The sequence below is a fragment of the Mastacembelus armatus genome, chromosome 10 (genome assembly GCF_900324485.2).
Source record: "Mastacembelus armatus chromosome 10, fMasArm1.2, whole genome shotgun sequence".
Lineage (NCBI taxonomy): Eukaryota > Metazoa > Chordata > Actinopteri > Synbranchiformes > Mastacembelidae > Mastacembelus > Mastacembelus armatus.
Window position 1 is genome coordinate 4,342,075 of NC_046642.1, and position 288,358 is coordinate 4,630,432.

The following is a 288,358-nucleotide window of genomic DNA, read 5'->3' on the forward strand; positions in this document are numbered from 1 at the left end:
TGTCTGTTTTTTAACTTTTTTCTACATAAGTGGGTTTTTGTTTTAGAATGGCTGGAAGTAGATAGGAATAAAAGTGTGCAGTCATATAGTGTGTATTTAAGTGATTCAAGGAAACAAACAGTACAGGAATCAATACTGTCTAGAGTCTGGGTTTATATTTAATCTATCCTGAACCATGAAGATGTTTCGACTATTTAAGAAAAAACACTAAATATTTTTATTCATGGATAATTTACAATGAGATGTCCCTCTGCTGCAGTATCTGATTGTGCAAAGTAGAGTGACTTTTCTTTTACTGCATTATAACATACTATCAACATATTACATTATATTATCTTATCATATATTATCAGCAGTCAGTAAGCAGCCTGTCGTTTGGTGTTTCTGACCTGTTAGGATTTAACTAATTTCTTCCACTCCAATACTGACACTATATTCACTTCTCTATATTTACTGCCATTTTTTATTGACTTTAGGATGTTTGCACCGTACAGGACATACCACTCCAGGGGAAACAAAAAATGTAATGTCATTAGCATTTCATTTTGGCTGCAATCCCAGATTACAACCAAAGGTTAATACCTATGACACCCAAGGATGTTTAAAACACAAAGCAGATGATAGAGAGATAGAGTAATAGTAATAAAACAAGCAAGGTAGCAGTCCAAAAATTCATATTGATTATTTGGTGTTGTAGAGCCTGATGGCAGTGGAGATGAAGGATCTCCTGTATTGTTCAGTCCTGCAGTGCAGTGAGGTGAGTCGTCCACTGCAGCTGTTTCTCTGCTCCATCAGGATGTTGTGAAGGGGATGATCAGTGTAATCCAGGATGGTCTCTACCTTTGTCTGTGTGCACCTCTTCACCACAGCCTCCAGTGAGTCCAGCCTCATTCCAGCTTTTTGCACCATGTGCAGCATCTTCCTGCAGATGTCTAAGGACATAATCTGCCTCAGGAGAAAGTTGATAGAGATACAATTGTAGTTCATGTTGGCTTAAAAGTTTAGATTGAAAGCTCATTCTTGACTTTAGAAACAGCACTTGAAAAAATCTGACCATGATGTGATGTGATGTGATGAGAGATAATGGGACGTAACTCTAGAACAAGAGCTGATTGGTGAAATTGCTTTGTCAGCTGAAGGGGGGGAGGGTTGATACCCATAGCTTCATCCTTACTCTTGGGAGGATGTCAAAATGAATCCTGGGAAATGTAGGACATAAACAACCAAAGATGAATTAGATAAAGGAAGCAGAGATCGAGTTCCCCTCAAATTACAATGTCTCACTACAAAAATCAAATGTACTGAATTTGACAGGTTTATAATGTCTGCAGGTCTTAGTGCAGATTCTTTTATTAGCCTGGTCACTTACACAGGAGTTTGCATGCATGACATATGGACACACACACAGTCACATAATTACACATACAAACATGTTTTTTCCCGCCTGTTCCCAGCCAAAGGTCCAGGCTGCTTAGAGTGACCCCCATTGCCCCCTCACACCACCATCACCACCAGTCCCTTTGCCCCGCTCCCCACCCGAATGCTGAGGCATCACTGCTCCTGAGCACACAGTCCTGTAGCACCCCCTGACCCCACGCTGTCCCCCATTATAGAGCAGTCAGAAAGCTTTTAGGGGCTCCGGTAACGCTGAAAGATTGATGGCGTAAAATGAGGTGGAGGAGGGGGGAAGAGCAGGTGGTTAAGAAGAGAATGTCCTGCTTAATGGGTTGCCAGGAATGTAATTCAATAATTATGAAAAGTGACTCAGGAGAGATGGCTGGATAGATGGATGGCTGACCTGCTACTGAGGGAAGCAGAGAGGCTGCCGGTCCTCTGCACATGCCTGAGCATCCTCATCCTCCTGGCCCGGCAGAAACAGGTGAACACATTTCTCCTTCAAATATTCAGCTTTTTTTTTTTCTGGACAAACATAGGTGACTCACATTGGAAGGGGTTATGAAACTAGGAAGCTTTTGAATCATTGGGTCAAAAGAGAAACAACTTTATTAAAAAATATCTGGTTCTTTGATTTAAAAAAGTCAAAGATTCAATGTTGTGTGTATAAATAAAAAAAATATAAACCTGCAGCTGGTTCAGGTTTCGGATGAGTTCAGCAATAACGTTGCGCTTCGACAGGAGCTCATAGGTAATGTAATATTTAGATATATCTGCCATGCTAAATTACCTGACAAATGCTTTTCCCACAACTATATTGAAATAACTGGAAGTAGTGCTCAGGGTGGTCATAGCATCACCTATAAGAGAGTTACAGTAGTTATGCATCAGTTATTGATTGAAATGACTGTTTGTCTTGCAGCACAACAATGAATGGGAATACACAGCAGTGTATTGGTTTCAGGACACGTCTGACTGTCCTTCAGGGGACGAGTCAAAGCCCAGACATGACAGACCTAAAGATGGAAGTACCCACACAGCTCCCCTCCAGTCTGATGCAGCTCTGCCCAAATCCAGGTGTGCAAATAATATTAAATAACTAATAAATAGTGACTGACTCAAGAAAACTCAAAGCTGTACATGCTGCCAAATGTCCTGAATTAAGGGGTTGAATAATTATGCAGTTGACAGCTTAGAGTATTTAACATTTAATCAAAAACATAGAAATGTGACATAGATCAGTTTAAAATTACATGTACAACTCATACATGTACAAAAAAGGAAGGGGTCTGAATACTTTCTGAATCCACTGAATATGAAATGATGCTTAAAAACAGATGCTGAACCCAGCAGGTTTGTGAAGATCAGCATCCTCACTAGTTGTGCTATAGAGAATAAAGAGACAGCATTATTGTGTTGTTGGGTCAAGAACAATGTTAGACCAGACTTTCCAGCATAACCACGACTGAAAGCTCAGCAAACCCATCTAACAAAGGGGAGGTGTATTCTTTAATTCTTTATGTTTTCAAATAAAATGGAAGAAATGGTAAAATGGAAAAGATGAGGATGAGGATGAGGATCAACCAATGTGTGTGGCAGCACCAAAGCTCTGGTAAGATATTGGATGGTGAGTTTAGCTGGAGTTTAAACTTCCCCAAATCTTCTAAAGATCAGAACAGAGCTGAAATAATATGGCAGATGTTTTTTTCATCAAAAACATTGATTATTTAAACTATTAGACTGCTGACACTATATTAGTTCACTGATTAAGAACTACTGTATGATTTCATTTAGTTTCATCTCAGTAAGTGACTCTTTATTCAGGTGAGTAGACAGGTGGTTTCTCTGTCATCCACATTATTTTTAGTTTACGTGTCACAGATGAAACGGACAGAACAGGAACAGCTTCACACAGAAAGGATACCAAACTATTTAAAATCAGTATAGTTGCTTGTGTGAAACTCACCCTCATGTAGCCTGAGGTACTTACATACATTTATGTATATTTCATCTGTTATTGTCTATTTGTAAATATCCTGTTGCCAAACACTAAATCCCTGACCACACTGGTGCTTTTTAAAATCACATTTCAGGATGGATTTCTTCAGCTGTCCATGTTTACTGTCTGAGTTTACTGATTCAATTAAAGCTATTGCTGTGCCTGAAACTCTGCATGTCATCAATATTTCACAAAACAGATGCAAAGCACTGCGGACCTGCTGCATCACTTTAAAGTCTGCAAGTGCAATTTTACTTCTTCGTTTTCTTTTCTGGGCTGTCAGATTAACTTAGAGAGCAAAAACTGAGCATGAAGCTGTTTAAGCTGCGTGTACTTATTGTTTTTGCCTTATTGTGGGTTCGTTCAATATAAAGAGATCATTAACTGCTGCTGATTGCAGTGGTTTATTTTATTTATTTATTTTTGTTGTTGCTGTGGTTTGTGTTGACACTGCAATTTGTCAACAAACAAGCTTCATAACTTCTGAAACTTTTCAGACAATTACGTGTCCACTGAAAAAATCATTTTCATTTTCTTTGCTCTAAATGAATATCATTTTTGCTTTATTTCTATTTTTGGCAGCTATGAAATGGAGGTTTTATGTCCTGTACACCACTTCCATTCCACTTACTGGATTTAACAGGCACACAATAAAATATCTTCAGTATAGGAGCAGTATTTTGCAGTTTTGATGCATTTTACAAACTGTAGCATATACTGTACATCGGACCTGAGTATTTCAATAAATCCTCTTTCCAGTTGGTGAAAGTCAACTCATCAGCTCTTCCTCATCCTTCATCTGGTTCAGCCTTCCTCTCTCTACCCAGGGTCTACTTTTGCTGTGTCTTCTTACTTTTGCTCTCCAAGATGTATTGATAATTTCCAGCAAAAATACGATTTCAGTTTATTCTACAGAGCAAAAAATCTAATAGCTGAGTCCTCAATTCAATTGTGTTTTACCGGAGTGGAGAACAATAAACAGGGAGGAGGGCTCCGTTCCAGACGTTCACCATGAGATTATTGTTCAAAAGAGATCTGATGTGATTACAGGAAGCAATAGATGATAATTACATCACAACATGACTTTTCCTCAGCGAACACTTATATTCATCTGGGTTATGCATTGGCCCCAAACTGAAATGTGGCAATGCATGAGTTGACATGGCCTGCTAGTCCCAGAGACTGAGCGGGTGTTTGCAGTCATCACAGGGTCATGAGCCCATTTTTGGTGGACTTGTATCTAATATGCCACACTGTGGTATCATGCCTTTTATTTTAGTGCTAAATTAATTAGTCAATTGACAAAAAGAAATTATAATTTGACAGTTAATTATTTTTCAATAACAAATTTGCTAAATTATATATATTTTTTAATTAAAAGCTAAACTCTCACTAATTGCAGCTTCTCAAGTGTGAATATCTGCTGTTTTTCTTAGTCTTTTAGTTTTCTAACATTGTAAATAAAGCCAGCTGTATAAATATGTCAATTTAAACTGTGTTTTTTTTAGGAAGTGGATTGTGGGTTGCATCTATTAGTATTATATAACAGCGATGCTTGAAACATGAGCTAGTAACTTTAACACTGATACAGATCCACAGTGAAATATCTTCAAATTATCTTATGATAAAAAGTTTAAAAAGTGGCCAAACAGTAAAATAAATTAGGTTAATAATGCATAAGTAAAAGTATAAATACTACAAAAACATTCCACTGTAAGTAAAAGTACATATGAATTATGTTTGTAAAGTATAATTAAAATATAAAAAGTGAAAAACATTAACTATTTTAAATTGTTTTATTGTTTTAGTTAGAATAAACATAGCTCCATCATATCGATTATAGAAACTATATGTTATGAGCATTTTTATACAAAAAAAAAAAAACGTGGAAAATACAAGTAATAAATAAACCATAGATACACAGTATTTATGAAAGTGTATTGCCGAAACAGGAGTGATTGCAAAAGAAGTGAGAGGATAATTAAGTTGTGATTGATCAATACAAAATCCCACTAAAAAATGAGAAACCTCTACACTAAGAACTGATCCCTGCTGGGTCTGACACTGGCTTTGTCTTCACCATCACTGAGTCAGTCTCTCAAAAAGTTGGCACCTCAGTCAGTGAAGAAAACATGTTGAAAAAAGCAAAACAAACAAAAAAAAGCAAACTGAGTAATGATGCTCACAGTTTGCCAGGGTTGGCCGTTTGGTGAAGAACGAGCAGTGGTGAGGGCCAGGCGGTGAAAGATGGCCACTTTTACAAGGCAAGACAATGCAAAAGAAAAATAACAAAACTGGCCAACTTTGATGGCCCCTGAATATATTGGGCACTCTGCCTTGGCTGTATGCATGTGTGTGTGTCTGCATCAGCGGGTGGGGGGCAGAAGGGTTAAGTAGGATAGAAGGCACCCATACTTCAGATTGGCAGCAAGCTGCCGCAAGGATAATCTAATCAGAGGATGCAATTCAATTAGCCAAGGGTCTCTGGGGCCACCAAGCCAGGCAGCCGGTGGCAGCACTGCTACCGAGGGGGCTGCTGCCTCCACACCCGACACCCCGACGCTAGCGTCCGCCGGGGCACTGGCCATGGAGCATGAATGCAGATGAAATTTGAAATATGAAAATCTCCAATAATTTATGGAAGTTGTCAGGAACACAGAGCCAAGCTGCTGCTGCTGCCGAGGGGAGGCAGAGGGGCGGAGGGGTGTTAGTTTTCTATAGGGCTGCTGCCGCTGTGTGAATAGTGCCATTATAACACACACTGCACTATATACACTATAGTGTATCAGTGCTTTAGTGAGAAAAACCTCTGTGTGACGCCATTATAAAGTCTGTTGTCATATTTATCAAGGACTCACTATCATGTACAGGACTATATTATAGGTTTTACTGAGACCAGCATTAACCTGTTTTTGCATGTTATAAATATCAATAGCCTCTAACAAGACAGTCTGATTCCTGCATCACAATGAAGGAAACTGAATCTTGAAACCAGTTCATTTGTATTGTAGATAGTTTAATGAAAGAATCCATCATTGGTGCAGGTGTCCTGTTCTTTTATCACTGGACAGACCCAGGCTAAGTGTTTCCTAACTATCTGTATGCTAAGCTAAGCTAACCAAATGTACCTTAATATTTAAGAGGCTGATATGAGAGTGACATCAACTTCTTTATAGTTAAGTCTTTGACACTTTGCATCTCTTCTTGGTCATTCTACACATTTTGTATGAAGTGTTTGTTTGTATGTTTGTGTGTTTCCTTTGTGGCCCTGTGATTATTTTGCTCCTCTTTGCAATCACTCTGTGTGTATCTGTTGGAGTTTTTGTGTCTTTGCTATAGTCTGCGTGTTGTCACATCAAACAAAGGCTCTTTCCCAGGGGCCTCTAAACCCTTGGGCCCTGGATCTGTGTCTAATAGTCCTGTTCAATAATGTCTCTATGGGTATCAATCCTCTGATCCAGTCAGTGTACCCCACAGTTCCTGGTCATTCACCTTTACCTCCTGTTCCCTCTGTCTCTGTGTTACATAGCTGTACATGCTCCTCCCCAGGAAAGGAGAAGCTGATGAGAGCTGGAGTAGTGAGGGAGGGTGAGGGAGCAGGGTGAGACAGGATTGGATAGAAGATGGAGGGAGAAACCAAGTAGCAGAGAGAGAGGAGCTCTTAGACAGATTATTGCTCATTAGAGGCTGCCTTGCACTGTACCATTATGTCAGGAGGAATACTTTTTCATTTGCACAAATTTGCCTGGAATTTTTCTTATTTAGCCTGGCCTCCATTATCAGAGCTGGAAATCAGATTAGCCTATGATTATTCTCTGGCTCGCTTGCCAACATTTCCCCATGTGGCCAACGCGGGTGGCTTGGGCTTATCTTGGCCTTTTGTTAACCTCTGCCTACCAACAATGCACAAACAACAGCCACGACATGAAAAGATCCAGTGCTGGGTAATGGCTGAGCCTGAGAGCCCATGAAGGCCTGGATCTGTTCATGTAAACAGTTTTAGTAAATATGGTTATAATAAGTTAAATTATATTCTTACTTCATTTTATTACATATTTTAATAGATTTTTAAGGTCTTGTGGATTAACACTACATATGTGGAAAAATAATATACTTCTATACTTATACTAGTAAAACTTCTTGTAGTTGAATTAAAACTTCAGTTGGGTATGAAGACTAAAGGTTTGAACAAAACAGGAGGTGTAGAAAGATGTGACAGTACCAGGCCTCTGCTCTGGGGTCAGAGGCTCTAGGCTACTAACACACTCAAATGTTCACTTGAACTGTTGATGGTCACGTTGCATTGTGGGAAATGTAGGCACCACATTATAAGAAAAAAGAATTTGTGGAATAAAAAAGACGATATCTTGTGTTCTGAGTTTGATCCTAATAATAAAATTAATTTGTACCTGTTTGTTGCAGTATTTTTTTTTTTTTTTGGTTTGCAGATTGTTCCCCCTTGTTTCTAACTGTTGTACTTACATGTTATATAAACTACACTGATATATTGCTAATTAAGAAGAAATGTTCCAGGCTGTAATTTATAGCATCAAGGTGCAGAGTAACTGTACACACCAACTACCAAACACTGTAGACACTTCAGGGATACGGAGGAGGAACAGGTGGAATGGTTTCCCCATTGCTAAATAATCACTCCAATTAGGCAATTAAAATCGGAGGCAAAATCAAGTTATGGATACCCCATGAATAAGGCCCCAACACTAATCACACATCAATAAAGACGTATTTGACTGTTATGCCTTCATTAACCTATTGCTTTTGAGCTGCTCACAGCTTTTTTATGGCTTTAATTGGCTGTAAAGCAATAAGGTGTAATTTGTTGTTAGTTAGGCAGTTTTAGGTTCATTAGTAAATAGTGTAAGTCGTTGATTCAAATCATGAAGAGATTATTAAGACATAATAATACAGCACCATGCAGCCTCAGACTGCACCTGAGCAGGTATGTTAATCTGTAAAGCCAGTTGCTTTATTTGATGAGATATGTTTCCACCGTCGCTATATCTGACTCCTCACTGTTGCATTTCTTTCACCTCCTCAGGTTTGTTTATGACTGTCTGCAGTTTGCTGGGCTCAGACTTCTAAACTGACTCCTCACATGTCTTCAATGGGGACCACAACCTCCTGCTCTCTAACAAGGTATTTAGAGTCACTTTAAATGTAGCAGCATAGTAAATTTTTATACATCAGTCCATAATGTGTCTTAACCAACCTTGAGAAAATGTTGTATATGTAATTGTATATTTAATTTACCTCTAGATTGAACTGTCTTGTGATGCAAAATGAATTTCAGTGTAACCTCACCATACCGTAATATTATATTGTATTACATCATTATTTTTCATCCCTGACTCTTCTCACCTTGGACCAAAGCTTGTTGCTGTCATCTTGTCATTATTTCTTCACCTGCAGCATTAGACACTGAAGCTGTTAGTTTCTTATTCTAAAGTTATATGAACTCATTGGAAACAAGTGATAAATGTTAAATATTCACAGTGTAACCTCCAACAGGTCCTTCAGCCATGACTACTGCCTATTTGTTTGCTGTGCGATCGACCAGGGTATGCATACAGTAAGTCCTCAGTCCTTTTATTCTCATCCAGCGTCTAACAGGCAAAATGTGTTCAGTGTTCATTCTTTCTATTTTGGTTTTCTAGAAGTGTTTACAAACAGAATAATGAAAGAAAATGATGTCTTGTCATCATGAGCTTCTCAGTATAGTAAATGGCTTGAGTTTTGATGTGTAATGGGAGTCTTTTATGATGTACGATTACATAAGGCTCCTTATACAATCCATAATTCAAGGCATTTCTCCTGTGTGTTGTTTGGTCCTAACTGACTTTACTGCCAACTTCCCAACTTCTTGTCTTCCTTCACCTGCCAGTTTTGTGTTTATTTGTACACATCCCATATTTTATCATCCACAGATAGATTTATTGTTTGAGTTCATTCACTCTGGATTATATTTTTATCATTTATTTTTGGTCAGTTAGTGAACATGAACAATTTGCTTATGAACTCTTGACACACTTTGACCTGACATGTGCTGTGAAAATAAAAACAAACATTAAAGACACTATATTGACACATGAAATGATGGAATAAAAAGCAAAGGGCAGCTCTATTTCATAGAACTTTGGTAGATTTATTTTCAGAGAGGACATAAACATGAAGAATGTCAGAAACATATTGCTGTCTGACAAATGTTATGAAACACTGAATAAAAACCAGCTCTGAATATAATTTAAATGCAAATGAATATGAGTGACTTACACAGGATATTGCTAAGAAAGCCAGGGTGCCATGCAGAGTGTATGAAATTCAAAATTATATTTTGACAGTATGATATTCAAAATGTTTATGTTCCAACAGCACCACAATCATTTTACACTTTTATTGTTTTTCAGGAGTATTGATTGCTCTTGTTTTGTCCTGTGTAAAGTATGTGAGTGCCATATATGCAGGATCTGACTATCTGCGCATGATTAAAAAATAAATTTCCCCCAGTCTTTGAACTCTCTGGACCCTGCAGAGTGAAGATGATCATGGGGGAATGGTCTCCGTCCTCTTTGCTCTCTCAGACCTTCATCCTGCCAACTCCAGCCAGGAGGGTCTGCAGGACACCGTGTAGCCATGCTGGAGTCACTAAAAGCTGACTTGGTAGGAGCAGATTGCTGCCTAATTGTGCTTTTCAGAGCTGCTGTGCACTGGGGGTTACAACAGGGCTGCATGCGGTCTGGGGCCAAAGTGGTGGACACATCACCAAAGGAATCCAACCTTGGAGGGTCTCATTGATCTGTTGAAGCAAAGGTCACCCCAGTTATGCATCCGTAGGCTGAATGAAGGCCACCAGAGTAGCAGCAGAAAGGCCTTATCACTCATTTGAGGCACTAATCACTTTCTTTTAATGAACTCCTTTTTAGCTTGTGATCATTTCTGTGTGTGAAAAGCAGCCTGCAGATCTTATTTCCAGTTTGGTTCATCCATTTCCCTTTTCCCCATTATGCATCCTGAGACTGGATGATCCATCTCTCCCTCACTCCCTCACTCTATCTCTCGCTCTTCATATCCCTCATCCCTGCTTGCCCCCTCCAGCACTTCACCAGCCAACCCCTGCTATTTTCACCCCACACACATCCGTCGCTGCACTTATCCATCCTCAGACGGCTGCTGGCTCGATAGCTAAACGGATTATCCAACAACAGAGCACCTCTCCTTCTCCCTCTCTTCCTTTCCCTCTCTCTCTCTCTCCATGCACTTCTCTAGCTGTGTGTCCTCAGAGGCGGAGGGGCCCTATTGAGCGGGGCCCAGGCTCTCCACTAGCCAGGCTCTTTATTGCGGCGTCTATGGGGCTTTATACTACCAGCCCTCGGCCTTGCCCTCACCATCATCAATCATCCTTGGCTCCAGGGCCGCTATCACTGCGCAGACAAGCAGCCAATCACAGCTTTCCAGGAAGCTCTATAGGAGATGGAGAGAGAGAAGCAGAGGAGAGAAAAACACAGAGAATCAGTTTGTTTCTGTTTCTGCTGGTCCCTGCTCAGATTTGATTGACATCTGTATCTAGTGGGTGCATGACAACACTGGCAGATTGGTCTGTGTGGTATTTGATTAGATCATGAACTGACAGTCGGAGTCATGAAAGCACATATAACTATGTTAAAAAAATAATTATTGTGAGCATTTGGCAGCAATAACAAAGCCTTTTATGACAGATCTATAGTAATCTTGTAGATCAGAATTTTAGAAGAGGGGTTCAGTGCACAGATACTCTAACAAAACTATAAATCCCCAAAGGGATAAAGGAATATTCTGAAAAATCAACCTTGATACGGTCACTGCAATCACACTGATAAGTCAACAGCCACATATGAGGTTTCTTTAGGGATTGTGTAGGTTTGTTTAAAGAAAAGTGAAACTAAAAAGTGAAGGATTTGTGTGTTAAAGCTCACTTTACTCTCTTTCATCAAGCCTCAACAGTATGTCAAATCTCTACTCAAGACTTAACTTTTTTAATAACGATTTTCTTCTTTTTTTTTTTTCTCTTCTTTTTTTTGCCCCATCTCCCTCAGCAGCCCTGAGCTCTCATCCTGCTCCAGGAGGAATAGGCAGAATCTGATTACAGACCTATTTTACAGCAGACGCCAGGGCGCAATAAAGGGAGAGAGAGCACGGAAACGGGACTCGGCCCATCAATTAGATCTCTATTAGCAGCCAATGCAGACCTCACCTCAGGAAACGCCGGGGCCCTGAAATTAAACAATTCTTCAAGCACGACAAGCCAGTCAACTCTGCTATATCTTTAAGAAAGGAGGAGGGGGCGCAAACTATCACACAATGAATGTTATAAGAATTGTAAAAAATAAACTATGGATGTAGTCTTTGTGTTAATAGATGAGCATATAGGCCTAAAACAATGACAAACTAACTACTATATATATATATATATATATATATATATATATATATATATATATATATATATATATATATCTATATATAGATATATATAGATATAGATAGATAGATAGATATTTATACAAAATGTAACAAATAATAAGGTCAAATGCATAAGAGACATAATGTAAGGCCTCTTTGAGGTGCTATAACCTAACATATCTTAATAAAGTACAATAAAGGGTCTAACAGAGTGTGCAGCATAATGCATTATCATATTAAGGTGATGTTTCCTAGTTTTGCTCTTCTGTATCCTCCTTCCAGTGCCATTAATCTCCAACTGTTGACCTACTGACCTGGGGTGGGACAAAATGTCAATATTGGATAATTAGCTGCAGAATTAAGGTCGTTTAGAGAAGACACCTTGAGAAGCGCCTGCGTGGTCATTAGATCATAATTGCTTCTTCAGAAAATTAAAAGTTTTGCTTTGCAGTGCACCCATTTGTAGCTAATCAGGTTTCAGTCAATGGGATGCAGTATTCCCATGTTAACTGGGGTATATTGGTAGGAGGCTGTGCAGGATTGTGCTCAGCTTCCTTCAGACTCCTGTATGGGTCCTAATCTGGTTTGTTTCACCCAGTAACCTGGTGAGAACGCCCAGTATTGCTGGGATGATATCTGGTAACAACAGCTGAGACTCATACCTGTCACTCAGAGAGATAACCTTCGTCCTCTTCCTAATACTGTTGGTGTTTGCTTCCAAAAAGCTGTTAGTTGTTCTGCTAATGGTCAAGCAAATGAAGTCTGCTCATTACATTTCCAGATAGTAGTTTTGACCAGTGTCCACCTAAAGACTGTCCTGCCCTTAAGTCTCACGTATTTCCCAGGTTTGGGAATGTCTGTTTGCTTTTATAGCCTAATGTTTCTGGTCGATTCATTTCTGACATGATCTGACGCAAGGCCATGAGTACTCTCTTAACAATCTTCGCCTGTTTCTCAGTACTGTGGCACGCATTTCTCTGTTTGCTCAATCAAAGGATGGCCATTTATCATCAAGAAGGACAGCTTCGTATTTTCTACCTTGCCCGCTCGGTTCCAGGACCAAATTCAGCATTTTTATGGAAAACTGCAGTCATTTTGATTGATGAAATCCAAAGATGTCCAAAACAATCCGGGGGATCCCCAACTGTGGCACACCGGCGGGGTGCTCCAGTGTTGTCATTGTTCCTCAGAAAGAAAGGAGCGCGTCCGGAGAACACCAGGGAAAAAATCAGGATTTTCAGTTCAAAAGGGCCAGAAAGCAGCGTTTCTTTACAGGCAGTGGGAAAGTGGAGCAAAACCTTTTCCACTTGCAGACCAAAACAATACTTGCTTGGCTTTTTCCTCTTGAAGCATTCAGCTATAAAGGCAGGGCTAATAGAAACAGGCCAGAATAATGAATTGATTATTTTACTGTGAGGGTTGATGTTATTTGTGCTGTCGCCTCTCAGGCTGAATGGCTGCTGCAACACATCCCCCTGCATTCATCCGATTTGCGCATATAGGCTCATTGTGTGTCATGTAGCTGCGCAAAGTAAAATAACTTCTCCTTAAAACCGACGTCGGTCCATGCAGCTCATAGCTTCCATTTACTCGCGCTTGTCTTGTTTGCAGTGATTCATAATGTCACAAGAAATGTCACCTGTCTGGCCTAATTGTCACCTTCTGTTATTAATACTAGGAGCGTGGCTCCCGTTTGCACCCGTGGAAATAAGCCTATATTGCGTAGTTAATACGGCGTCACCCAAAGGGAGATTCAATAAATCTCCCTTTAACGGCGTTTCCCCTCAAAACTCCTTCAGGCGAGTGGAGGCCGTGTCAAGATTGCGATTGTGAGCCAGTGCTTAGGACCAGCTGCTCCCAGGACAGACAAGCCCTTGTCAATTAGGCGGTGACAAGCAGGTTCTCCAACTGCCTGCAGGCGCTCCACCAGCCAGCAGTGTACAGTCCCCGCAATTAGTATCAATTTCTGTCGAGACCTCCTTGGTGCGCGCAGACACAGGCCGGGTAAATGGCCAAACATTGTCCAAATAACACCAAGAGCCACAAATGACAGCGTGTAATGGGCCAGTGTTAACCGCACTGCGGGCTGCGCAGAAAGAAAAACGTTTTGAATTTGGAAAGAACAGGACATAAACCCAAGATGGTTTTCAGACAAATACACAACCTGTGACCGCATAATTGACCATAGTTATCACTGGCATTAAAGCTGCGGCGGATTCTCTTATTGTATGTTTGACGAAAGTATAATTTAGTTTTATGACTTTATCTAGCCTAATATTTAATTGGAATATAACCTGGTTAACTACAATGGTTGGCACTTTGTGGCAGTAATGAATTTTATTAATCTCAAACAAACACAGAAATATGACAGGTTTTAATATCACTTTATAATTAGGCACCATTTAATAACAGCTCATCACTGGCCCAAATACACATAATTAATATTGCACATAAGCAATAAAACAAATTCTGGGGATCCAGTTGTGAAACTTTCTTTAGACCCTTTAGATCATTTATCTCTAGAAAAGGGTTGGGCCCCTTGGTTCCACTTACAGCTGGAGACTTGCTGATTAAAACTGTATGTAACAGAACTGGGCTTGTTAGAAAGTAAAAACATGGTGCCACTCCTATAAGCCTTTTATAAAAGGCTTATAATGTTTAATAATATTAAAAGATAATTTGCTCTTCGGATATAATCTATTAAAAGGGCCAGTTTTGTGTTAATTTTGTAATCAATAAATGCTTCTGGCTTTTCTGTCTGTAGTTTGAAGTTTTTAAAGAGGTTGATATTCCAGTCCTTGACAAGACATAATCCGTTTAACTTTCTTGTTGTCATTGTTAATGAATCTATACAACCTCCTTAATGAAACCAACCGGACCTGCCATAAAAGATGCCATGAGCTTTACAGTAACAGCATCTAAGGGGCTTTATGGTTCTTTTCTTCAAACAAACCTTCAGTTTTTGGTCCAATGAGAGAGTAAATAAATGTCAGGCCAGCACTGTCACAACACTGACAGCGCACAAGGAGATTACTCACCAAGCGCCTTTTGTAAATGGTGTCACCGCTAGCAGCTGGTGGTGGCATTCCCCGGCTTCGGCCGCTGCCCTTTGGCCCCTGGGGGGCTGGACTCCGGACAGGGCGGTCCAGCCATCTCCACAGCGCGGTGATAGCTCGGGTCAGAGGGGCCAAGTTTCCAGCAGGAGAAGCTGGGGCAAAGTCGACGAACAAAAACCCCAAAGCTCACCAGGCCTGTGGGATCATTAGTATTAGCGTTTGTTTAACTAATTAGCAAGCTGGGCAGCCAGAGGGAAGCTTGTATGGACGACATGGATGTCATATATGGTTACGGTATATGGACATCCGTCATTCTGCGTCAACGGAGGATGAATGCAGTTTGAAGAATGTGACTGAAGCACAGAAATCAAGTGAAGATTGTTTGAAAGCCTTAGCTCAGGGAACATGAGGAACGTCATAAGTCATCACGCCGACCAATGTTTAAACCTCAATACTTTCATCTGGTCTCCAGCAAATGAAGGAGTCTGCAATAGTTTAGTGAATTGACTCCATGGGTTAGTGAACAATAAAGCACTATTTTCAGGAGAAGATTGTTCCGCTGGGTTCAAAGTATGGGATGGGGACAGGGCAGCACACAGAAGTTCAAGAACAGTGCAAACAGCACATGCCAACAAAAGGAGCCACAGAGCATTCAGCTGTGGTAGAGCAGAAGAAACTGGGGAGGGGAGGATGGGGTCCCGCGTTAAATATGGGAAAGTTTGGGGAACGAGGTCGATAGGTCAAGAAAAGTCAACAAGAGAGCAGTCTTGATGACAGAAGGAATTTAATATCAAAAATACATAAATCTTCAAGTGAGGGCAGGCGCATAATGGGCACAAAGGATGCGAGTGTTAGAGTCAACATAGATTTGTTGTTGGCGATTAAATGGATCGGGCCAAGATGTTAACATGTAAGACAAAACGTTGGCACTAGAATAGAGGCTGAGCAGAATGGAAAGGGGTTTCTTTGATGGTGCAGGCCAGTCGTGACATGCAGATAGACAGCTCATGGCTTGGGAGAGGCGCTGACAGACATGAGTTGGAAATTACGCACCAATGAATCGCGGTTCTTGAAGTAAAAATGATCTTAAGTTCCATTTAAGTCTAAATTTAATAGGCTAAATGACAATCACTTGTGTCCTGTTTGCTATGGTTAGCATCGTGTCTTCTCTAAGTGATGTTAAACTGGCATTTTTAGCCACTTACGCACGTATTTTACGCATTTTGTAAATGGCTGGATGCTGGTTCACCCATTTAAGTCTGCGCCTTCTGAATCGTCACTGCATGGATACTTTTCATAGAGCGTAGAGATTAATCTCCCCATGCTGTAGGAAAAAGACCTATGTTTGTCTCCACATCCTCCCTGACTGCTGTGCCACACTGGACACAGCGCTGAGAACTCCGTCTGACCTTCGCCCTCGCCCCTGCGAAGCCCCGCAAGTTCCCCAGCAGTTGCAAACAACTCTGAATTCCATAATTCTTCACGAAAAGGCACTATTAGGGAAAAATCCTTCCTTTTTGACAATTTAATAGTGCAAACTAATCATCTGGTTGACACGGGCCATTCATCTCCGTACAGGCAGACAAAGACAAGGCCTTTTCCATAGGTTCGTCTGGATCCTGCAGTCAGACCAGCCTCTATTTTGAGATCAAGTGCACAATAAAAGCATTGTGACTGCTTAATGGCTATGTTTGTGAAGCCACCCAAAACCCTGTGTATTAAATGCATTTTTTGCAAAGAATGAAAAATGGGCCAATGTGGACTAACGGCCACAGAACTGAGAATAACCCTGTTTCAATGAGGAACACAATGGTACGAAACTTTATTTGGATGCTTAAAGTAATCAAAACATGAAACAAAAGAGAAGATAAGGATAAAAACTGGGCGCCACAAAATTGCTTAAACCCCCAAGTTATGAATTCGTTTCTGAATCAATTTAACGTTGCAGGCATTTTCCAAACATCCTCTTGCGGGAGTAACAAGACAGGGAAATTGATCCGGTGAGACCTCACCTCTCGGTGCGCCTCAATAAAAGAGACATCAGCCTCTCTCGACGACTGTATAATTTTTAATATATATGCAATAAATGTTCAATTTGTTTCCAGAAATGACGGGAAATAATAACGTCAAATTTCAAAGGCATCCATTACAGCCAAACGATGCTCATGCATACGTGCTTTAACGCAGAGTGCTTTGATTAATTCACATTTTGATTGTGTTTGATGAAGCAATAACGTTATGATTTTAGAGCAGTTGGACCATTTTCCCAACTGGAAAACAAATGTGATGGTGGCTGTTTTGGGGTCTATTGAGCTCCAGGAGTCCTTAACGGTGAATTTCCACAGAAATTATCCAAATGATAATGACATCTGATTATAGATGTCACCATATTCCCTTGAGCAGTAGTCATTTAAACAATTTTAAATCCTCAGACACAAAGGCCTCTATAGAATACAAATATTAATTTCATCTAATTGCGTCTTATTAGTCAGACATTCATCAATAAATTAAATGTGTTAATTGAAAGTTTAAAATGGCAACTTCTCAGTGGTAATTCTAGAGTTTGATGTTTGAGACAGACGTGTCTCTTGGACAAACTATGCTGTTTTCAGATGTCCTGCAGTCTTAGAAGAAAGTTCCCTAATCTAATCATTTTAAATATATTTAAAATGATGCTATAGAGATACACAGTGATCGTTCTTAATCCCCCATAATGTCCCTGTAATCAGTCTAGTGAAACACTAAGTTCCTGTAGAAATGTTCAAGGGATTATTTAGGAGATATTTTTAAACACCTATTGAACAGGAGGTCACACTCAGTTTAGTTTTTAGTGCCACATCAAATGTCCCTTTAGGAATACAGTTGTCTGGTTGCAGTTCAAACATAGAGATGTTCAGATAAAAACAGTGCAGGTAGCAGGAGGCCAGGGTCTCAGATCACTGTAGACCTTGACACAAAGTGCATTAAGTTGGCTGATCTCTCTCAAACCATTTGATTAATTCACTCCCATTCAAACCCAAGCAAGCAAGGAGTGGAGGGACGTGACCAATGACATAATAGGCTCTGTCAAACAGTCTTGCAAAACGCCCAGACCATTTGTGGTGACAATCCCGATGCCATCAGTTCCATTATAGACCCCCATTCAACCCAGAAACAAACATAGCTTTACTCTCTAAAAGGGAAAAGCCAGTTTTCTGGTGGATCCGCTTTGCATTCTATGTCAATAGATATTGGCTCAGGGCTGACTGTGGACATCAGACTCCCTCAGGCCTTTATCGAAGTAACTAAGCAGAAAACAATGTGCTTTTTATACTCATAAACAAAATAAAAATCATTTGTGCAGACCGATCCCTTCTAGGAATATTGCAGTAATTACATTTGGTTAATACTTTTATTTTGAAAATATTAAACCCACAATACTTGACTTTTAGTTTTAAAGAAACAAAAGATGCTCTTTCCTGTCAATACATTTAAAATAATATAAAGCATGTTTTCCTGCAAAAGGATGATTATTGATTTGGGATTTTACTTTTTATATTTCAAGGAATGCAGAAATCTATTTTCAAGACTTCAGTGAAGCTCTTGTTTTTGCACACTAATGGAGAAAATGGAAGATTTTAGAGATGCTGGAAAATTTATGAAGAAGGGCGCATCAGTGTACAGTGCAGTGAAGACGGGGCTGAAATGTCACAGCCAGACGCTTTTCCATAAAATGGATGATTTGCAGGAAAAGCTCATAAGGAAAGCTAAGATGTCAGGAGTACAGCCTAAATGTGACTGAATATAACAGCCATGTTATTGTACAACAAATACAGATGACTTCCCCTTAAAAAATATGTTTTACACATATAAAGGCAGAAAAACTCTCCGTGTCAGTCAAGGTCTAAAATCCCAGAGTGAAATTGTTGCATTTTGTTAATTGTGCACATCAGCTAAATACTGGGCCCTGAAAACATTGTGGAACATGCATCTAATAAAAAAAGATAAATGAAGTAACTAAAACCAACGGAGCATATTTGTTTAACATTAACCTTTAAAGCCTCAAAGATAAACTTCTGCATGGATAACATCCTATTTTTCCTTATATATGTTTTTTCTTAAATCCCATAAATTCTAATAAAAAACTTGCTCTGTCAAAAAATCCCAAATGACAAAGAATAATTCAAACAGTTGCTTTCAACAAGACACCTAAACAGCCCAATTATTCAATGAGTTGCTGCAATAACGCTCAGCAGCGTCCTGACCTCCACCGTGCGGACAATGTCAGTCTCACAGTGTAAAAGCTCCACTTTTTCTTACAATATAGTTTTGACTGCCGCCTAAACCTTCCAAACTGCAAAGGCACGTTTTCCAGAGTATTATGTAGCTTATACTTAGCGCTGAAACCAAGAGACATTCATTAAACACCCTAAAAATAGGGTTATTTTTGTAGGATGCCACAAAAGAGGAGACATGATTTTATTTATTTCCACAACGAAATAATAGTATATTTTTTCGAAGTGTGTATCTGTCGTTTATATCCGCTATAAATCATTGCAGCCCATCAGCCTTTAGCTGGTTTGGGACTTCTGAGAAACGCCTTCTTAGTTCAGGCAACAAAGAGATAAAAGGCAGAGAAGCCTGTTGATAACTCGCTTTATTGTTTCTTTAACCAGTTTGAGGAAAATTCACCGTGTCCTCCTTTTCCTCCCTATCAAACCCGACTCTTTCTTCCCGTCGTCATCCTCGCTTGTCCTGATTTTCATCCTCTTCCACACCCTGTTTGTTTAAAACGAATAGATCCTGAGGTTGAGACGCAGTCATTACAAGCGCATTCACTTCACTATGCAGCGGCTGTTTATTTCTTACAGAGGCCTTTCGCTTTGGTCTGCCACTCACATCTCTTTTCTTCTTTTCCCCCCGAAAACTGTTGATGCACAATCGTTAATGGAAACGATGGAAAGGCAGAAAAAGGTGCGCAGGTCGTTTAGGCAAAGGCAGGAATATATGAATGTTATTATCAGGCTTATTATTAGCTATAGGTGTAGTAGATGTCGTAGCAGTCTTCAATATTTTAATTAAATGTAATAATAACTATCATTATTAATCTATATTTTACGCATATTTTACGCATCATCACTGACCGATACACAGAAAACAACTTGCACTAATTTATGGGTTTTCAATGACTTGAAGGAAAAATGTATCGCAAATGCTTTATCCTTTAAATAAAACGACCGAATACTGGTTTTATAATTGATATTCATACAAATTATAGATTATAGCCTGCTGTAAAATATTAAGAACAATAGCCCAAATTCTATGTTGCTTTTTGTCAAAACATTCATTATTATAACACTAAAACGAGATTTTACCAAAAGGAAAGTTGGTGCAACAGGAGCTGTCTTTCCTTTAATCGTTATTCTTCTCAGCAACACTGTTTGTAGATTCATATGTCTGTAAAATCATCTATATTTAAAATGTAGTAATGCGGGATATAAAGATTTATCTCTTATCAAAGTATCGCACAGGTTTTCCTCAGGATCAAATCAAAAGTCGGGCGGAAAATGTTGTCTCATTTAAATTCTCACCTTGAGCTCTCTAGTGACCAGTAATGGTCCAAAAGGAGCTGACGCTTAAAAAAATCATCAGTCTATTCTCACTGTACGCCTATGCCCAACAAATTAGACGACAGCGTAAAGAAAAAAAACTGAAATTAGTGACAATGTTTTGCAGCAGGCAGAATCGTCAATTAAACATAGAAAATGCATGCGAGGCAGGACGCTGCAGCCTTACTTACTCTGGGTGCTGTGAGTCTCCGCAGTTTAATTAGGCTACAAGCCCTAATTTCCAATCGCACATAGAGTCAAGAATCTGCGACTATTTCTCAGAGATTCCCTTTAACAAGTGGAAACTTAGTGTCCTCCTGCACCATTTTATACATGATGAGCCGTCAGTAATGGGATTATTAAACAAAAACGTTTCAGGCGCTGGCGTTAACCTTTTTTAATGCCTAATTAGGTTTTGCAAAGAAATAATTAGATTCTACAGTGCTTACACTGCCTATATTTTCAAATAGCATCTGCAGCAAACACATCATCCTGCGACACTCGTGCCAATAATCTGCGGATATGTGCGCTACAGTAGCAGTCAGATGTAAGATTTTAAAACATGTTGGGACACAATAAGGCGCACTTAAAGCTAAAAGAATTATCCAACATAGGGTTTAGGCCAAGCTGCAGCAATATGATAGTCTGGTCGGGTGCGCCCTCTTGTGGTATTTTATGAAATATCATTTGAATTGGGAAAAGCCGTAGATCATATGTGATTAAAAAAAGCAGGATAAATATTGAACAAAATCTATTTTTAAAACGATATGCAGAATCCCAGAAAGCCCAATGGTCTTCAAATAGCCTATAGCCTTGTTCTTGAACTGTTGCAAGCTTAGAGTAACCTATATGGGCGTTGACACTGGCGCAGGCGCACTGTGCAGATGTCTGTGTCTGCAGATGTCATGCTCAAACTATACTCATCACAATAACTAGAATGTAGCCCCAGAATAACAATAATTTCAGCCAAAGGACAGTTTAGAGAACGCAATACAACGAGACGTGTCTTACTTTATGATTACTATTTAAGCCCTGCACCAAGTGAAGGACCAGTTTTCAATAGATGGTCTTTTCTGCATGTAAGCGGCAGATTGTGGCAACCCCCATTTCTCAGGCTCCCCCCATTTCTCAGGCTCCCTTCATTTCTCAGGCTCCCCTCATTTCTCAGGCTCCCTTCATTTCTCGCTACTCAATGTAGAAATTTGACCAAACTAAGACCATAATATTTATTGCAATTTATTGCTGATATGTGTGGAAATGCAAAGAGTTTGACTCCAGTTGCCCTTTGTGCTGGGAACATACATTAATTCACATCAATAAAAGAGGACAACAAGGCCATAGGAGATAAGCAAACATAAACAGAGGTATTGCTTAAATGCCTTGCAATTAATTATTTCTTAAGGTTTGTGTTGATACTTTTCAGAAATAAATCACAGAGCAGCAAAGTCAGTCTTGTCTTAGTTTATATATATATATAGATATATATATCTATATATATATATCATTGTCTTAGTTTATATATATATATGTATATATATATCATATATACATATATATATATATATATATGATATATATATATATTATCCCCTAAAACACTGTTGTCTGTGAGCCAGGATCTAAACTCTCGCGAGACTAAATCATCTTCTCGCTCCAGAAGGTCATCTGATCATTATTGCAGTGTGGTTCCGACTTAGCGACGCACCGGCATATTTCGACGCTGCAACACTGGTAAGTTTTCATGAACACTATATTTACCACAGACAATCCGGGGTATTAGGTCTGAATTGGCTTTTTAAACAGCTGTTAGAGCTGATGTTAGCGGTGAGGGTAACAGGTTGACATAAATTCGTGAGCTAGCGAAATGCTAGGTGGCTAACGTTAGCTAGTAACGATGGTAACAGAATATTCTAGAGCCACGTTAGCTGTTGGCTACATTAGCATTGCTCCTGCTATTAGTGACTTACATACAGTCGCCTTTTCTGGTTTTGTTATACACAGATATACAAAATAGTTTGGACTGATGTATACTGAGCAGTAGTTACCGGCTTAGCTCTTTCCAGCGCAACCGGCCTTCAGTTTTAAAGTGGCGCTAGTCGTTAGCTTCCTAACTTAGCCCAACTGTCAGCAGGTGAGCTAATGCAGCTACAGCTTCCCTTCAGAGCACATGCAGAGAGAGTGCACTTTTTATTCCACATGCATTAAAACGTTTTCATCTCAGTTTGCAAAATGTATTATATTCCCCTTCATTCGCAGAGCATAATGCACCTTTGTATGTTTGTTGGCTTATTGCTGATTTTTTTTTGTAGTCTGTTTTACATTTACTACTGGTTTAACTCTTTTTTTTTCTTAAGTTTATTTTGTAAACAAAAATAATTGTTAACGTTTATGCACCACAACAATGCTGTGTTAATGAGTTCTGCATGTTTTCTAAGATGAAACCAAATCTCACTCTTCTTAGTTTGCCATATTAGTTAATATCTAAGCAAACTATTGGTCATTAATATAGTTAAGTTACTAATTTAATCCATGTCACTTAGAGCTCACTTAAAATGGCATATGTCATAAGGCATGAAAATAATGTGACATGTTCAGGCTGCGTTTTTGTCCACTAAGAGTCCAAAAGCCAGTCAGCTCACTGTCACATAAGACAATTTGTCACTGAAGTTAGATTGTGTGATTCTGGTACTGCTTAGCTACATAGGTGACTTTTTGTGACTTTTACATACTTAGAATAATTCTGTAAATGCATTTATATTCATAATTTAGTAGTGTGGGAAATAGTCTATTTGAAAACTTGTCTGAGGATTGTACAGTTCTTCCTTTGAATCCCAGCCAAATTAAACCTTGGACTGATAATTTTGTCCAAATTCCGAAGTGACATTCCTTCTCATTGTGATAAGTATTAGTCCATATTTTTTCATGATGTTGTGTTTTTCCCTCCCGGAAAGACTCACACTCGCAAAGATGGCTGATGCAAACCAACAAAGCCCTCCTCCCCAGCTAGGGCCTGTGGTAAGTTGGCTGCTTGACCTTCCTTGTTATATCTTGCAGTTATTTCTCAGTCATTACTCATGATTACACACAGATTCTAATCACAAGGATTTCTACACAGCCTTTAAAACATTTGTCAATTTTTTACTGGCTCTGGAGGAAATTTGCAAAGTCTGATTAAAATAATGTGTGATGGTATGAACATTATTGGAAATGAGACCGCATTACAAGCCAGGGTCTTAGAGTTTGAAAGATATGGGTATTTACCTGACAGGGCGAGTCTTATAATTCACAGTATTGCGTAACATCATGAAAACTGTTGGGTCTAATGTTTTGGAGCTTAGCCTATAGTGACTAAATCAGGATATTTTAGCCTGTGTTGATTTTGACTGTGTTGCTTCTAATCTGCCTCCTACACTGGCAATTGAATGACCGAGTATACACACAAAGATTACCCCTGTCATGCCTACACCACTATCATATTTGCTTATATTACATATAGAAGAGGTATCCAAACATTGTGGCAATCTCAGTATTCAGAGTTTGACACGTGTTCATAACAGTTTCAACATTCAGAGTTTCTGAAGGTAACTGTAAACTGCACTTTATATTGTGCCAGAGTTTTTTGTTACAAACCCACAATTAGTCGTACTCAAAGAAAAAAGTTTTTTTAACATTCAACCACATGTCTAAACCTCCTTTCTTTTGCAGCAATTTTTGATGAGCAATAAGTTGGAAACTGCAATGTGGCTGTCACGGCTCTTCACTGTCTACTGCTCTGTGATGTTTATTCTGCCAGTTTTGGGGTAAGTATGCCCAGTGGTTCTGTGTCTGTTTACTGTCATTAAATAAGAATGGATGATTAACAGCAGTATATTACTTTCTTCTTTTTTCAGCCTGAGTATATATCTTATTATCTGTCATTGTTTATTTTAGACCATATGCAGCAGCTAACTTCTACCAGAGAGCCTTGTTAGCGAATGCACTTACCAGTGCCCTTCGCTTGCATCAAAGGCTTCCACGCTTCCAGTTGAGCAGAGCTTTCTTGGCCCAGGCTCTTCAGGAGGATAGCTGCCATTACCTGCTTTACTCCCTTATCCTGGTCAACTCCTATCCCATCACAAGTATCCTTTCACTTTGAAATACACAGAAAAGTCTGTTTAAATTATGAAAATGTATTTCTTTGGGTGCAGCTATAATGCCAGTCTGTTTGTGGATTTTGTTGATTTAAAAACAAATTTTTTTTTTTTTTTAATGTGATGTATCTCCAAAGACTGTTTATGTAGGCATTTTGTGTCTTTTGATAACATGGGTGAACTCTGCACATTCAGTTCTAATCAGTGTCACATTGAAGTGCATAGTGCACTGCACTATATACTGAATAGGGATTACATACATTACACAAGTTACATAATTTTAAGCATTCATACATATGTTGTCTCAGTATTGACGATTATGTAACCCACTAACTGTAATACATTTATTTGGGAGGTGTATTCTGTCTTTTGATGCTGATCCTTAACACTTCTATTTAGTGAGCATCTTCCCAGTCTTCCTCTTCTCCTTGCTTCATGCGACTACCTACACAAAGAAAGTCCTTGATGTGAGCATGAGGCAGCAGTCATCTGCTGTGACTTCTTGTGCTATTTATTAAAAATGTATGACAGAAAGCTATTTGCAGAGCATTGATTAACATCCAGGTGGGATGTTGCCACCAGCTAAATAGTGTTTTAATTATCCACTCAATCAACTCAGAGACCCAAATTTAACTTAAAAATCTAATAAAAGCTTATGATTGGTAATGCAATTTCCTGTACATCTACTTCTCTGTATCAGGATTTCATATAAACTGAAATCATTGACTTGTCTGCTTCTGGCTTTTTTTCTTTTTTTTCTTAGTCCATGGGCCCCAACAGCATGATGTTCATCAGAAACCTCCTAGACAAACTAACATCCAATCAACAGAACATCCTGAAGTTCATTGCCTGTAATGAGATCTTCTTGATGCCAGCCACTGTGTTCATGCTTTTCAGGTATGCTCGACTGATGTCAAGTTTTTTGTTTTTTTTTTGTTTTTTTGTTTTTTAATGTGGTCTAGAGATATTGAAGATATTTCAATGACCTGGATTAATGATGCAGTGCAACTGGATTAATGATGATGCTGGTGAAGTACTGACTGTTGTCACTCTGTTTTCTAGTAACAATACATTAAACTGACTAAGAACCAAACAGATTTTTCATTCTTACTGAGTTGTATTTCAGCTAACCCTGCATGTCGCTCTACCGCATTGGTCTGATATTCACTATTTTCATATGCAAACTTTCAAGCCAGAGGTACAAAGAAGTCAGATAGTTGCTGAACTGTGTTAGCATATACATGTTTCATTTGTCTGGCATAGTTGAATATTTACAATTGTATAAAATGTTTTTTCTGTTATTCATGTTATTTTTCTCATCAACAGTGGCCAGGGAAGTTTGCTGCTGCCTTTTATTTACTACAGATTCCTAACTCTCCGCTACACCTCCAGGAGAAACCCATACTGTCGGTAAGATGTTAATACAATATGATCACAAATCGTCTGTATTTATGTAAAGGAAATACACAGCAAGCAGGTCATTATTGCAGAGCCCCAACAAGGAGAAGAAACCTTCTGTTATTGTCAACCTTATAGCTCCTACTTAGTCATTCATCGTTTGACACAAGGGATTTTATTGCAAACTACTATTACATGAAAAAATTGTGATTAAAGCACAAAAACGTTGGGTACGTTTGAAACTATGGAAATGTTTGTATCTTGATTCCATGAGAACTGATAAATTGGCTGGACAGATATAATTTGAAAATGACTTGTCTTGGAAACAGTAAGATGGCATCAAGGTACAATACAGTGGGTACAGAAAGTATTCAGACCCCTTTAAATTTTTCACTCTTTGTGTCATTGCAGCCATTTGCCAAAATCAAAAAAGTTCATTTTATTTCTCATTAATGTACACTCAGCACCCCATCTTGACAGAAAAAAACAAATGTAGAAATTTTTGCAAATTTATTAAAAAAGAAAAACTGAAATATCACATGGTCATAAATATTCAGACCCTTTGCAGTGACACTCATATTTAACTCACATGCTGTCCATTTCTTCTGATCCTCTTTGAGATGGTTCTGCTCCTTCATTGGAGTCCAGCTGTGTTTAATTAAACTGATTGGACTTGATTAGGAAAGGCACACACCTGTCTATATAAGACCTTACAGCTCACAGTGCATGTCAGAGCAAATGAGAATCATGAGGTCGAAGGAACTGCCCAAGGAGCTCAGAGACAGAATTGTGGCAAGGCACAGATCTGGCCAAGGTTACAAAAGAATTTCTGCAGCACTCAAGGTTCCTAAGAGCACAGTGGCCTCCATAATCCTCAAATGGAAAAAGTTTGGGACGACCAGAACTCTTCCTAGACCTGGCCGTCCAGCCAAACTGAGCAGTCGTGAGAGATGAGCCTTGGTGAGAGAGGTAAAGAAGAACCCAAAGATCACTGTGGCTGAGCTCCAGAGATGCAGTAGGGAGATGGGAGAAAGTTCCACAAAGTCCACTATCACTGCAGCCCTCCACCAGTCGGGGCTTTATGGCAGAGTGGCCCGACGGAAGCCTCTCCTCAGTGCAAGACACATGAAAGCCTGCATAGAGTTTGCCAAAAAACACATGAAGGACTCCCAGACTATGAGAAATAAGATTCTCTGGTCTGATGAGACCAAGATTGAACTTTTTGGCGTTAATTCTAAGCGGTATGTGTGGAGAAAACCAGGCACTGCTCATCACCTGCCCAATACAATCCCTACAGTGAAACATGGTGGTGGGATCATCATGTTGTGGAGGTGTTTTTCAGCTGCAGGGACAGGACGACTGGTTGCGATTGAAGGAAAGATGAATGCGGCCAAGTACAGAGATATCCTGGAAGAAAACCTCTTCCAGAGTGGTCAGGACCTCAGACTGGGCCGAAGGTTCACCTTTCAACAGGACAATGACCCTAAGCACACAGCTAAAATAACAAAGGAGTGGCTTCGGAACAACTCTGTGACCGTTCTTGACTGGCCCAGCCAGAGCCCTGACCTAAACCCAATTGAGCATCTCAGGAGAGACCTGAAAATGGCTGTCCACCAACGTTCACCGTCCAACCTGACAGAACTGGAGAGGATCTGCAAGGAAGAATGGCAGAGGATCCCCAAATCCAGGTGTGAAAAACTTGTTGCATCATTCCCAAGAAGACTCATGGCTGTACTAGCTCAAAAGGGTGCTTCTACTCAATACTGAGCACAGGGTCTGAATACTTATGACCATGTGATATTTCAGTTTTTCTTTTTTAATAAATTTGCAAAAATTTCTACATTTCTGTTTTTTTCTGTCAAGATGGGGTGCTGAGTGTACATTAATGAGAAATAAAATGAACTTTTTGGATTTTGGCAAATGGCTGCAATGACACAAAGAGTGAAAAATTTAAAGGGGTCCGAATACTTTCCGTACCCACTGTATGTCTGCCAAGTGACTGCAGTACATGAATGCAAAAGAAACAGGTAGGGGTAGGGTTAAAAAACTTTATAATTGCTGAGTGACATGATTGTATGTAACACGGCTATCTGCAGTTCAGAAATAACAAAGCTTTACTTGGCATTTAAAGTTATTTACTGTAGTGTAGTATGTTTGTGATAGATTCTGAGTTTAGGATATGTAGTTATAAACAAGTCTATTTTCGTTACAGCACCTTGTTCACAGAGCTGCGAATTCTTCTGGAGCACTTCATTATGAAGCCTGCCTGCCCGGCCTTCTTCAGGAGGATGTGTCTCAGCAGTATCGCCTTCATTAGCCGGCTCGCCCCCACGGGAGTCTGATTACATGTTTGTGAAGGGTTTTTTTTTTTTCTTTTTTTACTCTTTTTGTTTTTCTTTTCTGCCATTTAGGATGTGACTTAAACTTTGATGGGGACAGACAATGCCATCAACAGAAGGAACTGTTTTTTGAATGTCAACTCCACAGTCTGTGCTCCAAAGTTCTCTGTATATTTGAGTACACTTGAAAAGCAGCCATTAATGCACTGATGTCTCATATTTCTTTCCCTGTCTTCTTAATGTCACCTCTTTCGAGCAGTGGACATCCCTCACTTTATGTTCACTGAGTGGAGCACAGTAAACATCAGCTGGGTTAATTAGGTGTCAGTTGTTGTTCTGTCCTTTTATGTCCTTATTTATTCATAACATTCTGAGATTAGTAACTTAAATTAAAATGTGCATATACATAATGTAAAATGTTCTTTTTAATCATGTTGTGCTTGAATGGCTTGAGGATGGAGTTTAGTTTCTACCTAGTCCAGTTTCTTTTTTTATGCTGAACGCATCCAACACTGATTTGTCTAAATGCCTAAATTTAAATATATTCAATTAATGTCATCAACTCAGACTTTTAACAAGATGCAAAATCTGTGTAGGTATGCTGTCAAAATGGGTGTTGAATTGAGAAACAAGATACATGTATCTGCTGTATTTTATAGGACATTTAAAGTACCAGACATTTCACTGTATAATTCCTGTTTTACATTAATTGCACAATGCGCATCATGCTTTTGAATGAATTCTGACCTTGTTTCTCAGTTGGAAAACTGTTTTGGTATTTCCTGTGTTCATTTGTTGAAACTGTAGGTTTCTGGGTTATTGCATGCTGTCATTTTTCTTTTCTGCCATGTTAAATGTCTTTATTTGCCTACAGACACAACACATTTTTATGACAAGAATAAAACAGTCTCTTAATTAAACCAATTAATATTTAAGATTGTTTTTGACATTGTACTTTATTATGGATAGATTGTAAACAAATCTTTGGTTACCTTGCTGATTAGTGTTACTACAGCCAACTACAATCACTATTTAAAAGTGGTTAGTCCATATTTTTAAAGTGTTTCCACTATGAGTTCTGTCATTTTTGTATTTAATGTTTTGATGCATCTGCTCTTTGTCTCTTATTGTTGGAAAATACAAAATCCAAGTGGTTTTATGGGAGCGAGACAACCAATAAAAACACATCTTCAACCTGATGCGTTAATTCTCATCCAATAGCGTCACAGTTTGTTACAGCTAAAGCGTCGCTATTGACAACGGACACTTGTGTTTATCTGGTGCTGAAGCGTGATATAGACCGTATTTGTCTAAATTTGTTGTTGAAAAGGTTTCGGTTGTGTTTTTTATTACATACGGACCGCGACTTGCTTCGGGTGTTTTATGTTGCTCGGTGGATTTTGTTGGAAATGATTCAAACTCACAGTTAACGTGAGAATAAATCGTGTTAGCTCATTAGCTAGCTGCTAGCTAACGTTAGCACACCGCGCTAATCTCCTCACCGTAGATAATCCCAGTCTCCCTATGTCCTTACTATTGCTATTCCAGATAAACATGTTATGCAGCTAAAGATTCCTGCAGTTTTATAAGGTACCTGAAAATTTTACACTTATCACAGACATCTAGTGCAGAAGGAAAATGGAGATCCACCTAAATCGAGTTGATTACATTCAGGTAAAACGAAGTAGAGTCAGTTGCTTATTGTTTTATTCTGCTACAGTCGTACTGCATTTAAAAGGTTATTTGAAGAGGTGTTCCCCTCACCTATCCGTTTGCCTTTTTATTCTAATTCGTAGACAATCCTCCGTTTTTCCCTCAGGTTGGTGTCACATCCCAGAAAACTATGAGGCTGCTTCCACCACTGGGGAAAAAGACAACTCAGAAGGTACTACTAGCATCATAACAGCACCAAAGCTTCACTAGTAGTTTTTAACATACAGTACTCTTCAAAAGCTAACTATACTCAGAAATTAATGTATTCATTAACTCCATACAGAGTGCAGTAAGTGAATCCATTCAGTATTAGACTGACTGATCTTTGACTCTATGCATTTTATAAACATGCAGCAGTTTTTCAAGGTACTTGACAAGTAGGTGGTTTCAAGAATTTTTGAGTAATTTGCCAAATATGTGGTTTGCATGTAAAATCTCAGACTGAATTCATGATGTTGAGATCATCATATCATCTATTGCAGGACTGTTCTTGCTGCTTAATGACTCATGCTTTAGGCTGCAAAATGCATTTGGGACCAATCAGAAGCCTCCCTTGTGGCGTAGCGTGCCACAATACTACAACTAAGTGCTTTGAGGATTTATTCATACACCTGCCTCATATTGCTTGTGTCTGTCTTTCAGGTTGCTATTGCTGATCACGATGGTATACTCACATGTTTTGGAATGAAGAAGGGGGAGGCAGTGGTATGTCTCTTATTTGAGTTGAAATTCTTCCATTGTTGTACAGTTAATGAGATCTCTGTGTTGAAATTCAGTTAACAGTTCTAAGGTCAAGAAATGTGACTATGTTTCAGCCTGTGTTCAAAACACTCCCAGGGCAAAAGATAGTCAGAATGGACCTTGGAGGAGCTGTGGGAACTCCACAGGAGAAGATCTTTATGTGTTCTGGTTCTCAGGTCCGAGGATTCACCAAAAAGGGAAAACAGTTCCTCACCTTTGAAGCCAACCTCACTGAGAGCATAAATGCCATGTAAGTACCACTTTTCCTTATTCCTCTTAACACAGCCTGATTGACCTGTGTAGAACTATGTGATTATTACCTTATCAAATGATGTTGCTTATTTCTTCTCTAGGTATGTCTCCGGTGCTGACCTTTTTGTGTGTGCAAGTTACATCTACAATCACTACTGTGACTGCAAGGATCAGGACTATTACCTTTCTGGAGACAAAATCAATGATATCACATGTTTGTCCTCAGAAACTCGCCTCGTCCCAGTCCTGGCATGCCAAGATCGGGTCCTCAGAGTCTTGCAGGTAGACCAAGCTCAAGAATTTTGTTCTTACTTCAATGCATTATGTTGTTTACTTTCAAACAATGAGATGAGATTTATATGTTTCGTTATTCTGTAGGGATCTGAGCTTGCCTATGACATAGAAGTCCCTGGACCTCCATCTGTCTTGGAACTGTACAACAAAGATGGAGGCAAATGAACCTCTGTGTGCTGTGTTTTAGAACCATAAATCATTCTACTACTTTAAACATAACAGATGTAACATGATGTTGAATGATTTTCTGTTTGTATAGGCGATGAAGTTCTCTATGGAACTGCTGATGGAAAAATAGGGTTAGTCCAGATCGGTGAATGTTCAGCTGCAACCAAATGGGAGATTGACAATAGCAAAAAGAAAGGAGGTATAATGTTTATTAGACCATATTGAGAGTGTATGTTTTAACCAATTAAATTCACATTTAACAACCATGTACAATGGCAGATCAATTTTAACTGGCAGGTGAAGAAACCAATGAACCACTTGCCTTCTTTCTTATTAGAATTACAGGAATATATAATGCTATTCTGATTAACATGGTATTGAAACTGTTTTAAAGATGCTCCGATGTCTTAGATGTACATATTTTTCTCCTATCAGGAATTCTTTGCATTGACACTTATGACATTATTGGAGATGGGGTGAAAGACATTCTGGTGGGACGGGATGATGGCACTGTCGAGGTCTATGGTTTTGACAGCAACAGTGAGCCAACGTTACGCTTTGAGCATGTGAGTGTATGCCTAGCACACCTCAATAAATTATATACTCCCTACAATTTAAATCCCAGTTCACTCTAAATTCTAAGTTCATTGTACTTCTTGGTATCAAATAATTTATGCTGATCAGTGATGTTCAAAGTTTACTCTGTTACAGGTGTTGTCAGAGAGCGTGACCTCTGTCCAGGGGGGCTGTGTGGGGAAAGAGTCTTATGATGAGGTTTTGACTGCCACCTACACAGGTTAGAAAAGAAAACTGTGTGCTCAATGTTTCTAGTTTTTTCTGAGAAGAAAATCTGTCTATTGTCCTGCCTCTCTAAATGTCCATCAGCGGGGAAAAAAAAATTTGCTTGTTCGGCAGCTATGGATTACTATGGGATGTGATATGAATTACTGCGATTACCCCCCGTGTAGGATGGGTGACTGGTTTGACCACTGAGCCCCAGAAGGCTGAGGCTGGCCCTGGAGACGAGGTCAGGATGAGTAAAGAGACCCAGTCCAAAATAGAAGCTCTCAGGTATCAGAAAAATAGCACTTTTTTTCATTTTAAAGAATGACCTATGCTGTGTTTGACTTGCGATGAAAAACAGAGAAGGACGAAACCAATTTATTCTTCACTCAAATTGTTACCTTTTAGGGCAGAGTTGGAGCAGCTGCAGGTCAAAGTGTTGCAGGGCCGAGAGCAGTACCAGCAGATCTCGCAGTCGAGCACTGCCTTCTCTGCTGTACCTGTCTTCAGCATCAATGACAAGTTTACTCTCTGTCAGGATGATGCAAGCTACAGCCTCACACTGGAGGTGCAGACTGCCATTGATAATCTGCTGCTCCAGGTACATCCAGCACTTACACAATCAAACCACTCTACTAGTCTTAGTCCCATGTTCCAGACATGCAACATAAATAAACATGCAAAATGTAACCAAAAATGACCTCTTTTGCAGAGTGATGTTCCAATAGACCTGCTGGATGTGGATAAGAACTCAGCTGTTGTCAGCTTCAGTGAATGTGACTCAGAGGTCAGCTGTGTACATTCTATTGACAGGGAAAACATAATATACACATAAAGTCACAAACCTCCTACAGCTTCCAGAGACCTGACTCTTACTCTGTTTTCAGCAGCCTAATGGGAACTTCCTCTTGGCCACATACAGATGTCAAGCCAACACTACTAGACTTGAGCTCAAGGTAAGTGCATCAAAACTGCACTTACATGTATTGACTCAATTATTCAGAAAACTATTTGATACTGCAGTTGTATAAAAAACATAATACCATACAGCCTTTTGTGTATTAATATGACAGGCACCACTTTACCCATAATCACAGTAAAAACCCTCCTGCAGGGTTAAGTAGATATTTATGAATGATTACCAAAGCCATGTGCTTCTAATTCTTGTGGTATGACGCACTGCATAAAAGAATGTGTTTAACCTGTCAATAAATTCTTGTGTTAGGTGAGGTCTATTGAGGGGCAGTATGGGACCCTGCAGGCTTACATTACCCCCAGACTGCAGCCAAAGACCTGCCAGGTCCGCCAGTACCAGATCAAACCTCTGTCCCTCCACCAGCGGACTCACAGCATAGACCAGGACAGGTCAAATTCTATTTATCTTAAACCTTGAAGATTTGACTGAAGTCTGATTTTCAAGAATTGGAATGGTGCATTCAAGCTGGATCTAGAAGCATAATGCCATTGTGTATAATTAAAATTAACAAATGATGTGACCGTTTTTTGTCTTAATATTCACCTTATAAAATATCATGTCTATGTTTTTCTGTCATAAAGACCTATGAACAGACTCAGTCTAGTGGGTCAGTTCAGTTTTGCAGAGATCCATTCTTGGGTGGTTTTCTGTTTGCCTGAGGTCCCAGAGAAAACACCAGCAGGAGAGAGCATCACTTTCTATTTCCATAACACCTTCCTTGGCACACAACTTGAAGCCACCTACAGGTAAATGGAAGCCAAAATCAAAAGACTAAGCATGTACATACTGTAAATTCATGAAGAGATCAGGTCAGGCAACTGAAGTGCAAATGAAATGTTCTCTTTTGTATGATGCTGCTAGAAAAGTTCAATTTTTCTACATGCTAAATATTCACACATTTTATTTGAACCTTTAAACTAGAATTTATGTTAAAGTCAACTTTGAATCAAATGTTTTTGTGATTGTAGTAAAGGAGAGGGTCACTTCAAGTCAGACAACATCTCTACCATCTCCATACTGAGTGATGTTCTCTCTAAAGAAGCTACCAAGAAGAAAATCAATCTGAACATTTCATATGGTCAGGGTATTTTTATTCTCTTTCAATGCCTGTTTTACTCAATGATCTATAGTAAACTATAGTGTGCTCAGTGGTGTTTTGTTTATTATTCTTACAGATATTAATGATGATTCTGTGAGCCACACCCTTAAGATGATCCATCCAAAACTGGAGCACCAGTTGTTGCTGGCTAGAAAAGTTCAGCTTATTGATGCACTTAAGGTAATTGTTGATTAAATGTTCCATCTTCCAAGAAAATCCAGTCTGATATATGTTTATTTTTCTGCAGATAACCAGACAAACTTAAATGAACATTAGGTTTTGATGTGAGGCCCTCACAGTCCGAATCGATGACTGTATCCTTTAGCCATACTCCAAACAGTCAGTATGAGTACTAAAAAAACACACATCTGGAATAATGTGAAAACAATTGTTGATGGTTATGAAACAGCTCCAGGATCAACTGAGAATTATAATAATTATTGTATTATTATGCACAGCTAAAAAGATTAGTATGAAGTATATAGTGTCTACAGCTAATATGTAGTTGGGAATTGAGAAACAGATAGAGTGGGATGCTTCTCCCAGAGCAGTATATAGATCAAAATGCTTTGCAGCTTTAAGACAACTTGTGCTTAATGTGATGCATCTAAATAATCACTGTTTCACTTTATTTATTGTGTAAATCCACAAGCCCATGTTTGCGGAAGATGCTTATGTTCACCTTGTACGGAACTCCACTTTGCTTCTTATCCAATTGACAGGAGCTTCAAGTTCATGAGGGGAATGCTGACTTCCTTATTCCAGAGTATCGCAGTATCTTGGATGAGTCTGCTAATCTGCTGGAGGAATACAAGAAGCAGCCTGCGCACCTTGAGAGGCTTTACGGTATGGTATTTAACAGCCACTCTTAACTGATAGTCATTATCACTACATTTTAGTAAGATTTTCATCCAGAGCCTCCAAGTATTGAGCTGGTTGGCCTCCAGGAACTAATCATTTTTGGTTTCTCTTTTTCTCTGTAGGAATGATCACAGACCTCTTCATTGACAAATTCAAGTTCAAAGGCCAGAATGTGAAAACCAAGGTTTCGGCATTGTTGGAGATCCTCGATAATTATGAATTGAATTCTCTGTTAGATTTTTTCAGTGAATCGTGATAGATTATGTAGATTGGAAGTGTTTATTTACTTGTCTTGAGGGTCTTTGGGCTACTTTTGTATTGTAAATACAGAGGTTATTAGAAGTCAGTGTTATGACACTGTCATTTAGGTAAATTTTGTCCTAAGTATGTAAAATGTTTATTTATGATGTGGTTCAGATCTAAACACTAGGGTGGTGATTAATAAACCACTGTAAGACTGACAGAATGTTGCAGGTTCCTCTTTAGTGGCTGATCTTTTGTTGATATTTATGTGACCAAAAATAAACCATTATAAGCACATGGAATGTATGTAGAATTTTATATGTATCATAATATTTTCTTCATTGAAATAAAAGTTTGATGTTATTTGTATTGTAAGATTCATTATTCCAACAGCACCATTACTTCACAGCAAGAAGGTCCCAGGTTCACAACCCAGCCTTTCTGTGAGGAGTTTGCATGTTCTCCCTGTGCTTGTGTGGGTTTTCTCCAGGTACTCTGGTTTCCTCCCACAGTCCAAAAACATGTATGTCAGGTTGATTGGTGACTCTAAATTGCCCATAGGAGTGAGTGTGAGTGTGTGAGGTTGTTTGTCTCTATGTGGCCCTGTGATGGACTGGTGGCCTGTCCAGGGTGGACCCCTGCCTTTCACCCAGAGAGAGTTGAGATAGGCTCCAGCAGATCCCTGGGACCCTGGTTAGGAATAAGCGAGTATAGATAATGGATGGATGGGTATTTCTTACAATATGAAATTCTATAGGAAGGAAATATTACATGTGAGAAATGCTGAATCACTTTTCTGAATGTCTAATTCTTTGTTGAAACTGTTTTACAGTTTACCATCAGAAAGATTGTGGTGCTGCTGAGTTGCTATCTTGTCTTATTACTTTACATTCATCAATGAGGCTAGGATATATAAGAGAAACACCTGTTTGTATAATAAAGTGAAGTTCAAAAGCACTACAAGTTTCACAATGACTGTATCTCCCACATGCTTCTTTCTTTTTTTGATTTTTAATTTAGGTTTTGTATTGCACCTTGATTCTGTAACTACAATTTTAACTGCAGAACTCGCTCCTATTTTTGTAAAGGTGTTCATTATATGTCTAAAGTGACTTCAGGTTTGAGACTAAGTTTTTTGTAGTGTAACGTCACCAAAGCACAGCTGGTGCGCGTGTATAACATCTGCACATATGCCACATAAATGTACATTTACGCTCAAGTGTAAAACCGGTTTGTTATTTGCAATTAAGCATTATTGGTGTCTCCCGGCTGCCGTAACTCAAGTACGTCACTGCCTACGCGATCTGTGATTGGTCCGTTTCAATCCTCGCGGGCTACTTGAACTGAGAGAAAGCGACGTTTGGGTGAATGGATCGAGGTTCGCCGCTGTATCGGTTCAGGTTGGTACCAGCGTTTAAACTTACAAGTATGGCAACTTGAAATTGTGTTTTCCCCTTGTCGTCGATTTTTGACCTGGCCACTGTGCATTTTTTGATGTCGTGTGCTTTGTTTGCAGTTCCAAGTGTGGTTGCCATCTCAACTGTTTAGTTTTGACCGAACGATTCTTTCCTCGGCGAGCTAGCAGCTAATGCTAGCCTCCAATAGCCGTGCTTGACTCACCTCGGTGTTTGTAAGTCGTTTGGTATTTCAAAAACAAAAACAAAAAAACTCTCGGCAGCTGCAGCCTGTCTTTGGCTTTTGTCTGAGGGGGGAAATGTCAGGAGCTAACAGAGGACACGGAAGCGCGGCTAACGTTAGTGAACACCACAACCAGGAGAACATGCTCTCCAGACTGAGAGGCTCGCTAAAACCGCGAGCTGCTGTGAGCGAGAACCAAGAAAACCTTCCCCCGAAACCAGCAGCAAACAGAACCGTCCTGGGTGCCCTGCAGAACCACCAGCGGAGCAAAGCACAGAACCAGCGCGGTACCAAGCAGGTCAGTTTGGGTGACTCGACTCATGCGGGCTAAGCTCTGGTCTCCAGCTGCTGTTTTGTTTGGGGCGATGTGGGGTCATCGTGGGTTTTGGAGCCAATATATTTAATCTACCACGGTTATAGTTAAGGCTCGACTAGTTTAAGTTCCCTTTTCCGACAGTTTTGACTCATTTTGACGAAGTTGCAAGTATTTTTAATGTCGGCTATTATCAGAGTCCGCCATTTTCATTTCACTCCTGCTGCCACACTTTTATTCAGCGCCCCCAATTAAACAGCATTGTCTCTTTGAATGAGATGTACTGACATCCAGCTAAGATGTATGTGTTATCACGCAGTAATACTTGCCTTAAGAAAAGTTTAATGTATTGTTGTAGCTTTTTGTTCACATCTTATGCCACACTTTTTAACCTGACCCTGTTCTGTGTCCTGCAGGCATCACAGCCCTTGTCTTGTAAAAATGAGGAGTTTGGCAAAAGCTATGAGAAACCCTCTGCAAAACAGCCTTTTCAGATCCATGTGGATGAGCCTGATGGCACATGCAGCAAGAAGCCCCAGCTGGTGGTTGAGCCTGTTAGGGTAGAGCCCATTGCTGAAGACTCTCCCCTAACCATCAGCAATACTGTGGCACGGCTCAGACAGCCCCTTGCCACTATTGACATTCCATCTGCAATGGATGTCAGTTTTGGTGGGTTGTAAATTATTACATTTTCAGTGTTTTTTAGTATTAGACAGTGTATGAAAAGCATGTAATGTCGTAGCAGCTGTATTTGTGTACGTTGTATTTCACTTTGCTTAATGTGCTTATTTAGACTCTCCTATGGACATGTCTGTGGTTGAGGGTGAGGAAAAACCTCTCAATGTAAATGAGGTCCCAGAGTATGCTGCTGAAATCCACACATACCTCAGGGAAATGGAGGTGAGAAGTGAAATGCTACTAAATAAACTGCATTGCTGTCTCAAGATCTTATGTGCCTACTGTTTTCCAACAGGTGAAAACAAGGCCCAAAGCAGGTTACATGAAGAAGCAACCAGACATCACCAACAGCATGAGGGCTATTTTGGTGGACTGGCTGGTTGAGGTTGGAGAAGAGTACAAACTCCAGAATGAGACACTTTATCTGGCTGTCAACTACATAGATCGCTTCCTGTCTTCAATGTCTGTCCTGAGGGGGAAGCTCCAGCTGGTCGGGACTGCTGCTATGCTCCTCGCTTCGTACGTATCTCTTTTGTTCATTCAACTTCAATTGGTGTCAACTTTTTTTTTTTTTTTTTTTTTTCCTTCCTGTTAATTATTTAAATCTTCAAATGCAGGAAATTTGAAGAAATCTACCCCCCAGAGGTGGCTGAATTCGTTTACATCACAGATGACACCTACACCAAGAAGCAAGTGTTAAGAATGGAGCATCTGGTGCTTAAAGTCCTCTCTTTTGATCTGGCAGCACCAACAATTGTCCAGTTTCTCACCCACTACTTCCTCCATCAGCCTGTTGGCAAACAAGTGGAAAACTTAGCAATGGTGAGCAAGCATCAGTTTTTCCAAAGTGTTTTTTTTTTTTTTTTTTTTTATGGTGTTTTGAGCTGTTGGATGTTCTGTTCTCAGTACCTTGGGGAGCTGAGTCTGGTTGATTCAGATCCCTTCTTGAAGTACCTCCCATCTGAGACTGCTGCTGCAGCATATGTCCTGGCAAACAACACAGTGACTGGTGGCTCATGGGTAAGTTCAAGGCAGAAATAGTTAATGCTCTTAGTTCTTAAAGTTCTACTGGTAAGTCAGAGTACCTACCATGAGCTGTGACAACCTGACATTTGTTAGAATTTAGGCAGTGTTTAAAATGTATTAAATGAGCCCAGATTTGCTGTAGCACCTCAATGCTTTTTGTAAGCACTCCCAGTAGCACTGGGCTTTTATGTGCAAGAGGACTCAAGTTTTATCCTTTTCAGCCCAAGTCCCTGACAGACATGACTGGCTACTCCCTGGAAGGTTTGATGCCATGTGTCAAGGATCTCCACCGAACCTACCTCAGTGCTACTCAGCATGCCCAGCAGTCTGTCCGTGAGAAATACAAGGGCTCAAAGTTAGTACTTTAAATAGGATTGAACTAAGATGGGACTTGGTTATTTGTGGGCTGAAGTGTTCATTGTTGCTGGCTTGATGTATTATGATGCCCTGAACATTGTTTTTGTTTCCTAGATACCATGAAGTTTCCTGCATTGAGGCTCCAGCTACATTGCTGCTGAACTGAGTTCCCCCTTTCCATGTAGAGTTGTACCTTGTCAGTTTTTGGTTCTTCTTTTTTTTTTTTTTTTTTTTTTTTTTTTTTAAATGATGTGCCACATCGCCTGCTCTTCTTGGAGTAGTGCTAGAGCTCAGAATTTTTATGGTATTTTTATATATTCAATCCTGACATTCACACTGAATGCTACAGTTGTATTGGTTAATCAAGCAGTTTTAATGGTTTGACTTTTAATCAGACAAAATGTAGGAGTCTGTCACCTTTTTAAGCAGCATAAATGGAAAATATTTAGTCTCACAGCAAGCAGATTAAAGCATTTTGTCTGTCATGAAGTCAACCGTCTCCTTACATTGGTGTACTGGAAGTTAACAGCATTGAGGCATATTCTGCACTGTAAACTATGGCTCTTGTAAATAAAATTCATTTCAAGTAAGACTTGTTTTAACAGCTTCATGGTCACACTGGACTCATGGGGGCAGCAGAGACCAGTTTTGGGCTATTGTTTCTCTAAGGTGACGTGTGGGAAGGTTGGCAGCAATTTAGGGGTTTTCAGCCTGCAGCTTGCACCTGATTACATGGAATAAGGTTTAACTAATTTTTAGTGAACTAAAAATACATGTGCCTAATCACTGTACTTTGCTCTTAAAAGTATTTGCCAAATAATTAGGTATGTCTAGTAGAAAGAAATTTAGCTTCTGCAACAATTTTAATTTTGTTCAATTTTTGCTGAAGAGACATGGTTCTTATAGATCTGCAGTAATAACTTCAGCATGATAAAATATTAACTGATGCCAGTTACCATAGATGCACATGGTTAGTTTAGCCCCATGTTAATGGGTTTCTGCTGCTACAAAATGTGGCAATGGGGGCTAAGCTTGTCACCTAGTCTGTTCCAAAGCATACATGTTGGCCATGAGAGCCAGGGGGTGTGTACTAAGGTTCTGGAGTTTTTTCCAAAGGAGCTGAAACAAATGAAAACCAAAGCAGAACCTACTTTCTGCTAAACAGGTGGGTAAAGAAGTTTCATTTTACACAACCAATATTTGAGTGCCATTTACTAAACAGGTACATTTACCTGTCACATTTGTCAGGTTAAATAACTTACCCAGTCTTTTTTTTTTTTTTTTTTGCCATATTTTTCTGTTAGCCAGGTTTTATACAGGAAAACATAGTTGGTCATTACAGGCTTTCTTTTCATTTAAAAATCTTTCATGTACTACATGTAACATTGGTGCATTCGATTAGTAAACCACTCTGCTTCTATTTCAGCTGGAATCAGGGTGATTGTGATCGGCTGTTATGTAGCTGTTGGAGGATATTTGCATAAAGGTGAGTGTTATTTGCTGTATTCTGAAAGTTAGCTAGGTGCTTTTCAAATCTCAAACTTTATGGAGGCACAGCACTGCAAAGTTGGAGAACAAATGAAAAAAACCTGCAGGTCCTTGACCTCTGCTGCTGTCAGACTGTTAATTACAGAATGACACCATCTGACATCTACCTGACTCGCTTTACTGTTATTCTCACTTGTACAGATTTCTATTATTGCTGTAATGCCTGAATTTCCCTGCAGCATCATTATAGTTCTATCTAAAATAATGAGACATGAACAAAGAAATATTGCAGGAGGCACTAAAGATTTTTGGGTGAAATCTCAGCTGCTGTACATTTTCCATTAATTATGGAACCTACACAGCCGCTAGGATCATTTGATACTATGAACTGTTAAAGCCATAAATCTTAGATCTGTGTATAAGCTGATAGAAATATACAAACCGATATTTCCTACTACTCACTCATCAGATTAGATTTTTTTTCTGAGAAACTGAAGTAAAGGCAGCCAATGGCTATAAGGCATCTCTCGCTCCCCCCCCCCTCTCTCTCACGATAAATTGGGAGGCTGGCTTTGTGCGAGGAGTCTGACAGGAGAGGGGAAGCAGAGCCCAGCTGCACAAAGATTTCCACCATTTCACCTCAGGAGAATGGACAGCTCAAAGACCATGCACACTCTCTCAAGAGATTTGCTTTATCACTGACAATACGCACTTGTGCCTGACTGGAGGATTAAACCATGGGAACACACTGGAATTCTATTACATAGCCAAACCAGTTGGATACCTGCCTAAACAATGGCTCCTACAGGTACAGCACAACATCTTTCTAACCCCTGAGAAGATCCAACTGTAGGGAAAGAGCATTTCTAGAAGAGGTGGGGAGGTTGGGTACTGCCCAACCCCATGCCTGCCCCCAGAAAATTTCTGGTGGCATCCACCTCACTCCCCTTGGCACTGGGCTGGGGCTGGAACCTCAGCTTGTATATGGGGATGTTTTTTGGGCTCTTTATACTCATGATGCTTCTTCTCTGGATGCTTATCAAGCAGTTGAGGAACTCGGTGGCAAAATCCATGGTGCAGCCTGGCCGCTCATTTAGACAGCCTTGCTTTGAACAGAGGTGTCAGGATGTTTTGTAAAAATGGGTCAAATCTGCCAAGACACAGGACTGAGGGTCACTGGAGTGCTTGAATGTGCCTTTGCAGATTCATGTAAGAAAATGACTTTAAAACATTACTTCTTTTGGACTCGAATGCTTATGTTCCCTCACAAAGTAATACATGGTCATGGTCATCTTTATAGAAACCTACTGTATATTCTTTTAATAACTTATATGTTAATACAGCATTATTTTCCTCTGACAAGCATGAAGCCAGGAGTCTTATCTGTGTTCTTTTGAGTAATTAAAAATAATGTTATTCTTACGCAACAGTTGTTTTCCTTTTGTGTCTCAGATTAATTTGAGCAGCTGAACTGAAATTGTCACAGAAAACACAAGCCAAGATTAAATCTGCATCTTAATTCAAACTGATTAAGGCAATGCATTCAGAAAGGCAATTTGCACTCCTCTCATCTCATCGGTGAGTTGGCAGAAGGGATATTGAGTATATGCCGCCAGTAGAAAATATGAAAGGACCAGTGTGACACTTAGTGACTCTTGCCTCCATGTCCTGAGACTCAATAAATGAGACTCCTTAGACAAAAGGCTAAGAGTAACTACTGGGTCCCACAGACTGATGGTGTTGGATTTCTGACGTATTTACAAGCGATAACTATACACAGGCAGGTGCATTTGTTAAACCTGGTAATCTTATTAATTTCATTCTTCCTCAATCAGTCTGAGGTGACTAATTGAACAGTCTGAGATAAATCACTTGGCCCAGATTAATATATATTAATTACACCTGGAGAGTTTATTTCCTTATGTAGCGACACAATAACTCAAACAACATTGGTTTGACACAGTGCTTCCATGTGATGTGTCAGCATTGTTAACATTGTTACCTCAGAGTGATGTAGACAGTGGCATGTTTCTATAGGGAAAGAAACTATTAGTGTTAATCAAAGTAATAAAATTAGTTACGCATAATGCTTTTCCCCTTTTCTATATGATGTGTTTAATCCAGGCATTTAGGAGCGAAAAACATTGATCCTGCCCCCTAATTTAACATGAAACCGCAGCAAAGGGCTACCAAAACAAAAGCCATCTATGAGAAGCTCTAAAGCTCACTAAGACATCACATCTCCTCAGCTGAATCCCTACAGAAACATAAAAAAGCCAATTAGTGTGTGTTTTTCTCTGACGGGTAGTGTCAGACTAGCTCTTTTCCTTTTCCCAGTCCGTGCCACCGGGCTACTGGCTGTTGTTTCATATTTACTGTAGAGCCATCTATCAGTATCAGTCTCCCAGCAAGAAAGTTAATAAGCTTTTCCCAAAATGTCAAGTTATTTCTGTTAACATTTATTCTCAAGACACTTTGAACATCTCTCTGAAAACACTACCTGCTGCCTAATTTCAAACCAGGGAATCTTGTGGGATTCCTCCTTCAATCCAATAACAGTTCACTTGTCTGCTCCCGTCAGCAGGATACCTGTAGATTAATAAGACCTGACAACATGGATAGATCCCATGACAGCATGTTTTTCCATTTCTGTTGCTGAGATGAAAACTGCCCTGTGTTTGCAGCTTATGTGCAGGACTAAAAACCTTTTGTTTAAATGAATCCAAGCATGTCTCCTGTACTGTAGCTCCCTGCTGGGTTTATCCAGCTGACAGTACAGAGGGACATCAAAACACCTCATGAGATACAGTGTGATGAGATAAAAACTGTTGCTAATGATAAATGCAAACATTTATATTCTGTCTGATCGTCTTTGTCCATATTCTGAGTCTCTGGTTGCATTAACGAAAACACGACTGGTAGTGAGGACATTAAAACACCTGCTTTGACATAATAAAACCCCAATTTAGGTAAACTATACACATTTCCATGGTGCATATAGTTTTATATATACTTTTCCTTTTAATGGCTGTTTTGGCCATATAGGGGAACACAACATATAAGACAACAGTGTGGTACATAAATTAGCATTTTATGGGTTTAAATTATGCCTTGTTTTGAACTGTGGCTCGTACATGTTGTCATCTGCTGGTTTATTATTTTACATCTTTTGGCTGATAAACATGTATGTCTAATTTAGACAAAGATCATTTACTTTTTATAAGAACTCTTTAATGTTGCTTTGAGAGTCATATATACTATGTGGGCCTATTCAGAAATGCTAATTGAAAACACTATTATCTCTAGCTCCAAACAGTAGTTACAGACAAATACCTAGCTCTGCTCTATACAAGGCAGCTTCTGAAACCTGAGGAAATTAAAACAGTGAACTAAATATTTTTAAGTTTGTCTGTTGGTCAGGTAAACTAACCTGGGGTCAGACTTTTTACCAATGATTTGATAATGGTGGAAACTGTTAAACTAAATGTAAAAGTGATTGTCGAGCTTGTCAGTTGTTGTTAAATAGAAATATTTACTATAAAGTGTGGAATAAAAACCTTAATCTTGTGAATTTTTGTAACGTTTCCAATTTAGATTTGTTATTGTTAGTAGTACATGGTAAGCTTGCACTTCATCAGTGTTTAATTATGTGAGACCAAAAAAAAATCTCCATTTAATCTGATAAATTCATTATCTGCTGGTGCACTTGTTTGCTCTCAATTAAAGGAAATTGACCCCATATCTGGAAGGCTGTTGGATGAAACAGTGAGCTTATGTAACTGGATCACCTCTGAGATGTTGTTCAGACTCTCATCTTGTCACCAGTGCTCACTTTAATTAAGGTTTGCGCAGACAAGGACAGCGATGATGATATGTGAGCTGTAGCTTGGCGCTTCGCTACGTTGATCCCATCGCTCTTATCGGGCGTCAAACATTTGTTTGTCTCCCGTTTGCTGTAACAGATTGACTAAAGTGGAAAATATATTGTCTTCAGAAATGCATGAAAAATTACACTTTACACACATATTTTTCTCATTTGGCAGACACTTTGCTCCAAAGCGACTTACAAGTGAGGTACAAAGCAAGAAAAAAGGTTAGGTCAGGGAGAGGATATTGATTGGAAACAAAGTGAATAGTAGAGTGCAAAAGGGAAAGGTCATTTAATTAAAAATAACATGTTAAGTTAATAGTAAAATCATTTATTGTAAAGGACTGACAACCTCTCTGATACTGTTATGCACCACTGGCTCTGTCACCTCAAAACATTTGCTCAGTGATGAAAAGCAATCCAAAAAGCCACAAAATAAGGGATAGGGGCCTTTTACATCTGTGCTCAGGGGCCCATTGTCCTATAATCCATCCATGATGCCAGTCGTTTAAACTACCCGACACAATCTGCAGTAAGAATTGCAACAGTAAAATTTGTCTTAATCAAATTTTAGAAACTTTTTTTTTTTTTTACCAATTTCTCTTCTTTAATCTTTAATTTAGTTTTGTAAAGTACATTTTACTTATAATTAACATATTTTAATGAAAATTTCAGTGGTGTAATTTTTCTTGTAAAAACTTTGTGACATTATTTTTACTTGTCGACAGAGAATCTGAATATTTCTCAGGCTCAATTGTAAATCACATGTTTTTTAACAGCTTTTGGAAAGTATGAATTTGTAAATGTGGGCAAACATTTAATCCTTGTCCCTTTTTTAAAGGCAATTGAATGCATGAGGTCACGATCTCCTGTGTGAGTGACAGTAAGTGAAAGACAACACCACATGCAGATGAGGAAACGTGTCCTGTCGGCTTTCCCCGGTTACACTGCAGCCTCATGATGCAGGAGGGGTTTTGAATTTAGAAAGGTTCTACCTGAGCTACAGATCGCTTGTGAGGAGAACGAAGACTCACACCTGTTGGTAAGAACAGAAACTGGTTGAAAAAACCATGTAGAAATTCCTTAGTACTGATGAGGGAATAGTCACTGAGCAACTAAATCCAAGTGTTTAGAAATAACATGCACTTACCTGGTCACAGGAGCTTAATCAGGATATTTTCATTTGTTCTCTTTCAGTTTCAACTTGTCTTCCATCAGCAAAAAAGATGGTGAGTGTTTTCTTTCGTTGTTTTATTGTCTGTTAAATGAAATATCTTTAAACTGTGGTAAATGCTGTGAAAGCCACCCTTCTGTTTTGCACACAATAATTAAAATGAAGACCTGTCTCTTTAGCCAGAACGCTGCTACTGTGTATTGAGCTGTCTTGACGCTTGAGATCAATCTTAAACAATACACTTCACAAATACAGTAACTGTTTGTCTGCTACAGCATCTGATTTCTGTGTAACCGTAAACATTTATTTTCCATAAACTGAACTTGTTTTTCTCACTGAGTCCTCGTTTCATCACTGTACCTGCTGCAAAGACCTGATGTGAATTGATACAGATGCTGCTTCATTTCCTGAAAGGACTTTCTGCTATGATGCACTCATTAGTAAAACATTAGTAAAACTCATCCATTATAGTCACACTGGTATGAAAATAGAAGGCACAGCTTAATTTGATATCCCTGATTTGATTTTATCCTCTCCAGCGTTTTAAAAGAGCTCACACTGTCTGATGAGTTGATTTAAGGAGAAAAGCAATGGGGGTACAATTTGTACCATATTATATTACCACGTGCATGGAAACTGCAGGTGCAACTGTCTATTGTATCCCCACTGGGTTACAATTTCATCAACAGTCATTTGGAGGGACAATGCTCCCTGATGACACTCTGACTGACTGTTGTACATTTTCGAAAAACCGAAGAAGGAAAAAAAAATAGATTTGAGATTGAACATTGGATTTAACTGCTGATTTAACGTGTCCATTGTGTTCAATAAGCCCATTTCACATTTTTGGACTGCTGCTAGCTCAGAGTCTGTTCACTTTGAGAGTTACGGTAGGAACAGGGACACACAGTGCAGAAGGAAAATACCATTACCATCCTTAGGGCCACAAGGTTAGCAGGATGAAAAACACTCTAGCTACCATTAGTAGAAGAAAAATACCAAATGTTCTAGCAAAAACTAAAAAAAAAAAATCAATAAACATTAAGTGCTAAGTTACATCAGAGTAATGAATTTAAAATAGCTAATGATTTACTGCAGACAGAGACTGTGGTGTCAAATTCATCCAGGCAGGATCAAGGCTGCGACATGTCAAGGTAAACATCCTGAACATTCAGGAAGCATTCTCTTGAACGCATGACGTCAAAACAGACGACCAACAAAAGACATAAACACTGAAAGGCGGAGGGGCTCTGTTCTCTCACTTCTCCCACCTGCACAGTCTGAACTAAGGCTGCAGCTGAGGCAGATGTTTTATTGCCTTTTCTTCAAATGACATTTTCCTTTGAGAACAATTGAAGCACTAACAAGTGATTCACAGCACTTTTCTAAATTACCTGCACGGCCAAAAGCAGCAGATAGACTTGATTTAGGTTATACTTACATTATTTACCTGGATAAACCTATGTGTTTTCATAGTGCAGCTACCAAACGTCATTTGGACACAGTTTTCAGTATCTTTAAATTATTTATGCCACAAAAACACTCTCAGTACTTCTGCTGAAATTATACTTTTACTGAATTTTTTATTAGGAAATGATTGAAACACACTTTGTGCCATAACAAAGTCATAGAACTCTTAGCAGAAATGAATCTACTAATTTGATATTAAATGATTAAAATGCAATGAGTGCAAAGAAAATAGGAAATGCTATAGAAATCAGCAAGAGCACAGTTTTGGCCTAATTATATATATATATATGTGTGTGTGTGTGTGTGTGTGTGTGTGTGTTTGAGTGAGAAAACATATACTTATAAACAGGATGGCCTGTTGTTAATAACCTAAAGAAGCCCTGAGAAAACGGTGTTTGTTAATGATGAATTAAACATTTGTCTTTATCGCTCTTGTCCAACAGGCGTACAGAGGCAGCGTTAGGCCATTTGTCAACTTCAACGCCAAACACGATGCTGAAATCCTCCACAGAGCCATGAAAGGAATCGGTCAGTTTTCTCAATATGCTTGACTATATAACGAAACCTATAGAAAGTTTTCTTTTCAGTTAGTTAGTTTGGAGGATAAATGACTGCAGGATTGAAGTGCCTCAGCTTATTTCTGTGATTTCTCTCCCCAACACATTAAAGCTGCAGAAGCTTACTGTTATTATTTTAGGTTTATACTATTGTGGAAATACATTCAGTTGTTTTAAAAAATGTAATTAGCAATAATTTTACCCTGCAGTTTAATTCTCTGTTGGTTTTGGTTCTTTCTGAATCAATTTTAACGATCAGACATAATAATGACACTGCTGCCAGTGAAGTTCTACCATCTGCTTTTCCTAACAGCTACTGCAACCCTCTGACACAGAAAATAATTGTACTTCCCCGTGTGTTTGGTCTAATTAGAGGAAAAACTGAGCATGTGAAACTTCATGACTGAAATGTCACAGTACTCAGCAAATGCAGTTTACTGGGCTAAGCACACAATTTGAGTAGAATATTTGAATTTACCTTGCAGTTGTCAAGAGACAATAGTCTTTGTTAAGAAGAGGTTGTTGTGCATATTCTGATTAGCCATTAAAGTGGATTTTCTAACTTGGGTTTCTCACTGGTACCAGTAGCAGCACAACCTCTTGTGTGTTATTGTGCTATTTTTAGTCTTGAAACACAGACCCTGACTTACTTTATTTTAAATAGACAGGACTTGTTGCCTTGTGGCTGTAATCACTGTGGTTTTAATTTAAGCTATAGCCTAAGAATGTATTCTAGTAAAGGGACTGCACAGGTTAAGAGCAGAAACCTGAACAATGTTGTCAGAAAGCAATTAGCATAGTGGACCTTTGCAAGTGATGAATAATTTAGATAATTTTACAATATGCCTGAATTGTATTAATCTTAATTTGGAACTGCTTTAAAACAGTTTGACCTTTGACCCCATTTTCTTCTCATGCACTCTCATTTTCATCTCATTTGGAAGCTGCAATCAAAACATCCTCTTGCAGTCATTAGTGTAAATCAATAGGCCTGTTGACAATCATCAAATTAAAGGTGTACTACAGATTAGATGATGTAACAGATGCTTCACTTACTAAATATATCCAGCAGCTTTTTTCCCTTTTATGCTCTTCTCTTACATCTTCTCAGTTTATTAGACCCAGAATAAGAACAATTAGGATTTATCCACTTGGCGTAAGAGAGAGAAGAGCAATCATGACCCGAGTAGACCTCTAGATAGAGTTGTCATCATAGATCAGCAGGGCTTTGTGCTATTATTAGCTTGGACTAATTTAATATTTTTATCCCTTGGTGAAAATATCACGTGCTGCTCTTCAGCCTGTTAGTCTGAGTCTGAGCTGCTGTTAATTTTTAGGATCTAATGAACATTGTTAGACAGTCAGCTTTGCCGGTCTTTTTGAATCCTAATCTCCTGCTTTAAGGGTCAACTACGCTTTAGGAACATATTGTTATTCTCTGTCAATTGGAGATTGTGATGTTGAGAGTAAAATTAAATATAATGCATTTTTCTATTTTCCAAAGGTTGTATGCAGTTTTTATCAAGTTTAATGTGTGGTTTTCCATGTTATTTAATTTCTGGAACAGGTACGGATGAAGATGCAGTCCTCATGCTTCTGACGGCACGCAGCAATGACCAACGGCAGGAAATTAAGGCAGCTTACAAAAAGGCCTATGGAAAGGTAACGTGAGCCACAGAGGCTGAAAGGGAGCTGATGCCAGCTGGCAGTCACGCTAACAGACAGTACAAGTCATAGGTCACCTGAATAATGCTGGAACAGCTCCCATGGCACAGAAATATCTGCAGAAGTGTACTAAAATGTATTGTTACATTCCTGTTTGTTAATAATACATACAATATGTAGTACATTGTAATTATTGGCAAACCCCTCTGATTTGACCCTATGGCCTCTGGATGTTTTTACATTGTTTTATTACTAATGTTACTTCAGTAAAGGAACGAGAGGTTTAATTGCACAACATTATCCAGCCATTTCAAACATCATGTTTTTCTGTCATTAAGAATCAGAGAGCACAAGCTGACATTTTGTACCATCATTCAGGGCTCATGCAGTGCTCAAATGTCATTGCAGAGACAGGAAAACCATGTTCCAACTGTCTCCATGGCCCAGAATGCATTGCAGTTTGTTATGGGCATTTTCCACTTCCCTGCTCTTACTGTTCTATCACAGTCAAGTTATTTTATGACCACCTGTGGATTGAAAGCAGCAAGTTAATGTGTTTTCTGTGGAGGTTATTGAAACACATTCTGGCTAATGTAATTGCTGCCTGAGGTATAAATAGATGAGGCAGTTTGAGAGAAAAAGAAAAGGTAGATCAGAAAATCACAACGTTGCCCCTGAATATCTCCGAATATTACAGTGTTTCATCAAATGTGGCTACTTGCTTTTATCACTATTTCCTTTTTGCTATTTTATTACATGTTATAAAACATAGTGATCGCACTAGACACTGCCTGTAAGTACTTATTTGTACAGCTGGAACAAACCAGGTGCCATAAAGTTACAATAAATTGGTGTGCATGGTCCTACCACTTCCATTTTATATGACTTAAAATCAGTCTCTTCTATTCTGCAGTGCCCCTAATAAAGATTTTATGAGAATTTGATTTGACTGAGCTTTTGAAATTAAATAGGAAATGGGACCCAGATTAGTCATGGATTATGATTATGTTATTCATAAGTAAGAGAACACAAGCCAAAAGCATCAGATTTTAGGATCCTGTGGGTGTTTTTATACACAACTGCACACACACACCTGCAGTATCGAAGGAATATGTTATTATTTACCCTTTGCATTCACCCTAGTCCCTCCAACAAAGCTGAAACATGTTGTTTACTGCATACAGAAATCATTTCAGACAGTCATCTGTGAGAAGTACTGTATATGCTCTTTAATTAATCTGTTGTTTAAGGGAATATTCTGCAGGTCCTTTGCTCTTTAGATCATCCTCACTCCTCTTAAAATGTCAGCTGTGCAGTGAAAAGCTATTTATGCCCTTTTCTCTTTGACATGCAGAAACTGGAGGTCTTCTATAGTTTCACATTTTTTAGTCAGTCTTACACAAACTTTAGATAAAAATACAGTCAGTAAACTTTTCATATTTATTTTTATTAAATTAATTGTGTCGCTTTGATTGTTTCCTCAACAGCATGTTTCCTTCCTTGATTATTCACAATAGCTGATTTGTCCTTAAGTCACTAATCATTATTTGACGACAGGACTTGGTCAGTGCACTGAAATCGGAGCTAGGTGGACTGTTTGAGAGTCTGATCGTGGCTCTGATGACACCAACTGTCTCATACGATGCTTCTCAACTGCACAAGGCTCTCAAGGTAACTAATGAGCATTTCCTCAGATGCTCCACTTAAACCATTTTTGTGTCTATTACATTCAAGCTACTTTAAACTTCAATATAGAAAGACTTTGACTTTTTACACAGATGTTCCAACATCTGCGGTGGAAACATTCAACAACACACTGTTCTGATGGCAGACGTTTCAGCTTGTCATAGCAGTGAAACACTTGTGTAAACTAATAACAGTGATTAAGGCTTCCTCCTATTTAAGCCTTGCCAATAAGCCAGCACAATGCCAAGCCCCTGGTACTGGCACACATAAATGGAACATGGCCATTATTGATGCCATTAGTTAAACAAGGGATTGACGAGTTTAAATGTCTGCCATTACAAAGGCCTATTTCATGTTGACCTGTCATTTAAAAGATGTCTAAATGATTTATTATCACTTAGGATGCGACCATCACATAGAGGGCTCCTCTCATTACTAGTCTTTGCTCCATTGTCTTCCAGAGCTCAGTAAGATTTTCTCAGAGGCGTTCTGTCACAAGTCTTAGCACATGCAGGTAGCTGCTACTCTGCAGGATGGCTATATATCCACAAATCATTGTTTATGTTAACAATGAATCAAATCACATCACAAAGAATTATCACCTGGTTCTGAAACAACACAGAACATTTCATCTTATTGGCTCTTTGACCTGCAGCCTAGCAAGCTCATCTCCAAAAAGCCTTTGATAAGCCATTTATGCTACAGTCAGCAGCAAGTCAGTGGAGAAGGTGTAACATGTAGAGGCTGAAAGATATTTCTCTCAGGAGTTAGTAGACAACAAAAATGGATATGAAAAGTGAACAGTGGATGAGAAACACGACTCCAAATGAATGTCTCGTCTGCCAGATGTGTAAGCAAAAATAATCAAATGCACAATTCATGAGCTGACAATGTCATAGTTTTGGAAAAATATAATTATTTTGCCATCAACAGCTACAGAGATGATTGACAGTGTTAAAAACTGGAAACCGATGCGAGAACTAAGGATACAAAAGAAAGGGCACAAATCAATTAATTTGAACTACATAAGACTCGTATTGTATTTTGCCATCTGCTTGAAGCTTCAGGGTCTTAGCAGTTTGTGTCTTTGTCATTGCTGCACTAATGTCAGAAAACTAGTATTCATTGCCCAAGGTCAGACCTGCATTGGATTCTTTTTAGGAGCTGCTGTGAAAAATAAAGAGAGAGAACTCCTGGAACCATCATTGTTATGTCACCCTCACATGTGCTGCATAATGAAAATCATTCTTCATGTGGTCTCTTTTTCCTTTGTTTCTGTATCTGCTTCCATTTATTTAAGGTCAAAACATGTTGGCTTGAGGGAAATATGATAAGCAAACCCCCTGAAAACTCTTTTCATTGTTGTCATTTTAAAAATATGTTTAAAATCAGCAGTGCAAATGAAATGTTCAATCAGAGTGAAGGCAAATCATTTACTCACTTATCATCATCGTCATCATCATCATCATCATCTACTGCTCCATTTCTTTCATATATCAGATTTTTTCTGCTGTAAGGTTAATTACAGCAATGGAAAGAGGAGCTCAAAGCTCATTTTTTATTACTGAATCCATCATTTGGCAATTTCACACTACTTCAGTGAGCTGTGCTCACAACTATACTTCCTATTTTACATTGTTTTACCATTTACTATCTTCAAGCATTTTTAGCTTATTTTGTCCCAGTATCACTCTTTAAAAAAAACAAATATAGGATAAAATAATATAAGATGAGCCTGTTGTGAGAACATGCTGGCACAAAAATCCATGTTGCTTCCACATCTGCGTATTGTGTCTGATTCCCAGGGTGCTGGGACTGATGACGATGTGCTGATTGAGATCCTGCCCTCCAGGACTGGTGAACACGTTCAAGAAATTGTTAAAGTGTACAAGAAAGGTAAGTTCTCACTTGTGAAAGTGTTAGACAAACACATGGAAACATATTTACACTGACTTTTATTGGTTAATTCTTCAAAATGAAAGTTTAGATTGGGTTAAAATTACATGTGTGGAATTAGACGACCTTTGCTGTTATAGTTAACAGTTTGATTACCCTGTTAAGGGTTGGAGGTGTGGTCTCCTTGGTCAAAGTCTGACGTTGTTTGTCAGTAATGATGTTGCAGTATTTCTTCCCTTGTTCCAGACAGAAACACTTGTCACTTGAATTTCTCACTTTGGACAATTTGCAAAAACAAGTGATGCTGATGTTTTTCTGTGGAATTATTGTTTGTCATTTCTCCAGTGACTCAAAACTAAGATACCACTGAGCCTCTGGGCAGTGTTTATATTAATTATTAGACTGGTGCAGTCAAAATGATTTCTCTGATACGTCATGGGATGATTTTACTGAAAAGCATCGCCTGTTACACTTGAGACATTTTGTTTACTTGTTTACTGTTGCACATAGTTCAATTCAATGAACTGCATGAAAACCAGCAGTCAAGCAGAAGTTGGTCCTGGTGGCCAAGTGTCTAAGATACAGACCACAGGGACTGAGGAGCAGCTCATTTCCTGTCACTTTGCCACTATTTTCTATCAAAGAGTAGAAGATGACCAGGACATAGCCACTGCCCTGCTTGTTTTCCCAGTTTTCCCACCTGATTACCTAGGGAAATTGAGCAGGGCAGTGTCTCGTGAGGGCCAAGGTTGGCTAACCTGCTATATAACCATGAACACTTTCCTTTTTTCAGTGTAATATGTTCATCAGTTATAAATACACTGCATCTCCCTTAGCAGCTGTTACACTTAAGGTGTCATTACAAGAAAATATAACATAACATCCTTTTCAGTAAACTACAGTAGAAATATGTGACAACAGAGGCACAGAAGGCCAAAGGCAATAAGATCAGTTTATTTGATCTGGACAAAGGAGAAGGCTAATGGAGAATTTACCAACTAATCAAATCTCTCCTGTGGCAGATCCTGCTGCAAGATGGAGAACGGTCCACTTGGCTCTATTGTGACTGTCATGACGGGAAGTGTAAGCAATCTTCTCCTCTTCTCTTCTTTCCTCCAGAGTTTGGTGGCAAGCTGGAGAAAGATATCTGCAGTGATACCTCAGGACACTATCAGAGACTGCTGGTGATCCTGCTGCAGGTAGAGATGGCAGCTGCTGGAAAGACTTATGTTTCCTCTCGTGATAATTAGAGCCTCTGGTGATGGCATTACAGAGTCATGAGAGGTTTAGGTGTGTGTTGGGGAAGGGGAGGGTGACGATAGTACAATACACCACAATCGGTTTCTCAAATGCGTTTTGTTTTACAGACAGAAATGCAATCTTCACGGTTTAACAGATAATGTGATCTTGAGGGGTTACCTGTCTTGAAAGAGTCTCTGTGCTCACCATGTTTCCGTCCACACTGACCTCTTGCGTTTTTTTTTTTTCTGTCAACATGGTCTTCTGTTTTTCTGCCCTTGGCTGTGAAGGGCAGCAGGGAGGAGGGAATAGATGAGGAAAATATTGAGAAAGACTCTAAGGTAAGAAACAACAGCAACACAAAAACAAGACAAGAGCCGGCTGTTTGCTTTAAACAGCATTGGTGACTGTTAATTTCTGTATTTTTTAAACAAAGAATCTACCAGGTGACTTCTATTTACAAGGGATCCCTCATTAACAAAACCTGTTACTTAATAAACATCTGTTTTTCCATTCAACTCTTCTTTGTGTTACTCTAATGGGCTAGGAGAAAAATAAAAAAACAACCTAGAGACACTTTGATTTGGTTTCATTTACAGTAACTACATGTTTTGAAATTAATGTGGTAATAATTAAAGAAGCCTCAAATGATACAACTGATAAGTTTCTAGCTTAGTTGTAGCTTAATTTTGGGAACTCTGAATTGTCAACATGTTAAGGGTTTGATCATGTTTGTGAGCTGCTCTCCAAAGAGCAGTGAAGCTAAAGGCCAAGAAAGCTCTGAGCAAGTCTTCTTTGAGAAAACATTCACTATCATAAATTCATTAAAGGATATTATCATGTGGGACTGAACCATCTTGGTTCTTATGAACCGTTCCTCATTACTGATATTGAGCTGTGAATTGGGACCAGAGCAAATAAACTTTAGAGGATCCTACGTTTGTCTATGTTTAAAACATATTCTCATCATACCGGTTTGCTCTTGCAGTTATTCTGTTTCTGCAGTTAAATGAGCAGCAATAACCAAAGTATACATCCTTAAAAATAGAAATCCCTGTTGTTTTATTACATTACAAGATCCTACGCTCGGTCAGTGTGTTCCAGCAAGTCATGCCAACACGAGTTTGCTGTGTGTGCATGTACAGATGTGTATCTCCCATTACAGGACTTGTATGCTGCTGGTGAGGACAAGTTTGGCACGGATGAGGAAACATTCATCACAATTCTTGGCAACAGGAGTGCAGAGCATCTCAGAAGAGGTGAGTTTGTTTGTGTCAGTGTATGTGAATGTGCACACACTGTGTGTTATTTGTAACAGAGCAACACTGACATAATATTAACAGTAAAAACATGCAAAGTAAAAAAGTAAACTTACACAAGATGAGTGCATGACAAAGATGTAGAGCCCCATGGTGTGGAGTTTATTAAGGTGTTATAAACAACAGCCACAAGCAGAGCGTCAGTCCTGAGGACTTAAAGTGCTCACCGTAAAGACGGGTTAGAGGAGACGAAGGCGAGACTTATTCAAGCTGGATAATTAGTCAGGTGCCCGAATGAAAACACAACTCACTGAAAAATGAAAGTGGATGGACACAGAAAACTAGTTATATTATCTGCTGCTTAGTTGAAGGGGTAACCAGGGCACTGGGGGCCTCGGGGTCATACGGGATTCAAACCTGGAGCCTTTTTGCTGTGAGGCGAGTGTGCTAACCGCAGAGCAACTTCTTTTGCTTTTGAGAGAGAATCGGCTGCTAATTTTCCTCACAGCTGCAACTTCTCATTTGTCATAAACGCATCAGCAGCAGCTCACTGAGTGTTTGAACAAAGGGCTGTTGCTGCCATTGCTCTGTCTTTTGTATTTGCACCAGCATTCAGCCTTTCAGCCACTTGCAGTGAAATACTCATCATCTGAGGGAGGTTTAGTAACATGGCAGAGACCTCAGTTTGCAGTGAAGTCCTGCCCCTGGATCTAAACCCAAAAGATTGTTCGCTGGCATGTTGTTGGCTGACTCAGACGTCTCCACATTTGTTTTAGTTATACTGGAGTGGGTTTATTCCACTTATAAGACAACTTCAAAGTCTGTGTTGTTGTTTTGTTCTCCATAGTGTTTGATGCCTACAGGAAGCTCTCTGGATCAGACATAGAGGACAGCATTAAAGGCGAGACCACTGGGAATTTGGAGAACTTAATGCTAGCTGTTGGTAAGACCAGGATAAAACTGGACTGATCACCAAACATTTTTTCCAATAGGTCTGCAAACCTGTAAACCAGTCTCAATATAACATCAGGTGATCACAACAAAATTCAGTTTTACATAGAATCCTATTAGGGCCTCATGTTTATTTCCTCCACAGTGAAATGTGTGAAGAGCATCCCAGAATTCTTTGCTGAACGGCTGTATAAATCAATGAGGGTAGGTATTAGTATCCCACTAATTGTAACTTTTATTTGACTTTTTGGTGTCCCAATAATTTTTTTTCTGATTATTAAAACTATTTGTATAGACTTTAGTTTCAAAATGAGGCATCTTGTACTGAGGATGTTAGGAATTTTAACCCTAAACCCCAAAGGCCCACAACACTGCACTGTAAGAAATGTCTTAGATTCCCAGTTTAGATGCTGGATTTGTGACTAACTCAACCTGAGAGACCACTTCAATATACAGTATACAGCATGTCATTAATACATGATGGCTTGTTGACTCCAGCTGGAGGAAGATAGTGTGTTGTTATGCTGATTGCTAACTCTGGCTGCTGAATTTGTTTCTATGTTTAGCGCGCTGGAACCGATGACGACACCCTGATGAGGATAATGGTGTCAAGAAGTGAAGTAGACATGTTGGATATCAGAGCCAGCTTCAAAAAGATGTATGGGGTGTCTCTTTACACCACCATCCAGGTACAGTTTGTCAAAACACAGACTTATTACCTTCCTCAGTATTCCCATATGTACACTGTGTATTTTTATAACATTTGCTAATTAGCTAAATCCTCTAGAATAAAAAAAAAAACACACATTGCAGGAAGGTGCCATCTAATTTTGCATGGCTTTAAAGCAGCAGCTGGGTGTGCTATGGTTCTGCAGCTTATACACCATTCATGTCAGTGCAGTGGTGGAGTGGAGGTTGGTGATTTACTTTAAATGCCATGTTCAGCATGATGCAACTACTTCCCTGCTTTTCACTGCTGAAGCTGAATTAATCTATTCTCCTGGGGCCAGATGTTCCTACAGTGAAGACTTACTGCCACCCTCAATTATATTTCATGGTTGGATTTTTACAAGTCACACAATTTTCATGTCATTTTTATTCCTTTACATAATAATAAACCTTGCTCACAGAGGGTGTTTTGACTATTACATTTGTAACTGATTACATCAATTATACCTGCTGCCCATTTGGCTGTTGCATGTTTATGGCCCTGATGCATGATGGTTCACTGTGTCATGATTCAATGGCTTTTTGAGATGGATGGGGGTCATTGTTAATGGTCTGTGCTTTTTCTGGCATAATAGCAGGGAGTTTTCATCATATAGTGGATACCAAAATGACCAAATTACAACTTGCAGCCTGAGTAGCGTTCACATCCACATCAGAGTACCCCTCACAAGTCACAGACATGGGAAATATTCTCATCCCAGCATTTCTTCCCATGTGAATTGAACATGGCCCAACACAAAATATCTAATATAAAAATGGATTATTGTTGTCACCAGTTCCTGTCTCAGCTATCATAGATCTCTCAGGGCTCTCAGCCCTCTGCAACTAAGACACAGCCAACTAAAAATGCTCTTTTTGCTCTTTAAATATTTAATGTTATATTGTGTAGACTGTAATTGGAAGCTACTGAGTGCGAGCAACTGCCACCCTCATGGCTTTAATGCAGGTGTAAGTTTGACATATGGAGAATATCAGAAAGTCGTTGTATCTTTATCTCTGAAAAAAACTGTAAAATTCAAACCAGTAGGCTACGTAAACTAATATTTACACTAATACCATTGATTAGTCTAATTTCATATATTATATCTAATATACATGGTATTTGTACCTAGCTCCACCCTATTTAAATAGTATACCTATAAGACTCTGTGTTTCTGCTTCATTAGAGTGAAGCTAATTGGGCCTGAAAAGATGCTACTGATGTTCGCTCTTTGATTTGACTGCAGATGAAAACTAGCCCTTTGGATAAACCTCAAAATTTGCTATTCTCGTGTTGATTAATTCGTATAATTTGTGATAAATAGTTCAATCAATAAATGAGCAAAGTAAGAAATCCAAACAATCCAAACTCAAATTGACTCAACATGTAGTATCTCAAGGCTTGTTCAACAAAGTAAAACAACGAGGTTTGTATTGTTATAGCAGCAGTTAGTTGATGTTTTCAGAATAAATCTACTTTGCCTTTGTTGATGCCCTCCACCTCAGCTGCAAAACCACCCAGGAAATTGCTAAATTCCAGTTTTCACTGGAAAAAATACCAGTAGAAAATAGAAAAAAGTAAAAAATATGTAGGTAGAATTGAAGTGTGGCTGATATAAAAATATGTTTAATGTTTGTGAAATAATGAGTAAAAGGGACTGAGAAATCCTTGATTACATTTTCTGCTGTTTTCGCAGGAGGATACGGCTGGAGACTACCAGAAGGCTTTACTCTACCTCTGTGGTGGGAATGATTAATGCTGCTTTTTAACGTGTTGAGCAGTGCTGCATGCTGAGTCACTGTAGTGCTGTGAGACAAAGCCACACATGAGGTTATTGATCCAGAGTTCTTGATTTTCGTCTGACTTTGCTATCGATTGAATTAGTTTGATTGGTCTGCTTGTCATTTTTGCTTAAGACATTATGTTCTGCATGAGCAGTAGTCAGAGTGCTGTTATTTTAGTATTTAGTTTTTGTTTTAGACATATTAAACACCGTATTGTTAAGCACAGTGTTGAAAGGCACAGTCTTCACTTTAGTGTAGAGAAACATGTTGGCAATGTTGGAGGTAAAATATTTAATTTGAGTGCACTTGTGAGACTTTGAGTCATGAGAATGTGTTTCATGTCAAATTTACATCCATTGTTAACAGCTGCCATTTGTGCTCACAGCATGTGTTAAATGCAATTTAGAGAATACATTGCTGCTGCTGAATTATTAAACCCTACATGTTGACAGTGCTCCCGCTCTCATCAATTACAAATGAACTGATCTGGTCTTGAATTGCAGTGTGGTTGTCAGTGATCAATAAGTGACGGGACACTACTGGACATTTGGGTTATATAAAGACACAGACTGCCCCCATATCCTTCTGCATGAAGAGGCCTGGTGTCAAATAAATTGGGTCCTTAGATCAATAGACGGTACATCAAGAGGTTGCTGGAGCTGGACCACAAGGTGGCAGCAAAGTTGAAAATGAGAAGACTTTCTCTGCACTTTTTTGAGTGTAAAAACTGAAGAGATACACTCCAAGACACAAGACGTTCAATATGAAAATTAAGTTTATGAAGTGTGATATGGGCAAATTAGTTGAAACAATTAATCAATTGATTATATGATTGAGAGAAAAATAATCTTCAACTAGTCATTTAATTTTTATGCAAAAATATGAAACATTTCCTAATTCCAGTGCCTGAAGTGTTGTCATTTCCTCCATTATAATATTATGTTATTTGCTTTTTATTGTTTTCATTAACATTTTCTATATATATATATATATATATAATAGCACTTTAATTTTGATAGTGCACTTAAATAGCATTTTCAGAGCAGAGCTGTTACTGGTAATGGAATAATTTTACAGTTGGCTGAAGAGTCTGAATACGTCCTCAAACACTCAGGAAACTGAGCAAGAATTGAATGAAATAAAAGGTTTGGTTTTAGAAATCACCATTAGCACTCAGCCAAAACAAGGAAGTTACATATCAATACATTTATCTTTATTACACTCTCATAGTTTGTAGATGGAAATTGAAATCCGGACATTGGCCTGTATGTCATATGTCTCTGTGGATAAGAATCTGTCCTTGTGTTAAACAGACCTCTGTCTGCTGGGAGCTGGAAAATGTTTTCATGTATTGGCATGCTTTTCCTTAGGGGCTCCTACTTTCTCTGCAGACAGGAATTCCCATCATTTCACTGCAAATTGACTCTCAAAGTGCTGTTGTCTTTGCCTCTGTGGTAACAACCTATTAACTGCATTTCTGCTGTTCCCTGAGCCTTTTATTGGAGTTAAACACTTAGGTTGTGTTTGATACGAAAAGAAATATTTTGCAAATAAATTTACAAAATAACTTAAAGTTAAATGCAATACAACAAAAATGATAAAAGACACGACAGAAACTTTTCAAATTTCCAGTTATAATCAATCACTGCTGCTGGCTGTCAGTGTTAGTCATCTTACTAAAATGAGGTAAACCTGCTGACCTAAGACTTCAGGGACGTTTCAGTAATTATTTAATATGAATGCTAATCAAGACCAAGTCCACTTTAAGATGTGTTTACCGAACCACTAAAAGCTTTATATTTAGCTACTGACAAATCCAAGTAACGTTGTAGAATTTGCTATATCATGAGGATATGGAGGCTAAGATATGAGATACAACAGATAAAAACAGGAATATAGACAACTCATGACTTAAAAACATGTTCTGTGCAGTGGGGCAATATAGCCCTATATATATTGTATGAAGTATACACAGCACATACACTGTATAATATTTTATCTTTGATGATTTGTCTCTGCTTTTAACTTCCAGGTGAAATAGATTTCTACTGTGGAAGAATATAAAATGACCATAATGTGGCTGCAGCTTGGGTGGTTAATACAGTTATTTATCAGTAAGAATGACTCACTGCTTATGTGGCCAAAGGCTGAAATACTCTGTCTGTCATAAATCACTTGTGCTCTGTGCTGGATGCTCATTTCCACAGCTTTTAAAAAAAAAAAAAAAAGCCTCCAGTAACACATTTCATTCTCAAACTCAAAAAAGATGATGTATTATTTTCCAGTTAAATTATTTCTTCTCACCAAATATTTTTGTTGAGTCTCAGCTGTATTTTCATTGTTTACTCATATCTACTTGGACGAAGTGACTTTTATGATGTTTGTCAGTTTTAGGCCAGTTTATGCAGCACCCAGAGAGCTGGTGGATGGGATTTTCTTTAGTTTCTTGGTCCAGGCAGTGGAACACACTTATCAGTCTCATTTCAGGCTAGCAATGCAGTATTTGTGGTATTTTATTAATTCTCTTCAGTCCTTTTTAATCTTAGGTAAAGCTCTTTGTAAATCAAATGGCCATTCACACATACACAAAGGCACTGATACGAGCATGTAATCTGGATTTTACACACATACACACACTCTGCCAAATCTTCTTATTGTCAGTGGTGCTGGGGTGTGTTTTCCCTACTTTCAGTTTGACCAAGGCCCACATCTCTCAGCCAATCAGGAGCCGCGTGTAGTCAGGCCACCTGTAATTCCACACCATCCTCAATCCACTCAGGAAGGATGCTTTGGCTCGGCCCATGTGGACGGTAAGAAGGATGAAATGAACTTGCCCAGTGAAAGTATGGACAGCATGTTGATAGCAATAGATCTTTACCATTGCTGAGCTCCCAGTTTCATGGATGTCACAGTTTGTGTCCTATTATAAACTTGCAATTAGGACTGATCTGTTATTTTAAATTGAATCTGACCATGATAACACCATAAAATAAACTTTTTACAGAGATTGTACAACAACCTGGGATTTGTTTCTGACTGTTATGCCAAAACCTGTGGCTTTGTAATCACATGATATGGCTGTGACAATACAATACTTAAAGTGATTGTTTTAGCTCAAGTACCACAGTGCAACACCTACTGCTGGAAATAATATTGATGGCTGTATGTGATAAATCAGCTCCTTTGGTTGTAATTGTTAAAAAATGCTGATCTTCACACCCTCAACTTGTAACACCTGAATTGTGTTAAAGGCCTTTTACCTGGATGCTTTTGTCCCTCCATACACTCTAATATCTTTTCAGCCACAGTTACAGTTCGGAGAGAGAGGAATAGGAGCTGTTGTTGGTCATCAGATGTTTTTTCTTCTAGGTGAAAACGGACACACTGTTGATCAAGAGAATGATCATATGTTGGGATATAAAACCTACTTCACTGCTGTTTTACAGCATTACTGACAATGTGCTCTTCATTCTCCTTAGTAAATATTATTTCTGAGCTTTGCTTGTGGACCCAGTTTCAGCTCCTTTGAACTGTAATCAAATTATTCCCTTTACCACATGTTTAAATGAACTGGGTTCAGGTGTTCAAGTAATGTTTTAATGGGAAATGTTTTCTCAGTCTAATCATTCTAAAGCAGTGCCTTGCATCGCTTTTCAAAATCTGCCTGCTAGAATCAAACAGCTGGTGTTTAAAAGTTGCTTGAAGGGAAGGAAAATTCCTCCCTAGACATACTTCTGTATCCACTGCATTCCTGCTGTTATGTTGTGACTTCCCTCTAATTTACTTTTTGTGGCAGTGGCATTGCTTCAGTCTGCTTTATCTACCAATAAGACATTTCCTAGATGGTGCAGAATGCAACCTGCTGAGCTTGATGGATTTCAGCTGTGTGTGATGCTTTATTTTACAGCAGGAGAGAAGCTCAAATCATGGAGATGAAAGAAAACCACAGTTTGTCTTGAGGCTGCTGTGTGGGTGGAGAAAGTTTTGTCTGCTTTTTAACATTTTTGAGCAGAGTGTTTTGGTTTACAATAAGTGAAATGAACCTCCATGTGAAAAAGAGTTATGTAATTAAAAAATAGTGAGATCACCCCTTCCAAACCATGTATTGAAGATAGATTTCACCCTGTATGATTGTTAACTATTGCTCTGACATTTTTCTCTCTGCTGTTCATGTCTTAGCTTTGTGGAAAACACCCTGAGGTGGCTTCTAATCCTGTTATCAACAAAGTTTTTGAAATGGAGAAATGAACATCATCAACTGCTGTTTTAGCAGTAGGTAAGTATTGATAAGACCATTAAAATGTTGCAGGGTTTGTTTGTTTTTTTTTTTTGCCATGATTTCCCCCAGCAGGTGATTTGAAACTGGCAACGCTCTGGTCTCACACCACTAGCTTTCCAAAAAAGAAACACCTGACTCAAGAAACCAGGAGAAAGTAGATATTACACAGAAACATGTTCGTCAGTGGAAACTTATGTGGATGTAAATGCATCTTTATAGATTCAATACATTTCCATGGTTTTATTGGCTTGACTGTGTTCAGAGATGCAGCAAAGAGCTATGTCAAAATTGTTGAGCTTGAGAAGTTCCACTGATCATGGTATAAATTCCGGATAATGTTGAAATCTTTAGTTGTTAAAATGATCTTGTTCTTTTACTAGGACCCTGTTGCTCTTTGACTTTCGTTTTGCAAGCTGAACATGTGACGTTTTTATGGTTTCACACTGAGAATGGATTCAATTCAGAGGGTAGCCAGTGCCAAAGTATGCAGGCTAAGGCTTCTTAGAATCACACTCCCTCCGGTTAAATTACTTTGTCAATACCCAACATGCTCAAACATCTAATCTCACAGCAAATGCTTTCAGCAGGGGTGCACACACACATTTTGGAAATACTTTAATGCTCAGTACATTTGCCTCTGATGGACAAATCATAGAAAAATTCAAGGCTGAATAGAAAAGTATTTATTGAGGTTGGAAACACTATTGTTAATGTTCAGAATTGACAGTCTACATAGGGGCAGTCGTGGCCTAATGGCTAGGGAGTCGGACTTGTAACCTGAAAATTGCAGGTTCGAGTCTCAGGTCCGGCAGGAATTGTTGGTGGCAGAGCCGTTAGCCATTGCCCTGTCCACCCGCAATACCACAACTGAGGTGAGTCCCTTGAGCAAGGCACCGGACCCCCAACTGCTCCCCGGGCGCCGCAGCATTGGCTGCCCACTGCCCCGGGTGTGTTTGCACGGTGTGAGTGTGTGTTCACTGCTGTGTGTGTGCACTTGGGTGGGTTAAATGCAGAGGGGAATTTCGAGTATGGGTCACCATACTTGACAATAGTAGTCACTTTCACTTTCACTTATATAATCAAACTATTTTGGAAGGACGGTTACATTTTTGGTAAGCAGCACGCCCCTCTAAAGAGTCTATAATAAGGTAAGTATTGATCTGAGAGCTGAATTAATCTAGTTAATCTATTTCTTTACATCTCAACAATCATAATCCTGCACCATAGTAAAAAAAAGTGTGCAAAAACTCGACCAGGAGGCAGCACAGTACTCCTCTGCCAGCTTTTTGTTGTTGTGTTGACAGGATTTCACAGGTCTGGGAGCAGGACGTGGAGTATAAACCAGATCTGTCTTCTTCTCTGCATCACGGAGTCTAAAATGAGCATCTCTGTTAGCTCCTCTGCACACACCTGCTCTGACCACTGCACTGCTGTCCTGGCACAAATTCTTCTGCTTCTTAAGTGCTCTTGCAATTTGCTTCCAGTAAAGTTGACCACTGGATGCATATTGGGGACAGACAATCGGTCTGGCAACATATTCACAGCTGAAGCGTCTGCCCCCGTTCTTGCAGGTGACACTGAGGATAAAGAAATCCTCGCCTGTTGCAGCCCATGTGCAGTCAGACTTGTCTTTGGTGATCAGTTTCCCCTTAATGGGCTGAGCAGGGACAGACTTAGGTTGGCGGCCCACCTTTAGTCCTGGCCTGTCCTTGTGTTGCCCCCTGTCCACCCCTCGACCCCTCCGCCCACTAGCTTTCTGACAGCTGCTCAACACCAACTGATGGGAAATACAAGCCAGAACCAGCAGGATGGTGATGTTGGTGAAGAAAGCCATGAATCCCACTTAAATCACCCTGTAAGAGGATAATTTAGCATTTAGATAGTGACCCCAAATCCCTTTTATCTCCCTTCTTAATAAGAATTACTATTATAATCCCCTTTTACACCTACATTTTAGAAGAGAACAAAATTATTGTGCAGTGGGAGCAATGAACAAATTGTGTAAAACTGTTTAGGGTGACATGATTACAGTATAGGTACAGTATAGCAAGTAACCAATTACTGTACGTTACTACAACTACAGGTACAGTCACACACCTTATAACATAAGGATATAACATGAGGAATTTAACTATAAAAATAGTAATAATAGTACACAGCAATCGAATAAGCCATATTTTTTGACTAGCAGTATAAAGTAGTATGAAGTACCACAAAACTGTACTTGAGTAGATGTATTTAGTTACATTATACCACTGATCATGTAGGACTTTTTAACTTACTGTAGGATTTTTTTATGAACACTGAGGTGCTGTAATGTACAGAAGGTATTGAAATAAGAGAAATAGCCAGTACATACACGCTGCAAGTACAGATACTATATTATGACTAAAGAGATTAGTAATTAGTGGTCATACAGAATGACACCCGATAGAACAGTGGAGGCTTACCTGAATATTTCAGAGAAAACTTCACCCTGCAGCCTGCACACTGCCAGTTCATCTGCAGCCACAGTGTGCTGCTGCAGAATCGCCTTTCCCCTTCACACACACACACACACTCACACACACATACACACACACACACACACCCTCACACACACACACACACACACATTGGCTCTATTGCATGTTTTGTTAGCTACACTGAGAGATATATTCTTACACCTTCTCTGTTAATTCAGTGTAAAAATGCTTTAAACTTGTATTCTTCTGTAAACAGCAGATTTAGGTTGAGATGTCAGGACTGAAAAGAAATCTGCTGTGACAGATTGTGCTGCCTGTTTTGGAAAGTCCCACCTGCTTCACCATAATTTAACTTTTATGGGCATTTATTTTAAACCACCGCAAATAACTTTGAGACTTTTAAAACCTTCACTGCACCATCTGTTGGTACAGTTTGTTAACGATAAAATTACATTAAATATATGGGAATGAACCAGATGTCCCTGCAGGAGTAAAGTGACTCGCAACATCAAAGTCTCTAAAATTGAAACAACAGTGACACCTAATGGCCAAATACATTAATGCAGTTGGCTACTACAGTTTAATAATGCACATTTCATAGTGATTATAATAAAGATAATGCATAATTATACCATATATTTCTTAACTTTGCTGTCAGCAATTAGAATGGCAATCAACAAAATGAAGCTACTTAACACTGAGAATAAAGATTATTGATATATTAGAACCATGTTTGCATTAATTATATCTTTCTATCAAATATACTCATAGAGAAATCTTTGCCTTAGTAGACGAAAAGTACAAAAAAACATAAAATAAGTGACTATGTCACAGTATAGCTCCACAAACAAACCAATTACTGGTCTCAAATTTTTCTTCCACAGACTATATTAATCAGACATGATACATTTTTTTAATCAGGATTTTGAGTCTATTAGTAAAACAGAGATGTGGGTGGTTTTACTAACAAGCATCAGTAAAATCTTGAGCAGAGAAGAGAGAAAAGCTTTTTGTTTAATAAATGCTGCAAACCACCTTGATTCAAACACCCTCGTAAATAAACACAATAAATGCTGTGTGTTGACAAAGGCCAGGTACAGGTGTTCACCCTTCAGGTACCTCTGAAACAAATCGATGACACAGGAGCAAATGCCTTGAACTGAGCTCCAGCTCCTGCCGAGCCATCCTCTTAGCATTGCTCTCCACAGGACATGTCAGTGATTGTGAAGTGGTCCTCTTTGTGGTCTTAGTTCTCGGATTCTGTACTGGAATGTTTCATTTTTTTAAGCTTGCCTTGATGAGGCCTAGGAAAGGAGGTGCACAATGAGGTTATCACTAGCTCCTGTCTAAGGAGGCTCTTCTGACCTTCACTCAGAGCATAAATGAGTTGAAAAGACCATTGATGTTTGATGTAGCTTGGCACCTTGCAGGCAGTTTGGAGCTTTCTGAGGTCCCACATCATCTGGATGATGTAGCACTAAGAGTTTTTGTTGTAGGAGGGGCAGGTGTGAGGTTTAGTGCTTAGTGTATTTCCCATGACGAGTGACTGTCATGTCACACAAGTTCTTAGGTTCGGTGCTGAATGTGATAGGTTCATCCCAGATGCTTTGTTTCCTGCTACAGTCACTTTGCGTGCCACGCTGCCAAGGGCAGCAGGCAACCAGCAGAAAAAGCAGAGTGTTGGCCTGGGTCCACATGCTGACAGATGGATGCTGAGTGTAAAAGTGGGCAAGTGGGACTGCTCAAGCTGAGGGTCCCTCCTGCTATTTACTGTCTGAGCAGACAAAGAAGGAATCCAGGTTAGAAAATACACCAGTCAGACCTAACGAAACTGACAGGAGGTGGAGAAGAGCAGCAATAACGTCACTTCCTGCTGACTGTGGCAGGCAAAACACCTGAGATGTTGGCAGTGATGTTTTTGTTTACCTGGTTGTTCCTCAAAAAGAGCAGAAACTGTCCCAGATGAAGAAATTATGTCTGAGCCTTCTGAGCCCTCAAGTGCTTGCTTGTTTTAGAGCTCATATGTAGAGTAACCTAATTTCCCTCCAAACATAATCACAATTAGCCTCTACAGGCAGAAAGAAATGTGAGTAAAAGTCACTTACATATGGTGTACCAGGTTGCATGTGGAGCAAAGTGCTGTAATTATTTGCCGTGGGAATGAGAAAGAGCTAGAAATGCATGTATTAGACTTGGAGGTTGCATCGTCATAGGGCCATTCCTGATTGGGTGGTGTGTGGGCTGCATTTTCAACTGGAAACTAAGGTTTTATTGTGAGTGATGTGAGGTCAGCAATTTGGAAAAGACTAAATGGGGTGAAAAAAATTCCTGGATCTTTAAAATGATTTTTCTTCAGTTACCAGAAAATGCACTTCCTATTTAAAACTACTATTTTCCTAGAGCTTAACAGAACTTAATAAGATGCAAACCAGCCTGAAAAGAAAGTGAAATAACAATAAGGTGAAGTCCAAACTTTATTCACAATTTATACACTCTATTTTCACCACTACATTAAAAGTTCCTCTTCAGCGGCTCCATCAGTGCCCACCCAGCTTTGGAGCTGTATATACAGTTCAAACCAGTTACCACTGTATCTGTCATGACAACATCCGTCCATGGTTCTTATACGTCTAGACAAAGCACCTAGTAAAATCATACCCTTTCACTTCACTCATAACCAGACTCTAGCAGACAAAAAAACCAATGATAGTCCTGTAGAGCACGACCACAAAGCTGCTTGAACAAATGTCCATCTTAACAAGAAAGTGGATATTGGAAACATTAATTATAGAGGCCAATGGAGGTCATTTAGAGTCTGCTAAAAACTTTTTTTCCAGAACTTATGTAAAAAGAGAGGTTAGTTGTATCTACTAGCTAAATAGCCAGTAGTGAAAATTCTGTCAAAGATAAAAAAAATATATAAAAAAAATAATACAAACCTGTGCTCTACTGGATTCATTCAACTGGTTAAAATTGTCTAAATAAATTGGGAACAAGGTTAGACCTAAAATAAGCCTATAGGTTAGCGATCTTACCAGCTCTGGTATCTAGCTAAGGAACAAATAAAAACCTATATGTTAAACCTTTTCACAAGATCGGTTATTTGTATGGTCAATGTGAAATAAGTTTCAATAATCATAAACTGGGACAAAAGTACAAAAAGTGAAATATTTTTACTCAGTATTTACAGTTACAGTATTTCAAAATCCTGTTAGCATTTTCAAAACATATTAAACTAAGAAGTTTAAAAATATAATAATGTACTGATCTCATGTGTTTCAACATCAAGCCTAACTTTTATGACTGTAAATCCTCCAGTATTTAAGGGCCACTGTCCTGCTTGTTTTCCAAATGTCCCTGCCCTACCCACTGTTGATTACCTGGATCAGGTGTGTTCAGCCAATTAAAAGCAGGAAGAGTAGGACTAGTTGGTAAACAAGCAGGACGGTGGACATCAGGGGCTGGAGTTTGACACCCCTGCAAATCCTTATATTTGCTTAAAACTAAAACTGTTGTGGCATTATATCAGGGGTCTCCAACCCTGGTCCTCGAGTGCTACTGTCCTGCAGGTTTTCCAACTATCTCTGCCCTTCCAGTTTCTGATTGGCTGAACACCCCTAATCCATGTAATAAGTAGTGTGTAGAGCAGGGATATCTGGAAAACAAGCAGGACCGTAGCTCTCGAGGACCAGGATTGGAGACCACTCCATTATATAATGTATTCAAACACAATAGCAGAACATCTAAAATCCAGACTTTCATTGTTAAGATGGAAATTATATTTCACAGTGTGCATCAACACCATCAGCTGTATAAACCATAAATATTCTTATATCCACGTTCTTCTGTTTTTCTATTGTTTGATTGACAGAGCTCACTTGTCCCACGAATGGATTGTCTAATTGATGATTACTGGGTGTTATAACAGGATTGGCTAGCCCACTGCATTCAGCCAACAAACAATACTAATTAAAAATTGCTTGAATACATTCAGCTGTTTTTTAGTTTTAAATGTATCCATAGCTAGTGTGGAGTTTTAGAAAGCAGAAACAAAATAAGCACAAAGATCACTAAAAACTCCAGAGCTATAATTAAAAAAGATTTGGCTTGAGAAAGTATTTCTCCTTTTTAAAAGTATAATCACTATGAAAGCAAGAAAAATCTCATTAAAACATCACGTTGGTGATCTCACCATAGTCGCATGTGTTGTTAATTATTCATCACCTCTGGAAAAGCTTAACATTTTTGTTATTGCATGTGATCTATGGAACAATTATGCTCTGAGCTTACTATGCGATTTAAAGGGAAAATCCACCCAAAGTGTTTACACTACAACAAAAACATTGTTTGGTAATAATAAATAAACAGTGGCTTCCAAATAAGGGTTTGATCCAAGCAAACAAGTAAAACAAACACCTTATGTTGCACAAATATAAATTAAATATTGTAATATTTGTGATGTTTCATATACTGGTCATTCTTAAGTTTTCAGGTGTCAAAAACGAATCCATGGAAAATCAGTCTTTGGTTAAACCTCCTACCTTTCTGACAAACCAGTGAACAAAGGCTGCAGCTATAAATTGCTTCATTTTAAGAAATCAACACAAAAGTAGATGGCACAGGTTAAGGAAACACGGAAAGAAAGTTCAAGAGTAAATTTTTAGCATTGTACTATTCCGTAATTTCATAACACACTGATGAGTGTAACAGGAACTGCAGGTAGATTTTCCCTTTGAGAAGGAGAATATCAGTTAAAAATGTCACAGCGAAACATGCTTCTGAAAGGCAACCAGTTATTTCCATCCATCCATCCATCCATCCATCCATCATCTATATCCACTTATTCCTTAACCAGGGTCACAGGGATCTGCTGGAGCCTATCCCAGCTCTCTTTGGGTGAAAGGCAGGGGTCCACCCTGGACAGGTCAGTTATTTCCAATGCTCCCTAAATCAGCAAAGATGACAAGCTTTCTTTAATATTATAAACATTTTAGGTCATGCTAAATAGCCTTCCTAATATATCATAATAATCCCAAAAATCCCACCTGGGAGAAAATTGTTGCTGTATTTTTACCATTTTGTTTAAATCATCCAGTTCTCCACCATTAAGGAACCCCACACCCACCAACCTGCATGTTGGCATCGTTCCTTAAATGTGTATTGACAGATCGTTCCACCTTTAACATCAGCTACCTCCATCCATCCATCCATCCATCCACGATAAATCCAAGCACAGGAGAAGAAGTCTCCTCTAGCATCTTGCTCTGACCTCTAGGTGACCTTTCAGACACTGTTTTTTAAGCAGAAACAACATTAAAATGAACAGGCATCACAGTTACTGTCATGTTCTCTCTCTGAATGTATTTTTCAGCTTTGTTTTGTGTTTGAACAAATGTAAACGCAGACACAGCAGTTCTCTTGTAAAATGCACAACAAGCCTGGCTCAGGTTGATGCTGAGGGAGAAGAGTCTGATGTCCTGCAGGCAGTTTGTTGGAGGGGATGCTGCGGAACAGGTGATTGTGCTGTAGGCCGTGACTGGCCTGGCTGAGGAGGTTGAGCTTATGGCTGAAAATAATAACACCTGCAGGACGTTGTGTGTTCCTCTGCTGTCGTTGGAAAACCGCTTTCATTGAGTTTCATCTGGTCCAAGGGATTGTGAAACATACGCCTTGAAAACAAATGGAAAAAGAACATGGTTAGAGAAACAAAACTATACTCACCGCATTTGAACTTTAAAGTAAGTAGTGTTTCATTTTTGTACTAATTTCAAAAAAGCTAAGCTACAATTTTTGTTTTTTTATTTGCTCTATTCTTGTCAGTCATGTTTTTAGCAAAGTTTCTTGTTTTCTTGTCAGACAACTACCCAGAGTGATCTCATCGGTTTAAACTAATAAATCCTCATATTGAGTCTTAAACCAAATAAATAAAAGCCTAAATGTGATGGAACAATTTCACTTGTTTCCCATACCAATCCCCTCGGCCCTGCTAATCTCATCATCGTGACAATAGCCCCTTTTTTCCAATATTGAAATTCACTCGAAACTGCTTTGAAAATTGCTGCAAACTCAGCTTTTTCCACTTTGAAGAAAATTAGATTTTTAGACTTGATGCAAGAACAAATTACTGGTTAAGACAACAACAACAACAACAACAGTGGCTCTGGCCCATTGTATTTCTTACTATTGATCCTGTAACTGAAACTTGAAACAGCAAATTCAACTCAATTGCACAATAAACTAATATGCAAAAATATAAGTAGGTAAACTTACTATGGTGTATTTTAGTTCCAGTTTTCGAGGGCACTGGGAAGAAAGATATTAGATCAAATGAATTAGACTTTTTAAATATTAAGTAAATAATTCAAAACACACTGAATTTCTTTGTTTTTCTTTTGAATGGCCCAGGAGATTATTGCAGCTCCGGCTGGTTTGTGAAATAAAGGAAAGAGAGCACAGTCATGAGGCTTTTATGAAGATCCATAGAGGATTTTCAAAGCCTGCATTCTGCTCTTTGTTACTAACAAGACACTATTTTTACAGCAGTAAAAATAACACATTTCCCTATAGATATTTTAAAGTTATTTTTTTAATGCTATACATCATTTGAGAAAATCATGACATTATGTGGCGTGAATATATTTTTTATCAGTCGTAATTTTATATTATGCCAAAGATCATTTTTTTACTTATGTCTGTCAACATGATGGCCAGAGCTGAAATGTTACCTTTTTACATAAAGCATGAATATGTAACTTTTAAAGAACTGAATAACATCTTTTCTCTTACTAAACAAAAGATCTAAGAAACAACAGGCTTTTTCCTACAGCAGATATTCTGACTTGTCAAAGTAGGAGAAGCACAGGTGAAACTAACAATAACAAAGCTCTGTTCACTTACAGAGAACCAACATTAGCAATACCAGGACCCTGCACTTATTGTGGTGCTTTTCCTACTGTGCCATGCCAACCTGTGGTATGTAGTTCTAGCAGAAAAGACCACCTCCAAACTATAAATACTGAACAGTGAGTGCACTTAGATGGGGACCTCTTCTCTTGCATATTTAACATATATCCCTTTCTGTGCATGTATAATTTAGTTTAAAACATTTCATTTGCATAATTCCCATCAACAAGACAGATAAAGCACAAAAGCAAACTAAGTGGACAAAGGCAAAAAAAAAATTTATGAGTCTAAATGCAATTTAGAAAAATATAGTAATAAGTTAGTTTTTTGTAGTTTAATTTTAAAAGATTTACATTAACTGTAAAGGAGCTGGTCAGACATGTTACTGACTGATATGCAATTGTGGCTGTCTGAGAACTAAATTGTTATTCTCAAAAAGCATTAAACAAAATAAAATAACAAAAAAAACAAGGGGGAACAAGCACATGGAGCATTTCTTCTCTACAACACACAGACTAAACAGTCACAATTAGCCAGACATAAATACCATGAAGACATTTATGGTTCATTAGTGATTCCAAAATTAGCAATTCTCACCATGATGGTTTTCCTGCAAAGTCACCGTGAGCAGAAAGCACTAAAACAGGCTGAAAAGAAGTGTTAGATGGCTGGGTTAGAGTGGCAGGTTGCAGAGGGAATACAAAGACATAACAATAACAGAAGAGAGACACAGATTGTGTTGTGACAACAGAGAATGATATAACAGCTGTGTGAAGGGCAGGTGTAAAAAGGAAGGAAGCAATTAAATAAAATAATATTAGAGAAATAACAGACTGAGGTCTGACTTGTCAGTTTTCCTGTACCTTTCAGGAGCCAGAACAAACTCCAGCTCTCTGTCACCAATCGATGTGCCTCGGAGGAGCCGAGGCCCGCGGGAACCTGTTTGTAGTTTCATAGGTAGGGATGCTACCAGCACAGCCACACACGCACACACATTGCACAAAATGAACATCCATGGACAGAAAATTCAACAATCCACCACATGCTTTTCTTCTTTTAGTTTGCAAAGAGGAGAAGGATGAGTGGTTTCCAAGGCAGAGAACAGAACAGCATCATAGAAAGATGAAGTGTGTTTTCAGTTATAGAGGCAATAAGTACATTTTTTTAGAGCGCCAAATTATGATTATATTATTATGTTTTATATGAGAAGGGTTACATGTCAGGCTTTCAATACTGTAGCTACTGATTGTTGAGAAAGGTCGACAGAAATCATACAGCAGATTACTTAGTGCCCCTTCAAATCCTGATTTATGTAGTGATCAAAAACCTTTCATCCACTTCCAAGTAAGGTGTCTCAAAATGTATATAGCTATTTTAAAAGATATAGTGGAGGGTGATTGTGGAAGTTGTCAATAATTTGGCTGTACTGTTCTCTGCCAATATCTTTTCAGTTTCAGTAGGTTGGTTGTCCAAACACATCCCGGTCTAAATGCAACTTAAAAATAAGTGACATGCAGTTAGATATTTGGTTAGATTAAGAAAATCAAAGCAGCCGCATTCTCAGCATCACACCAAAGCTTGACATGCTTGCCTCTCTCTGAACAAAATGATCAGGTGTACATTCATCGGACTTTGACTCACGCTAAATGAGAAGAGACAAGAAAATTCTTCATTTCACACAAACATCCAAGTATAGAGCATGCAGTAGGTTAGTGATATGGTAGATTCCCAAAAACCACACAGTAGAACATACTTATGAACAGCAACAGAAAGCAGTATTGGCAGCTAAAATATTAAAATAGAACAGATTGTGCAATGACTTTCTTTGCTTATTCTTTTGGACAGTTCTTCTGTTATGCAAGAAATATTTATATCCAATGTTTTTTTTTGGAAATGAATTAATTTGCTTCCTATCAATCTTTGCTTTATATCTATCTAACTATCTAGAGAGTATATCTGACAACCTGCCACATTTCATGGAAATTCTTCAAATAGTTGTTGAAGCTTTTTAACCATAAACCACAAATATCAATTCCTGGTGGTGTTAACTGACCTCAGTAGATTGTGTTAATGTGTTTTGAGCTTTAAAGGTGTTCATTAACATCTTTTATTATTATTTTAGACCAAGGCAGACTATTTCTTTTAGCCTATGTACAGTAAGTTCAGCTAACTGAGCCTGCACTGTAGCTCCAAACCTAGCACATATTGTTTAAAATGATCATCTAATTCTCTGGGAGAAAGTGCATATGCTGTTTTTTGTTAAAAATGTACAACCATTCCTGGAAACTCCATGACAAATCTGTTAAAACTTTCTTGTAATTACTTTTTGATTTCAAACAAAATATGTAATTTTGAATGTTTTCTAATGAAAGCTACCATTACTTGTTACCTATGAGCCTTTTGTTCAATTTGTTGATATATATATATATATATATATATATATATATATATATATATATATACTCCCTTGAAGCCATGCAGTGTCTGGCCACGTCATTATGCTTGTAAAAAAAAAAACATTTCCCCAGGCATGCCTCCATCACCAAACGCATGCAATCAACAGGATTAATATAACTTTTACCTTGTCATCATAGGATTTGGGATACCTTGTGAGCTCTCACTATGATAACCATTATTACCAATTTCCATACTGAAAACAAAATATTGTATACAAAAAAGGGTTGAAAAATGTAATGTGAGACATGGCATGCTGATCAAACTTTTAGAGTAAAAATGCTTCTTTTTTTTGAAGAGCCAAACTCCTAGCCAAACTAGGAGATTTTTTTGAGTAGAAACCATTGTCTTTTATTCTTATAACTTACAAAAACTGGTGGACGTGTAAGGTAATGATCGCAAGAGCCCTTCATGAAAGTTAAGGGGCACTTTTCAAAGGTAGCACATGACAAGAAGCCAAACATCCACCCATAAGAGCAATTCCAAGCTTGAAACGTTAACGAGCACCAAGAATTTAGTAAACAATTCTATGTACAAGATCCAGAGAAAAGCACAGAGTGATGTAAGTTAAAAGGAGAGGAGAGTAAAATGTCTTACGTTTTCATGGGAATTGTTTCAACGCTATAAAGGTACACAAAAAAACAAAAAAAAACAACAAAATAAAAATGTTATTGTTCAGCAATAGAAATGCACCAGCAGGGTGCCTGTAATCCGAGCACAGATTACATGGCGAGAGACGCCACTGGCTTAGACATTATGTTGTATTTGTGTAAAGTCATGACAAAATAAGTCAGAGAGGATAAAGACTCTCTGAGCAGAAGAAATATATCAGTAATGTTGCAAATGCATCAATGTTTCTTTGTAAAGTGCCAAGTGCATGACAGAGAGTAATGAAACCAAAAAAATAGAGGATATGGAAGATGGAAATAGTAGGAATGGTTATCACAAAGTAAAATGCCAAGTCCCAGAAACAGAGGAACTACAAGGAAGAGAAAAGGGAGGTGCAATAAATCAACAATAACAGCTAGTGTGACGGAAGATACTACTAAAATTATTTATCTTGTGTAGAATCTAAAAAACTATAATTTTGCTAAAACAAATAATACTTAATAATACTACTCTAAGTAGTTTGCAAACTACAAACTAAAAGAGGAAATTCCATCTTATGATTTTTGAGAAAAAAAAGCTGAAGAGAAAGAAGGTAGTCCTGCAACCATGTATAGCATATGAAAATATCTATTATCCTGACAAAATATTACTTTATGTATTAACTGGGCAGTAAGTATCCAATCAGAGCGTCATATCTCAGTTTCTAAACAATCACAAAATACATTTGCTTGATATGCAGTAGAAAAAGAAGCATCCAAATAAGAAGAATCGCTACTCACTCATCGTAAACATCCTCTGTGTCCATCCTGCGGTAGTACTTGGCTAATTTCACTGCAAGGATGATGCTTGGGAGCAGGAAGAGGGTGCTGCAGCCCAGGCCCATCCAGAAAGTATTCTGAGGAAAACAAAAACTATTAGAGCTAAAGCTGGCAGAGGATGGATACAAAAAATATATATTTATCTATTTCCCATCAAACCTTTGAAAAATATGTGAGCAAGTTTTCATCTTAACTTAAAACCCAACATTTTAAACATAAGCATTTATGTTTCCTTTTTTTATGTGACTTTCAAAAGTGCTAAGTACTGTCTGATGACCTTTGTCACATTTGAAATGTTCCTTGGTAAACTTCAATTTGTAAGACATACAGTCCACAGGAAACACAGTAGCCTAAATCTGATGATATACCCAACCACGGTGACCTAGAGCTAACCTCCCTAGTCTCACAATTTCTACCCATGTTTGTGTAAGGTTTGTGTTAATAAAACTCCAACATCATTACCATAGAGTCGACCAAGAAACTACAAGTAATGATTTCTGCAGTGTCCAGTATATTACTGAAGGGCTTGCATGGTGCAACCTCCGTGGCCAGCTACAGAAAAACAGACGTAAACAATAAACATGAACACACAACTGATTGAGGATTACAAACTGTAAAGCAACGCAATAACCATCCACTGCACTGTATGTAAAATTCTGTGTTGTTCCATTAACAGATACGAGATAAACAAACAGCTTTAGATTTTAAACATCTTTTTTTAAACTTTGTTTTGAATTCCTTAGGTTATTTACAGCAGAAACCAGTCTGCCACAAAGCAAATTTCTCAGATTGATAGAGGTTGTAAATATTATATAATTTCCTCCACTATATCTACTCTACAACACTATGTAATATGAAAAGGTTTTTGGCTAATACATAACTTTCTGTGACTACAACTGTTTGGTTTTAGCTAAGTGAATATAAGTCAGTAAGTCAATGCTTTACAACTCCAGCACAAGTGACAACCATGTTGGTTTCAACACGTTAACAAATGTACATACAATCACTTACAGATGTTTTGACCCAGTCTATGTATTGCTGGAAGTAGCCCACTATAGTTGCTGTGTATTTTTTTGTTTCCTGAGAAAAATAAGACATTGTCAGTGAGACATCATCTACAAACAAACAAAAAAATTCAACCAAAAAAGGTATTTTGTAGTTACCTGACTGACTAAATATGTAGCATTGTGAGAGACGAGATACTGGGCAGCTTCAACGCCATCGATAACTGCTAAAACTTTGTTCTGCAGAGAGAAATAAATAAATATATGTATATGTATATATATATATATTGAGAGTAAGTCTAATTCTAGATTTCTGATTTAGACTGGAGTGTTGGTTTACTTACAGGCAGGTCTGAGGCTGTTCTCTCCAGGAACCGCATACTCTGGTTCAATGCACTCTTTAAAATGGGAATGGAAATTAAGAACACAAATTAATACTAGCAGCATCAAAGGGCAGGTGACTTTAACACTGAAATATATGCTGGTGAGACATAAAGGGAGATGAGGAAGTTATGCTTTCATTACAGGCATGCTGAAGGATTAAATATCCACAATGCAATGAAAGAAGTTCTTCACTTACTTTCATCACACAATTGCTTACATACACTGTAAGTAACAACTGAACATGATTTTTCCTTAGTTTTCCCACCAGTGATGGAAGCAACACAACTGCTACCAATTGCATACTGAATTATAATAACATTTCTTAAAGTTAGTATTTTAGAACATTTTGATACAAAACCATTTGTGTATAACACAACAGAGCACACTACTGTATATGATCGTTATGTAAATGTCAGTATGATAAAAGAACACATACACTATCCTACAACATCCACACTGAGATATAATTTACCTAATAACTATTTAATATCATCTGTAACATGAAATATTTCTGTTCCATAAATATGACTGTTTCAAATGTTGCAAATAATGGATGGAGACACTAAATACACAGGATGTACACATTTCTGCTTACCCTCGCTCTAACATATTTCTTCAAGTTGAATGTAGAGCAAGAAAAAACAAGGAAAAACATAAAGAACTGTTGTAAAAGTGTGTTTGGAGCATATCACTGCTAGGAGCTCCAAATCTTTGATGTTATTCAGATGAATGTCATTCACTTTGACAGAGAAAATAAAACTGAATATTTAATTAGTGCTTCACAGACATGACATGTTTGATGACACATCCCTGAGGGTAAAAGCTCTTGCTTTTGATTATTTTAAATGGGACACTGAAATATGCCTTCTCTGTCAAAGATAATGCATTTGCTTAAATAGACATATGCAAGAGGATAATGCAACAATCACCTTGAAATGAGCTATAGGTCTACATGTTCAGCAGATACGGAGCAACATTAGCATTTAATTTGATCCCTTTTAGTTCAGTCTTGGTAGGTGGCATTCTGTCTCAATCAAAATAGTAAAGTTGACTGGAAAACCACAACTAGTGAGCTCAGAGATGCAGAAGTATCAGGTGATGATTCTCTGTAGGTTTGTCAGTACATGTAAGGCTGTGTACGTAGTGTATTTATAGTTAAAAGCTTTTGTGCAAAACAACAACACAAGCTGGCAGTAAAAAAATAAAAACTTAGTCCATTGTCCCTCCATCCATCATCTACTGCTTATCCTTCCAGGTTCATGGGGAGCTGGAGCTATTGGATGGATGTAGGTTACACTCCGGACAGATCACCAGTCTACCATATGGCTGGCAGACAAACACTCACATTCAGTGCTACAAGCAATTTAGAGCCACCTCCTAGTCAGGAAGAGGTGAGTATTTACTGTATTTACTTTCAGCAAAAGTAAAAGAGGAGCTGGATTTTTTTCATAACAACAAAAAGCATCCATCAAAACACAAAATGCCCTGTGGCTGCGCTGAATCTTGTTTTTCCAATCCAATGTGGTTGAGACAAATATCGTTTCTGCTTCTGTGCTGGGCTTCTGCATGACTGCCAAAGTCTGGTGCACAATGTTGAGTAAAAGAAATTACAAATTCGTTGTAAAGTACACACCAGCTAGCTTTTCTTTTAACCTCCTAAGACCCGAGCTTTGGTTTGGCTTGCAATTTAGATTTCTTCTATTTGGGGTTAGATGTACCCAATAAATAATGTGCTTATGTTTTGTTATTGCTTTTGTTTTTGTTTTTTTGTAATGCTCTAAAACTACTACTCCAAAATAGGAATGTCCTTTTTGTCTGTGGGAACAGTTGGATCACACTTAACCTTTGTGAAAGACAGAAAATGACACAAAATGTTTTACAGTGCAGATAAAAAAAATATGTCCACGTATGTGGACGCCAGGTCATAGGAGGTTAATGTTAATATGCTTCTTTTAATGCTATTACCACTTCAGCTGATCTTTGCTCAGTGCATGAGAAGACAAAGCATGATCATGACAACAGAATGACCCAAAAGAAGATGCCAGTGTTTGCATATAGTTTAAAGTGGTTTAGAGGGGATATTTCCTTTAAGGGGATGATGAGACAAAATGATTTAACCAAAATTCAGTCCAGTCAGGCATGAAAATCTGGCCTGTAAACAGAGATAACACAGGGGGGCATTACCGTGGCCTGCTCCATAGGGATGATCTGCTGACTGTGGATCTGCCTCAGAGTGCCAGCGTAGCCTTTCAGAGCAGACTGCAAAGGGCCTCTAGGCTGAAACACATAAACACGCAGTTTATTTTACCCAGTAGTTATAAATTTTTATCATCTTATCCAGTGTTGCCAGGAGAATTATCAAATGCACAAGCTTTTGGCTTTAAAGGTGCTGGTTTGGGGAACATTTGGTTTTAATTATGAATAATGGTAGCATCTTAAATCTGAAACCAACAATAAAGTGAAGTGATAAAATGAAGTGCCTGTGCACTAATGAAGGACTGTGAAACTCTATGAAGCAGATGATGGCACCAAAGTGTTCATACCATGAGGTCTGTTTGGGCTTCCAGCTCTCTGACAAATGAACGCAGGTCCACCGCTGTAACTCCTTTATTCACCTAATAATGAATAAATATAAGGGAAATATGTTGAAATGTTAGAGACAATGCAATCAGATTAATTTGTAGTTATAATTGAAAGTGTTACTGCCATCCGTTATTAGTCTTTGGAGCAACAAACATTTGTTGGATGCAAAATCCCTAATCCCTGAGTACTGGAGGATGTGTGTGTATATCAGGACAGGTGGTGCACTTGAATAAGCTCTGTAAAATGTGATTTTGCTCTCTAAGGACACAGATCTGAGTGAAACTGACAGGTGGTGTTGGAGAAGACAGGGAATGCCAAGTCACAGCTTGGTCCTGGACAGTCTTTGCCTTGGCAGGAGTAGTTTTGGGTAATTGAGCTTCAGTGGTCTTTATCAGAACCCAGTGTGCTGTGTCAGGTCATGCATGGCTGTCTGATTTAAGAGGGTGTTTAACTGAGACATAGGAGCAAAACAAGTTTTGACAATATATTGTACCACTGAAGTACAACTGCAGTAATGTCATGCTGTTTTATAAGTAGGCATTTAAAAAAACTCTTCCATTGTATAATCTCTTATCTAATACTATACTAATCATTCTCAGATAAACTGGTATGTACAGGGAGCTACTGTAACACTAACCTGTTGCAATTTATTTGTTTTATTCTGTGATTTTTAGCATTTTTAAATAAAGGTTACTGTGTGTATGTGCTCATGTATTTTGTGTTTCCACCTCACGTGCTTGGTAAGTCTTAGTGTGTGGTCCTTTGTGTTTCAGTTACTACCTGCATGCTTCTGTGTGCTTGGTGTTTCTCTGCTTACTCGTGCACCTTTGGTTTGCAAATTCCCCTACATGTGTCTGCTGGTTTCTGTATATGCGTGTCACCTCTTCCAGATAGTCAGCATAGTTGATTTCTGACAGCCCTGCTTCAGAGAAATCCACGAGGTTCTGCTTCCCCTCTTCCTCTAGCAAGGTTATATCTTTCAGGTCGATTTTAATACTGTCCAGGTGACCCACCACATCCTTAGTAAACTGCAGACAAAGAAATGTACAGCGATAAGTTTGATAAAGCCTGAAAGCATTTAAAATGATTCTTGAGTTAAAATATTAGTGCTTACTGAACTGTTGCTTTAAGTCTAAAATGTACATGTTTATGCTTTTATATTATATATTTAAATGTTAATTCATAAATGTCCTTTTTATGCTTGATAGAAAAACATGGTTGTTAATAATAGATTGTGTGCAACAGAGAAAGGGTATTACTGTAAGTATTCATGAACACTGTGTACATAATAAAGGTACTACTACACATACAGGCTCTCATGATACTACATCTGCTTAAAAATGTTACGTCTATTCACCTGGCTATCTGATTGGACAAGCCCTAACCAATGATCTCTCGGCTTTCCTGATCGACCAATCACATTAAGGCAGTGGGACGCATTAGCAGCGTACAAACATGTTGCCAGATTGGATTCTCGTTAGTGACGTGACAAAGGTATACGGCCTTGTATCGGCATGTTTTAAATTCATTTTGACTTTCACTATCCCCAATTTCTAACGCAATTAAGCACCAACACACAGCCTTAGAAAATGTAAAAAAGGACGCTTCTTACAACTGTAGAACCTCCCTGAGTTCAGCTTTTTTAAGGTATAGTCATTTACAGATACCATTGTGTCTAATGCACATTGAAATCTTTCTACTAAATAAAAATTGCAAATTGGGTTACTTTTATGAGGACTGGACTACGTTTTGTGAGTCAAATATGGCAACGTTAGGTTTGGGCGTTAGTCTTCAGATGCTTTAACGCTAGGTAAGGTTAGCTAACCTTCAGTGATTAGCTAACTTAGTCGTCTTAATTTCCAAAATGGTGAATGAACGTTTCAGTCTTCAATAGTCATGTCACAGATATCGACAAAGTGACATCCGTAAAACGTTAGCATGCGTTATCTTAAAAACGTAACGTTACAGTTTAACGTGAACTAACGTCGACAGCATTCGCGTCGTTAGCAACGTTAGCTTCATTAGCTAAAAAAGGTTAGCAGTTAGCTAACATTACAGTTTTAACAATAGTTGACTATACTTCTCTCAACTCAAAAACAGTCTCTAGATAAATATTATTAATGTCATATCTTGCTGATGGCTACCTAAAAAGCAGTACTTTGCAGGTGTTTGTGCTGTTGTTAAGGGGAGAGTTGGTCATGCACCATGTAAATATGGATTGAGGTGCTAACATGATGAGCTAGCAAGAAGTTTGCAAGTGTAACGTTAACTGCTAGATTGCATATTATGCCTAATGTGATATTGTCTTTTTTAGGTTGTGTCCAATTTTACTTCTACAAAGGCAGCTGTGCCTCACCACATGGACTGGTGAAAATCTGAAAATTCTCATGGACCTGCCACACCAGGATTTTGGAAAATTTCGGTAAGTAGATGTTTTGTTATTATGAAGCAGAAAAGGACTGCCTACATCGGGTATACAGTGTACCAGAATCTCAGGTTACCCTGAAAGTTCGGCCTAGCTAATGTTTCTGTAATGTTTCTATAATGTTTGGTCAAATGTTTAGTATGTTACAACACAATATCAACCTGATTTAACAGTTTTGAATACAGGTGATCAGGTTAGAGAAGAGTAATGTATAAAAACACATCTGCTTTGCATTTGATATGTGACATGTTATGTGTCATGTCAGCTGTTGACTAAAACAAACCAAGCAATCTTGCCAAAAAGAATCTAGTATGTCATTTGGGTTCCACTGTCAGGTAGAGGAATAATCAAGACAAAAACACTTGGATCACCTGTACAACATAAGGACACAGTGCTTCTAATGGTGTGTCGTGTGTTCACTAACCACTGTTGTGTTCAGGAAAGAGGAGATGTTAAAGACTTTGTCCAGACGCATGGCAGAGTAGATGCCTTTGTTCTCTTTGCAAATGCTAGGAAAGACAGCCACATACAAAAACATGCAAACATAGCAGAACAAACAAAAAGAGAGACAGTTAATGTCAACAAGTTATAGAGTGAAAATATTTGCTGCCACTACGTAAAACTGACTGGTTTTCCCTGATGACAGTTTGTTCCTCAAAAGCTTGTAATAATATCTTAAAAATAAATGTTCCAAAATAACATTTAGACAACCACACAGCATATAGAGTCACATCATGTACACAGTATTTGCACTGCTGGCTTTTTAATGATTGACAACTTGTGGAAGCAATCCTGCTTTATTTGGAAATATAATGACTGTGGGTCTGGCAAGGAAATGCAGCTTCTCACTGGAGGGAGATGATGAAAGCTGATGTAATCACAGAGAAATAGGCTAAAGAAAAGCAGTGCAGAAAAATAATGCTAATTCACTGCTCAAGGTTAATAGTATCTCTCAGTTGCACCCCCATCAATTGAAATAAAATATTGTGGCGTGATTGATGCCAATGCTAAAACAAAAATGCAAGCAAAATATGAAAACAGCATAATCCAGTAATTATACAGAATAGAATTGAAAACATGTCTTGTCTTGCTGCCAAATCCTTTCAGCTTTGTAACCAAATGTAAACATGAATGATGCATGAAGGTATAACATGAGAAAACAGGTGTGGAGTAGGTGGTGAGAAGAATAATCATCCCCACAGCATTGCCTCTGAAATGTGGCAGACACAACACTGTCACCAAAATACATGAAAAGTGAGAGTCTGACTTGCCTGTACAAACTCTCCGTTGTTAGCTCCAGGTCAGAGTCATTGTACATGTAGCCGGGGATGAAGTTCTTCCACTCTGGGTTGACCAGATGTGGGGTATCTACGACCTGGTAAATCAGTGAAGAAGTTTGTGTAATCATTAATTCCCAGAGGAAACAAGTTCATTCAGTCAGTAAATTAAAAAACTTGACCTGAATTCTTTAGAACAGGGTCGAGTATTTCAAGACCAAGTCACAGACTCAAACAAACAGCCACCAGGCCTCACTTTTTCCTGTGTGTTCTCATACTTTATAATTTAAATGGGGGAAGAAACTCTTGGAATTCCTGTCTTTTCAGGACGTTTTGTGAAGGGTAAGCATCAACTAGGGTATAGCTGAGGAGGATATGTGCTTACATTTTCATCTATAAATTACTGTAATTCTGAACTGTACTGATCCTAATACCATATACTGCATATTCCTCTTAAACACATCTGCTCTGTTCATGGAAGAGAGGCATAAGACATAAGTGTTAATTGTGAAGTGCTGTGCTCGCTCACTCTCTGCTCTGAAGGAGCTGTTTGTACTTGTAATTTGCAGAGGAATTAATATCTGTATCATGTCTTGGTGCAAATATCCAATTTCTGATTCTTTGACTTGCCTTGAAGAGCTCTTTGGTGTGGAAGGGCTCACAAACAAGTTTCTCCATGTTCCCTCCAGCCAGGAAGATGATGGTCACAACTCCCATCAGCACCCAGGAGAAAATGAAGCTAAACCCAACTCCGCTGTGGATGAGAACAGACAGGCCCTCAGGTACAGTCAAAGAATAGAACAATAAGAGATGTGGGTTTAGCTGTGGTGAATTGGGTGGATTGGAGGTGGCCTAAGGTTTCTGTCATAGTAAGTGGTATGAGCTTAAAATGAAATGCAAGATAGAAGATTCAAAGTAAGGAAGTTAAAAGAAGTGGTAGTTACACTTTATTAGCAATATCTCACATTAAAAACAGGAATAACAGATAAAAATCTGGGCTGTTAATATCTAGTTTTGCAAGTCACAAGCGTTTAAAATCATTTAAAATTAAAAAAAAAAGGTTGCTGTTTGTATGTGGCCCCTAAATTGCTTAATATGGTATTATTTTATTTTGTCAGAAGCCAATATTATACTGTGACTGTTTATTGTGGTATTGTGATGTTGTGTTTTGCAAAAAAGTTGTTTTTGTGTTTGAATAATTTTCTTTTAACATAAGCTCTTTTAGGTGAACTTTCCTCCTAATGGCCCATGCTTTATGTCTTTTATATTATTATAACTATATATTTTGGTCATCTTTACCATTTTAGAAGATCTGTTGCATGTGCATTAAATAATCTAGTCTTGAGTAGTCTTGAAGTAGTAGTAGTAGTAGTAACAGCAACAGCCGCAGCAGTAGCTTTAGTAGAAATAGTACCAGTAGTGTAAGCGATACTAAAAATATGAAAGTCAAGTGTATCATGCTGTTTCAAATTTTCAAATCTGCCAGAGCCTGTCATAATAACAGGTGTCTTACGCCATCAGCATTGTTCCTCCTGTATTGGAGATGCAGCCTCGTGTTGTAGGCGAAGCATGCTTGTCATATCCCAGGGTGCCACACAACAGACCCAGGTAGTTGAAAGCCAGAACCAGGACCACCATACAGCAAAGAGCAATACAGCCAATCCACCTGTAAACCACAGGCAAATATAAACAATTAGAGCCCAGTTAGAGCAATTAGAGTGGCTTCCCATTACACAAATCCAATCTTTGTCCCCTGAGCAAAACCCTATTTGCTCACTCATTTAAAATGTACACATAAGCTATATAAATAACGTATTTCAAAACTTTTAAAACAAACTAAAACTCTTTGGTTTCTTATGTATATATGATAAATGGAAAAAAAACCCAGGCTTATATGGCACATATTAATTTTGCAGTCACGTTTTGACAAACTAGACCATTAAAGATGTTGATCTATGCCAAGTAACAATTTTTTAAAAATGTGTTAGTTGGTCAGTGTACCTGTAGAAGTCCATTTTGTCAATCTCAGGGTAGTAGTCTTCAATCTTGGCATGTGCATGGTTAATAAAGATGGTAAAGTCAGACAGACAGCGTTGCACTGGAAATTTCTTGGAAAAGCGGCTGATGTTGTTGCCAATGCCATCCATCAAATTCTTTATACCTTAGAAACAGATGAATCAGTTAATAATTTTGTTTCAATGCTTTCAATAAATGATGTACCATGTAAAAATTAAAATTCATTACTGAGAAATAAATATGTTAGTTAATATTGTACCATACTACAGGGATGAAAGATCTATAAATCATTAGTATAGTAACATATCAGATATTAAATAAACATAGTGGAAATATTTATGTTTGCTTTCAGAATAAAACTTTTTAAATTGTGCATTGGCACTTACTCTCCACAACACCCCCGGTCTGTTCAAACACCATATTTGGCGTGTTGTTTAAAGAGGCGTAACCCTGAGGGAGGAAACGTAGTTTTGTGATCTGTACTTTAGTTTGGAGGCGGTTAAAAGAGTATTCAAATGACAATTTAAATGTGTTCTGGAAAAAAGTTGAAAACATTAAATTAAGGACAAGTAGTCAAGCAACTATAGAAAAGTAAAAACTAGAAAAGTAAAAACCATAGAAAAGTAAAAACTATAGAAAAGTCCTAGGAATTGCATTTACGTCACAGACTGACAGTAGCAGTAGTGTAAAAGTATTCATAATAAATGGTCCAGGCTCACCCTCTGGACAATAGCGCTGAGGTTTGTTCTCAGTACATTCTTCATCCTTTCTAGCTGAGTGTTCACTCTGGGTAACTAAAATATAAACAATAAGAATTCACAGTGACACATAATTAAAATCCTGTAATTTTGTTTATCATGCATTAACACTGGAGAAGACGTTACATTTAGAAAAAAAAAATACTCTACTCAGACAAAATGTCCAAGATTGGATATTTATTGTCATATTAACATAGTTGATAGACATTATCAATGGCTGAAAACATACTCTTTGGAAATAAGCTAAATTCAGTTCAGTAAGCATGTAGCAGAGAAGAGTGTTAGGAAAAAGCCACTCTTGTTTTAGCCATCACAGTTTATGGACTGTAAACAGCATGCTGTTCAAGAGAATTGTTCTTAAAACAATTACACAGCATGTCAAAGGCATCTCATTATTTTCTTAATCATGACCATATGCTGTCCTGTTGTTAACTAAACTATTAGTGATACCTAAACCTTAACCACAGTTTTACTCAACTCTGATTTTAACAGTAAGTGAAATGAACTGACTGACAGATTTAACCTCAACATAAATCCCACAAAACTTCACATTACTTTCACCTGCTGTAGGTTATTTGTACGTTAGTATGTGTTGTACTAAGTTTTGTACCCGGGTGAAGTTGGCACTGATCTGCAGCTGTGACAGCGACTGCCGTATGTTGCGACACAGCTGGACAGTAGTGGCGTCTGAAGCCTCGTCATGACACCCAGGGTCATTGAGGGTTTGGTTGATATTGGTCCGGATCAGACTGAGGTTGAAGTTAAGTTTTCCTGTTCCCTCCTGCAGCACCTCCAGCGACACACTGACATTCTCAAGGGCTTCCTTGGTTTCTCTCATGGCTGTATTGAAAGAGAACACAGATGAGGGTGAAGAAAGAGTGAGTGTAGTTTCTGTTATGCGGGGAAAACCAGGACAAAAACGGGAACAGCGGAGTGAAATTATTTCCATTGTTTCTGTTGCAAAATGAGATTATTATTCCAAAATTTGAAATGATCTAAGCAATTGTTCATATAGCTGGAGTGTCTTACCTACTCAACATTTCTTTTATGAACTTTAAACTATGTAGTTTTGCTGCAAAATGACTCCTGAAGACTTCAATGTATTAAAATCTTTTAGTTCAAGCCTGACACATTTTGTGGAATTGTTATCTTAAAAAGTGTTTAAATGAGATGAAATGAGATAAACTTTATTAATCCCTGAAGGGAAATTCAAGTAAATGTAAATGTAAAGCTAAATGCAGACATTCTCAGTTTCTGGGGCATATGCAAACTTCAGATCTTAGTAACTAGTACATTTACATATTAATCAGTTGCAGTACAATTATATATTAATCAGTTGACTATGAAAATGGCCTTGTTTAACTGAGCAAATGTGCTCATAGTGTCAGCATACATTACAATACTATAGTATGGACTCACCGTGTATATTCACCTAAGGACCTACTCCTGACCAGAATATGCCATATTGTATTTGTGGTCCAAGCCCCTGGTACTTAGGATTTAGTATTCACATTGTGGTGTGACTCTCTTAATGTCTAAATTTAGACTTTTGACTTCAACACAGCATTGCTTTTGGCAAACAAGTGCTGCATATATATATATATATATCATGAATTTGTTAGCTTCTTGTATTAAAATTTTGTTGTTCAGTAACTAACTCTTTTTTTTTTTTTCTAGCAACTGAATGCATCGCCAGACAACAGTCAGTGTTAGTTAACAATCACTGTGTAGCCTGAAGCAGACTTTTAAAATTAAACAGGATAAAGCATGCAAAACACTGACAGAAAAGATGCACAAGTGTAGGAGAAGAAACAGTGAGACAGCTTAATGCTTTGCACCATTGGAGCAAGTGGAACACAGATGGATTCCATGTGCTCAGTGCATAAAGACCATATTCTCTCTTGCTCATGCCTTTGTGTAATTTTAAAACTTTGAGTCTTGATTTTCAGCATTTAGGCTGTTTTTGTATCTCATAAAATGCTTAGTATCTGTGCCAGATACTAAGATCCTCTGACTGCTTGGCTCAGCCCCTGTTGGGACACAATGGTACACACACACATTAGAAACTCAAAACTGTAATCACAGTCATATCTGTAGCCTGGTGATATGAGCTATTGGCATGCTTGCTGACTGCAGTCATCTTTGTTTCTGTTCAGCTACAAGCCTGTATATTCAATGTAGTTTAACATTCATATACAGCTGCTTGTTATAACACGTAAGGTCACTGAATAAATATTCAAACTGTGCATTCATCTCTATGGAACTGCATTGTAATTTTAAACAGGACAGGATACAAAGACACATGTTTTATACTCATTTCACACTGGGATGACTCAGATAGGAAGATCACAAGGGAACAAATCAAAGGACCAATCATCACAAGGTGAGGGGTCAAAGGATTGTGGGTCGTTTTCGAGTTTCTGAGTTACTTTTACCTTTGATAGCTCTCTCGATTTTCACTTAACAAAAATGAAGGAGATTGAGGGGAAAAGCTATTAAATGATTATTACAACATCTTAATCTCATTTAACTTACTTTTATAGTTTGTATTGTCTCACTGAACTCAACAAAACTATTCCTACAGTATATTATCTGCAAACTATATTGGCAGAAAACATCAGCCTTAAGTAATTTAATTGCCAGATTTGTAGTTTGATAATATCATTCTTAATGTAATTGCAAGATACTTGCTAATACCTGCAGGAAAGCCAACATGCTATGTATGCCACTTTATTACTTGAGATGTATAATATTTTGTTGTGCAGCTGCTTTCAGCCTGCAGGAACCTGACTATTGTAACTGAAAGAGGAAATTAAAGGTGAGGAGATGTACCTCCAGCCATATTGAGTACTCTGTCCAAGGCAGGATGGACCTCCTTATCTAACTGATGATGTATCCTTCCACCCAGTAATGGACCAATATCTGGAAAAAAACACAGCATCAGATCAATAAAGGGAAAAGCACTAAAATTGTACAACTCATTCTTTTTTATTATGTTACAACTGCTCATGATCTCCCTCCCGATGATTAGTTGTCACATTTACCATCTCAACTTGTAGTGAGACACTATTTTACTGCTATAGTTGTAATTCATCCTTTGCAACTCTCAGCTTTGAGGAAAGAACTGCCTGCATTGCTGTTGCATAAGAAAAGTAGGATGGATCCTCAAGGGATCTTTTTAACAGCCACTACTGGAACCATCTAGACCTAGTTATGTCACAAATCTGTTGTGGAGAGTAGACACAAGTAAATTCAGATAATAAGCATGATATACAACCAAGAGCAAGATCTTAGTGAATCGTTTCTGTCCACTTAATTCTCTGTCAGGGACACATAGAAGATCTACTTACTATTTAGGTTATAGATGACTTTTTTCTTCACTGTGGCGTATTGGGATATTAGGTAATCAATTTGCTACAAACAGGAGAAACACCAGAGAAGCAGAAGCACACAGAAAATTAGTTTGTGTAGTTATACACATTGACAACATTTGAAGTAACATACAGTTTTGCTGCTATATTGTCTGTGAACATGAAATGGAGGCAATTACAAAATATGAAGCAGGCATTTTCATTCTACTGGAGACATGACCAAATAAGCTTTAAAAATGACATTAAAGCCTAGACTGCAGAAATTTTATAGATGTAGAAAGATGACTTAAAAGCCAAATTTGCAGCCGTTGCACAAATAGACATTTGCCTCCAACTCTCACTTTCTCACCATTGGTGTATCATTAGCAAAGGTATGCAGGTCCCTCATGTTGGTATTGACCAGTCTGCGTATGTTCTTCACCTGAGAGCTCAGGTTTTGGTTGGCAGCATATGCACACAGGACACCAATCCTGCACACAGATGACAAAAGCTGTGACCTTTCTGTTACACAGTGTCCCTGCTGCTCCTACATCAGTCAGCACAATGGCTCAGGGTTATGATGTGTAAACAGAGCTGGATGTTAACATGTCCTCAACAGTAGGGGGCAGTATGCACCACCACTTTTACTTTGACAATGGTGCACCTGTAGAATGCAAAGTGGTGAAAGGAGTACTGAGATGTTTTAAATAAGTAAAAGAACCAATGAAATAAAGTTGTCAAATTACTCTGTTACACATGAAGTTCCTCCATTAAAAATTTCACTTAAGTAAAATTACAAAAGCATTTGCATCAAAATAGCATCTCAATAATTTTTTTAGTTTTTTTTTTTTAGTTACAATGCTAAAGGTACTGGAGTAAAAAGTACAATATATGTCACTGAAATATAGTAGAAGTATAAAGCAGCTTGAGTTAAATACATATGACTACATTTGTCCCTTTCAAAAATTGAAGACACGCTCAGTAATCAAAACAAAATTAGCGTCACAAAATTTCATTGATTATTTTATACATATATATATATATACATATATATATTTGGGTACTGGACTGCATTTTATGTGCATTTGAGTTAGTAGGAATTTCAGCAATTAATTTTACTTCCCAAGCAATTTGGAATGAATTCATAGCAAATGTAGGTGTATTTACTTAAACTTATCTATATTATCTAAGGTCCCTGGGTTATAAACATATTCAAATTAAATGTGAAAACCAAGAATTGCATAAAGAAGTCCATTAAAGTGAGTCTCTTGCATGCTTCAAACAGACCTGAGTAGCTCAGTACAAGGCTTAATTAGCTTGAGCAACATCAAGGGAAAGGCAGCCCATAATATTAAGCTGTTTCCATGACTCACTCCTGTCCCAGCTGAATTTTCAGCTCAGCACCCTACAGCTATCAACATGCGTTTAAGTGTGTACACGTATGGTGTTATTGCTGCATGGATCTGTGAAACTGAGCATGGTTGGGTCAGTTGGGTTTCGTACAGCAGATTGTAAAACGTCTAAAAATTGCTGGACATTTGTACAACATACTAAATATCTTTTTTTGGAAATGCTTCCGTGAAATAAGAAGCTTTGATAATTATGTCGATGACTCCCAGAAAAGAATAGTAGAAAGACGGAGTCAGACGCTGCTGGGAAGGTTTAGATAGTTGTATAAAGGGCAGAGGTTTCTTTGGGCTTTTGTGACTGTCGGTACATATGTGACTACAATGCATGCAAAGTGAGGTTAAGCCCCATTAATAATGCGTGAAGAGCAGGATATTTGCGTGTCTGTGTGAATGTAGTTCATCTTCACAGTCCTGTGATGAGCCCTTACTGCTTTAGTCTCTGTCTTATTATAATCCTGTTAATCTACTGTTATCTAATCTAACATAACATAAATGCCTGTTATGTGTGCAGGCATTTTATCACATTATGGATTTTACATTGCTAGGCTCTTTCTACCTAGATATCTCATCATACTAAATCTCTTCACTTTGTTGACTATCTACAGTGCAGACTCAATCAGGAAATTCATAGATTTTCTGATTTATTTTTTCCAATAAATAAAATGTTAAAAAATGCCAACAAATGTCTATCACAATTTCCAGGACACATTTTCTTTAATATGCTGGCTTTATCTAACCAGTATATCAGACCTTGTATCCATTTACAAGCATTTAAAACTGTGAAAAGCAATTGTTAAAACAAAGTAGAACCTAGTTTGATTAATAAATTACTTTATCAATTTTTTTTGTAATTACTTGTTTGTCAATTCATAGATTACATTGACATACAGTATGTTCAAGTATGTACCATCGTCCATGTTTTGGGAGGTGGCTAAAAAAGCATTAGATAAGTTGTATTATCAGAAAATCAAACCCTGAAAGCAAATAAATAATAAATTGAAGTGAAATAATACTTTAGGCAGATAAGTAGATAAGACAAATAATCTTTAGATGTAGTAAGGGGGAGAGTTTTTTGTAACTAATTCCTGCTATAAAATGGCTGGTCCATATGTTAAGTGTTTGCAATTTGCAGTTAAAAATCTAAAACATGCAGAATTGCTGATAAGGTGCCAATAAGCAAAGGTGTAGGATCATATGCTGCCTGTGAGAGAGAAACTTATTCAATTGTGGCATTGAGCTGCAATGTCTCTGGAGGAATTGTAATGATGTTTTCCATAAATACTGAGTGGGCCAAGTAAACACTGTCATTGAATAAGTAGAGACTTAATGAGAAACTAGGCCAAACAACTAGGCTTGGACACAGTGAAGTGGAGCCATCCGGAACCAGGGGAATATTCAAAATGGCTACTTTCATAACAAAAGCCTTTTGTCAGTGGTTTCTCTGCCCTCTCTGTCTCTCTTTCACTTTCTCTCACACAATTCCATACATATACTGTCTGTCTTTTATTACATCTACAAATTTAAAATCACAAACACACCTCCCTCTGTTTCTGGATGTGTCTTCATCACTAAAACCTATACTTTCTTCCTTTTTGTCAAGCTATGTATAATTTGTCTCTCTACTGACTTGTATATTTTCTTCTCTCGGACTGTTTCATTGTTCCCCCCTCACCTTCTCTCTCTCAAGCTCGTCCTTTATTCTTATTTCCTGCAGCAGCCTTTTTTTTTTCTTTCCCTGGATCCAATTTTGCCCTCAGTTCCCTCTCTCTTTCTATCCACCTCCCTCTCTTTTTCTTTGTCTCTTGCTTACTCCCTCTCCCTGCCGGTGTCCAGCAAGGTCACTGGAATCTGCAGCTAACAAAAGACTCTTTGAGAAAAATGGCAAATGCTGTACAACAAGCTGTGTAGTACATAACTGTCAAACTTCAGCAGAATTAAATTTGATTTAGATTTTTGATTTAATTTTATATGCTTTTAGTTAAGATATGTTATTAGACAAGTGATGAAATTAAAGCAGGAGATACAAGGAAAAAGAAATAAAATACATTTTTGTGTGGCATTCAAAATGATCAAACAAACAACAAACTTGTGATGGCAAGCGAGACATGCCAGAACTGGATAACAAAAAATAGATGAGCACTGCTGTAGACCGAATATGAGACACAGCATTTGAATCCAGACAACAGGAAACATGGGGCAATCCCCCCGTGGGCCAATCACTACCAAAAAAGATAATTTCACCTCAGATTTAATATTGTCTCTTATATTACATATGATGGAATCATTCCAGTCTTGTTTTTATAAGCAAAAACTTACTTCATTATAGTATGTTAAAAAGACTCATGAATTTTAATGACCGTAGTGGAGAGAAAATTTGAATTTAGAAGGATGTGAAGCTCATCACCTTATACATTTACAATTTCCTTTCCAAATGCCATGTTGCCAAATGCTGAATGTTTCTTCTAAAATGCAGCACAAAGCTAGAGGTACTGTTGAAGCTCCTATTGAATCTAGAGTCGCACAGCTATTTTTGTTATTTGGCTGACGTTTTCTGGATAAATCGCTATGAGTTTAGTCAATGCAATTTCAAAATAAAAAAGAAACAGCCATCACGGCTTTGGAGCCAGAAATGAAATCCTTAAACTGATTATTGTTTTCTGACAATCTTCCAAAACTCAGATATTTCAATCATCAAATCCCAACATTTGAGAAGCTTGAACCAGGAAATATTTGCTTAAAGAAATCACTAATTGATGATCCATATATCAAAAATTCTTTTCTTTTATCAATCAATAAATTGTTGCCTCTTTAATTGAATTTAGACTTTTGAATGCACATACATTTGATTTACTTAATTAGCCATGTTTCCAAATTATTGCCTAGTAATTTTCTGGTAGCATTTTCTCTTTAAAATGGCCATTGGCCTTTAAAAATTCCACTTATTAGTTCAGCTGTTCACTTTGAGGAAATGAGGTCTAATGTGCTGCATCATTATATTTAGCTGTTATCAGCAACACCTAAACCTGCCACAGTAGCTGAAACTGTGCTAATGACTGCATGGCTCTATGGCTGCTTGTTGATGGTGTGTCTCTTATTGACCACAGAGGACAAATCAAACACAGCAGGAGGAAGATTTTCCTCTAGCAACTTTGAAAAAGGGTTGTAATTCCTATTTGAGTGCAAGCCAAATGGCACATGAAACTCTCCCTCAGGGTCGAAACCCTACAACAGCAGATGAAGAGCATCAAACTAGTGCAGTGCCCCAGAATCTAGGCCACTATTGTGGGCTGGATAACTCTATAGCTTTTACAAATTCCAACAATGGCCTGCATTCAGTATGATTGTGCAGTTGTGAAGCTTAGGGCAGTTTTCTTTCAGCCCATTCTTGCTCTCACACTGTTGGAACTGGACCTGTATTATTCCATCACTCAATAAGAAAATTATAGTTTCAGTCATTGTAATAACTTTAAGACAGATAATGCTCCTGACAGTTTGTTTTAACATGGCTAACAAAAGTGCTGTGCATGAACTGCTTTTATCAAAATGCCATTTCTACAGTGTTGATACTGGAGGGAAATGAGGCATGAAAAGTGGAAGCATACTAAATTACTGACCCTAGTTTTATTCATAACATTACATTTACATTTTTGAACATGGAAATGTGTGATATTTTTGGTCTTTATTTTCCTGCTAGTCTGACCTTAGTGATCTGAACTTAAATGCTCGAGAGAACAGAGAGATCACAAGATAGCATCATGTTTGTGTTATGTGAGACACTACTAGTGACTTCTCATACTGCACTTTATTTCCTCTGGACAACTCTTATTTTGAAATAAGTAATTGTGCTTCTTTGTATTTTGCGACATTACCAGTGACACCCACATCATATTAAGAGCTAACAATGGCTAGTATCCACCATTTATTCACATTTTAGCCATTTTTTCATTTCTTATTGAACTAAAATTTTAATCTGTTATATTTAATTTAAGTGTCATTTTAATCAGTTAAGCCTCTGGTTAGCCTGTTTACATGTGATTAAAATGCTTGTTTTTACCTCTGGTTGCTTTACTTTTGCTGTACTAGCTAACTGCTGTTTTATTTCTCTTGGCAGGTCAGACTAAGCCCAGCTTCCTAATACAGTGTTGTGCAGCATAAAAAGTTTAACTAGACAATGACTACTCTGGCATTTCTAATTCACCGGTCTTGACAGTGCTAGATTGTGCTGTTATTTGTCTTGTAAGGATGCTGTATAAGTTGCTCTTTGTTTCATCTATGGACTAGTTGCAGTGGTTTGATTGGAGACAAGAACCCTTCCTTAAAAATACGAAGCATAAAGTCAGCCTTCCCAGTATAGAAAGATAAATCCCTGATATCTGACAGAAAGTGGTACAGAAAGCAGAAAAGCTGTGGATGAATGTCAGACCTCCAGGCCAAGAACGTCTAATCTTCTTTTTTAAATCACTGGGCTGTTATAAAATGGCTTATTACTGGTCATAATAACTGGTACTGTTAACCACTGCTGTACTGACCATAGACTGTATATAAAAATGGACAATGCATCACTGTGTCCTTCCACTAAAAATATTCCAATACCTTTGGTTTTAAGGCCATTAAGGAAATTCCAAATCATAACATTAAAGACAGAAAAAACAAATAACTACAAAATTCTATACATTGAGTTTATTAAATCCAAACTGTATCTTTCTTTCTTGCCTTCTGTTGAAGAGAAAATTTGTCAGAACATTTCTTTTCCCCTGCTGAATCCTCTTATGTTTGCTGCAGCTGCCCAAGTTCCCACATGCAGTTGAGCATAGTTTTGTTTTACATTTTGTTGACTATAAATGCTCCAAAACCTGGCTCTGGCACTGGAAATGAATTCCCTGTGAGGACCTCCCAGGAGTTTGATATTCAGTCAACAAGTGACATCTTCATTGTCATTGTGGTTTTGTTTATGACAGAGTGAAGTTAATGCTCATCACACTATTAACGAATTCTCTAAAAATAGCCCTGTGTGACGACTCCCTGGGGAGGCTGTTAACTAAGTGATGTGTAGGATACAGGAGGCAGATGATGTGTGACTGTGTTTTTGTTGTATGTCTTTAAGTAACTGGGAAAATTGTGCATTTGTTTTGTGTAGGTATTTGCAAAAGTTGTCTTCATGTATTTGTGTAAGCAGCAAGTAGATAAACTATGAGGCATTTTTGCTAGTTATTTTCTCAGAGCTGTAATCCAGACTCTAGTTCACCTAAGCAGTAAATGTCAGGAGGGTATTCTTTTCAGTTTTCAAGGGCTTACTGAAATGTAGTATTTCAGATGGCGAAACTAAAAGCCTTTAAGTTTTGGGAAATGTGCACAGTTTTGCATCGAAACGTTAATGCTGGCAGTGATGCAGTTGGGCATTTGAATTTTTAAGTTGTATTCCCAGATGTATTCCTTATCTTGAGAAGTATACATTGAAATGAAGGAGTTTGTTCAGATAGATAACATGCAAACATTTGTTTGTGTTTAGCATTGTACATCATCATGTATCTGTCGGCTGTTGCTGCTGAGCTTCTGGTGTTGTCCCTCCACTACTTTCTGCTCTAATAAAAACTGGTGTTTCTAAACATTAATTGGAGCAGGTTATTAATAATTCAGCAGAATTAAGTGCTAATATCTCTCCCTCAAAATTAGAGGTTATATCAGAAAAACCCAAACATGCTGTTTCACTGATCTGAAATATACTGACTAATAAATGTAAACAGGCTTATCTGAAGAATCGTAGCTAAAAGTTTGTTTCTTGAGTTTTTGTTTTTTTTTACATTTTTGCTCTTTATTATTATTATTTATTTATTATTTCATTTATTTATAGGCACCTTTCATGACACTCAAGGAGACCTTACAACAAGAACATAATGTATTTACAAATATACTCCTTAATTTGGTGCTTGGAGTTCCAGAGAAAGGTTATGATACCATGTCTCAATAGCTTCAATAATGAGAGTATGATAAAACATACTTTGGAAAACGTAAAAAACAATACAAAATGATCCATAATAGCTCTACATATAGAACTCAGTGGTCTGTGGTCTTTGAATTTTGGTCAATATACATATTTATTTATGTTTATAGCATTGTCTGAACATACACATACAATTTATCATTTTTTTCTTATCTGATTATTTTTCTTGCACAGGGACTTCATATGATTAACTTGAATTACTAAGAGCACAATGTTGGAACCTTTTGTGTTAATAGTGTTGGACACCCAGCGACTGAAATAGATTGCTGAAATGCATGATGGGTAACTGCATGAGGCAAGGGTCTTCCACTTGGCTAGAACAGAGGGAAGGGTCTTCTGTCACTTTATCATTATAAATCCATGCAAGAGTTATGTGGCATCAGAGCTGATTAGTAGAGGCTGAAATAGCTCATGCTGATCTTTTAATAATGTGCAGTGTAGCTTACAATAACAGACATAATACACCATGCCATTTTACTATACAACACATGCACACATATATTGTGTGAGTGTAGCACTGAGAAGAAAGTAAGTGGGCATAATTAGGATAAACTGATCAGTAAATCACAGTAAATGTAGCCTCTCATTTCTGCATTTGGCTCATCCCTCGGGATAATCACCCTTTTACTACAGGGATTAAAGGAGTGGGGTTACATAGCTGACATATAGGGCACATGGTACCATATTAATGTCACACTCTCCTTTGGAGCTGAGCACCCCCAAAAGTGTGATACTACAACAGCCCCTGACTTTTAAACAGAAAATGCCCAACGTATCAACCAAAAATAATCAGCATCATAATTCATCCATTGGCTGCCCTGATTTCTAAAAATTGGCATCGGCCATAGAAAACACATATCGGTCGATGTCCACAATAAAACATAATAAACTGTTTAGAACAAATGTAAAGCTTTATTTGATTAACACAGGATTCAATCCTAAGCTAAATGTACCTGTTAAACCTTAAATAAATGGTAACCTAGGGTATTTAGTTTCAGGAAAGCCAAAGATGATCCAACAAAAGGAAACAAAGCTGTTAATGTGCATTAATTATTACCTCATCATTATATAATAGCTGCAGTTCATTTGTAAACTTGTTTATAATTGGCTGTTACTGGAGTTGTAAAGCTAACACACTGATTTTCCACTACCACAAATATGTTTCTGTGCACTCTCACCTTTTTCCTGATATGTGCCCTCATTCAAAGCTCTGAAAGACATCGGCCTAATGTGTTTACATGCCAGAATAATTTGGGGATTAACAATTAATACAGACCTGTTAATCAGTTCATGCTTACTTAGATTTCAATTTTCATTCACATAATGTAAAAGTGTTAATATGACAGCTGCACTAAATGGAGAATTATATTAATCTTGTTCTGATGAAATTATTAGTGTTTTAGTTGTTACACCATATTTATCACAACAAAATTAGGCTTAGTTTACTATATCTAGTACACAATGAAACAAGTAGTACACAAAGACAAGAGGTAATACAGAATGAGGTCTGTACTGAGCGCCACATCTGCTATGTGGTTGGTAGAGTTTAATTACACATTGACAACAAACCCCCTCCCTGTGTTACTTAGACAGCACAGTTGTAGCCAGGGCAGGACCATGTGCATTTTCAGCATGACTGGCATCCGTGTGAATCAAAGCCCAAATCCCTACAGCAATACTCTAACCCAGTGAACATTACTCATTCACATTTACAACCACAGCCTTTTGGCAGGTCCTCTGGGATTTGACCCTGCCACCGTCACAGTATATGATAATACAAGAGTGAAATTTTCTTCTCATCCTCCCCTGGACACTTTATTTCCTTTATTTCTTTATTTTTTGTTTAGTTTTGTTGCTACTTGTCATGTACTCTAACAGATTCTACTCAGACATTTTGTTTGCTTCTGCACTTCCTGCTTTGTGGATTGGCTGAGAATTAATAGACATTTTGTGCTCTTATGAGTATTTGTGTATGTGGCACTGACTGAAAACAAAATGCAGTGGGCATGATTGTCATTGTGACAATGTGATTTATTGGTGTGTTATTAATCGTTTTTAAAACCTTACTGGGTGGATCATTGTTTGTTTTAGTATTTTCACTGGATTTACTAGACAGTCCTGTCCACACTGCTTTTGTTTTTTGTAATATTCACTCTTATATTTCATCTCCAGCCATTTTATTGTCTCCACCCTTACCTGGGTGTCTTCTGCCTTGTGTAATATGATTTTAATGCTTCATGGGAAATATATAGCACCCAAGCCAATTCTCTGTGCCTGGATAGCAGCTTTCTAGTGGTGGTAAAAAGCAATCTGGGCTAAGCTCAGTACTCATCCCTCTCCTGCCTGTAATTGCTTCATTAGAGCCCTGACAGCATCTCTGCCTGGTAGCTAGGGAGATTTAATATAAGCTCTGAGGATGCTCTCAGACTCTTGTGCCCATGCTGCTAGGACATCACTGTGGAATTTCTAATAACCGGGCTTTGTTCCAAGAAAACAGAAAGTCAAAGAACATCAAACTAAGTACACTCCTGGATCCTACAGTCTAGACATAGGCACAGTTCTCCCAGGCCTTTTGCACTATGGCTACATGCTTCTTCTATCAATGACACTGTAAACAGTGGAGACATGAGTTTCAGCAAGATACTGGACAGTCAGGTGATGTAATGGCTTCTTATAGAAATGCATAACTAAAACTTTGCTTCTGGCCATTTGCAGCCTATTTCATCATCTTGTGCAGTTTGAGCCAGAATCTCAGCAATTGCTTCACCAGCATTTCTTGCTTTCTAAGATGGTGGCTCTTTGGTAGCAAGAATATATACCTCCATAGCAGTCTATAGGATCAGGAAAAATAATATGCTTAAGTCATAACCTTCTCCTCCTCTCTTTTTTACCTTGTCCTCTTTTGATGAAAAATAGTGTTTGGCTGGCTCTTGTTTGCTGCTCTACAGGTGCTCTGGTGATAGCTTAGTATATAAACTCTTATGTTTCAGATGGTCAATCAAAAGACTTGACATTTTTGAGAAATTAGATTTGCTGTGATAAAACGGCCTCTGGTGAAAGGTTCAGCTTGATTTGGGGAATGATTTTCCATGGTCTGGATAAAGATACTAACTCTAAGGCTCAAAAAAGACTGACTACCTACTACATTTAAGCTCCTTGTGTTAATATTCTTGTTTACTTTTAACTCTCCTGAAGCTGCTGTTTTCATATATAAAAGGTCAGCCTGCTCCAGACAATTTTTAAAAATTCTTTGCTTATATTTTCCTCATACCAGGTTTCTTTAAAATGCGACAATTTAATAGACATTAGTATAGCATGCAAATTGTCTGCTTACAAGCTGATTTCCATGTACTTTGCTAATATTTGTCAAGTGGGTGCACATTTAACTCACGTGATAGCCAATGAGGTGGAGAAGAGCAGTGTTCCCAGCAGGCCACGCCGGCAGTCTGCATTCTTCCTCTGGCGCTGGTGCATCTCACCACCGCAGTTGTCACAGCAGCGGCACATACAGAAGAAGAGGCCAACTACTGGCATCAGAACCATGAACAGCAAGCCCACCGCTGCACATACTAGGAAGCCTATCTCGTAGTAGATGGCCTGGGGTCAGCAGGGGAGGAATGAATGGAAAAATGAAATGAAAAATGAGAGCCAAATTGATTAGGAGAAAGGAGGTGAACGTGTGAAATGTGATAGAGAGAGAATGGGGAGTCAGAGATGGAACAAGAAAAAAGAGAGATGAAATGATGAGAAGAGAAAATGAGGTGGGGATTGTTGAGAGAGCAGGATTGGATTGGGAGAGGAGAGGAGATGTGAAGGAGAGAAGAAAGGATAGATCAATAGCTGCATACAGGGTGAAGGAAGAAGGGAGGATACACACTTAAGGAGGCAGAGGATAAATGAGCAACAAATCTATAAATATCTAGAATGATCCCAATGATGAAAATTCTCTGCTCTCTGTCTAAAAGGTGTTAGTGGATAAACAATACAAACATTGCATGAATACTCAGTCAATTCCATAATGGACTTTTTAGCTACACAAATGCAAAGACTTAAATCTGCGAAAAGGTACTTTTCTCACATTACACTCCAAACTAATTGAAACTTAATGTACGCAATTCTTAATTTTTTTTAACATACATTTCCAACACACTGCAATATGCACTGAGAGGATAGCATTACATGAAGGATGATGGGGAAAATACTCAGTCACGTTGCCCTGTGGTGCATTTTCCCACTCTAATGAGCAGGAAAGATGGCATTTGTGATGAAAAACCTGCTTCAGTAGGACTGGACTAAAGGCAGTTAGTGCATTGCAGAAAACTGCATGCTAAGAAACAAGAAGACAGTTTGTCTTCTAAAGTAATTATACCTGTTTCAATGAAGTTCATCATTTTTAATGATTTCAAAAAAATCAAACTGCATCACTCAAACTGTTACAGCTCCTCTTCAAGTTTAATTAAGGATATCAGACAAGTTTAGGAAACTGTGAAACAGAAGAAATTATTTTGGCAGTGGCAAAATTACTAGTTCAAAATAGGATGTTAATGACATTGAGATCCACCTTAGTACTTAACACAGCAGAGTGATCCTATCATAGAAATGCTTATAATGTGTCCACTGTAGTGTCCACTGTAGCCCAAATATTAGAAATTGTTATTACTTTTGGGCCTTGTAAGCCTGACTAGATAAAACTTGAAAATATATAGTGGTCAAGTTAAATTATTATAATAATTCTACTTATTGAATTAATGAATTGTGAATTAATAATTATGAATTATTGAAAAACAGAGTTTATAATTGTAAAACTATGTTATACAAAGTTATATTCACTTATAAGTGGCATATATACAGTATCTGAGGTTAACAGTGTAGAGGACAGTTGTGTTAATAGTTAATAAACAGTTAATAGGGGTGTAGTAAGATCAGAGAGCTAGTGAATTGTGACAGAGGGTATAAAATGCATGTACTGTGCCCGTTAACAGGAGCGAACCGAGGAATGCTGACTGTTTGAGACCTTTACATACCTACACTTTTTAGACAGCTGGTTGTTCGTTTAACTTGGGATTCTGCTTCATCTCTAGATAGTCAGCTCTGAAATCTGCTCATCCCTCATCACAACATCTTAGTAATCCTTGGCTTTGATTGAAACTTAGAAATTTTCAAAGTGACTCAACACAACTTCTTACAGATTCCTCCAGATATAATGAGAGAGTTAAATTGCTACTGTTTGCAGAACCCCAATAGCTCTTCCACCTGCTCAGTCATGTACCACAGCACTCTTTCTTCATCTGCTTCCATCTAAACTGCACTCAGCACAGGCTTTGGAAATTGGAAAAATTGAATAGGGGATTGATAATTCCCAGACTGTATGTAACTTGTCACGTTGATGTTCCAGTAGCTTCTTGTTATGAAAGGATCAAAGCAGCACTACTGTCATTGCTTTTCGTGGGACGAACTGCTCTCTCAGCTGATTTGCACTAATCTTAATCGCCCTCATAAATCAGTGACCCTGTCTTATCCAAGGACCTGCAGCTTCTGCTTTTGAGCATGCAGAGTATAAAGAAATGACTTGTCAGAGTAGTGTTTTCTTTAGTTCGTTTGGTAATTTCTCACAAACTTGGAAATTTCCATCTGCAAGTATATTCCAAACTCCAGTAGCTAGTGTTTGGATGAGTGAGCTTCTGGCTGTGTCAAGAGCATAATTTAAAAGATTTAGACAGGAAAAGACCGTCAGTCACTCCCTCTCTGACCTTAAGGAATTTCAGGGTCAGTGGAAACGGAGAGAAAAAAAAAATCAGAGAATCATGAAGATGCAGAGAAGCAAAAATAGATGTATGTGTGTCCTTGTCATCAAAAAGCAGTCAAGCTGTTGAGGACATTGTGCAAATCTGAACACTTGCATTGTCATTCTGCTTCTGGGCGCAGCTTGTTATTGGATGAATCTTCACAAAAAAAGGTCAAAACTTTTTTTCCCCCCACCACCACTCTTCAAGGGCCTGCAGCTCAGGCTATTTTTAGACTATAGCTTTGTCTTGGCAAGTGCCCAAAAGAAGAAGGTGACCTTCCAATAAGGACAAACTGGATGATGAGGTGGCGGCATGTTAAGACAGGCATTTCTCTAACTTTAATCAGATTTAATGCCAGCAGCAGCCATGACAACTGCTGAAATGTCCTAGAGTAAGACGCTGTTAACCTAAACTTGGCATTTACTGAAAGATGAATGTCTTGAGATGTAGGAGCCGCTGTGAATGAATTAACATCAAGTCTTTGTGTGTCTGTGTGCGTACTTTTTAGGTACTGTTCTTTTTTTATTTCTCATTTTAATGTATTTAATATTCTGTTAATATAACAAGAGAAATAATTTTATTTATTTATTTTAACTGTCACCATGAAAGCATCAAGATGTATGATTTTAGGAAGAGTTCTGTTAACATCAGCACGTAAAACACGTGTGTCACGTGTAGTTCATGCTTCCTATAGTTTCTGTGGATATTAAAGCAGATACTGCTGAGAAGCAAATTAGATGGCTGACCAGCAGTTTCATAGCAATTCAGTAATACCACATTGAGACAAACGTATACTACGCAAAACCCATAGTTTATTTTTTTCATGTTTGACATCCTCACTAGCCAATTAAAGGGTACTATTTCATTATGTCCAGAGAGAAGCCAATATCATGGTACCTGTCTGCAGCTTTGAATTTCATTTCAAGGTACTAACCAGCCAGCTGGTTAACCGGTTATCCAGTCAGCATTGTTGTTCTTCCATGAAGCAGAAAGATCTAATTGTAGACGTGCCTCAAATGACACAGGAACTACGGCTTTGACCAAGCTGAAGGTTGCATTCCAAGGTAGTTGGGAGGTGGAGGAGAGGGCTGGATGAAAGTCATAGGGCTGCACAACTGATCATGTATACTACAACAATCAAATATAACCACAAATGTGGCAATGGCGCGTTAAAAACTAACAAACAAAAACATTTGTGCAACCCTTGTGACATGAGACAGCAGGAAGACACAGGAAATGGTTTGTATTTTAGGTCAGTGTACAGACTTTACCTGAAGGGTCAGCACTATGTTCTCTGGCTGAGAGACACCAGATCAGAGTAGATCAGATGAAGAGGGCATGCAGAAGACAAAGTCAACACAGCATCAAAGAAAGAGCAAAGCCACAAAACAAAAACATGTAGATGAACAGAACAACACAAAGAAATTAAAGAATTCAAAGCTGGAATGCATATCAACATAGCTGCATATTGCACTGTAACAATATACCACAGAGAGCCAAATACTCTATATTGAGAAAAAAGGTATGGAGTTGGTCAAAGAGCTTTAAAAAGTAATCAAAGTTATCGTAACCTTATAAAAATTCACCTGATGTGCCTTTTTTTTTTAAATTCACAGGTTGTGCCAGAAGCAATTACCATATTTCTTTCTGGGGTGCCAGTAAAAAGATGGCCTTGTCTTAGCTTGTAAAAGCTGTTATCATTTTGCTTCACAGAAGTGTCGGGGTACAGACTGTTTCTGAGGTACATTTTTTGGTAATTTATGTAATTTATTTAATTTATGTAAATTACTATACTAATCAGGAAAAAAATGATGCAGTATAAGTACAGCAAAAAAAAAAAAAAAATACCACTCAGACAAACACTTACCTTTTGATATTCTGTCTGAATGGCTCCAAACTTATCCTTTGCCAGTTTGACAATAAGATCTGCAAAGCAAAGAGAAAACAAACACAGGATGAGAACAATTATCAGTTACTCCTTAATGAAAACATGATTCCCTTATTCAACACAAAGAGGCCATAAAAACACAAGGTTTTACATAAATGTCAGAAGTATAAGTGTGGGTTTAACAGAAAATGTGTAAAACCCCTTTTAAGCTAAATTCTGTATGTCACTGTCCAGTCCATCTGATCAACCACAGTGAATTGCCTTGAAACCTTGAAATGCCAATGCACATGATGTGCTCCCTATATATTATGGCCAAATTGCATAGAATTGTTCATAGTTGTTCATAAATTATTGACAATTGAAATGAACGATAATTTCTAACACTTACATATGTTTAACATGTTTTTTCAGTTCGATCAGATTCAACCAAAAAGTCCTTAAAAAAAAAAAAAAAAAAAAAAAAAAAAAAGATGGCAATCCTGGAGACATCACATAACAACCCAAACAGTACCTCCTACTGTATATTGCTGTTCCCTTTTTATTTTTACCCGATGCAGTGTGGGCTATGACTTTTTATAATGATGATAGTGACAACAAGAGATCTGAGAGGCAATAGGTTTCCAAAAATAAAATGCAAAAGACACAGGGGCTTTTTTCTTCTCCTGCAATGCAGTGTTTCATTTTTTCTGAAGAAAGACTATCCTACAGACAAATTGTTGACAAGAAGACAACCTATTTATCATAAGTCAGACTGATTATCCCTGCCTATTATCCAAAGTGTGAGATTTGTAGTAATAGAAGGCTGTTTCAGGCTTATACTTGCTGTTTAGGAAAAGAGAGCTCATCATTTGGTGTGATCATGTCTAATTGCTTTCATTTATAACAATAATGCAACTGCAGCTGATTATTATTATTGTTTTGTTTTTTTTTCTCAATATAGAGTATTTGGCTCTCTGTGGTATATTGGCAGTCACTTTTGTCAATTTTTGGTTGAAATGTAAAATGACCCAACCTTTTGGGGAAAAAAAAAAAAATAGAAGTACAGTGAGCCAAGCCCAGCTACCATATTTTTCTGTCCTAGTGATGCTTTGTGAGTGTTTCAATAAGGGTACTGAAGGAAGGCCTTTACAACTGCACAACAAGCAAGAGTGTAAGGATATGTCAGAAAATGAAAGGGATACCTCAGTTTTGTTCTGACCTCCCTGGCAGTTAGAGCAACAGTTATCAAGAAAATGAGCTGGTTCTGGCTTATAAAACATAAGGATGTAATGTGCTTCTTTGTCTGACATAACAATAAATATGTTGGTCAGACAAAAGAGGGCATTTGAAGTAATGGAAATACAATACCTGGTCTCTGCTGTCACTTCTAAGATAAGGTCACTGGGAAAAATATCACAAACATTTTTCACAATATTCTAAGGAAGGAGAAAGAAATGACAGAGACAGGTTAAAGACAGAGGGATGGGAAAGGAAAAAATGAGAGGTGAAAGAAGGAGAAGCATCAAGAAGAGAGCGCTGGATTGAATCCAACCTCTGTTTCCAGTGAGAGGCGTCTAATCCCTCTCCATGAACGAAAAGCTCACTTGATGGTGGTTTCCACCCACGTTAACTCTCTCCTCTCTGCTGGTACTTGTAATTTTAAAGGTGCATAAATGTGTTTGTCAGGATTCTGTAGACTTTGACCTTTAAAAAAAAAAAACAAAAAAACAAATCTGTTTGTTATGCAGACCATATTTTAGTTTAAGGTCTACACTGATTCTCTGCGGATTATTTACTGCTCTCTGAGAAATATGCATGTGTAGTATTACAGATGTTAATGTAAATGCATGAGAGAAATAATGTAAATGTATAATAGCAGCCAGCTTCTGTACCTTCTCAACTCTGAACCAAATCGAGGTAGAGCTTTTACAGAGGATTTAATGAAGCTTTGCAGGGAGCTGAAGATAAAACAGAACCTGGCAAAATGAATTTTTCATAAGTTTCACTAGAAAGGAGTCACCCACCCAGAGGAAAGCAGCAGCTTTCTATGTTAGTTCAACTACTCTGCCTCAGAATAGCAGAGCAAGAAGCTATTTTGATGGCCGTGATCAGTGGGGTTTCCCAATGTGCTGAATGCTTTCCTGAACTAGAGCTTTAGTCCCACCATGGTGGAAGAATAAATTATGCAATTATAGTAGCACATTTGGCCTTCTAGCATCATTTTAAATTTAGTTATGCTTCCATTGCTCTCTTTTGAACCAGGGCTTGTAAATAGAACATGAACTCAGCTAGCTTCTTTATTGAACAGTGCTGTGAGATTTTGACAGTTGGGAATTACACATCAGATTTTAGTCATGCAGACTTAGTTGAGTATTTTCATGGATTTGTCTGCAGCCTTTGCCCTAATTTAACGTTTGTGTTGCGTTTATCCTGGCTTGAAACATAGAAAATGATTAAAAAAAAGCTTAATTTGATCAACATTGCACTTCGTCCAAAATACCTATATTCATCTCTTTATGCTTCACTGTTCTGCTCATAGATGTCAAATGGCTCACACTTAATCAGCAACTCGAAAATTCGAAACTATGTTAAAATAAATAAATAAATACATAAAAAGCAAAAATGTTCTTCAGTTCCAGGCTCACAAATATGAGGATTTAAAAAGTGTCTAAATTACTTGAAATAAACAATAAAACTGAAATAGTGACAGGTATTTTTCACAATTTTTGACAACCAATAGCCTAACTAATTCCAGCCTTCCATTATCTACCACTTATGTTGTTATATGCAGGGTCATAGGAGTAACTAATTTATCTTGATAATAAATAGTTGATTATTCGGTAATGAAAATAATCATTATTTGCAGCTCTACAAACATTTTAGTATTACAGCTGAAAAGTTGTTCAGTTCAGTTGTTCAAAGAGATTAGTAGAGGCCATGCATTGTATGTCCATATAACATTAACATCCATAGAGGCTGTATATTTTAAATGTGTTAAGTACAACTGAAAAACCATTGCAGTAAACAGAGATGTCTGACGATGGAAAAATGTTGTTCCAAGGATTAAATCAATCAACAGAAGCGTTCAAACTTACACTTCAATGATTGAATACACCAAGTTCAACTGTGGATCAATTGTCTTTGAAGGACTTAGCTGATAAGCTCCTGTGCTGCTGTGTGTTTCAGCTGTACCATTGCCAACACCTACTATTCAAACCGTTGTGAAATGAAATAGAGAATGGTAGCTATATATGACTTTGGTCACATTTTAAATTTAGCTGAGACCATATAGCGCTGAGATCAGATTATTTCTCTAAACTAAAACTGGCATCAAATTGCATCAAGAGATATGAACATTACCATAGCAGACTAGTCCACGGAGAGATGCCTTATGTTCTAGCTGTGTTTGGTGCTGTAATCTCATGCAATATGCCAGTAAATAATGGCTTTATGTTTGTGTTTGCTTATCTTCGTGCAGCGTGTTGTTTGTCTATATTTGTACCCACCTGTCAATTAGTTCTGTGCACTGAAAGAGACACAGAGGAGAGCAGGGACAGTTGCAACTGCTACACATTGCAACTGTCCCTGCTCTCTACTACTGAAAATTAGAGTCAGATTATTTGTTGTTGTCAGTGTACTGTACTTGGAGGAATAGATCAAATGGGTGTGTGTTTCTCCTGTTGTTCGGTGATGTGTGTGTTTTGAATCATTCTGTTATTTGATGAAATACGTTTTACCCTTAGTAACAATTTTAACAGTGTGATAGGAACAGCATGACACACACTGTGTAACCAATATAGTATACAGTGATTATTATTGAAGCAGAGCTACTGGGATGACTGACCTTTCTAAACACTGTGGCAAGGCTCAAAGAGCATCAACCATTCACGAACATTATGTAACATACTGTCATTGAAAAGCCAGTAACGTTGGCCTGAGAGAGGTTGAAGCCTTTTCTCAAGTAAATGTCACAAACATGTCCAGTTGGCAGTTAAGCTGCCTGGTGGGATGAGACAAGTGGCTGAGAGCTTACAGCCCTTTCCCTTACCTGCACTGAACCCATTACTCACTTTTCACTAATCTGCTAGTCAACATAAGGACACACAGTTTATCAATATTGTGACATTTTCTAGCTATTCTTGCTTGTAATGTTGGAGACCTTGCACTCTAAAATATGTATGCTGCAGTTCTACAAAGATCGAGTCAGCTTTTTTGTTTTCAAACTTGTGCTGTTTAGCTACAACCACTATCTCAAATTACTAATTTACAGCAGTTTATCAGATTTTTCACAGCTCCTTTTAGAATCACAACAGACTTTATTTAACACACGCAGTAGTACTCCCCAAAACATAATGTCATTTCTTACTAATTAGTTGAAACAGTGATAGTGATATGTTAAAGCATCTATCAAGTGTCCTTCTAAAGCTAGAAAGGGAGTGGAAGAGATTTTGACAGAGGAGATGGGAAGTTGCTCACAGACATTCATTGGACACTGCTAATGCTCAGAATTACTTTACATCACTGCTTATTTGAAGTTACTGTAGAAGGAAAGATATATAAGTACATGATACATAGCCTGGAGAGATGGACAGATGATTAAGTTATAAAGAGATATATAAATGATGTCTATTTATGATGCAAAGAGATAAAGTTGATGTCACAGAAACTATAGGGTCCATTCTCTTCTTATTGGCAGTGCTGCACTGACTGATAGCAGTGTGGCTGTCTGAATATTTATCAACTGCATAGAAAGAAAGGAAAAAAAAAAATTCCAATCAACTTGCCCCAAAACCCACCAGCCGAATCAACATAACTCTTATATTCTCCCTAAGCTCCGGCAGCTCCCTGTGACAACACCCGTTGCTAACAGGCTTATTAAAAATAAATAAATAACTAAAGCTCGCCATGAGATATGCATCCATACCACAAAACTTCATTTAGCCCCATTCTGCTTGTAAGGCATACGGTTCAACAAAGCAGACAGCCAGCTGGGGATTTTTCCTCAACAGAGGGAGTTTGTTGCCAACTCTGTGGATTCTCCCTCACAAAGTTATCTGAGAACACACACACAAGTGGATGAGAGCTTTGCATTAAGAATTAAATTCGGCAAGAGTTGTAAGATTAGTGCCGACTCTTAGCCTTTATGTTGATTTAGTGACATAAACCTGCTTCGCAGTGCCCTCATTTTTACACCCCTGTGTAATAACACATGTCATTTACATATAAATACATTTTATTTAAAGCTGCTATAAGCAATATTATTACATTAACAATGGATCAAATGACTACATATATGTGCAGGGGGTCACTTGTAGTCAGCCACCACCCAGCAGCAGAAAAAACAGCAACAGAACGTCTGTAGAAAATATCTTAAAAAAGATGCTAGGAAGTTCAGCATCTCATTATTGGTGCTAATTTTAGCAAAACCATGCTCTCTGTTGGGGGTTTGCATGCTTCCTAATGGTTTCATGCCTGTGGTCATTTTGTTTTGCATGCCTTAGTAGTCTTTCAAATGAACTCTGAGACTGACAAACAACAAATATTAACTTAATACAATCAAAATACCACCTACACTGTTTGGGAGTACAATGTCACTACAGAAATTTAGAGCTCAGCAACCGAGATGGAGGTGAAATTAAACAGAAGATTTTCACTTTAATAACTGCATATATCATTCTAGGATGTTTAGCAGTTGAGTCAATGCTGGTACCCAGGGTACTCTCTGTCACCTTAGAGAAGTGTCACCGGCTGTACACCTCTGGCTGGAATGAGCTAGAACGCAGCTCTTAAGGTGTTGCTGTGAATGTCTATTAAGAGAAGCAGCTAAAAGCATTCAAGGCGCATTTCTTCATCCTTGTTGCTATGCGACAAGAAAGAGTTCAGTATTTTATTTATTATGTTGCTTTTTTTGTGTTTACTAGAGAGTTCAAACTGATAGGTAACAAGAAAGATTTGGAGAGAGGAGAGTGATGAACAGTGATCGTTAACCAGACCTGGTATAACAACACGACCAGCTAAGCTACTGGTTTTAACCAAGAAGGCCAACTTACTAGTTGTTAGGAGTACTACTACTCAGTGAGTAACCTATGCCAACACAGACAAACCTTAAATCTTAAAATAAATTAAATTAAAAAATTATTACGACACTTAATAAGACTTAACATATCTTACCGTGCCCTGGACTAATGTCATGTCAAATGAATTGTTCTTATGGCCATTTGTTTAACAAGAATGTGTGCGTGTGTGTGTGTCTGTTTGCATCAAAGCTGACTTTCCATGAGCTTGATGTAAAAACACCTCTGCACAAGGTAAACACTGTTACCATAGAATCTGCAGCTGCGGAAGGAGAATTACACAAACAAAAGACAGCAGTAGAGGACAGACACAAACGTAGGGTGAAAGGGGGAAAACGTTTAATCTAAAACTGTTAAACTTTTACCTTAATGTCTTGGTAACAGTGCTTCTACCAGTGACATTTACATAATTAAACTCCATGGAGTGTTTTAGGGTTTGTGTGTGTGTGTGTGTGTGTGTGTGTGTGTGTGTGTGTGTGTGTGTGTGTGTGTGTGTGTGTGTGTGTGTGTGTGTGTGTGTGTGTGTGTGCCTCCTTTGGCATCCACGATGTCTTAACTAATAAAAAAGGTGTTACCAGTAGTTGGTCTAGAGACGACTTATCCTGCCATGGCAAAGTTACCCCGCACATTTTAATTAAAATAGAATATTCCTGTAGTTTCATTCTCACTTTCTTTTGTTAGAAATTTAAGTTAATACTTAAAACAAGATGTGAGGTTATGTGAATTGTTCCAGGAGTGTACAAACAGAAAATGTATATGTGTGGGTGTGTAAAGAGCACTTTACTCTGCCCTTCCAGCTGAGTCTGTTGGCTTCATATACAGCTGGAGTCCAACACTCCACTTAACTCTTTTTTTTTAACAGACATGCTCATAGACATCTCTTCTCTGCTCTGATAAGCTCACATGCATGTTGTAATGTAGTTGCCATGATATACAATGTAGTCTGCACATTTACTATTTTAATAACCTTGACATCCTACCCTCTGGTGGAAATCACATTGAAGGGTAGAGATGAATGACAGGGGAGATGCACACACACACACACACACTGTCACACGGATAAAAATAAATCTGGGTGACATGGCAACAGGCACTAATAAAGCATGTTATATTGCACAGGGACTGACTGCAATCTCGTCTGCTGACTTCTAGAATTGACTAAATTAATCCAATGTACTGTGGATCCAAATAATAAACTGAAAGCTCATGAAAGTCATGAGCCTGTAGAGATATTGTATATATAATAATCCACAGTCTGTTATAGCACTGACTTTCTTTCTCTGTATTTAACTTTTCGTATTTTGCAATTTTTTTTGTTCATGAGTAGTAGTGAATAAGATGATTAGTATTCTGCAAATGTTGTCCATAACACTAATTAAAACACTGATACTCTGATCTTATATTTCAAATTAGATTGATATTTTAGTTATTCTGTTGGAGGCTTTAGGCTTCACGGTGCTGCTTTACAGAAGGATTTAAAGAAGTACACAAAGTTTTCCAGGGATGATCCATTTTAATCTGTCAAATCCTTAAAACATTGAGATCATCATGTTTCCTAGGTAAGTTGTTCTGAATGCGTACTGACCCTATGCATTTTGACATAGCACAGCATAGTATAGCAACAGATCACTACTATGCTAAATTTATTATGTACTGAATTTAAATATTAAAAAAAAAAATCCTTTTCATGCATTGTATTAGGGCCTTCATGGCTGCCAAACCACATCTAAAACAACCTGTATCAACGTTTAGGACATTTAAATTCTAACCTGCACACAGCTGTCAAATTTCAAAGGATTTGAACTTCTTTCTAAAGCACTTTGTTGTAATTCTTCGTAGAGTTTCTGTACTTTTGTCTCGTTTTGTGTGTAAAACTGATTGAAATAATGAAATTCTTCAAGGTGTGTGTTGAAATGTGCGTGCCCATATCCTTATTTGTATGACTCATTTTAATGGGACTACAAATACATTCAAAAGAGACATAAAGGAGGGAAATATTATGGTGGTAGGCTTTTTGCCACACCTTCAATAATTTTCTTTTTTCTTACAGGTCTCAAGCTTTTTAGAAAACTTCAACTTGTACTCATTGTGTGTTGCCATTGTGCTACCTTAATTAAAGACATCTACACATCTGTACTGCCACACAGTTTGATCATGAGTTTTAGTCAAACGATATTGATAGAATTTCTATCCAAATCCTAATTGTATTAGTTTATACTTTAGAGAGTATAACCTATGTTAAGTTATGAGATCCGTGAAAGCTAGTGATTAGACACAAATGTAGATTCAGGTTATTAACTTTTTTCTAGTCATGTGAGCCAAACAGAACCCAAACTTTTCAAGAATCTCACTGTTGAATTGGGATCTTCTTGCTACAAATTTCCTCTTCTAACCATTGGTCGAAGTAGTTGAGTGCAGGGACAAAAGGACAAACAGTCTGCAGTGGAGTCTGGTTGGCATATTGAATGCCAAAAGGATTGGCTTTACAGTCTAGACCAAGGTAAACAACGCTCCAGATTACCATCAGCTAATTAAGGCTCAAGCCATGATACAAAGGTGACACAATGACAAAGCAGAACAATGACATGAAAACATTGCAGACTCACCAGTGAGAGGTGACAATCATACATCCACCAGCATATAATAACCATGAGAAAAAGAGATTACTTGGATTACTTGGAGCAGAGCCTCCTTCTCAGGAGGACTGCACAAAATCATCCTTGCTCATCTTAGCCAGTGGATGTTATTACTGAGACAGACCTGAGTTTGTATCAGGTCAGTAGATCAGATTTTTCTTAAGTCCATGGCTGTTGATGGGCATGCATCTTAGACACATTAATCAAAGTAATTCATCTGTAGGGGTAATTAATTCATTTAATGTTAGATATTTTCAGTTTGTTGACTGTTAAATTACCCACGATCAACAATGAATTCTTAGTGTAGTGCTCCACAGTTAAGAAAATGTCCCCACCAGTTTAAACAAAGTGTAAAAACTGCCATAAATCTCTTGCAGCTAGCTGTGGTGGTCTGTTGGTGCTATGGCTGTCAAAATCAATGCCCCCTTTTCACTGCCCAAGCAAGGGAGGAGTTTTGCACCAGCTTTCCACCACTGTAAAAGTACCATACGTACATGGTACTTTCCACCCAGTGTATGAGACATGATCACTGTCAAAATTGAGGGGTATTAAAACCAAAATGCAGTACTAGTACAGTAAAATCCTACATAAATATATACATCCCTAGTCATGTGATAGACTCCACCAGACCCAGTTTGATTCATCCAAAACCATTTAAGATCAATACTGCTTTCTTTGATTGAGCATACCTGGCACACAGTCACTGGAATTTAATTTACTTGCCAAAAACGTCCCCTATGAGTTGTGACACAGATGTGTTCCAGTGACATATTTCATTCAGGAAACTGTCTTTGCACTGCTGAGTGAAGACTACAAGGAACTTGTGAAGTGGTGTGATGAGTGGCACCAAGGCTAAATGCCATGTAGGCTGTTTAGAGTAGTTGTCTCTGGTGCTGGCAGGTTGACCCCTTACCGCCACACATCTGCAGTTACAAATCACCCTGTCCCCATAGTCGACTCAGTGCGGGCACCACTGCACCCGCCAATGAAGCGGAACAAAGGGACAGAGAATGCATGACTTGCCATCCATTCAGCAGGACTGAGCCGCTCGCTTTGCCTTGCCTTTGCTTCTCCTGCTTGGCTACCCAGGCCTGACCCAAATATGACGTCCTCAAATGAGTTGTGACTTTTGGTGCACGCATGGACGTGGCATCACTTTTTCTAATGCACTACCGCTATTTTTATCTCTTTTTTTCTTTTTTACTTCTTTAAATAAGATATCTTTTCAGCCTTTTCCTGTTCCAGTAATCGTTTAATTTCTGTCTGTACCTGTTTTTCACTCTGTCTTACTTTGTCACATGTCACACCTGCTCTTTGTCAGATAGCTGGGTGCTTAAGCTGATAGTGGTATAATATTACCTTGAAATGTCTCAAACTTTCAACTTATCATAATGCCCATGCCTCTTATCTCTCCTTACTTAGTCTGTTAATATGCCAGCCCCAAGTGAAGCAGGCTTTCTAAATGAGATGCTTTTTTTCCCTCTCAGAATCCAGGAGCTGTCTATTCAGTCTAGTGCTCTACTTTTTCCCCTTTATACTGTAAAAACAAACGTCAACACTGAAACTCAATTCTTCATTGAATTGCCTTTCACTTCAAAAAGTATAAAAGGTGTCAGGTAACACATTGTGATGGAGTTATGCAGGGCTGTTTGAATTCATTTTGTGTCATAGAACCCAGATGTTTCAGTGAAAGAACCACCTCTAATTATAAAAGCATTTCTTGAATGCCCTGTGCCAGTAACTAAACACCTCATAGTTCCTGCATTGACAAAACAAACACACAGAAAGCTCTTTCTGGCTTATTGAAATGGAGATTGTTTGCAACGGAAGGGCCTCTCCGTCAGAATTAATGAGCATCTTTAGTAGAATTTTATTTATAAAAGTCTGGGTTTTCTCCAGGTACTCCAGCTTCCTCCCTCAGTCCAAAGACATGCGGTTTGGGGTTAAGTTCATTGGTAACTCTAAATTGCCACTAGGTGTGAATGTGTGTCTGTCTCTATGTGTCAGCCAGGTTATGCACTGGTGATCTATCTAGGGTGTACCTCACCTCTTGCCCAATGTCAGCTGGAAATGGCTCCAGCCCACCAAGACCCTGAATTGGACTTAAGTGGTGCTGCGATGGATGCATGGTGGATAACCTAAGCAGTTTATGTGAGAATCCAGTAGCTGCTGATGCTTTAACTTTTCTATTTAGAAATCTTTCCTTAGGAACACTTGAACCTCGAACTGCAACACCCTGGTTCACAGTCTCCCAATTCCTGTCTCTCTCTACCTAATATCCTGTCAGCATTCTGGTGTTGTCTTATAGGCAAAACAATATTCTTAATAGTTTTAAAACATTTATAAATGATTGTATATCAAAGTGAATACATTTACTCATAATGCAAATTAAGGTAAGACTTGGATAGGCACTGCAGAGTAACCGTGCTGTGAGGGTGGTAGAGAGCTGGGTGCAGTGGACCTGTCACTCATAGTTCACAGATCTGCGCCTTAAAATAACAAAGTGTCAGTCAGCAGTGGTGTCAAATAGTTTCTCGAGCATGACTTAAAAAATCCTACCCACCAACTAATGCTCTGAGCCGATGTAATGTTAGGGCGAGAGGTGAAGTCTTTATTTAATTGACATTTGCAGTGTTGTCCTAGGTATCTCACCTCTAACCTTTTTTATTGTCTCATTACTAAGTCAGCTGCAGTGCCATGTTACTCAACAAAGGTTTAATGAGCCTATAAACATTAAGTGTCTCAAAAGTGGTAATATACAGTATGTTCACAATGACATAAAAGCTAAAGTGACTCTAATAGCTCAGTAAAAGTACAATAAATTTAATGGAGCTATAATTTAGGTTCTCAGTTAGTTGCTGATTTAAATTTCACCCCAGTTGTCTCCTCCTTGAACTTATATTTGTCAAAGATATACAGCCTTTTCAGTAATATCTTATTTCACATGGATGCAATTGAGATTTTCAGTTTTAGTATTTCTTTAAAAATAAGCTCATAACATAAAGGAACATTTTCCAGTGTGAGGTTGATGTGGGAATGAGCTGCAGGTGTTTGGTGCTAAGGAGAATATTAAACTCATCCACCACCTTGATTTTCATATCTTTGCTTTCCAGTGAACTTTTTAATGATAACCTGCTGCCAGTTGTTGGTTGCGTGTCATTAAATCTGATTCCTCTTACCTGGACCTGCTATTATAATATAACATATGTGATCATGCAGGGACAACAGCAGCTTAAACATAAAAGAAGCCAGTGGGAAAAGAACTTTTATCTTTGATCTGCAGAAGAGCATTAATTGTAAAACTCAGTACACGTTAAAGGAATATATTCCTTAACCACAAAAGGCTGATGTCACAAATGGAAACACTAGTGAGTGGTGAAGAATTTGGGTCTTATTACCAATTAATCGCCTGATTGTTTTCTGATCAACATAGAGACATAGTTTAACAAAATGTCAAGACAGAAAAATGTAAAGAATTCCATCACTATTTCCTAGAGCTCAGGAATGATCCTGCATTCATAAACACAAAAAATATTTAATTTACAGGCATATGCACCAATGAAGTTGCAAATGTTTGCTTGAAAAAAGAGCTTGAAAATCAGTTATTCATGTAATGTTGCGTAATTTTCTGACAAAAATAAAAACTTCTGTATTAGACTAAATAAAACTCTTAACTTTTAGTGCATGGCACACTTTTATCTTTTGAGTTTTGTGAAATGTCATCAGATCTTTCTTAAGCCAAATTACAGAGAATTTTTTATTATAATCTTGACCTAAACATTCTTATATGCCACCTGTATGTAATTAACATTAGTGAGGTGCACCTGCAGTGTTACTTTACTATTTGAATGTAGAAGATCCTTGGAAAAAGATGTTTTCATTTTTGATTAAATATACTGTATTTTAGTAAATTATGTGTAAATATAGGTGGAAACATTGCAAACCTGTGAAATAATATGTCAGTCGTGTACATCTTCACCTGTGAAGGCCTCGTTAGCTCTGTATACAGTGACACATGGCCTCTGGCAATCAGCTGGCATCATGCTGTAGGCGAGTTAGGCCATGCCTGTATGTGTCCTGAAGCATGCTCCCGCCAAAGGCTCTCACTGTCAATGCAGTGACATGACTGCATGTGACAGAATGAAAACATTGCAGAGGATATATATGCTTTTACAGTATGACTGGGCAAGAGGCTTTTGCAAATATGCAAAATTACTAATCACTTAATTTATAACAGGCATAGGCTGGTTTTCTAAGATCTTACAAATGCATCATGTATTGTAAATAAATGCCATTTGTTTATACAGAATTTGTGAAATGTAATAATACAAATCACAATACCGGCTGTTTGAAGCAATGGTTACATAATAAGATGATATCATAGAAACAGTCCAGTCATACTTTGATGAATAGTCGCATTTGATCTTGTATAGTAACAGATGGAAGCTGTGAAAAGTTTAAAATATTGATGAATGCCTCTCTCCCACCCTGACATTTTGCAAGGCATAGTTCACATCAGCAAATACGTCTTATGAACAACAAATTTAAAATGTTTCAATATCTTTTATCAATCAAAGTAGTTCTGAATTACACCTCCAAACTCATTAATTGAATTAATCCAGGGCTGTAAACTACTGACTTCTATTAGCTTTTGTTGACGCAATTAGTCCATGTGTTCACTTTTTCCTTCAGCAATATAAATGTTTAATGTGTGTGTTCAGTAAAGACATTAGAGAAATTAGAGTTGTTTTTGGGTTATCGGCTTAACATTGTGGTTTTCTATAGGTTGTTTAAATAGGTTTAAATCATTAGTGTTTCATGTGTTTTGATAAATAGTTATGGACAGTAAACCTCAAGCATATTTCACTATTTCAGAAAGATTTTTTTGAGTTACAGAAACATAGAGGTCAAGTCAGGATTTATTTCTTATTACAAAAGTTGTAAAACACTACCTTAAATATGTACAGTGAAAATACTTACAGTATATAATGTCTTTTTCTTTCTTATGTTTCTCCCCCTAACAGGTTTTGTTGGTCTGAATATGCTGCAGGAGTGTCCCAGAATGCCAGTGCCATCTGCGACAAGCTGTCCACGAATTGCTTTCTGTCCAGCAAATGTGAGTGTGTCTGTATGCAGTTGAGGTCCACCTGACCCCCTAACCGTCATTAACCCAAAACATCTAAGCTTCCACTGCACGAACAAGAACATCCTACCCTACAAGATGTGCACACATATTTAGTAGAGCTGGTTTAACAACTGGGTATGAGTTTTCAAAACCCTGACTTAATGTTTTGATAATGATTTTATGCTTTACATTTATCTTTAAATTTCAACATATTCAACATATAGTGGTCACAATCAAATTAAAATACTTCTGTGGTGAGATCATCTATGTGGTATACCAGGGGTCTCCAACCCTGGTCCTCGGGCACTACTGTCCTGCTTGTTTTCCCAATGCTGATTACATGGATCAGATGTGTTTAGCCAAACAAAACCTGGAAGGGCAGGGATAGAAAACCTGCAGGACAATAGTGCTTAAATGACCAGGGCTGGAGAACGCCTGCTGTATACACATTTTCACTAACGAATACTGAGGAGTCAGGCAGTCTTCAGACTGAGTTTCACAAGACTCAGACCACCCTGTTTATTCCTATGGGCTATTGCAAGCACCAGCATGTGCACCACAGGAGGCTCTCGCAAGCCTCCTGTGGTGCACATGCCCACACATGGACACATGTCCATGCAGCAAAAAAAGTTAAATATGTTTCAGCTTTTCCAGAAATACATTGCGACGTTATCTGGCAAGGCCCTGCAATGATAAGTCACGTTATAGGAGACAGTCAGAACACTTGTTTACCATGTGCATCATGGCACATGTACCTACTGTACAATGCAGCAACACAATGTGTCAATGCACTTGGTGTGAATATCTTCTAAGGCTCTTGGTAATGGCAAAATAGCAAACACCAACCTATCATCTCAGCAACATGATTTTGTAAGTCATCACTGTATCCACTTGCTTATTGTATTATGTATGGAGAAATGCTTTAGATCTGCCAAATGTTATGATTGCAAATTTAAACCCTTTTGGGGGAATCATCACAGCATCTAATGATAATCTCCACAGATGTTCCTGCTGCTAAAGAAATTTCTAATTAGGAAAATGTTTGCAACTGGCTGGGAAAATACTGAAAAATAATGACTCCCTTCTTTCTTCTTACACTGTATCAACACCCATAACTGAAAGATTTGTCATTGCAGTCACCCTCCCCCATAGAGATGTTAAAGGGTTAATGATAGACTAGCACTCAACATATTGCCTAAGGACACTTTAGCAAGGCGGATGCTTACTGTCAAGGGGCTCAGGCCACGGCGTCTCAGATGAGGGACACTCTCTTTAAACACTTTACCACTGTAGTGTATTTGACAGCGCCTGCAGCTTAAACCATTCATCCACATGTGCTATGGGTGACCTGTGGGAACACTCTGGATTGGAAAAAGTCATCATCTATCTTTGGATGTTTATTCCTGCTTTTTACTGCAGTTAGATTGAACCCTGGGGAGATGATGGTCTTGGTTGTGCTAAAGGTTAAAACACCACAACCAAACAAATTCTGACACAGTTATCTGGATGTGCATAAACAGGTTTTTGTTTGGCAATTAGGTACAGTAGGTGCCAAAATGCTGTTGTGGTAAAATTTGTTTTATATGGGAGAAATGATTGTGGCCTGGTTGTGACTCTATCAGATGTGAACATCAAATTCATGTTAATGCAGTTTTGCTTCATCCTCTCTGTTTCATCAGTAGTCATAATAATACATTTAGCTGCTTGATTAAATGTTTTTAAACTTATAACGTCTTTCATTCACTTTAATTGAAACTTGAACTATGGACAGATTGAAGCATGTATTCTGATTTGGGCTGATCTTCCAACGGCTCCGGCACAATTGCAGGTCAGGGTTCATCTCCGACTACGCGATGTGCTCAGCTGCACTCTTCGGAAATGGAGAAGTTGTATTTTAGCTTGTTTTCTCAGTATATTCATTATGTATTCACTTGAGTAGACCATAACCTAAAGCCTTACTCTCAAAATTATTTACATTTTGTGATACTGGTGATATGATCTATTTATTACCAGCATCAGAAACATGACATCATGTCTGATGGCTGTGTGCAGGACTAATTTGTTAAAAATCCATGAGTTGCATTATGAGAAGGGCCAGATCCAGTGATTTGTTTTGTTTGAAACAGCCAAAGGTCTAAATGTAGAGATAGTTTAGCTATGGGCATTAATTTTACCTGCTGTTTTGTATCTGTTTGTGTCTCTTCCAAACCTCCCAACATTGTGTAAAGAGTACCTCTTTAATATTGGTATATGTTTTCTATATATTTAATGCTATTTTGTGTAGATTTCCAGGCTTGGTTGAAAGCTTCAGTTTTGTATACAACTACTTGGGGAAGTAAGAGAAACCATAAGACTGTTCTGCACAAAAGCATTTAACAAAACAGATCAAGGACTGAATTAAAAGTAAATGTTCAAACATATGACCCTTTTTCTTTAGTACAGTGGAGCAAGGGTTTATCAGCATCTAACCTCACAAAGTCATGCAGATATTTCCCCCTCAGAAGATGAAAGACATACAAAACAATATGTCTGCTACTTTATAATTCCAGTAAATCTCTGATCTCTGAGCGCTTCGATCTCTGCTTTGTCCTTGGTCGGAAATCTTTTGAAGTGTTCTTCTTGAGTTTCTTTCATGTCTACGTGTCCTTCACTGCACACCGGAGTCCCTTTATGCTTCTGTAACTTGAAAAAACTCTCTGACTCCCTTTTAATGACAGTAAAATGACCAAAACAGGATGATCCCATGTAACCTGAGATGAATTAATGTACCTTCCAAATGGTATTGTACCTCACACCATACTGGTGGAGTGAGACATATAGTATGAAGGGCCAGTGCGATGGACCAAAACACAGACTGTGATTGCTGCCGATGGGTTTCCCTGGCAACTGTTACTTTCCTTGAATCAATGCCTGATTTTTACCAGTCCCCTCTTATCTGAATTCCACCTAGGCGTGGTTTTCTAAAAAAAAAGTACAGGCACTAATGAGAAAATACTTCTCAGCAGGGATCTGCAGCACAACAATGGATGGTATCATCTCCCCAGCCGTACTCACCCACAGGCGTTAAATGATAGAGTTAAAACTGCAGTAATAGCTTAATATACTCTGTTCTCAAGAATAGTGGGTGAAAAAAATGTCTTGTTGCTGAAGGTCTAATGTTTGTACTCCTACATTGAAGTGTCCTTGATCAAAGCAGCAACACTGATTATGTGCTCCCTGTAAGTCAGATTGAACAGAAACAAAACAGACGTTCTTTAAAAAAAACTAGACTCTACTTAGTGTGATGAGTTAGTTACAGCTGTTTTCGGACATGCATCTTACCACATAAATGTACTTTCATTTCAAACCGCAGTCTTATTAGATTAGGCCTTGTAACCTTTCTGTTACACTTAAGATAGATAAAATGCAGATAAATAAGATGCTGTCATTAACAAATGCTACAGCAGCACAACGTTTAGTACAAAATCAGATTATTAAACTATGAAACACTGAATGAGCTAATATGACGCTGCTTAGGAGATTATTCTGTCGTCATATCATTCAACGCAAATTCATTTTTCTCCTCACAGTACAAGTACAGTACACGCTTTTCATACTAGGCAGGAGGTTCAATCCCAGAACTTTCTTTCTCTGTTAACCACTGTCCCACTGTCCTGCCTGTCTCTGGTCCTAATTGTCTTGAACATTTTTCTGTTTTTGCCTTTTGTCATGCTGTTCAGGCAAATTAAACAAAGGAGCTCTTGTTCTTGTTGTCAGTAGGTCGTCATCCATCTTTTTGAGTCTGCATGTGTGGAAAGGGTTAGGGTTAGGGTTGCAGTCTGCGTCAACGCAAATGTACATTTGGTTGTTGAGAAGTATAATAATAATCAGACCAGCTGTCTCACTCCTTAAGGATGAACCATGAATATCCAGTGAAATCTTTTACATACAGCATGTGAGCAGATGGGGATTAACGCCCCAGCTGTACAGGTTTTCTTTCGATCTTTGTGCAGAGAAAGCTTGTCAGACTTTACAATTAAGGCAGCAGAGTTAAATTATTTACTATAAGAGAACAGGGAGTGGCTGCCCTTTGTGCTCAGGATGTTCATTACTTCAGGCTTCATCAGCAAATATAAGTTTTTAAATCTATCATGGTATAGCCCATGAGAAAACAGTGCTCTTAATTGTTTCATAAACGTTTCAACTCACAGCTGTTTTCCAGCAGTGATTCCATCGCACGTTAGGCGCCAAATGTCACACAAGACCAGGGCTCTTTCCTTTAATGCCCTGTCAAGTCTGAATTAAGACATAGGGAACAAATAATGTACACATCACCCTGAAATCAGTAATATTACATATCACATGGCTTATGATCCAATACGTCAGTTAGTGTTTTGGCATGTAGCAGTTGTGTGTTGGTGAGTGTGGGTAGGCGTGAGGGAGGGAGACATGGGGCATCAGCAGCTCCTGTGGGCTTGCACACTGCAGCAGAAACTGCTAAAAAAAAAAAAAAAAAGTTAGAGAGAATATGTCACTGTTCGTTTGCTATGTGTGGGTGTCAGTGATGAACGTTTGTTGCTTCTTTGTGAATAACACCGCCTACGAGCTCGGAGCCTACACGACACGCAAACAGTTGAAACGGAGAATGAACATGTCCGTCAACCATGAACGTTCATGAGATTATTAAGATTTTTACAATGTAAAATGTCATGCTGTGATTGTAAAAGACATAATGACGTGGTGTCAGTAATTACCCAGCAACATAATGTTCATCTAGCAAAGTCATTTCTAGGCACAGACTGATACAACAGCTGTTGAACACTAGATGTGTAACAACAACATTTTCCATTTACTGAGTGTGAACTACCTGTCACAGTAGAGACACTGCATGGAGCTAAATACTGGACATTGTGCTCAGGGGAATTTAGTGTTCAGGACCTGCGCTGTTTGAATATGTTTCATGGCTTTTATAATCCTATTAATACTGAATTAGTTATTTATTTTCCATAAAAACATAATCATGACACAGATCCCTTAGATTTTGATGGCAAAACCAACAGAACATTTTACCGTTCAGCTGCTAATTGATTCATGTTTTTATTAGTTGATCTGTTTATTATGCTGGCATCTATGACTGTGAACACAATATCTAGTAGAACAATACGCAGCAGAAATGTCATACAACTTAGATAACTTGTTTGAGTAGATCTGACTAAATTTTGGCACACTCCATAAATTGGCATATTATTGAGGAAACACTAATTTCACAGGACTTGCTGAAAATCCTTAACTCTTTAGTTCAATAGTGTATTAAAAATCTTTGCTAATTAATGAGCTAATTGGCTTAATTAGATGGTAACTAATTCTTCATGTGAACACTATAACTCAAGAACAATAATTAGAAGCGTCATAATTACACCAAATGTACCTCATACAGAGCAGATGAGCTGATTAGATTTTGTTGTGGCTTGTTGCATGAATTTGCATATTAATATGTAGGAGTGTGTATCTCTCCCTCTCACAATTCAACACAGATCTTTATACGTGGTCCACGATCCGATGCAAAAAACAATACAGATAAATTTGAGACGATTCGATACAGTATAAGATGAACCTTGTTTTCTTTTTTAACTCAAGGATTCAGTGATTCATTCTTTAAATGTCTGCTGGAAGAAGCAAACACTGCAGCCAACCACAGCCTGAAGTGAAGAGACACTCAACACAAACAGAGCTCCACTCTGAATCTGTACCACTTCCAGTCCCAAACCACTGGATTGGGAACTATTCATAGACTCTTTTCCTTGTTTGTCTTCAATGTAACTCAAAATGCTGTTTTCCAACAAAGGGTGAAAAGCAAACGGAATTTGTGTAACATGTTCCAGAAATGACAAGCTCTGCCTGCCCCAGAGGTTCGCTGCAAACCAGCCTGTATTCATCAAACCAGACATGACAGGTCGCTGGATTTATTGTGCTAAACAATCAGGCGCAGACTGCTATTAATAAGCAGATGACCTTTGCTTACACCATCTAGATTCTAACAAACCCATTCAGAAAAAATGATTCCCTATTGGCTTTTTCAAATCAGTCACTGTAGCTACTTGTTCATTTGTTGAATAATTGCATGTGTTTAACCAATTTTCACTTAGTTTCCATTTTTGCATCATTTGTTTGACACGCCCATGACTGAGCAACTTCAGGGCTGTGGTCTCTCTCTTCCATTGGATTAGGCCATGAGCCCACGAGTGCTGGTGACAAACTGAAAACTAAAAGGCCAATAACATATGGCGCAGGGGATTATGGGATTACCCAATTAACAAGGTGACTCAGAGAGCGGCTAATCTGCAAAACGCTCCATAGGAGTATGGACAGACTGTGACGCATGGAGGGAAGCTGCGTGTTTTGAAAATCTACGAACCAGTCAAACGCACACACCTCGTGTGTTTGATTAAGTAGTCAGGTCTAATAGTATTAAATGTGGAGCCACTCGCGCTGAGGTTCTCAAGGGGCGTGTGGGTGCTCCAACAAGCATTCCCTCACTGACTCAGGCAGAAACTGTGTCTGTACACCGGCCACCGAGCACGGAGTCAGCTATACGTTCGTTAATTGTAATTACCCTGACGCAAAGTGCGCCGCAGGCAGAAACGCCACCTTCAAGTGCGCAGTCAGATCTGTGCGCAAATCAAAACGCGCGTATGAAGGCTCGTGACGCACAAACTGGGTGCAAATCCGCGAGTGGACAAATTTTCACGCAGCGAGACAAGAGTCAGTCCGGTCAGAAGCACTAAAAGCTTTGAATCATTCATAAAACGGGACTAAACATCATTTTAACCAGAGTTTGGACGCAGTAAAAGTGTCCTCTGGGCTCTCCTTAAGTCGGATGAGAACCATGTAGCCATCCCATGTAAACCTAGATTTGAACGGAATACACTTGGATTGCATGACTCTTAACCCAGCAGCATCCATGACCTTAATGTGTGCCAACCACACTCTACAGTTCGAATGATTAGTTGTTGCAAAAGTTTCTATTCCGTTGAGATTCTTGTCAAATGACACAGGGATGTGTGACCCGTTTGCCTGGGAGACCGGGCCGGGCTGCTTACCTTGTGGGAAAGCGTTGGGTTGCACCGCATACAGAAAAGTGTGCAGCATGTGGAACAGAATCCCTATCGGTCCCGGTTCGTAATGGGCCAGAGTCTCGTACACTCCCGCAGGCACGTAACCGAACTCCAACTTTCCCGGCGGTGGGAGTCTCCGCGGCTCCGTTTCTTGCTGGAGTTCGCCGGCCGCTAAAAGCGCCCCCAGCAGCAGGAGGATCCCGGTCTTCCACATCGTGTCCTGCCGCGAAGCTGGAGTTAAATAAAGATGACTACAAGATGGAAGATGACGGATTCTTATCTTCCTTTACAAGGGCAAGGGAAATAAAAGGGGAAGGGACGAGAGTAGATTTAAAAAGTGTCCAGATTATGGACCGCAGCTTTTTAAGTCCTGCTGCCCGCGGAGGGACTCGTTGCGAGCATCGCTCCCCGCGGTCAGGGGCTCCTTTATGGTCGTAAAACGGGTGATCTTCTCCTCCGTCCTCGGTCTTCGATGCGTTCAGTACCGCCGAGCTGAGCGCGCCTGTCTCTTCCACTCCGGCATCAGTGCGCTCGGGGAGACGCTGCGTCACGGGAGCGGGCGGAGGTGCGCGCTGCCGTCATATCCATAGGGAGAAGCGCTCCTCCTGCCGGGGAGAGGAGGGAGGAGGTTAGGAAATAGGAACCGCTTGTTTTTCACTTGATCTAATATGGTTCAATTTTTTCCCTTAGGAAAAGGTGTAGTTACCGCCTTTAGCTGAGGTTGACAACCATCTTTAATAGGAACACTCCATTGCTGTACTTAAATAGGCTGCATTTGAGGTATTTGCACTATAAGACAAGTACAGATCCTGCACTTCAGCCACACGTAAACTTTCTATTCAAAAATGTACTTGATTAAAAGTAAAATATTAGATAAAATGACTTTTCATGAGCAGATTATGTTTTATGTGTAAATTGTTAATCTGTAAAAGTATGTGCTTATTATTTGGCAATGGAAGTTTATTTATTTAGCACAATTCATACACAGAGTAATTTAAAATGCTTTACAGAAATAAAAGTTAAAAAAACATAGGCAAAAATTAAATTAAGAAATAGCAAATAGTAGAAAATTAACTTGAAATAAAATTAAAGGAGAATGAGAGCAGATAAAACACTTTGAGTTCTCATTTGCAGAGCTAAAAAGAAAAGATTTTAGCTTGGACGTTGCCAGAGTTGAGGCTTGTCTAACATCATCGGGAAGACTATTCCAGATTTTAGCTGCATGAAACTGAAACATTGCTTCTTCCTGTTAAGTCCTGACTCTGGTCATGAGCAGAAGGCCTGACCCTGATGTTCTCAGTCTGAGATGGTTCATATGGCACCAACATGTCAGAGATGCACTGTCGTGCTCAGCCATGAAGAGACTTATACAGAAACATGCAGAGATCTGAGAACAGGAGTAACGTGGTTGTACTTCCTGGTTCTAGTCAGGCCATGAGCAGCAGCGTTCTGAATGTACTGCAGCTGTCTTACAGCTCGTTTTGAGAGCCTTGTGAGCAGGCTGTTACAGTAATCTAATCTGCTGGAGATAAATGCATGGACGAGTCTCTCCCAGTCTGGTTTAGACATGATCCCTTTGATTCTGGCAATTTTTTTGAAGTGGTAAAATGCTGATGATGTAACTGTGTGTGGCTGTTAAAATTCAAGTCTTTGATTACCCCCTAGATTTCTAACCAAGGTTTAGATTTTAGAGAAAGAGACTCTAGGGGACTGTTGACACTTTCTTTGTTTCTGTGGCCCAAAGATGATTACCTCTCATCTCTGTTTATTTAGAGAAGGTTGTTTTGCATCCACATAGTGATCTGTTCAGTGCAGTGACACAGTGAATCGACTGGCCCATGTTTACCTGCTGTGAGTGATATGTAAGTCTGATTGTCATCTGCATAGTTATGGTAGGACACATTATTTCTGCTTATTAACTAGCCTAAATGAAACATGTAAAGACTGAACAAAAGGGGTCCCAACATGGACCCCTGGGGAACCCCATATTTTAAGGCCATTTGTCTGAGACACAATTACTAATTTCAACAAAGTACCTCCTGTCTTCAAGATAGGACCTAAACAATTTAAGGGCAGTACCAGAGATGCTTATCATGTCCTCTAACCTATGTGTCATGATCACATGGTCCACTGTGTCAAAAGCAGCACTCAGAACCAACAGTACTAAAGAGACTAAGCCCAGTATTCTAATTTTGTACAAATCACCTTTATAACAGTTAATGTCTTTTCTGCTCTTATTAGCTGATAGTTTAAACAGCAGACACATAATTATTTATGGGTTTTTTTTTGTGAACTCCCAGCTCTTATTGTGTTGTATCTCCCTTAGTTTTAATATTGTTGAGACTACATGCACTAAACTTTGCATCTCTTCCATTAACAGATGCTCCGTGTGACCTGTGACCTTCTTCTCAGCTAGAGGGCAGACACACGATACCTGCGGTGCAGGCCAGAGGTGCATTGTGATTGGTGGAACAGTAATCAGGTGGGTTTTCCTCCTGTCTCTTTGCACAGTAACACTATTGTCCTCTCTCCTGAGCATGAGGGGCCCCAGCTCCTGGAGGCAAAATGGGACTGTGTTTGGAAACCTTTGATCCCTGATTCGGAACACCTTTTTCACTGATCATTACATCTGCAGTGAGGCAGATATGAGTTTTAGTTACCCACGCGTTTTTCATCCTGTACCCTGAAGGAGGAAAGTGATTGAGGATTGCATGTTACTCGAGCCAAGAGTAGATTTGAAATATACTGCAGCTAGAAAAACATATATTTATGTATAAATGTACTCTATAAAATTGTCTTGTCATCTTAATTACATTTATAAATGCACTATATGCTTAAATCAACACACAAATCAATGTATTGTTCATATTAAACATTCAACTGTAGACTGGAAAAGAATGTGTGAACCCTTAGTGCCCAGCTGACTCGAGAAGCACAATACAGAAAGCTTAATGAAGTAAAAACAGACTCCAGCTTCGGGAACAGCTTAAAGAAATCATTAGTGCTGGTTCACATCTCTGTTCATGGCAGATGAAGCTGCAGCTCTCCAATGCGTGTTGGACGTTTGTAAGTGAGCACCTTGTAAGTTCATGTTTTGTGAGCTTAGTGTTTGAAGCTAAGGTTGAATTGTTTGGTAAGAACTCAAATCTGTGGGGCTGCTTTGCTGCCTCTGGGCTTGGAGTGCTGCCATCATTGAAGGGAATAGAGTTCCTACATTTTTTTTACCATGACTTTTGGCTGTCCACAGTGGAAATTGGACAATGCAGCAGGACAGTGACCCTAAACAGCAAAGTAAATCTACCACAGAATGAGTTCAGACAAAGAAAGCCGACCTTCTGGAGAGTCCAATAAGAGCTGTTCATACCAGGCTTCCTGAGAATATGTCTTTAGCTGAAACAGCTCTGGAAGGAGCTGTACATGCTTGTGTGTTCATTGAGTAAGGACATTGTGTTTATCTTTACTCATGACTTAGATAAAGTTATCTTTGCTGGTGTCATTTTATTTTCGTTTTTGAAGCAAGATCTTTCCAAAACCCACACCCGAAACACCATTTTTAAAGTCTGATGTACTGAGGCTGCCACAGTGCTATGACTGCTATCGTACTGTGTTGAGAAAAGTTCCCAGTAGTGACAGAGCTGAAGCTTGTCTGAGTTGTCAGCAGTGTAAGGAGCTTAGGACTCTAAGAATGTCGGCTGCAGATTTACTCTACCTGACCTCACCTCCTCGACAGATACCGTGCAGCTCTGCAGGTGAGGTCGTCTGTGGTTTACTGGCAGTAATAAAACATCCTTTTCTGAATTTCCTGTACTCACTCTAAAGAGATGTAATCCTATATCTGATTTGCTTCCAACGGCAGAAAATATTTTCCTCTACTGACAGTAGTTTTAGCTCTGTCACATGGTTTTCATCAGCGCATGGAGTTCCGTCTGTTGACCTGTGAGCTCAGGAGCCATTAGACCTCTTAGAGATAAAAGTGAAAACATTCACTTTTGGTTTTTCACTTGGCGAAAATATTTTCACCTGTAAAGAAATGGGATAAATATACACCAGTTTATTAGGTACACCCAACTAAAACTAATGCACTCTGATACAACAGTCCTTCATTAAGGAGATTATGTTCAGTTTTTGTTGTTTTACAGATGTGTTGATTTAACTGTGTTGTATATGGATTTTAGAGGCTGTAGTTTGTGGAGTGTCAGTTGTTTTGTGTTATACTGTGGTGTTTAATCATTTGATCCTTGGATTTTATAGTGGTGAAGGTTTTAAACACTTTAAAACTAAGTATCAACATCAGTGGAGCATTCCTTGCAGGTCTGTTGTGTTATAGTTGATGTTATCAGATTATACTTGTATGAAACAATACCTAGTATTAAGTTTTATAAGACTGTTTTTTAATAGTATCTCCATTTCTTCAGGAATGAGGACCTTGGTATCTGAAGGATCCAATCAAGGCAGCAAAGGTAAGAATCTCTCCAAAACAGCTGGGAAAGTAAATTAAACTTACTAAGATATTTTCACACTGGTAGGAGCTTTTGTCTGAAGTCTGAGGCTCAGAATAAATTTTATCTTATCATAGAGAATGATCCTGTTTCCAAATACATTTAGCTGTCAACAGCATGGACAGAAAAGCATGTAGAATATCTTCAAAAAGACTGAAGAATAAGTTTTGCATTATTATTCTCCTGCATATCATTGGATTAAAACAACACATATAAAAAAACCAACCTTTATTAAACCAAAATGATCAGAGTTATCAAGGTAGAAATTAAATAACTGATAAAACAAAGCAGGCAGTGTACAGGACCATCACAGCTTGTCCCATCTCCATTAGTTCAGCTCAGTGAGGTCCAGTTGTGGTTTGGTTCAACTTAGACTGATCTCCACTGCAGACTGGGACCAGTCAGGCTGAACCAAACTGACCACAAGGCTGAGCTCAGGCCAATGGAGATGAGACCACATGAAGAACTGAGCAGAGTCAGACTTCATGTACAAAAAATATAATTGTATCTCAACTGGCAGCTCCAAAAATAGAACTATCTTCCTTATTACAATGGTAATGAACATTAAAAAGAGCAATTTTCCCCAAAACTGAATTAATCAATGTTGATATGTGTAAACATTATATACATCGTCCTTCTGCTTAAAGTAAATATGACCATCTGCCAAAACATTAGTTAGATTTTAGCCTTGTAGGGATTACCAGTGTCGCCTCACAGCAAGAAGGTGCCAGGTTCAAACCTGGGGTCTTTCTGTGTGGACTTGGTATATCTGGGTCTCAGTCTGAAGACCTGCAGAATGGGGTTAGGCTATCTGGTGACTCTAAACTGTCCCTAGGTGGTAGATGATGGATTTTAGACTTGTTCAGAGAGAAGAGCCTATTAAATTCCCAAATAAAATGAATAACAGAGTGTTTCAAGAAGAGAAAACTAAAGTCAGAGAGACTAATCAATTTCAACCTTAATAATTACCAGTCAAATGTATTTGTCTGTGTGCAGTAATTCTGCTCAAACTACTTGGCTTGCGACACTGAAATATCTTGCAAAATGCAAAGTCTGACCTTTATAATGGCAGGTACCATAAAGTGCTACATCACACACTATTAATTTGAAAGACTTTAGAGAAAAATTATTTCCCTCCGACACCCAATAAATATTTGGCTTCACTGCAGGAACTTCATCTCCTGACTGAACTTTAAAACAGTTGTACAGTTATAGGAATAATATGTTATAGTCTGTTTACACTCATTTACATATATGGGTGGCAAATTAAAGCTCAGAACTCAGAGAATGGCCTATTACATGACAGGGCAGATACTGTAGATTTTTCAGTGCGATAACATAAATTACAATTGCAGCAACAGACTATATCAGTCAACAAACATTAAAACACCTGCAAAAAAGGCATTTTGTTGTGGGAATATTGCTTCTGTTTTCTAGGATGTAAACATTAGAACACTGAATAAGGAAAAGGACCTGTCGTGTTACAGACAGAACAGTCCATCAGTGCAAACATGCTCCAGGCCAAAAGACAAATTAAATAACATTTCTCTTACAAAATGACACCAGTTACTTACTGAAGGAAACTATGTTTGATATTATCAGTGTGCGACTTCTTAGAGCTGTTTAAAAACCTTTTTAGCTTTAAACAAACTTGATGGAGTTGTATTTGTACTAGTTAATGTCTTGTTAACGATGTTACGTTCCTTAATGGGGATCCTGACCTTCACATTGTAAACAAGTGGCTTAAAGGAACTGCTCAAAAGCTGTTCCATGTTTTAACTGTGTTGTATTTGTAAATCTGATTAGAACAGCATTGCTTGTTTAAAAGTGGTTAGCTTGTTTTGCAGAGCCCAGAACCTGCTCAGTTAGGGGGTTTAAGGGAAAATGAAACATCTGATGGAATTAAAATAATGTGTTACCTTCAACATGAGAGTGTGACTGTTTTCTAACTGCTGAGTGAACTGAGAAACTTCTCTCCTTCTGGTCCCAGTGCTGCTCGTGCAAGAAGTGCTTGTGTGCTCACATATATGCTGTCTCACACTTGTTCTAAACTGAGCCACACACATGCATGTGTCACACACCAGTTCATGCTGAGGACTGCCACACTCGCATTTCCTCTCTCCTATACTGTTCTCAGCAAGCTGAAGTTTCCTGTCTAACTTTTCAACAGCAGCTGGATTGTCTCACATTGTGTCCATGTTCACAATAACTTACTGTATTTCCTCTGACCTCAATAAATATTCCTTTCTGCTCCTGCTGGCCAGGAAAGCTGCACCGAGGCCTTTGTTCTTCCACTTTCCTGAGAGGTTAATCAGTCAATGCGGTTACCACAGATAGTGAAACGGTCGATCTCCAGCAAGTCTTTTTTGGGAGTCCTGTTCTTTGTCTCAGAGGCCCCTTGAGCCTCCCCCACCTCTTCTTGGGAGTGGGAGGATGCAGCTGGTTGAGGCTGAGGTGGTGGAGTTGGAGGATGGCTTACTGCTGTAGCAGAAGAGACATCAGTGGATGGAGGAGGAAACAAATCAGTCCTGGGAGTTGGCTGGGTGGTCACAGAAGAGGTAAAGGAAGAGGATGGTGGGCTGCAGGGTGTGGCAGGGATCTGCTCCACATGGAATTCACCTGTCAAGAACCAAATACAAACATTTAATGCTAAAAGAACTTACAGACTTTGGTTGTTCAGCATTTCCAATGGACTGTAAACAATATGCAGTACATTAGCAGAACAGCAGTTTCAGAGCTTTGTGTGTGATATTTTTCAGGCACAACATTGAATCGTAGGTCACCTGTATTTTTATTTTTTTTTTTTTCTTTCCAGAGACTTAGGATGATTGATGCCACTCTAACAAGCATCAATACGCTAATGCTGGGAGTTGCACAGAGCCTGAGCTAGCTTGGCTGTCCAGAAGATTGGAGTCCACTTGTCACTGTAAGTTTGCCAAACTCCTTTTTTTCATTTCTTTTCAGATGCAGATTAAACACAGAAGATAATTAGTGAGCTTAGGAGATGCTTAGATAATTTATAGCAGGAACTTGAACATGTAGTATTTGAGAGGGTGACATGCAACAACTATCAGCCTGTAACACAAAGGGCACAGTTGCTCTGCCTTGAGTGACAGGGCTTGATTCAACCTGCTGGGTCCACAAGTCACACAAGTGACATCCACCTGACTGACGTTGAAAGCAGCTCAGAGACAGCAGCCAGAAAAGGAGAAAATACAGCAGCAAAGTCAGTTTCTATCGCAATCTGCTGCATTATGTTAAGAGAAAACTGCTACATTTTTACACTTTGAGCATAAGAGTGTAATTACTTTAGAAAACCATAAACCAAACAGAATAATTCATCATATCACAGAGAACTGAGTGGAGCAGCACTGGATATTAGGACTGTCCACAGAGACTCCCCTGCCCCAGGCTATCTGGCTTCTACAAACTTCTGTTTCTCCTGATAGACAAAGCTAAACTGAAGCTACAGTATAGAGCATCTCACTGAATATAGAACGTCTATGTTTAAACAAGACAAAGAGCTTCACACCAAAAGAGAAAAAGAAAAATTATTCAGTGTTGAATCAACCAACAATAAGGCAAACGTGTTGATGATGCAAACACCATCTCTCACTTTGATTATTTTTCAGAGTACGTAGTATTTGGCACTATCTACTACAAGTTCTAGTTCAAAACTCCCATTATGGATTATGAAAAGTCGAGGACTGTGATGTCGCCTGGTACAGCAAAGCACCTGGAGCAAGGCCTGGTGAGCGCCTGGTGGCGGGTTACTCTCCATGATGTCCTTCTGTGGACCCATCCCCCACAGGAGCGTAAGGGGTCAAAGGTGGGGACCTTGACTGGGAGGAGTTCAGTGAGTCCATGGAGGAGAACTATCGGTTGGCATTGATGAAATTCTGGCAAAACAATCGGCGCCTTAGGACGGGGGAAGCAGTGCCTTGCCATCTGAGGACATCGTTGGACAGTGAGAAGAATACTTCGAGGACGCGCCTTCCATAGAGGAAACAGCTGGTCCATCCATCACCCAGGCTGAAGTCACTGACGTCTCTGCAACATCACATGGCGTTCAGGGACTGTACCTCTGGACTGTTGGCTTTACTGAGCCAGAATCTTCAGTGTGCACTACAACCTAGTGGGAAGTGGTTGGGATGAGAATTAGTACCTCCAACTTCGAGGCCATGGTTCTCAACTGGAAATAGTTGGCATGCCCTTTCCGGGTCGGTGGAGAGATCCTGCCTGAAGTGGAGGAGTTTAAGTATATTGGGGTCTTGTTAACGAGGGAGGGAAGGATGTAACGTGAGATTGACTGTCACCTTTGGTCATGAGCTTTGGGTCATGACCAAAAGGACAAGATCTCAGATACAAGTGGCTGAAATGAGCCTCTTCTGCAGGGTGGCCAAGCGCTCCCTTAGAGAAAGGGTGAGGATATCGGAGTAGATCTGCTGCTCCTCCACAATGAGAGGAGCCAGCTGAGGTGGATTGGGTTATGGACGCCTGACTGGGAAGGTGTTCTGGGCATGTCCCATTGGGAGGAGGTCCTAGGGAAAGCCCAGGACACACTGGAGGGACTCTGTCTCTCAACTGGCCTGGGAACGCCTTGGTATCCCTACAGAAGAGCTGGAGAAAGCGACTAGGGAGAAGAAAGTCTTAGCATCTCTGCTTAAGCCACTGCAACCCGGCCCCAGATAAGGCGGAAGAAAATGGATGGACTTAAAGAGACATACAAACTACATACTCTAATTATAGCTCACTGTATTTCACAATTTGTTTCACATACAAAGGACAAATAAAAGTTCACTGTTCCACCTGATGGCATCAATAATTCAGCTTTTCTCCAAAATTTTTACAGCTGTGGGTTCCCTGGGAGGGCTATCGATTTGTTTTTGAAAACAGTTATTTTAATATTTTTAATATTCAACACTGATTTGTAGTCGACTGCAGTTTCCCTCAACTGAGGGACTCAGTTGGGACTGTTTTGGTTTTCTGAGCTGCATCTTTACTGTTGGGGTTTAGTTTCAGCTCTTCTAACCTTTTTTTCCTGAATGTCCCAGCACTAGACAGCAGACACAAAGTTAGCGACTAGCTGATACAGTAAACACAATGGAGCAAACATCTCAGTGTGATGACAAACATCAGATTTTTCCTGAGGCGTAATGAGACCAAAGCAGGAGAGTGAATATTAAACAAACACTGGCAGAATAAATGGTATCATAAGGTAATAATTTGACTTTAATGTGGTGTTAGCTTGTTTTGCTGTCTCCCAAATTGACAAAAGAAATCAATGAAGTTTTGAGCATTTGTTAGCAGTTCTTTTTATTCTGACACACACATTTAAATTTGTTTTAGTTAGTTACCATTAGTCCTCTGTGGTTACATCACAAAAGATTAATTTAAAAAAGAATGTAAATTTAAATTTAAAAGAACCAATATTCAGGTGACATTGTGTACACGGAAATTTGTTCTCACTTCTTCTTTGGAAGAAATGTGAGCTTTAATAAAAGTTATCCACCATATGGCACAAAAAGGCTGATGCGAAACTGCTCATTACCCATTTCTGCCCTCCGGAGAAAAACATGCAGTATAGACAGATGGCATATCTCTGTGTTATGTGAATCCAGATTATTGTAAAGACAAGAACATGCAGATAAACATAATCGTGCAGTGAATCAATTGGAGCAGCAGGTGAAGCTTGAGGCGCAGACAAAAATCGTTTGAAGTTTGAAAAGTAAGCATGGCACAAGGTTGCTGGTTCGAATCCCAACAGCTGAATGTGTGGGAAAGGAGCAGAGCGATTCATTTCCCACAAACTCAGACTAGTTATTATACTATGCTGCTTTCATTTCAAACACAAGCTGTGGTAGGAGCTTTGATGTTTGATATGACACGATGCACCATCAGTATCTTTGTCATTTTAAAGCTCCTGGCTCAGAACAGCTGAGTCTATGGCACACGGGAGAAAAAGATCTGCAGGGATTTGGCTGTGGTTGACAGGGAGATATTGCCACATCTAAATCTGTGTGGCTGTGTGACTGGTGGTACAGAGCTTTTTTAACATCTTGTCAAGATATTTACATCAAATCTTAATCAGTAAGTTCATAAGTTAGAGGGTTTGTTTATTTCAGTATATATCTGTCAAATGTGACATATAGGATCATTTCCAAGGCACCAATAGTTCTAGGTCTGTAATATAAAACTGCAGCAGCATAAAAGAGCAAATGTTTTTCATTATTGTTTAACCTACTGGATATTTTCAGATTTCATTCATTAATAATTATTTATTAATGCCATGGAGCTCTGTTGCATGTCATAGCCCTGCCTCACTCCCCGTTTTCTGTCTCCGTTTATTAAACTTGGAAATAAGGAGAAAAATGCCCAAAAAAGGAAACAAATGTCTCAAATTTCTTGTTTTGTCTGACCAAAGCCAATCCATCACTAACAAAGCCTTAGGTTGCTTTATGGCTATGGCTCTGCTGTAATGACTAAAAAACAAAGCTGAAGCACCATCATTTTCTACCAACTAAAGGCTAAAGCTTTTACAACGGTCAGGGTAGTGTACACAAAACCTGCTATACACCTGTAGCTACCTTTACAAAAGAGCGACTGACCATATGATTAATGTCAACGTTGATTAAAATAACCACCAAAAGCACTGCTGGTACACTGTGAAACTGCATTTTAGAGTCCAGACAAATAAAACTCATTGGCTGGATAGAAGGAAAGATCTTATTTCCTGCATTGCCATAATTAATAGTCATGTTACTAATCAAATGCAAAGTACACTGATGAAAATTTGTACGTTAATTAATGTGACAGTATATCAACTACAGACAGTGATCATTACTTTAGTAATTGTTTTAAGTGTCAAATGTCTGCTTGTTTCAGCTTTCAGCTGTTTTTTAAGTATGATTAAGCTCACAGTGACACAAAATGATTCATAAAACATATTTGGTAGATTAGAATTTCAAAATAATTTTTCAACTGAACATACCAGACTACACAGCATTATGGTGCACTTCAAACATTATGCTAAGAATGAACATTGGGTTAAACATTTTGATGAGTCATGAATCACTTGCTGTCCAATGTGCAAAAAATTATTTGGGCAGTTTTCACATATGGATGTTTAGGTTGAATCAAAGTCAACATCTGATGAGATTTAACCTGATTCTTAAAGGGATTATTCTACAACTACATGGTTACAGGTTACAGGTTAGATTTCTGCGTCACCTGATACTGGAGGTTTCCATTAGCTGTCTGAAGCTGGACACTGAGCTGCAACCTGCTGACAAATCTGTCTGGATACAAGTGTCAGCTAAATGCTTAAAATGTAAATATAAATATCAGCTAAATGTCTAAATAATTTTACATGATTCAGTAAGTCTCAAGTTGATTAAGAAACTACAGTGCATGCAATATTCAAGCAGCATTCAAACTATGTGAATTTCTGTCAACCTTAATGTGAGCTAAAAACAATCACAGTGCTTTGTTTCCTTTGTGCATTTGTTTTTTAAAAGATCATTTTAAGGCATTACTGTTTTGTTAGATGCAGTAAATCAAACTGCAGAGAGACAAGAAAAAGCAGTGAGGAGGAGGCAAAGAGCAACGTGCAACATATTCATGGACAGTCCCAGGACATCTCATTTACGAGATCGCTATTCCTCAGAAGAAGAGGCTTACTATTTAGGTCCAAGCACTTTTCAAAATAAGATATAATGTTACATCTGTAAAATCTATAAAGCCAGTGTTCTGGATAAAGGCTTAAAGCCAAAATAATAGAAACTCAAAGATAGGTACTAACAAAGTCCCATTACAAATCCAAACATGGACCTGAAATCAATCTGAAACATGCCAGGACTTAGTCTGGTTTTCCTAGATTGCAGGAAGCCTGATAGAGCCAAACGGTAATTAGTGAGAAGGACGGGATGTTATCAAGCTGGGATGCTTGAATAGTTATTGAAATAGATTGGGAGCACACCCTGCTATAACTGGGTCAACCTGTGCATTAAACCTGACGATGCCTGATGGTGTTTTGTGTCCATTATAGTAATGAACATAGTGAAAATTTATATGTTAATTATTTCCTGAAATTACTTATTTCAAGATGCTTGGGAACAGCAGAAACAAGAAGACCAAGATAACTTTTAAGCTGAAGTTGTTAGAAAATAGTTGCTTATTTACACATCCAGCAGTTACAATGCAACGTTTCTGGCCACCTGACAAATTTAAGTTCAATATTATTCACTATGTTTTAACTTGGTCCTTAAAAAAAACATCTGTAGCTGATAAATGCTCCATTATGTTCACCAACCAGTTGCTAAGTGTGTTAGTCTGTTTTTAAGAGTTAACTGCTGCGCTGTATACGGCACTATAAGCACACAGAGGGAACTGGAACAGTGAAAAACGTGTGGTTTACCTGAAGGTGTGGAACTTTTGGCTTGATCAGCTTTGCTGGGGCTCTTTGTAGAGGAGGATGGAGCAGTTGAAGACCTCTCAAACAGTTTGTCCTCCATGTTGGCCCTCTTGACGTACACACAGGACTTCCCCAGTAGCACAATACTGTTCAACACTTTAAGTGTCACCAGCCTAGTGAGGGAGAAGGCTGCAGTTACAAAGGTGCTTTCTGACTAAAGAATGAAAGACTATTGCACTGTGGAGCTGTTACCTTTTGTTAAAAATTATTTTAAGTAAAACAACATATCACTGCTGGGCAAGTTTGCAGTCCTCCCACTTTTTTTTTTTTTTTTTTTACCTTGCAGTATCTGTTCCACATCAGATTATCAAAACAACAGTTTGACAGAGGTAACATGGCAGTCTTTCTATAATTGATACCAAACTCTGCAGGTATCAGTTATTTCAAACATGTTCACATGTTTTTTAAATATGTTTCACTTCTATGTTCTAAGTTGCACTTTTCCTGATCATAGAGTCACTGTAAAGTAGATTCTGGTCAACATAGATAAATAGAAATAAATAGAAAATGAGTAAGAATTAATGATTCTTAGTTTTATAGTTATTTCAAACTGTTTTAAGTGGGCTCTTGTGACCTGTCTTCTGTGTTTCTCAGTGCTCCGATGCAACAGGCTTATCACAGTGCAGTCTTGAGCCAGGCCACATTTATAATGAATCTTCTTCTACCATCTGGTTTCAGTCATCACTGTTCACATCCCACCACTGACACCAGGATGTTGATGTCTACCATGCTTCTGTGTTTCTGGGCTTTGCTACTAGGCCCAGACTCTGCACCGTGATGAGAGCGAGATGGACACATTTGGGTCTGTGGACCACTGCTCACTGTGACATGGTGACTGGAACCAAGAGTGGCTGAGTCTTTGCCAAGGCACAGTGGTCTGTTCAAGCTGGAGCTATTTTTAAACTGGGGGTGGGGAAGGCCAGAGATGGCACTAGAGATGACAACAGTGCATTCTTCACCCTGAGGGAAACTTTTCAATGGTTCAAGCCCGATGGGACCCGGCAATGCGAATGAGCAGGGGGCTATCAGCAGCTCAGCACATGGAGAGCATGACGCCACATTGTTAATGCTTATGTAACTGTGTGTCTTTAAATCTGAATGTGTGTTTATGACAGTTCCTGCATGTCTATATGCCGAATATCTGTGTTTGTGCCAGTCTCTGTAAACATCTGACACACTATAAATAAACACAAAAATTTAATATTTACATTAATGCTACTATGACCAAATGAATATGTTTAGATTCAGTAATATGGAAAGAGATTTTGAACTGCATTTTAATGTTTTAAGCCCGTAGGTCAGAGGGAGGGAATAACATACAGTATCTTATCACCAGATTAATCTGCATGAATGACTAAAACAACGAAAACCAACCAAGAGAAGTTACAACCCTTAAATATGCCCTAGAGCTACCTTTCTACAGTCAGATTAAAATATATGTAGCATATGTAAAATGAAATGGCTGTGCTTAGTACAAGTACAGCATTGTATTAGTGACAAGGCCACTTAATTTGAAATGGTAGGCAGGAAATTCTACAATAAAATCATGTAATAACATTAAAGTTTAAGCTTAATAGACTTACCCAAGATAAAAGAGGAACACACACGTGTATGAAAGAGCTCCCTGCACCTTCACTGAACTCATCACCACTCGAATGAGCTGTTGAAACATCAAAATGCAAATTAAATAAAAACTCTGATTTTGAAAACGTGATGACATATATATATATATATATATATATATATATATATAAATGTCTGTAAGAAGTTCTGAATAGTGTTTATGTGCCAGTTCTGGCTTTTACTTCCTGAATAGCAACAGACTGCAGTCTCTTACCAGAACAGCCAAAGGCAGAGGGATGAAGCCCATCCTCCTTGCCACTGAGTCACTGTAGTCAGTACAAGCCTACACAGTGACAAACCAGCACAGAATACAGCACATAACAAAACTGCTCAGTGTGGTCTTCGTAAGTAAAATGATGGGGATTATGAAAAACAATTGCTTACATTTTTCTGTCGACTGCTGACAAGATCAAAAGCCAAACTGGCCCTGTATTCGCTGTAAACCTGGGGGCACAAAGGAGATCAAAAAGGAGCAGATGACTACATACAGTTTTAGATGTGTCACAAGTTGTTAATGAAAGACTATCTTTGGAGTAAAAGACATCAGGACTGATCCTTACGTCGGCAGTGATGTCATTAAACTTGGTGATGAAAGCGTGTTTAATGATGTCAACTGCAACTTCAGAGGTGACGACTATAAAGACATCAGGCAGCAAAACCCACAGGTGGTCTGTGGAAAGAAACCACACAAGAAACTTGTGTTATATGTACGTAGATTTTAACCTTGTTTCTCAGCACTTTCATTTTTGCTGGGAAAGATTTTTCAGAAAGCACATACTCAGTAAGTCTTCATTCAGTATAACCATCAAGGCATTTTTCAAAGGTAACCAGATAAGAGCAAGCTAAGAGCGACTTCTCTCTGCTGTGTAATGTCAACAAAGACGAGCGCATACCAGTAATGCAGCATGGAAGTTAAGTAAATTACTGCGGACCTGTGACTTGTATACATGTTTAGCAGACAGAAGAATCTACTTCTTTTATTAGTACATCAGTGTTACGATTTCAGCTGACAGGTCACGTCTGTCATCTACTGTGTCTGGCTGTAAGACTGTCAGCAGGATCTGAGTGTTTTTAGAGAGCTGTCACACAGAAGCTCTCATCTCTCACTCTGCTCTGTCTCACTCACTGAGGTCTGTAGGACAGAAAGACCCCCAGGGTTTTGCAGTGGGTCAGTCAAAACAACAGGACAGGAGCTGCTCAGCATATTTGTGTGAATTTTTACCCTGACAGCAAGGAGTTTTCATAAATAAACAAAAATCAGCTTTAGAAATGACTGAACAAGACTGAGGCAGCATAAAATCTGTCTGCATTAACTGTAATGTAAAAATATCCAAACTACAGTTTAGTGGGAAACCAGATGATTACCTGGGTTCCATGAGAACTGCTCCATATTCCTGAGACAGACGATGAGGAGGAGAACATAGCTGGTGAACCGTTCTTTGATATCTACAGGAAGAAAATAATCAAATTTGCAATTACAGTCTCTCAACTCTGGAAACTCCTGGATAAGAAAATGTGATTAGTAAATGTCTTCATTCAAGACTCAACTGCACTCTCACTGCCTTAACCCACACTTCATATCCTAATTAGGGTTTCTGTAGAGCCAAGTTAAATTTAAGGCTAAGGTTGTCTTGCTGCCACATACTCTGCTACTGTGTTGCAGTCACATCTGCCAAAATATGATGGTATGACTGAAAGTCAAACATGGCTTTGAATTATTTACTATTTTAGAAATGTTTGTGTTGATATTGGTTTCAAAGGCATGAAAGAACATTTTAAATCAGCCGATCTGTCAGTTTTATTGTGCAGCACTTTGCTTTATTGTATAATCACTTTAAACATAGTGAGCACTTCATGCTACGAACATCAATCTATGGTAATATAAAGATGCAGCTGTAGATGTTTAGCATGTCATCATCTGCAGTGATAATACCATGCTAGTTAGGACAATGCTCAACAGGCAATTTTCCAACATGTGAGTGCACAATGAGAAGGCAGACGATTAAGGCTTATTGTCTTTTTCTGTCATCATAATATGTCAGGATGTCCAAGATGAAAGAAAATAAGAATGAGAGGAGAAGAATGTGTTTAATATATAGCACCGTCTGCACTCTTCTTTTTAGAAGTCAAAAGGATAAATTAATAAAATGTTCCCACACAAGAGAAGTAAGAGGAGTAAGCTCAAACTGTTCTCTGTTTTGAAGGTTTCCAATAATAGTTTGGTGCTAAATATTCCTGACAGTCAATGTAATGAAATCAGTGCCATGCTCCATTCTGTGTCAGATTGTCAGAAACTGTGATATTCAGAGAAGAGGTTTGTCACTTTTTTCACATTAACAGCAGTGACATTTAATTGCTTTTAAAATGGAAGGAATGAAAGAATTCAGACCTTACATATTAGTAAAAACTGTCGTACATAGAGTTAAAGCTGAGGATTTTAATAAGATGACAAGGATACCAAGGTTACTCCAAAGTAATTTGTATTCACAGCCAGAGTAGCATAATCAGATCTTTTCATGTTTATACATATGGTTAGAGGTCGACCAATATGGGTTTTCTCTGGCCAATGCCAATATTTAGAAATCAGGGCAGCCGATAGCCGATATATGATGCCGATTCTTTTGGCCGATTTTAATTTTCCATCTCTTTCCTGTGTGTGTCAGATGCACAGACACATTTATTGAGGAAAGTTATCCTGCATGTTTTAGCAAGAATCGTCTGCATCGCACGTGTTTCTACTTTCAGATTTGTTGCACATGATAAACATGGTCAGCATTAATTCTAATACGCTACAATGTAATTACAAGTTGGAGACAAAAGGTTTTCCCCTGCCATCATTAGCTGAAGCTGTGTGTGTAAAATGTAAACAGGGCACAGCTACAGTGTGTGCACTGCTCCGTCTCTCACGCAGAGGGAGAGACTCTCCGGTGCAGAAACAGAATGAATAACATATGAGTTTATCCATACAACGCATGCTACTATAACAATTTAGCCGCTGGGCTTGTTAGCATGTTTTGGTACCCGTGCCTACAGCCTAAACTACAGCTCGCTCCTCTACATATGGTGCATATGTAAATATAAAATATATATAATAATATGCATTTATTTTACATTCGTCCTATCTACAATTACTGTAAGTATTTGTTCGGAATTATTACATTGAAAATCAAGCATTTCAGTAGAGAAGTTGTACCTCACATCATTGTTTTTCTATGAATGGCAGATCTCAAGAACAGGAGCAGAGTGTACTCTATAAACACTACTGCACTATTCCCTTTTGTATCCTGAAGACAGTAAGACCCGTGAATATTTCTCCTAGTATTTAATAGTAGTAAAGTGCATGAAGAATGAAACTGTAAAAATGGTTTTCAGTTAAAGTAGAAGAATATGGCGTTAAAGATCTTACCGCTGTTGGACATTTGGAATAAGTTGTTCTTCTCAAATTTCTTGAACACACTTCCCTTGATCTCCACAAACTGTGTTTGAAAGAACAGAAAAACAAAGAAAGAAACGCACTTAGCAGCATTATGATACAAAAAAAATACAAACACAAACTATCACGTTGCAGCTGCATTTCATCACCACAGTGCCAAGTTGATTTTTTCTGGAACACATCTACATACAAATTATTTAAATAAAAGGCAGTGTGTGAGCATGTGTGCATAAATTTTGGGTGTGCAAGACTGAAATTGGGATTCCTCCAATATCTTGAGATGCATGCGCATGTTTATTTGCATTTGTACATGTATGTGTGTGAAGTTGTGTGTGTGTGTGTGTACTGACGTTGTTGGACATCATGATGGTGAGCAAGGATTTATTGTGGGAGTTGAAGGCAACGTTGAGGGTGGAGGCTTGGACCATGATGAGGATGGCATGGAGGACTGAGACAGCCATTCAGGAAAACAACATTTAAAAAGCATTTTTGTACCTAAAAAACCTAATAACACAAAAACATAAGAAAGCTATATCTAAACATAAATTATTTTGTGCTGAGCATGGCTAAAGCTCTGTACTTCATCACCCCTGCTATAGATCAGAGCAAATAGCAATAATTTTTTGACATTTAGCTCTAGTCTGTCTAGCCAGAATGAAAAGAAGAGACAGTTCATTATGATGTGTGTCTGCCAAGTCAGACAGCACTTAAAATGCTGTCTGTCTTTTCAAGTGGTCATAAGATCTCACCAAGGATTAGATAGGAGCATTACACAAGACTGTAACTGTGTTATCTGTCAAAAATAACTCCCATAAGTCACAGTACTAATTTCAAAAGACACATCAGCTTACTGACAAAGCAGTGAAAACCTCCAAACTTTGCCAGCAATAACTGACAAAACTAATTATGTTGTGTGCAGTTGATCAAGGATACAAACATAAAAAACAGCCATGAAGAAATGAGGAATAACTCCTATACTGTCTCTTTTCCTTTCTTTGGGTTCTGTGGCTGTCCAGTACAGTGCATCCAGGATGTCTTGACCAAAGGAGGAGAAGAGGCGGTCAGCCACCTCACAAAAGAAACGAGAGAGAGACCTAAAGTTAATAAATCAATTATTTAACCTGACGTTTGGTACATTCTTTAATCTTACCCAACGTCTTATATGCCTTTGTTCTCATTCAACAAGGCCAATAAATTACTATGGCACATACGTGCTCACTATAAGCACTTGTTCATTGTTTATTAGACTGTAACCATCAGAAACAAGTTTTCTTTGTTGTATTTTTATAGTTTATTTAGGTTTTGAATGCTTAAAAACACAGTGCCTTGTGGGTCAGATTTAAAAAGACTTGTGGATAAAAATCCAAAATATACATTTTATGTACATCTTCTGGATGCATAAAAATGGAAACATACAGCTGGAAATGTAAAACCTGTTAGGTGTAAATCTATATTTAGTCTAAGTGTAAATGTCCTCTCACAGTGCAGGGGCAGCTACCTCATCATTTTACACAGCAATTAGGCACCGTTATAGCTTGTATTAAATACACAACAGAACAGTGATTGAAAATGCATCAGTAGGTTTTGTTTATATTGGGTAAATGCCTGAAGCAATGCTGTAAGTTGTCAAACATTAGTATGTACCTCCAACATGTTGTAGATGATGTAGAGCTTGATGACAGACTGTCCTCTGATCAGGTGATACATCATGGAATAATCTACGTAATGCATCATGGAGAAGCACAGCACCAGGATCAGGCCCTTCAGCATATCACACACCTGAGCTGGCTGCAGAAGCCGAGACCCACTGACAACACACACAAATAAATCTAGTTGTAATATTTGTACTGATATTGAAACCTTCACACAATCTTTCCATACACTCTGACATATTAAATTTGCATGCTAACATATACAGTGCAGTACAGCCATACAGCCTACTGTATATACTAACATGCACAAAAATAACCTGTTGTCCTCCTACCTGTCCTCCTAACAGTTAAATGTGTCTCCACCAAGACATGTATGTGTATGCTTGCAAATAGACATTTTTACCAAGTCAAAGTAGCATTTCCACACTTTATTGATAAGTAGATAAACTGAAATCCTAGAAAAAGCTGTTGCTAAGCAGCTATCAGACCACTTACACAGGAATGAACTATTTGAAGATTTCCAATCAGGATTTAGAGCACATCATAGTACAGAAACAGCACTGTTGAAAGTTACCAACGATCTTCTCTTAGCCTCAGATAATGGACTTGTTTCGATACTTGTCCTCCTAGACCTTAGTGCAGCATTCGACACCATTGACCACAACATCTTATTACAGAGACTGGAGCATGTGATTGGTATCAGAGGAACAGCGTTAAAGTGGTTCCAATCCTATTTATCGGACAGATTCCAGTTTGTTCATGTCCATGATGAACCTTCCACACGAACAAAAGTTAGTTATGGAGTTCCACAAGGTTCTGTGCTAGGACCGATTCTGTTCACCCTGTACATGCTTCCTTTAGGATATATCATTAGGAAGCACTCTATTAATTACCACTGCTATGCAGATGACACTCAGTTATATCTATCTATTAAACCTGTTAACACAAACCAGTTAACCAGACTTCAAGCCTGTCTACCTGACATAAAGGCTTGGATGACCAGTAACTTTTTACTTTTAAACTCGGAGAAAACAGAAGTCATTATATTTGGGCCTAAAAATCTCAGAAATAACTTTTCTAAAATTATAGCAACTCTAGATGGCATAGCCCTGGCCTCCAGCACTACTGTAAAAAACCTTGGAGTTATTTTTGACCAGGACATGTCCTTTAACTCACACATAAAACAAATTTCTAGAACTGCATTCTTTCACCTGCGCAACATTTCCAAAATTAGGAACATCCTGTCTCAAAATGATGCAGAAAAACTAGTCCATGCATTTGTTTCCTCAAGGCTAGATTACTGTAACTCATTACTATCTGGATGTCCTAATATCTTAATAAAAAGCCTCCAATTAATCCAGAATGCCACAGCCAGAGTCCTGACAGGAACTAGCAAGAGAGATCATATTTCTCCTATATTGGCTTCTCTTCATTGGCTCCCTGTAAAATATAGAATAGAATTTAAAATCCTTCTTCTCACATACAAATCCCTTCATAATCAAGCTCCTTCATACCTTAAAGACCTCATAGTACCATATTATCCCAATAGACCACTTCGCTCTCAGAGTGCAGGCCTACTTGTGGTTCCCAGAGTTCTCAAAAGCAGAATGGGAGGCAGAGCCTTTAGCTATCAAGCTCCTCTCCTGTGGAACCAGCTCTCAGACTGGGTTCAGGAGGCAGACACTCTCTGTACTTTTAAGGCTAGACTTAAAACCTTCCTCTTTGACAAAGCATATAGTTAGGGCTGGCTTCAGGCAACCCTGAACCATCCCTTAGTTAGTTATGCTGCTATAGGCCTAGACTGCCCGAGGACCATTGGTGCACTGAGCTCCCCTACCCTAACCCCCCCCCCCCCTCTTCTCTCCCACCTCATGTATATTCCACCATTGAATGTTACTAACCTTGTGCTCTCTCTCTCCCCTAGTTTGTGCTCTCTCCCTCCCTCTCTCTCTCTCTCTCTCTGTACCTTCTGCAGGTGTCCCTGGTCCTGGAGCTGTTTATCGCTGATGTGCAGTTACTGGCCCCACCACCTTGCAGTGTCTATTTGTTGTTTATTGTTGCTGTTCTTTTCTCTCTGCTCTATCCACTCACCCCAACCGGTCGAGGCAGATGGCCGCCCAAACTGAGCCCGGTTCTGCTGGAGGTTTTTTTTCTTCCGTTAAAGGGAGTTTTTTCCTCTCCACTGTCGCCAAGTGCTTGCTCATAAGGGAATTGTTGGGTTTTTAGTTTTAGTTTTTGTAAAGTGCCTTGAGATGATTTGTATTGTGATTTGGCGCTATACAAATAAAATTGAATTGAATTGAATTGAAATACAGTGAGGCAAGTAACACAAAGTGAAAGGAGTGGGCCTCTGATTTCATATTCCACCAGACCAGTATCACTGATTACTGCTAGTAAAAAAAAAAAAAAAAAAAAAAATCTGTGCTAGATCTCTGCAACCTATTGCATGCGAAAAAAGGCAGAGGGTACACAATACATTTCTGTTCAAAACTGAGAGAAAGAAAAGGCAGCAAATAGTTACAGCACAAAAATACAATATGAAATATTAAAGTTAGTATCTATACCAAAGATTATCTCATTCATAAGGTTTATCTTTTAATATGGTTCTGTTTTTGTTCTGTTTTTATTTTAAGATTAAATCTTCACAATGCTTATCTAATAAAGAGACCACAATACAACAAAAATTCATATCTGTTTGAGACAGTATCTCTAAAAACCTAAGTTCTGTTAACAAAACAGGTACAGAGTTTTGAACAGAAATGCTTGAACAAATAGAGGAATACACATACACTAACGCTGTCACATATTGCAGGAACAGCAAAACATTTATTTTCAAGTAATAATGGGTAATAATTAATGGCAGTGGCAGCTTGGAAGCATGTTAATAGGAGGGCTGACAAATCCATAGGGACGGTTATTTAGTATTTACTATGACAGGGATAACCAGGAAGAGCCGGAAAGAGCTTAATTCCAGCACAACCTCGGTATTTTCTATGTCAGCTGTATGACTGTTGTGTATGCCTGCAACCACCTCCAACTAGACTAAGAAAAATACATTAACTCTGCCATCACAAGGACAGATTACTGAGCCAAATCATTATTCATCTGCATAAAGGAAAGGTACTTTCTGAAGACAGATGCTTATTCATTAATGTGGCTGTTAAAACATGACCCTTTTTTTTTTTTTTAAAATCACACTGCCACAAACACAACACAGTCAGTACATTCAGTAACAGTAGTCAATCTCAATATAGCACAAGCTAAACACCTTTTTCATGTACTACTTAAAAACTTTCTACTAAATCACTATTAACCACATAGACCACTATTTACTAGTTCACAGTGGCAGGAAAATAATTGACTACTATAACAGACATCATTACCTTCATTAACTTAAAGCAGCTGTTACTGAATCTTGCATTGCAACAATGGTGCACACACAGAAATGGTGGATGGTGTAGATAACTGAACTATTGCAGGAGGCAACTCCAAGCTGAGAGAGAAGGGAAAAAAAGGCCTGACTTTAAAAAGATGTGTAAATTAGCTTAATCAAGCATCTCACTGTCTTTTGAAATGGTGTGCAGCCGAGCACAATGCTGTGAAGAACACATTATGGGATGAATATCTGAGCCTTTTTGTCCAATAGCATAAGACAATGTTTGCCTTAATCAAATAATTGTAAGAGTTATTTTTAGTTTTATTATATGAAATTACAAAGTAAATCTGGCTTGCAACTCACTGAGGACCTTATTCTCTTATTTTTTCTTATATCCTTATTCATGACAAAAGCAGAAAAAAACGCTGCAATCCAATTATAGGAAGATATTCTTATGATACTTAATATTTTTTGTTCATGATGAGGTTATGTCCTCCTTCATGCCAAGGTTATGGCGCCATCCAGTGGTCATATCTGAAGACATTTACACAGAATAACAACAAAAGCTTCAGGTCTCCTACATGTTATCGCCTTCAAAAATTTGTTTTTTCAGAATTCTTCATTTGTCCCTCACTAGGCAGCTTGAGAAAGTCTGCAAACAATTTCCATCACAAGGTTTTAAAGCCCATGTAAAAGCCTAAAATGTCTTGTTTTTTTTGGACCAAAAGTCCAAAACCCATCAAAATATGAATACATGAAAGAGTAAATGGTAGCTTTGGTATTCAGATGGTTACAGTGCAAACAGAGAGAAAGCTCCTCACACAGCATCTTACTCCCAGCATGTGCAAGACACACAGCAAAGCTGCTGCAGCCGGCTGCTAATGTAGTCTGCACAAAGCAGCCCTCGCTATCTCCATTCTACAAGCGTTATCTCCATAACACATGTGAAAATTATGTTTGAGAGCAGTCAGCTATCTGCTGCATTCCATGTAGACAACACTACTGTATGTGCCTTTCATACACAAGATTAAAACTCAGGGCCAGAAAGATGAGAAAATATAATTTCTTACAGGAAACCTTGTTAGTGAACTGTGAGCAGAAAATAACCATTTTGCTTTTGTAGAGCAGCTGGGGCTGTCTGTACGGGGAAGGTGAATAGGCAGAATGTTCCAGTCCTCAACAACTGCAGAGAGATGCTCTTAAACAAGGCAAATGAGGCTCAAACTGCTCCAGAAAAGCTGCTTAGACACCAGTTGGAAAAAGACCTGTTTGCTAGACAGCCCCTTGATTGGAGAATGTGCAGCTGTACCACTGACAAGCAACACAGTGATGAGAATGTGCATGCAGTCTCAGCAAACCTTCTCTGCATAAGCACATAGAAAACAAAACCCAGACTTATGAGGAACGGACAGAACTGCTCCAGCTAGCAGAATGGGGCATGATGTGTGGTGACAAGCTGTGTATTAACACACAAAACAGAGATGAAGGGATATCAGTGAATGGATATGGGGCCCAGCTGAGGACAGTGATAACATTTATGAAGATAGGCTTATGGGAGCATACCTGCTTCTTCTGCAGTAGGGGCATGTGCGTGCCCTGCAGAGGGAGGAAGGCAAGGGAAGAATCAGACAGAGGGAGAGGCGGGCAGGAGGAGAGGCACTGCCCACCAGGGGCAGACTCTGTGCTCAACCACAGCGCACATACAATAGTATAAATACGCGACAACCGTTAACATAAAGTAGGTCTAATTTTAGATGAATAAAAATATCCAAATTTTAAATTACTGTGTTGGTCACATTGCATGCATTAAACTAATGCATAAAACACCTAATAATCAAATTTTATCGATGCAAACGTAATAACCGATGAATTTCTTTCCAAAATTGATTGATTCACTTCTCTAACAATGCACTTGCACCGTGCCCATGTATGTTCGGACATCAAGGCTAATGGTTAATGTTCCCATCCCTAATCAGCATAGATATGACTTTTATGTGCTGTTTGTAGGTGTATACTAGTTTATCCATATTCAACATCTGTAGACAAGTTTTTGATGTAGGCCAAATGTATGTCTTTCTCTCACATGTTTGTGTGTAGGTTCTGACCTGAAGCCACAGCAAGGCAGCGTGAAAAGGCGAAGCAGGGCCAACAACACCCTCAGGGGCAGCAGGGTGAAGACATACAGGAAGGCGTCCACACACAGGAAGAAGCCAAAGATCATCAGCTGAAAAAGTCACAGAGCAATAGGTCAAATACCAATTAGCAGCATTAATAATATGCAGTAAGCAAAGGTTAAAGATACAGTATAGTCTAAAGAAACAATTACTCTTCATCTTGAAAGATAAATAAGCCAGTGAAAAAAAAAATGCAAGAGCATCAGCTGAAGGGATACACAACAGTTTTGCATCCAAAAACCATTTCTATCTTTTATTTATTTTTATGTTCTATGTCATTTTAAATGGAACCTTTTATGGTAAATTCATTTAAGACAGCAGATACTTTCTTACTTCTAGGAGGAGAAACTGATTGCATTGTTTATCTATAGTTAATTTTTATCTGTGTTGACACATAAATGAATGGCTAAATGGAGAAAAGAAGCAACTATTTGTATAGCTATAATACCTTCTCCAGCTCTTTGGGAATTCGCATGCATGTGTAAACTCTCTCTCTGCGCTCAGTGTACTTTGCCTCATTGTGTTCCAGGAAGTAGCCTCTGGTGAGTTCTGTGCAAATGAAGCGTGTCAAGGATGGATCTGGAACAACATGAGAGCGATAGGGTTACCAAAAGGCCAATGTCTGCAACAATTACAATCACAGCTATTAACACAAGGAGAGCAGCCTTTTGGGAGCCACACTACAACGTGAAAAAGGAGGAAACTTGACTGAACTCTGAATGATGAAAACTGATATTTCACTGTTTGATTCAATGCAACATTAATACATTTTATAAAAGGTGAACATGCAAAATAAAGCTCTGTTTGAACTGCTGTATTGAGAAAAAGTTAAGAGATAAAGACAACGATTTGAGCTTTTTGCATGAATTTAAAAGCTGTTGTTGAATTCTATTTTGTTTCTGTGGCTACATATAATAAAACTGTTGTATTAGTAGTGTCAGAGTGTTATCTGTACCTGTGACATTGTAGCTTTATACTCACAATGGATATATTTCAAATTCAATTCAATTCAATTTATTTGTATAGCGCCAAATCACAATTCAATCATCTCAAGGCACTTTACAAAAAAAAAAAAAAAAAAAAAAGACAAACAGAAAACCAACAAATCCCTTATGAGCAGCACTTGGAAACAGTCAAAAGAAAAAAAAAACTCCCTTTAATGGAAGAAAGTTCCAGCAGAATTGGGCTCAGTTTGGGCGGCCATCTGCCTCAACCGATTGGGGTGAGTGGATAGAGGAGAAAGAAAAGAACAGCAACAATAAACAACAAATATATAATGTGCAGGTTAGTGGGGCCAATAACTGCACATCAGCAAAATCCAGCTCCAGGACCAGGGACACCCACAGAAGGTACAGGGAGAGAGCATAGAGAGAGCATAAACTACAGGAGAGAGAGAGAGCACAAAGTTCATGACATATGAAGGGGGAGAGTAGGGTGGGGGAGGTCAGTGCACTGATGGACAGTACTGTAGCAGCATAACTAAGGGATGGTTCAGGGTTACCTGATGTGGCTCTGGCCCCAGGAAACACTGAACTATAGTCGCTGGAGGCTGTACCTTCACATTACCAGAGTGTTTCGCAGCGGGTGTGTCGCTGAGTGGGTAAGATCAGTTAGAAACGTGAACAGGCAGGCAATGAGCCGTGGGCTTCTGGCTCAGGAGTATGTTTCCGTCGGACCGTTACCCAGGCTGATTCTCCGAGCTGCTCCGGAGCTGCCATTGGACAGCTAACAGGCCCTGAGCTCGGTGGCTCTACACCTGCTAACAGGGCTACACTAGCTGGCTTTTGTTCAAAGGTGCAGAGCTGCACTTCCAGTTCAGTGATCTTTGCCTCCAAAGCTAGCAGAACCTTACACTTATTACAAGTACCATTGTGACTAAAGGAGGCAGATGAATAACTAAAAATGTGACACACCGAGCAGCAGAGAGAGAGGGAGAGGCCATGCTAGCAGCTGGCTGAGCTAACTGGTAGGCTAACGAGTACTAAGTCTGGAAATAGCAAGAGGTCTTCATTCCCTTTCGGCTTACTCCCATTTGGGGTCACCACAGCGGATCAATTGATACGCATTGTGGATTTGGCACAAGTTTTACACCAGATGCCCTACCTGACGCAACCTCAGTGTCTGAGGATATGGAAATAGCAAGAAGTACCAGACAAAAAAGACGATACTTGACCAGTACAGGAATATGTAACGATTTATGAGTTGTACCGAGAATCTAGTTAGTTTTTAGGTGTGTTAGACTAGAGCTAATCTGTTACACTAGCTAACCCATAAACGAGCTGTACACAGTGCACGGAACAACATGCTTGCAACAGGAAGTGCATTCACTTACCCAGGAAACAGCATCACCAATAGCAATTCAAAATAAAATCTTGAATTATTGTACTGTAAAAAATGATTTAACTTTGAGAATAACAAAATTTTACCAAAATGCAGATTAAAAAAGATTTGCTGTTCTTTGAGAACACAAAGAAGAGTTCACTGTACATGAAACACCTCTTGACTTAATATAATGTTGGCAGAACCTGCAAAGGTTTTGCTGTTAAAGTCTAAGCCAGAGCTAAAACACAATGGATATTAATGGGTTTGAAGCAAAATTAGGTTGGAGTGAATTTACTGTAGCATCCATGCCTAAATAACAAAATGTTTACAGTCACAGAGCCTGGTTCTGCTGGAGTTTTGCCTCCCCACAGTTGCCAAGCGCTCATAGGGGATTTGTTGTATATTTCTAAAGTGCTTTGAGATGATTGTATTGTCATTTAGCGCTATACAAATAAACTGAACTAAAACGCAGCTCAAGTTTCTTTTAATCATCCATATAGTAGACCTCAAAAGAAATTAGGGACATTTTACTAAATCGTGCAGCCCATAAATCACCACAGAATTAGCAATAAAACATGAAATGAAACAACCAACAAGCTGCCAATAAAGCTGCCTGCTTTTATGGCTGATGGCTCAGTACCTGACCTGAGATATACTTCATCTAAAACTGACATCATGATTTATTCACACTCATGTTATTAAAACTAACTTAGACAACAGCACAGCTGCTAAACGGCGAGAGAGAAAACCCAGAGCTACTTTTAAACTAATAATGAGTCTCACTGTCTTAGAGTTGTTCTTTCTTTAACTTCTAGTCTTAACTAACTTAGTCTTTAACTAGCTGCACTGACGTTAACTACTTTATCAAGCTAACACACTCGACTCAGCATTTGTTGTCCTAATTTGTTAGACTTTAAACATTACTGTTACTTTTACCAAGACACTACAGTAACAGCACTAACTAGTGTGCACGGTGAATTAAGATATCCACCGTTAATTAGCAGAAACGCTAATTAATAGAAACGTTAGCGTTGGTTACCTGATGAAAGCTCCGGTTCCTCCCTCCTAACAGCTCTTATGTCGTAGAATCCCAGCGTTTCAGGCAGGTCTGGAGTTATACCAATTTTGCCCGACTTGTGCAAATCCTCCCACGGCCGTTTTTGTCTTTTCTTGAGCTCAATTTCAGCTTCTTTTGCTTCTGACAGCTCGCAGCTCGACAAGTCCGCCATCTTTACTTTACCCGCCGCGTCGCTCAGCGTTACGTCATCGCGTTGTACGTAAAGATAACAAGAACGTCATAACAGCAAAAAAGGCAGATTCAACAAAGATAAATAAAACAAAAATTTAAGTTTTATTTTAAAAAACATAAGAATAAACCATGTTGTTAATAAAGATAGAAATATTGAAACAATAAAGTATATATTTCCACTGGTAAAAAAAAAAAAGTTCATAATGAAATGCTAATGGTAAATAACAGTTTTGACCAATGTGTAAAGAAATCTTTGCCCAGTAAGTCAAGATTGGGAAATAAAATATTAGCCTATACTTTTACTGAGTCAAAACTGTAGGACAAGAAAAATTACATGATAAAAAGTCACATTTTCAACAAAGATAAATGATCAAAGAATTTTATATCACACATATATTTTCAGAGATTAATGAATAAAAAAAGAACTACCAACAACACCATCCATCCATCCATCTTCTATACCCACGCAAGCACAGGGAGAACATGCAAACTCCACACAGAAAGGCCGGGTTGCGAACCTTCTTGCTGTGAGGCAACAGTGCTAACCACTCAGCCACCATGCTGCCCCACCAACAACACCAATAATATAATATTAAAAAATAAATATAAACCATATTGTTTAGTTTTGCAGTGTAACTGAATAAATCACAAAAGCATTGCCTTTAAAAAGAACTATTTAGTATTTTTGTGTATGATGTAAATACAGCAGATATTTAGCATTGTGTGCTTGTCTGCAGCATGATAGTAAATAGTGTGAATAGAGAGATAGTGAGAATATTCTGATGCATATGATTCATAATTGAAAGATGTTGCAGTACCCCATGTCCCCTTGGTGTCGCCAAAGTTCCATCAAACTGTGCTGGACTTAAAATCTACCCAACAACAGCACTGAGGCCTGTTCCTGCTGAGTTATCTGGACAACTCTGCTTAGGACATACAGTCCACAGCCTCATGTCCCAGGCTTTACTTAGCAAAATGACACAGATAAACATGCTTGAAACAGGGCCCCTGCCTTTAACATATGTAAGGATTAATACAAAGAAGACAAATCAAATCCAGACTACATTTTATAGAATTAATTACTTCTAGCATCATTTAAATTACGGATTACAGCCTTAACATTTGGGGTGCAATTTTTTGTTATGACATAACCGAATGAATATCGATATATGTCTTTTTTATCTAAAAGCCATAACTGCACTGAATGCTGCACTGTAAAAAAAGATATCTTTACAACATACCCAATGTGCAATATTGATACTCACTGTGAAATATTGAAAAGAATCGGGCAATTAATAGTATTGTGTAAAACCCACTTTTATTCATATTTCGCAGATTTCTTTTAGTAGTTTTTAAAATCTTGTTTGATACTACAGACAAAGGACCACTTTTCAATTTTGTAGCCCAATGTACAATAACAATGAAAACTAAATCCATGTTGGGATAATTGTTAGGTAGGTTTTTTTTTACATGTTCAGTACTTTAAATGACTTGTTTATGATTAAGACCTGTAATGTTTAAAAACATTTTCATATAGTTATTTTCTACAGGTTTCAGAATGCTTTTAATAACTTCCAAGAGGGAGAGGTGAAGGTGCATATAATCTATATGTTTAATAAAAAGTGAATGGGTGAGCATTTAAATGAACCCTTCTGGGGAATAAGTCTTTGAATATTTGGCTTGTGGCATGATCATGGTCTCATACTCATAACACATCCTGTCTTGTAGCTGCATTGCATTCTGGTCCATTGGGGGTTCACTGTATAAAAAAACTCTCTCCTGTCTCCTTCTTGTGCAAGGAATGTCTTTAAGTACAGGGTGATCCTTGAATGGCAGCAGAAAATAGCAGCTCTGAAGAAGATTTTGCTCCTGACACCATCACATGATGTTTATTTTGGATCACTGAATCATTTTTTGCTATTAGACTTCATCACAGGTTCAGGGAATATTTGCCCATTGTTGTTTTTGCTCCCCAGTTATAAGGAGGAAAAAAACAAATTGCAGCACAAAACAATTTCAGTCTAAAAGTTTGGTGTCCTAGTGTAAGTTAGATTTTTTAAATCAATCTGTATAAACAACAAGACATCAGTTCAAAGATGCAGTAAATATCAGAAAATGAACTGTTTCTAAGTAAACAGCATAATTAAATTTTCCCCTCAACATAAACAGTCTCATCACATGGTGTGAAGCTGTTTGGGCCTTTCAGTCCTGTCACATAATCTCCCAGACAGACTGAGATATCCAATTGTCATGGAAGTGTAGCTTTTGCTGTGGATTCAAGGACTTTTTTACCAGTGTTGGATGAGCCAGATTGCCAACTAGGCAGGTCTTTCTGTTGAGGAAGGTTGAATGATATGATTGAAAATTCACAAGAGCTAGTAAATGGACCTTGTGCTGAGTTATTGTTGCCAAGTGCTGTTTCCAAGGTTCAAATTTTCAACATGAGATAAGTGTAAATATTAAAAACAGACAGAAACAAGGAGCTACATGCACACACGGTGCTTGCAACCAAACTAAATTCAACTCCTTTGTAAGCACGGTTTATTGGCACACATAATGGTAAAGCATACATACCAGACATCAGATATGACACTGAACACCTCTGCTATATAATGTACAAATGGTGTCTAATAATACTAGGCTCAAACATATTTAGAAATGTGTTAGCTTCCTTACAAATGCACAAATAAATACCCATAAGATCCAATTGTATAAAGACATCCATCGTCGTTTTCTTGCCCTTTTGAAAACAAAAGTCCAACAAAAGAGATCTGGGATAGTATTGATTCAATTAAAGACTAAAGAACAATTGTGAACACAAACACAGGGATCTCAAACCATTTCTGTGGGGTGGATGGGATTTTATCTTTGAGGTGCTGTTAAAATGTAAAACTGTTCTTGCTATGTCACAGGATATACAAGAAATATGACTATGTGACTGTGTGGCTGCTTGTTAAACTTGTGGCTTTGGTTCTGCACTAGCTAAAGAGGACAGGGAACATTTAGAAAGTTTGGTTATGACAGAGGCAAACCAGCATCTATCCAAACCACCCTACAGAAATCTGAACCTCCTGTACAAAACAAACAGCTGCCATATCCAAACTGGTTTCAGTGGCTGATTTACAGTGGACAAAATAGATTCCACCTTTATTTACAAAGCTACAAATCTTGTAACAGTGTTCCCAAACTGATGAACCCAAAAAGAAAATCAGACTGTTGTGTTTTTAAAAAGTACATATATCAAACAAAATAAAAATCCTATAAAATCATGCAGGAAAAGGCTTTAGTATCAGTTTGGGAGTAGGTCGTTAAAGGGAAAGAAGTCCAATTTTTGAGGAGGGAAAAACAAAAAACAAAAATCAACATTAATGCATCAACGCGTGTCGGCAAAAAGTTCACATACTGATCAGCAAAATTACAACGTGATTGCAAAGGATTCTGAGAGAAGCAAAATACCAATAGACTACAAACACAATCAAACTGGTTTGCATGAAATCACAATCTGTGACGACCGCAGTAATGTGGAAAAAACAATCCTAGAACACGATTTTCCCCCATTTGAAAGGAGTCCATAGCAGTAGAGAACTTTTATTTCCTCTTAATTGAAAATGGAAATAAACAGCAACAGCAGAAACAAACCAACGGCCGACTGAATTTCCAATAAAAATGCAATTGACTCCAACAATGTTTCATTTGTCTCCAATGTGGTTAGATGCTTCCATTGGCTCTGTCGGGTGTTACAAAAACACACCTTGTGTTCTTCATGTTGAGCTTGCTACTTTTTTTAGACATTTTGCTTGTTGTTTTTATTCTACTTCTTTTCTCCCCAATGTCTACTGTCAGCGTGATGACTTGTGACCCGCAGGTCAACCAATCATAGCTGTGGTATTCCACTAGACAAAGGGTCCAAGTAGGAGAATTTGATCCACAATTTGCCACTGCACTCTTGAAAAAAATGCCATTTTTACATGATAGTTGCATACAAGTTGTATGCAGTTCTTGTCTGTGGATATTGCTGTGCAATGCTGCCAGTTCTCAGTGTTCTCCAAGATGTTACAGTAATTCAGAGAAGAAGAGAATATCCAGGACGGACATATTTTGGCTGGACATGCCAGCTTGCAGACAGGGGGCGAGGGGGGTTGATTCAGTACAAGGATGGGAGATGTAGAAGCACTGCCCTCGGCGGAAAGGTAGAGGTTAGAAAAACAGTCCACGTGTTTTCTTTTTTTTTTTTTTTACTGGGAGGGCTGGGGCGCTGTGCTCTCAGGCTTGCTGTCCTGGGCAGCAGGGGGTTTGCTGCTCCAGGGGGCATTGTTGCCCAGAGCAGGGGAGCTGTTGAAGTCGTCCTCGTCATCCAGACCATTGGTGGCATCATACTGCGTGTTCTCCAGACGGGTGATCAGACGCTCATCCTCGTCCCCGAACTCGCCACCCATAAGGGTCGGCTCGCCAACCACCATCACGTCCTTAAGGAAGAGAGAGAGAGAGAGAGAGAGAAGGCAAATTTAAAAACTAAACACAGCAAAAAAGTAAAATTGTTCTTTTTCTTGGGTACACACATTTTGAAAGGGCATATTATGTACAAACTCAGCTGTGCTGTTTTAAAGCTCATTTCTTATTCATGTAACTTGTATGTTGGCATTAATATAAACTAAGACCACAGTTGTGTATCAGTGTCTCTAACTCAGTCTTTAAATCTGATATAAGAATATAATTCATTTTTACACAGGCAGCTATGGCCTGGCTTTGGTTTTTTGCACGACCGTTCATTGGGTGATTCAAAATTAATATGCTTAAGTGAGTGAGAAATCATCAGAGAAGAAATTAATGTATATCTGTTTCATCTATTTCTCAGGCCAGAGCATCATTCAATATCAAGTGACTGCTCATCACCCCAAAAAACCTTATAATAACATTTGCATTAGTTCAGACTAAAACAAAATGCACGTTGTCTGTCTCACATAATATTCATCTTTAGCAAAAACCTTTAAAATGAGGGCATAACAAGGTCATAGAGACAAACATTTACAAATTCCTGACTCTTGACTTGATACCTTTAGAATTTCTTTGGGTGTGTGCAATTGCCATGTATTTTCTGTTTCCCATCTGCATAAGGAGCAGTTTAACCCCAGACAATATAAAACATGTATTTTCTTGCATCAACACAGTTTTGCTGCTTGAAATGGAATAATAGTGTGTGTGTCTGCTCCACTGCTTGTGTGTTTATTTATGATAGACACTGGTGTATCCCGTGAACTCATCCGTAGAGTACAAATGAAACCTTCCTGTAGAGAGCACGGATTCCCCCAGCGCTCCCTGTACACGCCCCAATCAATACTCATCATGTAAGACAAATTTTATAGAGATGGCCCTTTTACAGTGGATCAAGGAAGGGAAGGAGAGAGTTTTATCCATTATCCATCACTACCTGTGACTCTGTGACGTGAAGGAATCCTGATAATCCTTCAGAGGGGGATGTGGCGAGCAAGTGCTTGTGTTTTGTCATGTTACCAAAACAAATTCCTTTGCAATTCATGAACAAATAATCACTGCAGTGTAATTAGTGAATTCAAATATGGATCAGTAAGCTCTACATTATAGATGTATTTTTCTGAGACTTTCAATCTCATCTTCCTCTGACTGGCTAAACATCCCCCTGCTGCGAGCCCCAGCCCCATCCAGCGCAACCTGGGAAGAAGCTGTACAGTTAAACGGAGCGCACGCTTCACTGGTCATGTGTGTCAGCGCTGCCTGGCTTGGGAGATCTCACTCTCCTTTCAACAAACACACACACACACACACACACACAGACAAACATGCAGATGTACTGGCACACAAACCCTGATAGGTTTACTGTACAATCACACCTCAGTACACAATCACAGACATGAACACAAACACAGACAAAAGCACCTGAATACATTTTCAGATTAGCCTTTGTACTGTAAACACAGTAACATACACACAAAAACAAGCCTAAACACTCACACACACAAACCAAGACTTGTACATAAAAATCTCACAGAACAAACACACATAATCACATCCAGCACACGCTGATGTAAACATACAAAACTAGACAACTTAACACACTCCAAAACCCCCCACCCACCCAAAACTCAAAACACGAACACACTGTGATGAAAAGCACCAACAGGGAGCAGCAGTTTATTTATCCAAGCCATCCCCAAAACCCCCCTAGCGACCACTTCTACACCCCACTATGCCTTAATCAGGCTAATTAATTTAGGTGAGCTTTTCAACTAAATGACAATATCCACACTGATTTGTCAATTTGCATAGCTAATTAAGTCATTAGCTAAAAACGTGCTGATTGCCAGCAAGCCTTGCATTCACCATCTGTTCCTGTGAGGAGGCCTGTCAACCTACCTCTGGCCAATTCTGCCCCCCACCCCCCCATCCAAAAAAATCCCTTCAACAAAAACAGCTGGTGGCTAGTCTGAGACTGGGGAGTGCTAATTGTGATCTAATTAATACTGTCTACTCGTCGACTCATATCATTAAGAGTTAGCCTTTGTGCTAGCTATGCGGTAAGGCTTTGAATGGGCTAATGCAGCGATGGACTCGCTGTTCCTTTCATTCACTGCGCGAGCATCATTAGCATATTTTTACAGAGATTAGCAGTGAGGAGCTTGAAGGACATATTTCCTCCACAGGCCTCCTAGACAACAAGTGGGAGTTTAATGGAGACAAACTGTAACTGTACCTTAAAGCAGCAAAAATTAAAAAAAAAAAAATCCTGTGAAAAGGCTGAACTTAACAATGTGTTAGTTTGTCACTACATTATACTTCTGCTCTACTACATTTTAGACTTCACTACAATTATATGCCACTTTAGATAATATGTTGTCTTAGATAAGTGATGCCAAATATAATCAACAAATTATAATTAATTTTTCTATGTAAATATAAGATTTTATTGGTCACCAGGGAGGAAACTACAAACTAGTTAAAATTAGCTCCACATTTACCAGCATTCAACATTACAGTGATGTACACAAATCCAGTAATATATTCTGCTTCATGAGTACTTTTGTACTTGTACAAATGGTAATACCTTTGCAATTAAGCAGAATTTTCAGTGCGAGACTTTTACTGACAATACGGTATTTTTACACTGGGGTATTGCTACTTTTACTCAACAGTTTGAGTACTTCTTTCTCCAGTGCTACTGTTTGTATACAGCAGACAGACAGCTAATTAAGGGTTTAGTCTACACTATGTCTTGTATGTGCTTCCTGCAAATACATTGACTGACAGTGACGTACAGCACTGGAAGAGAAATAACTGCAAAAGCTGCTGCTACAGGCCTGCCTGCTAAAAGAAACACATTCAATACTAAATTCAGGCCACTAGAGGTCAGTGTTGCTCATTCTATAAATACCCACACCCTCTCCACCTTCCTTCCCCCACATCTCCTCTCCTCAAGCCGTGGGTAACCCCCCACCCCCCAATTGCCAGGGTCCACTCCTTATTGTCATTGGGCTCACGTAGGCTTGTGCTCAGCCACAAACGAACAACTTCTCAGACAAAGACAGCAAGCGTGCAACATATGTAACCAGCATGTTACCGCCGACGCTGCCAGTCTTTAAGAGGCATGTGAATGCATGGCATGAGTTTACTGCTGGTGTGTGTGTGTGTGTGTGTGGGTGGAAGGTAGTGGTAGTGGTGAGGAGGGGAGCAGTGATGGAGAAGTGTGTGTGCATGTGAAGGAGGAAGGGGCTGGGGGTGGAGGGTGTATACAGATATCGGTGATAATGAGAGCTGGCACAGACCCAAACAGCCTTCCAGAGAGAAAACAATTGTGCATGCTGTGTATGTGCATGTCTGAGATGAACATTATGTATGTGTGAGACACAGAGAAGGAGCTAAAAAAAAACTGATTGAGGACAACCAATTCAATGACAATACAACTATCCATGGGACGCAATCTATAGGGATAGGACAGTAGTGTATGTGTGTGCATTAACATTGGGGAAAAGACTCTGTTGCTTATCTAAATATATAAAATACCAGGAAAATGTCTAGCATGCAGATGAACAACCTCTACATGGATTAAAATGAATGGGCACATAGAGTTCCTGCAAGATCTATAATGTCCCTACTCTAAACTATGTCGCCTATTTTCAATCATTATATGTACATGTTGTTAATCAACTTTTGTCAGGTCATAAAACATGGTCAATAACAATGCGTTGCATATGTTCAATTGAAATATCATATCCACTTGTAGTAACTAAAGTATGAAAACACTTATTTGTGTGCTTAAGCACTCAAAGCGCCTAGTTAAAGTGAGTGAAAGATTGTCATCCTGGTTAAATCCTGAAAAAGTCAGAAGTGGCTTGAAGTACATGCTCTTATTATTAACATTTAACCAAACTACAATCTTACTCTGACCTTAAATTGTTTTTGTTACCTAAAATATGCACAAAGGAATCAGGACTAAAATATGTGTCTCCAGTGTCCTGCATTTTGTACGCTCACCTCCCTGTGTGTGGCACGTAAACATTGTGCTTCTTATATCACAAAAGACATTTCTGAGCAACATGATCAATTCAGGTAAGTTTTTTTTCAAACAAATTACTAGCATCTTAACACGTCTTTCTGTGAGAAAGGACTGCTCTACTGCAAACTCTTTATAGAATGGCATTCACACTACTAAATTTCTCATTCAGCAGCTTTTCTCCAGTGTACAAGATGAACACACATAAATGCCAAGCAACAAACCTTTAATGCCTGCAGTTATGGTTTGGTATCAGCACACTTCAAGCTATACCAGAATGACCTATGTTGACAAACACAACTATAATGAACCTGCATGGGTAGAGAATAGTAAAGTGGGTGCAACAGTATAAAATTTAATACAGCAGGTGTTGTAATGAGCAGGGTATAGAATAAAACGAGACTGTGCAGACAACACACTCACAAAGCTGAATTCTCCAGGGGAGTGCCAGGCATGTGGTGTAACGCTCAGCTGTTTAAGAGCCTGTTTAACCTCTAACTGTGTCAAGTGATCTGTTACAGACATGTATCAGAATGAGCCATCCAAACCCTAAAACACAGTATGTAGAGTTATAAGGTGAGATATTTTTAAAGCTTTTTACTTCCTATGGTAACAAATGAAATTTATAGTGAACATAAACACATAATATAGACAGCAATTACTGTATGTTCTCTCCAAATCAAATGTGACAAAGCAATTAGTTTTTAGGAGATGCAGTTGGCAGCAATGTCTAGCTTCAATACAAAATAAAAATTGACTTTCAATCTAAAATCTGTTTGGTCTAAATACATCCTTTGATCACTAAACAACTGCATGTGCACTTACCAAAACATCATCAGGCTGATGGCAGTTCTGACTTACTGAATGTATCTGAACACATTCACAATTACGCAAATAGAAAATCCAATACTTTATAGGCTGTATTTGTATGCATTTCTTTTTCAATTCAAGGTTAAAATATTCCTTGTATTTCCATTGTGATATTTATAACAGTTTATTTTCCAGTAACTGCTCGAAATTATCTTTCATTTACTGTTAATGTTACTTTTAGAGTAAAGTTTATTGCTAAGCTGTAAAATATTCTGCCTCAGTGGCTGTTTTTCTTTGCCAAAAATCATTCAGAATTTGGCTTATGTTGAGTGTTACAATAAAAAAGTAATACCAGGCAATACAGTATATCAAAAGTGAAAAATGTGTTTTTCACTCTCATATATGGAAACCTGTATCAGCCTAAGGTTCTTCTTGCACATATTATTTCAGGGATTCAAATTAGAAACTCTCTAATCTGAACCCAACAATCCACAAAATCAACTGAATGACCAATTATACGACACACTCTAAGTGACCGGTTATATTGCTGCTTAAACTTCAAATAGTTAAAAGCCTTTTTCAGTGCAGGGGACATGGCGCTTGCTTGATTTCTGAGACTCTCTCAGAGCTGCGCCCTGCTTCCTACTCATCCATTTCTAGACATGCACACCAAACCTCTGGACAGTTGTGAGTTCAGTGCCTTGCTCAAGGGCATTTGTTAAGTGTGGTGGCTGACAGAGGGCAGAATGTCACTTTCCCTACCCACATGTTCCCAACTGGTCCTGAGATGTAGAAATGTAGTTGAGCAACTGGGTTAGCTGAGTCTCTTTAAACATATATATTGTGAAAGGCAAATAGTGCGCTCTGTGAAATACTAGTAGAAAATTTAGAAGGAAGCTACAGTAGTTACTGATATAATACTGCCTGCAGCAAAAAACACCTCAGATTTACTTTCTTTACGTGTTATTTATAAACTTAGCTGTTCTCTTACTATTTTCAGCTTTGATTATTTTTAATGTCATCTGTGTCACTCTTTATGATATTTGATGTATTCTTCCTTTGTCTTTTGGGGAGAGGTGTTTTCATACAAGTCCCTGTGGGTTTGACTGTCTCAGTGTACAGGTTTGAGTTGTGTTTTCCACCCTCTCATGTTGTTTTTCTCTTATTCCTGCAAATAAATTAATCCTAATAGCTGTAATACCACTAGGAATTTATTATGCCTGTGTGTAATCCTGAAAACTTGCATGTGGAGATAGAGAAAAGAAAAAAATTAAAAAGGAGCCAAACCAAGTGGAGCTGATGCTTACAGGTACCTGACTGGAGAGGCTGAAGTTGGTAGCGGGACTGCGTTTCTTGCTGGCGGTGGTGCCCACACTGCTGTTGGCGCTGCTGGCTGAATTCTTCCGTTTCCTCCTCTTCGTGGTTGTCTGTCGGGCGGGCTCAGCTTTGGCGCGACCAGCAAAGAGAAACAGAGGCCATGCCAAGAACATAATGCATACAGACGGAGGCAAGGTGTAGGGCTGTGTGCTGTGCGAGGTGTGTGTGACAGGTCATATAATAGTGGATTGGACAGACATAAGTGGAGACACAAAGATGTGCACACATGTACATATGCTTACAAAACAATATGAAATATGCATGCAAAGAGAGCACACACACATGAAAAGACCTTACACAGAGAAGCATAACTAGTCTACAATGATCCATGCTTTGTTTTTTTTTTAGAGGTGAAACTGCATGAGCGTTAACATCTCCCAAGACATGCACTAGTAAGAAAAAACCCCTGTTTCATTTGCATAAATGCTCAACAATGGACCCTGATGCTCAATGTAATGTAAATTTGTTAATGATTTCGGCGCTGAACCGATTGCTATGCTCCTCAATAACATGAGCCAGATTAAAACTGCTCTGGTGTGGCAGAAAGCACACCCGTGTTTGTCTTATTGAACATGATTTTATAGTTTGTTTTTTTCTTGCACATTTGTTTCATTTCTATAGATCTGATTTGCTAAGCATGACTCTGTTTTTGGTTTGATCATTATGCCTTAGCCATTAAACCAACATATGTAACCTGTATTTGTTATTCATTAAAGGTATTAGTGCTATTTTCAAACATGCAGTTGAGCATCCATGATAAACTTGCACACAAAATGTATTTCACGACATTGCAGTCAGCACTAAATGCTGCTTTTGTCTAAGACTACAGACAATTAACACTGTAAGAGAGAAGATACCTTTTTTGTGATTTGTGGGAAATATTTCCGTTTTGAAGTTCTGTGGGTGTCCAGCTGAAACCGGAGCCAAAATCAGCTTCATTTTACTGACATTCAATAGTTTTTTAAAACAACTTTAGATACAACGAGACCAGAGATGACAACAGAGGAAAGGGTGAGAAATAACTGGACATTCAGTGTCATACAGATGTTATTTAACACCACTGGGAAATGTGAAGGATGTTTTCCCAGTTATGAGTTATACATAATTCCTAAAGATGCAATTAAACCCCAAGTGAAATCATCACGATTAAAAAGTTAGAACATAATGACACAGGTTAAACAGAGATCTTGGTGCTCCTAGTATTTACAAAATTATTTATAAAGTGCATAATTTATGAAAACATGATTTTACAAATTCTGCCAACATTTGTTAGAAAACATTATTCCTTTTAATCTCAGGAGAGACAAGAAAACACTGCTGTGATCTTCAAACAGATGTCTACAAAAAATGAAATACATTTTTCGAGGTTCTTACTAATCACACCAAGGGAGATGCTTTCATATTCAGTTAAAACAACCACCAACTCACGATACAAAAAAACTATAACTATAAATCAGAGGCAAAACAATAAGAAATTTTTATCAGTATGTTTCTCTTTTGATTCCTGACTTTGACAGACGTGTGCAAAAAAAGCAAGGCTATTGTCAGAGACAATCATTTCTGTTATCCGACTGGTTTCCGTCGATGCTGCACTGGTGACGCACTAAAATCACTTCCATTTCCACCAAAAGGACTTATCAGAGCATAAATGTGCCTGTGGCTTCCTTCCTGGCTAAATCCCAACCAGTTTCCAAGCTGCAGAAGAATTGCAGGAAAAGGGGAGTAACACGCTACCAATGAGGAAAATCGCAATTCTAGCTAAACTGCAAATATCAGGCAATGTCAAAATATAGACAGATGACATGAAGTGACCCTGAAAAACACTGTTTTCAATGCTTGAACGTGCTGAAGGAGTCTGATTAGAAGGAAGGATTTGACTTACTATACTATATATTACTAAAAAATCTATATTTACGAAGTCACCATTAAGTAATTTATAGAACAAAAAACATAATTCGCCATAAACTATCAAAGCAAATAAGAGACTAAAGCTACATAACATCAAACATCACGCATAAAGCTATCTCGCACAAGTGCCATATGTGGAGGGATTTAATATTACAATGTGTCCTCACTCCATGACCACAATTTACCATCCATACAAGTATTTTTTCCCTTCAGACTTTATATTCATAAAATGCTTTGCATGTTTTTTCTTTTTTCTTTGAAGAACGTCATCGACACTGGGGAGCTGCTGGCCAGGGAGCTGGATCTACTAGTTTGATTACACTCGGCACTCTTAATTAAAGTTACACAGGTCTGAGTCAAAGGCTTTTTGACTGGTGTTGGTTTTTAAAGACATCTTGTCACGCCTCGCTAAGCATTGCTCTAATTTGCAGCCACTCCGATGTGTCCAAAAAACCCAACTTACTCTTTCTCTCCAGCTTAAGACTGCACAGCCAATTTAAGCCTGGTACATTTCAGAAACCACCCTTAAAACATCAATCACAGAAAGCTGAGAGGCCCAGAAAGATTGGCGAGGTAGAGACTTGAGAGGCAACCCTGAATTCTGATTAATTTCACATACCTGACAGGCAAAACATATTTAAGGGATTAAGACATATAATGGCACATTTGGAAACATAAATGATGCAATAAAAACACAGTCTGAAAAAATATGTTCCTATTTCTACAGAGAGTGATGGCACAGAATTATAAGCTGTTTAAAAAGAAAGAAAGAAAGAAAGAAAGAAAGAAAGAAAGAAAGTGACTTGATAGAGGAAACTCTATCTCTAATATTTTTCGTATTTCTGTTGTCACTTATCTAAAGAGTGCCTGTTGCTGCTTGAAACTCTCTGAACTTTTCAGAAAAGCAGGTTTATCCAGAATGACCTGAAAATCTTTGCTAAATGAAAACCAGAAAAGTTCTTTTCACATTTGTCCACGTTCCAGATTAGTAGGAGCTTTGGGATTCACAACAAAAAACATTATCTTGATCTCTTAGACAGCAAAGAAGTGTGTTTCAGCAGTTAGTGGGTAGTTGATAGTTACCTGGTGGAGCTACCATTCTTTGCCATTTTTGGAACAGGCATGTCTTGAGACAGTCCCGGGGACTGAGGTTGTAGGTCTTGTGCCTCGACATTAGCTCTTGCATGGGCTCCAGGATAACACACAACTGCAAACACAATGCGACAAACCACACATTCTGTTTAAGCAGATTTATTTAACATTTGATAAGAAAACAGCAGCCTCTTCAACGCTGCTGCCGCTTATCAAGGTAAAGCAAAGCAACGTCCATAAAAATGTGAGTTTGTTGCTCAATTAATCACCCACGCACTGATTTAAGAGTGATTAATTGTGCAGTAAATCTACTTTTTATAGACACTGTTAATAAAGTACCTTTAAAAAACAGGTTTATTGTCAAGTACTTTAGACAGAAGAACAAGAAGACGGACAGAGGAAGATAGGCGGGACGATACATTTTAATATGCCTTTGTTGAGCCGTTTGCAACTCACAACAAAATGTAACTGACACATCTTCATGTACATATACTATACCAGGATCCACAGATGTCTGGCTATTCTCTCTTTAGACACAATGAACACACAGAAAGTCCCTGGTTCCCACACTGTGCTCCAACAATACTCTCCAGTTAAAAGACCTTCAGTCCAATATTCAGTCTGGAGAAAACTGTAAATCTCTGGTGATCTGCAGTGAGAGGAAGCAGGGGTCAGCCTGTCATCTTTAATACATAAGGCTTAGCTTATCCAGGCAACATCTGGATAACATTACAATCTGGTCAGCCTTTTTCAACAGTAGCAGCCATCCAGTGTAGTCAAAGGACAGTGATTGGATAGTCTTAGTCCTATCCCCATTGCTGCACCAATAATATGGTAGAATGAATTCAAGTCAACCCACCGTGTTCCTGTCCTTCGACTGGATAAAGTTCTGCTGATCTTCCCAAACCTTTCTCTAACATGAAACACTGACCATTATGGTCCTTTTCTGCAATGTCACTAAATAAAATATCAACGATGAATGGTTTCAGCTAATTCAAAAACTATACATAATGTCCATCCGTGAGGCTTAGTGGTTTAATATGCATACACTGCGACATTCCCAGTTTAACTGTGGACCCTTATGCATACCTTCAAACTTGAAAGGTCATTACCTAAAAACTATTTAAGGCACAGCAGGCCCTCAGGTTAGCAAGTAAGAAACTTCCATACATTATTATTATGAAGAGACTGTTCAGGGAAGCAGCAGCTCTGATAATGTGCTCTATGTTTAATAGAAGAACTAAAAAGTCCTAAAACTAGCTTCAGGAAGTCACAGAGTGGAGGTCAGGGTGGATGGATGTGCCTGATGATGCCACCAGAGACTGGGATTCACATCCATTTTTCTATCAAGAGTCAGTGTAGGCTTCACTTAACAACAACATCATTCTCTCCCAACCTCAACCATGACCACAAGTTTTCATGTTGTTGTGTCTTTGTCCTGTGAGGCACAAGATCAGTGAAACACACATATGGTTAATTTTGACATGCACTGACAACAAAAAGTATTTTGTTGTTGACTTTGGAAAATAGTAATTTGCTTAACCTTTAACAGTCACAAATGCATATCAGGTGTTCTGAGGAATAGGTTTGATTGTTTTTGCTACAGAGCACATTGCTTATAAGAGCTAGTATCATACAAAGTGAAACAGATGTTCCCAAGACATGAAGGCTAGAACATAGACCAGACTTCAATGGGACCATTTTAATCTTGAAGCATGAGTTCTAAAGGAGAGTCCTGTCTCAAATAGTGCCGATCCACAGTCACACTGGAGCTACAGCAATTAGTCAATGAACTAAATATTAAGCTGCTGCCATGAATCCTTTGAATTGTTTTTAAGCAAAAAATGTAAATATATGCATTTTCTCAAACATGAGGCGTTGTTGCTTTTGTTTGCCAAACAACACATCAAACCAATGTCTGGATTTTGGACTCGTGGCCAGACAAGAAAAGGCATTACCCTGATTTGTGGTATTCCACTATTTCTGGCTTTTTATGACTGACGAGTATAGAAATAATCAAACAAATGATCAGCAGATTAACTGATAATGAAAATAACCATTAGCCGCAGCCCTTCATCCCACATTTCCTCCATTACTCCCAACAAACAAGACCTTGTGTTAGCAATGTTATGGCTAACCAGACAAGCAGTCACTGTAGTTGTTCCCCAAACAGAATGAGCTGTAAGGTCAAAACTACTGGAGTGAAAGTAGGTGTAGGTTTTGTAACTTGCTCAGGGGCACTTTGACAGTCATTACTGAAAGAAAGAAAACTGTTAATCATTCACTACATGCTCAAATGATCTGACCTTCAGCATCCCACCACCCCTACATGCCTGATGTCATTTCTAATCAGCAGGTTCATCCTGTCTTCAGTCGTACTGTAGAGCTAATTGGAGCTAAAAAGAAAAAAAAACTATGGAAAAAACTTTAAAGGTGTACTATGTACAGCATCCATTCTGTATATTACTATGTGTTGAACAGGGTTGAAAGCTTTAATACAAATCACCTGACAACACCAGGAATCCTTGCTGAAATGTTTTAGCATGATGGATATTCTGAAGCAGGGATGTTCACTAGGCAGGGGTTTCAAACTAGTTTTTCTAACAACTGTAGACTCAGCTGCTTGCACCAAATTACCTCACATAAACATAGTGATATCTGCTGTTATTCAGTACAGCGGTGTTTTGATGCCATGTAGCTCGAGGTAAAGTGAACATCCCTGTAGTAGACTAATCCCATGTTCTCCTCTGATAGTTCCCTCCTGACATAGTAATATCCCTCCCTCACTCAGCCAACAAGCCCTGGCTCTCAGCCTGAAAACAAGGGCTATTTTCAGGCAGAATAGTAGGAAGCCGGCAGCACCAATACATGGAAAGGCTTAAATACTCCAAATAAAACAAAAAAAGAGAACAAGTGTGTGTGCTTGAGAGAGTGAGTGAAAGGCCGCTTCTAAACCTTTAGCCAGGAAACTGTCAGCCTCTTTTGGAAGGACTGATAAATCCTGGGAAAGGCCTTTTTCAGAGCGACATTATTGCCATTTTAATGTGAGGAAAGGGTGTATTTTACCTTGACAGCCTATGATAACAGCAGGGGAAAATATAATTTGCAATATGTGTGACTTGTTGAACAACAGTGACTACACAGCAGTGGTTCCCAAACTGGGGCTCATGACCTCCAGAAGGGGTTTTGAGATGAGGTATATATATAAAACAGCACATTATATTACCTATATATATATATACACACACAAACACAAATATGCATGATTTCAGAAGTTTTTCGTTTTTTCTGAAAAAAGGGCCTCAAAATAGTTTCCAAATCAACTAAAATCAAAATCAGACTCATCAATTGAACTGTGGGCTGTTTCTTTGAATTAAAGATCAAAACTAAAAACAGTTGGGAAGCACTGTGTCACAAATCACGATGAATGTTTGAATGAGACATCAATTCTTACATCTTATTCCACAAGTCTCATAATCTGGAAAACCCTACATGTTTAAAATGTAAATTCAATAAAACAAATAGCATTACTATGCAGTTGAAGAGGTTTTCATTATTACTGAAATGAAGGGAAACCTCAGGACAGGGTTAAATCCCTCTTTTAAATTATTTCTGTAGCATTTAAATTAAAACCACATTGTGCTCTGGGAAAGTCAGCCAATTCATTTGAAATATTTCAGGTTTACACCACTGAGAGAAAGTTGGGAGTGTTTAGATACAAACAACTTAACCTCTGCCATAAAATGCATGTTGTCAGCAAAAGGAAAAAGGGCAAAGTCCTCATTTCATTGTTTTATTTGCAGAGTACTGATCATCTGAATCTCCAAAATTAAGAATGAACACTAGCTAAATCTTTAGTGTGTAATTACAGATGCTTGAATTATGTGTTTTCTCTTTCAGCTGCATTATATTTGCTTTCTGTATAGAAAATCATTGTTATAGGAAAACAAAAACAGCCACCCTGCTTCCTCTCTCTCTCTATGTCTTTACTCAGTTATATTAAGCAGCAGAGGTGCCGTTCCCCGATTCGCGCGCCATTTCACAATTATGAGTCTCAACAGGGAGCGTTCATTAATGTTATGCTAATTTTCTGTATCCAATTAATTCTTCTCTCTCCCTGTCTCTCTCCTGCTCGCTCTTGTTCTCCCATTTGGAAATCGTAGCTGTCAGTCAAATGCAGCAACGAAAGACACAAACAAAACCCTGTGAAATAATCACTAATGTATTCAGTCGGCTTATACTTCCTATTTTTGTAAATTATATTGCTGCGGTCAGGTAGAAAATATATACAGTATATGCAGAGAATAAAGAAAAAATAAATGCTTATTTTTTGCTTTGATGCGGTGCACTTTTAAAATTATACACTCAGGTTTCAAACATCGAAGAGAGAGAGAGAGAGAGACATGTTCTGCACATAAATAGCTGCATAAGCTTTCATGATATGACCTTAAATAAAGAGTAAATAAGAACACACACAAAAAAAAAAACATATCTGGAAATGAAATTCAAGTCAAACTTGGATATTTAAACATTAAATATATCTAGAAAACTAGAAAACTTTTAAACAAAACACTACAGATTCACTGCAATTTCCATATTAACTATGGAAAAAACAAATTCTGCATGACAAAAACAGCTTTACGTTGTCTAGACTTAGAAGCATAAGAGAATTAGAAAATGTGAGTAACATGAATTACTACATTTAAAAATGGACAAAATATGTGTGCATTAGGTGTGAGGAGACAAGAGCAAACACAAAAACAGAGCTGACACTGCCAGACACACACATATACACACCCGTATATACACACACACACGCACACACACACGCACACACACACACACACACAGAGTCCTTACCCTGAGGTAGTTGAGGGTGAAGTTGGTCAAACCCATGCGAGTGATGTTTTTGGACAGTTGTTCCAGCACCTGAGGGTCTTGTGCCTAAAGTCAGCAGCAGAGAAATGAAGATACATGTCACATGTACGTACAGACATATATGACATACCTCTTTGTTATGTTTGCATTCAACTGACTACGACTAAACTAATTATCTACAGGCAATTAGGCTAATTGACATTCACTGGAAATGCACAACTGGTACATTCACATCCTCAACTACTTAACATTGTTAGTACAGTTGTGCTATTAGGCTGAATGAAAGTATTTCTGGCCATCAATTCACACTATTCAAACTGCAGCCTAATTAATCAATATTACTTTGTCACTCCATTTAAATTTCCACACAGTTTCAGTCTCTTATCTTGACTGGATTTGATGACGTTACTGAGAGTATGCATACGGGGAAAGGGCTGCAGGGACAATACTTTGATAATGTTAAATTGGTGAAAAACCAGACAGTGTTTTATACACTGTGCTGTTTGTTATGTGCAACATAAACAGCTACAGAGAGATGTGGCTGACAGTTGCATAATTCACACAAACTGTTAAAAACTGACCATCATATCAGATAAAAATGGAGTGAAAAATAACTCCCAAATAAGAACAAAGCAAAAAAGCAATTATAGAATGGTATGTATGTAAAAAAAATCTCATCAAGACACATAATTATTCACCAAGCTTGTTTATTGTTCCAAGAATAAGCACTCAAATCATAGAAAGCTGTAGGTATTGACAGACAAAACATAGCCCAGGATGAGCAGAAGCAGGGAGCACACTTACACTCACCACCTCATGAAAAATGCATAATTCTATCTCCAGTCACATCTCTGTGTGCAGAAAGTCAAGAAAGAAGCGAGGGAGTTCTTCTGTACCATCAGCAGACCAACGAGTGACGGCAGAATGAAACTAACACGCATTATTGGCATTAGTTCACTCGTGAAGTGGAATGAAGCTAAACATACAGGGCAGGAATTGGTCTTGGTAGCACTGGTGCAGAAATGTATCAGTGGTTTGTGGTAGCAGGAGTAAATACTGGCACATATGGTGCAAGAACAACAAAGATGCACAGTTCAAGAGGCTAAAAACTAGAAAAACACATTCAGAATTCAAAACAGGTGGAACATTTAAATGGTAAACATAATGTCAGTGGGCATTTACAATACATCTATCAAACCTAATGTCAGATAAGTCGGGGTCTTACCCTACAGTGGACTATCTATCTAAACTAACCCAGCTAAATACATTTATTCCTTACTATGCACTTCTACTCCATTACACTTAAGATGGAAACTACTTTAAAATGAGCTCCAGCTTGATCCAGTACAACGATATCACGCTGCTTCCACACTATTTCATCATTAATAATAATCCAGTAATGTAACAGGAGCTGTTATATTAACAGGAGTTTAACAATTACCTATTTTGAGTATTTTTTGTATTTTGAGTACATTTTCCTGACCAGCTGACTAGTTTTCCTTAAGTAAAATTTTGTTTGCAGGACTTTTCTTTCTTACTCCAAACACTTTTTTCATTTACACACTTAAATGTACCTTACAAAAACAATGCAGTGTATTAATAATGTACATGTGTTAATGTCCCTGTAGTTTCCTGCTGTTAATATGTGCAACAGCCGTTGCACCTGCACCATGCAGACATTATTTGTAATGCTTATATGTTTTATTGTCAAATTGCAATGCATTTACAATTTGAGCTCTACACAACAGTTCTATTTTACATAAGTGTATGTGGGATGTGCACGTGTCAGTGTGTGGGAGGGAGGGAGTATGGTAGATGTTAAGGATGGGATCGCATAGAATATATCACTTGTAATGAAGTGCAGATTCTTCATGCGGGGTCTGTTGTTTCATCCTTCTGTATTTTTCCACACATACAAATGAATTTTTCCTTTTGTCAGCGGTGGAAATTACACTGATAACTGAAATTACTTATGTTATTATGTTTAAATGTATTAATCTTAAATTCTGTAGGCTTCATTAGCATCGCAGCAGTGAACTGGAAATGTACGACATATAAGAAGAAGGTGTTACAAAAACTGCTGCACAGCTGTTGCTTGAGTCCTGGCCATTATTTGAATGCCAGCTTCATTTGAGAAATTACGATAAGCTACTTAATTTCATTAGTGCATTCATAGATCTAAACAGTGATCAAATCTAAAGCAGCCACTGCAGCAGAAATGTGCATAATCATTCAACTACTTAGATACTTAATCCTATTTATCCTGCACTTTGTTTAAGGTACTTATCTATGATGTTAGTACAACAGGTCTTATAAACTTGTAGATTTCTCAGTAAATTACACTCTGAGCACATTATACACTGAGTCAAAAGCTATAGAAACTTCCAGCGAGTAGGTTTTTCCATCACATTGCTGCTCGTGTTTTTCTTGAAGTGCTGTACTTCTATTTAACAAATATCTATTTTTGATATTTTTTTCCATATGCAAACACACAACTGATTTTATTAAGTTAGTACTGGCTAATATCACATATAGGCCTATTTTTATGGACTAAAAACACTAAAATAAGAACAGTTCCTCATAAGGGAGGGTAGAAAAAGTGCAGCAGTAGTTCGGTTCACTTCAAAAGTGGCCCTTCCATAGAGACTACATCTGTACTGGCATCTGCAGTTTCAACGTTCCTATTCTGACTCCCGTGTGTCTGTATCTGCTTTCATTAGTCCAGGCAACGATCAAAAGAGTGAGCTCCCACTCACACACAAATCACTGAAGATCTGGCCAGGACCCACAATACCCCACAATACCCCACAATATCCCACTCTCCAGGAATTAGTGTGAATGCCCAGAGGGGCCAATTTATTGGTGAGTGAAATTCATATGAAGATTTGGCCAAAAAAGAAGCTGGCTGTACAGGCAGAGCTGCCTCTTACACACACACCTTGAGCTCCATGAAAAAAAAAACTTATAAAGGAAATGAGAGGAGATGTCTGGAAGTAAAAACTCAGGTAAGCACTTTTATAATAGTTGTTTTTTCTTGTCATTTTCTTACCTAAGGCCTTTTCAGACATTGTCTACATAGTAATCCTGACCTTATCTGTCTGTTAGAGTGATGGCTTTTGTAATACAGACATAGGGGACTTCTGTGTAAATGTTCATTACGGCTTTTGCAAAAAAATGAAAGAACATTTATGGACAGAGCCACGTGTTTGTATAGTATTTGGCGCCTGGTGCGTGAGACAAACTGCTGAAATAGAGGAGTTAGTTAACAAATTTAATTATGTGAAGGAAGAAAAATTTCACTTCTCTTCTACTGAATCTTCTAATAAATTTTCTCATGAATTTCATTGTGCATTAATCTAGTGCATAAGTTCACAAGTCACAAGATGTTTGTGAAGTGTTATGGAAATGTTAATACGTCTGACCTAGTATAAAATAACTTTTATGTAAAGGTGACCTGGGCTCTAATTCATGTAAAACTGGCTTTATGTAAAGAGGTGCATGTCTGAAAGGGCTTAAGAGAGCTTTGTAACCCTTGGGTGCTTGAAACATAAAAAAAGGACCATTGTATATTGCTGAGGGCAATGTGAACATACCGTCTATGCAATTGAACTTTCTTAATTTATGAAAGAAATGTGTGTTTTTGTTCCTAGCAGAGGTGCTGTATTATACAGTTTTGGTTTAGAAATAGAAAAGAGAAAATAGAAGACCTTCTGCTAGGTCCAGCTACACTCCATAGTGCTGATGACTAAATGTGTGTTACACTTTGTGAAATTAAGTAAATTATTCATTCAACCTTGTTTTTTTTTCCTTTCTTTTTATCCTCAGCTGCCTTTGATGTCTGCAATAATTGGTTTGCAAAAATCCCTCCAAACTACTTTGTTGATGGTTAAATTTTATATGCTCATGAAAAGCTTCCAAAAAATATTTCGGCAGAGGGCGGAGACCCTCATTAGGATTCAAACCGTGACAACTGGAACAAACGTGTATGTGTAGTTGGTCGCGTGGTAATGATGTCACACTCACGTGCATGGCCAGGATGCTGCGGGGGATGAGCTCCCGGTACTGTCGGATGGTAAAGTGCCACGTCTTGATCCTCATCAGATCGTCAAAGGCAAACTCCAGTATCAAACGACCCTCTGTACAAACCTGAACAAAGATCACACAGTCAGCGTTATTCTAGATTTCTCCTCATCCTCATATCTCTTTCAGTAATGTTTAACCAACTGGCAGGCAACCGTCAGCTTATTTGGACGCAGAAAAAAATTAAAGTGTTTATTGGCCAGGCATGATTTTGATAAAAAACGCTGGAAGGGTTTCGTCTCCGTTTTGGAATTTGTTCAAGGACTTTGTAGCATGGAGCAAGCTATTATGCTCCCAATATTTACTCTGCTCGCTTCCCTCATTCAGAGCATCTGTCCTTGGGCCTCTCAACCATCCAGCTATTTCTAAAATGTGAAAATAAATGCAATCTGGAGAGGGGTGTGTTTACACCAGAGACAAAAGAACTTCAGGTCAGAGAGAGTTGCCAATTAGGAGAGAGAGTGAGAGAGAGGAAGGAAGACAGAGAGAAACAGTGAGGGGAAAAAAACATTTTTTCGCCCCTTTAGCTGAATTCAGCGCTTGCTGGGGCCCTTGCGCTTCTCCTGTATTTCGTTGCTGTGACAACCAGGGAGAGAGAGGAGAGAGAGAGAAATGGAGAGACAGACAGAGAGGGAGGAAAAAAAAATCAGCTGATTAGTTGGCATGGCAACGGCAAAGATGTAATCCCACCAGACACACTCTAATCAATGCCCCCAGCGCAGATGGTCTCCTGAGGATCAACAAGAAAGCCCCCCCGACACACACACACTCACACACACACACACACACACCACACACACACTTCCCACCAGCCCACCCACCCTTGCTGGTCACATGCTCCACTGCTGACTCCAATACACTCAGTAACAAAAAATAAATAAAATAAAAATAAATAAATAAATAGAAGCTTGACTGCTCCAAAAACCCCTGAATGCAGAGCTGCTTTTCTGCTGTCTTGACTGGAAATGTGGATACTGTATAATGTTCTCACTCTTTGTGCAGTGGTGCATTTCTTGAGTTATTCAACCAACTGAGATTACAATAAGTACAAAGAGATTTTTTTTTTTTTCCACAATAAAATTTTTCCTGCTGGAAAAAAGGCGATGTCTATAATAATAATAACAACAACTGTAATGATAATAATACTAATGAAACTGAATATTATCCGCTTCTTTGTTGCAGAAATGCTTTATCAGACTGCATTACTTTTGGCTAAGTGTGCTGGCTGTGTACAGTAGTGTACAGTATATTGTATTATTGCTAAATTATTGATACACACATGGATTACTAGATTTTTTTCCCTATATCTGCATAATTAACTTATTTAATCAGCGTAATCTCATTAGCTCTGATTTAATCTCTCTTTATTTATTTTATTAATAGTTCTTACCCCTTGGCCCATCTCTGTGCTAATGTGACCTTTCACTAAGAGACATACCTTAAAACATTGGTTATCTTTTTTTTTTAAACAAACACACAATGTGCTGGAAATGAACAATGACTGACACAACTCAGTGCTCATACACTGGTTTTATGTGCAAAGACATCTGGGTTCTGCTGTATAAGAAGATAATGGGCTTGTCTGAGCTAGATAAGTGTGGATTACACTAAAGCAATGTTTGGTAATAATCCTTGGTGTTTAATGGACAATAAAAATTGTCTTTATGATTTTTTTAGTCTAATTCCAACATCAGTTTGTGCAACATCTCACCTGAGTGTAAGAAACGAAGGACACATCATCACGTGACATTCAAAATAATCAATAATCAATAATCAATAATGTAATTAAAATAATATCTGTCTCAAGAACTCAAAATGTGTTTGTAAAACCACTGCTGTTCAGTGCATAGCTCAAATCTTCAGGTTAAAAAAATAATAGTTTCTATATATTTGTTCAGGTAATCCTCCTACTTCTAAAACTCAATACTGCAAAACATTTAAGAACCTAAAATTTTTAAAATACGAGGATGATTTTATGGCTTTTAGAGTTTACTGAAAAGTTACTCATTATTTTTCTAGAGTTTAAAAAACATAGGAAAAACATGAAAATACAATTGCTTATAGAAACATTTCAATTTTAAGTATGGATGCTGTCATTAATCCACCAGCACTCCAATTGCTGTTGAATGGTGAAAAAACATGCTGCTCTAATTTTTCCTTTCCCCCCTTTGAAATGAAATATATCATGGTCATTATGTAGTGGATGAGTTTTATGCCCTTAAGGTCACTGAAACCTATTAACAGACCAAATGCTTAGACATGTATATAACGAAATAAGGTGTTCTTTCAATCATCCCTGAACATGTGCTTGTTGTAGATTTATGGTATTTACCTACTAGCAGTAAAACAACTTGAATTGTGTTTACTAGTGAGTCACTGTCTTCTGATGATTTCCAGGTGCTGTAGCCTACAGTGAAACAAGGCTGCACTATTGATTCCTTTTTCCATAGTGCCAACTGTGTCTTTAGCATTGCCTCCACTATAGCACTATTGCTTGCTACTTTCTGCAAGCTCTTGCTTCTCTGTAACCAATAAATAAATTGGTAAACCACCTAAATCAGAACCAAAATAAGATTCACTTTAATTGCCAAGTGTAATAAATGTGCAGGAATTTGTCTTAGTGGCACTGCTGCAGAGATATATTAACCACAAATGCAAGCAAGACAGCCTTTTCCATACATTTCAGTGATTCAGACAAAGCTATTTATTTATCCCCACTGAAAGCAAAGTGTTTAAAATCTAATATTTCTTACAATGACTGTAACTGACTTTTAGCTAAATATTGTTCCCTTATGAAAACTAAAATAAGAAAAATCCCCTTGAATTAAAATGGGTCCATTAAATGGTACTGCCCCTCACAGAGAGTCCCCATTGATTTAAGAGCAGGGTCATAAATCTTCCACACAACGGGGCTGAGATCAGGGGATCTCCGGCTCAAAAGAGCAAAAAAGAATAACAGCATCCTGCTGCTGAGACACTATTCAATACTGTACCGTAACATGACAATCAATTAACAGCAGAAAAGCTGAAGGTCATTAAATCGAATATTATGAGCATTCATGACTTCTTCTGGTGAATATAAATAGGCTCAAAATTCTATCAATTATATCAACAAGGTAATGACATGCTTTACAATACTGTAATGTAACATGATGCTCTTTAAGTACAGAGAGGTTTGACAATATTGAGGTTATTGGATATACTGTTTCTTATGGTTGATGTACATACCAGTATAATTAAAGCGTGTGGAAAGGGTCAGTATAATAATAATAATCAAATACACTAGTTGCAGCTTCTTGTATAAATATTCATCGGTTTTCTTAGTTTTATATGTCAACGTGACATACTGGACACTTGTCAGGAGTATATTTGTCTATCATCTAAAATGATTGATCAATTAATCATGCTATTGATCATTACTTGCAGCCTTAGTTAGATTAGTAAATCAAACATATTAAGAAGAGTGTGAGTGTCACTGAATGCTTTTCCTGTACAAGACAACTGTGGACCTCATTTAACAGCTGAAATCAACTTTTAAACCCTTAAAAACGTTAGTGGATTGTGTACAGCAGAACACATTTCAGACCTAAAACAATATATCATTGGAATGGCCCATTTTGCATAATTGCACCATCACCTGCTCAGCTGCAGCCTTGCAGCCTTTGTTGTGATAGCCCCTCTCACCTCTCTCTTCCTGAGTTTCCTGACTGTCCCTACTGTTCCTCTGTCAATAAAGGTTAACACATCAAAAAATCTAAAACAATATACAGTATAAGTTAATGCACATGTGCCAGACATATGCATTGATAAATGGAATGATGAAGTGACTGACTCCTGTACACTGCCGGACACAAAAACACAAAAAGTATTCAAAAAGTGTTTCATAGGCTTCAACAAGCAGCAATTCTGCAACGGAATCAGTAATTCTGCAATTCCAATTTAAATAGTACATGCATAAAAGTTTCAATGCTTGCTGTTGTAAAGGGAATGCAATGAAAACCTGAGATGATGAAAAACGGAGATGGCCACACAAAAGTACAAAAAACAAAAATATGAAATAAGAGGGGAGGGTGTTTGCCAGCATTCAGTCAAGGTCTTCTATTATAACATAATCCTGAAAAATACAATACAGATACAAATATGTCAAATAATGTCAGGCTTATAGTGCGTACCAATGCAGAGGGTCATTAACTTACAGTATTAAAAGGAATGTCAACAGCTACAGTAATAGTTGAATTTGACTGGGAGAACTCATGAATGTTGTACAACTCTCATTAATCAAACAAATAACCTGAAGGTCCTTTTTACTGATGACTGTGTAACAGTGTTGGCAATTCCAGTAGTGTTGACTATACCTATTGTACTGTAAAAATAGCCAGTATAGATAAGTTACTGCAATGTTAACATGGTACAGTATAATTTAACATTTAAATTATAACTAAAGTGTGTTAGAGAGATGCTTCAAACATGAACAACAACAAACTGGTGACTATACCACAAGCACTGCAAAGAAAAAAAACATGCTTTTGGTAATACATTCACTTGTCAATTTCTCAAAAAAAAAAAATCCACTCAAGGAATTAAATTCACTTGAGCTGAGATCATCATATCATGAACTCGCCTTTTGCTCTCTGCTCACCTCCCAGCATACACAGGCCCCCAACTGGGCACCAGTAACAAGGGCCGTGCCCTCAAAGCTAATACACAGTGGTCAGTCAAAGCAAGGCCTGCTGGGTAGTGAATAGAGGTGCTGGGACACCAGGGGCAGCTGAGAGGTTGGGAGCATTTGGTCAAATTGGCACCCTGTGTCACCTTGTCAACACCTCGCCGCACACATTGTCCTCCAACACCTGAAGAACGATACCCTCCTAACCCCACCCAATCTGTGGCACCCAGTCCAATGAGCAATGACACAGAGAGTAGCAAAGAGAGCACCTGAACGCAACACATACAACAGTGTTCAAGCTCTTTACAATCTATTTATATTTACTTATTTTTTCACTTACTTGTTTTGTTTTTATTTTTAATCGCAGTATATTGCATAGTAACCTGCTAATCATTTCTGTCTTTGTTTTGGAAACTAAACCTTTTTGGGGACATGGGTTTTCCAGATGCAGTGATGCTCATCACTGAAAGCAGAGCTCAAAGAAATGCTACTCAATGAATGGGTGTTATACTTATTTCAAATATCTCATTAAAGGAAACTCAAGAAGGCTAGGTCAGTTTTGAGGCAACCTGTGAACTGCAATGATGACAGTGTGGGTGAAAGCTTTACTTTACACCTTTGTTTGCTCCTCCAAATTAGTTCGACTAGAAAAAATGTAAAATTATTGGAAGACTTAGAATCGTAAGCTTACCATCCTAACTAAAATGTGTACTGAACACTGTTTTTCTTGTAAGTACTTTTTTTTTTCATGCCATTGTGTCACCCAGATTCCTCCTCCTCTGTAATGTTTGCACAAAGGATCCCAATGGCAATTAATCTTGGATTTCATTGTTTTACCCTTGACCTTTATGTTATTGTTTGTGAACTGATGTCCTTCTTCTTGTGAAGTCAAATAAATTAAGCTAAACTCATCAGACCGTTGGTGTCTCTTCCATCTTATGATATTTTTTCTCAGCAATTAAATTGACGGCTACAGTGCTGTTACTACTGATTGGCTAAAACTACGAAAAAATAACACCCAAGTTGCAATAAATTTTTATTCCTTAAATATACTCATGCCAAAAAGGCAAATTTGACTCAGAAATTTTGAAAGAGACAGAAACAGAGGTAGAAGACAGAAGGCAAAGAAAGAGACAGGTACAGAAAGAGAGAGAGAGTGGGAGAGTGGGAGAGCAAGAGAGCGAGCTGGGAGCTGGGGATGATTTCTCTAGGGATGAAGGATGCGGGTGTGTGTGTATGTGTGTGTTGAGGGTGCAGGGGGGTATAGAAAAAGAAGAGAGGGGGATGAGAGAGAGCTGTGGAGTAGAGAGCGAGGGGAGAATGAGCAAGCGAGTCAGGCAGGGGGGATGAGAGAGCGGTGGGGAGAGGTGGTGGAGGAGGATGGAGGAGGAAGGGGAGGGTGGTGGTGGTTGAGGAGAGCGAGGCGAGGCAGAGCTGATTGAGATTCGGGCCTCCAGAGCTGCAGGCTCGCTGCTGCTGCTGCTGGGAGCTCAGGGAGAACACGCTCAGTTATTGGAATTCTTTTTTTTTTTTTTTCTAATGAATTAATTCTTCTCATCCAATTTAGGTGAAGATGAAAAGAGAGCAGAGCTGCGAGCATCAAATTTAGCTTTTTGTTGACCGGGCCTGGACCGTTCTGTTTCTGTTCTGTACGGTTAATATTGGACACTCTCAATATATTGTGTTTTTTTTTGTGTCTGTCTTTTTGGGGAGTCTTGTTTACAAAAAGCAAACAACAGCGACATAAAAAGACATTTCCTGTGTGCGTTACTGTGGATGTTTCATACTCATTTACTGATATGATAGTCACCCCCTCCTCACACACACACACACACACACACACACACACACACACACACACACCTCTACCCATTCAGACACATACACATCATGAACCCCCTCGACAAACTCACACATACAGTAGGCAGTCATGCATGTACAAATATATACTGTCATGTAAATGCACGCAGATACTGAGGTGTAATAAAGGTAAACATTAAAGTAAGATTTCAGTAGACTTCACTAGATAACAGTCCAGCACTGTGTTACCCAAAAAGGTTTGTGTTATGTAAATGGTAGGAAGAGTTAATATACGTCTGTGTTTACACAAAGATGTGAAATTACAGTTTTTGTTTATTTTTATAAAAGGTGTCAACATTCACGGTGTAAATCATTTACACAAATAAGTTAAATTAATAACATAGAGGTGATACATCAGTAATTAACATTAATGACACAGTTAAATAGAAATCCCTCTCTCTATGAGTAAAAACTCATATTGAAGTCAGAGGCACAGACAGACAGAGCTAAAAGAGTTTGTACCTTTACACCTCACTGAAACAATATGCTGAAGTTAATAGTTCTTTTGTCGTGCATACCTGGTTTGCCATAGAATAAAACAAAGAATCTGTGTAAAGCTCTAAGCTCTACAAAGATCTTTCAAAATAGCCTCAACATAACAATCAGTCATTCACCCCGTTTAAATTTAGCAAAGTACTTATTGTGCTGGCATTATTGTTTGCACCACACAAAGGGCAGGACAAAGAGAAGAAAAGAGTTGTCAGATGGGGAAGAAAATATTTGCCATGTATGGTCAGTTTGATGTTCCTGTCATCACAGTTACTAATATTATTAAGAGGTTTAATGTTGAACCACGGCCAATGTCCCTGGACGTGGCTACAAGAGGAAATCTGAGCCCAGATTGAACAGGAGGAAACTTTGAATGGTGGGAAAAAAACCAAGGAAAACTTCAAAACAGATACAAGCTGACCTCCAAGTTCAAGGTACAACAGTATTCAGTCAAACCAGCTCTCAGTTTCTAAGTGGTCTCAATGTAAGAAAGATCCTGCATTTTAAAGTAAAACATAAAAACTGAGTTTCTTAAAAAGCATATGAAATAATAATCACATTAGAAATGATTATATTTGGCTGATACAGACAGTCTAACCTCTATTTCACTGTGACTGTAGTGGGTAAATCTTCCATTTTCTGCTGATGTCATTTTCACTTTCTTGAGGAATTTTCTCATATGGAGATTTAATATGTAAGAAAAACAGGAACAGGTACATCACTGCTCTGTTGTCAAGAAAAATGATACTTGATAGTGATAAATTCTTAAATTAGGTTGATTTAAATTGACTAAACTAGTAAAATAATCTCAATTAACCAGCTAATTTTCTTCATTTGTTTTCAGAAATGCAATTCCAGATCTCAACAACTGACAAAATTACTTGCTAAGATGGAGATTTTTTTTCCTTGTGATGTTTTTTTAATTCACTTTTTGGTCTCACAGCCCTTGGCAGGCCAGTCAAAAAGTTAATTTCAGACTCTGCACACTACACATACACTTGCACACACACACGCAACCAAGAGTGAGTGCATCCTGTCAAGTCCTGAAAACAAGAGGGCACATAGCTGTTTAATGTCAGAACAATCCGGTTCGGTGCTGTAGCTCAGGGTTCATGGTACGGGGAACATGGAATCCCTTTAGCTCGGCTGCTCGGGTGCTGACAAGGTATCTGGTCTCAGATTCATTTAGACTGTCAGCAGAAGAACACTAAGAGTCAGCTAGCCATCTGGATCAGACGGTGGTGAAGCAGATATTCACTCTGGCTCACAGAGGGATTCTCTCCCCAAAGACAAAAGCAGATGAGCTCAGCTTTAGTGCTTTCAGAAGACCTTTGTGTCAGGTTTGGATTATCTCACAGCGCAATTTGAGTTTCCTCTGCTTTTCTTGCTTCTGTCTGTGTGTTACTTATACTGCAAACTAAACCATGCTCTTCAAAGATCTTATTCATGTCTCCTCAGCTCTACCTTTGGAGTACCTGAGGGCTTAAGAATTAGTCGACATTTTTAACATGAGAAATGCCAGTGGATTTTGGGGTCTATGAGAAGGCCAAAATACTGATAAGCGAAGAGGGTAAATATGAGTATGTGTGACATTTCCTTGCCTGAATTTTAAGATCCAGCAGCACTGCATGGAGCAGATATTTGTAGAATATATGTTTTTAAGGCTGACATATTTTAATACTAGATTTTAAAAAATTGTCAGTATGATTGAAGTTAAACTTTTCTCTGTGATGAAACTCCACAAAAAGTCCTTATTTGTTCTTTGTTTTTACTGTCCTAAAGACGAACACTCTCTTTTACAATTTCAAAAAAATACTTTTAAAACCAGAGGTTATGACATCACTTGCTACTCTATAAGCGAAACTGAATGTTAACTGAATCTTGCACAAAAGGTGTAGAAATTAGGTATAAGAATTTTACATGTATTTCACTTAAGCATATTAATTTGAATATATTATAATTAAGTAAATAGATAAACACGTTCCCATATTTGACAGCGAGGCCATCAGGTATGACTTACACAGGGATAAGATGAAAGGAGACAAAAACGAATAAAAGGATATGAATGGAGTTGATCTTTAACCAGTTAAACCCCACTCCAGGTCCATTACCATAGTTTGCAATCAATTATTCATGCTTGGGAGAAGCTCAAGGGTCAGCTGTTACCTTTGTAAACATTGGCTTCCCATGCTGGGTGACCATGGTGCACTGATCACAGTCCAGGGTGATACAGGAGTTGTGGAAGGACTCCTTGGAGTGTTTGAGGATGTAGTGGAGCTCGGTGACCCCTCCCTCGAACACCGTGCTGAAGTAACGGGGGATCAACGTCCGGCCGATCGCTGCAGGGTGAGAAAAGAGAGGGCAGAGGTTAAATATAGAAGGGACCCACTGTGAAATGGTGTGGCGAGAAGATAGTCGGCCTAATGATAAACAGATAGGAGAGAAAAGGTGAAAGTATAAAATACTGCCAGTAACACAGACTACTACTACTGCCAGTAGGTCTAGTACTACTAATACATTCTGTACCACTTTAAAGCTACTATTGGTATTAGTGTGGCTTTTTATTACTAGTGCTGCTGTGACAGCAAAAATTACATATTTTTTCAATCATAAAAGAAGAGTTCAACATTTTAAAAACTATGGTCATTTGTTTTACTGCCAAGACCAATACCATTCCCATGTGTGTGTGTTAGATATGTTGGAGCCATGCAGTGGCTTGCTTAGCATAGCATAAATACTAATAAGAAGTATCTGAACACAAGCAACACAGAAGAACCTTCCTTTAGTAACAGACTTAAGATTTGACTCAAAAACTGTCTATCAACCAATAATTGAAAATAATTCAGTGCAACCTTTGGGACTTCTTTAATATTGTGTGTGAAGGACACACTGTAGTGGGCACCAAAATGTAATGAAACTCTAACTCTACAATAATTACATCAACTAATAACACTCCTACAAATAATCTTAGTTCTAATGCTATATTAGTGTATTTATTACAACATAAGATGATTCATGGCACAAGTGACAGATACCATACCATCATAAACATAACAACAGCATAAAATTCAAAGTAATAAAAATTAAAGATTTAAGTGAACACAATCCATCTAACACTGTAGTTTATGTGATAAGAAAAGCTTAATAGTTAAGAAACTGCTTAATGACGACATCTGCTCTAAAGCGATAAACATTTTATTGGCTGTCCAAAGTACTTTGGTGGCAGCATAAACTGATCAGATCATCAAATGAATTAAATTAATTAAATATTTGAGAGAAAAGTAGGTAAGTTCTTTTCTTGTCTGAATTTTTCTATAAAATTATTCATTAATATTCGTCTTTTATCCAGTTTCATTAAAAGCTGAAAAGCCCATTAATGACACCAAACAATAAGTGCACAATAATCACACACAGAATCTTTAGCAGTGTGGTAGAAATGCAAATGAACTGCTTTTAAAAATATGCAGTCGTCCTGCTGATTGCGGTCAATTTATGAATCAGGTTTTTAATGCAGCAGTCACGTTATAGAATTACACAAACTGCAGGTTTGCCTGAAACCTATCAACTGAATCCCAAAGCCTGGGCTGCCTACAGCAAATCTGTGCACCCTCCAAGAAACACCTGAATACTTTATTCTTAGACGGAATCAGATTTTTCCTTAAAACAAGTGTGAAATAAATCTTCCAGTGCAGAGAGTTATATTTAACTCTTTCCAACACATCAAAGATCAAAGATTCTCTGTAATGACTGACATTGTCATAAATTTGAGTCTCTCAATCTTCCACGAAATGACACATCATATAATACACTCACTTCTGAATATTCCTCATATGAGTGAGACTGCACAGGAATGAGCAGCGTATTTTCAGCTATTTTTCATAATAATGTGATTTCATGACAGAGTTTAGTATTAAACTGAATTATTAAGAATGACAACTTCTGCAGTGCCAACTTTCTGGAGAAGCCTAAAGAGACAATGAACATGCTGCATGATGAAAACTGGAGGAGGAGTCAGGGAGGGAGAAAGTGTCTTCAGTGTTTTATAGCCCTCAGGCTTCGTCTGGTTTCTATCTCCTCCGTTAGCTGGCTTCAAGGAGAAGAATGGATGATAAAGTGAGAAAGGCTTACATTTCCCTTCATATTATGGAGGCACTGTGATGGTATGCTAGATATAAATTCCTAAACATGTCCTAAAATGCTCTTTCTCAGCTCTTAATTTCAATTTGTTAACTGTTTAATGGCATAGTGTTAAGTTAGTCTGGCTAAAATATAAATTAAATTTCACATACAGCTTCCTTATCAAGGGTTTTAAACACATTTTTGACAAACCTTGTCTTTAACAGCAGCACGACTGTCTACCACACCTAAACTTCAACTCTACAGCTTACAGATTCTTTTGTCTTAGAGCTGCTCTACCTCTGCAACATCAGTGAAAATCCCACTCTACCTCTCCAGTAAGAACCAGAAATCCTGATACATATCTTCTATCTACCAGACTGAGTGCAGGAAGGCCAGTTTATTCTATATAAAAGCTCTTTCTATAATCTGAGTTGTATGTTATTGACAAATATTACTTATAGATGGTTTAGCCAAATAGCCTTTCTGTTAATCAGACTGTACTGTATGTCATTTTTAAAACTACTGTACAAAAGATGCTGTCAGGTAGTCTTTTGTCACTAAAAAATTGGACTGGGCTATGAAATGTCAAAAAATAGTAAAAATGCCATAATAATTTCCTAAAGGTCCACGTGGCATCTCCAAACTTCAGTGATATTCTGTGTGGAATCATAAAAGATTAAAATCTGAGAACATGGAAAAGCAAAATTTGAAGAAAATCTTGGTGAAAATCAAAATAAAATTATCTAGCAAAAAACAATTATCTAAATAGATCATAAATAAATAAATCTAATCTATGATCTAATCTATGATGATTCTACTAAAGTCTTCAAAACAACTTGTTCAGATGGATATTGTGAAGTGAGTGGGCACAGGACAAAATAAACAAGGGAGAGTGAAAAGTGAAAAATGAGATGTTAATGCATGGGATTTACACAGAATGCACTAGCAAGATTGTCTTCAATGCACAATTTAATGAATTTTGTGAATTCTGCACCGCAACAACAGAGAACAGCTGTGTCAAACAGCTTTCACTCTGACAAAAATTACAGCTTCTTCTAGTAACTGCAGAGCTCAATATTGCAGTTTCTGTTACTTGTTGAGCAGCTGAGAAGACCTAATCTGCAGAATAACCAGTACCTTTGACAACATTGCAAATGCATTGCTCCTCAAAAAGCCTGTTTTTTTTCAAGCCTTTGCTTTTCTAGTTACACAGATACCCATTGTCAGTACCGCCCTGCGTCACAGTTGTGCATACATACATGACTGAGAGCTGCAATGCAACCATGGGCTTCATCCAAACATCACTGGGCAGTTCCACTTGAGCAACTTGACTTGCTGAAGGGCACGGCCAGAGGTTACTGGAGGGGAAAGTGCTACTCATTCACTCAAATGCGCAGGGGATCTCAACAAGCAACTGTTTGGTCCTAACATGACAATTTCTCTACAAACAGCAAACTTTTAATAGCGCCAATATTTTCTGCAAAATACAGAATTTTTAATTTAATTAATGAGCCTTGTGATCCATCTCTAATGGAATTACAAGACACCTTAACAAAATGTTTAGAGAACCTGCACCAGTGCCGCTTGCTATATGTAGAAAGACAATGAATTGATGGGAAATGAGGAGGAGATTCAGTTTGAGGAATGAGCGCTACGACTTGTTAAATGCCAAAAAAAGTTAGCATGATTATATTTTTTTTAAAGCAAAGATCACAAAGTAAACAGTGGAAATATGTCATTCCTATTAACGTACCAGGAACAGCATGCCATTGCGGTGTGTTGTCCAGAGTTATCAACCTTCATTCAGGACAAGTAAAATCAGGCTGATTTTTCTTGCTCGACGACTCCGTGCTTTTCCTTTCTGCATTGTCATCTTGCTGCATCATCACAACGGCCTCATTCAAATAAATGATGAGGCTGCATTGTTTTACGTGGGGCTGAATGTTGGTCTGAAAGCTGTCTAAATAAGTGATTCTCAACCAGGTATACTTGCACCCTTGGGAGCACTTTTGCAGTTACCAGGGGGTACATGGAAAGATTGTGGAGCTTGGCTAATTTGAACAAATGATTGTGATTTGGTATAAAAACAAACATATTTGTGTTCAGAAGGATGAGGGGTATTCAGTGAGGCCAGTGTTTAGAAAATATATTGTACAATAACAACCAATAAACTACCAGTTAAAAAATGTTGCTGCACAGCTCCAAAAACCTGGATCAGTCCTATTATTTCAACATCACGTGCTGAAATTTAGAGTAGTTACCATGTGAGGAGAGAATCTGAAAAATGAATGAAAACTTGACTGAATCTACTGATAAAAAAAGCAAAAGACAAATGACCAAGCCTAAACTAGCAACTAATCCCGCTAAGAGTTAGTGACCTAGTATATGCACTGAGCCACATCGGACTGTTAAATAACAACAAAAACAAAACAACCATAAATCCTGACTTTGGGATTATCAAGGCCAGCATGTTGGGATTTCCTTTAGTCTCTTGTTCCTCGCCTAGTGGAACAAGTCTCTGTTCCTCTGCATTTTCCTGCCCGTCAAATCTCCATCATTAGAACACTGCTTGAAAAAAATCAGGACAGCCACATTATCCAGCAGCACATGGCTTCTGATTTCAAGCAGAAATAATCCATCTTAGAGTCAACACTCTGTTGGCTAGAATTATGCTCTTTCTCCCCTTCCCTCAGGGTGGGTGGGTGGTCAGGAGGAGTTGTGTGTATTTTAAGGAGGAAGGGAGTGAACCATGGGAATAGAACTTCATTTAGAAGTGAAATGTCCCTAAAGACAGTGGATCGAGAAGCTCTTGAGGTCAGACCTAGATGGGAGAGTCAATCGGGCGGTTTGGGTGTGGGGAGGAAGGGGGGGGGGGGGGGGGGGGAGAGGGTGTACCCGTGACTGGCATGTTTTTCAAATTCGATAAAGTCGGGCATGACTAAATAACACATAAAATGTTTGGCATCGTGAGCAATGGCTGAGGGAAGAAGAGGGAGGGAGGGGGAGCTGCAGGGTCTGCTCGGCGTGGATGACTGTGTAAATGATGCTCGCTCTCCCACTCTCTCTCTCACCATTACTGCACTCTCTCTCTCTCTCTCTCTCTCTCTCTGTATCTCACTCCCTCTCTTGCTCAGTCTCCACCACGGTTGAAAAACAAAGTATGTCTAGGAGTGGAGCTGACTGCTAATGCGGAAGGAGCTCTGAGGAGATGAGGGGGAGGGAGGGAGGATAGAGGGGGAGGAGGAGGAGGAGGTGTGGGGGGGTAAAGGGATTGGGACAGAAAAAATGAATGAGAGATGAAAGAGAGAGAATTAAGAAACTAGGAGGGAAGATGAAAAAAATAGGGATTTTCAATGAGGGCAGGAAGACTCACTGAGGAGTAATACGAGTGTGAGACAGCCAGGGAGGGTGAGACAGCAGAGGAGAGAGACAGGGGGAGGGAGGAGGGATACTCAGGTGATACGCAGATATGCTTCTTGCCCACCTTGCCAAGCCATGCAGGAGTTTTGGTTGCATCTTCTCAACCAAAACTGTCCTAATAAAATCCAGTGTGCGTAGCCTGGGGTGACAGAGTGATAGATAAGCATGTAATGGTAGCCATGCTAGCAAGTCTTGGATCATTTCAAGCACAGTAGTCTTAGTGTTTCTCTTCAGACAGTTTGTAAGCTGAGCTTCAGATATTGTCTAGGCTCCCCTTCTCCACATCTACATTGTAGGTAAACACTTCAGCACACCAGCTTAAAGTCGGCACACCTCAGTGTCTTGCTCAAGGGCACTTTTAAGGACACTGGCTACTCCAACAATCACACCATGGGCTGCATATATCTAATATTTCATGTTGTGCCTTATCTTAGAAACTGTCGATTATTTTTGTTACACATGGCCTGTTGGTCCAACATAGGTTCTGGTTTACTAGGTTTGAATTAAGCTACAGTTTTCCCTTCTTCCTGTGTCAAAATTGCACATAATACAGACAAAACCACAACAAAACAACAAAAGTCCTGAAGTACTCTATTCAGAAGGGAGTGGGGTGTGTTTTTACCAGGCAAAGATCGATGAGAAAATACATGAAAAGAGATTTTGGTTTTAAATTAATTAAAAGAAAGTATTCTGGAAACACTAGTGAAAAGCAACTTAAACTATTTTGTACAGCCCTCAAAAGGGGTGCCTATGTCCTCAAGTCGCATAGACATGCCCCCCCATTGAATAAACCCTATTTCAGGTGCATCTCTGAATTTATTCTACTGTAGGTTTGCCTTCTACCAGATCCAGAAATTAGCTAGAGTCAGAGTTACAACTCTTACTTCTCTGATTCATGTCATCTTAGATCATGGGTCAAAAATACAACCCCTATAATTAAGAGTGGGCCGATCCATTAATGCCTTTCATTCTAATCACATTTTTTAGAAACCTATCAAAATCCACATGTGAAAGCAACGACTGGCTGCAAATACTAATGCACATCATACAATAAATTAGCACAGTCTAGAGCTGAAATAATTAATAGATTAGTCTACTGACAAGAGCTAATGAGCAATAACTTGATTGAGTTTTGACTAATATTTTTACTTGTGGGCTCAAGAAAAAAAATATCAAAGATTCACCGGGGCTAGTTTCTCAAACGTGAATTTCCTGCTTTTCTCAGTTCTTTAATCACTGAATGTCATTTGGACAAAACAATCATACGTCACCTGGAGCGTTCAGATCATATAATGGGCATAGCACCCTTAGGAATTTATCAATTATCACATCCAAATAACAGTCCAAAGATATTCAATTTAAGATTAAATAAAACTGAGAAAACCATTTGAGAAGTGAAGTTCTGATGAACTAATCAACTAATTGCTTCAGCCGTTAATCCACTGCATGGAGGTGCAGATTTACAGTCTAAAGTAGAAGCTGCTGCTACGTCGCAAACAGTGAGAGAAGAAAACACCAAATATTCCACACAGAAGCACCACATAAACACTAAATAAAATGAAAAAAAAAAAAAACAGAAGTCAACATATAAAATGTACTAAGTGTACACAGGGAAAGCGCCACAGTGAGAAAATTATGAACACTATCATTCACTACAATGCCAAAAAGGAGCCTCGCCTCATGAGCCCTACACTGAAAACACTATTATTCATCTTTTAATAGGCAGATTTCACACTCACCAACAGAGCATGCGGCAAACAAACTTCACACAAATAACTGCTGAAGGACAAAAAACTTGCACAGAGCCCAGATGACATGAAATAAATTTGTGGATCTAAAAATTTTTTCCTTCCTCTTCACCTCACCCCACCTCTCTTTCCCTCTGTCTCTCTCTTCTTCTTCATGTGTTTTCTTTTTCCTGCACTGTGCTGATTGGCCTGTCTTCAGTCGCAGGGCACTCCAGAGATACAGATAGCTGGCACTTGTTTGGGCGAACACGACAAGCAGCATATGCCTCTCAAGTAATGTGTACCCAAACATGCAATTTACAAATAATTAACGTGGTGTTAATTAGTCACATTAATTCATGCCACTTTGTTGGGATTGTTTCCCCCCGTCGGTCCCCAGGACTCCTGCCAGCAACGTCAGCCAGCGAGACGGCAGGAGTGATTTTTCTGCTCCGGAGTGAGAGCAGGGCTTCAGAAGAATGAAGGGCCGCCGGCTGGCATACACACAATGGCGCACACACAAACACAAAACACAGTTAGTACAGAGTACAGAGTTAATACAGACACCTAGATCCAACCACATATGAAGAGTAACAGTCATCTTACCCTTATGGACACCCATCCACACCCAACACACTGAACCTACAATTACAGCATGTGCCGATGTCTGTACAGTATTTTCACATCAGAGATATTCATGTATAATACATGAAAATACAGCAAATGAATTAAATGATAAGTGGATATTCTATATTTTCTTAATGCTAACAAATTCCATGAAAAGCTGAAACCCAACAATGAAGTAGGACGTCTGTGATTATTTTCAAACTTCACTACTGTAGCTGTGGCATTCAGCTCTAAGCTCTTTCATTCCTACTCAAGATATACATTTTTATAAGCAGGTCACAAATACTTTGGTTTCATCTTTTTGTACTTTTTGGGGACTTTTTTTCAGCTGCAGAATAATACACATTTGATGCTTTAATGAGTATTTTCAGCAGCAGGATGGTATTTGTGGGATTCAGTCAAAACAAACTGCAGTGGCCATGCTCACTATAATGAAATGACCCAGTTCAACAATGTCCTTCAAGTAATTTGGGAGATAACAACAAAGTTTTATGGCACTGAGTGTGAAGATAGACAATATTTGCGAGTACGATCAATTTATTGTCAACAATAAGTAAAAATAGAAATAACACCAAACTTATCTTTTATAATATTTCTAACAAGCTAGGACTGTGTGTCAGTGTTTCAGTACTATTGCCAATACGATACATTCAAGTCCAATCTTATATGTCTAAACACAGAGTTACACAATAACTTTTTAAAAATTTACATCTAAGAGAGCAAGGAGAGCAAGTACTGCTATACACTGTGGGTCGGTTTAGATTTTTATGCCCACTACTACAGTCACACATAGATATATACTACATAAACGATATGAACAAAAATACATACGTGTCAAAACGCAGGGATGTGTGAGGGAACAAATGAATGATACATCCTCAGCAAACAGACCAGCTATTATTATTTGTATAAATATGAATTCAACATTTAGTATTTCAACTTAGTTAAACAAGGGTTACATTTTAATAATTAGATTTAAAACATACTGTTGGATTAAAGTTCCAGAAGAAAGACAAATTTAAAAAAAGGAAAGAAAGAAAGGGGCATGAAAATCAGGAGATACTGAGTAGGCGATTATATTTTCCACCAGCTCACTGGCATGAACTTCATGTTAAATGTCTCTAATATTCGATTAAATATGCTTGAAAACAGCAGTTGAAGACCTGTGTTAGACGAAAACAAACTTTTAGGTCTTTAGACAAAATTGCCCCAGAACTTCACACCTGAACTAATCACCAAGTAGCATCCCAGTGTTTTCATGCAGCTGAAAGAAAGAGGCAGGAAACATTCTAGTTGAAATAGTAATAACTGTAAAAGTGGAAGTGTCACTAAACCCTTCACACGGCAGCAAACACAAGAGGATTTCTACTCTAAAATAAAGTCATTATGTGGAAGTCATTGCTTTAAGTTCATCATTAAATATGGGTAAAATATAGATAATCTACTGTGCTGAAGGGTAATCATTTTATGAGCCACACACTGAAACTACTTTTCCTTTAAAAAAGTGCCAGCACTTGTGCCTGATTTTGTGCTATCAATCATTTTTGCATAAAAAGATGTGACAGTTTTTTTTCCTAAATGGCTTTATCTCAATTTGGAATGAGAGAAGTTAAACCCAGACCACTCAGACTTGTCAGCGATGTTAGTCCAACCTGTCCAGCTAGTTGATGATTAAACTGCATACTGGTGGAGTACAGCTTCCAGAAGAAAGCCAAAATAAAAATAGGAGGGGGAAAAGAGGCAAGAAAGTCAGGAGATACTGAGTAGGCGATTATGCAGCAAATGCAGCTCTCCGCAGTGCAGAAGAGAAAAGGATGAAAATGAGAAGAGGGAGAGCAAGGCGAAATTGCGGATGATCCATACTGCATCCTGCAAATATTCATCAGACAATCACTGGCTCATTTCATTGGCTAGGTGGAGCTCAACTGGTAGAGAAAGGCTCTAATAAGGTTAAGGTTCGACTCCCTGCGTGGCTCAAAGTAAAAATTAAGGCACAAATGTTGCAAAGATAAGAGCAGCAGTTCTTCATATTACAATATGAAATACAGTTACTTTCCTTAAAACATTATAGATAAATACTGTTTATCTGACCAAAAACAGGCTGTATAGTTACAGGATGAATGCCTGCATCATGATATGGGACACTAAAGACTGAATCTCAAAGGGATTGATATCAAATCCCATGTAATAAAATTACATTATGTCACATCCAATAATGTCAAGCTAAATGAAGAGCAAACATTAGACCTTTGGGATCCCACACAAAAGCTAATGTGTAGTGCACTGTACTATTTGAAGCATATGTTTTCCCAGTGGACTGTGTTGAGTCTTAATTCTGCTCCACTGTTTTACACTTAAAGAAATTCCACTATCTCCCAAGTGACTCCAGCCCCAAGTGGATAAAATTACTCAGCAGGGATTCAGTGCCTGTCTTGAGAATTATGTCTGACTTTCCAGTTAATGAATGGTCTCTGTAACCTCAGGGCCAGCTGGACTCCACCTCATAACCTATACATAAGGTTAGGCTAAAGTAAACATACTATGGGACCTGCGAAAAGGAGTAGATCAACAGACTCAGATAGGTAATATTGATTTTTTTTTCAGCCTGTGACGTGTGTACAAACCAGTGCTTGCTTAGACCTACAGTATGTGCTGTAATCAATAAGCCAAGCTAAAAATACTATTAAAATCGATTATTACCCCTCGGTGTAAGCTACTGTTGATGATTGTGAGAGGAGAGATGCACGGATGAAAACCAAGCTGACATATTGATATGTGAGCTTAATCAATGATTGAGGAGGATCTATACTACTTGGCAAACAAATGTCTGTCTTCATTGACTCATAGCGCTATCTAAATACCCATCATGATCTACTATTACTGGGTCAACAGGGAGGGGTACTAGATCATTGGCAAACTGATTAAGTCAACTCAAGTTAACTGTTAGTCAAGCCTTTGACAAACAGCATTGTCGCAAAGTGTGTTAAAGATGACACACGTCAACAAAAGAAAGAAACGACCACATCCACATGATGTTTATAAAGGATATGTTAATAAAGTTCTGACCAACAGTCCGACAATCCAAAGATAAGCTTCTAACTGCAGTAAGAGCAATGGAAACCAGACATAATTTATATTTAAGAAGTTAGAAATACAAAATGTTGCCGTGTTTTCTTAAAAATTGACAAAAAATCATTAGTTGATTATCGAAATAGTAACAAACTGATTTTCTGTAAATTCAATTAAATGGGATTTTATACTATATCAAGTACTATCCAAATTGAGTGGGTATATTGCATAAGTTATGGTTTAGTACAAAATTCCTGCTTCGTTTTTACTGTAAAATGTTTCTTGTTTCCTGTTTATTGCATGTATTTTTCAATAAACATAAACAGACTTGTATTTTGTCTTTTAAGTGCTATTCACCCTAGGCAGATATTTCTTCACAGATAGTATGAAAAAGAGACATAACTAAGGATTTGCAATGCAAAATATGGCATATGAGTATTGTATGTGTGTCATCTGAACCCATCCTTTAAGATACAAACTCAAATCCAGTGTAAGTTTATATATTTAAGAAAACAGATTGTGCAGTAGATACAGTATCCTAATACAGTAAGTAGCAGGTTAAAAGCACCAGGCATATATTCCAGAGGAACACGTACACATCCTGGAGTCTGTGCACATACTATAGGTGGTACACACACACACACACACACACACACACACACACACACACACACACCAACATTTGTTTTCATTCCTCATTGGGACTTTACAACGACTTACATACGTTTCCTGGAGACTTTTACATGACCCTTAACCATATGCATAACCACTACTTTCCTAACACTGAACCAAGATGTCAACCTAAAATGCACAGATTTACATGAAGGGGACCAGCAGCGGGTCCCCACAAGGATGCAAAGTCACCACAATTTAATGTGTAAACAGGTCTTGGTCCCCACAATGTGAGAAAGAGAAGCATACATACACACATGCGCACACACATAATTGCACAAATACAAACCAGAATGTGAGAATCACTGCCCAGAACATGAAATATTCATCAGTCATAAAACTTTAATTCAATCTCTCTCTCTCTCTCTTATTTCCTGTCATTTTGGGGGCTGCTATATTCTATTTTGTGAGGTAAACACTTCCCCCACTGCCCCTGCAACGAAAAACAATAATAGATTTCATTAAAACCCCTTTTGAACAATTGTCCAAACGCACAATTCAGAGCACATCATTAAGATGCCGCTACATTTAAGATGGAGGAAACCACTGTTCACGTAGTTCAAAATTACATTTCAAAAAGAAAAGTTGCTGGGTGACAAAGCAAGGAGTGGTTCTCTTTTAATACTGTGATGCTGACTTTTAGAGGTCCCCTGTTATCAAAGTTACTGTCACTCAAAGCACGGTATTCAAACAGAGACAAGAAAACTATTATCAAACCTCACTCAATGTAGGAATGGAAAATCAGCATCATGTATTTGTCATGATTATCACTTTAATTGAAATAGTAACTAGTCCTTGAATGGGCTTCAAGTCAATGGTGGCCTTTTAAAAAGCATTAACCATGATCCTTCCCTGACCTTAACTGAGTGTTTCGGTTGCCTTCATAGGACCGTTAAATAGAAAAATCAGATTTAGATGCAGGTACAGAGAAATGCATTGTTGCTGAACAAGTTTCAGAATTAACTTTATAAGACATCACATAAATGTTCATTGTAGTGTTTGTTTATTATGTTGATGAGAAACTGGCAGCATTATGTTCCTTTCAAAATGTATATAATTAATAGTGCATAAAACTACTTTTTATGAGCTAGACTTATTATTTGACATTTTTATTCAAAGACACAAAAATGCAGGGAGTAAGTAAACAAAAGCTTTGTATTATATAAAAATATTACTGACAAGCAATTATCTGAACTTGGAAATATTCATAAGCTAATTTAACAGGCCACGTTTTTGTAGGACGTTAACAGCTAAAAATCATGGGGCTTCTGCACTAAAAAAACACAAATACAGCTGGAACAAGCATTTTCGCCCTGGTCTTATAGCTGCTAACAAGCAGAGGGCTGAATGCACCACTGGAAAAATTCAACAGTTAACAGTCTTCTCTGTGTGGACAATGCTGCAGAATGTCAGATATTATTATGTGACTTCATCTCAGTAGTTGCCACTTCCAAGCTGCAGCTTATTGTCTCTTATATCTCTTCAAAACTGTGTGGTGGAAAAGTTTAGGGTAGTGATAAAACAGCTTATCAATACATATATAGAATCATATATTATGTGTCAATAAAACCTTGCGGCACATTTTCCAGGTTTTGAGAAGAAGAAAGAATCAAACAGCAGCCAAGAGAAGACATTTCTGTACCAGATAAATACAGTTGGTAATTCACAGTGGAAGAAAATCAAGATACTATATGTCTTTGTCTTGTTTTCTCAACTTCTGCAGACCAGTTCCGGCTGAATGGACTTCTATGATTTTGACTTTCCCAGCTGAAATCTGGGAGGGAGAGGAAGAAGGCGATAAAGACGAAAGTGTAACAAGAGAGAAAGAAAAACAGCAAAGCAGAAAGACAGAAAGAGAGAGTGACACATCTCCAGTCACCCTCATCCAACCTCACGCCACGCGTGGATGGTGACTGTTTGGGCAGAGAAGGAAGCAGGAGGGAAAATAGAAGATCGGGAGGGGGGGGGGGGGGATTCGGAAGTGTTGGGGTTGGAGGGGGGTATGTCCCCTCGAGGCCAGCCCTCATCCCCTCTTCACCTCTATCCATAATTCAACAGGGGCTGCCCCCCAATCCGCTCCGACCCCAGGGCACAGCTCCGCAGGGAGGACACAACACGCAAAAGTGGTAGAGACAAAGACACCCTACCACCACCACCACCACACCACCACACCACAAATAGTGAGCCAAATACTGTAACACTGAAAAAGGCCAGTGATAAGATGCATAATTTCCTCTGTGACTTAAGTCAAACTCCACTCACATATTTTGTTAAATGGCAAACCTGGAAGTGAAATATCGCCCCACACTGAATGATGCTGAGTGTTCAACCAGACACTTGATCACGGGATCGTCATGGAGTGAATTAACAGTTCACACACACACGCACGCACGCACGCACACACACACACACACACAGTCACAGAATGTGACTCAGACTCCCGGTGAGTCTGAATCAATGGTAATGAGTGCTGCTTTGTGCTGTTTGGCCTCTGATAATCGAGCTCTGATCTAAAAGAGGTAGCGATACCTGCTAAAGCTCTCAGCAGCTCATCCATGGGGAGGGGTCAGAGCTGGTGGGGGCTCCTATGAGTAAAGGAAAAGATGTAATGCACTGCTACTAAAACTATTCTTCCTATTTCTCACTGTCCCAAAATGCCTGATTTTAAGGGATCACAAACCAAAAAAACACCCCCCCACTCACCCATCATAGACTTTAATATGCTAAGCACAGTTCTCTACTATATTTGGTATCCAGTTCATAAGCTATACAAGTGCAATCTATATATGCACAGGTCACGTTCATTTGCAACCACTGCTATAATGTACATACTGCACTGCACTGCTTTTTAGTTTTTATATTTTATTATGTAAATATACTATTCTATTTTATTTTAATTTTATCTACTTTATTTCTATTTTACTTTGACTACTGTGGAAGGAGAGTCACAAACAAGAATTTCATCGCACAGTGTAACTCTTATGTTTATATTGTGTGTATGACAGTAAAACCTCTTGATCTTGATCAAAAAGATTAAGAACCACTGCAATTATTATTGGTAATAGTTATATACTGCAAATGGTACAGTAAATTGTCTGTATCTATGTATCTGTTTTAGTCATAGTTAATTTCCCCATACGCACAGAGACAGTGCTGGGCTTTGCGAGCAACTTAGTGTTTGCTGCTACCTCCTACCTGCTAAGCCACAGCCATACCATTGGCTGCAAAATAAAATGGTATGTCATCATTATAGTATTTAGTTAGTTATAGTATTTAGGGGTACAGCAGAAAGTACTTGCTAAAACACACACATACTAATGTTATCACTTTTGTACCATCTGATAACAAAAACATGCAAAACATTAAAAAGACATATTTAATATTATTTAGACTGTGATTTTCTCATCTGATTTGGGAAGCTGTTACTGTCATTGAAGTATGTGTGTGGTGTGTGCGTGTGTGTGTGTGTGTGTGTGTGGGGGGGGGGGGGGGTCTTTGGGAATGAAAAAATGCCACATAAACATTTAATACCTTAAGTAAAGTGATGCAGGCTCTTTCAGACTATGGAGACTGATGGGTCTCCACCACACTGTATTATATATAAATATAGATTTCATGTGTCAATAACTCTGCACTTTGAATCTGCACAGGCAAGTGTGTGTTTGTGTGCATGTGAATGTTGTGTATACATAGTGACACTTTTTCTACTGCCTTTGCATTGGAAACCAGGTGTGACCTCTTTGTGCGATTGTCTGTCTGAGTGCACCATTGTGCATGTTTGCAGATGCATTTGTGTGTCTCACACTGTTTGTTGTGTATCGGCGTGAACTTGCTCACTGTTGCTATCTGTGTGTGTGTATAAATGAGTGTGTCTGCACTTATGGCAGTGTTTCCTTGGTGAAATTCTTTTACTCTCCAGTGTGTGGATGAAATTCATTATTGATAAAACTTCTCTGTCTTTTAGAGCCCATCTTGTTGACCTTTCTGGTATGTTCTACTGTTAAAAGCTTGTGTTGCGCTTCACTCTTCATTTTTTTATGAACTACACGTTATGTCATCATGACTTCTACCAAACATTCACAAATTCCATTTCAGCAAAACAAATTGCAGTTGACTACGTAAGAGACCTCATGGGAACACATTCCAAGGATATTTTAAATGTAATTTTATGTTTATGTCATATTATTTCACAGATTGGGAAACTTAATCTGAGCAGAGATAGTGAATGCTGCAATTTCCAAACTGAATGCATTGGCATTTCTCTTTAAAGGAAGCAGAATATCTGCTTTGACAAAGATCCTCTGCTCCGCAGAATTTACATGTTGTATGTGTCCTGTGTACAAAGTATTTCTTAACAAAATTAAAATCTATTTATTAGTTAATCCATTTGATCATGCACACAGTATTTTTCTAACCAGAGGAGTATTTGCAAGGAATTCAAATGGCATTTACAATATTGTTTTATCAAGAGGATTCTCACTTACATCAAACTGCATTTACCACCTAACAGACAACACGCATGCAACATAGACGGTATGGGTTTACACACACCTACATACTGGACATATACAATAAAAATGTAAAATGACGAACAGAAAGATGGAGGTAAATGTGGAATGGAAGAAGGAGGGTGAAAGGTAGGAGGAGGAGAATAGAGGAAGAGACGAGTAAAGAGAGATGAGATGAAAGAAGATATATATATATATATATATAAGAAGAAGCAAAGAAGAAATGACTGGGGAGAGTACAGAAAAAAGAATGAGTTGTGGACCTGCTTGCAGGAGGAAGAGAGAAGATAAGGGTGAGGAAAGAACTGAAAAGTAGAGAGAGTTGGGAAGATGAAAAGAGAAAGAGAACAGGAGGAGAGAAAAAAGATGGTGAAATGTGTAGAAGAATGAGGAATAAGGGGATGGGGGATGGAAGCACAGGAGGGCTGTTTGTGACATCTATTGTCTTTCAAACTGGAAGGGGAAGCTAGTTCTGTTTTGCTCCAGGGTACAATGTATTGAGAAACAGGAAGCCAATGGACCTGCCCATCCTCATGGACAGCTGGTGCCCTTCGATTGCTGTTCCCCCCCTTCCTGTTAGCCACATACAATGGTTCCCACCCTGATCCAGGCCACCTGGAAACCAACCCAACTGACCATTCTACACATGGTCTGTATACAGGCTTTGAAATTGTTAGCAGCCCTAAGATTTGAGAATTGGGTCTATGTAATTAGGATGTTCTCTGCCCATAACACTTCACAATAACCGATCTACTAGTGATTAAAATTGTTTTTACATTGTTTCATCTCCTTTGTTTTGTATTGTTCATTAAGGAGTCACTGATTGATGTATGTAAGCCATGGGCTCAACAGTGAACTACAATGCAACTCTACTACACATCTGCCTCAACAAATATCTCAAATTAGCATATTTTTATTGAAAATAAGTCAAACTTGTGCAATACACCAAAAAAAAAAAAAAAAAAACCTACCTACCTAGTGCAGGCCTGTATGCAGTGAAATGCAATGCAATGTTTTAACACATTTGTAAAATGGGAACATTTTTTAAATTATCTGTACCGACCTTTGCACATTTGCAGTTTTGCAAATCTCACACACAATTGCCAAGCTCAGCATTGGAAATGACCACATACCTGCAATTATCTTTAAATCAATTCTGGACCAGACCCAGCCTGACACGTTAACATCAGATCTGGCCAGTAGGCAAATCAAAGCTGCTCTGAGCCGCTGCTGGACAATACAAGTAAAAATTCTTGGGGTACACAACAAAAACCTAAATAAATGTCAGAAATAAAAAAGATAAATTTAGGCAATTTCTAGGAGACAGTGTTATCCCTGACAAAGTCATTATTATTGTTAAAATTATTACACCAAATTGTTATTATTTGGTTTCCATGGTTACTATTTTGGTAACTGTGAAGCTAATTTGATTGTACTGTTCTAGCAAATGCACCTAACTGTGAAGAAAAGTTTTAGCCATTAGTTTGTATTAAAAAAAAAAGTCCAAAAAATCTTAATAAAACCTTTCTATGGCAGATTATGACCCTCCTGCCGGTGGCTAAACGTCACAGCTTACTACTTCACTGTCATGCCAAAAATTCCAATAAGGAAAGGCCTTCTTGAATATTATTCCTTTAGAAACTAGTCAGGTTCAATATTATTCCTTTAGAAACTACTCGGGTTCAAGTCCCTTTACAATAAATGTGGAATTAAGGAAACCTATTACACTGTTATTCCACCAGTATTTTTCTCATTGCCATACTTAATTCTACAAACATGCACACAAACTCTGGTGCTATTCCTTAAAAACAGTGGTGTCTATTGTTTTAATGTTTGATTTGTTGAAGTATTTTGCTGCCTGCATTTTGCTGAAAGCACCCAATAAACAAAACTGACTTGGTGCAAGTGAAGTAATGACACACAAGAAAATCATAATGGCACACAATAATATTTTTAAGGAGAGTCATCTGTGTTGTTTTGTGAAAAATGAATTGCAGGCACCTCCAAATGGGCTTTACTTTCATGTTAGCATGCTTTTTCTGCAAGAGTAGGCGTCAATTATTTTAGATATTGGATACTGTTTTAGAACGAAAAGGCTACCATTCCCAGCAGGCTCAGAAGAACAACATTATGTCTTTACAGGGCCTATCTCTCTCTTGTCTGGTCAAACAGCGCAACAAAATCACGGCTCATATCTACTGCTGTATATTTTCATCAGACTGAGATAAAATGTGCACTGTGCAAACACCTACAGTTGCCCACATATGGCATTAAAAAACGTCAGAAGGATAATAAAACTGATATCACATCAATTCATGTCTTTATTGTCAATTAGCATTACTGCTAGAAGGCTGATTAAAAAAATAATAATAGGTTTATTGCCTTAATTCTGTAGGACGCTTTATTTGAGTTCACTCAGATGATGTTTCCTCATGCATCAGGTTTTCTACTACTCTGCCAACTTAAGGCCAGAAAATTTACATTAGATCAGGGTACAATTTCAAATATCATTTTCTACTTGGAACCAAGAGCCAGAGCTATGTTTACAGCTGGCATGTTTTTATAAATTCTACATGCATAAAGGAAAGTGACTAATTTAAAATCTTTATTTATAATTTATTGTACAGTACAACAAATTAAACATCAAAATACTTTTAATTATTGACGATGAATGCACTTAAAGCATGTGATAGAAACAGTTCTATGCAAATTCAAGATAGTATGCTCCTATAATTTTCTCACAACAGCATTTTAGGAAACCGTTTCCAAACCAAACAAAAAAAAGCAAAAGGAAATTTAAAAAGTCAAAGCAAAGGGGGGTTTATGAAAGGAACATATCTTTTTTTTACTTTGTCTTGCCAATACATTAATTAGACCTGATAGGGGGTTGTCAGCTACATGCAGACAAGGTACTTCTGCCTCTTGTCATGGGACTCAAGTGACTGTTTCTGATAATCGCCGGTGCCTTAAAATTTGCCAGCTTGATGTGCCTCACTTAGACTGATTATTCATTGTCAGCCCTAGGAAACGTCCACGCGCGCTTTTTTATTTTTGCTTGGTAATGTGAAGTAGCCACCTCCATACTCACCTCATTCAACTCTAGCATAGAGTGGTGGCATCCAATCTGATTGGCTGCACAAGCCACACACAGAGAAGGGAGAGGAGGGTAACAGCAGAATGATAACAGGCTTATCATTGAGTGAAAAATAGAAATAGTAAAGCCTTCTGTTGTGGCACTGACTGAACAAGCAACTGGCTAAAGCCACTGTCTTAATTGCCACTGGGTGAACGTTAAAGTAAGAAAGTACATAAAATAACAAAAACACATCCTGCATTTAGACTTTGAAACTTTGATTCCCTTAACAACTATTTGATAACATTAAATTTCTACTTTTTACAAAACTTTAAGCAGTGTTCCAGGTCATAAAAACTGCTTTGTTAAGTGGAGTAGCAATAGCAAGTCTAAATAGAAGGCTGTGATCCTGCAGGTATCACCGCAATGTGTGGTCTTCACAGTGGACTGATTGCATGAAGATACAAGAAGATCAGAGATGAGAGGCTAGTTTTATTGGTCTGACATTTCAGCATCTTGTTTGTGTAGTTACATAACATACGCAATGAGAGAGACAGGGATATGATCTATAACATATCCACTTCTATGTCTGAACTTGTTTTAATTTAAAGACATATATTCAGGCGCTAATGATGGATTATTAACTCTCTGGGGTCTGAGGGTGTTTTGGGCCCCTGGACAAGTTTTGACATGCCCTGACATTTGTGCTTTTTTCAGTTGCTTTTAAACATATTAATGGTTAAAGTCTGATAACACTGTAATCAGCACAAACTGGGCTACAATAATATGTGAGCAGCAAGTTTATACATGATTGTGTTTTTGAGAAAACAGCGTTTATGCATGGTTAGTGAAAAACTACAATTTTTAAGTAACTGAAATAAGGCCATAAAACACAAATAGAACATTGGTTAACAAGACTTTTAAGAAATGCATCTTGTAGTGTAAAGTGTTGGCTTCAAAATGATGTGATCATTCACAGAAAACAATACACTAAATACAATAAATTTTCTAACACACTTTTCGTTTAGAAAGGGCATATGCAGGAAGGTGTGTCTGATCATGAATAGTCATGTGATTTACCTGAGAAGACAAAGACCCGCATAATGTAAACTAACAGCATTTCTTCTAGTCTTTAAAGGCTCCATGCATATGTGTTTTTTCCCTGCAGAATGGGGCAGACATGATTTCAAAAAAAGCATTGTTGAAAGATATCTGTAGGAGCAGACATGAGTAGGATTGTGGAACTGTGAGACAGGCGGTAATGGTCAAAAATCCTACTGGAGTGGGATGGCAGATTAAAAAAATGTCCTGTGTGGACTTCCAGGTCGAAATTTACTGACACAGACAACCCACTTTTTGTATTATCAAAGAATTTAATGAGCACCTGAGTCTGTCACATCAAACACCTGAATGCTGTGAGCTTCACAAAACTGGTACAGCTTGACTGTTATTCTGAAACTGACTGCATCCAGGACCAAAGTACAAAGTCGTAAAACACAGAGTTAGGGACAAAAAAAAATTGATGAGAAAAACAAATTAGCTTATTTAATAGCAACTACTGTACATTAACACCAAGATAATGTCAGACAGCTCACACAGTCTCATCAATCTTGATCTTCTAACCATTTTAGATGTTATCAGAGGTTCAGCTACTTCCCTGAAAGAACTCAAAATTTCCCTCCTTAAACAAAGATCCAACATTTTACTACATATATTTTGAGAATTAACTAACACTATATTCTAACAAGGAATTAAAAGTAGCATAACATTTGCTGATTATTGCATTAGTTGAGCAACAAAAAGAAAAACAATTTCGACAGCTGCTAAATTGTTAATGTATCAAGAAAAAACTATTCAATGGTTCTTGTTTCTAATTAGGGGACTGACCAATTTTTCAGTCTTCAATTACAGTGAACTGAATATTTCTGTGTGCCATTGGTCATAAAGAACCAGCAAAATGAAATCAACAGTTTTATCCATGGGAACTTGTGATGGACATTTTAAACATTTTATTTTATACACTAAAAAATAAAGTAGCAGAAAATATATATATAAAAAAATCAATAATGAAAATAAAAACATTTCTTTGCAGCCTTAAACTAAAGCTATCATGAAGGACAAAAGCAGCACTACTCTATATTAGATGTTCAGTTATTGTGCACAACATTATTTTGCTGCTTATAGACATTAAATAGATTTCTACACTGTTGGAGTGCTTTCCTTATGACTCAGTGTTTCAGTCTTTGAGCGGTAAGGTGTTGTTCAGTCCTCTTTCCAACTCTCTCAGTTTCTCTATTATTTTCTTTTTTCTCAATTCAGTTAGAAAAAGAGAAGCTTGATTATCACACTGTCCATGATAAAAACATTAAGAAACAGCATACTTTACAACAGATGGCAGTGTCGAACTATGCAGGAACAGAATACACAGTAAAATGTTAAGGCTACAAGCTTTGCTATAAATCTATAATTTCTGCTGTACTCTTTCTCCCTATGTCTCTCTTTGTGGCCAATCCAGTGCCATGGTTCCCAGGCTCGACTGGACTGTCAATCAGCAGTAGCCTACATCTCAGCGCTGCAGCTGAGCCAGGGCCGCATCATCCCGCCTGCCAATCACTGCTCTGCACCTTCAATCCATCCTATCCATCTCTCTGTAAAGCAGCTTCGCACACCGTCGCCCCATCCCCTCCTCCTTTCAAAACAACCCCCTCCACAGAAGCACTGAGATCCCCCTTTAACTCTCAGACCAACACACATATTCACTAAGACGTGCACATGCACACACAAACATTGCTCATCGCTTGAATAAAGAAAGCGTACTCACAATGAAGAAATACACATATATGAAAACACAGACAGACCAACACTGCACTAGTCTCATACTTATATTTGGAACTCCGTCTCTCCTCCTCTTCATTCCACCACCCAGTAATATAGTCCCCCTCCAACCCTCCACTGTCAATCTTTTAGGAGTCAGGTTATAGCACTAGATTTATCCTTCCATCTTTGACCACCATTCAGGTTCTTTCACACAGTTACAGTATGAACTCTGCCTGTAAACATCATTTTGATTATATAGGGGGGCCAAGATATGATATGTTTAACTCTGGGCTGAGCCTGGCTTTAAATGTCATAAAGCTACGTAGAGATCTTCACTCAGATTGGCCATTAACACTGTGAATAAAAACATTATGATGGCAGTACAACATTGTTTAAAGCCGGAAACAAACTTTACTACATGCTTCTGCTGAAGACATGCATGTTTATGATTTATATGTGGTGTAGGTTATTTACAGCTGGAGACCTATAATCAAGTGAATTAAAGCTGCATTGACTTTTTAAAGTCAAATGATTATATTAGATATGAAAGAAGCAATTTTCATATATGAAACCACATCCATGCAACATTTTATTCTCTTTGACACATCGTTTTCACTTAACAGCAGACTTTATGGTTCAACCCTGTTGCCAACAGTAGTAGGCAGCTGATTTCACCCAACAACCTCTGATTATCCCAGCACCAGCCCAACACTGAATAGCAGACAAAGTCAGCAACTAGCCAGTGAACATAGTGGAGTATTTAACAGTTAAACAGGCAAATGCTGCATTTTTCCCAGGAGGTGGGGGAGACCAAAACAGAGTTAATATGGGAGTGAATACTGGCCTTACATTTATCAAATCACCAGGTAAAACAACTCAAAAACTAATATATTAGTCAAAACAGCCTTACCAAATGTCAATGTGTTTTTGTTGGCTTGTATCCCAAATTTTCTGTGCCCTAAATGCAGATTTATTGACTTTTAAAAAGACGTGACTTCTTGAATAGCACTCTACTAACAATTGTGTTAGCTAATGAAGGCTTAACAGTTCGTCAACAGTTTGGGTCTACTACAGTGTAGTTGGATGATAAACACATTTCTATGGTTGCAGTCCTGAAGTTGCAGCTTGTTTCCTTTTGTCTGGGATAAAACCATTTGAATCAATAGGCTGAGTAAAATCATTTATGCCTTTCAAAAGTAGTTTTAGAAATGGGACGATGTACAAGGAGCAGGTCATTACTGCAGAGTAACCCACCGATGTGAGACAACACATTAGGGCTGATGCTAAATACAAAACTCCAGCATAAATTAATGTGGTATTTGCTTGTTTTCTCTGTACCACTGTATGAAGACCTGCTAAAGAAACAATAGTTTACTGTATGCATAAGTCGGATATGTTCAGCCAGTACAACCACATTGATCTATGACTTGCTAAAACTGCTCAATATAATGTGTGTGCATCAAAGATGTAAACATTATCATGCTTCCATCAGGACATTATACGTTTATTGATTACAATTTTCCTGTTACTCTTACTTTCACAGCAGAGGTAGTTCATTCCTCCATCCTTTAGAAACCTGTTTCCAAACCATGTTTTCTCCCTGCTCATTATGTCCTTATGCTTGCTTAAAGATTATTAGCTGCGGTCATTTTATCACTGCAATCATTGCATGTTGCAATGCAAGAATAAGAACATGAACTGTAAATGTGTTGTGAATCACTTTTGCAGTTTGCCCTGAACCAGCCCACTAAACATGCAGAGTTTTCCCTCTCTTGTTTGAACTACTTCTAAAATGAGCCTTGCTCTTTGATTGCATCATGGAGTGCAGCTTTCATCAGATGCCTCATAGATTGCAGAGCCAGACAAGGTACTGGGGTGAATGTTAAGGCCATGGCAATTGAGGGAATAATTAAATAGAGATTCTGAATACTTGTGGTAGAAAACAATAATTGGCCCTCACCAATGAAGAACTGTTTAACACACATACATGAGTTCACACCTATGCACTAAACACTCCTGCTTAAAACATAAAATGTGTGTTAACAAGTACATTTTAAAAATATTCACTTTTATGAAAGCAATATGATGTTATGGCAAAATTTTAATAAGCTTTATTTCCAAAGATGCTATAAAATATTATGACATATTGGAGACTCCAAATTCTCACTGCTCACATTTAGTGTGCTTCAGATCTTCGCAAGAACAAGGCGAGGCAAGAAATAATGCAATATATCTGGATAAGCTGCTTATGTCGTCTTCTGTCATGGTTATTGTTCCTGATATGCGTAGATTACAATTAGAAACAACAAATGTAGTGAAGTTTGCTTTTCATTAGTGACACAGGGTGGGAAATTATTCAGACTGCAGCCAAATGCTCTGGATCTTAGGACTGTCAAAACTCTGCCATTTAACCAGGAAACACAATGACATATAAAGCTTTTCTATCTCATTCTCTAGCTGACTGGTAGAACAATAGAATTACAAGGTAAATTTGGAGATTTACTAGCCACAGCGGCTATTGAGATAATGCTACCAAAATGATTATCAATCAATCAATTTCTTTTTTTTTTTAAATCAAATACTGGTTCAGTAAAACAACCATCATAGTTTCACAAAGCCTAAAGTAGCTTCTTCAAATTGCTTGCTGTTTTTCTACAACACTAAAGGTAATGCATTTGTAGACCAGGGTATGATTTAATTCAATTTACAATTAAATATTAAACCAAGAAAAGCGGTAAACTGTAATATTAAAAAAATCTGATTTTAATCTCTGGTATTGTTGCATGATAAACTGAATGCTCATCAATGTCAGATGTGTGGATAAATGTCAAAAAGTCCAAAATCCAAAAGACGTTAAGCAGAACGTCACATTTTAACAAGCTAACACATTCTTTCTTTTTTTAATTACTTAAAACATTATATTATCCAAATGATCAAGATTGACAATTTTCTGTTACCAAATTTTCTAATTTATCATTTATCATCAATCATTTTTCAGCCCTAGTTAAAGGTCAAAACTGATTTCAGAACAAACGATAAGATCATATAAACGAAGCCTCATTGAAGACACAAATGTACTAGTGCACATTCTCAAACAATTAACAAACAGGCACTGCCAATATGATCCATTTCCTCTGAGGAGCCACAATGAACAGCAGCTGGAGACGAGTTACAAAACACCTAAACACAGGTCCTTGCAATAAAAAAAACAGATTAGGTAAATTGGCTTTTCTAATTTTTCCTCTGCTGAACGTTATGAAATTAGAAAACCTCAGAATGGAGTGAAATGATTGTTTCCTTGTAATTATTGTATAAGCTACTGTATGACTCAAAAACACAATTCAATTTCAAAAAGGTTTTAAGGATTGGAGTGCTTACACATATACGTCCATACATTATGCAAAAAGCGTCGTATTTGAATAATACATAAATTATACTGTTTAATGGAATATTAAATAAACATTTTGCCAGAAATAACCTCAAATGTAATCATATGTTGTTACACGCCGCAGCTGCATGATAAAACACAAATATACAGACTTGCCCTTTTCATTTGCTTAGTATGTATGATCTTTAAAGAGAATAAAATTCTCTCTTCAGTTTATAAACACAATGACAAATGTTGTATGGTACTCCAGAGTTAAAATAAGGCATATAATAAAAGCACAAATCACCACTTTAACCTTGGGATTCATACTCTGAATACATACTGCCTAAAACCTTATATAAAAACATTTTGTCCTACGCAGTGTAATGGTCTGAAGAGTCTTTGTTTCACTGTAAAATGTTACAACCTTTTGTTAGTTTTTAAGTACTCTAACATGTATGCATGGTCCTTTTAACCGCTCTCCGCCTCCTACACCCTCACATCTCCAGTGGTCAGTGTTGTTTTGACCTGTGTAATGATAAATACATATGTCTGTGCTTTTCAGAGTTGAACGCAAAGATTATCCCACAGTAAATTTGCATTTTATATTTTAGGCAGTTAGCTGCTCTTGCACAGCGGCTAACTCTGAGCGCAACAGCCGAATAAACTTACATTTCTGGACAGCCAACAGGAAAAAAAAAAGGAACAATAAAGGATGCAAGAGTCCAAAGCTCCCTGATAATAGAAATTCCTGAGCCACAAGAATCATTCCGTATAATAAAAAAGGTGAAGAAATAAGCTCCAGTGAGAAAAGGTACAGAGATTCTTGTTTTTTCCACCTTAAAAACACACATTCACACATTTGAAGACTGCAGCTGCCTAACACTCTACATCCACATGTTAGCAGATTTACATATACATATTCTCATCTCTGCATTTCATCACCTACTGTGTTTACATCCTGTAGTAACAGTAAAAAATGTCCCTGGCAACTTACATCTGCAAAAAATTTTTGTGCCTGTTTGTGAATTTTTGTGCCTGTTTGCCCACATTCAGGCAGAAAGTCATACATTGTTACTTATGCAGTAATCCAGTTTAAATTTATGCCCAGTTCTATCTTTATAAACCTGCAGTCAGTCAGAGTCAGGCTGATAATCTGGATAATCTGTGTAAATACAAAACAGCCAGTGGACTGAAAAAAATGCAACAATGACAAAACAGTCACGAAGCAGGAATAAACTTATTTTTTACATGACTATATTTTAAAATGCAAGTTTGAGTACTGCATGATGTATAGTCAGATTTTTCAAATGGAGGCTCTTAATATTAATTGAATGACAGAGGAGAGTGAAGAGAGGGAGAAACTTAGGATTCAACAGTGGAGACAGAAATCCAGAAAAGGTAAAGAAGGTGTAAATCATTCAAGCTGTAAAATAAAGGGTAAAAGAGAAAAAAAGACGGACTGATTCAGGACCAGCACAGATGTCAGCGGACAGACATGCAGGTTACAAACTCAAGGGCAGAAAAACGGTTCAGGTCTAACTTATTGATTAGCTTAAAGACAATTTAAATCCAACCAATTTCAAAACACAAGACTAGAACCTGCATTAAAATAATTAGATATTTTAATACAGGGACCATTAACCAATGCTCATTTATTTTCTTATGCTGTCAGACAGTTTCAGGTCAGCTGACAGACATAATTCCACATCAATTACACATTTATTTGGAGGCGCTCACACCTGCAGCAGCAAAGGGAAGCAGGGCAGCTGGTCTACAGGCAAAGAAAAGCGATCTGAAGATGTGGTACTAATAAGGTCAGGTAAGAAGTAGAAGGTCAAGTACCTGGCTTTGGCAGCATGTTAAGGTTGTCCATTTATCACTCACCGTGGCTATCCAATGCAAAGTAAACAAAACTACCACAAACCATTACACGACCCAAATGTGTAGGATGCCGCAATTCACATTCGTACAAAGAAAAACATGCATTATGACTGCACAAAACAGATGATGTAGTCCCAGTGTAGCAGCTAGAAAAGTAATTAGTTTTCACTTCTTCAAATGTGTCTATTCAGGATGAGGCTGTACCACCACAGCAGGCTATGTCTGAGTGAGCACTGTTGCTCAACTAACAAAAAATAGAAATATATCTCATATAAAAACAGCATCAAATTGACATTATTGGTATTAACGATAGTACTACATTGGAGACAGTACTACATCACCTTGTGGATTAATAGTACTGTTGCTTTATGTGCAGTCATAAACTCCATTTAGACCCTGCAACAGACATTATAATGTGTTGCCAGAACATATCGTACAGTGTATTTTAAAGAAAATGTTTTAAAGATTCATTCAATACAATTACAAAAATTGTTTCACATATGCAACATGAACCATTACTTCACGTTCCCTAGCTTCCTCACGTATGAAATACAATCACTTGGTAAGTTTCATCAGAACGGTACCATCTAGCATGATTAGTTATTATCGCCAGTGGATTCTTGGATAATTTTAGTGTTTATGCTGTCATCACTTATAAGTTCCCTAAATTGAAATTGTCTCAAAAAACTTTTAAACAGCCTTGAGCAAGATGCTGACCTCCTCCTACCTGCTGAATCATTGTACGATGTTCAGTAGCTCAAGCTAAAATTAACAACAATACTGAGCAGTGGACAAAACAACTATGACGATATCTCCAAATGATATATTGTACTTGTTTTCTGCATATAATGCCGTCAACATGAAACCTAGAGACACAACATCACTTTCCAAAGGTGTCATTTTTAGTTTTTCTTTTGAGTCAAATCTGTTGCTTGGTACATATGAGGGTGGTGGTGTATTTTTCCTGGATGGTGTGTTTGTATGTATGTGTGTGTGTATGGGCATGTCCATGTGTGTAACTGAGTGCACCTGAATGTGAATCGAGGAAGGCTTGCAACTGACGGTGAGTCATCATCGCCATGGTGTTAAGCCTCCCATTCCCAAGGGAACAGGGTTACCGTCTCTACACCACTGGGGATTTTTATTTTTACATTTGAAAAGCAAACCGGGGCCCAGCTCACAACAATCCTCCACTCCCTCTCTCTTCTTCTCTCTCTCTTCCTCCTCCATGACTGGGCTGAATCACGGACACTAGTATATAAGCAGCAGCAGCAGACGGTACACTCATCTCCTCATTTCAGAGGACCACATCCTTATCTATGTCTGTGTGATATTCAATATGTTTCAGATATCAAAACACAAACCTATGCAGATGAAATGAAGGCGACAATATTACAAACCCAATAACAGCCTTTGCTCAGTCATTTGTTGTTGAAGACCACATGCTGTAGCTCCAGGTAGGTGTTTCTAACTTGAGCTCAAAGTGCAAACGATTGGATGCTGAGAACATTTTCTTAAACTCAGGCCCTTGAAAAAATGTTTAACCTTCAAACCTTAACACTGATGTTAATATGTTTATTTGCCTTATTACTGAGAGTCTGTGTTGCTCTCTACCACCCATGTTTGTTCATTAAGTATGCATTCAATTTATGAGAGGTCAGAAATATCTTATAAAATACACATCTGTAAAGGTTGATGGCTTCAAATGTCTTTGTTGTTCTACCAAACATCCAAAACCAAAACATATTTTGTTTACAATATGTAACAAGGTAAAGCAACAAATACTTTCATCAGAGGCTAGGGGGCGTTATATCAAGTATGTTGAATATTTTCAGTACTCGAAAAGCGAAGAGGTGAATTTGTTTTCTTCCTTTAAAGCAAACAAAATAGATGGCCATCAATTTTAATTATTTAATGCTGTTTCTAGGACATCATGTTTTATTCTGTGAGTTTGCTAAAGTAGTTGGCTCTAATTACTACAGCACTAGCAAATTGTTAGCTGGGAACAAAATGCTATATTTGCTCACTTCATCTGAAATGACCCAGAATTTTAAAGTGAGCTCAAAACTGTTAGTTTTATTTCTGTTTTATTTAATGTTTTATTTCTATGAGGTTCTAATTTTCAGCTTTAGCTTCCTGTCAGTATCATATACAACTGATTTTTTTTAAGCTTTGAACCTAAAGTTTTGTTACTTTGTGTTTTTATGTTCTACATTTGACTTTAGAGCTATGAAGCTGTCAAAGTGCCAGTCACCTAACACTGTCTATGCAAAAAAATAAACAGGACCTTCACAGCTGGAGCCACGCAAACACAACATGACCCCGGCAACTTCACATCTCTATTGGACATAAAAGATACAGTATGGTGTCAGTCTGCATTTCTCTGTGAAGAGAAAGCACCACACTGCCATAAAGTATCATCATTATGATCTCGCACAAAAACAAAACATTTTTGTGTCTCAGTATAGATATGGCCAATAATTTGCTCATGTCTAAGGCTCTGATTTACATTTACATCTTTATTTTAAACACACAGGACGTAATAAAAGCCTGTGATGAAAATTTCAAAAAAAAAGATTACCAATAGTTACATGTGATTTTGCACCAATGATCCACAATCACGTACAGAAAGAAAACTATTGTTAGAAGAGGGAGAGATACCAATTTTCTCACTGACAGAGCCTCGGTAGAGTACAATGTGCAAATGTTTGATTCTGTGGAACAAATATTTACAGGAAAAGTCTACCTCTTTTATCCTCAGTTCTTTTTTCTGAAAGGTGTTAAAAGCATCTTGGTAAATGCAGGAATTTTATTTCATAACAAAATGAAAGGAAGGGTTGAGCACCACATATTGAGGTATCTGAGGATTCCAAAGTGGGATTTTTCTCTAAAAATGTAATAAACGTTTGTCAATGACGGTCACCAGTAAACTTGTCAAAACACTCAGTGATTCTTATTGAAACACCAACAAACTTTAACTTGGCGACATGTTATCAACAGGTTATAATGTGAACAGAATGCAAGACTTTCAGATAAAATACAACAAATTTTATACACTACATCTATCAGCAATGTCACCGAATGAAGATGATTTGCAAGGGTTCGAAATCTCAATTTACTGCTCAATACTGAATAAACTACTGAGGTCTTTTACACAGGCAGCTGTAAGTGAGTGAATAAGGAGTGATTTCAGACACAGGCAGTAAGTGAAAAAATCTCTACACACTGCACCAGCAGTAAGCTTGGACACACAACATGAATTAAGATATGCTGTTGATGGATAATTATTGAGCCTTAACAATAATTTTCAGCTGCACTAATGAGCTTTAACTATATGAGTAAGAAATTACCATAATAATTTCAAAATTAATAATTTCAGATTGAAACAAATGAGATGACTGCATTATCTTTGGTTATCTGGATTACTAGAGGAGTCTTACTGTATCTCTTTGGTCCATCTTCGAGGCAGAAGGAGAGTGTGAGGGTGGCGTCCTCCTCAAAAAACTCTGTAGCGAAGGCGTCCCACCACAAACTGTCACTTTCCTGTTAAATGACAGAAAGAATACAACAGTTAGATTGAAGCAGGACTTCCTCTGGGTTAATCAGCATTATATTCTGACGAATAATTTTCTTCAGAATCACAAAACGTGTAGAATGTAAAAGCATGCCACTTAGGTTGTCACCCATCTCCTCTGTAAAATGACCATGTGTTGTTTCAATTTGGTATGAAATGCTTCATCTTTTTCCATTATTTAATAACCACTGAGTTTCCTTTATCCAGGTTCTTGCTCTCGTGCTCTGCTACTGCATGTTTTTACATAAATTTAATATTGATTTAGTCTGATAAGTCAAAGATATTGTGACCATGCAGGATTCTCTATGAAACAAGATAAAAAGAACATTGTTTTTTTGATATATGAAGTCAGCAGTGCAAGGCAAGAATTCCCTTTATTATAGATTGGTTTGTTTGTTCCTTTTGATTAAAATGATTTTTATGAGCTTTATTTAAATCACACTTTTACAACGGAGTTTACAAAGGGGTTCAAAAATCAAATATGAACAGAAAAAAATCCAATACATTATGTGTGCTAAACAAGTTAAGATAGGGCCATAAACAGGCATCAATATGTCGAAGTATAGCAGCAAAATGTTAACAGCTACAAACATTAAAAGGTTTATGGAAATGTGTCATAAATCAGGTTTTAAAAAGTGATCTCAAAGAGGATGCCGGCTGCTGGCCTAATATTACAGTACAGGACGATGTAAAGCCAAAGCCTGGTAACACCTTTTACCCTTTAAAGCCTTGACTTTGCCTGAGGCTCCTACATATCTGAAATACAAGCTCAGGTCCAACAGCTTTAAAAATTGCTGCTACTTCAACCTTTAACAGCAGGCGAGGGTCCCTTTAGCATATACTGTAAAGTTTTATTCTCATTACAAACAAGATCATCAAACCTAAAACTATCGTAATTTTTATTCCCGTTGTTATTATTTTTACTATTGATGTTAGTGGCAGTAGCAGTAGTGGCACCTTTTTAGGTCAGGTTTCTTTAGTTAACAAATGCAAGACCTTTGAAAGTTGCATAAAGCATACTTGAAGATTATTCTTATTATGGTGGCTGGAGTTGACAATTAGTAGAAAGGATAATTAGTAGAAATAACTAGAAATAGTTGAAACAGTAGTACTGTAGTATTAGTATGAATAGTAGCCAATGGTTGTAACGCTTGTGGTTGTATCAGTACTATTTCTACAGTAATTGTAGTATTAGTGGCAACAATACTACAGTTCTAATCTAGTAGATGTGTTAATTGCTGTAGGAGTAAAGGTTGTATAAGTAATATTAACATTAAATGTGACTAGTACCATTAGTATTAGCAATAGTGAAGTATTTGGTGGTGGTGGAACTGTAGTAACTGTCGAAGTACTGGTGTTAGTGTTAGTAATACTAATTACAGCAGTGCTAATAACAGACACTGATAATATTATGACAACAGATGGAGAGAAAACTGACGTTGTTATAAATATCCTGATGCCTGATGAATATTTTTATTTTCAGCAAATTCTGTTAAAATTTTGTGAAGAAAGTAGGATGGAAGTTCGGGTTTTATTTTAGACACGACTCTTCTTTCCTTTGAAGCCAGGAAAATACTTCCTGTTACCATCTTCTAATGTAAAATAAGGTTTATTTAACTTTTTCCTTACAAATTCATGTGTGAGTGACTTGTTATATGTCTCTGTGCCCTCACAACGTCTATATGTATTGGTTTAATTTTATTACTGTGCATTAAGTTCTGTTTCGAACTTAAAACCATTAAACCCACATTGGACTCCAGAGCTGGCTGGCACTGTCACTGAGTCATGAGTATATTTTTATTTAGAAAGCTATTCTACATAAGCTTCCCTCATAACTTTGCAAACTTATTTTCACAGAGTTCTTCCTCCTCTTATAACCTACACAAGACACGCACGGTATCAGCTGTCTGTCCCTAGCGTGTGGACCAAGACTGGAAAAAAAGCTTTCATGTTTTCTGCTTCAGGCATGTAAAATACTTTGCCAAGAGAATTTAAAAAAGACCACGGACTGAATTTAAGGCCATTGTACATTCTTTTGTAAATAATTATATTCTTTTCTGTTTTTAAGAGCATTTTAGCTTTTGTAACATTGACCATTTTCTTTGTAAATTGCTGTGTTTATGGTTTTTTCTAAGCCTTCAGGAATGTGTCCTGGTGCTACTGTTCCATATTTGTGTTTTCATGCCTCACTCTGAAAAGAGTTTGCTAACCACGGTATCATTTTTTTTTTTTTTAAACTGAAAATAGAGGCAGTGGAAGAAATGGCAGCACAGGTTTTAACACTAGTAGTAGCTCTAACACTAGTTGGAGGCTGCAGTTCTAGGAGTAGCAGTCACAATTGTAATTGTAGTAGTACTGGTGTTAGCAGCAATAATAATCAAGGAGTCTTCATCTTTTCAAAGCAGGGACAGCGACTCCATGAGGAAACATATTCATGTAAATGTCTTTGCCCTAAAATTGCTCCTCTACAAGCAGTTAACCCTCTGCCCCCTTCTAACCAAAACCCCTGATAATGTTGGCCTCTACTCCTGCTGCCCTCCCCCTCCACCTGCCGACACTGAACTGATGCTAATTTCCTCTGACACATTATGGAAGCTCAGCAGATCATTTTGTAGTGGGCTGAAGGATAGCAAGCGCTTTCCAGATGTTGACAATTAGCGTTGTCACCATCAAGCAGTGTCAAGCCCAATAAGCAGTGACCAGGGTGCCCCATAGGTCAACGTGTCTCAAACATGATGAGTCTGATGCAAAAAGGAAAAGGTGTGGTGTGGAGCGCCTGAAGCTAATACTCATCCAGCCAATCAATCAATAGGTGATCATGGGTTAGAGGGGAGGTCTTTTAGCTGGGCACCAATCAGGTGAACTTTGGACTACAGACTGGACTGACACTCAGAATATTGAAATTTTATCATTTCTGAGGCATTTTGGAGGCGTAAGATTTGTTACTTTTCAAAAAACTATGTGAAGTTGAATTGTTAAGTACAAGCTTTTCCATTTTCTTCCAAACTTAAAAGAATAAAATTCAAAGAAAAAATATAGTACTTAATGCATAAATGTTATCCCCCAGATATGACGCCACCAAAACTAAACTATCATACATCCTTCTGCCAAGTCAGTTCGCAGCTAGTGATTATTGCTATTATTACTATGATTAAGTCGTCTCTCAGAGCTGCAACAAGCGGTAGATCAACATAAACATGGGGGATCCGCTTAAATGTTTTAAAGTCAATAAAACACCTGCAAAATGCAGTATTATATAGAAGGAGTTGATGACAAGTCCTTTATTTAAGAATCTCAGGTCCATTCTGTTAACAAAGAACTTGTGTTCATTTTAATAGCTCAAAAGGCACAAATGACCCTCAGATTCTGTGCAACGAATTTGCCTTCAGGTAACGTTAAGCGTACTGTGAGCGTACAATTTAGGTTACTGATATTCACTAAATCATAAAGTAGAACTGATATTATTTTCACTGCGTTGTTTTTTATCTTAGTTTTTTTGTCGCCGCAGCACAGCCTCTATTATCCCTCGCAGCAAAAGGAGAAAGGGCAGGGTTAATGAGTGTCATAATACATCATTTTGTCACCTTTTTGACAACCCATCAGCACAACAGCAAGTCCATTGTTTAGGTCTGATAAATATTACTGTAGTATCTGTTAGTTAGTGGCATACTTGTCTGGTAATTTGTAACTAAATGAGAAAAGATTACCAATTATGTTATTAACATATATGCATCATACCCTTTGTGACACAAACAGCACAATACAACAGTACAATTGAAATTCCCCATACAACAAACTACTCAAAGATGCAGAAAGGGCTTTGAAAGTGTTTCGAATCAATGAGGGAATTCAGAACTGAATTCAGGTTAAAGAAAATACTATTGAACCCCATCCTTTGAGACACTGAGAAATTGGTTAGACTTCATCACTATTGTCTTATATATTTTAGACCAAACAATACAAAAACCCCAGATGTTCCAAAAGATGTTTGCAAAAAAAAAAAAAAAAATTAGCAGAAAAACAGCTGTTACTTGCAGTCATACGTTTGGTTGTCTTAATTAATCATATAATCAATTGGTGTATAAAATGTCAAAAAAAGATTCAGATTAGCCTGATGCTTCAGATTTCTTTGCCCAAATCCCGAATATATGACAGTAAATTTACAATGTGAAACAGAATAAAACAGAAAATCGAGCAGCTGGACGCAAATATCTGGCCTTTTTACACACTTAATAATCTATCAAAGCAAAACACAAAAATAACATATTTATTGAAGCTTTGTAAAAACAGCAGCAGTGGTATGGCAGCTATCGCTTTTCATTGTGTGGTTTTCTGAAAATATTCAGCACTATTACAATGAGCCAAACTGGCCCAGCTGTGTCAGAAACATCATGTTTGGAATAAAAAATGTGGACTTGTAGTTAAACAGCTAAAATTAGCTCAATAAGGGTAACTGAACAGTGCAAAAGTACATCACGCACCCTCACTACAGAACAGATGGATACATAAGGATATGCCAGCACGTGTACACTATGTGTGCATCAATAGGATGTGCGGTGTTGTACTAGTGTGTGTCTGTATGTGTGTGCCTTTACATGGAGCAGAGACATGGCAAGAATGAGCTGCCAGCATAAGTGGTACTATGGCAATGAAATAAAACAATCTGCGCCTGAAAGTCTCCATTTGAAACGGAAATGTGCGGGTCAAACACACACCATTGACCAGCTGTCCACTGGAAACGAACTGCATGAGCTGCTGTAAGTCTGTGTGTGTTGGACCGACTGTGTCATACTGTGAGAAGCAGCAGGTGAGAACAGCCAGCATGTGTGTGGTGTCTGTTTCATATGAATACATCTATTTCATAAAGAGGAACGGGCAAGAATGACATACCAGACAGTGAGAGAAAGGGACTGACTTTAGTGCTGCTCAGTATTCAGATTGAATTTAACCCATAATCCAGTACCACGAGAGGGTAGGGACTCCTGGGAGGCACTCTCCACACACACACACACACACACACACACACACACACACAGATCAACTCCCATTCTCTAGCTGTGAATTTTACTCTATATAGTCAGTTTCTTTACTTGAACTATATTTAATGAAACAAACAAAAAAAATAATTAATGACATGACTCAAAGAACAAAACAGCTCTGGGCTCCGTCTTTACAGTGACATTTAGTGAACAATGAAAACACCATGTGTTTTAACTCTGTTTTGTTTCTTTGTGTATTAATTTATATTTATTTAGCTAATAAAAAACATTATATATAGAGCTGCCTAATATTGTATCTGTGAGCTCAGAGCTTTTCGACTTTTTACCACAATTTTATGGGCAATATTTTAAGTTAACGTTACAATCAATGCAAATTTTAAGGAATTACGCATGAAATGCATCTTTAACCCATCTAATTTATATTCTACAGCTGCTACATTACGCACATTCACGTTTCTGCACTGAATCGCCAACAAAATAGTGAATTGATCGTTAAAAGTTAAAAAATCGCGATCAGCTAATATAGCATTCTTGCCGACCTAGAGTACACCTTCAAAGTAAAAGCTCAGATTTATGTACTATTTCTAAAACAATAAATAATACCATAGCTGCCTCTTTAAGTTCTATTGCTAGCTTTCCTGGAGGATTGTGAATGTTAATGATTTGATAAAGAAAAATAAACTAAAACTATTCAAGTTCGAAAACTAGATGTTTAAAAATCGTTCCTGTAGAAGGGCTACAGCTGATATTATATTTTAGTGAAGAAAATAATAATAAATTATATAGACAAATGATGAAATGAGCCTTTGAGGCCTTTGTGTAATCTAGCATTGTATGTGCCAGTGAAAGAACTTAACTTAATACATTTATTCAAGTAACAGGCAGTGCATTGGTAAAAATAATCCACTATTAAATATTAAATGGGTACGTCTCTGTATTACTTTAAGTACAATTAGCTGTCTCTTCTTTTGTACTATTACTTGAGTAAAAATTGGAATCCAGGACTTTAGGATTATTATTGAACTAAAGGTTTTGAGCACTTCTTCCAACACTATCTATTGCACAGAAGAATAAGCTATATATCAGGCTTTGGCTACACAGACAACACTAGTTGGTGAACTAAATTTATTGTTGGTTTTGGTTTTATGGGATTTGCTGCCAATGACAAAATACAGAATATCAGCAGCCTTATTCTTTCATTTCAGCATCTTCATGCTGTTGTGGTGCCAAACCCAAAACAGTATTTCACCTGAATGGCTGTGTTGAACTTTCCCTGCTGCTAAAAGAGGTTGGAGGATTTCATGAAAAAGTGTGATTTCCATTTTGACATAAACTGCCTGGATTTAGTGCTGGAGATAAATTTTTCGAGTGCTGTCATCCTGAGGGCTCCCATCACTCTGTTTTATAGACTCCGTTATTCATTAAGCTTCCTCTTACTATTTTAATGAAAAGTGTTTTACTTAAGCTCTCTCTCTTCTCTGTTTTACAAAATACCGTCTTTTTTAAAATCCCCCTTATTCAGTTTTACAGAAGAGGCTTAGTTAACCCCCCCCCCCATTCTGACTCCTGCAGCGTTTCACCCGTCATTCTGTTTTCTGTTAGTGTATCTTTGTTAGACTGACTCTTAATATTATATCTCTGTTAACATATAGACAATAGACTATTGTGAACTTTAAGCTGTATTGTGTTGTCTGTGATCGGGAATGTTTAGCTATTGCCTGATGTATACAGTAAATGAGATAGTAGGTTTAACTGTTTAAAAGGAGCATTGCCAGTTATTTTATGTGCACTTATTTTGCATTTTTGTTGCACACTTTCTTTAGTAAATCTTGTCAGTCACAACCAAGGTCTCTTCCTTAGGAGTCATGAGAGAGAGAGAGAGAGAGAGAGAGAGTGTGTAGCTGTTTAATTCAATTTCAACAGTGCAGAACTGGAAGAATAAGGCTGGTGATATTTTGTATTAACTGAACCTTTTTACAAAATAATATTTTCTGCTCTAACTCAGTATAGTTCATTTTGGCAGTCTACTGATATTTGACTAGGGCCTGAAACCACCCAAAAAATAAAGAGCATGTATTTCACAAAGAGCAGAGTTGACAGCAGTGTGTCTATTGTCTTGTCTCCATTAGCTCTGCTCAGCCCAGCAGGGTTCAAACATAGATGATGTGGTTTAGTTTGTGTCTCTGTTGAAAAGCCTCCAACGCAGACAACAGAGGAATCTGAAAATATCACATTGCATTTCATGCAACATGAACAGCCTTTAGTTTCAGGATTCACAATAAAACAAATGGCACTTGGCAGTTTTATTGCTCTTCTCCAAATCACTTATTTTATAAATTAAACACACATTTAGTGGCACCAGCTAATAAAGCTCAATCTTGCTCGCAACTTTTCTATTATATGTAGGGAAAGTTCTGGTTAGAATTGGTAATCATTAATCCTCCAAACTGGAGCTTTTGGGCAGCTTTTGGCTAGCACCATGCCAAGTTGTGAAATGTGACTGGCTCCGTGGTGGACTGGCCAGTTTTGGCACAAATCTCAAGACAGAGGAGAAGCTGGATACAAGCCAGGCGAGCTGGAGAACAGCTAAAGCTTGCCCAGTAGAAAGAAGCCATATGAATCCTCTGGCTGGAGCTGAACAAGCCACAGAGGAGGCACATGGTGATGTGGATGCTGTCTTCAATTTCAATCCCTCAACTACAGCAGGAAATGTTAGGAGCTTTACTTTTATTCTGACATTTGTAGCACTTTATACAATTGTAAATGACACATTTACTATGAAAAAAGAAGTCTGCACTGTTCCATCTTCCAATATCCTATGAGCCTTTTTTTTTCCTTTATCTGTCTCTCTTTATATCCACCTCACTCTCTCTGTCTGTCTCCCATCTCCTCCGCCGCTGCTCTCTGACAGACAATGTCCTGCCTTCATTTATGCCCGTGGACTCTGTGACGAACCACGTGGCGTGACGATGTTTGTTGTCAAATGCTACAAATCAGGCCAGCTCGGAGGGACCCGGGGTGAACCGACATGGTCGCAGCCATGACGGCCGTCAGCCGATAAGGCTCTATTGATTCAAACACATCGTACCCCATCTGAGGGGGATTTATCAATGTGTCAATTGCCCAGTAGCCAACCACAAATCACCAGCATTGGCCAGGCCCTGGGGATTTACAAGAAATCCAGGGGATTGGAGGGACAGCATAGGGAGGATCCTCAGTAAATAGCAACAGAACTTAGGGTTAAGTCCTCACATACAGCAACATCCATACGGGATGGGCAGGCAGATAACACAATGTGGCAAAAGAAAACACACAAAGAAGTTTTACTCTACATGCATACACAACAATACACCTGTGTACTGCATGTACATGTATTTATGCATACACAGTATGCATAAATTCTTGCTTTATGTTTAATGCATCTATCTTTATTTACTGTTTAGAAATTGTGTGCATTGAGTCTACACAATCATAAAAGGAGACCATAGTTTTATCTCACTCACTCTATCTTTCTAACAGTCCATAAACCACTAATGTCTCTGTTAAACACAAACCGCTTTCCTAGCTGGCTTTTGTTAGTCTCTATTTTTTCACCATTGCTTCAAGCTTCTTTTGGCAGAAAAGCTTCCAAGAGTGTAGGCGTGTCTGAGGCCTTAACCTTGGAGAAACCCCATTCAGTTTCTGCACAGTACGTAGCCTGCCTGACTGGTGGGCCAAGGAAGTTTTACTGTTGTCAAAGATTCAAACATTTTCAGGTTATTGGGGAGCATAACAGACGCAATGACTGCATGTCTGGAACAGGTCTTTGGCCAGATAGCTATAGTCTGATTGCATGCTGGAGGTCACTGATGAACAAAACATTTAAATTAAAAGTTTAATAACCTTAATTCAAATTCATTTATTTTGGATGAAGAATATTATCATAAATTGATCACTGCTCAACAATTAGTTGACTGAATAACTGAGTTGATGAACTGATATTTAATTAATCAACAATTTAAATACTGATTGATCATTTATTCACCAACACCAAAAATGTGGTCCTAAAAAAGAACAACATAACAGCATAAGACTGGATTTGCTGAACAGAACAGTGAATGAATCAGAACAGTATGACCTGTGTGCAAAACACCTCCCCAGACATGGTGGTCCCTAGAATAAAAAATAACCACACATGTACTGTATCTTTTAAGGGACTATTAAGTAGAAGAACCACCCCTTTAGACTCCATGGCCAACACCACGTTAATCATGTCAGACTTAGTGCACACTAATGTTGAATATCAGCATAGGCTTATCCTCCTGGGTCTCATGTGTTTTCATATAATGCAAACTTAACATGTTCTGCATTCGGCCACCGTATAGCCACCAGCCAAGCATTATGCAGATGAAAAGAAATAAATGCACTGGTGGGAAAAAAACAAGTCATTGCCCTTGAACAGCCACTGTGTGTTCACCATGAATGAACTTTCTCCCAATAAATGAGGTCAGTCAATTTGACTGCATGTCTGCTAATGTACTTAGACACTGTTCCCATATTCTCAGTTACAAGCAGCAGGTTGTTTATGTTACAGTATATAACCAAGATCAGTGTCAAAACACTGTTTTAAACCAGTAAACCTGCATGAAGTGGTCACATCAGCAGTAAAATCATTGTGCCATTGGTCAGGATAATCAAAGTTTAAAAAATATATATTTCTCCACAAAACAGAAACACAAAATACTGCACAAAATAGTTAAAGCTGTCATAGTTAACAGAAAATTAGGCATCAATAATATTGATAGTTTACAACAAATTAAATAGTTTGTCAAGCAAAAATTCAAGTTTCAAAGGTGAGAGAAGTGGATCAGAACTAACTTGGATTTGGCCGACCAGCCTGTTTTGGCGGCTATACTTTGGGATCTGGGATCACTGGATGCAGCCTGATGTGTTTGTTTTTTAAATATTTATCTCAGCTTATTTGAGACAAACAGTAGTAAGTCAATATAACTGGCTAAAACACAAGAACAGAGTACCATGTTAAGTTAAAATGAATATCAATAAGGATGAAAAAATACTTCAATAATAAACTGCATAAATGACACAACAGTGACATAAAATTATTTACCGCACACAGAAATTACAGTCACAAGAAAAGGATTCAGGTTGTTATTTGGACACACTTAACACTATTCTAACAATGTAGGCTGTAGCCCCCCCTGTTGAGCTAATTAGACCAATAAATAATCAGCACACGACACACTTCCTCCCACAGCCTAACAAAAACCCCGATCAATACTGGATTTCATCAAATCCACTGATATTGTTCAGTTTAACTTAATGTGCTCTGCTGTGATGTTGCCATGTTAGTGCCTGCTTTAAACACATGCTTACCTGTTGCTCGTTAGGCTGATGAATGGGACCACACTGAAAGTGCAGTACTGAAAGAGGGTATTTAGCAGCATACTGCTGGTTAATATGAAATACAATTGCTGAGGCTTTCTGTGCTCACAATATTTTGGAACAAAATCCTAAATCGATCTGTTTTGCTGCAAACTGTTTTTTTAAGTCACTGCACTCAAAAAGCCTGAAATGGGCAATGGAAAAATAAAGTCAACAAAAAGCAACTGAATTATTTAATTTTGTAATAAAATTTAAAAAACACATATAACACATATAAACACATTTTACTATTTAGCTATGTATTAAATTACCATATAACCTTTTACTGATTCACTATATACATTAATCTAACCTTTTTTGATGGAGGCCACAGTATTTTTTATTGTTTAAATATTTGCAGAACTAAAATTAAATAATAATTCCTAAATATCTTCGTTATCACTGTGCGACTTTAACTCCACCAAAAATAATTAAAGATTGGTGCATGTGCCTTGTTGCAGTGGTGCTTTATGCCATGAAGCTGTTGATCCTTATTGTGTTAAAGCCTCAGCACCGCAAAATATGAACATAATATCCACCAGCTGAAGAGTAAGTTTTACTGAGCTCATCTCATCTGTTATGTCGCACTGACAATGTGATTCCTTTGGATTAGACATCCCTCTCATGTGAAAGTACAATCTGAAATCATCACTGTAAACCAACATTTTCTACGTGCTTCTTGTAAGAATGATAATGGATTTCTTGATATGAAAACTAAATCCTCTCTTGAGAGACCAGAGGCCAGGATCAGCTACAATGCTCACAGGGTTGTCGAGCTGTTGTTGGGCATTTAGTGTCTTGTTTAATGACACTTCAGCAGGGCAGACGCTTGGCTACATGCAGGATGTTTTGGCAAACAGCTTGTGACTGACTAAAAGCTTTTCATTCAAGCCCTGAAGGTTACTTATATACTAAAGTGAAGCATGACTGCTCAGCAGAAGTTTCTGGACTAAATTTACATTAAAAATAAATATGTAAATAAAAACAGACCATGCAGGCCATTGATAGTCTGCACTGAATTCCCTATTTATTCAAAATAGTTAAATTCATCCCACAGGAAGAACTGTAAACTTCAAACAGCTGATCAGCAAAATGACAAAATATGGAGAAACCAGCACACAGCAGAACTCCTGTGAAACTAACCTGAAACGCAATGTGTGTCTCCTGTCTGCTCAGTGACTAAATATTATAAGCTAAAATATTTTTCTGTTCAGTGCATAGCTTTCTTTGAGCTAAATGGCATCAAAAAGCCAATCAGTTTTAAAGGAATGAAGTAAACTTCGTTCCACCAGCTAATTTTATGTCTGCATAAAAATGAAGTCTACCCCTTTTAAACACAGTAGAGGACAGTGCAAAGACTGAAAAGCAAATTGTAGAATAATTATGACAAACTCAGGCAAAGGTGCAAAAATTCAATAAGTTAAACTTCACCATCAAGACAAAATCACATCGGTTTATAACCAAATCCCTGTAAAAAACAATGACATTCCCATTAGCTCCAGCTGTTTACTATACTACTTTCTGCTTGGCCAATATTAGCCTGCTAACATGCTGAATTAATATGATGAACATGATCAGCACCATACCTGCTAAAAACGAACATGTAAGTATTGTCACTGTGACAGTGTTAGCATTAGCATTTAGGTCAAAGCTCCTCTGTGTCTAATTACCGTCTCACAGAGCTGCTGGAATGACTGTAGACAGAAGACAATGACAACAACAACAATGACTGACACTATCTAAACTGATTTCAATTTAGAATTGATTTTGAGGTTTTTTTATTTGTTTGTAAAGCCATACGTGGGTTGGCACCAAGAGGATATTTCAGAACTTTTTCATCATTAGTCCATTTCATGACTTTTAAGATCATCAGAACAATTTTAACTGCTCCAAGATCAAGGTTATGAGGTAAGGAGGACTGTGTGCCAGCAGTTTGCCACAGCAAAGCTCTGGAATAGCCTCTCTTTTTGGATTAGAAGTTCACCTTCCAATGATATTTTTAAAAATAATCATCAGACGCATATGTTCACTATGGCTTTTAGTTGCCCCTGGTGGTTCTTTTATTTAAATTAAATTTTATTGGGTTATTTTATTACTAGTTCTTAACCTCTAACACCGCTGTGTCTTCATTATTTCAGTGTTCTACTGCTTGTATCCACATTTCTTCAGTGTGGTTCACTATGTGCAACACTTTGGTCAACTCCTGTTGTTTTAAATGTGCTTTATAAATACAGCTTGATTTGATTTAATCTAATTCATTGTCTAAATGGGCCAGAAACTGACAACCCTTCAAAATAAAAAACAAAATAACAAGAGCACTATAATGGATCACTGCAGTACAATTTAAGTATCTAGTTACTGTTTAATATATGAATTTTAGAGTTTGGTTTTAAACAGTAAACCATGCTCAGGGCGGCAGGGTTCACTGTCTCACTCAAAGACTCTTAAACAGGACACATGGTTATTAGGATGCAATGATCCAACGAGTCACCTCTGTGTTTTGGGAATGACTCTGTTACTACACTGTGGAGGCTGAACAACAGGACATAGATGAACCACAGTCCCGCCTGTCTTCTCTGTTATCTGAGCAACCGTGCAGCCTGGAAGGAACCATGGGAAAGGGCCAGGAAAAAGGTGGGTCTATTGTCTGAATATCCTGCTGGATGTGACTGACGCTCATTGTTTGACCAAAGGTCTTTTTTTTTTTTTTCATATGATTTTCTGGTAACATCCTCTCAGAGCATCCTATTCAATAAAAAGTGAAGTAAAGTTGATAATATTGATAATATTAAATATATGGATTTGCCCAATTTAATTTTAATTTGAAAGCAATATACTCAAAACCAAGACAAAAAGCAACTTAGAATACTGTGATAAAAGCAAGTATATGTTTTACTGTAACGACTAGACCATTGTGAAAAAGTTACATAGGTTTATGCTAATTCTGAAATGATAACCTACATATATACTGTACCTCCATTGTTTTAAAAGGGAAGGGGGGAGGGGGCACTGAACTTATGTTAGATTTCGAAAACTAGTTTGTTTCTCAAGGCTGGTTCTATAATAGGTTTGACTCATGATTCACACAAAAAAGTATTGAATCAATGAACTGAAGGAGAGGTCAAAGCATTTTCAATATTTATTTATTTTTCTGGTGCTTTTAGTTTTTAGTTTCTGTGCCCGCAGTTGTGAAAAAAATGGCTTTTTAATGGTTTTAAAATTGTTAACTGGGCTCATTTTCAAGTGTACCACATCTATCCTTTTATTTATTGAAAGACTTATTGATAAGAGGAATACACACCACAAGATGTGAACACTTGCCATACATGTATGATTATAGCAGCTGCTTATTTACACATCCAGGTGATTTGGAACAACATTATCATTAATTTGGACTTGGGTTTCTGGCCTCCTAATGAATTTAAGGCCAATATTCACTCTCTTGTAGCTGATTTGGGCTCTACTGACTCCCAGAGGAAACATCTAGGTCTTAGGCTGCTACATGTCTCACTATGTTCACCAGCTAGTTGCTAACTTTGTTGTTTAATGCTGAGCAGGTAGCGTACAATGTGTTTTTAGAGCTTATTCTGCGAAAATAGTTGTGGGATAGAAAGCTAAACAATAACTCACTGTAAAGCTTCATTAGGCCAAGGGAAGCTGCAGATTCAGGTGATTATTCTCTGTAGGTTGAACAATATGAGAATCCTTTATTTTTATTGTCACATCATTTTCGCATTTGATGTAATCTGAAATATTATTAATAAATAATAAATTACAGACATGTAAAAGAACAAGTTTTTTTATTTAGCAGCTGCAGTACTAATGACTCTTGGAATAGAGAGTGTTGCTGTTATTGTGGCAGCATGTTCATATGCTGTGACCTGTATATATACATTAATTCCTGTCATCCATAGCCAGGGAAAACACAGCAGAGTGTTTTAACTGCGCTAATACTTTGCATGTTTACCTGTAGAGAATATGCACAGGAATAGCCTGAATATTTCATTTCTGATTTTGTCCTTTCTGTCTCTACTCCACAATTTTACACCAACAAGCAGCTTTCTAAAAAATAAAAGGAAAAACATAAAAGGGTATTTAGCTATAACCACAGTTTTGACCACAGGATAAGGTTTTTTTCCTTTTCTTTTCAAAACCCGTCTGCTCATCTTTTAACAGTATTATTCATTTATTTAGAAGGAGGATGTCGGCAGAGAGTTAACTAAAGGAAGCAGAAGCTAATGCGATTCAGTCCTTTCAGTGACTGGCAGCATTATGAAAATATAAAATGTTTTTGTTTTCAACGTATGAGCTCTGAGCAACATTTTACGAGTCCACCAAAACAGATGTTTGTTCACTATCAATAAGTCTGTGAATCATAATAACAACACATATTACAGACTCAGCTGGTAGAGAAATAAACAATAACAATGTTTTAGTCAGCCCTGAGCCAACTAAATATCAAATGTTATAGACTTATTTCAAGCATATTTTCCATTGTTTTGTTGTTTTATTGTATGGGAGGGCATTTAATGTCCAATAATATAACTGGTGATATCTGGCTGAAAATTATCTTTACTTTCAAATGTACTCGAGAATTTAGCAGACAGTGTTAATCTCAGCACCAGTTAATACCTTCTTGTTAAATAATGAATAAATTAGCTGTAAAGATTTCCAGCATAACTGAGGCTGGTTTTATGAGACCTACGGTATACCTAATATATTTCTAATAATTAATTTTAAAGGGAAGCTTATTTGTATAGTGACTTGTTTTCTCTGATAAATCCAACTATAATGGTTCAGATAAGGTACCGTGATCCTCAACACATTTTTTGTAATCACTTTCTGAGAGTTTCACACGTGTACACTGCATAAACTGTGCATGCTACCAAATACGCACACACCTGAAATGTTTCTCAGTTCAGAAGAAGGTTTGGTTTATGTATTTTAGGAGAATAAATCTCCCGGTGTGTTCTTGGTGGCTCATCTTTAATCCCTCACTGTGAAATCTCACAGCTCAGTGCCAACTTGACCTCTACATCATAAGCCTAATCATGTCAATCTGACACGTAGTGCTGATGGGAACAGATCCACTTTGCCCCTGACAGGAACAAGGGATTTTGCCATAATGAACACTCCAGTTCCTCCAGTTCCACAGTTGAGCCAATGAGTCAGGTCTGTGGGCCCATTTGAATAATGAAAATGAGACTAACTATGCGCAATAGACACAAGAATCCAATGAATGGCCTGCCAATCACTGTTACTGATTGCATGTCTATCCGCTGAGGAAGAGTGTGACCATTAGACCCACTGTCAGCAGCAGCAGAGAGGTTTCTGAACGCAGCCCTGTTGGCATTATTATGGTGCCTCCATTAAAATGCTTTTGTTTTCATTCTGTCTCACCCTCTGTGTTGTAGTTTTACTTACAGTGTTATTCTGTGTCCCCGCTCTCTGCCGCTGAATATTAATGTCCTCTATGCTAATGGCCTTACACCGGCTGAGGTCGACCAAGCTCCTCCTCTGAATGTTAATCCGCCACCACATTTGCATATGCTTAAGTGTCAAATTCCCCCACAAATCATTGCAGCTGCCTCCGTACGGCAAGGCCAGTGCCCCCCGAGCGACAGCACAGAAACAATGTGGTCACACCGTATGCATAGCATCAAATCCACATCAAAGCCTGTTTAGATTGCCAGGTCACAGCGGGTTCACATTGTGTAAAATGAAGGTAATGGGATAGCAGTCAGCACGGTGCAGAAATACAGCCAGGCAGGTAATAAGTATGAATGGAGCAGGTAATAAGGTTGGGATAGAAACAGATCCCGAGTCATCACAGGAGCAGGGCTGCTTAAGCTGCAGCACAGTTATCAGTTCAAAGGTGAGCACTGATCCCAGACAAACACAGGACTTGTTGTGCCATTAGATTTTTTTTCTTCCTTATTTCCATATGTACTTTAGGGTTATGGCAGGTGTAAAGACAGAACAAACAAACAAACAGTCCCTCGCATGCTTTAAAGGAAGAATCCTGCCTAACAATGAAATGATTTGTTTCATTAATGAACCTAACAAGTAACTAGTAATTGTCTAAAATATCAGTGTCTTAATGTTTCAAATCACAATTCAGTTTTTTTTGTTTGTTTAATTAAATAATACAATAATAGTTGTAAACTATTTTTAATTTTTTTTGTGCTTTCTTTATTTTAGATGAAAGTTAACTGAATATTGAAACAAATTGGGGCCTTAAAGAATTTTATAAACCAAACACATCAGTGATTCATTGAGAAAAAGGTGATTAACTCATCGATAATAAAATAATTGTTTGTTCCAGCCCTGATATCATCTTCAGAATAATAGAACTAAAAGGATTTAACTGCTTCTCTACCTTGTATGTGATAGTAAATTGAATAACTTTAGGTTCTGGATTGTTGGTTGAATAAAACAAGCATTATAACAATGAAAACATGTGCTTTAGAAAAGTCCCCTAAGTTGTGACCTCGTTTCTTTGGTGAGAGAGTTTCTTTGTTTTATATCATTATAAATGGAATATAGTTACTGGTCAGATGAGACATTTGAAGATTCACCATGGATTCTGAGATTTTATAGAACAAATGATTAATAACGTAAATGATCACTAGTTGCAACACTACACTATAGCTCTCTGCACCTACAGTGCAACTCATAAAGCAACCTCTGTAATGCTCTAAAAATCACCATCTCTAATAGCACAAAAGCATCTGAGGGTCGAGCTTTCCTTGTAAAGTTCATTTCTCTGACTTTTAAAATGGCTCAGAAATATAACTGCAAACATTGTCCACTTAAAGTTCCAGTCCATTACAACAGCACTGTGTCTAAGATGTTAAATCAAAAGATTAAAATCTAAACTATGTGTTTCTGTCTAATTCCAACAACTTCTTATTTCACTTCCTGAAGAGTAGCTGCTTTGAGCTTGTACTATAGATTTCAATATAGCTTCCTCTCGGGGTAAGTCAGTATCCTCCAAGTGTCAAGTCCCTGAGTCCTGTGTTTGACAGTGCAGTTGCACCACAAGCCAAGCAAAATCAAAAGCACACTCATGAATAAGACAAATGGAAGAATTTCTAAGAAAAGAGTGACTTCACTCTACTCCTTCAACACTTTTCCAAAAGGAGGTGTCACACAGATGCTTAGTCAGTTCCCCTGTTAAAAATGGGGATTGAAACTATAGTGAGTCATTTTGCTTCGATGGCCTGCCAGTGAGCACGATGTTAAGTACGCTCCCAGCTATTCTTATCCTTAACAATGGCAGTCTTTTCACAATATTCAGCATCTTTACTCGGGTGATAATTCTGACAAGGCTGCTGTTTGCAAGCATGAAATCTTTTTGACTGGATCAACAAAATATAGTAACAAACCCAGCTAAACAATGTCTTAAAGACGTAGCTTCACACAAACATAATTCACTATTATATGTTCTTTGGATTTCTTTAAGATACTTTATGACTTCTGCTGCATTTTGAGAGCAATTTTTTAAAAAGGCTACAATAAAAAAGCACCTTCATATGATACATGAAAGGATTTCCGTCCTGGAGACCTCTGAGCCTCTTTAACACCGAAGGAAACATACTTAACCTTGCTTTATTGCCTTGGTGCTTCATGATTCGTGTGCTTGTGCTAGTTAACAGAGGGTAACTCTACAAATAAACAAAATCATGATTTTGAACTGAGCATATGTTACAGAAAATGTTGCATCACTTCTTGAGACTTTAGCTGTAAAAGGTGGCTACATCCAACAGATCTACATCTGTACCCGGTGCTGAATGGATCATTTCCAAATCCAAGATAATCTTTTTTTGTTATAAGACGTCTATCTGATAAATAAATCTGTCCAGGGTATAACTGACCCCAAGCAACACTAATCACATTGATTTGGATAAAATAACACATTTTTTAATCTGCCATTATAAAAAAAATATACTATATAATCTATGGAACACAAAATACAGTATATTCTTACAACAGCAAGGCTTAATGTTAATTTAAAAGGGAAGGATTACCACTTCAGTACTTTTCTATGCATCAGATTTTAATGAGGTCTAAAAAAAGGGAGAAAATTTGAAGAAAAAAAAATTCAATTATTGTAAAAATGTTTAGACAGACAGTACAGTAAGGAGATCAGTGGGAAGTAAAGCCAATGCAAACAAGCCTTAGCAAGCTAGAGTTTGTCAAACCTATACTTCACTGACAGAGGTTTAACTATTAAACATAAAAGGATGTGGATCTGAAACCCTGGTAGTAGCAAAACCTTGATGAAATATTCAAGAAACTATCCAGCAGGACAATTCAGCTGTTTTCTTCAAATGGAATCCAGATTTTCTTTGCAGGAAACATCCCAAACTTCCTGTTTTGAAACAACACGATGCTGACCCTGCACTGCTCCTGACATGCTCTAAATGCAAGCTGACTTTTACAGTCATCTTATAGGAGATGGACTGAGCAACGGCTCAGTGATAAAAGAAGCTGCAGAATTACCCTTCAGGCACACATCATCATTAAGGGACCAGCAGCTAACCACACTTTACAGGGAGTAAACAGCTCCAGTAAGTCTGTTTCATGAAGCAGAGACAATATTTTTGCAGTATTTCCCTTTTCTGTCTTAAAGTAAAAGGCACAAGTAGGTATTATATAGTACATGCAGCGCTATTACAATCGTTTTTGCCTCTCAATATGTTTCCACATGCAATAGGTTTGTGTAAATTGATGGCTAGATTTTGCATTCATGAGGATAATTACTATATAATTTTGTTAAAAGCCTGAAGTGAGCTGTATGACACATCTGGATGCAAACAAATTGTTAAACTCCAGCCATTTATTTCCCACTATAAGATGCTACAGCTTTCTGATTACATTCACCACCTGCATTTTAATCAAACAATAACCCCTTTGCTAAAGAGAAGACATATTATACAATCTGCCTCCAAAGAGAGAAAGAGAAACATGAGGAGAATGACAGTATGAACACCAACAGGAAAAAAATAGTTACACTATTATACAATTATACAATTTAGTCAGAAGAGATGAAGGTAGCAGTTTAAACTGATGTGTGCCTATATAACGTGTGTCTGCGCGCTCACACCATGCAACTTATTCATTTTTGTTACCAGCTGAATGTGTTTGTGCTGCAAACACATCTGGCGGTGCATTAATGTGCACGTGTCCTGGTATGTCTATGTCTGTGCACATGTGTTTGTGTGTGTGTGTGTGTGCACGCGCCCAAGGTGACTGCACTTGGTGTCTTGGTATATGTGGTATGGGAGTTGAGGTCCACTGGGGCTTGGACCACTCGATATGAATAATGCATCAGACTGGGCCGTTGCATCTCAGCAACATTGCCTTGGTCTGCTTATAGTTGCAAGCTCCTCTTTAGGAAAGTCAGCATCATTCTGCAAGCTGCAGCAGTAACCCAGCTGGAGTCTTGCTTCAAAATATTATTTCCACAATAACTCCAAAAATTTCTCATTAAATCATTTAATGAATATATTTATCCAAAACACTTCTGTTTTTATTGCCTTTGCAGGAATTGTACTCCAACCCTAAAGCTTCCAACTACAACCACAAGTCACATTGTTTATAATATTATATAGTTGATCAATAGAAAATTAATTGGCATGTGTTTTGCTAATGAATAAACTGTGATGGAAATTTTAGGCAAAAATGGCTAAATTCACTGGTCCTAGCTTCTCCAGTGTGTAGATGATCTAGTTTGATCACTTTCCTGTGATGATAACCTATCATATTTGGGCTCTGGGTGATAGGTCAGATAATGAGAAGTCCACCATGAGCTCTAGGAACTTATGACTGGCGTTTTTTGTTATATGTTGATGTTCTATGGCTCAATAATGAAAATAATCCTTAGTTGCAGCCCTAACATTTATACTCCAAAATGTGAACAGTTAAGCTGATAAAAGATGCATTACTGTGAATTCTGCTGCCTACTATCCCTGTGACGATCCAGGGAGAGAAGAGCTTGACATGTTGGATGAACTTTTTATCTGCAGATATACGCATTTGTGATCACAGAACAGATGCTGAAGACAGATGCTTGCTATCTAATTCACAGTGGGATCACCAAAGGTTCAGTCTGAATGACACTGTACACCACACTCGCTTAGCGCACAACTAGTTGAAGCATCAGGAAACTGACATGAAATTCATGTCCCCATGCATGAATGTCCCCGTTCCCCGTGCAATTATATTCTGATCATCTTAATATGCAATCAGGGTCGCTCTCACTGAGAAAACTTCATCCACACACACACAGATGAATCATAAATCACAGGGTGCATTATTCTACCATAAACCCTTCACTAGTTCACAGTGGGCAAACTCTCCACATTTTAGTTGGGCCTGTTTGGCTTCAGCTGATGCAGTTTTTACCAGACTAGAAGCAGAATGCAAATATGTAAAATCCGGGCGATATGTAAATGTATGCAAATGAGGTGAATGCACGTGAAAACTTTGCCTCACACTATTCAGCCTGACTACACTTGAACAGTGTTTTAGACTTTCTAAGTTCCTTTGTGTACTTAAGACTTGATTATGTTTATATAACTTTCTTTATAATTATGTCACATCGCTATGAGTTGGTCAATATGGTAGAATAGTGATGAGTCTTCTAATGTTTTTTTAGTAAAACATCTCCATATGTTTGCTATTTAGTCACACCTACATCAGGTGTGTCCCGCGACTGTCAGACACTTAATCTAAGTGTTGTTAATTGGCCACGTGAACGCATCTCTTCCACAAATCACGTTTTTTCAACTTAAAACTTGCGCCTGGTCTGTAACACAGATCCCCCCGGAGGAGGATGTTTTATGCAGCGAAGTCTACACACCGGAGCCTGTTTACTTTCACCTCAGGAATGTTTGGCACTTTGGCATCACATCTGTATCTCCTGACTGACGGACCTTCAGACCGACCCGAGCCCCTCTCTCTGTCCAGCTCCTACATCTCTACCCTCCTCTCCGCACCGGACCCCCACAGCCTCGCTACACCTCATACCGGTACCACGAAACGGGACCGAGCAGCGGATACCTCCGGTCGGCTCACCTCTGTGCGCGCCTGCAGCCGCTTGTTCATCTCGTAGATCCGATACTCGGGCTGGACCATGTAGGGCGAGTGTCTCCTGTAGAAGGGTCCGAACGGAGACGAGTAGAACGGGTCGTGGGTTGGATTGGACATGGTGGCTCCTGGCGAGGTGCACGGCGCGATTTCAACATCCAGCGGGCACAGCAGCGCACATGGGAGTGCGATGCTCTCTGAAGACCCCCAGTGGGAAGCAGCCGCTGTCGAGGCTGAGCTGCACTCTGCAAGTTGGCCTGCCTAGTTCTCTGCTATAGCGTGGTGCTGGAGGAGGAGGAGGAGGAGGAGGAGAGAGGAAGAGAGGGAGGGGGGCAGAATTGAACGGGGGAGGAGGGAAGTCGTTTCCTGTTCCCGCAAGACCTACACTCAGTTTTGCAGTCTTGCAAAGTTCAAGTAAGATCTCTGCGTGCATGACTGTGTTGTCCTTGTGTGTGTGTCTGTGCGTGTGTCTGTGCGTGTGTGTGTGTGTGTGTGTGTGTGTGCTCATCTGTAGGGATGCATTGTTTTACTTCATGTGCTTTGATACTGTACCCACACATTCCTGTTTACATTCGGTGATATATGGGGAGAAAACAAGAATATACTGTACAAATATGTATTTTGGAAGAATCAATCAATCAGCATATCAGTATTACTGATATGACACGTGACCAAGCCATGCATAAAACAACTCATACAGACCAATGACAATGTCTGACCCAAATATGGGCTTTGAATTCTCAATAACTGCACAGTCCTACTATTAAGAAAATACTGATACAATACTGATTATAAAAATTGCCTTTAGTTGTATTTTGACTCTTTTTGTGTTTTCAGTTAGGTCATAAAATATAGGAGTACTGCTGTTCAGGGTGAAAAATCTTCTGTGTTGACTGTATTAACTCAGATATTCATGTTCCTACGCTTTTGCACTGGAAACAGTAACACAAAGTCGAACCATGCAAGAATAAGTTTAGTTACTTTCACGATTAAGTAAATATAACGTTGTCTCAGGAAGCTTGCCTTAAGACCGAAAGGACTAAACAGCAGGTCTTAAGTCTGAAATGAAAAACAACACAATTACAAGTAGGGTCTGTGTTTTTTCTCTATAACAATAGCCATACTGTATCTCTAAGAGTTTAAGGTGCAGGTGTCAAACCTGCTCAGACTGCACTAGTCCATTTTATGTGTTGAATAGTTTCCTAATATTACATTGACTGTGTTACCTTGGGTCAATGTAGCTAATGACAGAATCTTAGTACCTGGCTAGTTATGGACAAAATAGCATAATTTGACATTAAAGGAAAACAGGGTAATACTTCTAGCTGTAGCTGCATCCCATAGTCCATAATATAAACTTTTAAGAAATAAAATATTATATTTAAAAACACTCATCACAGAATTCAATAACTAATATTAAAAGCCACGATGTGCAGGATTTTTAAATGTCAAATTTTGGCATCATTCAGCAGTAGTATCAACAATGCACAGCAACAACATTCAAACTGAAATGTTAGTAATAAACCCCCTTAATGTGAATTTTTAAATAAATGTTGATCACCACCATGTTAAGTTAGTTAATACATCAAGGGGCCCAGTGGCAAAAGATTTGCCAGCCCCTCTGCACTGGCAGCCCTGTGCACAATGTGTATATGTCCCCTGTCATCTCCAAGGTCTGTTTAGATGTACAACAACCAGGGTGCATATGGCAAGACGATGAATTAACACAATGTAGAAATGTAAGTACAATCAACTAAAATTATAAAGTACTTAAACTAGGTGTTAGACACAGAGCAAAACAATGAGATAATAATGCAGGACTCGCATTAGTTGATATTGTATCTTAATAGAACATCTTTTGCACAGTAAGTGCAAATTTTCTGGTTCATCACATAGAGCAGTTCAACAATAAATACAAAATAAGTTGTTAACAGGATCAGCCACCACAGGCAGATCGCTCAAAGTAGTGAGTGCCACCGTAAAATAATCCAAACCTTCATCGACACACAAACAGGTACATCGCAGTACTGCCCACACAGTCTGATTGACAAGTGATTTCTGGCAAGTGCAGAGCAAGAAACACAATGAAAATGAAAAAACAAAGCTCACAGATTGATACTAAAATATAAATTTTATCCCCTGTACAATCTACTGTTATTGTTACAAACCAAGCAGCATCAGAAGATAATCCACTGTTGTCACTAGCCTAATCAAGAGACCAGACTATTTCAGGAATGCCCCTCTCCTTCAGTTAGTATCCCTGAGAGAAGGTGCCTAAACTTGTTGTGTCTCCCTGTGTGAGTTTGAATTGGTTCAAATTTAATCCAGAAAAGATTATGCATCATCAAATTACCTGTGGTTTATTTTGATATGACTGTCGTTCTTGTATATTTACTATTGACTGAACATGAGGCAATCCTCATTTTAATCTAAGAACAGAAAATATCTTTTCCTGAACACACCTGTATCTTAGTTTGCAAACTAGTTCCTTATATTTCACATCAGAACTGGTTTGCATAATATGACACACGGACATGCAGCCTAACATGGTGACACTGTATGCAAATAGCAGAGCACAGACTGCTTCTAGTTTATTCCAACAATTTTACACTATGTTCTATGTGTCGCATGTCAATAACATCATTTACTGTGACAGCGTGTACCACTTACATGTTGAATTTCTACACCGGCGCAGGAATTAAAAATCTTTTTTTGGCACACCGATTAAGATTTCCTCCATGTTCCCCTCCGTGACAGATTAGGCCTGGTCTGCAAACTAGCCACAAGAATCTAAAAATAAACAGACACTCAGACCAGCCGTAACGTTGCAACCGAATCTCACATTAACTACCCGCACTGGGAATTAATGAACAGCATTTATGAAGTCTGACTTTTAATCCAAAATGGCTGAATGGGGAGAGGCAGTCTGAATCGAGTGAGATAAAAGTTGTAATCCAAATGCCTCAGGCATCCGGTCGGGTAATTAAAAAAAAAGTTTGAAAAATCTATTAATAAACCTTTAATTAAAAACTACATTTTTAATATCTCAAGACCTTTTCAATTGACATTTCTAACAGGATTTGGTTGCTTGCCTAAAGCGCTTACCACTCGAGTGTGGCTGCATTACAGTACATTGAAGTGAACAGTTCAGTTCAATATTACCTAGGTTGTATTGTAAACAGGACGTACACGTGAGGTTTGTACTGCCCGCTGATTGGAGTGATGTGCAGCATCGTGTCTTGCTATGAAAACAGACAACAGCATTTGCGTTTGTAGTCCGCATTGGCTCCTTTTCCAGATGTTTAAAACACTGACACAAAACAAACCTTTCAAATCATATAGATGTCAATAAACCACTTGCCATTGTCTATATTTTTCTGTGGGCAACTCAGTGACCAAATTATCATGAAGTGCTAAAAACTAGCGATGGACTGAGCTAAGTATAGGCTGTGTAGTTAAATCCTAGCATAACTAATTTCTCCACAGAGCCATTGCTGTCCAAAACTATTAAAAACAGCAGAGTTTCTAGCAGACCTGGCTGGATGCTGTTTCACTGGACACCATGTTCCTCCATCATTATAAACACTGGCAATTCAAACTTATTTAAATCCCACATACAATATCCTACTGCTGGAAATACATGCAGACAAACTAACACATTTTGGACTTTGGTCTTTTCACAGGATTTAAATATAAATATGGAATAATAACAGCCTTGTGCTTTTAATGCTTTCAGGATGAACCACAGCAAGAAACAAAGATGCTGACAGGGATAAATCTTCCATTGACCACATACATGTTTGAAAGTTGTGATAATTTGTGCTTAAAACTGATGGTCTTTGACTCCCACCTTTGAACATCATCAATTATGTTCCAAAATCAACTGGGTACCTGTGTTATTCCACAAATAACTGGACTGGTGTAGATCATGGTTCGGTTGTAATGCTTCATCTTAGAAATGCTGCTCAGCCAATTAATGCTGTTTTACATGTTAAACACTGATGATCTTTAACTGGACTGACCAGAATGATTGTTTTCACTTGGGTGGGAGGTTTCTGTTCTAACCTCCATTGCTCTGTTGTGTTTTTTTCTCTGGAGGAGGTTTCTGTAACTAACTGGTAAAATTGCCAGTTTTATTGTGCAGCTGTTAATTAACTTAAGTCTGTTTTCTCTTTGTGGAAGACTGTTTAATTCAGCACTGTTAGAACAATGAAGATGCACTAAATTTAAACTTTTGAGCACTTAGGTTTTCATTTCTTGTCATTATTGGCCGTTTTGATTGTCAGTGGCAGCAAAGTTGAAAGAGACTGATGTCAGTGGAACTGATGTGACTAGGAAACCTTGAGAGTCTGTCGTGTTGTACCCTCTGCATGTTTTGCAGAATGTTTTGACCGTTTGTTAAATGTTGCAAACGCATCAAGGATGAAAAAGGGGAGGTGCTTTTAGTTGTGAAACAGGAAGGTGAGGGAGACAAAACACTTGTGGATGAGAATGGAAATGGGTCAGGACACATATAGACACTCTGCTTCTGCTGGGTTCCCTCTTGGTGTTACTATGGTAACATACCCTATCTCCCTACCTACCTACCTGCCTGCCTTCATAGCACAAACTACACACCCTTAGCAGCCGTGCTACAGGTTTTGCACCTGAACGCACCGATGCTGCTGCTGTTCGAAAGAATCCGGAACACGTCTTATCCTGTTTCACAGCAGAGCGTGAAAAAATAAAGTTGTAGCAGTGTTTGATGTAGCTGCTGCTGGTGTAAACAATCATTTGCCTTTTCTTTTCTTTTTTTTTTTTTGTTAAGTGAAACATGTTCTGACATGCAGAATGTTTGTGATATTCTGAAGCTGCGAGGAAGAATTTGATTGTGTTATTAATAAAAGGAGCTTGGTTGTGATTGACAAGCAAATGACAAGACTAAGTAACTTCTATAAATAGAACAGAATTTCACTGAGCAACACAATGTTAAGGCTGCAAATAAACCATTGCATTCTGCTAAGTGAAACTACGTAAGTAAGGCCTTTTCCTGTCTGACCAGGACCATATACCAGTTGGTTGTGGACTCTGCTGAAAGTACAAACTTACAAACTCGACTATGAACACAAAAAAGCGTGTCCCCTATTTTGAGCACACAACTGTTTTCCAAATATGGATGAAATATACCCCGGATGCCGGAGCAGCAACTTCTATGGTGGAATCTCATTAGCATCGTAATAGCTTCCAGGCTCATTTGCATTTTGCCGTGAGTGATTTTTTTCTCCCTCTTTCCTCTTTGCTGCTGGGTGGAATAATAATAAAAAAAGAAATAAAACTTTGAAGCACCATATTTTATTTCATTATTTAAGTTAAACAAATTGTAATTGAAAAGCACTTTTCAGTTATGCTATTTCCTCATACTAGTGACAAATGAGTCTTACATCCATGTCAAGCAATTATGGGAAGACAAGACAAAACTAACTAATATTTGCATACAGGGATGACAAATTAGTGTAAATAGATTAATACAGGAAGAAGAAGCTCTTACTTCTATTTCAGAAATAACCTGTGTGTGCAAAGGTTGAATTTTAGATTATATTTGCACCAAAAACCCAAATTCTAGTGGAGGAGATACACAGCAAGAAATTATAACGCTTATAGCCACCAAAGGAAGGAAATGGAGAGCAACACACACATAGATGGTATTATTACATAGCTACAAGTTCAGACTACATACACTACATAGTTAAATGATTTTGTGAAACCTGCAGACCATTTAAACAAGGTGGAAACATGTCTTTGGACTGGATACAAGGATACACCACAGTGCAGTTTGTTAGACATCCACACTCTTCTTGTCTTATGCTGAATTTTTGCAGCGAAGCAGTTCAGTGAGTAAAGAGTTAATATTTTCAACCACTTCTGCCTCTGACACACACACACACACACACGCACACACATACACACACACATGCACGCGCACACTCCTATCCCCACAACCCATCACCCCTGATCACACTCAGACTCGCGCACACTCCCACGCACACACACATGCACACACAAACCCATAATTCCCAACACCACCTCCCCCTCTCCTTCCTCACCCACCGCCTCCTTCTGCCTCCCTGGGCTCACCCTCCCCCCTCCTCCCCCCTCCTCCTCCTCCTCCTCCTCCTCCTCCATTCTCCATCTCTGCCCCCCCTCCTCCCTCCTTCCTCCACCCCCCCCCCCCCCTCAGGTCAGTTAATAAGCGAGCCTGAGCCTGTGCCTCAGCTTGGCTGTCTGGAGGACATGCAGAGCAGTGTCTCCTGGGAATTGGCTCATGCAGAATGCTGCTCCGCTGAGAGAATGGAATTTTACCCTCGCTAGGGCTCCCAGCCGCACCGCACAGCAGGAAACCTGACAAACACACACACACGAGCACGAGCACGCACGCCAACACGTGCTGCAAATCAGCACGCAAATATCCTCACACACACACAAACATCATGGTCCCAAGAGTGTGTTTCCTGAGATGTCTCCCCATCTCTTTAAGTAAAGTGACCACTACCTAAAAAAAAAACACTTATTTTCCCCCTGAATCATCAAGAAGCCATCATTAACTTAATGGCGACACAGTCTTCAGGGATATCCAGTGATAGTCTGTGTGGCACAAAAACCTCCATTTCAATTCAGTGAATGTAAACATACACGGTTACGAACGCAGGGACATCACTGGATACAGTGGTGCTAATGAGTTGCCCTGTAGATTTAGAAACAGCGGCTTTTCCACACTTCTGTCTCAACTTCAAGTGTTGAGAAAGTCACCCCCCTCCACCTCCTCCACCTCCTCCTTCCTCACCTCCTCCTCTCCTTTCATTTCTCCTCAAACCCACAGCTCCATCTATCGGTGTCCCTGTGTTATATGTTAAAGTCTGTAGGTGATGAAGAGTAAACACTGAACCACTGGAAAGGATTCAGTCAAATGCTGTAATCACCGTTCCAGCGAGTGGGAAACTATTTCATGTTTCATGTAAATTAAAGCGAGGAGCTACAAACAAGTTCCACTGCAAATGAAGAGAGTGGGTGAAAATATGTTGATAGCATTAGAAGAATGAGCAGACATAATGGCACAGGAGCTAAAAGGAATAAATGTTTTCTCGTGGTGACCTTTAACCCTTAATTGGATTTTGTAAATTAAATGTTTTTGTCATTCAAAATGTGTGTAAATGTGACCTATTTGGTAAGTTTTAGGACAAAATGGCTGATGAATCATGTTGCCCAGACATGCTGAGTATGATTCATGCCCCCAACAGGGTTTTATTTACTCAGGAAAAACAGTAATGACATGTACACAACATGCAGGCAAGGTAGAAAGATGTTTTTGTTGATATGTTTTTGAAATGCTACATGTATAATCACAGTTTGGGAAGGTGAAGAGTGAGCTCAGCAAAAGTGATTATGACATTTTTCTCTTTTTGATGAGATTTAGCTGAATAAACCAAAGGATAGGATCCAATCCTATTTTCTGTGGTTGTGTCATGTGCACTGAGTCTGGACATGATCTCCACTGAGAGAGATCCCACTACCTTTATGTGTAGATTACCTTCACTGTTCCAATGGGATTAGCAGTCACACAGATTGAAAACCAATGTTGCTGAAGGATTGAATTGTTCACAGAAGACCCTGCCCCGTTTCCTTGCTGTCAAACAAAAATGTGAAAGAGTTTGGCTTGTCAGGCATCTTTGAATAAGAGCCAATCATAGGCTGTGCTCACTGTGGTTAGGACCTAATCATAAACATGACATTTTTCCTCTACCTCTTCTTGCCTCAACAAAAAAATATGATCCACAAAAATAATATTCCTAAAGGAGGTGATATGAGGTGTAATATGGAGACACACAGCCTAATTGTAAATGAGATTTTCTTCAAACTAAATGTTATTCTCCACCCCCAATCCACCATGACAGCAGTGGAAATGGTGCAGCACAAAAACAAAAAAAAAGAAACGAAAAAAAACACACACACACACACACACACACACATGCACACACCAACGCAACCTTCAATGGGTGCTTCTCCATGAAATCCTGAGCCAAGGCAGCATTTACACTGTGAAAACATTTCAAATAACAGTGGCCCTTAAAATAAAATATTCCTACACTTTTTGCATTGTAATATTTTCCATCTGCAACATTTGTCATGTATAGTATACAGGGGTTTTCACTATAATTATTTTTTCTTCTCTCTTGTGGAGCACCTCCAGTGAAAAAGCCCAGTCTGTCTCAGCTCTGGCTGTTTGTAGTGCAGCAAGCCGAGGCAGCAGCGCTCTCTTTGGGATTTAGCCTTTCAAAAGTCCTCGTCAGATTTGCAGCGCAGACGTTCTTCTGCTGCCTGCCGCCCCCACAGCTCTGCCCCCCCCACCCCTCCACCATCACTACCACCTCCACCACATCTCCCCATCCCTCTAACCACCACACCTCCCCTCTCCTCCCCCATCAACCTCCTTCCCCTCTCCTCTCTCTGCTCACTCTGCTGCAGATGTTTTGGATATATTTTCTTAGTGAGGAAGCTGCGCCAACTGCCAAGTGCAGACAAAATGCCTCTTAGTTGTCTCCTGCAGTTGCTGGTGAGATGGTGGTGGTACTGGCCAACCACTGGTGAGCTAGACATTGGTGAGAATGGGAGCCAAATTTCCACAGACAGAGAGAGGTCATGCAGAGGTTAGCCCCAGTGCCTGCCAGTGTTCATATATCAGGATCCTAATTATCCATCCTGCAAGCATTAGTAAAATGAAGTCAGAAGCTTTTTATGAATAAAATGATTAGAAAGAGCAGCAAAAAGAATATAAATGGTCCTATGACAGTGTTTGAGAGTTTTTGTACCACAGTGTACATTTACTGAAGGGATTGCAGGTTCTGTTTGACTGGACTGGTCAGATCATTAGCTTCCCAGCTCGGTGGTATGGCATCACAACAGCTCAGGTGCAAAACTTTTCTCAGACAGAAAATAAAATGTGTTTCTGTACAGTAAATCTCCCAGTTTTTATCAGCAGTGACTGTTGAGTGACAATTATTCTGTTGATTATACACTCATAGAGCGGATATGGCTTGGAGACTGTTCAAAACAATCTGAAAGTGTTAAATTAACTCTGATGGGGATGGAATTACACAAATACTGGAACAATAATGAGAGTCAACAATGGCAACGTTACTGTTTATATATATTCAGTGTTAACTGGAGATTAGATTACTGTACTGTTTTCCACTTACTGACATTATAATGGTGTTCACGGATATTATCTGCATCATTTTGTCAATGTGTATCCAGTCAAAGACAGTTTCTTCCAATGTACCAATCACCATTTAGTGTCTGTACAACTAACTACAGGAATGTGCACATGTATTAATTATTTCAGCAATGTTAGCAGAGGGTAAGATTTGAATCAGAATCCAAAAAGTTTTTACTTGGCATCAACATAGTGTTCACTGTTTTGGTATCACTGTTTTAACAATGTACATTTGTCCAAACACAGTTCTATCAACAAAACCAAAAACCATCTGGTGCCTCTAGAACTAACCGCAAAAAACGGTAACAAATTAAAATATGTGAGCTTTGCAGTTTGAACAAAAGCAAACCTAAAAAACTTTGACTTCATTTTGAAAATTAGGTTATTTAAGAGATTGTGTGCATTTCAAGAACTGAAAAGTATAAAAGTAGAATGAGATGAATGAAAACTGTTTCCAGTGGGGAGGAGGTGAGCAGGCAATTATTGCCAGTCATTTTGTTCAATAAAAATCTGAATATCTGACAATTTTACTAATTCTGCTTTTTAAGAATGAAACATCTGTCTTTCATATGTGAGCTAATCAGCACACTTGTCAATTAAAACCTGTTCATAGCATAGTTTAGTCAAAAAACCTCTGCACTCTTCATGTTAGCCAGCTAACATTCATATGCACATTAATTAGTTGATAAACTTCTGTCTCTACTGTATCACCATCAGGGATATCTGTATCTATGGTCCAGTAGATGTTTTAATCTGTCATATTTTGGTTGATCACTTGTATATATGCAATGGAGCTTGATCAATAAACATCTGTCTAAAATGGGGGTTTGTCAATCAATGTCTGCACCACATCTTTAACCAACAACAATTTTCTGTGGAGGACGAGGCTGATGGGAGACCAAACTTGATGTTCAGGAGAGAAAGAAAGAAAAATAGCTGGCTGTGCTGCTACCATCCCCCCTCTCGTAGGCATGGCAGCAGCCTCGCACACATGCGCCTGCACACACACACACACACACACACACACACACACACACACACACACGCTTGCTCACGGACACACAAATACACATGCATACAAAGCACACATATATAAAGACACACACATACACGCGCAGCTCGTCTCTCTCTGCTACCTGATGTGAGGCAGAGAGAATATTCCAGAAACCAAACACAATGAATGTTCCTCTGCTATTCATACAAAACAGAAAATCATACCGCACTGGTCCTAATTCAAATTAAATCCACGCGTGTATTTAAAGCTGCTCTATTTAGTCTCAAGTATCAATTTTAAACTGCCGGAGAATACAAAAAGAGTGGACAGGGAAAAAAAGTTTATGGTATAGCGTCAGCGCTGAATAAATAAAGTGTTTTAAGAGCCAGACTGGAACAGTGTTTGAAGGCAGAGAGCAGTTGTGGTGATCTGTGGTGCTCCTGCTGCCTGCCCTGCACCTTTATAATACAACACACACAGCAGCTCAGGCAGGTGTGATTCATGTTAGTTGCACAAGGTTATTTCTTGGAAATTTGATGAGACTGTATAATTTAAAAAGCATCTGAACAGTTATTCATAGAGATATAGCTTCAGTGGCATAGTGCAACTATAATGAGGCTGTAAGGCAGATTCACTGAGTATCAGTCTATTCTTTGTTTCACCAGCACGTTTAGGTGTGGCCCAGTCTGCTACTAATCTGTGTTTTGAGGAGATTAAACCTTGAATATTCTGTTTGTCATGGGCTACAATAGAGAATTTGAACCTGATGTCATTGACATTTTGATTGACAAAAACATTATTTTAAAAATTATCTGTGATTTCTCATTATGTACATCAGTAGTTTCTGTACTGACAGGAGTAAAACAGGCGACTATGGTTCATGTTACAGCTGCTTATTCCAGTACCCAGCTAACTGAACTAACTTAGAAACAACCACTCCTCTGCTACTGTAATACAATCCCTAATAAGTAGAGGGATTGTACTAGTAGAGGGAGCAGTATACTGCTACTGTATACAATAAATACCATAACTCCTGATAATGCTGTTATTACATCTTTGCTATAATGACTATAATAGAACTGTTACGGTAATGACTATGACTGCTGCTTTTACTACTTTAATTGATGCGACTTCTTTTCTAGGTGCCAGTGTGTGTCTGTGTGTGTGTGTGTGTGTGTGTCTGTGTGTGTCTGTGTGTGTGTGTGTGTGTGTGTGTGTGTGTGTGTGAGTGCGCGCATGGACTTTCACTTCTATTTTTGTGAGGACTATTTTATTTATGATTTTATCAGAGTGATATTTAGATCTTGGCAAAGTGAGGACATTTTGGCTCATCCTCAATTTTTCTTTTTTTTTGTGTACTGATCTGTCGTCTGTGTACATTCTTAATGTTCTCCTACTGTGTCTGGGTGTGTTTCCTTCAGGTGCTTGGATTCTTCTCACATTCTGTAAAATATTTTTACAGTACTTATGCACCTTTAAAATGTATTTGAATTCTTCAGATGCAGGACTGTTAGTGTTTTATTGCTGAATACTTCAACCTCCTTGTGCATATACACAACCCCAATATCAAAGAAGTTGGGACGCTCTGCAGAATCAACATAAATACAGAATGCAGAGATTTGCAAATCTCATAAAATCAAACTGTATGCATAATAGAATATAGAAAACATATCAAGTGTTTAATCTGACAAAATGTACCATTTTAAGAAAAAAAATGAGGTAATTTTGAAACAAAAAAGTTCAGGCAGAGGCAACAAAAGGCTGGGAAAGTAAGTGGTACTAACAAGCAAGAGCTGCAAGAACATCTTGCAACTAATTAGGTTCATTAGCAGCAGGTCAGTAACATGATTGGGTATAAAAACAGCATCATAGAGAGTCAGAGTATCTCAGAAGTAAAGATGGTTAGAGGTTCACCAGTGTGAAAAGCTGCATCTACAAACTGTTGAACAATTTCAGAATAATGTTCCTCAACGTAAAATTGCATAAAATCCAAATATATCATGATCTACAGTACATAATATCACCAAGATTCAAAGAATCTGGGGAAATCTCTGTGCACAAGTGACAAGGCCGAAATCCAATACTGGATGCCCGTGATCTTTAGGGCCTCAGATGGCATTGCATTAATAAGAGGCATGATTCTGTGATCACTGCATGGGCTCAGGAATACTTCCAAAAAAAAGTCTGTGAACATAGTTCGCTGTGCCATCCAAAAATGCAAGTTAATGTTCTATCATGCAAAGAAGAAGCCATACATGAACATGATCCAGAAACACCGCTGTCTTATCTGGGCCAAAGCTCATGTAAACTGGACTGTGGCAAAGAGGAAAACTGTTCTGTGCTCAGATGAATCAAAATGTGACATTCTTTTTGGCAACCATGGGCGTCACGTCCTCTGGACTAAAGGGGAGAGAGACCTTCCCGCTTGTTCGCAGCACTTAGTTATAAAGTTATTTATCTCTGATGGTATGGGGGTGCACTAGTGCCTATAGTGTCTTGTATAATGTGCAGCCTATGAGGTCTTTATATGTAAATCTATATATAGAATTTTTTGTATATTATACAATCTACTAGTTTATATATAAAATGGAAGAAAAAACTGCATAGTGTTCCTCAGTTGGTTGTGTCTTGTCTCCTTTTGTTAAAAATCTATCTGCCCATTGAGATTCACTGCTGTTATGTTTCAGACTTTTCAACTGGTCACACACACCACGACTCACTGTTTCATTTATCCCTGGTGTTTGCCTCACCAGGTTCAGAAAGTGTACTTGTATCATCTACAGTCCTTCCATAATGCCCCTGTCATCTCCCAGATTTTGTGTAATTGGCATCAACCCATCGATCAATAGTGCTGTACTGAGTGCAATCTCCAGGTCTGCTGATTTTTTTGCCTTAGCATAGTATCGAGTTGGTTTTTTGGGCTCAGTCCTACCAGCATGCAGGTGTAACACGGGAATAGATATCTGTTTGACTATATGCTCAAAACCTCTGGTAACTTCAATCCGGATCAATGCTAAGGCCAGGGCACCAGGGCACAAGAGCACCAGGGCCAGGGCAAATTGTTTCCTCTCAAAAAAAGGAGCCATTTGTTCTTATTTCTCAAGTTTTCCTGCCTTTGATCACCTCACACAAGCCGCCCCCCCAAAAAAACAAACAAAACAAAAACAACAGACACAAAAAATGTGGAGAACATGGAGTTTGGAACAAGACTGTGGGAGGTATGGGGTAAAGGGGTAAAGAGTGTGAGGAGAGGGTTCACTAATGAGCATTATAGAGTGGGTACAGTCGCGTTAAAGTGAGAGGAAACAGACCTCCCACCAAATATGAATACCAGAAAGATGCAAATGCACTAAACAGTGAATTTATTATTCTGAATATGTTCAGAAACAAAAAGCTCTGGAAAAGAGAGGGAGTGAAAGTGAACTGCTCCCCTCAGCTGCTCACTGCCTAAAAGAAAAAGAAAATGACAACAATAATAATAATAATAATAATAATAATAATAATAACAATAACAATGGAGACAGGAGAAAGGAGAAGATGGGAGAGAGAAAGATAGAGAATGTGGGACAGGAAAAATAGAGGCAGAGAGAGAGAGGGGAAAAATCCTGGGCCCTGTTTCTTGTATTTTTTTTTTTTTTTTAAGCAATGGCATCCTGTGTTCTTGGATGTGTCGTTGCCATGGCAACTGTAACTTGGTGACCTCGTTATTTCTGCCTAATCCTGCACTGAAATTATGGTTGCTCCACCCTTTTGCCTGGCTGCCCTGATAACATAATCATTGCAAATGAGGCAGGGGAATGGAGAAGACGACGAGGAAGGAGAAGTAGAAGAAGAAGAAGAAGAAGAAGAAGAAGAAGAAGAAGAAGTAGAAGTAGAAGTAGAAGTAGAAGAAGAAGACGATGAAGAAGACATTTGGCACGGCTTTTATTTCCCCTTTTACCTCCTTCCACCACAGGCTGCTGCAACATATCGCATACATTTACCGCAGCGCTTACTGTTTTGCAGTATTCTTGCAACAGCTGATGATGGGGCTGACTAATTAAAATAAGCACTTAGCGATAATCAGCAGTGAGAGGTTGATAAATTGTATTGATTTCAGATCAGTCATGAGTATGTTACAGTGGAATCGTGCCAAGTCAACAAAAAAGGCTGCCACTCTCAAAGTTTGGATCCTGTAAATAAAGACCAGACAAAACTAAATCTACTGTACTACACACACACTGATACAATCACACAGCAGCACAAACACCTGAATTATTGATTTCAGTGTTTGATTAGATTTACTTATTGGATGGGGCATGAGAAGTACTCTGAAAAATTGATGGGGTTTTTGAGATAAACATGCAAACTAATAAGAAATCCTCAGTCATGCCTATTCAATAATTCACCAAATTTACATATTATTATTGGCATATCTCATTACTCCGGACCAAGACACACTTATATATTCCAAAATTTTATTAGTTGGGTATTCTGTTGCATAAATTAACATGAATAATGAAGGATGAGGCTCCTTTATAGTCATGATTCAAAGAAATCCCTCATTTAGGAACATAAGAGAAAAATGCCTTTGTGTGGTCACACAGGTCATAGAGTGGTTAACATCTGAATTGTTTATATGCAGTTACTAGAGCTGGGACTAAATATATAAACAATACACACAGTCAAACATGTTTAATGCCTAGATAGATCATTGCTTCTTGTCTTCTAAAAGATTTCAAAGTGCTTCAGTCTTTTTGATTAAGAGAAGATGATTTTTTCATGATCACCAATCTACCAGGACTAGTTTTCTAAGTCAAGGTTGAGGATCTAATTAAGGTCAATTAAGGTCAATTTTTATTATTATTTTTTGTCATTATAAGTTATTGTATGTCAAATATATGTACTTGTCCTTAGTATTGTATAGGCAGTGTATATTGTTGTGTTTTTTTTTAACACAGGTATAATTAAAAACAGCATGTTCAAGAGCCACTCTGCTCAAACAAGAGTAGATACAGCTACTTTTCATGTGCAAAAGCAAAAGGTATTCATCAAGGTATTCATTTATAGTCTAACAAGTCAAAGGTTAAAACCTTTTTATCTATAATAAACCAAAACATAAATGTCTAGTGACATTGTCCACAAATCTGATGAAAGACCAAAAATAACACGGACCAAAGCCTTCGCTGTGCCAAAGAGCTGCACTGTCCAGAAACTATTAAAAACAGATCAGCAAGCTGCTGTTGTGCTGGTTGACATCTTCCTTCATTATCATAAACATACACACTGTAGCTTATTTTGTATTAATCCCACATACTGTGCACAGTCTGCTGCTGTAAATACTGGTTTTTAATCTGAATCTGAAAATAGTTCTGCGATTTAATCCTGTTTGAGTAACATTTACTAACAATTACAACCCACAGCTATTTCAGGAAATTATTTATCCATCTTTAAAAGTGAAATTCTGTATTTGTGGCACTAAGATTTACTTTTTCAATACAGAAAGAACCAGTGGGATTTGGACACAGTGTAATACAGAGGGAAGTTATGTGAGATGGACTAGCACATTGTGGTTTTGATTTTTCCATCAAATATATTTAAATTAGGTAAATCACAAATTGCTCTATATAAGACTTATTAAAGCTCACACATCATTAAGAGTCAAAATACCTCTTTTAAATTATTCATCCATCCATCCATTACCTATACCCGCATATTCCTAATTAGTGTCACAGGGATCTGCTGGAGCCTATCGCAGGGGTACACCCTGGACAGGCCACCAGTCCATCACAGGGCCACCCATGCAAGCACAGGGAGAACATGCAAACTCTATACAGAAAGGTTTCGAACATGGAAGCTTCTTGCTGTGAGGCAACAGTGCTAACCACTAATCCAATGTGCTGCCCTCTTTTAAATTATGTATCAAGAATTTTTATATTAATCTTCAGGCTTCACTAGGATCCATATTATGTTGGCTATATCTAAAGTTCATCTGGAGTAGCCAATAGCAGCGACCATGTCAAATCTACACAAACTAGCAAAAGTTAACTGTGCAGCTCCTGGAAGATGTTCTGAATAATTGTCTGAGGTAATGCTCTAATTCCCAAAAAATGTCAGTGATTGTGAGTTGCTGTAAAAACAGCAACTTTCTTGCTTTGCAGAGCCCAGTCCATTGCACTGGCTTGCATCAGAGTCAGGCAGCACACAACTAATTTGTTTAGGTCAAATTTCTGTGACATTTGGACAAAATGTCAGACAGTGCAGGTACAGTTTGAAGACCATGCACATGTCAGTACATGGAACTTACTGAATAGCATTTATATAACATATGTAATTGTAATATTTCATCAATAACTGGTGCCATTGTAATTATGACTTAAAAACAATAACTTATGGTGCCATGAGGATGTATCTTAAAGGCGTTTGTTGTCCTTGACTTTCCAACTATCTAGGTTACATTTTTTCACTTATCTTCTAAAACATCTCAGTATCTACTTATTTCACTTTCTCTGATACTTTGGCTTATCTAGAAAAACTACTGACATTCCCATCATTCTCTGCTGTACTTTGTGTTTAGTGCTAATTTGTTAACATGCCCCAGTGATAACATTCTACTTTGAAGCTACAGCATATTAGTATTGTGAGCTTATCACAGTGCTGAAGTTAGGATTTAGGGCAAAGCTGCTAGCATCACTAGCAACGTATTACTGACTCATATTAAAATTTCTGGATAGTAGTTTAGGTATATGTTAAGTCTAAATCAACTGCATTTGGCCCAGTAAAATCTTAAATTAACTGAAATTATAACAAATCAGGACTAAGGTGAGATATCTTGAATTTGATTAATAACTAGTCCAGTGCTTATCATTTCATAATTACTTGAAAATGTCAAGGTTCCAGACTGCAGATGTGTAATTATTTGGTCAACATAAGTCTGAGATTAGCTGTCACCTTTTAAAAGCCATACTCATTTGTTGTAAATCTATCCTTTTAATCATTTAGTTTGATTAGGCAACCGCGTTGTGCTGGATTGCACATTCTGGAAACAAAATCTTTACTTATAATGAAAGAAAAACTACATGTGGAAAACTTAAGATGTTTCTGAACCACCCTCCCCTCTCCCACGCCTCCCAATACCCACCCAACCCCCCACCCTGCCTCGTTCTTTTCCTGAACTTAGACCCAGGATGTAAATGAGAAACAGATGTGTATGAGTAGGAGTGGAGGGGCACTAAGGAAATCTATGCTTCCAGACCCTCAGCTTAAAAGAACCAGAAAATCCCCAAACGTGGATCTTTTGGACCAATTTCTCTGAGTGAGGCGCCATCCTGAAAAGTGCACAGAGACAGAAACAGAGACAGAGATCCTGACAGATTGACACATATGGACAGATGTGTGTACAGTTAGACAGAAGGAGAAGTGTGTGTGCCTGCATAATCCGCCCTGAGAGAGAGAACTGCACGACTTCCAAGAGGCTTATCTTTGTTAGATCCTGTTGCTTCTATGGAAACTCTCAATTCGGTCACATCGTTCATCCAGAGTACAGTGCAACCCCCCACCCCCCAATGCACCTACAGACACACTCTCACCCCCACCACTACAAGTGACCTGGATTTGACTGGCTGCTGCCTGCGGCATCCACCCACATTGATGGGCCTGCAGGCGGTTTGATGATTAGGCTGAGAGGGAACTAACTCTTATATATCACATACTTTTTAAAATGTTATTTTAATGGATGGAAAACCACCACAGTTATTAGCAGCTTCACCAGTAATAACAATGGTGGTATTGAAAACAGTAGTAATAGTGTGTAGGATACTACTAAGAAGCAATTTTAGTTTAACTTTTATTTAAATTTTGACAAACCAGTCTCATTCCAGGGTCCATGTAGTGTTGGCTCTGGATTTTTTGGCCATATCCCATGGCCCTCATCAAAAGACCTCAGGCTGTTCAATTGACCTGGACAGTTTACATTTTCCATGATCCTATGCACCACTAGGGATTCTTATCCATGTTAATTAAATGAGCTAAATTCAATTTATGATAAATATGTTGACCATTTTTTTTGTTAAAAAAGACACAATTATTTTATGCAAATATACAAAGAACCAGATTTCTAGATATTTTCTAAAATAAGTTATGAACTGCAAAGTTTGGGTGCTTGGATTTTTAGGTTACATATAACAGAGCATGTCAGTCACTACCTTTCAACATATAGTTAGGATCTCATTCACATTAAAACATAAATTATATGTTGTTGACACAACATTTAGGGGGAACCACGATGTCTAAAGTCATTTTGAGCCAAATCTATCCCACTTTTAACATCAAATCCAGATGTCTTTTGAGCCTTAGATTAGTGTGTACTAGAAGAAAGATGTGGACTGATGCTGGTAACGCCAGCTGTAGTACGTTTAATGAGTCGAGAATTAATAATAGCAGAAGTAACAGTACTGCATTTGCAGCAGTGGTAGTTGTAGTGCGCACTTTACTGTACATTAAGTTTAGTACTATTCATTTTGGGGAAAAACACATTAGCAGTAGCAGTAGCAGTGAATCTAATAGGAGCAGAGTTTTAATTAATGTCAAATATCTATCGTATGTACAGAATATGATATGTAAACGTCTAAATGATAAATGATGATTGCTTTTTCAGTCCTGCATACTAATATATGCATATTTTTCATAAGGGCTTATATCTTCTACATTTATTTTTTCAGAGTGACTGTTGAGAAAAAATGCTTATTTTCTACTTGGTATACATGTATTTTTTGATTACTGAACATAAACATGCTGAGGCCTCAAAACCTTAAAACAGAAAATCCAATTCTACTGCTGGGAGATGTTCACTGTCTGGTACAATGAACTTCATTTCAGTTAAGTAAGGGTGGACGTTGACATCAACATCTCAGGGGAGATGCTGTGGATATCAAAATGCTAAAGATGTGATTAAACATTTCTGTATCACATGTATCACACTGTACCGCACTGTCTACTAGACTTGTACCTTTCTATCGTCTACAAATTTTCTTCCATCATCACAGACCTGTGATGATCCCTAATTTGAAAACAAAAGCTCAGCCTGCTTTGTAACAACCAGGAACAAAAACCTGTTAGATATTTCTGCTCCCAGAAGTGACAGATGTGATTAGGGGGGTCACATATGATGCCGCCCCACAACCCCCATCCTGCCCCTGCTGCCAGCCTAATAACGAGGCTATTATCTTTAATGGCAGCCTGCCTTCATCCTCTGTGATGTTGCTAGCTGTCATCACTTAGTCCAGTGTGGCCAGAGGCATTCACACTGTATTTACATTTTGGGCATTTATCCGGACACACTTAAATAAACAGAAATGTTAGATAGATCACAAACATTATAAAATAAAGAGTGCAGTAATAAGAGCTGAAGGATCCTGATGAACAGTTGTTTGAAACACCCTCAAGCTGCTCCAATGGGTGACAAAGAATTGCTTGTTTTGAACTACAAGATGAGGGGAAAAAAAACACAGAAAGTGGAACCAGTATTAGCTACTATACCCTGAGGCACCAGGTCCCAGACTCCAGGTCTGCTCCTCCTCCATCACCACCTCCCCTGATGTCACAGCAGGTCAGGGTGAGGGCGGACAAAAGTATAACTGAGTTTCCAAATATTATATTAACCTAATATATAGCTAGATTGAAATAACTGAAATTATGTGTTAGCTGTAAAATTACATACCCATGTATTTGTGTTAAGGGTGACAGCAAACAAACAAAATAAAACAGTTGCACTGTACAGGCTTCCCACCAACCTCACTACCACATGCTTAAAGCTGAGAGTTGTCCAAAGTTAGCAGAAGATTAAAACAGATAGCTAAAGTGATGGATAAATGGCTAAAATGTTCTGCTTCTGACACTCCAAGTGGCAGAAATATGAATACCAGCCTGGAAAAAAGAATAAAAAGGAGGCCAAGGCTAAACATCAACCAATCCAGAATCAGTATGCAAGAACATAAAACGGAGAAAATCAGCAAATCCTCACATTCAAACTAGCAAATGATAAATCATCTGAACAATGAATCAACAATCAAACCTATTAATTTGATGTTGACCAAAAATATCAATAAATTTACTCTTGCTGAGCAGCATTTGTATCAGCAGTCTACGGGAAGAGACATGAAGCAGGAATAGCAAAGCAGTCTGAGGACAATATGTGATTTTGGGCTGTGTATATAAAAAAGACTATTCAGCAGCGTATTTCTCATACGGAATGTATTCAAGGTATTTCTAGAGTTTTTCTGCTGAACTAATAATGAAAAATAATTTATAAAGCACCTTTAAAGTATAAGTTGCTCAGAGTTTTTTTCCCGAGGCAGGAAAGTTATAACCATTAAAGAAAACAACAAAAACGTGAAAATAAAAGCTAACACCTCTGACAGCCACAGAGATGTATTCTAGAAAGGCAGGAGAAAAAATAGTATGACAGCATATGAATGCTGCTGCTTGTAGAAAGCTACATGACAGTTACATATGTGAACAGTACAGAACACGAGACGATATGTGCTAGCCCTGTAGCATATCTAATCTCAGTCTCAGTCTCTGCAGAGCAGCAGAGTTTGCTTCTTGTGCTCAAACTTTTTCAAATGATGCAGCTCTTCCTGAAAACCATGACACCAAACACTTTCTATGACACTATGTCCATCTAAACAGACAGTAAATTATGTCAAAATCTGCCATAGAATATTCTGATGCATATGCTAAGCACCAACTCAGCAGACAACTGCAATATATACAGCAGAGGTTTGATAGAAACTATGTGCAAAGAAAGCCATTGCTGTCAGCCTGTCGTACTGTGAAAGTGACATTCCTGACAAGCCAGGAAAACATGTTCCCACACAACTTCAGTGTAATCACAAATCAAAATACTGAAAAGCCACTGAAGCCTCTGTTGTTCCTGCCTCTGTGTGTGAGAGTGATTACAGTTTAGGTTTTCAGCAACAGGATTTGTCAAATTCTTCACTTTTTGGATTTTTCTTGCGGCTTTTCCTTCAGGTAGAATAATTTCAGAGATTGTGTGAATTGAAATAATAGTTAGAGCAGGTCCTCCTCATCAGCCCATCATTTATTCATTGACATGCTTTTTCAAGCGGTGGCTCACCTCACTGAGCAGATGTTGAGTACCATCTCGAGCTGCCTTGATCTTAAGAGACACTGGCCCTGACATTGCCTGTTTGAAAAGTAAATTCTCCATCCACGTCGACCCTGTGCTGTGAGTTACTGGCTTGAGGGGCATTTAATTAAATCAAAAACTTATCACATAATTTTAATTATGTCGCTATATAGCTCAGGTTCACTTATGACTTAGTGCCATCTAGAGGCCAAAGTGGGTAGAACTCAAAACAGATTTTAAAACGGAGCAACATTAGTCTTTATTGTTGACTGAACACACACCCCAAATTTCCTTTATGCCTTCACAGAAAGACACTGCTGATTAAATATGCAAACAGTACATTCATGGAAACATAATTTGCTCTTCATTGTGGGAGTATGTCAGTTATGGCATTTTCATGACAGATGTCAAAGTTTACAGGTGTAGCTCCTGATTGGTGACTATTTTAAATTCCTCCTCAAATCAAAAATGCATTTTGCTTATTACTAAACTAGATGTTGTCACTGTGCAGAATGATGCACAGTAGATAAAGAACTCTTTTGAATCTCTATAGCCTGTGTATGTACAAGCATGATTTTCTGAGATTATAACCAGTGTGGTAGCAAGTTGTGCTACCTCACAGTATGCTGCTTAAATAAGTGCAATGAGGAATCCTGAATAAATGCAGTGTGGGAGTAGGAAACATCTTGTGTAAAGCAGTTCAGGTTTGAAACAAACCATATTTGCAAATTCACAGATTCTGGATTTTTCAGTGATGTTTAGAAAGTAATCACATTTTCTGAAGGAAAACCATATCAGACACATATTATTGCTTCAAGGAGAGTATTTTTATACTGGATGTCTGAAAGTAAGTAGCAAGTAGAAAGTAGTGATTTTGATTTTGAATTAGAAGTCATGCATTCAAAATCTCACTTGTGTCTTAAAGTTTTGTTTTTTTTCTCTTTGTTTTCTAATTGCTGTCATTGTGCATTAATATTTATTGTGATGCAGTTTATCGTGCTTTGAGTTTTTAGGTGCGATCAGCCTCCCTCCTGCACAGGTTGTTGCTTACTTTCAGTTTGTGTATGTGTGAGTTTGTGCTTTAGTTTTAAGTCTGTATATGTATGTGCAAGGCTTTCTACATTTCATCCTTTTAGAACAAAAAAAATTAAAAGGTCTAAAAAGTAGTTTGTGGTGCAGATAAACACCTAATGGTTATTATATTGTTATATAAAACTTTATTGGACTTTTTCCTGCATTATGTGGAAGTAGCTGTTAGACAGAGATGAAATGAGTAGACAGTTTAATCTCTTGTAGTGCGACTATTTTGTTACGTTAATAAATATATATATATATATATATATATAGTTATAATAGCAAGAAATTGTTTTCTAAGCTGATTCAATTTTTCTATAAAAAAAATCTCAATCTACAAAAAACTGATGTCAATTAAATGCATTTGAGTAAAAAGCACAATGTTTGAATGACGCCTCTGAAATATTGTGAAGTAGAAGTATAAAGAATAGAAGTAAGTTATGTACAACTACCACAAAATTGTACTTAAGTACAGTACTTGGATAAATATACTCAATGATATTCCATATATGAAAGGATCTGCTGTACAAATACTTGATGGGAACCTTCTTTAATTCTGAACACTGTAAAAAAGTGCTAATGCAGATGTTTGCATTACATAGATGTGTGCAGGGCAAACCCATGAATCAGACTCCATGCTCCTGTCTATGAACTGTTCCTGTCTGATCCCATTTCTAGTTTGTTGTTTTAGATTCTCAGTTAAAAAAAAACAGCTCTGGCTATGAGAACAGGCAGTCAGGAAGCCGCGAGGCAGTTCCTGGGTTTTGGGTGACTTACTCTCACGCAACACATGTGGCGGCTGGTCCTCGGGAGGCAGAGGGGTCCTTCCCTGCAGGTCAGGTTACCCAGAGCAGCCAAGGGCTAACCACTACCATCTGGCCTCACCTTCCATGTTCACTCCTGCTCCAGAATTCAATGGCTTCCACATGGCGCCCCGCCATCTCAGACATAACCTCTACAACACACAGAGATACACATTCATAAAACTGATGCACACATACAAGGTCCACACAAATAGAACTACACAAGCCCATGCATGTTCACATGCTATGCAGACATTTTTGTACATATGAACACATAAAAACATACGCATGGGATTCCCAGGAGCCCTGTAAGCACAAGGATTTACTACTAAAAAGAATCTAATTTATAAAGCACTACAGGGACAAAAGAAAATAAAAACAGAAGAGATGAACAAAGTGATTCATAAAATCCTATATAAATCACAAAACATAAAGTTGAAAGTCCAAGACATGGCCACAAAATAAATTAGTTCTAAAAATGTGCAGTAATCAGTCTACATACATGCATGAAATACATAAACACACAAAAATGCACATATATACTGCACACAACCATGCAAGCACTCACAACATATGCACATACTGTGTGAAGACACAATCTAAATCTACACACAAACTGCACATACGCCTACACAAAATCAGGTATTTAACACTAGACAAAAATGAAACCATGCGCACGTACATACACATACATAAACAGCAATATGCATGCGCACACACATGCACGTATCAGCTCGCACAAATGCATGTGTTTTATTGTGGGGTGGGTAGTGAAGGGCTTTAATCAGGAAATTCACCTCCAGGGGTTTCATGTAAGCAGGACTGGGCATTGCTCCTCTCTCTGCTTCACACAATGAATCACTGAGACAGCCGCTGCTTGAAGCCTCAATCCACTGTCAATAAAGCTAATGCTATCACAGGTTCTCTGTGTGCAATGTAATCTAGTATATGGTTTTACATACAGCATGTGGAGGTTAATCATAAAGTGTTTGAGATTAAAACTACCATTGCCTATTATATAGGATCTACATATTTGTTTAGAAGGATTGCAGGTGCTGCTGTGTTGGCACAAACACTTTAAATAATTGTTTTGCATCAGATGTTATTGTCTGGATGAAAATATGAATATATATGTACATATACACACACACATATATATATATAGAGAGAGAGAGAGAGAGAGAGAGAGAGAGAGAGAGAGAGAGAAGAATATAGAGAATGAAAGAGCATACTGAGGGGAGATAACGTGCAAGGGGTCTTGAGCAGGTTTGACCTCAAATTAGCACCATTTCCCTCCATGTTACACTGAACTCGGTGGTTTGCTGACACCAAAACCCTGTTAAAAGAATTAAGTCATTCTGTTAGGATTTTCTGTTGAGAAACTAGAATTTTAGTAGATGATACTCTTTTCTTTTCTTGTCTTTTCTAATGTGCTGTCACTGCTAAAGTTTTAACTAAGAAGGCAGCTCCACCTATTTTCTAGCCACTGAATCAAAATTCAGACATTAAAGCAAAACCAGATTTAATTAAAAAAGAGGAAAAGGGACAGGAATCAACTTCCATCAGTACAATACATTATACATTGTACAATATATTATATCATACAACATGGTCTCAAAGTCAATATCAGAAGAAGGGAGTGTTTACATCAAACTGCACCAGGCCATTCAGTTCATAACTGAGCATAAATCATTTCTTTATTCAGCTTTATTTAACCAAAAGAGGATCATATAATGCACATCACTGAGCACTAATACTGTGTGTGGTCAAGAACAGTTTTTTTATGGCTTTATTAGCGTGTTGTCAGGAGATAAATGGGTCAGAAAGGTCATCAAGATGTTTCAGCGACACTGTGATTCATTATCAACACCACATTTTTTTTACCTGTGTCTGTACTGTGATAAAAAAAAAAAATTCAAATTCAAAATTCTGTCAAAGATTTTCTCCATATTGTCCACTGACTGAATAAACAATGTCAGCCTGTTGACCCTAAGTGACTGTGCTCCTTGTTTACTAATGTGAAAGAGACATTTTAAATCACATCAGTCATCCTGTATTTACACACCCACCATCAGACTCTACAAATCAGATGTGAAAAACATCCCACTGCAGCTTTAGAGAAGAGTACCCTGGATAAATTCTCTTTAGCACACCGCTGCACCTGTGACATACAAATAATTTGCTTCCCATAGGTTTACACTGCAAAAACAATAGCATCTGTGGCACTGGGTGACAACTTATCTGCCCCAGCTGAAACAGGAACAACATGCTTTGTCTCAGCGGTAATCTTTGATCAGCTGAAACGCTTTCTGTGATAAACACTGACTCAATCCCCATGGGCAATCACTCTATAGTGCTGGCATCAGGGGAGGTAATGTATGCATAGACGTGTTGAACTTGCCGGAGGCCCTCACACACATGCAAACACACAAAGAGGCAGACACACAGTGAGATGAATTGCTACGCCACCTAGAATAAATACATATCAGCTACAGTGAGCTGAGGCGCTTTGCTCTTTCCTATTAATCCCCAGCATGGTGATTTATTGCAGTGTGCTTGTCAACAGCCATATAGTCTCCTGGAACTGTGGCCAGATGGGAGAAATAGTGGAGTTTGAGACTAAGGCCCAGCAGCTGCCCTCTAGTCTATTTATGTGCATTCTGGTCCAGACTGAGGGTGAATATATGGGTTGGTTGAACAACAACAACATTTTGTGCAAAGAGGGATGAGGCTGTAAAATAATCTATTCGTCATAATCCAACTTTTAAATTGATGTCTTCCCAGATGTCACTGCTGTAGAGATTTGCATTTGCCAAGGTGAAAGGCCTGGATGCTCAGAGAGTGAATACTAAAGGGATGCTCTCTAAGTTTTTTCATACAGTGTATGCATGGCAGTGCATATTCAGCTCAGAGTGTTAACTCATCCATTTGATTAATACCTGTACCACTACAACTGAAAGAGTGGCAGTGGAGCAGTGGGACTCTTATTAAAGAGCACCATCTAGTGGTAGTTTTTATACTGGGGTGTGCAAAATGATACTCTTGATAGTTGATATATTTTGTTGTCAACAAATGACCAAAACTAAGTTGATCATAGTAACAAGTGTACCTTAACCCAAAAATGTTTCATTCCTCCAACCACAAATGGTGATATGTTGCTCCACTAGGATTAATATGAGCAGTGTAGTCTAACATGCACCATCCAGCTGACAGAAACTCACTGCATTACTAGATGAGGATTAATACATGAACACACTATTTATTCCTGTGTGAGGGTCCCAGACATCATAGGGAAGACAGACTATCACATGGTTGGTTTTACTTTCTCATGGGATTTGGTGAGAATAACAAAATAGATTATAGCAGCAGCCTTATCCTTTAAAATTTCAGGAATCTCATGTCTGTTTTTTTTAAAGAAGTTTTATTGCAGTACATTTAATTCTGGGTATATTTGCAGTTATGAATAATTACTGTTATTTCTGTCAGTTTTTTTCAAAATGGCTGAATTGGTTTACAAAATTGATCCTTAGACTGACAACAATATTATCTCAAGGTCCATTTAGTAGCTGTTCTGGAGCTTCCAATGCTCCTCATTAGTTTCAGAAGAGCTACTGAACAGGAAAGGGGAGATTGTTTCCAAGAAGGAACTTTGAACTTCACATCTGAAGCCATCGTGAGCAGAAAGACTTCCAAGCGCTCAGTTTTAATACCAATTTTAGCATTCAAATGTTCCGATTGTTGTAACTCCACTATACAACGTATAATACAACTATGTAATGTTCTGATCATCTGCCAATGAAGACCAGAGCCCCTGTGTTCAGCAATTCATTGTTCCCTGAAGAGACAGTCAATAGGTCAAACTATAGCAAGCAGTAAAGTGAACTGACACATTGGCAGTGTTAATCATTGTCTGTCTGCAAAATGTAGCGTCACAATACTGTAATTTTCCCATATTGAATGTCAGACATTGCATTGTGGGACTCTTAGCTTAAACTGGATGTTATGACTTTTAGACCTTGTTACGTTTGTTCCAAACTGTGCACAGAAACATGACAGCACGTCACAGCTACTTAATGGAGCCTGAGGTTAGATTGTTTGTCCACAGCTTCTTCCAATGTCAAAATTAATTTTTTTAACCTCAAATTGATCCTTTATTTTGACTCGTTTTAATGTGAATTTGACAGTTTTAACACACGACTTAGAAAAACCACAACAGATAGAGCACCATTCTCAAAGCATGGACACCAAGGACACTTGACTCAATGGCTACAAATTAAAATAAGGCCACTCCACTTTAAAGCATATTGTCCGTGTGAGAGAAGTCAGCGGCTTTCTTCAGTTTTGAGGCTCCGCAGTGGCAGACGACCTTCAGGGTCTCTAAACAGTACAAACTAAAACATCTACGGATATCACATAGCACGTAAGACCAACACTGTCAGCTGTTGAATTTTTTCCCCCGATATTACAATAATGGCTGTAACTAATGTAGATATACAGTTAAAATGTATTTCTGAAGGGGGGGAGGTAAAGAATAAATCTGAGGTGAAAAGTTAAGACCCAACATATGAATTTTTTGCAATGTTTCACATTATAACATTTCTAACATTACTGACATAGAATTACAGAGCTCTGGAATATCTCACTCAGCAAAATTTCCCTACACGGATTTTTTACATAACTCTGAATACTTTCATTTTTCAGCAGCCTTGAATATGTGTCTCAAACCAGCTATTACTGAAGACTTGTGTACTGATCCACAGCTAGATGGTGCTGTGAGGCTGCATTTAAAAAGACCCCCTCCCCCCCTTTCCCAATCCAAAACAAACCCATTTGGCTATCTTCTCTCCACCTCCTTATTTTATTCAGTTCCTCTCTGTCACCATCTATCCTCTTCACCTCTACACCCTCCAACCCTGTCTTCATCACTCCTCCTATCTCTCTACCTCTTCTCCCCTGCATCCTTCTCCTCCCTCCTCCAGTATCTGTGCTTCTCAATCACCACATCTCTCCCCCTCTCTCTGCTTCAATCCATCTTTATCTCTCCCTCCCTACACACCCTCATCACCATTTCCACAGCTCCACTCCATTGTCTACTGAGCAGCCACAGCCTGGGTTTCACCTCCGGAGGTCAGCAGCTGTATCAAGCTTCCGGACGCCGGTCGGTTCGCCCCGGTGGCCCAGTTGAAAAACAGTCTGGAGCAAAACGAAAAAATGGAAGGAGTATTAATCTTTTTTTTTTTAGCAGTCTCAGCTGCATCATGTTTATAAAACATTGGTAGCATTGAATATGCTTCAATCAAGTGTTTTAGATTAAAATATGTTTATATTTTCACTGTGTACATAGCATCATTTGCCTCTCTGGAATGTAACACTTATAAAATGTAAACTATTTTAATATCCTACCAATTTTTCCCCTAGCATGTACAGCATGTGGTACCAATTATTCAGGATTTAACTGCAGATGTATAAAATGCATAAGCTTACTGTTGCTATGGTTACCGGCAGCTGAGTATAGATATAGTCCTAAATCATTACCTCATTCACTGTTCCCTATATAATGAGCATGCAACAGTTTATTCAGTCGCGAGCAGTAAAATGAGATTTTGGACACTGCGTCATCGCTAACCACTTTCAATGGTCTTTTTCCCAGCTATAAAAATGTGACGCGTTGAATTGTGGGATTTTTAGCAGAAAGCAGGGTATTTGACACACTTCAAACAATACTGACAGAAACTACAATATAATTAACACAACTGTGCCAACCCAAGTATTTTCTGTTGCTATAGTACAAATGACGATAAATAATACTGGCACTAGAACTGTGTACTAACTTAGTGCTATTCAGCTATTTGGAGCTGACTGAAAAGTGCCAATAACATCAAGAACACCTGGCAATACAGCCTGTTGATAATATGGATGTTTTTGTTGACAGAAGATCCATATTTATTGGATAATGACTAATGAATTTGACCTATGTTTCCAGAGTAATGATGACAAAGTATGCTCTTCAAATAGCAACAGCAAACAGATTTTTTTAAAATAATATTATGTTGTTGTTGAAGCCCAGAAATGTAAACAGATGATGGGTAAAAAGACAGAGGACTGACTCCCACCTCCCTTATATCCCCTCCCACCACTCAGTTTCTATTTCTGTCCTCAGACCCTGTTTCCTCAGAGATTATCAAACTGGATCAAATCCCATCTAATCTCCCCTGTATTACACAGACAGCACACACTTCAGAGATCAACACAAACATCTGTGTAAATGCACCCAGCATATTTTCAGATGAGCTCTAGTAATCTCAAAACACACATTTTATGATGCACTCTAACAATGATTAACACATAGAATTAAACTCATAATTCAATCAACAATATTAATCACTTCTTCTGCTCTTTCCTTCAGATGATACATATAGAGAAATTACAAGCATTTCTGTATCAATCACTGAAGCTTTTTTTGTCATAAAAAAAAACAAAACATATTTTTCATTTACAAATAATTAAATATTTGATGCAATGTTATGATGGTAGCATTGGAAAGAGAAAGTAAATGGCATAAAACACATGCTATCAAGATGGAAAAATAAATGAGCTACAAAGAAAAAAAACAAACAAAAAAAAAAAAAAAAAAAAACAGACAGTACGCAGCTTGACCCATCGATCTTCCTGCAGTGCCAGACCAGTGTAAATCAATTCTTCCATCACCCTCCATTTACATTTTTTGACATGCATATGGCCAAACATCAGCCTGTGTCTAAACCTCAAAGGAGACCCATTTTATTTATTTTAGAAAAGTCTGCACATCAGCCATGTTATTTAACAACAAAAGGAGATTAATATATTTATATATTTTAGTGTGCTCGCCTGGCTACACTTTGTCAAGTATTTTCTGTAACTTTAATGTATTTTGATAGCTGAAAATGTTTGCACAATCGCCAAAGAGTAAAAGCTAAATGTGTGTACTGTCATTCACTGACAAGTGAGAATTTTTGCACGAACATTAACAACCAAATTCTCTGCCAAGAGCAGCCTTAATAGGGCAGAATAAAAATCCAGCAGCGTGAAACGAAGTTTTAGTGTCAGCAGGGGGACAACAGTGATCAGAGAAATGTAAAAGATGAGAGTCTTCATTAAGTCGCACATTTTCTGGAATATGGGGAATATAGTTTGGACCTGAGGTGTAGATTTGATTATGAACAGGTTATTTTGTTGTTTGTATTTTAGTATTTACATTAATAACGCTGTTAGGCTACTAGATCCCACTGGTGATTTCTTTCATTTTCAAGCTGTTTACTACTGTATATATTTCTGTATAAATCACTGTTAAGACCCTTTGGGGAAATAAAAGAGATCAGTCCAAGTATACACCAGTGAGTAAATGACTAGTAAATTGTAAATGGCTAAAAATAAACTCTAAATACTATAGAACAGACTCTTTCTTCAAAAGGAACAAAAAGGCCAGAACTCTACTCTATATGGCCAGAAATTAGAAAAATAACACTATGAACCACTGGTTCAGCACTCACTCTGCAATGTACTCCAGCGGCGTCCAGGAACTGAAATCTGCATCAGGCATGAACTTCCTGTTCATCGGTGTATCCAAGGTAACCCTGTCAAATTAAGCCAGATGACAATCAGGACAAGAACAACCACGGTGGGAGAAGAGCGGCAGCTCATGCCACACACACGTCATGTGACACACTGACCCTGTGGAATCCACTGTTACTTACTGTACATACAATTCAGGAACAAGGACACATTGTTCATCAAAGACCACATGATTCTTTTTTTTTTTTTTTTTTTTTTTTTAAAATATATCGGCATAGTGCTAAATCACAACAAAATCATTTCAAGGCACTTTACATAGAAGGGCAACATGTCTCTTATGAGCAACCACTGAAGAGGAAAAACTCCCTCTAACAGAAGAAACTTGCAGCAAAAACATTGAGAGAGCAGGAGCAAGCTCACAAGTGTCAATCGCTGAAACAAGAACATAAATGTATTACAAGAAGACAGTTTAGAGAAATATTTCAATTCTAAAAAGAGAGGACAGCTCCTATTAAATTTTCAGAGTCCTGCTTCCCCAGGGGGCATCCAAGAGTTAAAGAGGTGTGTGGGTGTGTGTGTGGGTGTGTGTGAAGTGAGGTAAGACACTGTGTGAGGTGAAAGGAACAGGTTCATGCTGATGATCTAAAAACAGTAGGAAGTTAGTTATTGTAAGAACGTAGTTACTATAGTCTGGTCTGTGTATGAGCGTGGTCAACAGTTGGAGCTGCAGCAGGAGGTGGCACAGAAAAGCTCAGATAGGCAATTAAGGCACTAAAAAAAAAAAAAACATCCATAAACACACTTTGAAAGCAGAGGGGGAAAAAAAAATACACCCCTTATAACTACAGAACTTGACTGTGAATTATGTTTTTAGCTTTTCTTCATAAAGTGAAATAATCTGCTGCTAATTGTGTCGATACATTACAAACAGGGGCTGCTAAGAGCCAATCTGGCATTCTTTCCCTCTAACAGATGTAACAACAAATTATTTTAGAAGTCATTAATATGGTAACAGTCAATAAAATAATCATGCCTTGTGTTGCAGCACTTTGAAAACTCCTGTTCAGTCAATATCTGACTTTTAATTAGGACTACATTACATAGTCTTGTTTTAACAGCACGAAGGGGTTGGGGGATGCAGTCTGTAACAGAAATGCAAGTCATGGGGCTAATGCTGAACAGATGTGACATCATGCTGGAGAGGCAGTTCAGCCTCATGTTGGTGGAGAACCAACCATAGAGAGAGCAGGAGCAAGAAACACCCCTGAAAATCCATTTCTGGCTTCTCACGATGACAGTGCAAAAACACTGGTTTTGAATTCAATAAGCGAACACACAAGGCCGTGCTGTGTGCATCATTCATCTGTAACAGATTATGTGCACAAGCAGAGATCTGCTGGGTGAAATGGCAGCCTTATCCATCTTTTATTCCAGCAGCTTATCTCCACCTTGCACCTATCCATCGAACATAACAAAGGAGTGTGTGGCACAGCTAATTTTACAGAACAACAGATTTTATCCTCACTCTGTTTACAGGCTGTTGTTGTATTTAAAGGCCCGGTGTGTAAAATGTCTATGTTACACTAAATATACACAATTTCTTTAAAACTAAAGCATAAAATCTGGTTATAATAGGAAAAAAAAAAAAAGATCTTTTCAAATGAGATTTTGATGCTGGCTCTGTTTTCTATCAACAAAACCTAATGCATAGTATCAGAAAAACAAATATCAAATCATCAATGAGCAAATGTTCCATCCAGGAGGAAAAAGCAGATCACCAGCATATTTTTTATTACAGTTTGATGGACTTTCCAGTTGGGGAAACATGAATGTGCACGAGTGTGTGCAGTTTAAACGGCATCGTGTTACAACGTATAAGGCAAAAAGGTTGTTTAACAGTTGTCGTTTTTCTCTCTGCACAACAGTTGCACTCCATGGATTTGTTTATTTTGGGAGCAAAAATCACACAAAATTATCACAAAATATAATAACTAACAATAGCAACCATATGGTGTCTACCACAGTCAGATCATAATTAAGGATTTCTTTTTACCATCATCACCAAGCGTGTAGACAACACTGCAGTACTTACGGTAGTATAGCCACAGCAGCAGCTCCTGATGGCATCCCACTGTTTTTTGCTCCAAGACTCTTACACAGCTGGTGGACAGCAGCTTTAGCCATACCATAGCCTACCATGCCTGGAGAGAACATTTCCGTTAGTAACCTGGAGATATTTCAACACACACCTAATCAAATGCCTCATACACTACAACTAGGAGTGGATTACATTAATTTAATAGAGACATGACACAGACCAGGGGCAATTTTAGACCCTTTTCAGGGGTGCTCAAGCCCACCTAAATTTCAACTCAGCACCTCTAAAAATGATAATCATTTGGCCTGTTATTAACTAATATTAGACTATGCACAGTCACACGTAAAAGCAAAGTAAAGAAGTAGATAGCAATGAATTTGATAGGCTATTTGTGATTGTAATCTCCACTAAGATGAAAAGTAAATACAAATGCTGTTCTGAATGTGGCCACTGGGGTAACTGGTCATTAAAACTGTAACTTAGAAAGTGTTTTGTTAACTGAAGCAGCGTAAGTGGAGATGAAATAGCTATAATGTGCAGTATTATAAAGCATAACAATTATTCTTTGTTTACAGATGAAAGAAGTTTCTGTTCTATATTTACAGAAAACATAACATTAACTTCGCTCCACATAGCTAATTAGCAAAGTCCCATATACTTTTTATGACCAAATTACACTTATTCCCTGCACAAGAAAGTACTTTTACAATAGAAGTCTGCACTTCCACAGATGGATATACATTTCTTTCTTAAGGAAAACAATCAGGTTCAGGTGAGAAAGTAAGGTCAGAGAAGTGAGCACACTCTTCTTGGAGGCTGAGCCCCCCTAAAAGTCTGATCCCAGTGTCGCCCCTGATACAGACATCTGTAAATCTATGCATTGAGTTGGTGCATGAACCAAGTCAATAAACTCAAGGGGAAAGTTTTGTAGCTTCAGAATCTGGAAACAGTATGTGCCCCCCATCCCACACATCTGGCTCTCCAAAAAAATGCTAACCATCGGTCCACCCCCAAACACCAATCTTATGACAGGCTTACACAGAACTGACCAATAGGAACAAGGGGTGGAGACATGAATTTTCTTCTCAGGCTTTTGTTTTAACTCCACAAGTAAAATAAAGACTAATTCAAGTTAGAGGTGTCCAGGTCATGCAAGTAGTCTTAAGACAGTAACATTAACAATGCACTGATTTACTCTGACTGCCAAGTTAGCCTGCAGGTTTAGACATCCTGAGCCTGACAGGTCACATGTTCAGAGCCAATGTGCATCCATCAACAATAAGAGCTTCTAATTATTTTATTTGTCCTTGCAACACTTTTCACTGACACTGTAAATCAACAGCTGAGGTCCCACGGGCAATGTGAGGGGAAGCTCAGACTAATGAGGTTTAGTCTGTGCAAGAGTTTATTGATAAAGATGAGAGATTTGGTTGTGATCCCTAAGCCATATAAGCCAACTCTTGGTATGGATGATACTCATATTGTCAGGTTTAACAAAACAACCCAATAACACAACTAATTGTGATTATGAAACATCAGAGGCACATTGCAAACACAGAGAACTGAGATTATTTCAACAGACTTTAGTTATTTGAATTGGATGAATAACATACTGTACAGCCGGACTGCAGTGTGTCTGGAAGCTGTATGCTACTCTTGGCATATCTTGGAGGATAATCACAGATTAAAAACACAATGCAAGTCACATGGCGGGGCAGACAAGTCCAACACGCTACCTTCCTTCAGGGTTCAACCTGTGCTTAAAATCCTTAACCTGAGGTTAAGGTTATTCACATGGCTGCCAAACCTTTCTTGGTCTTTTACCTTTTAAGCTTACTGTGGAATGTCAAGTGAAGGTGCTCAACTATTCTGTGGGATCTGATAAAATCCCTGTAGATTTTGAATGACTTTAAAAATAATTTGAAAGTCCATAGAATAAGTCATTCTAATGTGCTGTGTTGTTTCCACTGCACAGATGATCTAGATTTGTCCAGCATTCATTAACTTTATACTTTGTTTGAAGCACAGAGAACATATGTACCTCTCAGTGCTGTTGTATTTGTTAACATTTTGCTCTTGATATTGATTCACTTTTAATTACGCAGGTTTTAATCAAGAGCCATCAGGCCTTTTGTTTAAAATGCAGTTCCTAAAAAGATCAGCCCTGCAGATCACAAGCCTGAGCCACTCAGAACAACAGATGTAAATGTGTTTCAGTGGAGTTAACACACTGTTCTAATGTGTGCAGCCACAACTGCTGAATCATTGGTCTCTTAAGCAGCAGCCAATGAGACTGTGGAGTCTGTACGGACTGCTGAGCCAGGGTTTTGTGTTGCTGCAGGGCTGGATCTCAGCCCATCACATGGCCGGCCTGGATAGAGGGGGGGGTGGTGGACATCACATGGCACCACATCAAAGAGGCTGCTGAACTGGGCACGTGGTAACAAGGCTGCAACTAATGATCATTTTCATTATTAGCAATTATTCTTCTGAGTAATTACTTACTCATGTAGTGTATGTTGGTTCAGAAGTTAGTGAAACATGCTTGTCACAACTGGCAACTTCAAAAGTCATAAGTCCAACCAACAGAAAATGTTTTTTATGATTATCAGTGTTTGTGCTGAACAAATTCCTGACAAAGTTTTTCCTACAGCAGGGAAACAACAGTGAACTACAGAACCAGACTCAGCTGTACACTTTAAAATATAGAGATTAGGTTTCTCTTTCAGTTTATTTCACTGTAGAGATAAACAAAAATACATCTATGTATTTAGTATATTTTGAAAAAAACAAAAAAGTATAATTTTTGCAAACTATGTCTCCGCTATGCAAATGAAACCAAACAAAAACATGATCAAATATTAATGAAGTTATAGCAACACAATCAAGTTCACTTATAAAAAAACACAGCAGATGAGTATTTCACAAAATAAGTTATTTTCCATTTAAATGCATTGTTGTTCAGATAACATCTTTACTTGGTGTGTGACAGAAGACACTGTTCTATTAATACTTAGAAATTAATGAATATTTTTTAAACATACTGTTTCATTACATTTTATTCACTTGGCATTTTCACTTTTCGCCCTTCATAGTGTTTAGGAGACCTAATGAGTTCCACCCTGTTTTAAAAGGTGACTGAATTTGTTTAGTGCATTTAAAAAAAGATGAGCAGCTCATGGTTGAGTGTGTTGCTCAAGGACACCAGCAGCGCACGAGGCCAATGATGGACCAAAAGGCGCACTGCAGCCATTATCTCACCAGCTATCCTGTTTTTGTTTTTATTATTTTTCTTGTTTTGTTTGTCGGATCCATTTTATCGACAACTTTTTCCCCTCACTGTTGTGAGCTGTGTGAGATCCCTCTTTGCCCTTCATTAGTATTTCAATTCCCTGCAGAGATTTCTATTGAGTGCATTATTTGAACTGGCAGATGTACAATGTAGTCTCCAATAAGTCAAAGTCTAGCTGGAAACCTGACGTGGTACGCAACCAAACCAGGTCATCATGATGAGAATGTAAACACGACTGTGTGTCTTACCCCCGGTCCCTGAGAGAGCTGCTTTAGCTCCGGCCAAAGTCAACAGTCCACCTGGTTTTAGGTGCAGAGCAGCAAGGTGGCTGGAGATAGTGGAAGTCCACACACTCTGTTTCCACATCAGATCACAGTTTTTGTATAAATCTGAGAAAGTGATTATTTTAGAAGAAAAAATATTTTAAAGGAAAGACTATTTCTTTTTCCAGTCTGTAGCATGTTCACATCACTTTCTGTTTGGGTGATTGGTAATTTTACAACAAACAAAAGCCTCTGACCTTTGGAGTTACAGTTTCCACCTGCCCATCCTCCTGCCACACACAAAATGGCATCCACTTTCTCTTCCCCTAGCAACTGGGCCACGTCTGCCTTCACCTGCACATAATGAGAGATAACACACTGTTTCATAAAGCTGCAGGGCCCACACAAGATAAACGGTGTTAAATGCCGACTACGTCAGTCTGCTCACACACCAGATGGAAAGTCTGAATACATGTTTGATGCTGCATTCAGGTCCTCATAAAATTGAAGGATATCTGGATAAACCAGTAGCTTCAAAGTCTATAAATATAATATTTTCTTAAATAAAAGTAATTGAGAAAAGCATGCTCCAACAACAAATGAGAGAAAAACCTGTACAACATCATGTAAATACTGGGAATCATTTGTTTTAAAGCTTCAAAATATCTCCAAAACAAAACTGAATATCAAAAAAAGACAGATAAACAATTCTTAAGTCCTATCGTGTGTGTGTTTGTCTTGGACTGATCTGTACACCCTGCCTTTTGTTCAGAGCAAATATAAACAGATATGGCTCTGGAGAGGAACAGCAGTAAGAATCAATGATATATAATCTGTCAAACTGCTCCAATGAAATATGTAAAACAAACTATGATTTTGTAGTTTTAAAAATGTCTATTCACTATTCTCTACTGAACGTCACATTATATGGACAATATGATAAAATTAGAGCAGTCAAACAGTCAGAAAAGTAAAATAAAATTAATAAATTAAGAGGCTTCTACAGTTCAAGCAAACAGAGTTTTTCGAAGTTGCAAAACTTTTAGTTTATTTCATACATTTTTAAAATGATGGTGTAGGATCATAAAGACTCCAAATTGTTTCACTTACTGTAACATTACATGTCATTAGAAAAGGCAGCCAAACCCACAGTTAAGGAAAACATACAAATAACTAAAAATAATTTCTAGAAGTGAAATGACAGAATCGACAGAAAAATAATCGCCTTAAGCCCTCTGCGTTTTCCTTTCTTTTTCAAAGTGCCTTGAACGCAGCATTAAACGACACATTTCCCAGCAAAACAAAAGTGAGTAACAGTAAAAACACAACAAACAAATCGTGTTTAGCCGCAGCACATTTACTGAAAGTCTGTTAGTTCTTCAGTTTATAAGACAGAAACACACCAGGCATGCTCTACCTGTACGTGTCTGCCACCTGTCGCTCACCTGTCCTGCCTGCTCGGTGAAAGACTCGCTCATCTTCACAATCACGTTTTCATTTGCCTCCTCGTTTGCAGCCATGTCGATACTTGCGACCCACTGTTGGTTTCACAGACACACATGCAGTCACGACCTGAGTTTCACCTGCACACAAATGTAGAAGCGGTGCATGGTGCGGTGCTCTCACCCAGCCTTTGGCTTTGAAGTGCTGGACGCACTTTGAGCCCAGAGCGCCTCTTCCTCCGTACACGATGGCCCGGTTTGCAGCCATGTTTCTGCCCCTGTTAGCTGTTAGCTGTTAGCTGTTAGCAGTTAGCAGTGCCTGAGCTGCGGCTGAGCTGCAGATGAAATACACAGACAGATGGAGGAGGAGGAGGAAGAGGAGGAGGAAGAGGCGTTTCTCTGCTTGTGCAACAAGTTGTCTGAATGCTGCGTTTAAAGACCGTCGGAAACAACACCACGTCACACGCTGACATATCTGTATGGGAGGACTTCACACTTTTAAAAGTCCAAGTTGTTGATATCGAAAAATTGGATGTTTAGTTTGACGTAATTTTTTACAAAGTATTCACTTAAATAGTTCATTCTTCTTGTCTATCAAGATGTGTCTTCTTGCTGGATAAGAATCTAAACACTTAAAGTGCTTAAAAGATTCACTCAGAATTGTTTATTGTGAAATATTTAAGAAAGTGTTTTTGGCACAAGCCTAACTTTGTTGTTTATCCAGCAGGGGACAGTGGAAATTGCTGTAAACACAAAACGCAATAAGTTATTGGAAGACAGTAAAGGAGAACTGATAAGTCCAGTTCAGTTCTGTGTGGGTTTATGAATGCATGTGACACATTTTGTATTACACACAGGCTAGTCATGTTATTTCTATTAGCATTGACTAGCACACATGTAAACTTCACATTAATACAAAATCCAATAGTGCAATGAAACAGTCCTGCTTATAGATCTGCATCATTTCACACAAGGTCCCAATCAGTACAGGGATGTTAAAGGGGCGGCTACCTCAGCATACACGATCACTTACTACCTGCAGAAGAGATTTATATTGACTCGATTGATAGTATACATATTGTTATGTTACCCACATCCAAACACAATCAAAGGCATTGATCAACTGTTCTCCACTAATGACTGACACATTCATTATTCCCAGATCTGGACCCATTTACTTTCTGCTTCAAACTCCAAATGACACTGAGCTACCTCCAGTATTGGTGAGTAACCCTGTCAGCATATACCTTTTTACCTATATTCAGCTATTACATTGGTTCATCAGACTATATGCATTCTTAAGACAATTATTTATTTCTTTATCTATTCTATTTCCCATGAATGCTCACCCAGTATCAAATCAGAATTTGGAAAAATATTTGAGTGTTGTTTTTTTTTGTCATTAATCTAAGCTTGTTAGCATTGTCTTGTTTACTTCCATTCTACATACATTTAAACATCATTACTGGCACATGATCCATACAACAGTTTAACTCTGTAATTTACAAAGTGGTCCAAAAGTCAGAAGAAGAAACAGATTTTATATCTGCCAGAATCAAATAAGCGTATGATGTAGTGCTGACAAAAGCCAGCTCTTTCCCTTTGACTTTCTTTTTTTAAAAAGCAGTTTGATCTGAAGCCATTTTATGGGAAATGCATGAGATGAACTAAAAAAAGAGAAAAAAAATCAAAATGTAATGTATGTGTGATCTTCTCCCGAGCAGTTAGTTTTCATATAGTGAGCACTAGATGCTGCTATAAGACTGTGATGCTATGACACAGCAGTGAGCTACTGCTTCCCATTATTTTGCTGCTGTACTATCAGTGCTGTGCCAAAGCAGCGTGCCAACGAGACATCCCCAGCTCTCATGAATAATACATGCAAGATGGCCTTGGCTGTCACTGTGCTGGAGCCCCCGATCTGTCACATTCACCTGGATATGACACACACTCTGCTACGGAGAATAAATGCTTGGTTTGTCTAGTCTGACACCCACATACACACTTACGTACATACACATACACATACAAAGAAAGTGTGAGAGTGACAAATATACACTTTTTCCAGTGTTGTAAACAAAAGTATTATACCTTCCCTTCCCGGCTGTCTGCCTATCTCTTGCAAAAAAGGTGTGAAACCCATGCACAAAGAGCCACACACACATTTCCTTTATCGTGTGAGATGAGGAGGGGCTGTTAGGCTGATGGAAGTCAGTGAGGCTGACCGAGCCGCTTCTGTTCAGGAGCTGCGTGACGTATCAAGAAACACACAATAATTACGTCCTGCTGCCTGTTTCAGCCCTGGAAGTTACATCCTGCAGGTTTCTGACAGTCAACAAACACAAAATTAGAAGTACACTGCAACAATCTGGGCCAGGTGGAGTATCTGTCAGGAGCCTGTGGCATGAAGTGGAAAAGATAATGACTCCAGCAGCAGCAGCAGCGGTTATTGTAGGAGTAATGGCTGTTTGAGTACTGATGGTCACCCAGATATGCCAGCTGATGACTGAAAGGTTTTGTGGTTTTAATGCTGGACCAGGAACTGGGAAAATCTGGGGGCATACGGAGACCAGTGCTTCTACTATTGTCACCATGGTAACATCACAAATTCTCCCAACTAGAAAGGGGCTTGTTTTTCTATTTTGAAGTGAGTTTCATAAACCTCATGCTCAGCAGAGACTGAGCTTAGATACAACTGTGCTTTCAGTCAATGTGCTGGAGTTTAACATGATCACAGTCTTACTTTAACATGATGTGATTAGCACAAAATGCTGCAAAGCACATCTGTGTGTGATAGGATTGTTTTAGTTACAATGTTATTTGGACATGCACTAAAGTTTTTAACCTGAAGATGATACTAGAGGAAAAGATCACAAAACTGAGTGTGGTTCATGCTGAGGGGAAATTCCTCAGAAATCAGATTTGGGGCCTGATTTGCCCCCTCCAGTCATCAATGGGGGTGTGGCCCAATTCAAGTTTTGTCATAACCGATGATTTATCCAAATAATCCTCAAGTGTGTGGTTTCAACGTGATTTATTTTTTACTGCTCATGATCAGGTAATAGCCTCCATATTCATGATTCTTGTTTGAGGAGGCTCCTACAGAAGAGTGAGCAGCCTGGGTAATGCCATCAACCAAATGTTGCATACATACATACATACAGCTTATAAATATGGCAGTGCATCACAACATAGCCCGAGCCAAATAGAGCATTGACTCTGACCACACACTAGACAAAAAATGCCAGCTACTGATCAAACTTTAGTGATCCCACAGTGGAGAAATTCACTTGGTAAAACAGCTACTTGCTGCAATTATCAATATTTGTATATTAACAATAAATCAATGACTTTGTGTAGTATCATTGAATGATCAACACAGGTTTAGGTAAAATTCTCTGTACTTTCTGTCTTTTCATTCCAGAGATGCTATCAAGAAACTACTAAAGTATATACTTAGAGATGTAAAGGGTTGGCCTTGTCACTGTCTATGGCATATTCCTGTAGGGTAAGACGTAAAGTTTTTCTTGGAAATGTAAAATATCTTTGGGAAAAGTTGGCATTAAATCCACAGTCATTTCATTTCTTAGACTGGTGCTTTTCAGAAGTGAAGATGATATTCAGCTGTGGGATTTTCACAGTGATCATGTCTGAACGAGACATCAAATACACTTTTCAGTGACTGAGAGGAAGATGTGAGAGTCCAGCTACTGTCCCTGCTATGAGAAGCTCTCTGCCTTTTTCTTTATCTCAGTTTGAAAATGTGACAGCAGTAAGTACCTCTCCCACCATCTTTTATCCTCAAGCTTCTTTACTTCAGTGTGGTTTCAGAGGTGAGGTCTGATGCCTGGATTATTACAGCTGTGTGTATTGCTGCCCAAAAAACTCCAAAACCTTCAACATATCCAGGATTCAGCAGGTAGGCTGGAGAACACAAACTTGTGATTGTATGTCAAGAAATGTTTAGATGTTTGGGGTCTATATCAACCTCAGCTCAACGCCATTTGAATAACTACACCCAATGCTGGAGAATAAATGGTTTTGGCATTGTTTGTTCAAGATGGCCCACTACAACTAATACCAGATATCACCACACAATGATAGTAATAAATGTCATGTTTGAGTGTTGTTTTCACACCTGCAATAGCAGACTTTTGGCCACTAGGGGCAGTGGATACAACCTTTAAAACGCAGCATTGATATATTGTTATATCCATTTCATGCCTCAAGCTTTTCTGAGGGAAACATCTGGCTGTTTAGCTTCTTACAAGCTAGTTGCTAATTTTGACATGTTGCTGTTTGATGCAGGGCCAGGGCTGGGCAAATAGTTTTTAGAGCTTTTGTGTCAAAAAAAAAAAAAAGTAAGGTTTCAGGCTGTAAGACCAAAACAAAGAGCTAAAAGATGCTAGAAAGTTGTATACACAGCTAAGGAAAACAGCAGTCAGGTGATAATTTTCTAATAATTGTAAGATCATGTAATTCATTGTTAGTATGAAAATATTAATTAAAACTATTTGAAATGCTACAGCAGCTTGGTTGTGGCAAATCATCTTGTCCAATTATAGGTTTTGATTTCAACAGTCAGTTTTGGATTTTATTGTCTCCGATGTTTATACAAGTAGAGAACACAAAGAAATAGTTTAATATAAAGCATCAGTGAAGAACAAAATTTGCCTTTGGCTCATTTTCTGCTTTCTGAGCACACTTCATATCTAATCAGATATGAAACGTATATTTTTACCCCCCTGGACTTTGTTGTTTGTTGTTTCTGAATGTTGTCTCAAAGTGGTCTAACTCCTCAAAAAACATTGTGTTCATTACTGAGTCTCTTAGTTTTAAGTGCCTGTGATCTGACCAAGCAAAGAAAAACAACATCATTAAATTCACACATAATAAATTGTTTCTAATGAAAACCTCTCTTAGCAATTCATGACCAACACAAGGGCCCACAGCAGGAGCCATCCAGTAGGTAATTCCAGTGAAAACCTTAACATAAGGCTAAAGGAGACTAAATACCCACCTTGACCTTTAGAAAGTGCTGTCAAAGACGCTCAGGCTTTTAAAGAAGTTCATGTTTTACATGTTTACTTCCCTAAAGTAATGTCATCTTCATTTTCCAGTATTATTCCACTCTGCTGATTTTCTTAACCTTCGTCCCCTCACTCATAACCACACTGAGTGTTCTTTTACCCCAACACTTTTCAGTCTGTGTCATTTCTGTGCTGCCCTTTATGTTGCTGAATAATGAAAATGTGCTTTTATCTTTGTTGTTCAGCACTTTTAAAATTTGTTTGCGAAATGACCCATGAAAAATACATAATCACTGTTCTGTTTGCAAGTGGCTGAGCACTGTTACTATTTTATAGAGGCATTCTCCACCTGTTTGAGCACACTGCTGCCTTCAGAGAGGATTTATACTGTGTATAAATTCTGAGGCTGTGCATAAAGCCATTACTCATACATTTTAATGCATACATTAACTGCTGAACTACTGTTATGCTTTGACTCCACCAACTAAAAGTACAGTAGTGTTTATAAAAATCTGATAGATGCTCAAAAAAGGTAATTTGTATGAGTGATGCCATTTTCATAGTATAAAATATCCTTCCATAGCCAATCAAAGTACATATACAGTCTAATTATATTCTAAATGTAAAATGTATATTTTGTTTATTTGTTCATTTAACAAGGGGCAGTCTGTCACTAACAGGTGTGTCAAGTGGTGTTCTGTGAAAAGGTAGGTGTCCTTAATGTACCTACCTGAAATCTGCATTGTGATTTCCCACATTCATACACCCATACACTATGATTTATAAAAAGCTACCCACCCTCACTAATTTAGTAATGGCATCCAATCAAAACATCTGTGGACGTTTTATAATAAAGGTTTTTGACATAGCATAAAATATTCTGCATGTTTAAAGTTTGAGCCACAGCACATCTAGATTTAAAAGAGTATTTCACAATGAAAGACAAAAACAGGAGGCAAATACAGACACTCGCATTACTTTTAGCCTGGAGCAAGAAACAGCCAAAAGGCACTATTCACACGACCTTAGAGACTAAGTGATGTGGGCTGAGTTGACAAGAGTTAGGCTCATTTCAGCACGCTGTGTTGTGCAGAAATTTAGACTTCTTAGTATGCATTCGTTTATATATATGTAGCCTATACCTGTAGCTGAAGTTCATCTCCTTTTGCTCCGAAATGTTTCACTGTCCCAAAATAAAAACACAATTTCCTCTATCAGACTGTAGCACATCCACAGTGATACAGATTTATGGCAATTGATTCCCATCACTTCTCTTAAACCCAGGAAAATCAGTTGGCTCAAGTTTCCTGTTTTGGTGTCCAGCTGTGGCAGCCACTTTCTATCCAGACTGATTCCCTTAGTCTTGACAGAGGACACAGATCCATCCCCTCCCTGGGGTATCGCTCCCTTACAGACTTTGATGCTTTGGAGACAAAAATCCTCACCAGCTTTTCCATTCATATCCCAGTTGTGTCAGGCATCACGTTGTTGCCATTTGAAGTGTGACAGTTTCCAAACAAGCAAGAGGTTCAGCCTAGTGCTTTATGAGTAGTAAATGTGTAGGGTGGTCAGCGACTTGGACTTACTTTTTAAAGGTAACTAATCAAAACAGGAGAAGGCAGAGACCAGTACGGCAGCAGATACTAACAGCTTGATTTAAGGGATGATTACCGTTAGGTCCTGCTGGGCACAGGGAGGAAGTCTCTCTTTAACGAAATGACTACAAAAAGATCCAAAGCCAAAAAAAGACAAAACAAGTGCAAAATGTATACAAATAAACGCAAAACTGCAAAGAAAGACAAAATTATCACCAAAAACACAAGAAGCCCATGAAGAGGCAAAAACCACTACAAAGAAGCAAAAAAAAAAAAAAAAAAAATCACAAAGAAATGGGGCTGCACCAAATACTGGAGTAAATCGATGAATTTGATTACAAAAAATCGTCAAAGCAAATTCTTTGCCACGACTATTCGTTGAATTACTATCACTTACGTTATTGGACCTGTTATGCATAGGGATCATTGTTCCACACGGATCATAATCGCTGTTGCACGAGGCATTTCCGTATCAAAAGTTGGCGCTATGGCAGAGAGCAAACCGTCCGTAAAAGGCAGAAAATGTCCACAGTTTGGGATCATTTCAAACTTAAAGAAGATGACAACACGGTGTAATGTGTGTATTGCAAAGCAGAACTGACGAACCACAACAACACTTCGTCAGTGCTTCAACATCTGGACAGAAAACATCTGGGTGTGAACCAGACCGGCTCACCCAGCGGGGCCGTCACAAGGTAGCGTCATTTTAAGGTAAGACGTAGTTTACACAATAATATTATTGTTTAAAAATGCAAAAGTCACTTTTATCCCATTACTCGAGTAATCGCTAAAATATTCGGAAGAATACTCGACTCCAAAAATGATCGATAGGTGCTGCCCTACAGAGAAATAACAAGTAAAAACAAATAAGTACAACTTAGAAAGTTCCATCTATGAACTTTTAAACGGTCACGAATCTTGATCTAAGGACAGTACAGAATGTGATCAATGTTTCCACTTCATTTGTCTTCAACCACACTTCTGTATTTTTCTGTTTCAAGTATACAGATCCAGATCTTGGCAGTATCAAACTGATCTTTTAAAAAAATGAAACGCTTCTCAGCTTGCCTGGAAAATCTGTGTTTCTTTTGAATCTGGATTCAGAGGTAGATGTAACTTTAAAGACGAAAGAAGAAAAGAGATTTTCTGATGTTTTCATGCAGGGAAAATTATAAAAACACTTTATATTTTTCTTTTCCTTTCCTCAGCCAACACTAGATGTCCCCATGAACCTTTGATAAAAATGAGCCCGAGCTCTTGGCGTTTCACTCAGTCTGTGCAATAGCACTGTTTAGATGATAACAATGTATTTTATTATCCCTTTCACTGGCCCTTTTTCTTTCAAGAGTAGATAATGTACATGCAAATGACAAGATTTTGCAGGGAGGCAACTTGTGCAGGTGATTCTTTACAATACCAAACACCTCCCTTAAATGCAAAGCGTCTCGTAGCCTGGCATTGTGATCACACATCCCTGTGGCCTGTAGACAAAGCATGAGCTCTGAAAACAAAACCCTGTGTATTGTGGGTCAGGTGATCTAAAAAGAGAGGATTAGGTAGTGGATCTTGGGGGGTGTAATGTCTCAGATCTCACAGCAGCTCTCCCTAAAGTGGATTATGAAACTGATATTGGTGTCAGAAGTTTACTTGAGGGCTAGAGCTGGGAAGAAAAGAGGTGTAGGGGTAATCTATTGGTAGACAGAGGAAAGGATGTCAGCAGCTGATGTAGGATAAAAGTTTAGCTTCCCTCCAGTAAGACTTAAGATCATTGTGCAGAAGCAATAAAGTGGTAGTGTTATACTGTAGCTGGTTGATAGTAGGGAGAGCTGGGAGACACAGGAGGGTGAAGCTGTGATTAGAGAGAGGCTGGAGGTAAAAATCCCAGGGAATCACCAGCATCTGTCTAGGTGATTATTGAAATCTTACTTTAGCGGGTGTGAGGAAACAATCAGGACTGTGTTGGGGAAGAATCAAAAATGGGACTGATACATCTGTGCCAGGGACTTTGGGCCTAAAGCTGGAAAAGGAATTGGATGTGAAGTGCACTGTAGAAGTGCCAGCAACTGTTCCATCTCATCTATCATTAAACCAAAAATCACATCACTGCCCATAATGCTGCTCACCTGAATCTTCTGATTAATCAGGAAGTAAAGCACAGCATATTACACCATTTCCCGCTTTCCAAGGTTTTATCTGCATATTCTCCACATCTATTTTATTTTATTTTCAAACACTGTATCTTGGTTAATGAAGCTCATTGCTTTAATTAAAGTTTGTTCATGGTAAACTTGCCTAAAATGTGATTTTACACATCAGTGCTAAAGGAGAAATGAAGACATTCAAAATGAAAATGCTTAGAGTAGATATACAGTCACTTAAAAAGATGTGATTATAAAAGCAAAGTTTTGTGAAACATAGCTCAGTCATGCAGAACATTTTTGAGAATATTTTGAGAAATATTGAAAGTAATATAACCACATTTCTATATATGTCTTATTTCATACATTTTAAAATCAACTTGGAACGCAGATGTATAACATTTCCTTTAGTCAACATGTGAAGAGTTTATGTACATGCAAATGCAGCACAGTAGTTGAAGTGTTGGGTGTCCAGGCTGCGACCTCATCACTACCTGCAGAATGTAAATGCACAGAAGTGACTGATGACTGATTTAATAAGTAGATGTCTCGCTCTTTTAAATCAGAGCATGTGGTTGGATGGTGGTGCGGCTGAATAAAGCAGGCCTGGATATTGTGTTGCAGTGTGTAATGGTAATGGCATTGGCAAAGCAGAAAGAGCAGATGTGAATTTTAAATACACCGCCAATTTGGGAGGATGTTTGTCATATGCAGCAGAAAGTGAAGCATGTCACATGTGACTAGTTGTGCAGCTCAAGCCTGAACTAGCTCAGAGGCATCGTGTCATTTCTCTGTGCTATCTTTTTAAAACCCAGCAAGAAACAGCAACAACAAAATAAACAGTGATATGAATTTTATCAATCAACAGATAAAAGGAGAACTTATCTCGCAATGGTTTTCTTACTGATAACACAAGATTGTATATTTATTTTGATGTTCTGTTCAGAGTCAGAAACAGTTCAAAGATAACACTCTTGGATTCTGACTGAGGTTTGACATTTACAGCCAAATCCCAGCACAATGAGCTGTGATGAGTCAGGTGTGCTCTATATTGCCTTTTTAACACTTTTTAAGCTGAGCAAAACTTTGGGATGTTGCAATAATGTCTCTGAAAATCAGTAAAAACAACTACATACTGTAGTTATGATATAGAACAAATAGTGAAGACCTCCAAATTAAACAACAAAGGTTGTTAGAAATCATAGTAAAGTTAGTTTTATGATGTGGCAAACTATGGTGAATGGTATGATATGGTTAGGGTTAGGCACAAAAAACCAATGGTTTGAGATTAAACAAATACTTTCCTAAGGTTTTTGGAGCTTTGTTATTATGGAGCCGATATTAAAAACATAGTTCAGAAACCATCTGAGTCATAATATAAAAAAAGACAGTGTACATGGAAATGATAAGAGCTTTCAGATGGATTGTGCTTCATTACTGGATATTGAGAGGACCCCTGTGTCAAAACCTAATTTTAAATAAATTGACATCATTACTGTAGATAGAAACATCACCATGGCTTAAAGTGCCATAATTACATTGAAGGGTTATCAGTACATTGTAAATGTGTCAACATTTGGTTGAGTATTCAAGTTAAATGATGTTGGCCTCTCACTAGGCCCCATAATGAGTATCAGAGTGTGCAGTTATAAATCTGCTGGGTCCCCTGACAGGCGACACCATTCTCTAGCTAGCCTTGACCTACTGTAACATACTTTAAACTGCCTTTAATTCCTACTCTCACCCAAGCAAACCACATATACTCGCCAGCTTGACCCAGCCTTACACCCTGTCTACTCCAAAGGTGCAGTGTGAGCAGAATTTGAGCAGAGCAGCAGCAGCTCCAGTGCTACGTCTGTCTACACAGGGCGTGTTTGCATACAGTGTTGAGTGTAGCTCCTGTGTGTTCTCCGTTGTCCTGTATTTATAACCAGATGAATAATGTGAAGTGTGGCCAGTGTCATTAGGATGGATCTGTCATTTTCCTGAGAGAGTTTAAGAAGTGAAAAAGCAATTTGCACCCACTGAAAATCATGTTTAACAGTGATCTAGAAGTGTGCTCCAGGCTATATCAATACGCTGAGACATCACTGTTGGGTGATTCAGAAAAAGTTGAACCAGCACCAACTTCTTCACTGCATGGGGCTGCAACATTTTGCCAGGCACCATGTGGAGCTGGGATTGAATGAACACAATTTCCCCATAGGAATGAATAGGGAGGTGTGGGTTATTGCGCACCTTGTGAAATTCAGATGAAACAAGGCCCTGGTGATTCTGGG

The 288,358-nt window shown here is 38.3% G+C and overlaps 9 protein-coding genes across 23 annotated transcripts; 4 read left to right on the top strand and 5 right to left on the bottom strand.

The window, feature by feature from the left end:
* Positions 1–22,142: 22,142 nt before the first annotated feature.
* tmem33 (transmembrane protein 33) lies at positions 22,143–29,561 on the top strand. The gene is made up of 8 exons (XM_026330879.1): positions 22,143–22,226; positions 23,447–23,510; positions 24,201–24,295; positions 24,426–24,613; positions 25,025–25,092; positions 25,389–25,522; positions 25,952–26,035; positions 28,236–29,561. Exons 2-8 carry the CDS (start codon positions 23,463–23,465, stop codon positions 28,363–28,365), a joined length of 747 nt encoding a protein of 248 aa, XP_026186664.1. The 5' UTR covers positions 22,143–22,226; positions 23,447–23,462; the 3' UTR covers positions 28,366–29,561.
* A 50-nt stretch (positions 29,562–29,611) lies between these two features.
* On the top strand, positions 29,612–35,651 carry bbs7 (Bardet-Biedl syndrome 7). 3 transcript variants are annotated; one of them, XM_026330877.1, is made up of 19 exons: positions 29,612–30,036; positions 30,182–30,247; positions 30,718–30,780; positions 30,891–31,066; positions 31,170–31,350; positions 31,447–31,519; positions 31,622–31,729; positions 31,966–32,096; positions 32,242–32,326; positions 32,499–32,601; positions 32,722–32,914; positions 33,026–33,100; positions 33,204–33,269; positions 33,539–33,678; positions 33,871–34,035; positions 34,258–34,367; positions 34,465–34,568; positions 35,111–35,234; positions 35,372–35,651. In XM_026330877.1, the coding sequence occupies exons 1-19, from the start codon at positions 30,001–30,003 to the stop codon at positions 35,503–35,505; spliced, it is 2,133 nt and encodes a 710-aa protein (XP_026186662.1). In that variant the 5' UTR covers positions 29,612–30,000; the 3' UTR covers positions 35,506–35,651. The 3 variants fall into 3 exon arrangements, with proteins under 3 accessions (XP_026186662.1, XP_026186663.1, XP_026186661.1); XM_026330876.1 differs by having other exon boundaries at positions 29,613–30,036; positions 33,201–33,269; XM_026330878.1 differs by lacking the exons at positions 35,111–35,234; positions 35,372–35,651 and adding an exon at positions 34,636–35,094 and having other exon boundaries at positions 33,201–33,269.
* A 1,168-nt stretch (positions 35,652–36,819) lies between these two features.
* On the top strand, positions 36,820–40,096 carry ccna2 (cyclin A2). 2 transcript variants are annotated; one of them, XM_026331291.1, is made up of 9 exons: positions 36,820–36,892; positions 37,009–37,428; positions 37,860–38,112; positions 38,237–38,343; positions 38,417–38,640; positions 38,739–38,943; positions 39,028–39,141; positions 39,369–39,502; positions 39,619–39,670. In XM_026331291.1, the coding sequence occupies exons 2-9, from the start codon at positions 37,207–37,209 to the stop codon at positions 39,668–39,670; spliced, it is 1,311 nt and encodes a 436-aa protein (XP_026187076.1). In that variant the 5' UTR covers positions 36,820–36,892; positions 37,009–37,206. The 2 variants fall into 2 exon arrangements, with proteins under 2 accessions (XP_026187076.1, XP_026187075.1); XM_026331290.2 differs by lacking the exon at positions 36,820–36,892 and having other exon boundaries at positions 37,207–37,428; positions 39,619–40,096.
* Positions 40,097–47,926: 7,830 nt separating this feature from the next.
* anxa5a (annexin A5a) lies at positions 47,927–59,222 on the top strand (the record flags this gene model as incomplete). The annotated part of the gene is made up of 11 exons (XM_026330949.1): positions 47,927–48,032; positions 49,629–49,723; positions 51,284–51,397; positions 53,218–53,308; positions 54,428–54,507; positions 54,838–54,888; positions 55,713–55,806; positions 56,654–56,749; positions 56,903–56,961; positions 57,324–57,446; positions 59,163–59,222. Coding segments are annotated over 11 exons (969 nt in total), but the record flags the coding sequence as incomplete, so codon positions are not given.
* Positions 59,223–64,730: 5,508 nt separating this feature from the next.
* Positions 64,731–65,363, bottom strand: fgfbp1a (fibroblast growth factor binding protein 1a). Its single transcript, XM_026330947.1, has 2 exons — positions 65,220–65,363; positions 64,731–65,186 (listed from the first exon to the last, which is right to left on the bottom strand). The coding sequence occupies exons 1-2, from the start codon at positions 65,361–65,363 to the stop codon at positions 64,731–64,733; spliced, it is 600 nt and encodes a 199-aa protein (XP_026186732.1).
* A 4,412-nt stretch (positions 65,364–69,775) lies between these two features.
* On the bottom strand, positions 69,776–127,102 carry prom1a (prominin 1a). 5 transcript variants are annotated; one of them, XM_026330398.1, is made up of 28 exons: positions 126,553–127,102; positions 105,639–105,697; positions 105,043–105,069; positions 101,377–101,582; positions 90,946–91,066; positions 90,576–90,639; positions 90,058–90,147; positions 87,836–88,065; positions 87,187–87,261; positions 86,854–86,917; positions 86,453–86,612; positions 85,965–86,117; positions 85,082–85,205; positions 84,446–84,549; positions 83,599–83,683; positions 81,631–81,777; positions 80,710–80,781; positions 80,351–80,443; positions 78,127–78,180; positions 77,942–78,022; positions 77,790–77,858; positions 77,241–77,330; positions 76,740–76,855; positions 75,949–75,972; positions 75,479–75,547; positions 73,761–73,863; positions 72,265–72,297; positions 69,776–71,663 (listed from the first exon to the last, which is right to left on the bottom strand). In XM_026330398.1, exons 1-26 carry the CDS (start codon positions 126,779–126,781, stop codon positions 73,794–73,796), a joined length of 2,676 nt encoding a protein of 891 aa, XP_026186183.1. In that variant the 5' UTR covers positions 126,782–127,102; the 3' UTR covers positions 69,776–71,663; positions 72,265–72,297; positions 73,761–73,793. The 5 variants fall into 5 exon arrangements, with proteins under 5 accessions (XP_026186183.1, XP_026186185.1, XP_026186184.1 ...); XM_026330400.1 differs by lacking the exon at positions 105,043–105,069; XM_026330399.1 differs by lacking the exon at positions 75,949–75,972.
* Positions 127,103–131,279: 4,177 nt separating this feature from the next.
* tapt1a (transmembrane anterior posterior transformation 1a) lies at positions 131,280–155,361 on the bottom strand. Of its 3 annotated transcripts, XR_003297175.1 has the most exons (16): positions 155,159–155,361; positions 152,246–152,376; positions 151,729–151,847; positions 151,187–151,219; positions 146,240–146,402; positions 145,529–145,664; positions 144,946–145,043; positions 144,569–144,638; positions 142,528–142,608; positions 141,723–141,832; positions 141,547–141,606; positions 141,377–141,445; positions 141,123–141,199; positions 139,483–139,652; positions 131,488–133,685; positions 131,280–131,445 (listed from the first exon to the last, which is right to left on the bottom strand). XR_003297175.1 is itself a non-coding variant. In XM_026330856.1 (15 exons), exons 1-15 carry the CDS (start codon positions 155,346–155,348, stop codon positions 133,378–133,380), a joined length of 1,815 nt encoding a protein of 604 aa, XP_026186641.1. In that variant the 5' UTR covers positions 155,349–155,361; the 3' UTR covers positions 131,280–133,377. The 3 variants fall into 3 exon arrangements, 1 of the variants encoding a protein (XP_026186641.1); XR_003297176.1 differs by lacking the exon at positions 151,187–151,219; XM_026330856.1 differs by having other exon boundaries at positions 131,280–133,685.
* Positions 155,362–157,892: 2,531 nt separating this feature from the next.
* On the bottom strand, positions 157,893–239,681 carry ldb2a (LIM domain binding 2a). 6 transcript variants are annotated; one of them, XM_026330263.2, is made up of 9 exons: positions 239,413–239,681; positions 217,776–217,878; positions 187,219–187,391; positions 177,981–178,103; positions 173,940–174,023; positions 169,071–169,194; positions 166,937–166,990; positions 166,016–166,146; positions 157,893–159,834 (listed from the first exon to the last, which is right to left on the bottom strand). In XM_026330263.2, exons 1-9 carry the CDS (start codon positions 239,542–239,544, stop codon positions 159,604–159,606), a joined length of 1,155 nt encoding a protein of 384 aa, XP_026186048.1. In that variant the 5' UTR covers positions 239,545–239,681; the 3' UTR covers positions 157,893–159,603. The 6 variants fall into 6 exon arrangements, with proteins under 6 accessions (XP_026186048.1, XP_026186047.1, XP_026186045.1 ...); XM_026330262.2 differs by having other exon boundaries at positions 166,010–166,146; XM_026330260.2 differs by having other exon boundaries at positions 166,010–166,158.
* Positions 239,682–266,070: 26,389 nt separating this feature from the next.
* Positions 266,071–277,677, bottom strand: qdpra (quinoid dihydropteridine reductase a). The gene is made up of 7 exons (XM_026330888.1): positions 277,501–277,677; positions 277,320–277,412; positions 276,132–276,228; positions 275,860–276,000; positions 272,314–272,422; positions 270,200–270,283; positions 266,071–267,863 (listed from the first exon to the last, which is right to left on the bottom strand). The coding sequence occupies exons 1-7, from the start codon at positions 277,582–277,584 to the stop codon at positions 267,761–267,763; spliced, it is 711 nt and encodes a 236-aa protein (XP_026186673.1). The 5' UTR covers positions 277,585–277,677; the 3' UTR covers positions 266,071–267,760.
* Between the last annotated feature and the right edge of the window lie 10,681 nt (positions 277,678–288,358).

What these genes read in the sequence shown, in the direction of transcription:
- tmem33 (XM_026330879.1), top strand. Translation starts at nt 23,463, where the DNA reads ATGGCTGATGCAAACCAACAAAGCCCTCCTCCCCAGCTAGGGCCTGTG. An exon ending in CTCCCCAGCTAGGGCCTGTG is followed by an intron (nt 23,511 to 24,200) that starts GTAAGTTGGCTG and finishes TTTCTTTTGCAG; the next exon opens with CAATTTTTGATGAGCAATAA. An exon ending in ACTGTGTTCATGCTTTTCAG is followed by an intron (nt 25,523 to 25,951) that starts GTATGCTCGACT and finishes TCTCATCAACAG; the next exon opens with TGGCCAGGGAAGTTTGCTGC.
- bbs7 (XM_026330876.1), top strand. Translation starts at nt 30,001, where the DNA reads ATGGAGATCCACCTAAATCGAGTTGATTACATTCAG. An exon ending in ACTGTACAACAAAGATGGAG is followed by an intron (nt 31,520 to 31,621) that starts GCAAATGAACCT and finishes CTGTTTGTATAG; the next exon opens with GCGATGAAGTTCTCTATGGA. An exon ending in AGCTTATTGATGCACTTAAG is followed by an intron (nt 34,569 to 35,110) that starts GTAATTGTTGAT and finishes TCCAATTGACAG; the next exon opens with GAGCTTCAAGTTCATGAGGG.
- ccna2 (XM_026331291.1), top strand. Translation starts at nt 37,207, where the DNA reads ATGTCAGGAGCTAACAGAGGACACGGAAGCGCGGCTAACGTTAGTGAA. An exon ending in ACCAGCGCGGTACCAAGCAG is followed by an intron (nt 37,429 to 37,859) that starts GTCAGTTTGGGT and finishes TGTGTCCTGCAG; the next exon opens with GCATCACAGCCCTTGTCTTG. An exon ending in CATACCTCAGGGAAATGGAG is followed by an intron (nt 38,344 to 38,416) that starts GTGAGAAGTGAA and finishes GTTTTCCAACAG; the next exon opens with GTGAAAACAAGGCCCAAAGC.
- fgfbp1a (XM_026330947.1), bottom strand. Translation starts at nt 65,363, where the DNA reads ATGGCTTTCTTCACCAACATCACCATCCTGCTGGTTCTGGCTTGTATT. An exon ending in AGGACAGGCCAGGACTAAAG is followed by an intron (nt 65,187 to 65,219) that starts GTGGGCCGCCAA and finishes GTCCCTGCTCAG; the next exon opens with CCCATTAAGGGGAAACTGAT.
- prom1a (XM_026330398.1), bottom strand. Translation starts at nt 126,781, where the DNA reads ATGTGGAAGACCGGGATCCTCCTGCTGCTGGGGGCGCTTTTAGCGGCC. An exon ending in ACAACGGAGAGTTTGTACAG is followed by an intron (nt 83,684 to 84,445) that starts GCAAGTCAGACT and finishes TGTCTTTCCTAG; the next exon opens with CATTTGCAAAGAGAACAAAG. An exon ending in AAGCCCAAACAGACCTCATG is followed by an intron (nt 80,444 to 80,709) that starts GTATGAACACTT and finishes TATGTGTTTCAG; the next exon opens with CCTAGAGGCCCTTTGCAGTC.
- tapt1a (XM_026330856.1), bottom strand. Translation starts at nt 155,348, where the DNA reads ATGGCGGACTTGTCGAGCTGCGAGCTGTCAGAAGCAAAAGAAGCTGAA. An exon ending in GGAACCGGAGCTTTCATCAG is followed by an intron (nt 152,377 to 155,158) that starts GTAACCAACGCT and finishes ATGTTGTTCCAG; the next exon opens with ATCCATCCTTGACACGCTTC. An exon ending in ATTCCAAATGTCCAACAGCG is followed by an intron (nt 142,609 to 144,568) that starts GTAAGATCTTTA and finishes TTCTTCCTGTAG; the next exon opens with ATATCAAAGAACGGTTCACC.
- ldb2a (XM_026330259.2), bottom strand. Translation starts at nt 239,544, where the DNA reads ATGTCCAATCCAACCCACGACCCGTTCTACTCGTCTCCGTTCGGACCC. An exon ending in GGCTGCAGGCGCGCACAGAG is followed by an intron (nt 217,879 to 239,412) that starts GTGAGCCGACCG and finishes GTCATTTAACAG; the next exon opens with GAAAGTGACAGTTTGTGGTG. An exon ending in GCCTCTCCAGTCAGGTACCT is followed by an intron (nt 159,835 to 166,009) that starts GTAAGCATCAGC and finishes CTCTTCCTTAAG; the next exon opens with GACGTGATGGTGGTTGGCGA.
- qdpra (XM_026330888.1), bottom strand. Translation starts at nt 277,584, where the DNA reads ATGGCTGCAAACCGGGCCATCGTGTACGGAGGAAGAGGCGCTCTGGGC. An exon ending in TGGAAACTGTAACTCCAAAG is followed by an intron (nt 276,001 to 276,131) that starts GTCAGAGGCTTT and finishes TCACTTTCTCAG; the next exon opens with ATTTATACAAAAACTGTGAT. An exon ending in AGCTCTCTCAGGGACCGGGG is followed by an intron (nt 272,423 to 275,859) that starts GTAAGACACACA and finishes TGTTCTCTCCAG; the next exon opens with GCATGGTAGGCTATGGTATG.